At 42.2% G+C, this 288,358-nt stretch overlaps 2 protein-coding genes and 1 long non-coding RNA gene across 4 annotated transcripts; 2 read left to right on the top strand and 1 right to left on the bottom strand.

Moving 5' to 3' along the window:
- Positions 1-81,889: 81,889 nt before the first annotated feature.
- On the bottom strand, positions 81,890-210,921 carry HMGA2 (high mobility group AT-hook 2). 2 transcript variants are annotated; one of them, XM_070619680.1, is made up of 6 exons: positions 210,818-210,921; positions 209,827-210,131; positions 207,132-207,218; positions 197,122-197,172; positions 96,307-96,339; positions 81,890-84,774 (listed from the first exon to the last, which is right to left on the bottom strand). In XM_070619680.1, exons 2-6 carry the CDS (start codon positions 209,935-209,937, stop codon positions 84,727-84,729), a joined length of 330 nt encoding a protein of 109 aa, XP_070475781.1. In that variant the 5' UTR covers positions 209,938-210,131; positions 210,818-210,921; the 3' UTR covers positions 81,890-84,726. The 2 variants fall into 2 exon arrangements, with proteins under 2 accessions (XP_070475781.1, XP_070475780.1); XM_070619679.1 differs by lacking the exon at positions 210,818-210,921 and having other exon boundaries at positions 209,827-210,699.
- On the top strand, positions 158,472-270,990 carry LOC139083415 (uncharacterized). Its single transcript, XR_011540119.1, has 3 exons — positions 158,472-158,667; positions 176,611-176,745; positions 267,661-270,990. It is a non-coding gene; the product is annotated as an uncharacterized lncRNA (long non-coding RNA).
- Positions 270,991-275,242: 4,252 nt separating this feature from the next.
- On the top strand, positions 275,243-276,675 carry LOC139083446 (uncharacterized). The gene is made up of 2 exons (XM_070619717.1): positions 275,243-275,263; positions 276,052-276,675. Exons 1-2 carry the CDS (start codon positions 275,243-275,245, stop codon positions 276,673-276,675), a joined length of 645 nt encoding a protein of 214 aa, XP_070475818.1.
- The last annotated feature ends 11,683 nt before the right edge of the window (positions 276,676-288,358 follow it).

Genomic DNA, 288,358 nt, shown 5'->3' with positions numbered 1-288,358 from the left:
TTTCTAGTGCTCAGCTTATATGGAAGTTTCCAGAAGATACTGCTCTACTGCCAACCAATGAAGTGCTAATTACTTAATAATTACAATGAACACCCATAGTGCATGCAGCCCCTTCCTCCTTCATGGTCTTTACACATGTTGTCACATGTTGTTCCCTCTGCTTAGAACATTTTTACCTATTCCCCCCACCTTCGCCCCCCAACGGCAACCTTCCATTCATTTTCCGTAATTTCTGTTCTGATCTCAGCTTAAACATCATGTCAGTGAAGTCTTCCTTGACTCCTCCAGGCTGGGCAAGTACCACCTCTACCTCCCTCATGTATGATGTGTCTCTCCTGGATAGCATGGATCTTGATTGTAATTCACTAACCCTTTGGGTGATGACTTGTTTACCGCTGAAGGGCAGTAAGATCCTGAGAGTGGGACCATGTCTGGTTCACCACAATATCCCTGGAGCCTGACGCACAGTAGATGCTCCGTGAATATCTGTGGAATGAATGAAAGGACAAATGAGTTCTTGCGTCGCCACTAGCTGGCTGCTGCTAGAGGAGGGAGGGAGCTGCCACCAATTTATTGCAGAGCAGTAAACTGTGAGCTCCAAACAAAACAGCAATAATGAAAATGGTTATTCAGAGCAGTTAAAAGCCAGTTTAGGCATATTCATGGGAAATTCAATTTAAAAAGATAATGAGGAGAGTGTGTGAAGATCCCTATATTTCTCTGCAGTATGAACAATGCTTCTTCCCAATCGTGTTGAGCAACCCTAGTAATTTTCGAAGTTCCACGTCTCTTTTTCGGTGTCTTTTCCTTCAGTTCCAGGAATGAGTGCGTGCCGAGGGAATGTCTGTGGTGGGAAACTAGAGTCCTGCTTTGAAATGCATTCACTTCACTTATTCATTCAAATATATAGTAAGTATTGATTACATAAGTCACAATTGCCCATGGGTGACATTGGGTAATGTGCTTAACCTCTGTGCCTCAGGTTCCTTAAACGTACAGTCGAGCTCTTAGGATTAAATGAGATAATACTTGCAGTAAAGCTTTTAGCGCAGTGCCTGGCATGCAGTAAGCTTTCGACGATGTTAGTGATTACCATTATTTTTATATTTCAGGAACGGTGTTAAACTCTGGCCATCCAAAGATTAACAAGAGGTGATCCTTGCTCTCATGGGTTTGTGGCTTGTGAATGATGGGCAGTGTAATTCTCGAGAGTATCTTTCCCTGTCTACAACCAGCCAGGTTGACAAAATGGCCGTGGAGGGGAGTGCCTCCCTGTCCTCACTCTGCGTGGTGCTCCCAGCTTTTCCAGTGTTCTGGCAGGTCTGCCGTGCGTTCACGGAGCACCCCTCCCAGCACCATTCTTTTCCCTCGTCTGTGGGCAAATGCCACATGCAGTCCTCTCCTCCATACCCGGGTGCACTCGGGTGGCAGGGCAGATGGCGTACTGGCCATTTGCTGTCGTGCTCAGATTATATTGAGCTTGAGTGATGCTGGATACATGGTTGAAAGTTTAGATAAAATTGTTCACAATCTGTGAAGCATGTGAATTATATTCCTGTGACATCTAAAAAATTCTTGGCAGAGGGAGAAGTGTTGAGTGAAAGGCAATAATCTGCTGTTACCTTCTCCTTCATTTGACTGCTGTAATAGCTGTTGGAAAGGCCTTTGAGAAATCTGTTGCATTAGGTGCGGCATTGTGCTTCCCGTTCGTTGGACAGCCTCCTTATTCTTCTGTGATTAAAAAATACTTTTTACACAGGCACGCAATTGATGTTCAGTCCCCAAGAGATGCACTTCTTAACACAATGGGTTCTAAGTGAAATTGAGAACAAGTTTTGGCCATTACTTTTATAGGTGAAAATGTTTCACAAGTGACTGCTGTTTCTTTAAAAACCCTATCTCAGCCTTGTGGGAGATTGGCTTTTGTTTATGACAAAGTTTGGGTGATAATATAGAAGTCTCCACTCATATTTCCTGGAGACTTTCACCCGGATGTGAGAGAAAAAGAAAAGAAACCTCCAAAATCGCATAGCATAGACCCATGAATGCATCTGCATATAATTTCTAATTTTTCTCAAGCGATGTTCACAATAGTATTTGGCAAATGTTCTTTCTTCCTTCTTGACTTCTCTCTTCCTTGTGTCTTCACACTGACCGCATTTATGAATACAGTTAATACTTACAGACCGTTTATTCCATACCAGGCCCGGCTCGGAGAACTCTACGTGGACGAACTTTACTGGCACCTTACAATGACCTTATGATAGAGGAATGGTGGTGTCCTCATCTCCAGGCAGGGAAACAGAGGCAGAAAGAGCTAAAATAAGTCACCCAAGGGCACAAGGTAGTGAGCAGGGGCGCTGGGATTTGACCCCACACCGTCTGGCTCCAAGTAGCACCAGCCGTTAACCGTGCCCCGCTGCCACGGCGGCCCTGGTCTCTGACTTTGGAGAACCTTGCAAGGCAACCAGTGGCCTCTGGGTCTCAGTGTTGGAGAACAATCTGCTCACGTGCCCTTTACCAGGGGCCATTTATTGCTTTGCTGCTTAAAGTAGTAAACCTTAAAGATCAATTCAATGTTTATGAAAAAGATTGTTAACGGGATAAAATAAAAAGAAGGCTTTCTTTTTAGTGATGGTTCCATTGAAGAAAATTATCCTTAGTTGTATTTAAAACATATAATCTCTTTTTAGCCTTATAAATATGGACCCTGTAAATTAAACCACACAGATGCGTGCATCTTTCTCCTTTTCCCTGACTGGCATTATTTTAAAGTATTACATGTCTTGAATTTTGTTTTCACTATTAAATATTGCCTCAAAGAGGAAACCCAAGGATAAAAGTGATTTCTACAGTGAGTCCTCTCAGGCTGAGCTGGAATTCTCCAGTTCCGTCATTTGTCTCTTCACGATTGTCAGCTTTCTCACGTTTGTTCGTTTTAATGCATACAATTTCTTCTACTTCTGTTCGGTCCAGTGGGATGAAGTGTTAGACATAGACTGAGTTTACTCACTGCAACATCTGTTTTCAGAAATCTTAGCATTTCTCTCCTTTAGTTGGAAGCTGCTAAGTTCTACCCCAAGAACGAGGCACACTCTGAGCCCTGAGGGTGAAGAGTTTACCAGGCCTTCTGAAACATTCGTACCTTTTCTGCCTTCCTGAAGAGAGCTCTGGGGACAGCACAATGAGGTCTCGGCTATTAAAGACAGTGGGCCAGGAGCACCTGGTCACAATAAATACAGGCTCCTTCTTTCAGCCTTCTACGTGGTCTCAAAGTAAAGCTACAAATTTTAAAATTTGTCATTTCCAGGATTATGATAATCCTAGGTAATGAGACATTTTCACAAGTCCCACATTATAAATCTGAGCCTTGCTTATTTAAAAGGCCATATCGAAAGGACATGGAATTTTGTTAATTGTACAGTTTCCTGGATTCAATTCATACCAACACAAGGTAGACTTAGAAATCAAGAATATTTACAAGATGGCTAATTATAAAATCATTAAAGCAAATGAATTCATTGAATGTTATTTTAAAAGATTGTCCGCCACACTGAAAGCAGTTAGGCAAATTCCTGCAGTGTAGAAATAAATTTGGGCAGAGCCTAAATATCTGTGGGCTTCAGCCAGTCTAAAAGCTTCTTTCCAAATAACAACGTTTATTGGTATGTTTCTAATTATCAAAGTTATCCATGTTTATTCTAGAAAACTTGAGGGGAAAAGAAGAAAACAAAACCATCTTCGATCTTACTCATGCCTGAAATCTTGACATCCAAGGAAGAAAGCACTTGTGTTTTCTGTTGAGAATCCTTTTCCAAAGTGACTACATTTTGAACTTAATACGCACTTGAATTTGAAATACATGGGGCCGGCCCAGTGGTGCGGTTAAGGTCACACGTTCTGCTTTGGCTGCCCAGGGTTCTCTGGTTCGGATCCCAGGTGCGGACAAGGCACCACTTGGCACGCCATGCTGTGGTAGGCGTCCCACGTATAAAATAGAGGAAGATGGGCACAGATGTTAGCTCAGGGCCAGTCTTCCTCAGCAAAAAGAGGAGGATTGGCAGCAGATGTTAGCTCAGGGCTAATCTTCCTCAAAAAAAATGAAATAAATAAATTGCAAATAAGAATATCTGGTAATAGCACCAATTACAACGGCTCTACACCCTATTTTAAAATGGCAGGGCACCCCAATTTAAGATACATTTTTCCTTATTCTTTTTCTAAGTTACTTTTTCCAATTATGGAAAATTTAATTATAGAAAATTTGAAGAACATAAAAAGAAATCACTCTTAATTTTCCCTGTTTCTCCTCAAGACAAGCACTGATGCTATATTTTCATCTAGTCCCAAAGCTCTTCTTTCTCACTTCAGAAGGTGCTTTCTTAGAAATGGATTCGCTCGGGTCCTCTTAGAAAGGCAGCCAATTTGACAAGGTCGGGCCACGGGCCAGGGTTGGGCTGATGAGGACCGTGTAAGGGAAATTTCTCACAACTGTGCTCTCCGGGCAGGAGTTTGTGGGTGGGGTGTCTAGGAAGGGAAATGAAAATGATCTGTTCCATAAAAGCAGGTTCAAACGCACTGGGCGCCGGATAAGTGTCTATCCTCAGTTCAGATTTGCTACCGGTGCTTCCTTGCTGGAGAGAAGTGGTGCCTTGTCCTGATTTCAACTTGTGCTCCACCACCATGTGCTTTTCATTCCTCCGTCAGCTGGTGAAAATCACCAACCCAGCCTCATAGGATTGGGCACATAGTAGGTCCTATATAAACGCTATTGAGAGCAATTGAAGAAAACTAAACTTATCGTGTGGACTGCAGTCTTACTTAAGAATATCAAGTTGTTTTCATGAAAGACCTGTAACGGAACTTAGTTAAGGGATATATCTTTTAGGTGAAAGTGGACATAATTTAATATGCACTCAACGAGGTGATGATGGTGGCAATGGAAAAGGAGGAAAATGTGAAGGCCAGGAAGAATTACTCATTCAACAAAGCATTATGCTTATCTCTATGAATAGATATAAATTCATGTCTCTAAGTGTATATGTGCAAATGAAATTTTTTACAAAAATGTCTTGGGCTGTGGTGCTAATGGGCCTGTTTTTAGAAAAAAATAAGAGGAACTGAAAATGCCAAAAAATAGAGAATATCAGATGCCAAGAAACATGCTCAAGGAATAGAAAACCATAATGGGAAAAATGTTACATTTATACATTAGCAGGAATCTTATTTTTGCTTTCATGAATTTTAAAGTTGCATTGATTTGACTCAACCAATTTCATTAGCATCTCATTTCTGCTTAGGACTTTTAATGATATGCAAATGATCTATCTGAAATGAACGCCAGCAACCCACATGTTTGAAGAATTTTATTTTTATTACTTGGAAAATTCCTTTAATGTTTGGAAAGTGTCAACTGTGGATACTGTCTACTCAGCATAGAAAATAAAATCAGTGAACATTCCTCTGCTTCAACAGATGCTCTTTATAATCTCTGAGGTCCTGAGACTCAGAGGGTCTGTGTTTCTGAAAGGGTGGCCCAGAGACCACCTATGTCAGAATCACCTGGACACTGATTAACACACAGAGTCCTGGGCCCCACCCCAGATCCACTGAAAGAGAATATTTAGGTTTGGGGCCCCAGAAATCCAGATGACATTTAAGCACACCAGAGTTTGCATACCTGATGTGGGGTAACTGTTAGGAGGTGTTTGTTTAAAGGTTTGGGTGAATCCAGAAGGGAAGGGTGGAGGACACTGGTTCTTTCCCCTATAGGGGCCACTCACTCTTTAGTCTAGAAGTCGGTTCTAACAGGTTGAGATAGATAACAACATCCCAATGAGGACGGTGAACTGACGTTCCACACAGGAGGAAACCGGGAGGTTTCTTCTCCAATGGATGAATCAGTTTCTTGGGCATTGTAATAATGATCATAATGATAAACGTCGTCTTTCGATTCCTCCTTTGCGTTCAGCACTTTCCACACGCAGCTGTAGGGGGTCTCATTAGATCCTCTCAATAACTCGGTGAGATTGGCACATCTTTATTTTATTGATGGGGCCCCTGAGGCCCAAAGAGATTAAATAACTTGCACTAGGTATTCCTTCTAGTAAGTTGTGAAGATGGTGTCTCTGATTCCAGAACCTAGGATCTTAGACCCCAAATCACAGTACAGTCACAACTTTTATAAACCCCAGCTTTGAGGGTACCTCCCAGGGAAAGAGCTTTAATTGAAGTGTTCTCCCCTCTTCTATGCCTTCCCTGGATCCAGTTTGAGCAGTTGGTGTCACACGTCTCACGTTGGGACCCAGCAGCACTGTTAAAACCACAAGCAGAGAGAACTCAGCACTGGCTATTGTCATTCTCTACTGCCTTCTAGCTTCAAGGATTCGCTATTCTTTGAAATCATAACGCAGAGCAAGCTCTAAGTGCCCACTGTGGGTGAAGACACATTGCTAAGTTAAAAAAAAATCCCTAAGAGTGCCAAGAATGTTCTGTTTCTTGATTTGGGTACTTTTTTCATGGATAAATCCAGTTTGTGAAAATTCAGCATACTGTACACCCATGAAATCAATACTTTTCTATATGTGTATTATACATAGTTACAAAAATAAAATAAAGCTGTAGCCTTATATTGAATTATATAACTTAGCTCCTGAGACTCACCCCCTCTCTGCCATCTTCCACGGGTCCCTGCTCTTCCCTTCATTTCCAGATCAACAGACAGTTTTCTGGGGAGAAAATGGTAAGGTAATTGTTCCGACAACTGCATTCAGAATTATTTGTTAGACCAGAGACTCAGAGTAGGAGTTAACCCTGGTGAGGGAAATGGCCTGTTTCCTTGTTGAATCCTTTTCATCTCTCGGTTTCAGTCATCTTAAAAGTTTAGCACATTTTTCTATTATGTTAACACATTGTGTACCGAACAGGCAGACCCAAAGCATCTTGAATGTGCTTTAACATTTTCGCTTAAGTAACCTCACAAGACTCCCACATTCTTTAGTTCTGCCTGTGTTGCGAATCAGCAGTTACTTTTAAGTTTTAATAAGTTTCACATGTTTTGTAGTGAAACTGTGTTTGGTTAATTCCAACCTTTAATTAGTAGCCTCTGGATTGGTGTATACCAGACACGGGGATGTTATTAGCGTGAACTGAAAGCTATGTGTGTTACTGCATAACAGATCAAAACAAACCTGGTGTGCTCTGACAGCATTAACCCCACTGAGGCCTGACCGGGGGATGGTTTTCAGTTGTAAAAGAAAATTGTAATTCGCAAGTCCTTGCCAGATGTCGTACCCCGAGACCTCAACTTCATTACGTCTACCCAGAGTAGGTGGTCACGTGAGGTTCAGCCAAAGGGACTTGGTTTGGTCTTTTGATTTTTTTAATCATTTAAAAATTAGATTTATTCAAAATTCTTAAAGTGGGCTTATTGGTGCATCTTGGGTTCTTTAAAGTTTTTTAATTTTTAAAAAGCATTTGGGATGTAAATAATACTTTCCGATTTAGGGGTCTGTTTCAAAATCCTCACATATAAGAGAAGTTCTATCTGTTGACAACGTTAAATCGAGAATTTTCCTCTGCAAAATGTAAAAAGAGGCAAAGATAACATAACTGGAAATGAGTCCACTTGAATGAAAACACAGATTTAGGGGCTGGTGTCTGTTTTAAGGAAGAAACAAATGAGTTCTAGGATTGTTCTTATCTCAAACCCATACAACACTGTGGACGTCACCAAGAGCAATATTATAAAAACTTTATTAGGGCGGCCAAGAAAAAAAGTGCCAATGTATTTTTAAAAACTGGTTTGATTGGCGGTGGCCTCTGAAGTGTTGAAAGGTATTAGATAAAGCTCAACCTCTAATGCACATATGTGTTTATCCGTGATGCATGCGGCTGTGCCAGGACAGACATCTTCCCATCTCGGGACTTGACACAGGACTCTGAGCTCCCGGGCTTCCAGGCCATTTCCACACTCTTTCCCTGATCATCGTGCTATATGACTTTAGCAAAATACGCATTTTGTAACTTATGTTTCTCATATCCTTTTTTAAACTGTTAGATTTGTGAATGTTTTCTTTGGTTAGACAATTGGTCTTATTCTAATACTTATTTCAATATAACTTCAATATAATTTTACAGTAATATATAATGCAGATGGCGGGGCATAGTAGTAGCTTGTGCCTCACAAGCAACTCATATTTCATCTGGCCATAACTAGAAAAAGTTATTCTTGAGGGAATGTTCCAGCAACATTTTTTTTTCAATGAGATTTTACTGTAGTAAAGATCACTGTTAAATTCCAATGATTTGAAATGTAAATTATTGTCTTATTTTTCCTCCCTATAAAGGATCAACTACAGAAAGCGACTCCAAGGTATTCTGGTTACATCCACAATTTGACACTCAGTTCCCTGTTGACTAATCTGAAAGATACCATTATGTTTTTTTTGCGTTTAGAAGCCCCTGATTGCCCATCATTGACGAAAGAGCAACATTTTAAAATGTGGTAGAAGGAAGTCCTTTTAAAGAAACTCCCCTCTCTCTTTTCACACGTCTTGAACTTGCGAGGAACCAAATAATCACATTTTTGAGAAAGAGTGTTTTCTTTCATCAACACCAGGAGCAAAAGATTCTTTTTTTCTTAGCTGACTTTTAGGATCTCCAGTGCTAATTTGTGTGTGTGAACTAAGCAATAAAACCACACAGACAAACCTGAACTAGGCTCTGAGGTTGGAGAATAAATTTGAACCTTCTTTGGAATTTTTCCTTCTGACTTGTTTTCCTCTCCGCATACAAACCACAGAAGCGGAATTTGTTGCTCTTCATGCTGTGTATAGATTGTTGTTGGCACTGATTTTTTTGAATGATATTATCCTCTAAACATCCCTCAGAGGGCTAAGTTTTTACTCTTTCCTCTCCATTTTAAATGTAAATATTTCAACTTCAAGAAGTAACGAGATCCAGAGGTCTCTTGGTTCGTTGTCTCTTCAGAGTTTGCGTTAACAATTCATTTTGGAAAAATTTTCCCTTTTTCAGAATAAAACAGGTCCGTAATGAATTACTCCTTTTTTTTTGGCCTACAGTGAAAAGATTTAAAATCATTATCTAAAGTTTTAAAAAGTCTCTAGTCTTAAAGTTTATTAAATAGATAAACTAAGAAAAATATATCTTAGAATCTGTAAAATCTTAACATTTCGTGAGGATTGATAAATATTTGATTCTTCTGGCCTTTATTATTAGGCTCGTTAATAGTTTTAATTGCTACTCAGTTTTTAAAGAAAAATAAAAATTGACTTGTTTTAGTTCGAATTATTTTATCAGCACAAAGAGATACAGTAATACTTGCTTATTTGTTGAGTGTATGTGCATGTGTGTTTGTGGAGAGCAAACTTTCCATCACTTCTCTTTCTACCTGTTTCAAGAAAAATGGCGTAGTAATAACAGCAGAGGATTTGTTACCGGAAGACCTGGCTTCCACTCTTCATTCTGCCTCATACTAGTTGCATGACTTTAAGTACTCAGCTCTAAGTGTACTCAGCTCTAAAAAAGAGGAATTAATAACACCCAACTCAAATGTTGTTGTTAGAGATTACAAGTTCTAAAATACGTAAAAAACTTTTGTAAACTGTACTGCGATACCATATTACCAACCAAGGATGAGCATCTGCTGTAAGAAGCTTTACTATTAGCAAGCATGTTACCTGAGACGGTGGGGAGGTGGTGGGTAAGAACACAACCATAATGGTGGTTAGACATTCTTGATTTCAAAACTTGGCGCTGTGTGTTATTTGCTCTATTAAACTTTGCCAATTTTTTTTCTCTCTCTAACTCTCTGATTGCTCATCTATAAAAGAGGGGAAACCAAGAGGATTAAATGAGATAATATATACACTGACTCAGCATAGTGCCTGACACGTAGTAACTACTCAAGATGTAGTAATGTAATATTATTCCCAGTTTGTCTTTGGCAATCACTGTAATTTCTCTTGGGGTAATTATAATCATTGCTTATTTTTAAGATGACATGTCAAGCATTTATATCCGACAGTGTCTATACAAATGAAGCAACTCAGAGAAGATTTGCTGAGTAAATGTACGTAATCTTCACCAAAATGGAATTTTTGAGATGTACTTTGCATTACCCAGCAGATGCACAACCTTTTAAAGCTATTGTCATAGGACAGTTATCAATCAAGGCATACCTATATAAGCTTCCAATGATTCTTTCACTGCAAAACTGCAAACAAAGGTACTTATAACTGCTGTTTGTTCAAGGACTTTGGCCTCAGGTAGATTTTTAGCCACAACACAATTATCCTTAAACAGTACTTTCCATTGCGGATCATGCTTGCTGGAAGGAGTTCTCTTAGCACTCGAGAAATTCAGCAGAAGATTAGCCGTCCAGCAACTCTGGAGACTAGCTAAAAATGTTTTCCAGTGAAAAACAATGTAAAAGAACATTTTGACAGTAATGTTAATTTTCTATAAAATAAAACACATATCTTGATTTTCTGTGAAATAGATCAAATTAAAAAAAGAAAGTCCGCAGGTTGTTCCAGTCTTGTTGTATTCCTCTGTTTTAACTTTTATCACTAAGAGAAGTAACAGTACCTGAAAGAGTGGAATCGCACAACCAATTGTGTGCATAAATGTTAAGAAACAGTGAAATAGCCAAACGGTAAACAATAGAAGGAAGAGATCTGGGAGGCATGGCTAAGACACAAGTTAAGCCACCAGGCCCTGGAATTTTGAGCATAAATTATTGTTCCAGGAAGCTCCTTCATGAGACTGACAAAGATGACGCCACCACCGAAGTCTGACTGCGGTTTATCTAGTCTTCTAACTGGTGGAGCTCAAGGCATTTTTTCATGTGCTTGAGAAGTTAGCTGCAGACACAACCATTATTTGACGAGGACGAAAGGCAGATAGGGAGAAGCTGGGAGTGTCTCAGAGACTGCGGGTGGTGGGGGAGCAGATTTCGTTAGCCCAGGCAGCCTGGCATCTGCCTCAGCTCCCTGTGCAGAGCCCCCTGCAGACACCGCCCCACTTCTCAGCCTCCTGGGGAGGCGGCCTCTGGATCGGCAGACCCCCAGGAGACTCCCAAATCATGCCCTTTTGCCTTTGCGCATGCTTCTTTCTGCCTTTGCCTGGAAAAGTCCTCATCGTGCTCTTGGGGATCTTCTGTTCTTTCAGAAGCGCTCAAACATCACTTCCTCCATGGGCGGCTTTCCCTCGGCGCACCCCCTGCACCCCACGTGGCGGTGTGGCTGGTCTCCAGGCACTGGCTATATATTGCAGGCATGTCAGCCAGCATCGCTTATTGTATTGCAACCATCCATCTCTGTGTGTCTCCCACGGTCCTCTTGAGTAGGGTTCATGTTTGATTCTTTTCTATACGCCCAACACACAGCCTAGCACCTGGCAGAGAGGAGGTCCCAATTTAAACTAAAAGAATGAAACATAAGTGTAAATTAAGCAGTCTTTATTCACATTTTAATTATGCAATTGCTTTATAAGGGAGCTTCAGCACAATGACCTTTTAGGAAATTCTAAACTTGAACATTGTTGAGAGATTAAAAATTAATTTTCAAATGTAAAGAACTAATTATAGTTGCGTTCTCAGGTGTTTTTTCACAACATTTTTTTCAGGATTCAAAAAAATTAAAGAAATATTGGGTTCAGCAAAATTAAAAATAACATACATTTAAGCTCCAGATCTTACTGAGCCTAGTATAAGTATGTTTTGCTTCCTTACCCAAATTTTAAATTCCTCAGAGGGAGAGAGAATATTTTGATTTCTATTCCCTAACAAGTAGGCACAGTGCTTGATATGTAGCCAATATTTAGTAAATGCCTAATTGACATCACACACACACACGCACTTCACCACCACACGCAAACACCCCACATCTTGAAAATCAACGGGAAGCCTGGCACTATTTTTGGTTAAGACACAGTAAGAAGACATTGGCTTTTAATTGAATGCTGTCAAATATCTAGTTAATTCACGAATAAGAGAATAAGTGTCATAGTCTGTGAATGATTTAGGGTCCTCCCAAATTCCTGGCAGCCCAGTGGCTACAATTACAGAAACACAACCTCAAGGGTGCTTTCCCAATATGGAGCTTACATTTGTTTTTATTTTGTGTTTTAGAAATCGTAGAGCTGCTACCGTACCCAAAAGCTGTCGCGATGTGACCGTTCCCCTGGTTTCAGGAAAAACTCAGCCGTGAGGACTTCTCCAGGCAACCTGTTTTCTCTATTTGCGTGAGGAAGGGAGAGAGCAAACACAAGAATTTCTCCTGTGCAGTACTGACTTCCTCTGAGGCCCCAGAGAAGCCATTTGAACACTCTTCCTTAGTTCCTCCAGCTGTAAAATGGAACTAATAATGACTAATAACGTATTTCACGAGGTAACTGTGAGGATTAAGTAGTCGGTGTTTCAAGGCAGTAGACCCCGACTACGAAATATTTCTATAATGTGAAATTCTGTTGGAGCTATTTTTTTTTCCTGGCTGAGCATTAACGTTTTCTATTAGATTGAGTTTTCAAATCCCCTAAATTCCTTCAAATATCCAATTCAAGTGACATGCAAGCTAGGTGGTTTATTTCTACGTTAATAATTTCACTTTGTGACAAAGACATTTCTAGAAAACAACAGCACTCAGCATTAAGGTAACATGAATTCCTATCCCAGTCATACTGCAACTGTGGGCAGGTCCCAGATTTTCTTTGCTCCTCTGTTTCCGTTCAGGTCCTAAAGCAAAGCGTCTGTGCCCGACTTAAAGGATTGTGAGAAGTAAAGAGGGAACATATGGGGAAATGCTTTAAGCTTTGCGGCAGAGATGCTGGGGAATATTATTCTGCAGATGTAGAAACTGAGTCCCAGAGAGGCCAACAGGCTCATCTTAAATCAAGGGACAAGCGAACATCAGGGACAGCACTCGATGCCCTGGATTACAGCGCGTTCTTTGGCCTTTCACCTCCTAAGGACACTGGGACCCGCGGCGGCGGAGTTTTCTCCCAGAGAAACCACGCTCCCCACGTTGATGAGGGCAGCTTCCTCCCCTGGTGAGCTAGCTCTTGCCTTGTTCTAAACACAAGGCTCCTCTTCTGCCTGCAGAAGAGAAGAGGAGGCTGGTGGAGCTGGCTGCCAAGGAAAAGAGCCTGGTAGAGTGTCCAGTTGGACTTGTTATTGGTTGCAGAGAACACTGTTATACGGCTTGTAGAAATGAAATAAAATCTTGAGAGGAAGCCAGAAAGTCAAAAAAAATGCTGTTAAATCACGAGTCCTGTGTGATGCAAAATAAGCGAAGGGAAAATATAGGGTGTAAATAGAGTTGCAATTCCAACCATGTCAGTGCAGTCCGTTGCGATGGCCAGTCCACAGATGCGTAAAGGCTGGAGGAGCCCAAATGTTACAGACTCTGGCTGCCACCCAAAGCCCCTTGCAGCTGAAATAAAAGACTCCTGTATTCTTGCAGAGACAAAGCCTTAAAGACAAAGCAGCAGGCCCTCTTGACTAAAAAGTTCTGCAATGGATCTACTGCTTGTAAGCTTAAACCCGCTCGCAGAGCCCGGTCAGGCTTGGGAAGCGCATGGTTTCGTAGAATGTCGGCTTCCGCAGAATGCCGCAGATGTTCTTGGCACCCACTGGCCGCGTGATTATTCCTGTGAGGGTTAGTTATGGTGCACAGTAGTGTATGGACACAGGTTCCCTGGATGGGAAGAAAAGAAACTGGCACAGTTGCTCCATGTCCTCCCTGCTGGTTCCACCTCTTCGGATCTGGGCTGAAAGAAGAAGGAAAGAAAAGCAAAAATTAATAGAGGGTATTCTTGACTGCTTATTATACTCCAGGCCCTGTGCTAAGTATATGTACAATATCTCATTTAACGAACGCAATAAATCTATAAGGTTTATAATCTATATTTTTTAAGATGAGAAAACAAGGGCTTGGGTAGGTGAAAGAGAGTGTACAGTTGTCCCCTCGGTATCTGTTGGGGATCGGTTCCAGGACCCCCTCAGATACCAAAATCTGCAGATGCTCAAGTCCCTTGTATGAAATGGGGTAGTATTTATAAGCCGTGCTTGTCCTCCTGTATACACTAAGTCATTTCTAGATTACTTATAATACCTAATACAGTGTAAACGCTATGTAAATAGTTGTTACACTGTATGGTTCAGGGAATAATGACAAGAAAAAAGTCTGTACATGTTCGGTAAAGACGCCACCATCATAGGCCTTCTGACCCGCAGTTGGTTGAATCCGCAGACGTGGAGCACGCAGATGTGGAGGGCCAACTGTAGTCGTTAAGAGCTTGTGTTCTGGAGCCAGGCTGTCTGGATCTGAATCCCAGGTCCTCCACTTCTGAGCTGCCTGACGTCGGGCAAGTGACTTCATTGCTGTCTCATCTATAAAGTCGTGTGAAAATAGTACTTACGACCATCGTGATGATTAACTAAATTAATAGACACAACGTGGAGAGGGGGACGGGGCTCGTAGCAGGGACTTGACAAATGTTCCTTATTTTTATCACTGCCCAAGGTTAGAAGCACAACTAGAAAGAGTGCGGTGGCAGAGGCGAGCCTAGAATGCAGGTCTCTCTGAAGCCCCAAGTGACTCTTCTCTTAACCATCTCACTCGACTGCCAGTCTAAGAAAGGAGGGGAGGATGCGGCCAGGAGAGGCAGGAGCAAGGTTCTGGAGCAGTTTCCAGCTGCTTTATAATAGGAAAGCCCCAGAAAGAGAATTCCTTCCACGCTCCGCCCCCGGCCACTCTCACCACCACCAACTGTATTTATTTTATTTTTATGATTTCCGATTGCTACCACTGACAGCCAAAAACGAGAGCAGCACACCAGCTCGTGTTTACTTCTGTGCTGTCTTATTAGTGTTGTCTGCTGGTGGTACATCTGCCTACTGATGCTTGCCTGTTCTTTGCATACAGTGCTTCTAGCAAAAGAGAGAAAAGAGATGGTTTTCCTGGTGTTCCTTATGAACTTAGAACAAATAGCTTCAGGGGGAATAATCATCAATTCCATTCCGTGTTTTAAAGGCACGGGCGTTTGGATGTTGAAAGGGCGCTGTCTGATGTGATTTCCTTGACATAACCCTTTAGGCTTGGCTTCGGTTTTGATGAAACGCACAGGAAAGCTCTCCTCATCGGCCGGGACACATCCTGCGTCCCTCGCAGCCGTGCAGCGTCATCTGCCCGGGGAAGGGAGGCTGACTCGGGTCCCTTCTGCTGGCAGCCGCCAGCCGTGCTCTGGTGGCAGCAAAGTCAAGGCTCTCGGCCGGTCTTAGGTTTCAAATGGGGTTTGGAGTTCCCGTGCCCGTAACAGAGTGGGTCGTACCACTCACGCTACCAGTTTCGACGAATGAAGTAGTCATTGGGGTTTTGAAAAATTTTAATAATAATTTTAATTTTTTGAAACTTAAAACCAAAGGAAAATGTTCACATGACCGTATTCAGTGGGTTTTCAAGTTTTAATCTGGGTCCTGTTGGCAGGCTTCTCTGATTCTCCAACAGGAGCTGAGACAGCCTTCTGGTAGCGCAGCTGTTAGAATGGTACAGGCAGGCAGACCTGCCCAGAAGCCCCTGGAGCATCTCTCTGGGGCCTGGAGCATCACAGCGTTCTGCTCTAGGCGGACACCTCCAACTCTGTAGGTTAGAGACCCAGCAGAGACTGCCCACCTGCTGGATGGGGAAGCAGGGCTTAAAGGTTTGAGTTGTCAAAGGGACGGAGGGCTTGATGGGGTCCAGGAACTTCGCCTTTGCCAGCAGACCACTGGGAACACCACGAGGCTATACCATAGTCTCTGGGGATGTTCAGACCATTACCCACCTGCCCCCACCCCCATGGCAAATGTTCATTGGAACACACCCAGGGGTTGCGTGATGTTTTCACTTCAGAAGGAACCAGCCCATCTCCAGTTGCCACAGGGAAACCTTGGTGGGAGTGTTTCGGGGCCTCTAGCTTGGGTGCAGGCTTTCCTCCCATCACGGATGGATCTGTTCATCAGCAAATTCAGTAAGTGCTAGCCAACATTCAGAACCATTTTGTCCAAAACTCATGCCCAGGGGGGGAAATCCCTTCTACAACGATGACACTGAATATGCCCTGGGACAGAGCACTCCTCCCTTTCAGGGCTTGATAGAATAAATACTCTTTACGCTGGGTCAAAAGCTTCTTAAATGAAAAAGGATTGAAATGCAAGGCTGACCAGCTGTGTTCCGGGCTAATCTCTGCTTTGCCTTTGTCTTGGATCTCCCCTTTCTGCCTTTCTGTTAGCTCCTCCACCTCAGGGCTGGAGGTATGTGTGGGACGATATGTTAATTTTCATATTTTGTAAGGAGCTTGACCAAAGAATTTTGTTTGTTTGAGGAAAGTCGAAACGAATACCTAAATGAAACAATAGAGTCGTCTATGCATTTTTCTGCCACTTCACTGCCAGTCTCGCTGAGGGGAACACTTATGACTTGAGGCAACAGGAGAGCAAGCTCTTCCCCAATCTTTTTCTTCTAGAATGTAAAAAGTCACTTCACATGCTGGTGGAAAAATGCCTATCGTTCCCTGAAGAAGTTCACCGAAGCCTGTTACCTGCTGGATAACTCGAGACTTGTCCCAGGTAAGATTGCTTTCTAGAAAACACCTTGCTCTACATCAGAGACTAGATCCCGAGACACACCTGTGCCCGTCAGCATCTTGTCCTCTAGATCTGTTCCATACTCATCTCTGCGATAGATGTTCGTGACTCGCGTACTAAAAGAGGACGTTTTAAAATTGTTTTTCTTATCAGTGGGTGATGCATCATGTAGCCCGTTTAGCCGTGGAAACAATGCTGCTAGTCAGTTCTCTTTGTTCCAGGTTTTTCACTTTAACGTGGTCTGCCTAGTAAAACCCTGCCAGCGAAGGGAGAGCCAGATTTGTGGCAGGGCCCATAACACACGTACGTTCCTGAGACCACACACAGATCAAAAAGATACAGCTATGCATTGCTTTTGAGCAATGACCCATGTGCCAAAAATGAGGTTTCACCTACAATGGACCAGAAGAATGTAGGAGTTTGGTCTCAGGGCATCAAGAGTTTCCCTTTTGTTCTGGTCTACCTTTGAAAAGGACGGTAGGACAACATTTTTTAACCCTTTTGATTGTCTTGGTTTGACTGTTGAAAACTGGAAAAGAAGCAAAGGGCGTTTGCCTCACACCAGCGCCCGTTGCCGAGGAGAGGGGCAGTTCAGTGCAGGCCTCAGAACTTTGGCTTCGGAGCCAGCCTGCCTGGTCTCATTTCTGGGTGACCCACTGGGCGACTTCCAGCCTCAGTTTCTGCGACACAGGAGTAGAATTGTGCCCGCCTCAAGGGACTGTTGTGAGAATGAAGAGAGAACCCCAGGGGAGCGCTCAGCACGGCACCAACACCTGAAGAAGGTTTCGATTGTTTGCAATGAGCACAGTAAAACCTTGCCCTAATGTCATCAGCGTGCTTCCAAAATTAAACAGTATAAAATATGGAGTCAGTTTGCTCCAACATTAATAAACAGCGTGTTTTCAGTTGACCTACACTGTTGCAAAAAGCATCAGACTAGGTAGTACAACCGACCATTCACGGAACTAAGAGGCTGCTGAAGAGGTCGCCTCTTCCAGAAAATTAAAGCTTTAGTCATCCTCCCACCTCCCGGCTCCTTGTAGGGTCGGGATGGAGAACAGTATAATCACAGGGTGCCCGAATTGGTGTAATGGGGGAGGGGAAACATCACTGAAGGTGTTCCTTGTTATTATTAAGGCAGACGTCTCAAATCTTCTTTTAACCATTCTAACAGGTGGCTCTTGACCCTGGAGGCACATTGGAATCACCCAAGGAGCTTTCAAGACAGACCGATGCCTGGGCCCAGGGTAGAAGCAGCAAAATCTAGTCATCCAGACTTGGGTTCAGATCCTGTCTCCACCATTTTTAGCTACATGACCTTTGACAAGCTGTTAACCTCTCTCTTTTTCAATCTGTGAGATGGAGTTGCTGTAAGGATTAAAGATAACGTATTTAAAACTCTGAGCATCAATCTTGGCAGGTAGTAGGTGATCAATAAATACCATTCATTAATAACTTTTCTCTAAAGATCCCAGCCTAAACTGACCTCTACCTGCTCTGAGCTCAATGACAGAAATGTTGCCTTGAAACAGTGTCTTGGATAAGAAGTGGTGAAGGCCTCTTGTTTTACGAATGAGAAAACTAAAGCGCAAAAATTGCTCAAGGTCACGCAGCTGCTAACAGGCTAGAACTTGAACCTGGCACTCCTAACTGTTTGTCCATTGTTTTTCTTCCTGTTCCACAGTTCTCAATCACGTTATCTCCAAGGCCCCAAATTCTGCCCATGGACCCCAGCTCCAGCCTCACAGTTGGTCAGTCCCTTCCTGCCTTTAGCTTTATGTTGCAGCAACACCAAATTGTTACTTCCTAATACTCGTGACTGCTGTTTCTTACTATTTGCCCCTGCTTGTGTGATCATTCCTGCCCGCAGCGCTTTCCTTGTCTTCATTTTCTACCAGCCTTGCTAACTCCTGCTCCTGCCCATGAATGATTAGCTATGACGGCAATTGTTGTCCCACTGCAAACAGTCAGAAAGCAGACAAAATGTCAGATACTGACCAATACTTTATCCCAGTGAGCAGGAAAGCAGATGAGCTGAGCCCTGACGGCCAGGGCTTACTGCTTGGAGGCAGTTTCCAGGCCACTTGTCCCAGGGTGAGGGAACCAAAACAGAGCCCTGGGATCTCACTGAGTTGAGGAGACAGAGATCAAAGTCTGGGAAGACCACAGAGGGTAGAATTTGCAAGGCATATGACCAGAAAGGAGGGTGCTAAATGGAAAGGGAACTCCAGAGATCTGCAGAGTTCACCCCAAGTGTTTGGCTCAATATTCTCTGCACACGTATGTGAAGAAACTACTAAGACTGTGGAAAGAACTGCCAGAAGGCCCTGAGCTAACAGTACCTGGGGCTCACAGAGAACTGGCAAGAGCTTGAGTTTCTACCAGCCTGAGTGAAGAAGCTTCAAAATACATAGGGCTTTGGGGGGAGCCCTCGGAAAGGTCATGCCTTAGTAGTGGGGTTGCATTGGCCCTAGAATAAAAGCTGCTGTGGACTCACCAGAAAAAGCTTAAAAGGAAGCCTTTTATGGACCAAACAGATGTGCCACAAAATCCAGTGTTCTTTAAAGGAAGATAATAAAATCCAGCACCCAACAAAATAAAATTCACAATATGTGAAATGCAATTACTAGATGTGCCAAGAAGTGTGAAAATATGATTCATAACAAGAGGAAAATTAATCCATAGAAACAGATTGAGAAATGACAGAGATAATGGAATTAGTAGACAAGGACCTTAACACTATCACAAAGCTTATTCTTATGCTTAAAGATGTAAAAGAAAACATAAACATGATGAAAGGAGAAGGAAAGATTTTAAAAAGGCCCAAACGTAACTTGTAGAGATGAAAATATATGAAAGCAAAAAATAGATTGGTTAGGATGACCAGCATATTCTGAAACGCAGAAGAAAAGATCACCATACCTGAAGACATAGCAACAGAAACTACCCAAAATGAAGTACAGGTAAGAACAAAAGACTAAAAGCAAAATGATAAACACACACACACACACACAAACAGAGCCCCAGTGAACTCTGGGACCATATTAAGCTATGCAGCATATGTGTGATTGGGGTCCCAGAAATGTGGTGTTGGGAAAACCAGAATACTGTTTCAAGAAGTAATGGCTGAAAATTATCCAAATTTTGTGAAAAATATAAGCCCACAGATCCAAGAAGCTCAACAAACTGCACAAAGAAGTAACATAAAGAAAACCACACCAAGGCACATCATAATTAAATTTCTGAAACCAACGCCAAAGAGAAAATCTACATAGCAGCCAGAGGAGAAAGATACGTTATGTACAGAAGAACAGTGATAGGAACACAGTAGACTTCGCATCATAAACCACACAGGCCTAAAGACAATAGGACGTTAGTCTTTGAGCGCTGGAAGAAAAAACTGCCAACCTAGAATTCTGTATCCAGTGAAGATATTTTTCAAAAATGAAGGCAAAATAAAAACCTTTTCAGATCAATAAAAGGTAAGAAACATTCACTGTAAGAAATGTCAAACAAAAGTTCTTTCAACAGAAGGAAAATGATACCAGATGCTTATCTGGATCTAGAGAAAGAGATAAAGAGCAATCCAAATGGTAAACGTGGTTACATATAAAAAACACATTTTTTCTCATTGTTCATCTTTTTTACACCTATCCATCCTTCTGGGGGGAAACCTTATACTTACCATCTCTCCTTAGGTCAAACTCAACACCCTATGAAGGCCAGATTGATAAGGTAAATGAGTGAGGCCTGTGTATGATTATAGGCAATAGTGGGGACAGGTGAACTGGCGAACGTAGGTCCCGTGTAAAAGGCACAACTCTTACTCAGCTTCAGCTGATTGTTGCTGGGAGGAAATTGAGCACAACTCTTCCTTTATTTTAATGTAGTCAACTAATTAAACTCAACCCAAATTAAAAAGCCATATAGATGTTATACCCATGGGCTATATTTGGCCTTTGGCCCACCAGGATACAGTTACTATTTTAGGTACTCTTCACTGTGTTCTCATAATACTCAGTGGATATCTCTGTTATACTTACGAAAATGTATTCTAACTTTTTGTTGATATATATGTCTTCTCAAATAGAGTAAAACTGTTCGTGGGAAAGAATCATGTTTTATTTATTTTTATATTCCAAGCAATTAGTACACAGCCTGGCATAGAAAGTGCTCAAAAATGCTTATTAAATTAGAGGTCATTTTAATGTATTATTTTCACAAATGAGCTCATATTATCTGCATCTCAGAACTGGGGAAAGCTGTAGTAGTCAACTATGTGATTAAAATTTTGGTGGCATACTCTGGAAATGCTTCAGAATAATTTGTTTTACTTTCTGTTATTCAGTTGATAAGTTCGTGCTCTCTCCGTCCTGGAAATGTTCTGTGAGAATGACAAGTACGAGGATTAAAGCAATGTAGTATTTGGGTAGCTGCAGTCTTACTTCAATGCCTGTACTTTTGGAATAAAAAAAAGAAACCACGAAGTTTGTCCCTCATCTTCTCCAGCAAAATGCCTCTTCTAATGTAATTTCACAGAGATGCATTTGTTACAGGGTAGTTTCTCGCTAAGCATGAATGGAGTATAGGTGGGACCTCTCATTTTATTCCTCCCCAGGTTTGCCTTTCAGCCCACCTTCTCCACCCAGCCACCCCACCCCCTACGCATGCACATTTCACCTCATCTTGAACACCTTGATCTCACCATCAAAAATCCAAGTTGACAATGGGCATCTTGTTTTGGAAGCTACCCCAATGCTCAGAGTAGTAACAATAAAATGCTGATGGTAGTCAATGCACTGAGTTTTTCTTCTGTGCCAGGTAGATGACATCATGCCGTTTGATGCTCACTATCATCCCATATGATAATACTTAATCCCATTTCACAGGTAAGAAGTCTGAAGCCCAAGGTTTCACGGCTCATATATTCTGACATTGCACTTTGTGTTCTTACTTTTTATACCTTTGCTCCTCAAAGCATCATCCTCTTAATGTTGGTTAGAAAGGAGGTATCTCGGATCCCACTCCAGACCTACTAAGTCAGAGCCTGCATTGTAGCATGATCCCAGGTGGTTCGTATGCACACCAAAGTTAGAGAGACGCTGGGTCTACATGATACCGTTTCCTGCTGGGAGCGCGCTTCCTGGGTGTGCCCATACTCTCTGAAGCTGGGAGCCTCCACACCCTCCCCACCTTCCTCTTCAGGAGGAATTTAAGCAGAAATACTAGCTGGTAGCATTCCATTGTGTTGACATGAATACTCACCGCACGGTCTCTCCCTTCCTCCCATCCATCATCATGTTTCAGTTTCCTCTTGTGGACACAACTCACAAATGTGAACAAGGAGGACTGAGCAGTTTGCAGAGAAGTAGATAAGCCGTGGGGCTTGTTTGTGGCACTGGGGCCCTAAACAATATACGGTCCCAACTTCTAATTGACTCTGGAGGGCCACCTGAGTAATCATTCCGCCCAGTGGCTGCCTCCGTCCCTGTGCAGCCACAGGGAAGTGCTCCGGAGGGGTGGGCAGAGGAACCTTCTTAGGAAACATCCATCAAGCAAGAGTCTTAGCAGAACTGGAGGTAGGGAAGTGGTTATGGGTACAAAGGCACGTGGATGCTGGTAACTTTATTAATGCTTATTTTTACATTGATACCACTCACAAGTAAAAGTATAACCATGGCACATACATTTTCTTGGGTCCAAAAGACTGTGGAACTGGTATATTGTGAAAGTGGGATCTCAAAATACTGCGTGAGGTCAAAGTTGTTGGATGGTCCATGAAAAACAATTTTTCCGCTTAAAGTATCTCATACATATTTGCTTTGATATGGTACTGGTGACAAAGGATGCTTTTTATGACATTCTTCTAAGGACCATTATGATGTTAATAAATAAATAATTTATTTTCCTCTTTTCAAGAGCTAGGGTGTCTCCAAGTGTTTTGTTTGCCAGCTCTGGCTTTGGAAACCTTTTGTCTTCCTCACCACCCATCTGTAGGGGTCTGAGTTAAGCAGAATGGGCTGCTGTGGAGTGATGGGAGGCATTCTTTCCTCCAGAGATGTGGTTGGGGCAGAATTCTGGGACAGAGGCCAAGTTTTCTGCCAACAGTGTAGAGCATGAAACTGTAGCATACTCATTAACGTTGTTGCAACTTTGTTTTCTACATTAAATGAACAGAAGCACTACATCCAAATGATGTTGTTGCGTAGGGGCAGCACGGCACATCTGATCAGAGCCCCATCTCCGGGCACTCATTCACTGCGTGGCAGAGGGACATTTTTCACAGGTTTCCTGTGCTCACAAGATTAGAAAGACATCGGAATATCTCTATCACAGAATCAAAGTGCTCAAAGGGGGCACTGTAAGAACTTTAACCTATTTTCTTCTTCAAAGATAGGCGGACATCCAAATTTTTAGAGAAGAAAGGTAGTGAGGTGTAATGAAAAGAACAAGGCTGTAGGCTGTTGCAGATCTTGGAAGGAATCTTAGTTCTATTATTTATTAACGTGACTTCGAAAGAATTGTTCAATCTCTTTGATTTTTAATTTTCTCATATTCAAAAATGAGGAAATAGGCCCTTTTGTATCTTTTTTTGCACGTGAAGAAGATTGGCCCTGAGTTAACATCTGTTGCCAATCTTTCTATTTTTGCTGGGAGAAGATTGTCCCTGAGCTAACATCTGTATCAATCTCCCTCCGTTTTGTATGTGGGTCGCTGCCACAGCATGGCTTGATGAGTGGTGTGTAGGTCTGTGACCAGGATCCAAACCCCTGTACCCAGGGCTGCCAAAGCGTAGCACGTGAACTTACCCAGTAAGCCACTGGGCTGGCCCTGGCTCTTCTCTACTTTTGAACTTTAAAACGTGGCTGCAAGTTGATTGTAAGATAGTGAAACAATGGATTTAATGGGTGAGGGATACTGTTTCCATGTAAGTTTTGCTTTTAGACACAATATCTGAATGATTTAAATTCTAGCATCTCACCTATGTCCTCTAATTTGATTTTTCTTTGCAACTGAACATGTCATCAGCCTCTTTAAGTGAGAATCTGGTTGAGGTTAAAGAGTTATCATTTTTAACACGCTTAGTAATTGTCATCTTTTTCTAGATTGTATTGTTTGTGATAATCCTATTCCTAGTAACTATTCCTTTATTTTTCCACTTTCCATCATTTTAATAGAAAATAATGAAAAATTGCAATAAAATATTCAAATACCTACACAAACATTGAACTTTGTTTGGATTGCTCTATCCACAGGAGTTATTTATTGGCGTAGTTACTGGTAGCTGTTATTACAAAGGACCTGCAAACCTCAGTGGCTTGGTCTATCTTTTTGCTTGCATGGAGTGCAACGGGCCTGATCTTGGTTGGGCAGCTTTCCTCTGTATGAGACTCAGGGGTCCTGGCATCATCCCTGGGGGGCTCCACCATCCCTTAGAGCTTCCTTGGGAGGGCTCCGCTGGATCTGTTGTATTCAGCCAGCTGATGAGCAAAGAGAAAGAAGGAGGAGAAGCTCACAAGTCTTTTTAAGGGCCAGGCGTGTAAGCATGTATACCACATCTGCTCATGTTCCATTGGCCATAAATTGTCACAAGATCCCATTCAGATGCCAGAGGACTGAGAGATGTCCTTTTCCTGTTTGCCCACGAGAGAAACAAAGTGGTTTGGTGAACCCATCGTATTGTCTCTGCCTGACAGCATTGCTGCCCAAACTGAATTGTCGCTGGCAGGTAGCCACCAGGGGGTCTCTCAAAAAGTGCTTTCACCAAACGATGCACAAAAGGGTAGCTTGGGTGTACATTGAGCAGTTTATAGCCGTTCACACATGGTATATGAAAGTCGGATGTATGAAAGCTGTGAGCTCTGTACTTCTCTCTCAGAGGTACATCTACTTCTGGGTTGTGGCAGAGTCACTGAGATGTTTCATGACTGGGATAGCACAGAGTTAGCTTTCACAGTGGTTCTCAGAGTGTGCCAACCAGACCACAACCATTGGCATCGCCTTGGAACTTGTCAGAAATACAGATTCTTGGGTTTCACTGCAGACTTACTGAATCTGAAACTCCGGGCATGGAGCTGACAATCTGTGTTTGAGTCAATCCGTCCCGATAATATAGATGCACTGAAGTTTCAGATCCACGGGCACAGACCTTGGTTTTCTTTCAAGGAAGGTCAATATTCTTTCAAAAGAAAATAGCTTCTTCCACAGTCTCCTTTAGTAAACTTTTCTAGTGATGAATGGGTCCAGCTAGTCTGAAATTTCTTATATGTTGTCATACTTGATTTTTCTACAGTTTAATCATATTCATTTTGAATTGTGCTCATAGCAATAGTAAAACATCCGATCATCACGCTTCCTGTGCTTCTCCGTCAATGTCAAGACCATTTGGCCATCTGTAAGTCTTTTCTTACTTTGGCTCACTTAAAACTTTTGTGATATCTCTATCAGTGTTCACGCGTGACTCAAAGTGTATTAACTGCTATTTTTTTGTGGCTTTTTGGGTGTGAAAAATGGAGCATTACAATAATTTCATACCTGAGAAAGTTTCCATTGATTTTTATTTCCCATTCAAAAATGGATGTTTATTTCTCCAATGCTCTTTTTTAAATAAGAATGTGTATTATGTGAGAATACCTCAGGACAACAAGTTTCTTTACAAAATTCAGAACGTTTATTTGTCCCAAAAGGCTATTGTTACCTGAAAATTATCAGCCATACCACCACAACCAATATTTTCTATCAAGAACATGAGTCATATTTGCTATTATGAGCATTATTATATCAGAAAACTTTGAAAAGAAATAAGTCCTGATGAGTTCAATAACTTGAGAGGTATTTGACTTGAGTGAAAAATAACTGTCATACAATAAACCATAATTATTTAACCAGCTTGAAGACCAGTAGCTTTTCTTCTATTAGTGGTATCTTCTTCCCTTTCTGTGCCTGGTGGAGAGAAAAGGAAGAGATAAGGATTTCATGGATGCATTTACAGAAGGCACTTAAACATAAAAAAATAGAACTGAAATATAGCCACAGAAAGAAGATGGCGTGGAACAGTGTCTTGGGGGCAGGCCGCCTGGAAATACCTTGCCAAGATTTTCGCCTTACTCCTTTCTTTAATCTTGTCTGCATCTCAAAATCAGAACTTTCCAAAACCTACTGTTTTCTGGGAGTGAATTGGAATTTGTCTTGGGCCTTCCTTCCTCATATGCCTGTAGGATTGAGAGCAGCCATCTTATAAGAACAGGGACTATATTCTCCCAGGTCTTATTTGAATTTGGGAGGGCTGACTTGCCCAATTTTAGAAACGTGGTGACCCAGGGGGATGGAGGCTACACTTGCCCACTTCCTTTCTGATCCATTTCTCAGTTCCCTCCCCAGCTCTCTTCCTTTGCCTAGTAGGTTTCTGGACATTTTCATTTATTAATGTTAAAAATGCTTTTTCAGATGAATTACTCATTTACACATTCAAATTAAGATTTTTCATTTGCCAGTTTTATCACAGCTGGCATAATTAGCAATGTCAAGTTTTTAAACTATATTGTGACAACATTTAAACTTGTTATGCTTTTCCCTGTGTACGTAATTAAGACAGTGTGTTTGGTATCAGTTTATTCTTAAAAAGCAAAGTAAAAGCAGATGAGGTGTATTTATAGACTCATCAGCCAATGAATGGATGAAAGAGAAAAAGAAATTAATGGGGAAATGTCAGCCAGAATGGAGGAGGGACCCACTGCGAAGTTCGTTTCCAGACCAGCTATTTGGAATTTATTCCAAAGACGGCTGTCTCTTGATTTACAGTAGGGAAAAAAATGACATTGTAAGACTATCAGGCCTCGAGTTAAGAAGCAGGCAAAGAGTAACATACTTCAAATAAACTTCTGCAGTCGAGGTGGGGGCCCAGGCACAATACTTACAGTCAGAGCCCCACCGGGAGTTGTGCCCTCCTACAAAGATGGGGGCTCAGGAAAATCTGGGAAAGAAGGAAAATCTCTAGGAAACATAGGAGCTTTGGAACTTGGTCCTGGCCACTTGAAAGCGGTTTTGATTTGGAGCCAAAGACCCTATGGGGGGGGGGAAGGGCAGAAGACAAAATTGGAGTATAAAACTCCAACCCAGGGAATTCAGTTTTCAGAACAGACAAAGAAGAAAAATGAATTGCAAAGCTTAAGGGATATACATTCATTTCCCTGTGTTTTCTCGGAGCCTGGGCAGGACATTTCCTTAATTGTGATATGAAACACAAAAGTTGTCAGAGATTCCTGGGCATGTGTCTGACATTAGACACAGGTGGGGCAGAACAAATCTGCGTTGTCTTGAGTGCATATAAAGGGGCAGCGTGGTGGGAGGAAATATGGCTGTTTTGGCGTCCTATTTTTAACCATCCATATTTCAGAGTCTAGGAGAAATGACTTGGGCCAGATGAAAATCCTGCGGTCTGCAACAGTTCAGCCGGGGGGAGGGGGCTGCAGCAGGGGACACAGCTTCACCAATTCTCTTCCCAAAAGAGCCCAGAGGAATGCCATTAATGACTTAAAAGAAATTTCTTTGGTTTTTCATGGGTGAACAACCAAGAAGCGTTCTTCAAAAAGTCAGATCAAAAATCCCTTTTCTAGACAATTAATAAAAGGTGACAATTCAGGAAAAAAGTCCCCTGGGATTCATGAATGCTTGTTTTGTTGAAGATGATACTGTCTCTACATGGAAAAGAAAGAAGGGAGGGAGGGAGGGAAGAAAGGAAGGAAGGAAGGAAGTAAAAGGATGAAGACACAGCAAATCCAGTTGTTTCAATCATCTAATGAAACCATTCCTATTTCTGAGCAATCTCCTCAGCTGTGGCACATCTGGAGAGACAGAAGAAAGGAGTTCTCAGAGCTTTGACCTTTGTTCTGTTGTGTAGATAGGGCCTGCACGCATCTACATTTATGTTTCTATCTATCTCTACTTGACACTGTACATCTAATTCACAGAACAGTTACCGGACCATCCAGATCCCTTTGTAGTTTAGACCAATGCTTCTCAAACTCCCTGTGGCAAAGGTCTAGTTTTAAAATTTCCAATGAGTCATGACTGATGATTTTGTACAACATAACAAAAATGAGTTACAAGAAACATTAAATTAAAAAACACCCCCAAAGCACGCAAAATCCAAGCCTCTAATGACAGCAAGAATTACCTGTCAAATTGCTATTAAAGTTTCTAAATGTTCACTCTCAGTTTCTGTGCTGAGCTCCTTGCCGTGAGGTGACAGTCGGCCCGGGGGCCAGCACTATTGGTTGTACTCCCTTGGAGCAGCACAGGTTTAGATGGTCTCTGTGCGAAGGAGCAAAAGGAAAAGGGTAATAGTTTTGACTGTTTAAGTTCAGAGCCACTACGGTCCTATTGAAATAGAGACAGTGAGATCAATTCTGGTATTTCTCAAATAATTTGATTTCATTGTATAATTGTGTATTCTTTTCTTTTGAAAGAAAATCTCTAATTGCCTGGACACTGTTGATTTACAAAAATCACTGAAGTGTTTGGTTAAGTAAAATAAACTATGTACGTGGAATATCTCTGGTATCATGTGGGCCCTGTTTGTACTCAAACACTAGAAGAATGAATCTATTTTAACACTGAAATAGTTTTAAGAATGAAACAGTTTCTAAAATGTAAATAAGGATATGGTATTCTGAAATACATATACAGCGAACTGACATGATATACACATTCATGTACGCCATGTTATTTTTTTCAATTGATCTTTCTTCTTTACCCAAATATAATGAATTAATGTGGACCGTTGCCTAATCCAGTGTTGACTGAAGTAGTATTAATTCACATATTGGGTTGAAATGGCCAGGAATGTCGTGGAGAGCTGAAAAGATTCTAAACCGAATTGTATGTTTTCCTCTTACACCATGAGACATTTACCAATTCCCGCTGATCCCAGGTTGCCCTAACGAACTTTCCACACATATGTTAATAGAATTTATGCCCATAAAAGCAGTAAGTTAAAGAGATGGAAGCTTGCGTCACAAAGACGTTCTCTTGCTATAAATTTATTATTTGCGAGAAAGAATTTGCTTTTTAACAAAAAATGCAGAGCAGAACCATTGCTTATCATCCCCACATGGAACAAGTGGTGAAAGGACTGTGGTGTTGTATTTATTGTTATCATATGTTTTCCTCAGCCGTGGCTATCAGAGGACCTTTCGGGGAGGGTATCACTTACAATACCCTTATTGTTTGACATCCAACTTTATGATTCCGTTTCAATAGTAGTTTATTACCATCACATCTTTTTTTCTTTGTAGATTTAACTTTAGATAAATGTCACACTCTACTAATGAGATTTTTAGAATTACTCAGTAATCAAGCCATGTGAATTCAATGGTCTATAAGCCTGGAATCTTAAGAAATTACCGAGTAAGTAAATTCTGGGTGGTGAGCATGAATAGGGTTCACACAAATATGCAATTGAAACATGAAGCTAAAATCCACTGAGCAGCACCAAGCGGATGTGCACGGGCTTTGCTGCGGCAGCATCTCTGGAGGCGGAATGAGAGTCACGGATAGAACGTCAGAGCTGGGCGGGGGCTTTGTGGGTCCAGGTGCACAAAGGCTTGGGGCATGACCTTTGACTCCACTCTTTAGACACCTCAGGCTGCTGAAACCTGTTAAAATTTGCCCTATTTAAATTGTTTGCCTCCCCTATGGGACCCTTCCGGTGTTCCTGGACAGCAGGAACCATGCAGTTTTGTCAAAACATATGCATAAATATAGGGGTTCTGTGTTTTGAGAGGAGGTTTCCTGGAGAGGACCATCATTCTCTCTGTCCCTCAGCTGGATCCATTTGTGACCCCAGGGTGTGACTTGCCACCTTCTGGGTCTCTGTCTTGCGTTCCTGCACCCACTCTGTCTGGACTAATACCCAGCCCCAGCTGGTTGCTCTCCAGGGGCCAAGTGTTCCCACACTGGAGACACTGGCTGCTTCGGTTTTAGGAGCTGTCAGAAAGAGCCACTAAACAAGAGAAAGAGAGCAAGGACTAGTCCTGAGCATTGGTAAGTGACATTAGTTTTGGTGGCTTAGTTTTCCTTTGGCCTTCTGGAAAAAACGGACCCATCAAGTGAGCACTGTGAGTGACGCTCCAGCACAGGCTGAGCCTGGAAGGATGATTGTGAACTCCGTGGCTGCGTTTTCTCTCTACAGACTCAATATGAGCGTGTTTTAAGAGGCTTGGGATCAAGTTATGTACTTGGACTCTGCTCTGTTCTTCAAACGGAAAAACAACGGGAGAATAGGGCCCTTTATTTATCTTCTTAACTTTCTTACAAAGTATTCAGTAACATCGTCTTGGGACCATTTTGGAGAAGATGGGCAAATTCATTTCTCAAGGCCAGCAGGGCTGGTTGCTATGGGCAGGACTATGTCAGCACACAAGACCCTGTTCTGCCTGAACTGTGAGGGCTCCAAATGATGAAGAACTTTTCCATAATCAGACAATGGTAGTCGAGCGGACATGGTCCCTAGATTAAGGAGATGATGCTTGTGGTAACAACGACCAGTCAGTTCACAAAGCATTCACTGAACCTCTACTTTGTGACAGGCCCTCTGCCAGGTGCCGGGCAGTTAGTACCTCTTCATTGAAAGGTACTTCTTTAAAGTATTTTTTGTTATTTCATTTTCTTACCATATGTGCTATTTATTTTATTAGCATTTATAAGCCGACATCCAGGGAACTTGGTCAAAGAACTCAATAGAACTTCCCCCAGCGGGCAAAATCCTGATCTAATCTTTACTACCATTCTCTCTCTCTCTGTTTTTTCTCTCTTATACACACACCCTCATTCTAAATATTTATTGAGGTTGCAGTGGGAGAAACAATAATATAGCTATACCATTACTTAAATGAATTTTAGATTTGACTTGCAGGGTCTCTCCCGTTCATGTCCACAGAAGCAGAAATATTTTGACCTGGACTTTGATGAAGTAATGTTTCAAGGTAGGGAATATTGGTTATTCCTTTCAGAAGAAGTAATAAGTAACACCTTGTGTTTTATTGCTGAGGTGTGTAAGATATAGAATTATAGACATCCAAAGAAGGAAATATCTTTAAGGGAAGATATTCCATGGATATTCTCTATGGAAACCTAACAAGCTATGAACTTGAAGAGCGCTAAGTGGTTTCTAGTAAAGCCACACCATTGAAAAAGTTTATCACTTCACAATGTCAGCCCACGGATGCTATAATTCTGTAGTAACTACAGCGAACAAATCCTAGGTTTTCCGGATAACTACACAAATCTTTTCTTTTAGTGTGATATTTAACGTATTCTATCTTAATTCTGAAGCTTTTGCTCATGCCTTCACATTGAAACAATTCAATGCTATCTTTATTTGCAGTCTCTCTTGGTTAGCAAGCTGGTTATTGGTAGTGTGTCACCGGCAGTGGTTTCTGTGATGTGGCTTGCTGACCACAGCAAGATGAATGAAGATGACAGTCACATTAAGTTGAGGACTATGGTTAGACTTAAACTGTCATCCTTGAGGTGTATGGCTGTTGATTTATCAATGTCCTCATTTTTAAGAATGAAATCTTCTCAAGGTTGCCATACACTCTGTGGATGCATGTCAAATGAAATATAATGTTATATTTTCTCATAACTTCATAAGTAATGTATTGCTTTGAGGATGGGATAAAATGACAAGTTCTATTTGGCATCTATATATTAAAAAGGTCATGAAGAGATTAATGGTTGTTGGCAGCTGGTCAAATTTCTTTGATGTCCACTATTTTTTTTTCCCACTAAAATTGTGCGTTTGTCAGTCCCTGAACAAGTTGCCCACACATTTATGTACATAAATTATGGCTCTTTTATTACATCACTTCCAACCTATCTGGATAAAAAGCATGGTGGTATTTTTTTCCCTCTGTGCAATTTCCATTTTGGTGGCATTTCTATTTCCTAATAAATTCCATGCAAAGTATGTACCCAAAGCCTGTTTTTTATGTACTTCAGCTTTCTGTGTTCAGCACGCTCTGTTTGGGAGATGTCCTGCTAGGAAGTTACTTAGATTTATGAATATTTGGAGAGCTATTTTCAGAAATAGGGGTCTGGAGATTCATATAATCCCATTGTATATGGTGTCCCTTTTCTTTTTTTAACTCTGTGTTTCAATTTTTGGTCATCTGGATGTATTTAATAACCTACAGGCTTAATTCAATTATTTACTTATAGTTTCAACTTTGATCTCTTTCTAAACTGTTATCTGAAGGATGTAAAAAATTCCCAAATGAACTCTGACCCAGATATAGACGGTGCCTCCTCCGTTCATAGGGTTTTCCCATCTTCAAAGATAGGCCAACTTTGTCACTTCCCCACTTCACTGGCATGAGGTGTAAAGGTGTCCAGATGCCCTCAGGGGGGCCTCAGCCCACACTCACCTCTTTCTGTTCCTCCTTGTCTTCATTTCTCTGCATTCTAGATGCAGAAGTTGGCTTTTTCTGCTACTTAAAACCAACGTCTAAAAGACAAGTGTTTATACATTTTAATACTGACACACCACTGAATACGTTTCCTGGGCAGATAAAAATTCAAACAAAGACCAACTCAATAAAATCAGTTTATTGATTTTGCTTAAACAACAAACAAAACAGGAAACACATTAAAATCTAAACTGTAGTCTCTCAAAGTAAAACATAAAAAATTGTTATATTCATCATATTATTTAGTAATATAATTCTATTAGATTGTCTGAGAAACCACTCCATCCTCTGCAAAGACATATATAACCCTTTGACTCAATTATCCAGCTCACTTGTACTGGCTTAGAACCCCAGGTTCGTGGGAATCCACAGAGAAACACCAGAGCAAGATATTTCTGCCCCATAGTTTTGACTGTCAACCCCACATGCTTTTTACTTACCTGGACGTGGGTAGACTGGTTGCCTTGCTCCCTAGCGGAGCTGCTCATGAGTATATTCAAAGGCTGGCAGTGGGTGGGGTTTGGGAGTGGCCATGGAGAGAATAAAAACCCCTACACCAACAGACAATTATCTGAAAACTGACTATCACATGTGTAACAAAGCTGATTCCAATATTAACTTTCTACTCTAAGAAAAATCACTTGAGATATCATCTCACACCTGTTAGAATGGCTATTATAAAAAAGACAAGAGGTAACAAGTGTTGACGATGTGGAGAAAAGGGAACCTTTGTGCGCCGCTGGTAGGAATATAAATTGGCGCAGCCACTGTGGAAAACAGTATGGAGGTTCCTCAAAGAATTCCAAATAGAACTATCATATGATACAGCCATCCACTTCTGGGTATTTATCTGAAGGAAACGAAAACACTAACTCGAAAAGATATCTGCATCCTCACGTTCATGGCAGCATTATTTACAGTAGCCAAGATGTGGAAACAACCTAAGTGTCCATTAACAGATGAATAGATAAAGAAAATGTATATATACAATGGAATATTATGCTGCCATAAAAAAAGAAGGAAATCTTGCCATTTGTGAAAACATGATGGACCTTGAGGGTATTATGCTTAGTAAAATAAGTCAGAAAAAGACAAACACTTTGTGGAATATAAAAAAAAACAACAACAAAAAAACAAAACTCATAGAAACAGAGAACAGATGGGTGGTTGCCAGAGGCTGGGGTAGGGGGGTGGGTGAAACGCGTGAAGCTGGTCAAAAGGTACAAACTTCCAGTTATAAGATGAATGAGTCCTGGGGGTGTAAGGTACAGCATGGTGACTAGAATTAAGGATACTGTATTGTATATTTGAAAGTTGCTAAGAGAGTGGATCTTAAAAGTTGTCATCATAGACACACAAATTTATAACTATGTGTGGAGATGCTGTTAACTAGACTTATTGTAGTGATCATTTTGCAATATATACATACATCAAGTCATTATGCTGTACACCTAAAACTAATACAACGTTATATGCAATTACACCTCAATTAAAAAACGAAAGAAAGTCACTTACATGGAACAAGAACAACAATAACAAAATAGGCCAACAAACCGAGGAAATCTTCCCCACGCCTCAGGATTAACTACGACATGATTATTTGCAGACAGAGTTTTTGTTTTACACAAAGGCTTCTTCTCAATCTTTTTGTTGTTGTTGAACTCAGTAATCTTCTCTATTGTGTTAAAAGATAGGTCACTCAATAAAGTTGGGGGAAAAAAAGAAGAGCAATAAAATAAAAAATTAAAATCACAAACAAAAATAGTTCACCTAAAAAGTCAGTTTTTAGAATAAAGTTTTGCTAGACATACTTTGTGTGTCTTACACAGCTTGTGAAATGCATATTGTGAAATGCTATTACTACATTTTGTGGTAACGTTCTCCCATCCTACCACGTAAGAAATTCTGAGTTTTCTTAGTCCCAAAGATGAAAATATGGTCTCTTTGGTAAGTGACTGATTTGAACACTATGCTCAGAGTCAAGAAGAACAAGGAAAGTTTATTTACTGAAAAGAATCATAGGATAGGATACACAGTCCTGTGTCGCATAACGATGTCTCGGTCAAGGATGGACTGTTAATAGGATGGTGGGCCTGTAAGATCAGCACCATATAGCTGAGGTGTGTAGTGGGCTGTACCATCTAGGTATGTGCAAGTGCACTCTATGATGTTCACACAAGGATGAAATGGCCTGAGGATGTATTTCTCAGAATGTCTCCCAGTCGTTCAGCGATGCACGACTGCAATGGGCTATATAGGAGAGTTTTAGATTTTCTGCTATGTTAGAATTCATTCAATTAACTCCACAAATATTTACTGAGCATCTACTACAGGCCAGGCATTGTTCTAGTTGCTGTGAGCACATAAGACCTTGCTCGGCTTAACATGCGAAGTTTTCCGATAATGAGAAACTTTTCCTTCATCCGACTACAGTAGTTGAGGAGTCGTTAGATTCGGGAGTCACAGCGACCACTCAGTTCAACAATTACTGAATATCTGCTTTCTAACAGGTCCTCTGCCAGGTGCTGGGTGACAGAACCTCTTCATTACATTTTGAACCCTTTGTTTTTGGTTATTTTATTTTATTAGCATTTATAAGTCGACATCTAGGGGACTTGGTCAAAGAACTCAATAGACCTTCCCCCAGAGTGCAAAGTCCTGAGCTGACTGATGATCCACTCTCTCCCTCTCTTCTGTTTTTCGTATACACACACCCACACGCTTCCCATTCTACCTGCTTTTGGCAGAATACAAAAGAGCCAACCATCCAGCCCTCATGGAGCCCACGTCACATCGGAAGAGACAGACAGTCACCAAAATAAGTAGGTCAGTTGTCTGTTATGTTGGTAGGTGATGAGTGCTGTGAAGAAACATAAGGTGGGGAAATGCCGTGAGCCGTGTGGGGCAGGATAGGTCAGAGCGTTAAACAGAGGTGATCAGAGAGGAGCTCGGCATGAAGGGACAGTTCAGGAAAGCCCTGCAGGAGGAGCGGGAGAGAGCCATGTGCATATCTGGGAGGAGTGTTTCGGATGAGAAACAAGGAGGACCCCGCATGCCTGGACAGAGCGGGGGGGGGGGGGGGGGGGGGGGCGGCCGCGGGAAGGGAGCACAGCAGGAGAGGAGTCGGGGGAGAGAGGTGGGAATGGGGATGGCCCATGCGGTAGTCTGCTTGGGCTGCTGTAACACAGTGCCGGAGGCTATGGGGCTTAAACAACACAAAGGGATTTTCTTACCATCCTGGAGGCTGGAAGTCCAAGATCAAGGAGCCAGCAGGGCCGGTTTCTGGTGCAAGCTCTCTTCCTGGCTTGCAGGAGGTGGCCTTCTTGCTGGGATTTCACACAGCCTCTCCTCTGTGCATGCACCCGGAGAGAGGGGGAGCAACGGGGTGTCTCCTCCTCTTCGTGCAACAAGGCCAGTCTGCTGCGTTAGGGCCCCCCTTTGACCTCATTCAATCTTACCTGTCTCCCTAAAAGCCCTGTCTCCAAATGCAGCTGCTATGGGGGTTAGGGTTTCAATATATGAATTTGGGGGGGACACGATTCAGTCCATAACAATCCACAGTTACAGGCAGTTGTAAGCTGGAGTGAGGTGCGTGGGGTAGAGACGGGAGGAGACTTTCTTTTCGAAAGGATCACCTTGGCTGCCGAGAAGCACAGACACCAGTTAGGAGGCTGCTTGGATGAAGTGGGGAGAGGTGGTGACAGTGGGGAGCCACGGAGTGTGCAGGATCCACTGTGTGGGCGAATTTGAGAAGAATCTGGATGGGACATCTGTCATGCCACTGAGCCCTTCTGTGAGCCTCTCATTCCTTTGCACATCAACCTCTCTGACGTAAGACACTGCTGTGTCCTCATCTGTTGTCAAATGTGTAGGGAATTTCATATTGATAAAAATTAACATTAATAACAGTCAAAATATCAACGCTGACTAACAAAACTTCAAAATTTAGAACCAAATATTTTGCTTTATCTTTGGTAGGATGAAACATTCACTCACGTGCCATTAAAGACGTTATCTTGGGTAGAAGAGAAAAACAGCTTAAAGAAAGCATCTCTGGGGAAGACTATGGGAGTGTGTTTGGGTTGAAAAACCTGCTTTCCTCCAGTCTTCACGTGGCTGGCTTTTTCTTGGCATTCAGGTCTCAATTCAAAAGTCTCCTCGGAGAGACCTTCCCTGACTCCTCAATCTCGGATATTTCCTGCTGTCACCTTCCATCCTATCACGCTGCTTTATTTTCCTTGTGACATTCTCAGTCTCTGACACTTCCCTCCTTCTTTCTGCTGTCCGCTGCCCGCCTGCCCCTCCTTGAATCTGCATGCCAGGAGAACAAGGCCTTTGTCTTGCTCACCACTGTATCCCCAGCATCTAGAACAGTGCCTGACGCGTAGTAAGCACTCAATAAATACATGTCAAATGAATGAAAGGATAAAAGGAAAAGCACAGAGACCCAGTTATGCAGCTCACCAAGACTGACAAACTGTGGAGGAAAAAGAGCTCCCTTCTGTGTAGTGCAATGCTGAAGGTTGACAGGGGACCACACAGTAGACAAAGGGCCCGGCAGGTTTCGGGGCTAGAAGGTTTGTAGTTTTGATGGTTTATGTGCAGATCTGGGAGTCGAGAGACCGGGGCCTCACATCTGCGCTGTCTCCAACTCACCGAGCGACTCCGGCACAAATCATTAACTTCCGCCAGCATTCGGGGCTCCATCTGTGTGGCGTTACTGGCTAGTTTAAACATTTAGAAAGCTTCATTGGCAAATATGACTCTATTTATGCTGTTTCTTTCAGGAGATTGAGTGCGTTGTGGAAGCCAGCTCTGTTTTTCCCTTGGTTTCTGAGCTGCACCTCCCGGGCAGGCGGGCAAGGTGATTAATTGCCTGCATTCCTTTTCTGCTCCCTTTCCCAGCCTCTCCCAAATGGTGTCCTCATTCAGTGAGGCTGGACGACTTTGATGGGAAGGGCACGGTGGTGATCACCAGCAGATGTGCCTCGAGTCGTCATCCCCTGCCTTCAGTCCTCTTTCCCCCCAGCCCACCCCAGCTGGATGACTCCACCAGCTCTCCCCCAGGCAGGGACGTCAGCCTGGCTCAGTGCTAGAGGCAGGCATATTGCTGTTACTTGTCTCTCACTTGATAGAGTGCAGAAATTAAGTCTTGTGCCCAGACCCAAGAGGCTGTCTGTGCATCTCCCATTTAGACTTCCCTGCCAGCCAGACACACTCTGCCAGGAGGAGGCCTTGGCCCTGGGAACAGCCACGGGGGAATTTTCTTCTTGATCTCACTGCATTGTCATCTCCTAAGAATCAAGCTTCTCTCTAGGTCTGGCTTCTGTGCTCCGGCCCTACCTAATGCTGAAGCAGGAGAGATATCGGGCATGGCAGTAAAGGGCATAGCTTTGGACTCAGCAAGAGTTGGGTTAAAATTCCAACCACACCACTAAATCTGCGAGCTTGGGCAAGTTACTCAGCCTTTCTGAATCTCAGTGTCCTTATCTGTGAAACGAAGATGAGGAGCAGTGGTAAGAATTAAATGCTGTGGCGTGGGCCAGGAATTCAGCGCAGAGCCTGGCAGCAAGCCTGGTAGTTGCCATCATCAGTTACTAGTGCCCTCTTCACCATCTCTAGGGAACCTACCCAATAATGTGATGCTTACTCTTTTTCTTAGTTCCAAGGGATGTTACTGAGAGTTTAAAAATTTTGGTTAAAAAAGTGAATCTCCACATTTCTGAGACTTCTAATTTGTACAGTTAGATAATCAAATTATTCTCACCCTCAGGATTATCTACTCGTCAGCTCATCTTTGATGGCTTTGATGCTGGTGCTCAGAAACCTCTCAATTCATCCTTTAACTAACGACCCTGAAAAAAGAAAGTGTTGTGTCTAACACCATGTCTATGCAGACAAAATCAAGCAGAAGTTCGTGTAATTTCCCAGAGAACAGGATCGTAGAGACAGTCAATCTCGATAATTCCAACTGGATTATAACATGTTAATATTTTATAGACCACTTAACCTTCCTTCAAATGTGTGATATTAGCAATGCTTTTTAAAAATGATTTTATTCTGAAACTGACCTGATCTAATCTTTTCCATCATTGAGTGCTGTATTGGCTTCCCATACAGCCCAGATTGATGAAATACTTGCTTAGTCCCACGATGGCATTTGTTTCCTCTAAAAAAGGAAATATCTCCACAGGGGCATTTAGTTTACATTTTCCAACTTACCAAGTGGTGCGGCAGGTTTTCTGGAGCGCCATGGAATGTTACTTTCTGGTTTTAAGTTTTAGCTTATCCTGTAGGTCAAAGCAGCAAAGGGGGGCAGAATCTATGGGTGTTAAGAAGTCAGCCTCCGCACTAAAAGAAAGAAAGGAGTAGAACAATGGAAGCATTGTAAGAAATATCTATAAGTCAAATGCTACAGAGAAAAACCCCAAACCAAAACCTATTTCAAAAAATGTTGGAGGAAATGGTATATCTTTTTATGTGCTTAAGAAAACAGTTAAAAAGAACTTCACAGCATTTGGTCTATTAAGTACATTTATTCCAGCGATTTCCCAGATATTTCCAAGTTCCATTTAAAACAGAAGTCTCCTATCAAGCAATCCTTTGAAATTATTTACTCTTTTATGGTTGTAAAGTATGGAAACATAATACTTTTAATGGAAACCCTAATAAACGGCACATGCTACAAAGTGTCTACTGATGTGCTTTATAGGTTGGGATCCTTACGTCACACGAACTTGCCCGTCTATACTTCTGATCCCAGTAAATGCCCCAGAGATGTGGAAGAGGACAGCTGGGAGGGCAATGCCGTGCAGGAATGACATGGGCCATTCACGTTTACCAGAAAGGTGTGGCAACCAAGGTCCATCTAATGGGAAGCAAACCACGCCAGCAGGCACAAAGAATTTTTGGCGGAGGACGGTTCTGCTTGAAGGATGATGACTTGGTAGGCACCGTAACTTGAAAAAGGTTTTTCTTATATTCAGTATAAAGGAATGTTTTGTAAAAACTTGGTTGTGAATCCCTGGAATAAAATAGTATGTAATATTTTTAGCACGTATTTAATTGGCAACAGAAAAATTAAAACCACTTGACTTATACCGTTAAAATGGCATTCTGGTTAAAATCAACTCCCAATCAAGAAAATTTAATGTGCTTCACCAAATGCATATTTTCATACAAAATAAATATATTTTAAAGTTATATATCCTTAATTTTATGCTGAAATGGTACTAGCAGCTCACAGATGGATTTTCCCCCCGGCAAATTATTTTTCATTGAAATGTTTTCAAAGAATTCTCACTTGGGTATGCTTCGATTTAACAATTCAGGCATTCTACATTAAATAGCAATTGATTTATTGACATTTGATGGATTCATACTCACGTTGCATGGTTTAAAAATCTTGTTAAAATGTTGTTAATAATCTGTGGGTATATATTTCAAATAACTGTCATTAAATTTAGAATAACTGTCATTAAATAGAGAGAATTAAATTTAATAGAGTAGTTACTATATACTTAAATACCAATGGATGATTAGAAGCAGATTTATTGAGGGTTTAATCATGGCTGGATAGATTCATGCCTTTCCAGCAAATATATTCATTTTATTTCTTTTGTTTAATTTTTCTATTTTAATGTAAATGGCTAGCAGGCATTTAAGTTGGTGGCATATCCAAAGCTAAAGCATTAATTAATTAGATCCAAAATATACAGAATGCATTATACTGCTCAAGTCACTTTAAGACTGTACATTAATCCTTCGTGAACCTGGAAAAATCAACTCTTTGCAGAAAGACTCAGAGAAGCCCAGAGAAGAACGGCTGTTTGCAACAGAGGGTAGGAAATTCACCTGATTTTGTTCCCATTTGTCCCTTGGTAGAGCAGTTGCCTGACCTCTTTTAAGATGTCTTTGATACAATGGATAAAATATCAAAGATGGATACTTTTAACAACATTGTTCAGAAATGTCAGTTTGATACACTCAGACGATCGTGTTTTAGTTTTGTTTTGTTTTGGAATAACAAGACGTATCTCCCAAACTATCTGGCGAGGTTGGTTTCTTTTCGCCAGGCTTCAGCCCGCCCTGTCCTAAGTTTGAAGCATTTTGTTAGATCTCTTTGATCTTCTGTTTGACTTCTGCTTCATGGAAAAATGCTCATAAACCTTCAGAGAAAGCCTTTCTTTACTTTCAGCTTTATTTGAGAATTATAAACAGTGGACAGATCTATAGCAAAACGATTTTAAGAGCACTTAGGACCCACATGCTAATTTATTTGCTCACCACCAAAAAGAGGCTTGTTTGGCAAAAAGAAGCTTAAAAAGTTCAACTTTGTGTAGTGAAAAAGAACTCCACTTTTAAGTGGCTAAAAGTATTGCGTTTCATTTTATTTTTTTCTGAAATATTAAGATCTCTAAAGCAACAATCTTTTTAAAGATGTTATGCACAAGGATTGGCACGATGTTTGAAATGGCTTCGAGTCCTGTTACTCTTGACATGCTGGCAAACACTTCACAGATGTGCTTTCTCTCCGCAGCCACGTCGAGAGAGAATTCAAACTCTGTGACTGCAGACAAGTCCCCACATGCCTTCATGCTGGGGTGAGTCTGCTGGAGGACACAAGGGGGTGAGCACCCCGTTTCCTCTCATCCATCACTGCTCCATTCTTCTTGCAGCTCCTCCTTAAATCGTGGGAGCTACCCATGGAGTTCTACATTCTTAGATGTTGCGGAACAGTTATGGTTTCAGAGAAAACAAACAACCAACCAAAATTAGAAATCTTTGCCATTGGGCATTTTTCAATTCTAAAAGTATCTGTCAGTATAGAAAGTGAAAAAGGATTAAAGATTGTTTATGATATTGCTTTTTAAAAATGGAGACTTCTAAAGTGCCATAGGAGTTACGAACGGATGTCTCCTGGACTGAAACAGTACTGTTAGGGGATTTTACTTGGAAACTCATTTAATTTCATGTAAAAATTCAGATTTCAGCTTCTCTTGAAAAACCTGACCACATTGGCATTTTCTCCAGCAACATCAACTGGAATTGTAGTGGCTGCACATTTTATAGAGACAGTTTAATTTTTTCTAATTTTCCCCATGCTTTAACCACAACACTGGGCTTCTTGACTCATTTACCCATGGCCTTTGGTTGACATTTGAGTCCACGACCCCTGTAGCATAAGATTACTGTGAAACACCAACAACATTACTGATGTATTTACATGAGGGTGTCCAGCAAAATTCAAGTTCCGTTCTCAATAGATGTCCATTCTGCAGAAGCGGACCTTTTTCTTTAGCAGGATGTTAGGTTGATATAGAAGTTGTTTGGGAAATCTGCAGAGCATTCTCCCAATAGATTTAATTCAATGGCCTTAATCATTACGGGCAGAGCTGCAGTGGGGTGAGGAGTCCTACTCTGGGCTCAGTGCTCTGGAGAAGCATCTCTTGCCATGTGAGTGGTATATAATATACAAATTCCCAATAAAATGTCAGTTCCAGGAGAACAGAGATTATGTTTTCTTCGTTGTTGAATTCTACGTACCTAGAAGAGTTTGTTACATACTCAAGAAATACTTGAATGAACTAGATGGATTGTTTATGGAATATCCAAGTTTCAGTTTAAACAGGAAATGTTTAAAAAATGACCATTAGCATTATTACTGTTTACTAAATGCTTTATGTGTGTTAGGTATTTTACAAACATCATTTCATTTATTTCTCACACAATTCCATGGGATAGACTTTGTTGACCCCATGTTACACACGGGGACATCGAGACTCAGAGATTTTTAATTGTCTAAAGTCACATGCCTAGAAACAGTAATGATTTTTGCTTGTCTATTTGACTCCAAAATGTATGTTCTTTCTGCTCTTCCATGTTTCTTTTTAAACATAAAGCTGTATTTGGAAACATTAAGCAAGAGTGATGATGAATAAGCTCTGTTCAAAAGACACCAAAACATTTGACAAATTGCTGACATTCCCAGTTCAATCAACTGGCTTGGCTTTTTATTTCACAAAATCAGCTGTTTGGCTGAGTTTGCTGATCCGTTCTGGACCTTGCAGGGCATGGAGTGGGTGGACTGAGCATGCAAGAGTTAATCTGTAAACCTGGATCAGGAAGAGTATAAGACATCCCAGGTAGAGCTGAGTATCCAGCCCCAGGTTCTCTCCTCTCACCTGACAACTGGGCCTCCCTGACCGCATCCTTTTTCAACCAGAAAATCTGAAGGGTTGACTTTTCTCTGGGCATCCCCTTGGACCTCTGGTTTTTTCCACTGTGGCTTGAAAGCCTGGTCAAACTCCCAAAGCTTTTGGTCTTTCTTGCTTCCTCTTGACTGTGTCTGCTTTATCTCAGGTCTTCATCTTTGTATGTCTAGCTCTTTCCAGGTAACGTTACTCCAATTCCTGATTTCTCCCCTAGCCTGGTAGTTCTGGGTTGTATATTTTTGACCTTGAACAGTAGCCAGACCCAGCTGAGCCAACCACAGGAGTGCAGCACACAAGACTCGAGGCCCTTGACTTACAGTTGGAGTGATCTGAGCTGATCAATTTAGCATGAGGCTGGGAAAAGTTAGCTTCTGTGTCTCATGATTACATCTTCCTCTGGTCTTCATGGAGTTGTGGGGACAGTTTTAATGGTGCTTATCAAGTTGTTAATTGAAAAATGCTCATGACTTCGAGGTAGTACAGTAATAACATTTTTTACTAAATTTCTGTTGTTATATCTAAAAATAATCACGTAGGTATAAAACCAAAGCAATCTTCATATACAAAAATTAAATCATTATGAAACCCAGAATGGAGGATGAGAAGGGAAGCAAATGTAGAGAACAATGGCCATTAAGGTGAAAAGATTGACCAACTTCTGGAACTGGGATCCATATTTTTTAAGGTAACACTTTCATCTGCATCCCTCCCCATAATTTTCTTCCCTTCCCATAATTTAAAAAAATTAGTGTAGTTTAGATTTACCATAATGTTCTATGAGTTACATCAAATACCTGCCATATTTGGTATAACTTCCACCATATTAAAAATATAAAACTGTTCCATCACACCAAAAAATTTTCTGTGCCTCTTTATAGTCAAATTCTCCCCTCAATCTCAGTCCTTGGCAATCAGTGACAAACAGTATAAAATATTCCTGTTCCCTAACTATTTGCAGAAACCCTCATGCTACCCCGTGGGAACTGGGGTTAGAGTTACCAGCACAAGAAAAAGCTGCTATTCTGGTGACTGCTCTTACTGTAAGTAATAAAATCCTTTTCTCTGATCAAGGAGTCTTGTAGCCTCGGCCAGCATCTATAAAACTGGCGAACTTGTTGATTTGCAAGTAAGGTAAAATTTCAGACCATTTATCTGGTTCTTGATCAGTTTATTTCTTCCTTTCCAATCCATAGGCACTTCATTTCTTTTCCTTGTCTTATTGCGTTGGCTAGCACTTCTAGTATTATGTTGAATAGAAGTGGTAGGAGGGGACATCCTGGCCTTATTCCTAATCTTAGGGGGGAAAACATCCACTTTCTCCCCACTAAGTATGAGATGAGTTGTAAAGTTTTGGTAGGTGCCCTGTGTCAGGTGTCGATATTCCCTTTTATTCCTAGTTTGCTCAGTTTTGTTGAGGATTTTATCTTTGTTCAAGAGGGATATTGGTCTGTACTTTTCTTATAACATCTTAGTCTGGTTTTGGTATTAGAGTAATGCTGGCCTCATTAAATGAGTTGGGATTTCCCCCCATCTCTTCTATATTCTGGAAGAGTTTGTACAAAGTTGTCATTACTTATTTATTAACCATTTTGTAGAACTTGCCATGAAGTCATCTGGGCCTGGAATTTTCTTTTTTGGAAAGTTTTAAATTAGAAATTCAACCTCTTTAAAAGACATAGGACTAGGCAGATTATCTATTTCTTCTTGAGGGAACTTCTTGAAGGAGCGTAGGGTCCCTATCTGATAGTTCCAACATCTCTCTCATATTTGAATGTGATTCTGTTGATTGCTTTGTCTCTAAATAGTACACTATTTTTATTTGCTGCTTTGTGTGTCTTGCAATTTTTAGTTGAAAGCTGGGCATCTTATCTAGAACAGAATAGACTGAGGTAAATAACATTTATGCCTGATAATGAGCATGCCTCTTATTTTTGCTAGACCTTTAGTGTGTGGGATTGTCAACCTAGACAGTGGGGCTGGGTTTGGGTTATTTTCTTGCTAGGGCTACCCTCACTGTACCACAGGCTTCAACTTCTAGAATTACCTTGTGAGCGGTTTGCCAGAAAGTTTTTCTCAATGTCTGCTGCATTCTCAGATTTAGGTCTTCCCTTTACACACGTGTCTCAGAAAGGTCTCTCTCCATAGTTTTGAAGACTGCTGTTACTTGTTTCTTGAGTTGGCTAGCCTGGTGTTGGGGAGTGGAATGGAAGTGTTTTATGTTGTTCCGATTCCGTTCCAGTCTTAGATAGATGCTCCATCCCTGGGTCTTAGAGGTGGGGCCTTCTCAGTGATCCTTCTGCTCACGCAGCAGTAGGAGATCTCTAACGGTCTGAGCCTTGGATGTATTCTTGCCCTTTCCCAGAGGGTTTTTCTGTTCCTTTTCCCAGCTGTGATGTGTCTTCTGTACCTTGAGGGTGACAGGCTTTAATGCCCTTCCTGCAGTGGAAGAAACCTTTTATTCTGTAGGAGATATAGGAGAGAAGGATATGGACAGATCTTTATGCCTTCACTTCAGTGACCACTCTTCTCTTCCCCAGCTTTCCACCACAAGGATGCTTCTCCAGACTCTCATCCTGTCTCCAGTTTTCTCCTGAACACTCAGTGAGGTCTAGAAGAAGACCCAGCACATGGGGGTGGGTTCCTCTTATGTCGGTGGCTCTCAGTAATTTTATACTCTCACTCTAAACTCCATGCCCTACACTCTCACACTCGACCTTTAAGAGTTTGTTAGAAATTATAGCCACATTTTTCTTACCAGTTCGTATAGCATCTTGTGTTTGTTGTAGCTAAGAAAGTGCTCTCCTTGGAGGCATCTCTCTTTCTTTGCACTTTTAGTTAATTGTCCCATGATCACAATTTTGTGATAGATTCAATAAAAGTTGTAATTTTGTAAATTACCTGGCTTTTTTTAAATTGTAACTGTGAAGTGATGTTCTTTCCTGTTTCCTACATGTCACAGTGAAAGAAACCCTCTTTATTGACTTATAAGAAAATTCACTTCTAGGTGTTCAAACCATCTATGGACAAATCTTATTTTATAGGACAAATGTCAGTTAGGTCATTTGGAGCCTCAAGTAACAGAAAATCAAGCCCAAAATATTTCAACCGAAAGTTATTTGGTATCTCATTTGAAGAGAAAAGTGGAGGTACCAGGTCTAGTTAAATCGGGTCAACAATTTTGTTGGGGTTCTAGGTTCTTTCTCTTTTCCATTCCGCTATTCTCAGACTATTATTGAGTGTTCTGAGGGTAACTTCATCCAGTGTCCCAAGATGGCTGCCAAAGTTCTGGACATCACATCACAGAGGGAAAAAAACCCAAACCACACACAAAAATATAAATAAAACTAATGGCCTCTTTGTGTCATTATTTTTTAAGAGAAAGAAAAACATCCCAGGAGGCCTCCTGTCAGACTTCCTACGTGTGTTACTTGACAGGATTGGATCACACGTCCACTGCTCGATTAGTTGCTAGAATAAGCATGGGACTACCATGTTTGATTCGACATTAAGATTCGCCTCTGGTCTGGGAAGGGAACAAATTCCTCTGAAGCACATGGCCACCTGAAAGCTGAACAAAATCAGGATTCTATTATTAGCAAAGTCGAATGTGGGGAATGGCTGTTCAGGGAGTGACACAGGGGACCCGGTAGGGCCCATAAGGCATGAAGGGCCCAGGCTGGAGTCAGATGTATCTAGGTTTAAGTCCTGGCCCTTTGAGCTGTGGAAAGTACAAAGGGAATGATATTCTGTAAATGCTAAACATTTGACGTTGCTGTCTCTCCCTCATTAAATCATGTTCCTTGGCATCCATTTCGATAATATAGCCCAGGAAGGGGGCACGGAGTGTGCCACCTCAGGGAGACAGAGGAGATGATTTGGGATATGGTAGATGCTCAGAATACGGTAGCTGTTGTCATCTCACAAATACATTGTTACAATACATTTGATGTACAATACAATGATGGCTTTTCCTAATTACAGGCCCTTTATTACAGCCGCGCTTTCCACGTTGAGGGAAGATAGGCAAGTGTTTTCTAGCTCAAACGCAGAGTGAGGGCCTTTAGCTGACCGCCTCTTACGTGAGAGCAAGGGACAGGCTCAAAGGGCAGAAATGGCAATTTAAGGCTCTGCCATTAAGGAGGAAGGTCCTCTATTCCTCTCTGATCCAGGCGAGCCACAGCTCGGATCATGGATCATCCATGGAGGATGGATGGCCAGAAAGGCACAAGGGAAGTTAGAGAGCTCGTGGGGGAAGCTGTCTGTCTCTTCACCCACAGCTGTGGGACTCTGCAATGCAGAAGAAAAGTAACAGCCCCCGACAGGTAACGAGTAGTTTAGATAGATCTAGAAAGACTCCTATTCATCTTTTACTATAACGTAAGACTAAAACACCATTCAGTTAGCATAGGACCAAAAAACAAATGAGTCTTCCTTTGCACATCACCCACCAACGTTGTCCTGCTTTAGTTTTTCTGAAATTTGTGCTTTGTCTTATTAATCTATCAACATATTTATTTCCCCAAGGCTCTAGGTCATGTTAGTTCCTTCTTAATCCTAGAATAGTCTTTCTAAATCTAAAGTGCTGTAGCCATTCTGCCACGTTGGATGGACCTCCACTCACAATTTGGTTCAGATGTAGAGACACACCAAGAGGGTATGGAGAAGTTTTTACCAATTACCTCATTGAGACTTTTCTGGAGCGAGCAGGACAGGAACACCAGACAGGTCTGAAAATGGTTTGTGAGAGCAAGGAAAGGACACTGGCTTGGGTTTTTTTGGTGCTCAGGGGCAGGGCCAGGTTGAGGGCTCCTGTGCATGAGTGGAGACTTGTGTGGTTCGAGTCTCCCACCATAGCCAAAGGAGGGAACACCCAGGCTTTCCTATTAGCGTGACCAGATGTGGGGGAAACGGAAAGAGCGAGGCGAGGCTTAAAAGCTGTCAGAAGTCAAATGTCAAAAAGAGGAGTGGGAATTCTTACTAAAGTAAGCTATCTAGAAATGCGTATCAGGGGGCAGTCCTGTTGAATATGATGCTCCGGCTATTTGGGCCTCTTGAGAGCTGGAGGGGGGAGTTGCAGGAAGCGGGATGAAGAGAGGATTGAGAAGAGGGAATGAACGATCTTGCAAAATCTTTGCTGATATTAGGTGCTTGTTCTGGTTCTCAACAAAATGCAAACACATGACTCCTGCCTTCTTCCCCCTCAGGACCAGGCTCCTGCCTGCCAGCTCTTCAGCCTCCCTGCCGTTCACTAAGCTTCACTTCCATTGGACTTGTATTTTTTTTTTTAAAGATTTTATTTTTTCCTTTTTCTCCCCAAAGCCCCCCAGTACATAGTTGTATATTCTTTGTTGTGTGTCCTTCTAGTTGTGGCATGTGGGACGCTGCCTCAGCGTGGTTTAATGAGCAGTGCCATGTCCGCGCCCAGGATTCGAACCAACGAAACACTGGGCCGCCTGCAGCGGAGCACGCGAACTTAACCACTCGGCCACGGGGCCAGCCCCTGGACTTGTATTTTTTAAAATGCTTTACAATTATGAAATATTTTATACATACAAAAAAAGTCTTGTGCTTTTTACAAACTGTTTTAAAAATATGTTCACGTATCACAATTCGGGTTTTAAATATGCTGTCAGTTCTCGTTATCCAGGATAGCTATGTTCTATGAAGTCCCCAGGAACACTGAATCAGAGAATACCGACCCCTTGCTCCTAGGAGAAATGCAGGGTTGGGTTCCTGCGAGCCTATGGTCACATTTTCATCAAGCAATCCACACACAATCTTGTTTTGCGTGTGTTTCTCTTCAAGGACACCTTATTCAATACATGTGTTGATTCATTAACATTGAACTTACAGCAACAGCACTGTAACTCACGCAGGAACGGAGCTCATCTGACACCTGGACTTTCTCCGCATCACAGCCTTCCTGCACTTAAGAACACTAGACAGAGCTTCAGCACTACGTCTGGGGGCCGTATTAAACAGCAAAATCGCCAAGAAAAAGCACAGAAAAATGCAAAAAATGTGGCACTAAATAGACCACAGAAAGGGCTCTAGTTTATAGTCTGAGAGCTGAAACGAGAAGGCAGAGCAGGGGCTGGTTCCGCCTCAGCTGGGAACAGGCGCACTGGGGGACTCAAGTTCTCTGCCTCTCTGTGCTTGTCCACAGATGGCCATGAGAGCACTGTGGGTATCGACTCTGGGATTACAAATAATCTTAGCAATTAGGCAAATCTGCAAATACAGAATCTACAAATAATGAGAACTGACTGTACATGCTAAATATATTAAACATACTAACATTCTGCCCTTATTAAAGAAAAAATACAGCCTAAGGCACTAAAGAGTGTTGGGAGGAAAAGTTTTACTACCCAACAGGAAACCCAGTCCAGCGGGGTTTAGACTCCGAGGTTCAGAGGAAGAGAAGTGGGGTAGATCTTTTAAAGGCAAAAGACCAATGTATTAGTCAGGGTTCTCTAGAGAGGGAGAGAATATGTATATATACCTTTATATATACAGTTATTATAATGGATTGGCTCCCATGATTATGGAGGCTGGCAAGTCCCGAGATCTTTAGGGTGAGTTGTCAAGCTGGAGACCCAGGAAAGTTGATGTTTCAGTTTGAGCCCCAAGTTAGGAAAAAGCTGATGTCCAAGTTTGAAGGTCTTCAGGTAGGAGGAGTTCTCTCTTACTTAGAAGAGAGTCAGTCTTTTCGTTCTACTCAGGCCTTCAACTGCTTGGATGAGGCCCACCTCCATTAAGGAGAACAGTCTGCTTTACTCAAAACCCACAGATTCAAATGTTAGTATTGTTCAAATACACCCTCACAGAAACACCCAGAATAATACGTGACCAAATATCTGGGCATCCCATGGCCCATTCAAATTGACACACGAAATTAACTTTCATAACCAGGTACAGTTTGCATCCCTCATTAGGAAAGGGAAATCTCTGTGTGTGGCTGATGGGCTGCTGATAGGTCAGCACCGACTTGGCTCGTGCCCAGATGTTAGATGAGATGCCCGCCTCGGGGCTGTGGTGGCCAGCTGCTCTGCGCGTGATGTGTCAACATTATGGTTCCCAGACATGCCAGCACTGCTCAGGAGGCTAGGTAGCCGGGACGGCGTCACTCTAGTTGCCTTCCATTTATTTCTTTAGAAATAAAATGCCATAAAGTTGAAAGTGCTCCCTTCCCGCCTCTCCTTCCCCATCCCAAAGTCCCTCCTAACCATGTTTTCATGTGTCCACTACATATGGATATATCCACAAATAACATGTAATGCTTACATAACAAAATTCATGTCTAGAAAATCTATTATATCTATTCTTTTGCAACTTAAAAAAAACCTCAACATTGTGTTTATGAGATTTGTCCATGGAGCATGTGTAAACCTGGTTTATTTTAGAAATTGCTTTAAACTATCCCTATTAAAACCATTAATCTTTTTTTATCCAATGGTTCTACTATTACAAAATGCAACAGGGGATATTCTTAGACATTATGCCTTACATGCGTGTGCAAAGACCTCCAGAATCGTGGAAGGGAATAACTGTATATAAGCATCTTCACTCTCACCAGAGACAGCCAGACTGTTTTCCCACATGGTTGTACAAATTTATACTGCCACCATCAGGGAATACTTATTTTTTGTTGCTTTGTGAATGCAAGTGCTGTCAGATGTCTTTTTTTTTTTTAAAAGATTTTATTTTTTCCTTTTTCTCCCCAAAGCCCCCCAGTACATAGTTGTATATTCTTCGTTGTGGGTCCTTCTAGTTGTGGCATGTGGGACGCTGCCTCAGCATGGTCTGACGAGCAGTGCCATGTCCGCGCCCAGGATTCGAACCAACGAAACACTGGGCCGCCTGCAGCAGAGCACGCGAACTTAAGCACTTGGCCACGGAGCCAGCCCCCAGATGTCTTAATATTTGCCAATTTACTAGATAAAAGTGCCGTCTCCCATGTTTAATTTGCATATTCCTAATGACCAGGGAAGTTGGAAATCTTTCTGTGTGGTTGTTGGCCACTAGGTCTCCTTTTGTTGAAAATTGCCTGTTTTTATCCTTTGCCCATTTTTCTATTTGATGGTCTTTTTCTTATTTATTTATAGATTTTTAAAATGTACATTCTGTATACTAATATTTTCCTGATTATACCTTTTACATTTTCATCCAAAAGTGTGTCTTTCCATTTTGTTTAGAAGGCTTTTGAGTGGAAAGTTTTAATTGCTTTGGCAAGTTAAATTTTGTGTTTTATTTAAGGAATTCTTCTCTACTTCAAGGTCATAAAGATAACCCTGTCTATTGCTACTCTCCACATTGTCTTCTCATAATTTTGAAGTTTTGTTTTCACAGTTAGACCTTTAATGAGCCTGGACTTCATTTTTCTGTATAGGGTATACAGGGATTTTTGTTTTGTTTTGTTTTGTCTTTACCACAAGGATGGTCAGTTTTCTCAGCCTCATTTATTAGATAACCCATTCCTTCCCCACTATTTATTACACCACTTTCCAGGGCCCCAGGCACGAGAAGAACATACGCTGAGTGCTCTATATGTGCATGTCTGTTCTGGGGTTTTCTATCCTGTGCCATTAGTCCATCTATTTATCCTCAAGACAATACCACAGTGTTTTAAGTACCAATGCTTTATTAAAAAATCCCAATATTTGGGAGAACGAGATGTCTCCCTCCTTATTCTTCTTTTTCAAAATTAATTTGACTACTCTTGGTCCTTTGTTCTTCCATATGAATTTTAGGATTAGCCTGTCAAATTCAGTCAAAAACTCTGTTAAAGTTTGGATTAGAATGACAGTGAATTTATAGATTAATTTGGGAAAAATTATCATTCTTGCAACATTATCTTTCCACCTGTGAACGCTCTATACCTCTCCATTTATTTGCTTTATGTCCTTTAACACATTTTTCTATTTTCTATTAAGATATTGTGCATCTTTTGTTAAATTTATTATCTGCCTTACGTCTTTTTGCTACCATTGTGAATGGCATCTTTTTTTAATTATGTGTTCTAAATAGTTACATATTAGGAACAGTGACGGTACTGTTTTCATCTATTGATTCTCTATCCGGCAACTTTGATGAGCTGTCATTAATTTCATTAAACTAACTGTGGATTACCTTCAATTTTATATGAAGATAGCCATAACATTGTCTAATATTGACCACACCGTTCCACTTTTCCAGTTCTTTTCTCTCTTGCTCTTTCTCTTTTTTCCCTATTCCTGGGTCTCTTTGCTGCACAGAAGCGCTAACAGAGAGCCTCCTCCCTGCTCTGTGAGTGAAACGTGATGCTTCTGATGTTTCCCATTTACTGTGATGTTTGCTTTAGGTTGCTGGTCGGTATCTACATCCAGTTAATAATGTTTCTCTTTATTCCAAACTTTCTGTGTTTCTTTCTTTCTTCTTTTTGCCTTCCTTCCTTTCCTTTCTCTCTTGTTTTTGATCTTTCTCTTTCTCTCTTCCTCTCCTCTCTCTTGCTTACTTTCTTTTGTAAAAAATTAATGAATTAATGTTAAGTTTATCAAAACATTGTGCATCTATGTTTATAGCTATGCTTAGCATAGCATTTTTCTCATACTGTACTGGCCTTGGAGAGTTTTAATATCAAGGTTTTGCTATCTTCATAAAAGGAATTTGGAGCCTTCTCCCTTTTCCTGTCTTTAGAACTGTTGTAGGAAATAGGACTTACGTATTCTTTGAAGTTTGATGATATCTGAGTCAATACCTTTCATACATATTTAATATTAATAATCATTAAACTAATGTATAATTAAATTAATATTATAGCAATATATTATATTAATATACATAATAAAATTCAATACCATTATTAAATTAATATGCATTAATAGTTCTGTATTGATATGTAAATGAACATTCACTATCTCTCACTTACCGTGAGAATGTACTGTTACAGTTACTCCAGTAATCGCTCTAGTTTTCCACATGGGAACCTCTTGAGCTTGTCTTCCTTCTCTGGGAACTTAAAAACTCCCAGGTGATCTCAGTGTGCTGAGAAACACAGGCCTAGCCTTCCGACCGATTCTCAGAGGACCCTCTCCCAGTTGCCCAGTCTCTCCAGTGCTCCCTGGCTGATCTGGAAACCACCATACTGTGGGGTGAGGACCTTATTTCAAGCATCGAGAGCAATGGGGCTCCATGTGAAAACAAGCTTTTACACCTTTCCAGTTGAATCCTGCCCGTTCTCAGTGGTCTCTGAATAAACCTCATCCACAGCTGTAATTCAAGGCATGTTAGCCCTGGGTTTAATAAAGTACTGCCAAGCAGCCATTATTAATCCATGCCAAAACAAGAAATGAGAAAGAAGAGAAGACGTCAAGGGCCAGTCACCTTCCACTTGAGGGCTCCTTGTAGGTGTTTTTAGGCTACCATAAGTCTTCTCGCATGAGAGTCCTTTCCATTCCTTTGTGAGATGTGGAACTAACCATGACATCTCTGATCTGCTTAGGTGTCCTTTCTTCCAGTCGGGGACCGGAAAACTCCTTTAGCTTCTAGATAGGAAACCACTATGGACGGCACAAGCTCAAAATCCCCACTTCGGGGCCTCTTTCCATCAATCGGGGAGTAATGGGCTTAATCAGGCCATTGAAAAGGAAGCCCACTTGATCCTTAGTTTCATTTCTGAGCTTTATTTTCCCTTCACTTTCACCTTTATTCCCTGAAATCAGTATTGCCTAGAAATTCTTCCTACCACAATTATGCTGCTTTCCCAGAAACTCTGGAGCTGGCAGGCAAGAGCCATCGCAGCCCACGCCCAGGCTCCTGCATGCCACCATCCTTACTCACAGCTCCTGTGGGTTTTTCCAAGACAGAGAAGATTCAAAACACACTCTTTGAGGCAAAATGGCCCCAGGAGGAGATTCATGCTAACATAACAGAGTCTGACAAGGAGCACAGCTCATTCTGACCCCTCACCCATATCAGGATGCATATTTGAGAAGAATTGCCAAGTATTAAATAAAAAAAAGCACACAACTTCATTCTTGTGGTTTTCGTACCCTTATTTCAGACAGGCTTGGACAAATTCTACTAATTCTATTACTAAGTGTTGGCTCTGAAGGCATTTCCAGCAACTCGAGGGAGAAAGGAGACAGGGAGGGAGGAGAAAAGGGAAGGTGGGTAGGACAAACCTAGTGGGCTCTGGTGGGGCCACCCAAACTGCTGTGGGAAGCTGCTGTCACTCACTTTACAAAGCTATTGAAACGTCCTATTGAGGTAGAGGCTGGTAGCAGTGGGGGGCACACAGCAAGGAAGAAGGTAGGCATAGCCCCTTCTGCAAGGTGGGGTCAGCTCAGTCTGCAATCCTGTGTGGAAGAGCTGTTGTGTGCGCAGGTGAGCAATGCCCACCTGCTGCCCAAACTTGGGAACAGGACTCTGCCTTTGGTGGTTGTCCAGGTACCAGGATTGATTGAATCATGCCCAAGATTGTAAGTGTGTGGGGGTCAAAGCAAAGTCTGAGGGTGGAAACATAGACGGGTCTAAAACATTAAGCCCAAGCAGCTCATGGAGAGTAAAACCGAGAGTTGGAAGAAGAGTGAGCAACTGTGCCCAGAACAGGTTTAGGAGGTGAGACCTGGAAAAATCCCCCAGGAGACCTCACATGACCCCACCATGCCGGGAGAGCTATCCAGGGCGCAGCCCAGATCAGAGAAGTGAATCACAAGGTTTCACCCTCAAAGAATGGACACACCGGAAGAGGGGACAGCCACACAGACAGATAAATGTGTGCTATGTCATAGCTGCAGTCATGGATGCTGTCTCCAAGATGCCAAGGTGGAAGGGAGAGGAGCCTCACCAGGTGTGTTGTGGAGGCGGTGTCATGGAAAGTCTTGTGGAGGATGCCACGTTAGGCAGGGTTTACAGCGATGCTGGAAGATGAGGATGTGGGAAAGGCCAAGAGAACGGCATGTGCAAAGACATGGAGGCGTGGAACAACATGGCGTGTAGGGAGCCATGAGTGAGATCATTCTGAAGGGGCGGAGGAGGCGAAGATGAGGGTCAAGACCGGAAACGAGGACCTAAGGGCTGGCACGGTGATGGGCCTCGAATGCCTTGCTGAGGAGTTGGGCCTGTTCAGTTTTTCATCAGAGGGCGTGGAGCCAGGGATGTGTTATCACTTGGGTTGTGTGACTTCATCAGTTTTGAGTTTTTGAAGGATCAGTTCCTGGAGGGTGTGGCTGCAGCACAGAAGATTCATTTGGGCTACAAGAAGGCGAGTACCTGGCCAGTCTGAAAGCCACTGCAGTGGTTCAGGTCAAGGCTAATAAGGATGGCACCAAGGGAGTGGCAGTGGTGCTGGGGCGGGGTGTTGGGACAGATCCAAGGTATAAGTAAGACTTGGTCACGAGTTAGGATAAGAGGTGAGGTAGGGATCAGAGTCAAATGCCAGTCACCCACCTGCTTTTGTCTCTCCATCTCTAACTGTCCATAGCTTGACTTTTACCTATAGCACATGGGCCACAAAGCTCTCCTCATCTGCAACGCCCCATTAACTTCTCCACATTCTCTTCCTACAACGCTCCCCCTTGCCCATTATGCTTTGGCCACACTGGTCACATCAAACACTCCAAGCTCGCGCCCAGCTCAGGACCCTGGTGCTCGACTGTTCCATCTGCCTGTCATGCTCTTCACCTGGAGAGCCCCATGGCTGGCACTGTGACATCTGTCAGGTATCTGACCAAACATCAGTTTATCAGAGAAGACCCCCCTAACCACTCTATCTGAAACAGAAACCACTTCCTCCCATGAGATTTTTAAAAATATCCTTAACTCCTCTTGATCTTTCTAGAGTACTTAGCCATCTCCTCTTTTCAGAAAAGTGCTGACTCTTCTGTGGTAACTGATAATCCCAAGTGTTAGCGGCTAAAGGGTAGAAATGTGTCTTGCTCATGCAGCATGTTAACTGCAGGCCAGCAGGGGGCACCACCCATCGGACTCCCTCAGGGTCCGCCATTTCCCATGCTGCCTCCACGGTCACCACAGCAGTGGTGAGTGCCCATGATAATCTGTGCCCTCACTCTTAACTCTTCTGCCCTCAAGTGACACGTAACATCTGCTCCCATGTCATTGGCCATAACAAGTCATGTGACCACACCTAACTTCAAAGGGGGAAGGAAGAGTGAGGTCACCGTGTGCCCAGCAGGCAGACAACCAGCAGTATGTGGTGAACAGCACTAAGTTGGTACCATGATAGAGTGATTTCTTTGTTGTCAATCTCTCTTCTCCAGAAGATGAGCTGCATGAAAGCAAGGTCTTTACTCTGTTCCCTGTGCTTTCCTGATGTGTAGAACATGCTTGGCATGAGTAAGCACTTCTTAAATATTTGTTGAAGGATTGGACATATCTCACTCTTCCTCTGGACTACAACTCCTTGAGGGCACACTCGATGCTCGTTTATCTTTGTATCTCCTTTGGCTCCTGGACAGTGTCTTGGATGTACTAAACACTCATTAAACATTTTCACAATGAAAAACAACCTATGGCTGAAGAAGATGCCTTCCTGTTTTTCAGAACTCAAGACCAAAATATTTTTCAGCTAAAAAAGTACTGGAAACAGAACAGGATAATGAAGGGAGGGAGAGAAAGGGAGAGGAACAGGGCAGAAGCCTTTTGACTTTAGTCAAAAGTCATGTGTGTGCTGGGCCCTGTGTTAGGTAATTCCAGAATTCTTGAAGACCCTGGGGGTCAATTGGGTCCAGATTTCTTAAAGTAAGTGATATTTTTTACCTGCCTTTTATTCTAATCCACTTTTCCCCCCAAAGCCTCCAGCACAAAGTTTAACACTTTTTTTGGTAGAAAATTTTAAAACTTAGAAAGTTGTATGGCTCTATAAGTATAGATATAATCAGCAGACAGAGACCTTTTTTTTCTTGCTGTTCTCTTTGTCAGCTGGTTTGGAGTTTATCAGTTAATCGAAGACTTCTTCACAGTGGGAAACTCCGCAGTTGTGGCCTTCCCGGGACCAGCCTTAGTGGGAAAGCGAATTACACAAAGCATGCTCAGGCCCCCGAGGTGGTGCTTGAAAGAGAGTGACATGTGTGGTACAGACAACTGACTCAGGTTGTGGTTTCTTGGCTCCTGGGTGTTGGGTGCAGCCCCTCTGCGACGTGGAATGAGTAGACGAATGAACATTCAGTCTTGTTCACATGCTGAGCATTCATATTAACACATCAGTCCTAGCTTTCTAACTTATGAATAAAACATTGTAAATATACCCACAAAGAAACATGTGTGGACCAAGACATAAAGATCTCTGAGGCCTTTTCAAAAGTGAAAACCATGAAAATTCCCTCCTACCTTCACCTGCCCAAGAAGAAGCTGGGTACAGGTATCGCGGTGAGTCTGTGGTTGCAGAAGAGCTGGGTTTTGTTTGTTTGTTTGTAGTCTCCTAAAAGAGGAAAAGAGCAGTGTGTTTGTGGTAGAGTGCTGATGGAAACACACAACCTAGGAGTAAACCCAAAAGGGGACCCTGGTGAAGAGAATAGATCTGCATCCTGGCCCTGAGGACCTCATCATCTGGGTACCCATGCTGCAGTGTGGTGCTGAGTGCCTGCTTCTTGTGTGTGTGTGTGTCTGTATGTACTCAAGAGACACCTTTCAGGTCTCTCTAGATCCAGGCAGAACTGGGTTTGAACTTCTGATCTGTAGCTTATTAGTGGTATCAGGGCAGGTTAATTCATTTTGTTTCAGTATCTCCATCTTTGTTATAGGGTTTGCGTGAGAATTAAGATCATTCATACGGAGCACTTAGCATAATGATCAGCACATCTTAAGTGATTGATAAATGGCAGCTACTATATTGGTAATAATTTATTATTTTAATTTTTATTAATATTTTATTGTTTGCAAGCCTTCAACTTTCTCATGGCATTTCTAACAATCAGCTAATGGATTCCCGACATCCTGCAGACTGGAGACCTTGGGAAATAATTCACAAACATGCTTCCTGCAATGTAGCCTTAAGAATAAATTAAAATATTCCAGCAGTAATTTTTCCACTTCCATTTATGGAGTGTTTACTTGGTTTCATATCCTAGGATGGATAGAATTGCAGAGACACTTGTACCAGGATCCCTCACTCAAGGTGCTTCCTAAGATGTGCACAGTGACTGTTACGTAACACCTTCCCCCACGGACTCCCGCCTCATAAACTCCTGGAGAGCAGAAATGGTGCCTGGTTTGCAGTTGTAGCTCCAGCCTCCAGCCTAGTGCCTGGCACATAGTAAGTGCCCCAACAGATATTTCTGAATGAATAAAAGCAGTAGATGATGAGTGCCAAACAGAGCTGCATAGATGGATTCCAGATGTCTTTCTCCGAGTCTTCTCTCCAGCTCCTTGATAACCAGTCCCTCATCCTCACACAACTTGATGCTCAACCATCTCAAGCTTACTGCACTTCACAGCACAGCATCACTCAGCTTTGCATATGCCGTTCCTACTCTCTGAATGCCCTTCCTCCTTTGCCGGATGAGCTCCTAACCATCCTTGTTGATCCAGTCAAGCACCACCTCCTCAGCGGAACCTTCCCTGACCTTCCAGAGTTCCTCACACTCTCTTCTCGCTGCTTTCTTGGTATTTTGAACAAGGCTGCCCTAACATTTACAGGGCCCAGGCAGAGCGAGAATGGAGGCCTACATACCACGTGTCCAGAGGTTTAAGAAGTTATAAATCAAGCTAATCAATGGTTGAATAAAGTATGTTCTATCCTCCTCCCTTGTCAAATATACCATCATAATAACAGAATAAAAAATATGAGAAAACATTGTTTTTATAAGACTGAAAGCTGGCAAAATATTGAAGATGACTGAATTTAATTTAACAATCATTACTAAACATTCTTTAATTTATAGCCTGGAAATATCTGGACGAATAATAAAAAAGATACATAATTCACACATTATTACATATTATTGTATCCATTTTTACGTAGTTATTCCATAAAATAGATTTTTCTTGAGTTTAGCAAAATCATTTGTTATAATAAAGATTTTCATTTAATTTGTGTTGTATTAGCAGTTATGATCTAAAGTATTAAACAGTCAAATGTAGTTGTATTCAAGGGATACAAAATTGATGTGTGTATCTTAGAGTACATGTAAAATCAAAAATTAAAATTATTTTTGTGTTTTCAAGAAAGTTATTTCTTCTAAATATTTAAAATTGTCTAAAAAATTAAAAGACAAAATATATATGGTAATTAATGCATATGAAAATTATTAAAGGGGCCGGATCCATGGCCAAGTGGTTAGGTTCGCGCGCTCTGCTGGGGCGGCCCAGGGTTCGGATCCTGGGCGTGGACATGGCACCACTCGTCAGCCCACATTGAGGCGGCATCCCGCATCCCACAACTAGAAGGACATGCAACTAAGATATACAACTGTGTACAGGAGGGGTTTGGGGAGATAAAGCAGAAAAAAAAATTATTAAAATAAACCTGGTCCGTCTCCAAGAGGTGTTCATACCAGTGTACTGGTGCCGGGTACCCATGCGGGGTTGACCATGGATTAGGAAACACAGCTGATCACCTTACAGAGGTGCAGTTCAGGGCTTGCCCCTGCCAGCTCTGCATCTTGGTCTCCTAATTGTCATATATTTGAATTTAATTTGTGAAAAGTTAATCAAATCTTATTAACTATTTTTCTAAAAGTAAAACTATTTGCAAATCTAGTGTTCAGTGTTCATCTAATTACAATAGAAACAGTCAGTATTCTATCTCATGCATCAGTTCGGTCTAGGTCTGCATGTATAAATTTAAGAGTAAAGTGAATTTTTTAAATGTAGCAGATTGTTTTCTTTGGAAGTCATATGCAACAGTTTTGAGTAATGAGCTAATTGGTGAATATCTCCCAGGCCACATATTGAGACTTCAAGAGAAGCAAGAAAATTGATGCTCAGTATTGCTGGAAATGATGCTATGTATGCACGAGGGAAGATGGGACAAGTTCATCTGTCTTTCTCTCTTACCTAAGTACTTCCACTGCTCAAGTCCTCTTCTCACTCAGCAGGGTTGCATCTCCAGCACTGGCAACAGCACAGCCTACACACCTTCAGGAGAGTGAGGTGCTTATCGTGCAAGGATATGGGGCAAAAGATATGGCGAAATGTTTCCCTGGGGGCTTGAAGGCTGTTAGCCATGAGAGTGATGTTCAGGATCACCAGATGCGTAGAGGCATTGAGTGCCAGATCCTAAGTAACAGAGTTCATGAGCTCTTTAATAAAATGTGCGTGTGTGTTGCGCCAAGCTGCCATTATTCTTTACATGTCACTACCCAAATGGAACCTCTGCTTCAGCATGAAAACTTGAAGTCTTCCTGGACTCCTTTCTTTCTCTCACATCTTCTTTCAAATCCATCTCCTAATCCTATTGGCATTAACTTCAAAGATTATTCTCGAATCTGAACATATATCCCACTTCCACCACTACTGTTCCAGCCCAGGCCACTGCTACCCTTCATCTCTTGCTGGTGCGTTGTGGCTCCTGACACTTCTTGCTGTCTCCCTCCCTGATGCCTCCTGAAGTCTGTAACAGTCGGCAGTCATGCTCTCAAAATAGAGGCAGAATCATGTCAGTCCTGTGCTCAAATTACTTCAATCCCATTCTGTCACATTTACAGCAAAGTCTGCCGTCTTTGCCATGGTCTACAAGGCTGTCCCTGATGTGCCTCTTGTCTGCCTCTTCTCTTTCTTCACCTCTTAGCATTTACTCCTTGCTTGCTGTACTCCAGCCACAGGGGCCTTCTGCCGTCTGTCACATACTCCCAGCACTTGCCATCCTCCGTCTTTGCACCTTTCATTCCCCACACCTGGAACACTATGCCAGAGAGTCAAAGACTAGCTCCCTGACCTCATTCCGTGAGGACCCTTTCTAAAAAGCAGGGCTGTCCTCCTCTATTCCTTTGCTTAGCTAGATTTTTATTTAGAAGACATCCATATCAATACAGTATTATGTATCTATTTTTTTAATGCTGTGTGTCTGTAGTCCAGATTTATCGTTTCAGACTTGGTCTACGTGGTTCAGGGGCCTGACTTGCCCTCCTGTCTCTGGAGATGGACGCTTTACCTAGGTTTGGCCATTCTCTTGGCCACACGATTGATTTGGGATTAGACAAGTGATGCAAATAAGTGTCTGACGAGTACTGTTACTGAAACACACTGGAATTAGAAGCTCTGATTTTGTTGGAGTTACGAAATTGGAGCTGCTAGTGGCCATTCCACCCATCTGTGGGAAAGATTGCCTGAAAATAAAGACAACACAGGAAAACAGGACGAAGGGAAGGAAAGAGAGAGTCTTGAAAACACAATTTGAGCACTTGGATTTTCAGATCAGTGATCCAATGAATTCATTTTTCATTTACACCAATTCAATTTTCAGCAACCAAAAGATTCTGATGAATATTTTTACCCTACGTGACTTCCATACTTGCCTCAAGTGTGTGTGGATGTGTGGTAAATCAGATCTTACTGAAGGTTCGGTGCATCTAAAGAGAATTACCAAAGGAGGGTTGTAGTAATAATATGATATAATATATTAACGTTATGTTAATAATATAATAATCACACAAGATAATAAAATAATAATCTAAAATAGTACACTAAATATGACATTTCCCACAGTCTAAGGGAAATCAATCCAAGAAGTTGAACAGTTCTCAGGGTGTTTCCTCGTGAGTGTTCCACACCCAGTCTCACACCCCACCCTCAGAATATGCCTCTCTAAAAAAGTGCCTCTTATCGACAGAGTTGTCATTTTGCGAGATGAAAAGGGTTCTGGAGAGGGATGGTGGTGATGGTTGCACAGCAATGTGAACGTACCTAAGGCCACCAAATTATACACTTAATAATGATTAAGATGGTAAATTTTATGTTACGTGTATTTTGCTGCAATTAAAAATAACAGAGACTTATTCATCTTCTAGTCCAAGTTTGCACCCTTTAAGAACATCTCCCTAACCCCCCCCACCCCCAGCCCCTGGTAAGCAGCATTTCCCTCTGTTTTTGTGAGTTTGATTTTTTAGATTCCACATATAGGGGAGACCACGCAGTGTCCGTCTTCTCTGTCTGGCTTAGATTGCTGAGCTTGGTGTCCTCAGGGTCCATCCATGTTGCTGGGGATGGCAGGATTTCCTTCTTTCTCATGGTTGAATAATGTTCCATTTTATTTACATGCCACCTTTTCTTTATCCATTTGTCTCTTGACAGACACTTGGGTTGTTTTCGTATCTTGGCTATTGTGAATAATGCTACAATGAGCATGGAATGCAACTAGAAGATGAAAGAGTTCTGGAGATCTAATGCACAGCACAGTGATTATAGTCAACAATACTGTATTACATGCTTCAAAATTGCTGAGACCACAAAAAAGAAATGACAATTATATGACTATGATAGAGGTGTTAGCTAAAGCTACAGTAGTAATCGTAGAGCAACATACCTCTATCAAATCAACATGTTGCACACCTTAAACTTAAACAGTGTTATATGTCAATTATATCTCAATAAAAAAATTATAAAATGTTTTAAAAGTGCCTCTTCTTTCTAAATTCCCATGGGAGAAGCTCCACCCACCTTTTGGGAAATCCTACAGGGGTGAGAGTGGAGAGAGGGAGAGTGGTTGGGGGAGGCGGCTCCATCAGGCCGATCCGAGGTGGCCTCTGACATCCCAGGTGCCTCAGAGTAGCCCAAGGTAGGCATGCGTATTCCAAATCCAGACTCCTGTTTAGCTCTCCCTACTGGTGTGAGCTGCAGACAGCCTGCAACTGTTTCCCTCGTCCAGCAATTAACTGTTGGGTCACACGCATATGAGCACTACCGATCCTCAAAGACATATCCTCTAAGCCCGTAAGAAAGAAACGTTTTCCTGAACACCTCCTGGAGTCTTGCAGAGCTGTATTAGTCTTTTCCTTGTTCCTACCCCTAACTTTTATCATCAAAGATACTCTCTCAGGCATGATGGAGATAGCAGGTCTTAGCAGTGTGCCATAATGTACAGTTGCTGATTAAACTTTAGCCCAGGGATCTTCCTCCTCCACAGTGAGCTGGTCTAGGGAGTGAGACGGAGAGTTGTCCACACCTGGGAAGCTTCATTCTTTTACTTAAAATATCTTTCTCCCCTTCTGGGTCTAGGGCTCCTTGGAAAATCCTAAGTTTCTCAACCAGAGTAGATAGTCAATAAGTAGGTGTTGAATTAACAAATGAAGACTGCCACGGTTATACTCATGGATTCATCACTTGTGAGTTTGGTAGTGGGCTTGATTTATATACATTACTAAACAGAAACAGGTTTGGAATCTTTATTTTGGGACAGCATTTTGGTTTTCCGGAAGTTGTGGATTAAGATAAAAATATCTGAGATAGAAAATAAATTAGTCCTTAAGCATCCATTAAAATGGAATTGGTTCCCATACTGGCCAGAAGAGGGCAGGGTCCCTGTGGGAATGTGACATAGGATAGATGTATTTTGATATTGTAGAAAGGTTTCAGAGCATTTGCACTGCCTAGGGAAGGTAGGAGTAAGTGGCAAAGATAGTCTGATGGGGGACAGAGGAAGAAATAATCTCCAGAAGGGATAGGAGAGGAGATCTTTAAAAATCCTGTTTATTGTATCTAAGTTCATCATTCATTTATTAATTTATTCCTTCATCAAACATCATTGGGTACCGACTATGTGTCGGGCACTGCGCCTGGGACATGTGATACAGAGAAGAACACAATATACACGGTCTCTGTCCCAGAGAGCTTACCGACTAGCAAGGATTACAGAAATTAAGTACACATATAATTATGGATTTTGATAAGAACTACGGGAAAAAATAAAAGCATATTATGAGAACTACTCCAAGTCAGGGGAGCTCTCTCTGCTGAGGTAAGACCTGAAGGATGAGAGTCACGTGGAAAGTCGGGAGAAGCGTGTTCTGGGCAGAAGGAATAGTTTGTATGAAGGCCCTGAGATCAGAAGGAAGTTGAAATGTTCAAGGAATTTAAAGGTCAATATGGCTGCAAGCTTTTCCACAAACAGTGAGAGGGGTGGTGGCATGAGGTAGGTTTGAAGAGATGGGGAAAGGCCATGCAGGGCCTTTTAAGTTGTGCTCAAGAGCTTGGATCTTCTTGCACGAGTGATGGGAAGCCATTAGAGGATTTTCAGCAGAGGAATGATGTAAAGATCCCCCTGGCTGCCTCGTGGAGGATGCACTGGAGGGACACAGGAGGCGGTGGGGCAGAGAGATCTGGAAGCTGTTCCAGCAGTTTAGGGAAGAGATGATAATTCCTTAGACTAGGGTGGTGATGAAAGGTGGAGAGAATTGGATAAAACAGAGATGCATCGAAGATAGACTTGACAAGACCTGCTAATCAGAGGTTAAGGAAGGTGTTTTTTGACTAGCGTCCATCATTGGGGAGCATCTGGAGAATCCTGGGAAAGGCAGGCTGGGGATGTGAGGATGGGGGAGGGCAGTAGAAAATCAAGAGCTCAGTGTTGGACACATGAAGCTGGAGATCCCTGTGAGATATCCAAATGGAGATACTCTGGAACAGAGCTCTGAAAGGAGGGTTAAGTGAGAGACACAAACTTGTGAATCAGCCCTATATTCAAACAGCATCTTAAGCCATGAATGTGGGTGATGCTACAGAGTCGTGGAGAAGACAGAGGGATAAGACGTCCCAGGCCTGAATCCTGGGAAACTGTTAGCAAAGGCGAGGATCACAAACATTTAACATTCAGGCTTCATGGATGAATGGGAAGAAAGACCTTTCAGAAATTTATCCAATTAGTGGCCACCTGTCTTTCTTCTTGTAAGGTACTGTGATGTATTGGCTTCCTATTACCACTATAACAAATCGACACAAATTCAGTGGTTTAAAACAACACATATTTATTGTCTTGAGTTTTTGGAGGTGAGAAGTCCAAAATAGGTCTCAGTGGGCTAAAATCAAGGCACCGGCAAGGCTGAGTGCCTCATGGAGGCCAAGGGGGAGACTCTGTTTCCTTGCATTTTCTGGCTTCTTGAGGCTGCCCACATTCCTTGGCTTGTGACCTGCTTCATCGTCAAAGCCAGCGAATGACGGATTGAGTCTTTCTCATGTTGCATCACTGGGACAATGACTCTCCTGTCTCTCTCTTTTGTTTTTAAAGACCCCTCATGATTACATTGGACCCACCTGGATAATCGAGGCTACTCTCCTCATCCCAAGATCTGCTGAGTAGCAATCTTAATTCCATCGGCAATATTAATTCACTCTTGCCGTGAAACATAACCTATTCGCGGTTCCGTAGATTAGGGTGTGGACACATTTGAGAGTCATGACTCTGTCTATCCCATCTTATGAGTACTTGCTTATTCCCTTTGGGAGAGTGTAAAAGATGCACACTCCTTCTCAAGTCCTGGAAGGAAGTCCTCTCTGATGGTGCAGAAGGGTGGCACTTGACTAAGGTAGCGAGATTTACTCACGTATCTGTTTGTGGGCTCATACTATATTTAAGCGACACACCCAACTAGATAAGGAAGAAAAAAATTAGCAAAGTTATTGATTAAGGCCTTGTTTACACTTCCCTTCTCAACTAGCATAGCTGTTTGTTTGAACAGGGATCCTTAGGTTGTTATCATCACTACTGTCTCTGTCTTAGTCCATTTGGTCTGCTGTAACAGAGTGCCATAGACTGGGTGGCTTATAAATAACCCAAATTTATTTCTCACAATTACAGAGGTTGGGAAGTCCAGGATCAACGCGCCAGCAGATTCAGTGTCTGGTGAGAGCTCGCTTCCTGGTTCATTCATGGCCATATTCTTGCTACGACCTCACATTGCGACCAGAAACCAGACACTTACTGAAAATCTGATCCATAACTAAGCATAGTCTGTCAAATGTTTTCCGGACAAGAAGAAAACTAAATGTGCTGTTTTTCAGAAGTGGATGTCCTGGTGTTTGCAGGTGTTGCCATCCTATAGTGAAACTTACGTGGTTGTGGCAGGACCCCTGCAAATTGCTCCAGCTCTAAGTGTCCAAAAGTTACCTTGGACCTGTTATGTAATGGCATGCTGCATTGAACCTGTTATGTAATGATACCTTCACCTCATTATGTAACGGCATGTCACATTGAACTAGTTATGCAATGGTGCCTTGAACTTGTTATGTAATGGCCTGCACATGCGCCCTGATCAGGCCCAGTTGTTACACAGCTGTAACACATCCTCTGCACTCTGGAGCATAAAGTCTCCACTGGCACCAAGCTGGGGCACACTGCTTTGGGAGCTATTTCCGGTGTTCTCCATTGCTTGTGCAAGCAATAAACCTTTTTCTTCAACCACTTCAGCCTTGGCTGTGCTTTTTGGCTCTGGACTCACCAAGAGACAGACCCACTGAGTTTGGTTACAATGTGGCAGAAGGGACAGGGAGCTCTTTGAGGTCTCTTTTGTAAGGGCACTAATCCATTCACGAGGGCTCCACCTTCATGACCTAATCACCCCTAAAGGTTCTACCTCTTAATGCCATCACATTAGGGTTAATATTTCAAGATATGAATTTGGGGGGACGTAAATATTCAATCTATAGCAGTCTCTTAGTAAAACTTAGTATCACTTAACACCTATTCGAATGGCTAAAGACCTCCAAAATAAAACAAAACAGAAGCAAAAAACAAAACCTCCTGACGATACCAAGTGCTTGCAGGAATTAGAGCAACTAGAACTCTTGTCCACCGACGGTGGGGATGCACATGGGGCAGCCCAGGGAAACAGCCTGATAGTTTCTCGAAAGATTAAACATAGAACAGTCTTCCTTCTAGGTATTTACCCAAGAGAAATGAAGACTTACGTGTACATGCAAACCTGTGCATTAACGTTTACAGTGGCTTTATTCGGAATCATCAAAAACTGGGAGCAAACTAAATATCCCTTAAGTGGGGAATAGATAAACAAATGCTGGTATCTTCACACGGTGGAGGACTACTCAGGAATAAAAACGGAAAGTAGCACTGATAAACACAACAATACAGATAAATCTCTAATGTGCTGTGTTAAGAGAAGGAAGCCCAAGTTAAAAAGTGACATACTATATGCCATTTTGTGATATTCTGAAAAAGGTGAAATTATAGGAAGAGAAAAATAGATCAACGGTTGCCCAGGCCTGGAGGTGAGGAAGGAGTTGACTGAAAAATAGCGCAGGGGCCCTTTCTGGGTAATGCAACTAGCTGTTCTGTATCTTGATTGTGGTTACACGACTGTGGATGTTTTTCAAAACTCACAAAACTACACTTGAAAGAGTAAATTTTTACTCTATGTAAATTATATATTAATTTAGAAACAAGAATGTGTACAAATTCTACAAGTTTTTTTGTTCCAAGAAACGTCCTAGGTCTATATTTTTATAGAGTATTAATTCTTCTGAAGAGATAGTTGAGTTTATAGAGATTAATTCTTCTGAAGAGATAGTTGAGTGAACCTGTATCCTACTTAAGCTAATAAAATAAAGATCCTTTACAAGAGATCTCTAGGTCGCATCCCTGTTGAAAGACATCACAGGAAGAGCAATGAAGCAGGAAGGCAGGAAATCAGGGTTCCAAAACCAGGAAGTTCCTAACTCTTTTAGTGATTTTAGACAAAGCACTTAAGCTTCCTAGGGTTAGCTGCCCTGTCTGTAAAATGGGAGTAAACCCACCTCATGGACTACCATGAAAAGCAAAAGCCAAGTGAAAAGGGCACGTTGAAGTCCTTGTCAAAATTACAAGTTCTCTTCCGCCATAAGGTATTGTTATCCCTTACCTAATCCTAATCATTGACTGTGTAGTGACGGCTGGCTCTGCGGGGCCGCGAGGCGGGCGCTGTGCAGGCAGTAACTTGCAACCCTCACAACACTGTGGCTGTACCAGTGTATGGTAACGCTAACTCACAGAGAAGGAAATGGAAGTTTGCAGAGGTTGCATCGATGCGCCAGTCACCCAGCTCATACAAGGTAAAGTGGAGACAGAATTCAGCGCTGTCTGACCCTGAGCTCACGGTCTTAGTCATCCCTGCCTCTTGCTTCTCTCAGAGCTGTTTTCTATTTAGAGGGAAAATCTCCAAGTGGGACTATGATATATACACCCAGAGAATCGTATTGCATATACATGTAGATACTATATATACACAAGATACATGAGAAAGTCAACTGTCTACTAAGCCACTGACGTTTTTGATCAATACAGATGTAAAAAGACAAAGAAGGTAGAGTGAATGAAATCAGCATTTTTATTACTTGGCTGAAAAAATTTTACTCTGAGCAAATAGATGTCTGTTTATTTACTCAGCAATGTCCCCCCTCCTTCCAAGTTTTTTATTGTGGTAAAATACACCCAACAATGTTTTGTATAAAAAAAGATGAGATCTTACTTTGGTGTCTAACTTACTTGGGAAGACAATGCACTTTATTGAAGTAAATGCTTTTTCATTTCAATACTCTTTTAAAGATATATTTGAGGCTATAAATTATATCTAAGAACCTTGTTGGCTGTACCCCACATGTTCTGATGTGAAGAACTTTTATGGTTGTTCAGGTCTAACGATTTTGTAATTTCCGTTATCATTTTCTCTTTAACTCATGAATTGTTTGGAGGTGCATTTAATCAAAGTATGGTGTTCCTCCTTTCTATACTGTTGTTGATGTCTAATTTAGTGATAATGTGGCTAAAAAATGTAATCTCGATGACAGAAAATTTTTGAAAAATTTTGAGTGGTCCTTTGTGACCTGGTATGTGGTCAGCTTTGATAAATGTTTTATGTGTGCTTGAATAGAATGTGTAACTTCAGTTTGGGGAGCACAGAGCTTCATACGGCTGTAATTAGTCTATTGAATCCATGATGCATGGCCAGCAACAAAAATGCAATTTTAAACTTAGTGGGAGCAAACTTCCTCCATTCCCGGATGTAAATCCCTGAAAATGTGATGTCTTTTGTGTGGACTGTTAAATAATAGACAGTCCTGTTCTCACTTTGGTCCCAAATCACCATCTCTGGTCAGTGTCCTGCAGGAGATATCAGTCAGTGCTTCTACCCACATCCGGGTGAGATTGCCCCTCCATCTAAGCTCAGGTCTGTAGTTGGTTGTAGCCTGTCTCGGGGGTATGGCTGGCTTCTAGATCCTACTCCCTTCTGTCTTCCCTCATTGGCATCTCCATAACCTGCTGCTCCTTCTGCGCCTCCTATCTTCACGAGCGGCACCAGCACCCACCTGCCTCAGTCAGAACCGAGAATTATCTTGGACTTCTCTTCCCACTTCCACCCTCATTTCTAACAAACACCAAGACTCATCTACTCTATTTCCCCAACATCTCTCAGATCGGTACGCTTCTCTCCCTCTCTGCTGCCACCGCCTCTGTTCAGGCCACCTTTATCTCTTGCTCACTTGATTGCAATTGCCTGCAAACTGATCCTCATCTCTGTTTTACCCCCTAACTAAATTTGTTCCGCTGTAGCCAGTGATTTTTTAAAAATATAAGTCTGATTACATCATTCTCTGCTCAACTTGTTCAGTGGTTATCTATAGATCACAGAATAAACTTCAAACTTCTTTACTTTGCTTACACGGCCCTTCAGGGTCTGGCTCCTTTTTAAAAAATTTCTCTCCAACGTCTTCTGTCATCATTTCTCTCTTCCAAAAACAAATCTACGCTCTAGCCATTCTTTCAGGATCTAAAATATGCTGTGCCCTTTCATCTGGAAACATAACGTATAGGACTTGATGTCTTTGAGGTTGATGCTATTTCTAGAGTTTACATATCTTAGCTCCAAAGAGTGAAATGATGGAAAAAAGATCACACACACACATTCACACACACGCATCACCTATACACATAAACAAACACACATATACATTTGTGTGTCTATACATATATACATACAGACATTGTTTTATTCCGCTTCACCTTATTGTACTTTGCAAATACTGCATTTTTTACAAATTGAAGATTTGTGGCAACTCTGTGTCGAGCAAGTCTATAGGCTCAGATGATGGGTAGCATTTTTTACCAATAAAGTATTTTTTAATTAAGTATGTGCATTGTTTTTAGACATATGGTGTTGTGCACTTAATAGACTAAAGTATAGTGTAAACATATATTTTATATGCGCTGGGCACTAAAATATTCATGACTCGCTTTATTGCAATGTTCACTTTACGCAGTGGTCCGGAACTGAACCCTCAATATCTCCAAGGTGTGCCTGCATATACACATATATAATATATACTTGGGATAAATATATGGAAAAATGTACATAAATGTACATATATGATGGAAATTTTAATAATCAATAAGTGCTTTTAAAAATTGTACATGGATATCCAATTGTAGATGGCAGATTAATCAATACATGAATTTTCTCTTCTTCTCTAGACCCCATTAGAATCATAGTAAAGGCATTTAAAAGGTACATGAGGACAAAAAGAATGGGATTGGAATCAATAGTGGATAAAAGATTTCCACATACTTCTGGAACACAGGTTTAGCAGATTTGGTAGAGTAGAGGAAGTTGCCTTTTCCACTGCACACAGAGGGAGATAGAGACAAAAGACATCAGATTTGCCCAGAGGAATCCTAGAAAGACTCAGGATTCTGGAACGCCGGGTGGAGTAGTGGGTGAGACTTAGGCTGAGGGCTGAGAACAGGAAGATCATACGAGTCAGCCGTCTGCCATCCTTTTTTTGGGGGATAAAATAGCAGCAGCCTGGTTTTGGTCCTGAGCCTAGAGGTCCAAGGTGACTTCTGGAACTCCGGAGACTCAGAAAAAAGACCTCCACATATCTGTTGTATGAAGAGTTAAAAAGATAAGATCAAGGGGCTGGCCCGTGCCCGAGTGGTTAAGTTCGCGCACTCCGCTGCAGGCGGCCCAGTGTTTCGTTGGTTCGAATCCTGGGCACGGACATGGCACTGCTCATCAAACCACGCTGAGGCAGCGTCCCACATGCCACAACTAGAAGGACCTACAACAAAGAATACACAACTATGTACCGAGGGGCTTCGGGGAGAAAAAGGAAAAAAATAAAATATTTAAAAAAAAAAAGATAAGATCAAGAAAATCTCCTAGAGAATGGAACAAAAAGATAAAGACACAAAAAAATACAAGAGACAATCCACACAGTGTACGGATTAAACCAGTAGGATCCACATCCGACTAATGGGGATCCAAAGAGATGGAGAAAAGGAAGGTACTGAAACGACCAGAGAAACAATCTAAGAAAAACTCCCGAGGTTGGTGCCGGTTCAGATCATCGGTTCCCAGTGCAACACTCCCTGGTGGACCTGTCTAGCCTGTAGCCCCTCCACCCAGCACTCTGTTCCCCATTCCGACTTAATTTTCCTCCTCTGAACTTGTAACCACCTGGCATACTATGTGTTTTACTTGTCGGTTTAACGCTCTCTTTCCCATTAGAATGTAAGCTCCCTGCAGGCAGGGATTTTTCTCAGTTTTCTTCACGGCGGCACCCTCAGTGCCTAGCTAGTGACTGGCACAGTTGGTCTTCAATAATTATTTGTTGAGTGAATGAATAAGTGAATGATGCAAGAGATCGAAATCCTCATCTGCCATGGAAAGAAGTCAGTTGAAAATGCCTCGAATTGGTGCATCAATAAAAAGATATGTAAGCCTATAATTTAGAAATATGAGGCAACCACCCTAAGGAACAAGTAATAGAATTAAAGGCACTTAGCAGCATCTGAGAACAGGATGGGACAGCAGGAGTGGGAGGCCAGTCACTGTTGTTTCTCATCATAAATTCTTGCAAAGAATTTGCTTTTTTTACCATGTGCCTGTACTCTTTATTTAAAAAAAAGAGTGTATATGTCTTAGAAAATATTTTGTCTTTATTTACTGTAAATATGTCATACCAGCAATAATAATAGCTAACTTTTATTGAGCACGTATGACATGGCAGGCATTGTGTTCAGCTTTCTATGGACTATTGAAGAATGTATTACATATCTGTTGTCATTCCACGTGGATTGAAAACATCTGGATTTAACCTAAAAATAGAAAAAACCCACCCACTCAATCCCAAAATATAAATATTTAGTAACATAGACTCAATTGAATAAATTCTGCTTATCAATCCTCATAACAAAGATAAGAATTCGATATGCCTCCTCACGTCCTTAAAATGCAAGAAGAAAGAATCATACAAAAAATTTTAAATAAAGTTTTTATTTGCTAGAAAATCCTTGTAGAGCTGCAGAAGTGCTCGTCGACAGGATTTGTTGCCACAGGAACTGTAGAAAGTGAAGAGAAAATGGTGCACAGGCTCTTCTGGAAACAGCCAGCAGTGTCGTCCGCCCCCTCTCCCGCCACCCTTCCTTCCAGTCTACATTTCCCTTTCAGGCTGTTCTTCTGAGTGTAAGTGGCTTTTGTTTCAGGAAATTTATGAGATTTTCACAACACGAAATGGCTTCTGACAGAGTCATCTTTTGGCCTCAGCTCCAATCTGCTTCCTCCTGTCTGTGCCCGGATTTTCTACTGTGACGTCATCCACCGGTTGTTCAGGAACACACGGGGCCAGTCACCACTGCAAATTATTCTTCAGTCCTTCCAGAGGTGAAACTGAAGCATTGATAGTTGTTTCAAAAAACCCTTTTAGCACAGTACTTTCGTTTGCATGCTTTGGTGCTCAGACTCACTATGATCCGTTGGGAGTACCTCTCTTTCCCTTTTCCTTTTTGCTAGGCTACACTCCTTCCCATCTCTCAGGCTTCAGCTTAGATGGGTCCTCCCTAGGAGCCTTTCTCCATAATGACACCACCCGCAGCTCCCGGGCATCCCTCTGACATTTCACTGCATAGACTGTCTTGTCGCTGCCATTTATTTTCCGTCTCCTGTGCTGGACCTCGTGCTCTGTGGGCACAGAGACGAACTATTTGTCTTGCTAACTGCAGTGCATGGCATGGTGCCCTGGTTCCTAGTAGGTGCTCAATGAACAGCTGGGGGATGAATGGATGTATACATAGATGAATGAATGAATGGAAGCAACTGTCACTGCACACAGTTCCACTTCAGTTTGCACATCCTGAGTGTGTGTGACAAATAGCAACCAAAACAACAGCACAGCTGTGCTTAACAATTACTGAGCCAAAGTCTAAGGAGTTAAAAAATATTGGCCTGAATCCAGAAGTCAAGGGAAAAAGAGATAAAGAGAAGGCTGTGCATATTTCCTGTGTTCCGTAGGAAATGAATATTTCCTAAGCTCTTTTCCTCTAGCAATTTCCTAAGTAAATTGAGAATGCACCATATAATTTTATAGCCCCATGAAATAAGAAAGTCAAATACTTTCAAAATGGTTCGTGCCACATGCTATAACCTATCCTCTTATTTACGGCTTGACAAATAGGTGAGGGAAGTTGTCATATTTTCCTATTTCTTCAGAGCCTTTGAAGGATAGTTAACAAAGACCACATTGAAAACTTAACTCTCCTTATCACCCATGAGATCAAGTTCTGAGCTTTGCGAAGTGAAATGGTTTCACTACAGCCCCTCCCCCACCTGCCCCAACTCCGTCTGCTGGAGCACGAGATGCCTAGAAGCACCCTGGTGTCTTTGTGCTCTTTCTGTTGCTCTTCACTGGACCAGAGCTAATGTGCACTGGATGCCCTTACAAACGATAAGGAAAAGTTGAAAGAGAAATTTAAAGGTGGTTTTAAAATTTTAATCTAAGGCTAGTTGGCAGATGGTTGTTTAAGGAGGTGCGGTCATTCTGTGATTATTGGGAAATTGCGCAAGATTTCATTTTTTAGTTCAAGTTATATGACAGGCTAAGGAATAACAAATCAAAGAGACAAAGCTTCCTTGGAACTACCTTGTGGACATACAAATGAATAGGAAGAAGAAACAGAATTATTATACTTTGATGGCTTATGTGTTTTATGTGTGATGCTAGCTTTTCAGTTTATCTAACTCTGAGGGAAAACGGATAGATCAGGATGCTATTAATAATAATGTGGGAGATAATTTTCATTGACGTGTATAAGATTAGACTCCGGCTCAATGTCTATTTTCATACGGCAGTTGTTTCTTTTGTAAGAAAAGTACTTTTAAACAGAATGTATCTTTGATTTGAATGGTGTTCCAGAGACACATTTAGTTAAAAGCTGAAAGAGTGTTGGTCACAAATCTATATCATGTTATCCATTATGACCAGAATAATAGCCACATTATCTTTCATTCAGCCATGTGTGATAATCTGTAATATTTCATTTACTTTCTTTACTAGCTGTATTTTGTGTGCTAGCCTCTGCCTAGAATTATAAATACTATTATTTATGCTTCTTATGAGTGTATTTTTATACTGTCTTAAATTTAAGAAAGACATATCTCCCGCATATATTCAGCTTAAAGTAATATATATACACATATATGGAGATTTCATATCTATATCTATATAACTATATCTATAGCTGTGGTAACTGAAATAGACAAGCTCTCTCATGAAACTTCACTGTTGACTACGGGGTTGCTACTTTGCTGTTTGTTAGTTTCAAACTCTAGTAGCTTCTATCATCAGTCCAGGAAGTTCCTTGTTTCTCTAACCTGGAAATACAATAGGAAGCTGCACACACGTGAGATCTGAGAGAGCCTGGAAGCGCCCCCATCCAGGGGTACTTCCTTTACAGGCTCTTATTCCAAATTTTCACTGCTTGGAATTAATTCCTTTGGGTTTAGGCTTTGTGGACATCTTAGTATCACAGAATCCTAGAATTTTAAACCTAGAAGGAATATTAAACACCTAATCCAACCAGCATCCTCAGTCTGTAAGTAAGGAAACTGACACTCAGAGCTTTGTCCAAGGTCTCAGCCTCTGAGAGCTGCAGAACCAGGACTGGAATGAAGGTGAGTTCTGCCGTCATTCACCGCGGTCTTTCACTGATTCATTCTTTAATTTATGGCATAGTCAGCACTCTTCTGGGTGAAAGAGAAAACCCCAACTCTGACACACTTCAAGAAGAGAAGAAACTTTATTAGCCTTCGGGCACAATAGGATCCAGTGACTCAAATAATGTCTTCGACCCTTGCTGCCTTTCCGAATCTTGTCTCTGCTTTCCTCTGTGCTGGCTTCATCCTCAGGCTTGCCCATCTCACGCTGTGGCAACATGCCTTCCTCAGAAGTTACAGGCATGCATCCCACTAGTTTCAATTCTACCAGAGTAGGAGAGGCTCACTTTCCTAGTCAGTCCCGTGGAAGTGCTGACATCAAGTCTCAAGGATTTGCCTTGGCTTATGTGCCCGTGCTTGAACCAATCGGAGGGCGGAAACACATCAACCAGCCTGGCCTCAGGCACATACCATCCCCTGCCACCAGGGCGTGGATGTCGGCTCCAGCTGAATCTCATGGGCTGAGAGTGAGGAGGAGGATAATTAAAAATGGAACACTGTTACCAGAGAAAGGCAAGAGAGATGCTGAGTAGTTTGAAGCAACCACTGTCTGCTCCAAGTGCTTCCTATCGCTGAGACACCGTGCAAGGGGTCTGTGCGGCATCTGTGAATCTGTTTATCAGATGGTTTTTCAAAATGAACGTGCTGGCAGAAAGTTGCACCTACAGAGATGCGATCGAGGAGAGATTACGTTGGATGTGTTGGAGGAGTGATGGCCAAGCAGCAGGGAGAGGTTCGGGGTGCAGAGCCCTGTGTGGGAACAAAGTGAGGCCTGAGCGAAGGTCAGTGGGGTGCCAGAGGACGGGAGAGCCGAGGAAAGGCCATGAGAGAGGCTGCCAGAAAGAATCTATCTGCTCAGCACAGTGGAGACTGGGCAGGGCTCATTCATTCATTCAGGCACTTTTGGAGGAGTTACGTGGCCAGCGACTGTGCCAGCTGCTAGGGATACAAAGTTAGCAAGACGGAGTCTCCCTCATGATCCACTAGGGGCACATTACACAAAGATTAATGACGAGTGCAGGAACTGCTACCAGGGAGAAGTCCAGAGTGTTACAAGGAAATATGCACGGGAGGACCTGACTGTGGAGGTAAGGCTGGGCAGTGAGAAAGGCAGAGAAGGTGCCCTGGAGAGAGGAGCAGTGAAATGGAGACTTGAAGAATGAGGCAGAAGTTTGCTAGGTGGGCGAGGGTCGGGGAGAGGGGAAAGGATTCGAGGTGAAGGGTACTAGAGCCTTCGAAAAAGTGCTCTCGCTTGTCAAGAAGAGAAGGGTGCATTCCGAGTCCTCCTAGGAAGGCCAGTGAGATGGCAGGGTACAAAGTGGGGACGGCTGGTCAGAGCTCAGGCTGGAAAAGGAAGCAGAAGCCAGACCATGCCACCCTGTTCGGGCCACAGGCGGGAGTCGGAGTTTCATCTGGGAGCACTCGATTTGTGATCTGATTTGTGGTGTTAGACAGATCACACGTGTGGGTAAAGAAAGAATTGAAGTGGGGTGGGATACACAGACAGAGCATGCAAGAGGTGACAGTGGCTTGGATTGTAGTGGTGGTGATGGAGGTGGAGAGAAAGCAGCCACACTCAACAGGAATTTGAATTTCCTAGTTTCGTGAAGATGAATTCTGCAGTGGTTGGACAGGCGTTACAATACACCTGTGGATTTGTGAAAGTTTCACATTTTCATTAGCTCGTTGAATTATAGGTTTTATTTTCCATGACAGTATTAAATTGGATGGGGATTAGGCTGAACATAATTATTTTATGGCTAAATGTATCCCATTGTAATAAATAATGACCATATATCAGCCTGCCTAGTGCCTGATTTGAGTACAAGGCCACAGGGAACTTTGTTGAGCCTACAGATTTGGTGCCTAAACTAAAAATAAAGGAACGGGATTTTAAACTCTGGTGGCCCCGCAGAATGTTCTGGGTCCCATAGCCAGTTTGCTTGCTACAGTTTAGATAATCCTTTAAATCTGTTAGAATTTGTATTCTCCTGAAGCATATTCTTGGACTGATAAATGGGGGTGGAACAGTTAAGTTCAGATGCTCTGCCATGCAATGGAAGAATTCCAGTCAATGGGGGTGAAGACTCTGAGGCTGAGGACGCTCTTATTGCTGTGGCTCCTGGGAAACCAGCTTTACAAAATCAAATTTGAGCCTGAGAAGCTGGAATTAAACATGTCAGGGGTATGTGTCCACAAGAAGGGTCACACTGAGCAGTGATGGCGTAGGCTGCTCTATGGGTGTCCATTAGTCTCAGGAGAGTGTGGGCCCAGAGTCAGGGGACCTGTGACTACACCACGGCTCTGCCCTTTGCTAGCTCTGCCTCCTTGAGCCAGTCACTTATGCTCTCTGAGCCTCAGCTAACACATCTGTAAAGTAAATTAATAATAACAATAATATCTGCTATATCACCCGGCATGGCGCTCAAGATGAAAAGAAATGAAATCTGTGAAAGTGCTTTGTAAGCAAAAAATGAGGCCGTACAAAGAATTGTCATTATTTGTTCCAGTCAAGATAAACTCAATTGTGCTGTGGTAAGAAATAGCAGCATCTCAGTGCCTTAAAACAAGGTTTTCTTCTTGTCCCTGCGAAGTCCATGGCCACATCGCAGCCCGCCAGGTCTTAGTCTTCTATCCCTGTTGATGACACAGTGTGTGTCGTTAGGGAGCCTTGCTCACACTGACCCCACCTCACTTGTTGGTGGTACTGGGAGCCCTGCCAGCTGTGTGGTCCTAACAGGCGGCTGTCGTCTCTCCCTCTCCTGGGTCCATCTCCCTTCTGGAAGCACACTTGGTCTTTTCTTTGGGGCATCACCCAGTTCATGTTTCACTCAGGCTGGCCCCCCTCCTGGACTGGCTCTCCGACCCACATCTGGCTAACCAGTGTTTTCTTTCCCCTGGCCAGAATGATTGGTAAAAGAGTGATCGGCCTGTGATCCGAGCTGGCCCAATGATATTCAACCCCAAGATTTTGTTGGAAATATTGAAAAAACCCCCAAACTATCCTTCTGCAGAGGTTGCTAGGCCAGGAGGATATGGACCTGGGACTTCCAGTAGCTACTTTGCCACCACCAGAGGAGAAGCTCTCTGACAATGAACCCTTGAAGGAGAAAAGCTGAACTGAATACTCAGCTGTACAAAGTCAGACTCTTTTTTTTTTTTATTTTTTTTAAATTTTTTTAAAAGATTTTATTTTTCTCTTTTTTTCTCCCCAAAGCCCCCCGGTACATAGTTGTATATTTCGTTGTGGGTCCTTCTAGTTGTGGCATGTGGGACGCTGCCTCAGCGTGGTCTGATGAGCAGTGCCATGTCCGCACCCAGGATTCGAACCAACGAAACACTGGGCCGCCTGCAGCGGAGCGCGCGAACCCAACCACTCGGCCACGGGGCCAGCCCCCAAAGTCAGACTCTTGGCCACATACTTTGGGTCCCTGGATCAAATTATGCCAAAAGATCCAATATCCCAAACTTCTCAGTTATGTCAGCTAATATATTTTCTTTTTGGCTTAAGCCATTTCGCACTGGGTTTATGTCCCTTGCGGTTGAAGGAGCCCTGGCTAGTACAGCCACTCATCTCCAACGCAGGAGCTGCCAGCTCGGTCAAGGACATGGCAGTGCAGGTGAAGATGGGCATGCAGCCCCTCATCCCATTCCAATTCTGATTGGTCATCAGGGAAAATCAAAAACAGGAGAAATCTGAGCCCTTGTTTATTCCACTCTCCTTTCCTCTGCTAGGATTCCACCAAGCAGTCAGTTACTCCTGGTCCAAGGAGACTAGTGACCTTAGATCACCAAAGGGGAATCTACAGGGATATAGAATTCAGTGGACGAGGACCGGGCAGAATAGGATGATTAGGTGGCCTAAAGGATGCTAATAAGATGAGGTGCAAAGCCTGGTTGCAGACGCGCATTTCGTTTCACTCCATTAGGTGGGAGGTCGGGGGCGGGGGTTACAGCTGGAAGCTGGAATCTCAAGGAATAAAAGGTATTGGTGCTATGAGCTGGGAGGAGGAAGACCACCAAGAAGCCCCTTACTTTAGCTTTGTGGTATTTTCAACCAAGTCCAACGTCAGGAGCCTGGGGCAACCAGAGCTAAGGGCTGGATTGAATAGTGGAAAGTGAGGGTCCCCACAAGCCAATGAAGCTTTGGGGTGACAAGGACCCGTAAGACTGTCACTGTAATGGAAGTGACTGGCATTTTGCTCATTTTTCAGGGGTGACTCCTTTTAGCAATCAGATCCACTGAGATCAAACATGGTGCAAACCACAGTGACAAAAAGGAGTCTGTCCATGTAGTAATGATTTTCATGGATGGAAAGTAGAACCAAAATGGGCTTTGAAACTCTGCTACCTTTTTGACCATGATTTGTGGGTATCCTTGTGTGCCAAAGATCAAAAAATGATAGAAACTAGAGGAAAGTAGCTTTAAGCCCACCTGCAGCCAGACGCAGGATAACAGAAGTAACAGCTACAACTATATAACACCTTCTAGATGCCAAGTGCTTCTAAGCATTTCACGTGTATTGAGTTATTTCATCTTCACAACAAACCTTTTAGGTAGATGCTATTATTATTTCTATTTGAACACGAAAAATTGATCCCAGAATGATTATGTGACTTGCCCAACACACCCCAGCTAGTTAGTGGCAGAGCCTGGCTTCAAACCCAGGCAGTGTAGTTACAGAATGCACACCTTGTGCATCATCTGGTGCAATGAGACGTCTCTAGACATCAGTCATCACCACTTTTGAACGGAGACTGAACTGCCTGAATTTCAACGTTCACTGAAATGAACTGCATCTCTTGCAATGGCACTGTTTAAATGGCGACACTCTTCCTCAGGTTCTTCTGCAACATGGCTGACATGCCCAGCAGAACAGCCAACACCACTCAGTGACACAGCTTGGGAGGACACTGGAGTTTCTGAGATCGCTAATATTCAGGGAAATGTCAGGGAAATGTCAGGCCCATGCGTTGCACGGCGCCTCTTTCCTCCCCGCCGCGGGTTCTCAGGGGCAGCAGACTCCTCGGGCTAGATCTGTGTCTACTGTTTTCCTCCTACAGCGTTTCTTCCAAGGTGGGATCCCCAGCATCTAGGTTCTGGCAATGAAGCATTTTCAAATGTGGTTATTTCATATTTTCAAGAACATATGTTTAATCTAGGACTAGGGCAGCCATGAGACAGGTGAAATCTAAGACTGAGAAAATAGGTAACCAGGTGAGAGGAAAAGGGGAGACGGAACTCACAGGTCACAAGGGGTCAGCCCCAGGGTTGGGTGAAGTACAGGGGGAGGATCAGGACCCCAGAAAGGCCGACAGGAGGGGGGCAAGGGCCCAGCCCTGGACAAAGCGGGCGGAGGCAAGCTGTCAAGGGTGTGAGTGAGGCTCAAGGGCAGAAGGCAAGAACCCAACTATTGTAAACTGGACACAAAGTTGGGTATTGCTCACCGACTTTTTAGGCCAGATTTCCTAGATCTGAAGAGTAATTGCTCAAGGATGACCTACTTAACTCTAGGAATTACTCTTGTTCAATAAAAAGTCATCTTGTGTAAACAAAACTTGATAGGAAGCACATCCATTCTGCCTTCTTCTCCACTCTTGGGCTTTTTCTTGTTTCACTTTTCTGAAGTTTCATTCACTAATCTTTAGTCTTGAGTTTTCCTCTCATCTTCCAGCACCCTATAAGACAATGCGCCACTGCTATTGCTAGGGTTTTCATGGCCAATTTTTTGCTGAAGTGGTGGCCAGGTCCCTCTTCCTAGTCTGTCTCAGTCTGGAAGCTCCACTGAAACCTGTTCACCATGGGTGACCCTGCTGGCACTTGAAATCCCAATAGCACAGCTTTTAGCATCATAGCAACATACAGCTGCTACAGCATGACAACCGACAGACAGCTGGTGTGGTTCTCTGACTGGGAAACTAACCCAAGCCACAGTGGTGAGCGCGCTAGATCTTAACCACTAGACCACCAGGGCTGGCAATTCATTCTTTGGTTGTTTTTATTACTGCCCATACTCCTAAACCACTTACCACTCCTGAGTCACCAGAGTTGAGTACCCCGGCCCTGTTGAACCCCTCCCTGATATGAAGTGCTACACTCGCGGAGACTCATTGTCCATGCACCCTCGGGATCCCTCTCTGATGGTGATGCGAAGCCCTCTTGTGAGAGGGCCTGCAATTTGTCCCTGGCATCGGCAGAGAGTTCAGGCTGCCTCCCACCACGTTCAGGGTAACTCAATAAGGTTCTATTTACACAGCTCTTCCTTGGGTCCAGCTCCCTCTCAGGAGGCATGTTTTCAGGTGGGGATGGAGTCTCATTTATTTTTATTGCCCCAAACAATATGCAGTATGTACATATTTGAGACTCCACTGATATTTGAAGGCATTGGCTGATTTTTTGGATACCCTCCTTGAACTTAGGTTTAAACTCACAAGTTTTCTTCACATAATAACTTTCATAAGTGTACTACTTATTGTGTGAAAGCAATACTATGATTTTTCTAAAAAAAAAAATTCTGCGATCATTTAGGGAGCATCAACTCCAAAATATGGTAAAAATGTTACCCTATTCATCCACTTATCCTATTCTGGACATAATATATCCTTTCTTATTCTTTCTTTTTCAAGCCAAAGATTCTCTCTTGGTTTGTTTATTTTCATTTTCAAGAAGTAAATTCTTCTTATGTGCTTTTCTATATTAATAAAAATGAAGAGACTAAATATGGGTTATATTAAATACATTTGGCCTTTCCCTCTATTATAAGGCTGAACTGATGATCCGGCCCAGCAGGAAATGGCTTGCCTCCTCTGAATTCTTGCAACTTGTTGCCCAAACAATTTATTTGGTTCTTTGCCCATGCTGCTGTATTTTTGTACCTGCATAATTTTCTCCACGGAGATAATCTTTTGAAGGGCCTCTTGGTCTGGGGTTCAGCATGAGGCAGGAACTCACAAAATATAGGTTGTGAAAATCAATGAAGGAAGGAACAAAGTACTAAATTTGACAATAAATTTACTGACAGGAGATGTCTTCATATGGACAAGTCCTTCCTAAGAAGCTCAATGAAGAAAGAGTTTTAGGGACAATAGTGGCAGCACAAACCAGAGGATTTAGCGTTTTAAAAATCCTAGATTTATTCCTAATCAGCGACTGAGGTGTAAAGATGAACTTGGCGGAATAATTTTGACTCTGCTTATGGTTTTTATAGAATAAAAAGACTCCTATTTAATAGAAACTTTGTAGCTTTGATTTCTTATTCTTTTCATCGATGTTTTGGACCTCTCTCCAAATGTTACTTCAAAGGTAACTGACATATCAGTTATCTCCCTCGCCAACTTTGTAGGTGCTGGCCTTGCGCAGAAATTCTCTAGACTTAAACTATAGCCTATTCTTCCTTTACATTTCTTCCAAGATCATCTCTGAAGAATTTCATGTCAGCCTATGAAAGGTACATAATTTAGGGCAGTTGGGTTAAAAAGTATGAGACTTTAAAATTTTATGTCAGTGTGTGTGGAGGGGTGGACGCACAAGGTGCAGGGAGGACGACCAAATGACCGTGAATGCCTCCCTCCTTGACCTGTTTTGACCAACCTTTATTACTCATTTCACGGAGTTATGACAGAGAGTAGAATCAAAACACATGGGGATCACAGAGGCTGTTATGTTTATTGTGCAGAACAGACAGTGATAATCCACTAAAGAAATATTTTCAACAAGCAAGCGGTTCAAAGTACAATCATAGACAGCAATTCTACATGAAGAACAAAGAATAAAGTTAGAAGACACTCAAAGGAACAGGGAGAAAGTCAACTGCAGTTAAACGTCTTGATACTTTTCTCCTGCAAAAGCCTATCTTGCAGAAATGGTAGAAAAGTTAAATGTCCAGTCTTATTTAGCCGCGACCAACGACAGCCAAGAACAGTCCTATAAAATTTATCTCCCACAAAAATAAACTATATATATATAAATTTTATGATGTTCTTACTGTTCCATTGGCCACAAGCTTTTTTTTTCAGTATGAAAAATGAGGTATACTGGGGCTTAAGAGGTAGTAGTGTGTTTTGATTGTACAACGTATAGGAAATAAGAGAGTAACTTCATCGGAGATGGAAATCGCTCGGTGCTCCGAGTTTGGCCAACATGAGCAACTGCTTCAGTTTTACGCGTTGGCCGCTGAGGTTTCAAAGGCCCAACCACAGATATGGAATGGGACTTTTATTTTTATGAGCCACTGTTATTCGCTTATTTAATGCACAGTTAACAGTAATGTTGAGTTTTAATTCTCTCCATAGCTCCTTTGGCGATTCACAACAGTGAGCGATCTGCCAGTCTCAGGGAGGGACGTGGCCTTTGAAAGACCGCCTCCCCCCCCCCCCCCCCAAAGCGGCTGGAAGAGAGATGGTTTTGAGTTTCATTGGCTTCGGTACTGAAAGCCGTCATGAGAAACTACCTCCTGTCCCAGTTGATAATACCATGTTAAAAAGTCAGCACACTCACTAGGAGAGAAAGGAATAAAAACTCTACATAAGAAGCACTTACAATAAATCAGGCTGAGACATATTACAAAAATCACATTTGTGTAAAATACATGAAAATATTTGTCAAGCATTTTCTCATAGTCAACTAATCTTAAAAACATATATTTTTGATTGCATCATGCAAAAGCTGAGCTTCTTGCATCTCACCTACAAAGCTTCAAGTTTCTTTGAAGGTTGGCTTTATTTCGTTTATTTATTTGCAAAAGTATGTAAAAAAAGTGTTGCTTTCTATCAAATGTCTGATACAAAAATAGCTGTGACCAAAGATAGCTGCGGTTTGAACTATTTCAAACATTGACAAAAATGGAGGCTGCAAGTAACAAGTTCATTCCTTTTGAAGTCTGGAGGTAGGTCTTTGCAAGTCAATTAGTCCATTTCCTTAAACAATTCATTTGAGGTACAAACTTGGAGGGTAATATTTCAACAGTACAGTCAAATTTTGTGTGACGTGTAGTGTGACCGAGGAAAATTATCCTTAAGAACCTAGGAACGACTTCTCGGTTAAAAAAAACAATATTCAAGTTAATGTAGAAATCTAGCAGAGAAGCTGAAACAAGTATTTGTAAAATTTTAATTAAAAAAAAAAACATAGAAAAATACACAGCCATGCTGAAACACGGTAAGGAGACTGCTCTTTAACTGTCATTGAGTGTACAAAAAGGACCGCAGATGATGAGCATCTCCTGCTCATTCGGTTTTTTCTTGCATTGCTTGTGGATAGCAGCATGTAATAAGTAATAAACTGTAAATTAATGTAACATTCAGAGGTAGTATTGAGTAGTGGGGATATATTGCATCTCTGGCGAAAAGTGCAGTGTGAGTGAAGAGATGGCGGACTGAAGTCAACGTCTAGCACCACAGTCTCCCATCTTATGTCAAAACGTATTACTTGAAGTAACACATAGGCTTAATTTGAGGTAAGTGGTATTTAGGTCTTTCACGGAAACTGATACACGATGAAAAGAGAGATAGACTGCTTTTCCTGTTTCTCAAACTGTAGGATAACTCTAGCAAAAGAAATTTAGATTTTGCTCCTCCCACCTCCTACTTCAGGTGAGTTCATCACGCATTATTCTGTTGTACCTTTTCATTAAATTACAAAGAGGGTGACTTGACTTGTCTGGGTTCCTGAAATGCTTGGAGGCTGACAAGTGTGATTTATTGCTAAATGGCATCTGGCTCTGTAGGAAGTGGATTCTACCCGGTTCAGTGTTTTCCTGAAAACGAGTGCTCGGAGTGAATTTATTACTCCTGCGGATCCGGGAGGTCTCCAGAAATACAGGAGCTGGCAGTGTCTGTCTGCTTCCTTCCCTTTTTGAAAAATGAACATAACCTTTTCTGGTTTGTTAGCTGAATAAAAGGATACATCAGCGTTTCGTCTCATTTAGAAATCAAAGTTAAAAAAATCATCAAGTAAGTGTCTACAAGATTATACGAAAAAGAGAGAAGTAGTATCTAGTCCTATCTTTGGTGTTCTAAACAGAAGCGTCACTACTCGAGCGGGTGGGGTGGTGGGGGTCCTGTCCTAGTGAATGCCCAGCGTCACCAGCGTGACACGTTTCCTGTTTGTATGCAGTGCAGTGGTTGACTAAACCCGGTTCAGCGTTTTTCTCACCCACCCGCTCTTGCTTATCAGGTCAACAAACTATTAGTAGGTTAAGAAAAAGAAAACAGTAATTAAAAGTTGCATTGTTAAACTGTGTCCCCTGTGTTTACAGCAGTTTTTCACTAAACCTGGGACTGTGAAGGGATTACAAAGAAGGTGATTAATATAGTCCTTTTTAAGGTTACGTGACTTCTCCCCCCACCCCCACCCCGCGCCCGCCCCGCCCCGCCCCCAGATGAAAGTGGAAAGACCATGCCGAGAGAGTAAGTGGTCACTGCAGTGTCTTCTCCCTTCAAAAGATCCAACTGCTGCTGAGGTAGAAATCCAATGTGGGCGCCCCCTAATCCTCTTCCGCAGACTCTTGTGAGGATGTCTCTTCAGTCTCCTCCTGGAACACACAAAAGGACACGGCCATTAATGCTGGGTGGGTCACACAGCAGTGCTTACAAGCAGTTCCACAGCACATCATGCTGGCTCCAAAGCAGCATGCGGAGGATGGGCGGGCCCCTGGTCCCAGGGCTTCTTAAACTGTGACTGAGGAATCAAGCTGTCCTTTTTCCCAGATCAGTCATTAGCCACTGTTGACTTAAGGCTTGACATCATGGGGGCCGGTCAGCAAATTCAACTGTTTGCAGTCCAGAGGACGTCAGGCCCGTGTAAACTTACTCACCAATTAGAGTCTAAAAGAAATGGGTAAGTTTTTCCCAACAGCATGCCAGTCAACAGGTTTAAAAACTGGCGTACGGCTAAGAAAAATAAAGGCGTCGTTCCTTAAGGCATAAAGAGACCTGTTCTCCAGATATTGGTAGTGATAGCTGAGTCCTGTATAGTGTTGACTAGATGCTTTTAGAGATGGTCTGTTATTAGGCCCATTTTACAGATGAGAAAGTCAAGGCCCAGGAAGTAATGTGCCCCAAGTTCCAGGGGGCAGGGCCAGAATCTAGGCCGAGTTAGATAGGTGCCAGAACCTGTGTGTGACCCTGACACGGCTGCCACCGTGCAGAGGCAGCAGAAGCGAGGCCTGAAAAAGACTGCAGGAGCTGATGACTAACTTCCTTTCTAAATCGATTTCCTCGTTCTTGTATTTATTAAAGTCCATTTTGAGACAATGACCAAAGTTTGACACAAGTGCTCAATCTCAATAGTAAATACACATCGACCAAACATTTAACGGGGGTCTGGCCAAGCAGAGAAAACCTAATATATCTGTTTTTGCAGGGCCTCCTCTTCATATAAACTTAATTCCTCCTTCTCTTTTCCTTTTTCTGATTCCCTCTGGCTCCGGAATTCACTGGAGTCTCTGCAAGCCGGCCTGAGCCGCACGGTGCTCTCTCCTTTTGCTTATTTAACAAATGTGCAGCAAGTTTCAGGACATGGGTGGTAAAGCGGAGACAATAAACATTTCTGATAAAAGCGTCGTTAGGGAGAGGATGATTTTTATCAAATGCTGCACACTGTCTCCTCAGACGGCATGTGAAAAAGATCTGGGAAAAGAAGTAAACATTTACTCCCGCAGCAAGCCGAGCCCCTCTAAGAACGGCCAGCTTAAGACAGCTTCGAACAGTCTTCATAGTTGAAGAGATTTGATTTTCCACATGGCTTCATTTTGTCTGGGTGGCTAACTGACACAATTTATACCTCGCTTCCTTTCCCAGGTCACTACAGTACGCCATTCAGAGAGCACGCCTTGAAGCCCGTCTGCGTTCTATGACCACACTCCCATTCATTAGTGTTTGAAACACTTCAGCTGTGAAGGCGCTCCTAAACGCTCCCATGTGTGACGCTTTTGCGTAAAAGCAGCAGACGGGATGGAGGAAGCAGGCGCTTGCACACTCACATGAACGCACACACACATACGCTCACGCTCACACTCTGTCCCCGGCTTTAATCGCGGGCCGCCGCTTCCTGCAAACCCTCTGCAGAAGGTTTCAAACCTTCTCTTCCCCCCCGCCCCCCAAGACCGAGAGAGCTGTAAATCCTGGGAATAAACACACATACAAATGAATGGATTACAGCTTAGAAAATACAACCCCAGCAGCATCAAGTCATGAGATTTCACACCGGTTTTGTTTAGTCTGCTTCGGGTTATGTGGGAAATGTGGAACGTATGAAACCACCTCCCCTCTGCTCCCAACCCCCAAACTGCGGGCTTTGCATATCCAAGCGGCAGGTTTACACTGCTGGATTGGCCTCAGGCCGTGACCCTGAGATTCTCTTCGGAGTCCTGGCCACAAAGGAGGATGTAGCTCGATCAAAGGCATGGACCGACGAAAGACAGACGAGCTGAGGTTCAGCGGCCCTTTGACCTTGTCTTTTCACTTAATATTTAAATTCCAGAAAGTCACTAAGCGCTTCGGCAGATACACTCTTCATCTGCCCCCAGATGACTCACTTCTCATCGTGACATGAGGTGTGGACCTGGGTTAGTCCCCTGAAACGGACCACAGCATAAAGGCCAGCAGGTACATTTTATTCTTTCTTCTCGTGGCTAACAAATTCACAGAACTCAGTCAAGACGGAAAACCTCCGGGATCTAGCTGGGATTATGCCATTTCGAACTGCTCCATCTTTCTATACTATCTGGAAACCAAAGGGCTTCGAAGGAAGGAAATAGAATTTTCAGGCCATGAACTTACAAAGACCTTGCAGTAGATGGAATGTGATCGGGTTTTCAAAACATTCCCAGAAACTCTGCTTGATCTGAGCTCTTGAAGCTCCTGATATGTAAGTGGTTTATTCAAATCCCTTAGACACAACTCAGCTGAAAATGATGGTCCCTCATATTGTTTCCTTTACTTAACAGTTCTTAACTCAAGATGGATAGTTGTTTTATTACTGTATCTTTCCGCTGACCTTGAAATTCTTCTGCTTGTGGCTGTCAATTAGTACTGGGACGTAACTAGGATGTCAGAGGGTGGGAGCCTCACGCCCGTAAGCTCTTGGAGGTAATGGGGCTCTCATATGCTCAGAACGAGGGTTTTCTCGAATGTCTAGCTAGCGAAGAGCTCTTTCTTCTTGGCATATCGCTGACTGGCCACCCTCCAAAGGACGGCATGTCTGCCAAGCAGATGACGTTAGTGGGGCGTGTGGCACTTCTCATCTTTGCCAACCTCAGCTCTCACCTTTCCAGCGACTTGGCCTTTTGCTACAGGTGTGGTTGCTGTGACAAAAGTGTGTGTCATTAAGAGAAGAAAAATCCTCGGTGTCAGTAACGAAGATGAAGCTGGAAAACCCACCCTCCTCTTCCCTAAGTGTCCCAGCTGCCAGCCTTCAAAGGGGTCCCATTTGTGGTGCAAAGAGTAGACAGAAACCGGTGATGGAGGGAATAAGCCACTGGCTCAGACGTCCCCAAGGAATCGATTTCTGTTGCAGAGAAGTTGGTAGGGACCCCTGAGAGTCAACCCCCTTCAGGAACTTAGAAGACACTGCCACTTACTCTTGACAGTAGCTTGCACCTTGAAATATTTGTTTAAATTGCTTCATGTTTGCAACATATGGCCAAAGCATCTTTGAGCTTGAGTGGCCCTCCTGAGCAGTTCTGAGGCAGTAAGATTGAAACCCTGTAGCCAAGAGTTACACAGACCTCATTAGGGGCTAGTGAGCGAGGTGGGAAGGCCAAATGGCAGCGAGGCGGCTTACTGTTGGAATGGGGCTTCAGGAATGCAGGATAAAAGGACTTTTGCAAGTGGAAGTGCACAGTGACATTTTTATGAGCACCAGCCACTAAGACCTCTAAACACTGAGCAGTGCCCAGCCATTCACGTGGTTCCTTTACAAAGACAACCGGGGCTGCACCACGCCGGGCGGAACTGGCAAGCTTTTCTGGCAGAACACTGATGAGAGGGAGAGAAAGTGGGCAGAGTTGGAGAACTGTATTTTTATTATGACTATTGGAAAATTGCACTCGTTTAGCTTTAGTTTTTCTTTTGTTCATGAAAAAAGGAATTTAATAAATGTAACTCTTTCATTGCTTTAGTTAAGCTTGGAAAAAACCGCAGTAAAACCTAGAAATGCAGTTTGCATGTCTCTCTTCTTTTAATTGGGTTCAGCACAGTGCATGTGGTAGACGCCTTTAGGAAGACGTCTGCTAACTGATGAAAAAGGAGGAAGAAGACAGCCCATTATCCACCTCATCCCCTACTGCCTGATGGGATTTTCAAATGTCTTCAGAGTTTCATCATGGCTCTCCCCACACAGACACGAGTCGGGGTAAGCGCTGGAGGGAATTCAGTATTTAACGCAAGCGCGGCAGCTCTGGGTTTAATTTTCAGATGCAGACTAAACAGCAGGTCTGTAGTGGAAGGGAGGCCAGGGAATTCCAAATGGAACCAGGAAATGGAAACACTCTCCCTGCAAACGTGAGGAGTTGTGTCCCCACGATGGCCCTCTTTGTGTGTAGCAAGGAGGGCGGAATCACAGAGGTCCATGTCCGTTCTCACAAGTCCTTATTTCTTCTCCTTGATTGCAGAGAATTCTGCAACTCTTTTAATATAAAATGCTGCAGGCTAAAAATGCGTTTGTAATTTAAGCTATCTTGCCAATAAACCTACAAATACCTGGTAATCTAGAAAGAGCAGTTACTGTGTAATAACATATTCTTTTTGTCATCCTAATATGTTCAATTCCTTCAGGGCTCAGAATGACACACTGAAGAGTTGTTTGTGTCCATGAATGTCTCGAGCCAGTCCTGTCAGAATAGAAATACTGGGTTCTCCTCCTCAGCAGCACTGACCAGGAACCAATTTTTCAAGTTCCATCTGCAGCTAAGCGACCTGCAAGACCACAACGCTGAGTTTTTCTATTTCTCTGTCAGATATTTTAATTTAAAATGGATCGGGGCTGTTTTACTTAATGGAAATGATTATCTCCTCCAACTAGGAAAACTTTCCATCTGATTTTTTTAAAAACATGTTTAATGGAACATATATAAACCATATAATCTGGCAAGTACAAGGGATGCTGGTGGAAATGCTAGGAGGGAAATATGTTTTTCAAAAGACTTAAGAAGTTGGGATATTTATGGCAATTGTACCCCACCTTTTCTTTATTTTAGCTTTATGCACATAAAAATATATGAGCATCAGGACTACTTTGCATGTGTTACCATCAACTTGATAAAGACAGTTTTAAGTTCTTACCCGGGGGTGTTTAAAGCAAAGAAGGTGGATCCCAGATGTCACTGTCCACAGGCACCACCCTGGCATTGACAGGTTGTGTGACTTGTACCCTATTCCCACTGTGTCAGACCAGCAAGAACACCCATCCAGCTGCCCAGTAGGGTATGAGCAAAAATGTGACCACCAAAAGGGAAAACTTTGAAAAAGAGTCAAAATCCTGTAAGACTATAGTGCAGAACAGTGCTAGTTAATTACAGTTACTCAGCCTGTGTTTATTTCTTTACCTGCAAGTCAACGACAGATTGTTGAGAAGGAAAAAACATTATTAAACAGTGCCTCCAAAAGAAAAGAAAAGAAGACATCTTACATTCCTAAAACGTACTCCTGCTTGCCTTGTTCCTGCCCTCGGTCAGAGTTCCATCACTGAAAATACTGCGAACAGAGGTAACATTCATCTCCAGGATACTACGAATTTCTTTCCTGGGATGAAGGGCTATTTAAAAATATCTTCAGAAGGGAGTTACATTATTCAGGTGGGGAAAACATTTTATGTATAAAGTAATCGCAATTCTCAGGATCCTGTGAGACACGATTTCTGAGGACGGTGAGTTTGATCAGTTTTCCACGCCAGTTCTAACTCTTATTGAGGCAGCCTCATGTTTAGAAAATAACTAAATATACAACAGCAAAAGGATTTTTCTATGAAGGAGATATTCAGAAGAGGGAAATTTATTCCAGCATTTCCAAAACTGTTGAGGAATTGCAAAGTAGTTTTTAAAAACGGTTAGGTTAAAGGCTGCTTAATGATTATATTCCCGACGTGTTTATTGATGACAGAGACTAGGAGAAAACTTTCTCTTTGTTTTCTATGTGTATAAAATTTTGCATAACTGTTCTATTTGTTGCCAAGGAACAGAACATTTCTGGATTTTAATCGCTATTGCACTATATGTTTTTCATTTTCCTGAGATAGGACATTTGAATAAGATGAAAATACCAATAATAATAGTAAGTCAACAAATAATTATTCAGTAGACATGTCCAGCAAACACTTCCTGTGTGTAAAGGAAGTGCTTGGAAAAAGCAACATATTTCTATTCACACATTAGGAATTTTCTTAGAAAGACCAGGTTTTAAAGCCAGTTACTATTTATTCATATTAATTTGGGGCAGCAGCTTTGGATAATAATAAGAAAGTCTATGCATTGAATAAATAATTGGTTTTTATCTAATTCACTTCAAAATGCAGAGGAAAAGCATTCTGCAACCTGCATAGGAAAAGGAGGCAGACACTGCCATTTTATTTTTAGCCAAATCCATAGACTTTACCACACAGTTAAAAACAATCATTCTTTTAAAAAACTTCTATAGGAAATCTGTCGAGTCCAGAAACACTAAATTTTGTCTTTTGGAGTTTTATATATTTCCCTAAATTGAGTGACGTTCTTTCACTTCTGTTAGAAGTTTAGGTCCTATCTATAAGATATTTCCTATCAAGAAAGAGCTGACTTCACCTTGCCAATATTCCCTTATTACAACTGCTGGCTAAGCTAATTACTTCATATGTTTATAGTTAGTAATAATTTTGATATGTTTCCTTTGCCCTGTCCCTGTGCTGTTCTATCCTTGAGCTGCTTTATTGTAAGAGAGAGATGTTGGGTTCTCCTTTGCTCTCCTTTTCCCCTTGACCTTTGCAATATCAGAGGTCAGGGGTTAAATCAAAAAGGATTTCCTACACAACAAAACAGTGCCACTCAGAGAGGGCTTTGATATAATTCTCCTTGTTTTGCCAGTCGGTACCAAACATTCACTGGTCCACAGAATGTTTTACCAGCTTGAAATTAATCAATCGATCAATGAATCAGTCCTCTCTATGACTTGGGCGTGCAAATCACCGTGCTCCCTGAGTGAGGAGAAGAGCGACTGCTTGCAGGTCTGCTTCATTATGAACTAGTTACTGCATTGGCCAAGGTGCCATGGAGAAGATGAGTGTTACAGGGCGAATGCTCTCCTCCGTCCCTCCTTTCTCCCGCATGCGTCCAGACTAAAAGCCCCCGTGCAGACGCCTTCTTGGAGAACCAGAAGCTGACTGCAGTTCGTCAACTTGCTTGTCCCGAAATGAAATCTCTCATTTTGCTCCAAACAATGTTTAGGTTGTCTGAAATACAAACATCCTTAAAACTGCCCTTGAAGTCTCTGTGCAAACATTCCACTTTTTTTTTAAGGGGGGAAAATCCCATGATAACCAAGGCATACTGAGACTTCTTTGCCCTGGTGCACACCACCCACGGAAGATGTTATTCGCAAGTAACAACTCTGTTTCGAAACAGAAAGCTTTGTTTCCAGTCTTTTAGAAACTGAAGACTTTCCAGTTGCCCCATTGGGAAATTGAAAAGGAGCAGGTTTATACCTGTCTTAGCCGCTCGAGCTGGAGCTTCCCAGCCCTGGACGACAATGAGGGATTGGGTTGAAAAGAAGGAGAACTGTTAGGAGTTTTAAAACCTGTTTTCCCTTTGGGCAGGGCCCAGGTGAGGAAAAAAATGCCTGAGTTATATATAAGGAGTCACTTCTCATCTCCACCTTCAAAGGGGGAATCAAGGAACAGGAAGATCTCTGAGAAACCAGCAAGATCTCGTGAGAGGTCCGAGATGGACTGAGATTTATTCTCATCAAAATAAACACTTGAGAAAGAAACTTCCCTGACAATAATAATAACTCAATGCTTTTCATAAAAACAAGTGTCCACAACAAAACCCACTACTATCGCCTACCAAAGTTAAGAATGTAATCCATATGGCTGAGAATTCAACTGCTTCAAATTACTAAAAAACTAGGAAATTAGCTAATTTCTACTTATTACTTATTTTATCACTTTAAGTGAAATTATAGTAGAGTTACTTCGTAAGCTTTGTTGTCACTGGTTTGGAAATCCAAAAAAAAAGTTAATGTGAATATTGCAGATTTTTCCCTTTAGATTTTGGAGACTTTTAATTTCCCCAGTAGGATGACGGGACAGACTTGAGGTCTGCAGCTAACGGCCCTTAGCGGACTTTCCAAACAAGCCCCTGCAGGAGGGCTTCCCTTACGTCCTTATTCCTCTCTACACACATGTATTTATATACACAAACACAAATATAGATTTTGAGATTTATTATAACTGAATTTGTCTCCTCAGAATTAATTTTGCTGCTTCATATCCCAGTTTCAAGAAGTGACATTCTGGAGGCCTTCGTGAGGTTTCAGAATTCGATGGCATCAGGACACTTTACAACAGTCTTTGTAATCTCACATTCATGTGACACACGTACAAGAAGAGTGACTCTGAGTGCTTTAGGATGTAGCAATGACCATAAAATTTCCCCTTTAGTTAAAAAAAAGAATCCTTATTTTAAAAACATGCAGTGAAAACACGAGGTCCAACAAGAGAGTAGTTTTGAACTAATTAGCATTCTAGAATTTTCAAGAACTTAAATCTCTAGAAATGAAACACATAGCATCCCAAAATAAGTCAGAACATAATAATACTCCTTGGAGTTTATATGATTGTGGATCTCTCAAAAGGTTCTTGGGAATAAGGGAAGAGGCATTGTGAGGATCCCATTTCACGAATGGGTAAATAGGGTACAGAGAGATGAATCTGCCCAGCAATGGGGCTAGAAAGCACAACCTAGGTCTCCTTACACACTGTTGCACCCTTTTCTTTAGACATAAAATATTTAATTGTGCTAAAACCTTCACCACCTCAAAACGAGATCTGGATGTAACCCCTCGAGTACTGCGGATGAAGAAGGGATCGGAGCCTGAGTTAATCCAGACTGCCACATGGAGAAGCCATCTGGGAGGGTATTTGGAAAGAAACACATGGGAAAGGAAAAGATTTTTTTGAATGTAGTGTAAAATTTAACATTCTCCTCCACGAACTTCGATGGAGTCCCCATGTTTATAGAACTCATCACTGTCCTCAGACAATACAGACTAGGAAGACGAATGAGCTCATGTTCTTTTTTCTAATTCCGAGTCTGAACGCTCCTTTCAAGAGCAAATCGGGAGCAGGGTCTGCAAAACAGCCACAGTGATCAGTGAAGACCAACCCGATCCATCTGTGGCTACTTTGACAGTCCTGATTCTCTTGGGAAAAAATTTATGATTTCACTTACATCATTTCTTGGTGTATTACTGCTCAAGTTGTAATCAGTTTCAGCCACATTGATAGTCTCTACCTATGATTTATTTGTTTCTGCCTCTCTACTTTTGAATATGCCGTTCATCTCACCTATAATATCTTCCTTTCTTTCCCCTAATTTGTGTCTTCATTTTCCCTTCTGCAACTAAACAACAACAAAATCAAAACTCTTCTGGGAAGCATTCCCTCCAGTAACACATGGCACTCTACTCACTCATATCCATCCATATCGCCTATCCCCTGTGTGCCTCACATACATTGACATTCTGTGGTCATTTGCTCAACAAATGTTCAAACCTCTCCCTGTGTGTGTTCATTGAGTATCTTCATCTCTGGCTGCGTATTACAATCACTTGGGGAGTTCACAAAAAATACTGATGCTTGGGTCTCCAGACCACATAATCACAACCACCAAAGAGTGGGGCCAGTGGTGTGTAGGTAAATGTTTAACAACTTGCTCTCCAGGAAAAAAAGTTCTGATTTGTAGTATTTGTCAATTTCCGTGGTGTAAATACTCCCACCATAGTGGGTTTCAAGCTACCTACTTGACACCGCAGAATGCTGAATTTGAAGAGATGCTTACAATTGGCTCATAAGGACTGACTCCAACACATACCACTGGGTAGGGTTCAGGCACAGACATATGTGATACCTATATCTATCTATCTATGTATCAATCTATGTGGCATATATATATATATATACATGGCATATACATGCTGAGATATATACAATAAACATATAAATATACATGGTGAGAGTATATATAATTTATTATATATATGTCATCTCTAGGTGATTCTAATATTCAGCTCAGGTTAAGAAGCCCTGAGCTAGATTACACGTTTCTCAGATGCAGTGACTATGTTTTTGTTTGCCTCATCTTCCCCACAGCACCAAGAACAGAGACTGAAGCAATGCTGTGAACAGACCACATAAGGTTATTAATTTACCGTTCACAGCCCGGGCCGTGGCAGCGAACACTGCAGTATCCTTTGACCCAAATGCACAGAATTATAAATTCACTTTCTCTTGATTTTCTTACTGATGAAGGATGAGAGGCTAAATATATTTGGGATCTCCTACTTAAAAAGTCAATTGTTCATTTATATTTCCCTTTGTTTAATATACTTACCGATACTCAAACACTGGCCCCCTACCACTCTCGGTGTCTAGGTATGGGAACAGCCATGAGAATGATCTTTTTCCTGGTAACTCTGCTTTTATTCTACCTGAAGCACACCATTTGAGATAACATGGAGGAATTTTGAGGGCATTATGCTAAGTGAAATAAATCATTCAGAGAAAGACAAATATTGTACAATATCACTTATATATGGACTCGAAAAGAGTTGAACTAACAGATACAGAAAATAGATTGCGGGTTGCCAGTAAAGCACGGTGGAGTGTGGGCAAGTGAATAATTGTTGTCAAGAGGTACAAACTTATTATAAGCTAAATAAGTTTTGGGATTAAATGTAAAACATGGCAACTATTGTTAACAATACTGTATTGTGTATTCCAAAGTGCTACGAGAGTAGATCTTAAAATTTCTTATCAAGCTTTCTTAGTAGCTTCTAAGCTTCTCTCTCAAGCAGCATTTATAAAGAGTAGTAGACACATAAGATTGCCTAGATGGTCTTTCCCAGGCAAGGCAACATTGTCCCAAGGGAACAGAGGGCAAGGTACATTTTTAGAGGCCTTAGGGAAAAGATCCCTTGGGTATTTTAAATTCTATGAAAGAGATCTACAAAGAACTGGGTAACCCATGACCCTGCTTAATAAGTGACTCCAGCAGGTTCTGCACAAGACACCCAGACCTCCCGGCGTGTTGTGCAGAAGAAGGGGGCAGCAGGACATTTCTTATACTTTCATAATGGCTCACATACTTGGCAATCACGATTAATTTATTCTTCAGTTCTCTTTTCTTCAAGATATATTCCCCCAATAAACATGATTCTTACGTTTCTGCGTATGGATTATTGCTAGGACAAGGAACTCCAGGTATATGGAACAAGGGAAGCAAAGCTGGGTCCTAATTTTGATGTTGCCAAAGACTTCAGGCTTGGAATCAGCCACTGAAGCAAGACCTGAGAGTTCAGCAATCTACAAAATCAGTATAACTTAATTTCCCAGTTTCCCAGTCTTCGTGGGGTTGTTTGGGATCATCAAATGTCATGAAATGATTTAATGAACAGATATGTTTCCAGACATGAATCATGAAATATTTTGCAGCTAATAAGACTCAAATAAAGTCAATGGAATACGGATAGTCTGGTATTTGGAAAAGACAAGATTTGATGTTTAGGAGTTGGTAAAACACATGATAAAATTAAACATGTTTTATGTATGAGGAACTGAAATAAACGTTTTATTTTTTAAAGGATTTATATTTGCTTTGCACACTTAAGACCCTGGTCTTTTAGGGTTTTTAATCACACAACCACAGACTATATATTTTTGACTTGTCTGAAGGATACAACAAATTGTCAAGAATATTGCAAGGCTGATGTATCAAAACCAGAAAAATGCTAATTAAAGGTTTAATTTGGGGATTTTTTTTTATCAGTTTACTTTTTATATTAATTGGGAGAAAAAAATGATAATGACCATCTCTTACCTGAGCAGGCTTCTTCTGAACGACTTGTTGTGGCTAAGAAAGAAAAGAAAAAATGTTATATTTAAAAAACCCATACATAGTGACAAAAATTAATTACGTGTTTTAAATACAGACGTGTCTGCAACATAAAGAAGAAAATGGCAAGGTTCAAATGGTTTAGCTAAGGTTAAAGGGTGTTTATACATGGTCCCTATATGTTAAGGATATACAATACAGGTTATCTCAATTAAAACAATTCCCAATTAAAGTCTGGCATACATACCAGCTACATCAAAGTAAACTTGCCACTGAATTCACTCTGTTTTTAGTCTGTATATCACAAAACTTGAAGAGTGAAAGGGCCTAATTTATTATTTTTTTTTTTGAGGAAGATTAGCCCTGAGCTAACATCTGCTGCCAATCCTCCTCTTTTTGCTGAGGAAGACTGGCCCTGAGCTAACATCCGTGCCCATCTTCCTCTACTTTATATGTTGTTAATATTTTTTAGTTATTAATGTTTAACATTTTATTATTAATGTTTTTTTCAAAAACATCTTTATTGGGATTTAATTAAAAGTGTTTTAGTATATTCAGAGGGCTGTACAATCATCATCACAATCTAATTTTAGAACATTTTCATCTCTAAAAGAAACCCCGTATCTATCACTGGCACTCCCCATTCCCTCCTGCTTCCCGAGCCACCTTCCCATCCCGAACCGACCACCAATCTACTTTCGGTCTCTATAAATTTGCCTATTCTGGACATTTCATGTAAATGAAATCACACAATATTTGGTCTTTTGTGTCAGGCTTCTTTCATTTAGCATAATGTTTTCTAGGATCACCCATGTTGTAGTTCATTTCCTTTTTATTGCCAAATAATATTGCATTATGTGGATATACTACCCTTTTTTCTTTTCAGGAAGATTAGCCCTGAGCTAACATCACCCACCAATCCTCCTTTTTTTTTTTCTGAGGAAGACTGGCCCTGAGCTAACATCCATGCCCATCTTCCCCTACTTTATATGTGGGATGCCTGCCACAGCATGGCTTGATAAGCGGTGTGTAGGTCTGCACCTTGGATCTGAGCCAGCGGACTCCAGGCCGCCCAAATGGAACGTGGAAACTTAACCACGGGGCCACTGGGCCAGCCCCTATACTACATTTTTTAATCCATCCACGATTTGATGAACATTTGGGTTGTTTCCACCTTTTGGCTATCATGAATAATGCTGCTATGAACATTCATATATAAGTTTTAGTGTGGACATGTTTTCATTTCTCTTGGGTCTATAGCTTGGAGTGGAATTTCTGGGTCATACAGGTAACTCTATGCTAAGCTTTTTGAGGAGCTGCCAGTTTTCCAAAGCAGCTGCACCATTTTACATTCCCACCGGCAATGTATGAGGGCTCCAATTTCTTCACACACATGCCAATACTTGTTATTGTGATATCCTACTGGGTGTGAAGTTGAACATCATCATTGTGGTTCTGATTTGAATTTCCCTAATGACTAACGATGCTGAGCATCTTTTCATGTGTTTGTTGGCCATTTGTATATCTTCTTTAAAAAAAATGTCTACTCAGGGGCGAGACTGGCGGCGCAGTGGTTAAGTCCGCACGCTTCACTTCAGCAGCCCAGGGTCTGCGGGTGCGGACCTATGCACGGCTTATCAGGCCATGCTGTGGTAGGCGTCCCACATATAAAATAGAGGAAGATGGGCACGGATGTTAGCTCAGGGCCAATCTTTCTTAGCAAAACGAGGAGAACTGGCGGCCGATGTTAGCTCAGGGCTAAAAAAAAGTCTATTAAAATCTTTTGCCCATTTTAAAATTTGTCTTTTGATTACTGGGTTGTAAGAGTTATTTATATAGTCTGGATACAAGTCCCTTATCAGAATATGATTTGCAAATATTTTTTCCCATTCTCATTCTCCCATTTGGTTTGCTCATTCTCTTGATGCTGATTATCATTTGCAGAATATTTTGTTATATCTATATCTATATCCATATCTATATCTATTTAATTGTGTATGCAGAGGAGACTCCTCTTTTGAGTGAAACACCTAAGGGAACTTTTTTCTACCCAGCCTAAATTAATTTTCCAATAATTACAGAATTAGAAAAATATTTAACTTATTCTTCAGTATTGCGAAAGGTGGATTTGAAGCCCAAGCTTTTTGCTGGATCCCTTCCATACTCACTCTCCAGTCTGAATGTAAGCCTTACTTATTCTATGGCTACATCACTGAGATTTGTGAATACAACTGAGCCGCTCTGACGTGGAGAGGGGCCTGCTCTCATGCTACAAATGAAAGAAATAAAATCGCTACAGTTCTTCCAAACAACAGAAGGTAGGGCAAAGCCACCACATCATGGAGGGGTAGAACTCTTATTCATTGTCCTTCCTTTCAGAATTCCTGGGATGGCGTGATGTCTTACTGCTGATGTATTAAACATGTTATATGAAAATCATCAGAGCTTTTTTTTTTTAAAAAAAAAAAAGGTAAAAATAAAAGAAATGACAAGATACTTCCGTTCACTGAAAAAAAGTTCTTCTCTTTGACTTTAAATCACAGTAGAGATGAGATCATAAAAGCCCAGGTTTTGAGATGATGTTTTCTCCAGGCGGAATCGAACCAAGGACGATTAGGACTTACTGCCTCTTAGGATTCAAAAGTGTGTGCTAAGAGAGTATTCATTTCAAAGAGTCATTTGTAAGAACAGACTGCTTTTCTTCCTTCTCTTTTTTCCTGCCGATTACACCTGTACACATGTTTATTCCCAAACCGTTTCAAATCCCCACACATTCTTGCAGGCTGACTGCTTCCTACTGCTCAGAAGTCCCCCTCCCTTTCTGGCCGAGGATCCCGCATTCATGTGACTCCTGCACACTGTGGGGCTCAATGAGATCCTCTGAGAGGCCTGCCAGCTCACCCAATTTTCCATGAATTAGGTCCTGACACTTCAATGAGGGGAAAGACAATGTCTGAAACTCTGCCAGCCCTGGCTCCCGGCCTAGTCCGTGTCACAGAACTTCTACCAGCTGCCCTTCCACACAGCACTTCATACTTTTCAGACCACCAAACAAACAGACCCTTGAATACTCTCAGTGCGGGTTGGGGTTACGGCCGCCAGGATGTTTTCCCAGCCGCTGGCACCCAGTGGTTCCAATCTGTGCCGGGAAAGTTTTCTGTTGTTGTTATTTTGTTTTGTTTTTATTTTTATGAATGGCTTTGGTAAAAAATGCAGACGGAAGCATAATACTACTGCCATTCATAAAAAGGGAAAGGAAACACTGCTGTCTGGAAATCTTTTGGGAAACACCAAACAAACTGCAAGTCTTCTCTCTTCCTTGCGGCATCTCCTAGCTTAGAACTAAGTGTTGATCCCTAGAAACCAGTCGCCCGTAGGATTCTCGTCGTGAAAAACACGGATGACCACTTTATTTTTATAAGAAGAACCGAATAATATCTACTACGCATATTAATCCTTAGCGTGGTTAGCAATATATTTTCCTGCACCTTAATAAACGAGTAATATTTTGCACATGTACTTCCCACACACAAGCGAAAATCCTTTCTACTTTTACCATCTGCCCCTTTGTGATAGGAAGGACCCAGGCCTTATTATTTCCATTTGCTCCTGGGGAAACTAAAGCAGAGGGAACTTAAATAACTTCCCTGAGATCATTTTCTGAGCCTAAAACGACTGAGTCCTCCAAGGCTCTTAATTGCCTGTATAATGCCCCGAGGAAACCTCTCTTCACCCTTAAAAAAAAACAAAGGAAGTCAGATCTGGATGCATCCAGGAGGAGAAGCTATACTCATGGCCTTGAGTTCTACCCGCAGAGTCACCTTCTTCGGGCTCTCTCAGGATTCCTCCCCCCCCGGCCCCCACCACCACTGCAGCAGGGCCCAGGTCTGACTGTCCTCAGTTGCCAGTGAAAAGTGAACCCCAGGGGGCGAGAATGAGGCCCACCGCATCCAGCAGCCCTCCATCCCCAGGAGATTCTTCCCACCGTTTCCACTGAGGAGGGTCTGAAGACGTCCCTTTTAAAGGCGTGGATTTCATGACTGTTCCATTGAACAGATGGCAAAGCCCTCCGAGTTGCTTATTTAGACAATCATGATGATTCCACTTCTCAATAGTCTGTGCCCTGGCGAGTTTATACATTGAGCACACTTTGTTGACCTGGCATGTAAACTTCTCGGGGCGCTGAGATTTTAAGTTCCTCATGTTATGAGATTGTTACACCTTTGAAATAGCTCGCAATGAAAATCTCTCATTCTACTGTTGCATTTAAACTTCTAAAATACAGTGGGTGAAAGGGAGTTTTCTCTCAGAACAAAACACACCACCACCAACAAAGGACTCTCAAGAAATGCTTTGGATTAATAGAATATTAAAATAAAACTGTGAGGGGAAGTAAAAGACCCCATCAATGGAACGTATCATGTGAAGACCAAGAAGGGACCCCTCTAACCATATGGGCTCAGCGTGTAGGTTACTTCTTATAAAAGACCAGCCCAGAAAATCAAAAGTACGATCTTTAAGCAAGTAAATATTATTGTTAAAGTTTGTAAACAGCTTGATAGCACATATAAGAAAGTACAAAGAATACAACAAAGAACATAACTTTGGATTTCTGAGATCATTCAGCAAAAGTGATTTTCTCCAAACGAAAGGGAAAAAGTTATTGAATTTTTAATGTCCACAGAGTATTTTGGTTTTTAAGATTTTGTAGGGGAACACATGTGTAGGAAATGGCCTGCCACTCCATCTATTTTAGAATAATTAAGGGGCTCCCCAGCCCTCCTGAGAATCCAACCTATGGTTCCAGGGAGTCTTGGTATTTTAAAGCTGATGCTTAGACAGCTAAGCCACCCCTTCTAGCAGCACTGAAAGAAAATCCTTCCTAACAAAGGGCCTAGATCTTACTAGTTTGAGTTAGTACTAATCTAAACATTAAATGAAAAGAGTCTTGAATTGGGCTTACTAATTCGATTTTTTAAAGAATGAGGCCCAACGTACAGTAAAGTAAGGATGATCGCTACGCAAAGGGTCGCAAATGGACCTTTGAAGGAAAACAGCCCTTTGTTTGGATCTCTGTGCAGATGGGTCTTTTGGTTTCATGTCGGCAGCAGAATTTTAATCTATTTATACCCTTTTGTTTTTTTGCCAGCCAGTAGTAGGTGGTTTTGCCCACTTTGTTTTAAAATCATAAGACCATTGTTCAATCCAGAGGTAATTCTGTCCCCTAGCACAATTTTTTTTCATGTAGACTGTTTTTCATACTCATAGCACTATACGGTAAGAGAGAGCTCCTAATTATTTACTAAAAAAGAATTTAAAAACCCTCAAATGAGAATTACATTTAGAGGCTTTTCACGTCTCACAAAATAACGTCTCACAGGATAAGCCCGGTTATTTGAAATTTTAAGTTAAATATGGTCTCGCACTAAAAACATTTGCTAAAAGGATATTTGTTTTTAAACTTCCGAAAGAGCCCTTTATGCCAAAGTCAGCTCACTGAAATAGTGGGGTTTACGATCATGTTGGTATCCAGCTTCATGTTCCGCCTGAACTGACTGATGAAGCCATCCCCAAAACTTGGAGAAAGTTTCAACAAATAAATCAACCTATTTGCTCAACTACCTCGACTGCTTTTTGGGCCAAACTGATTACTTATTTATAGTAAAAAGTATCAAACAATTTGACTAAGTAGACACCGATCAGATTCTAGACAAGTAATTCTCCAGTCTCTACACACCCACTCCACACCCAGCCATGAGCCATGAAGGCCAAGAGCAGTGTCGTGTTGTGTGGTGCACATTCTGACGGTTCTTTTTGACTTGTGGTTTGAACAGTATCCTTTGTGACCCTCTGTCATAAGTAGTTTAAAGGCTCAAAAGAGGACCTTTCTCTCTGTATATAACCACTCACCAAGATTCACTTTCATTTATGTGCTGAGAAGTATGCTTTTCACTCTCTGAAATCTCACAGTGCTGCTCTGAATATATTTTCTTTAAATGTGACATTAACCCAACTGGAGGGAGATTACCATCGTCAAGAATGAAAGTTCTTTCCTGCCTTTCATGAAATGATGTCATCAACACACTTGTTCATGGTGTTCTGGATTTATAGTTTTAAAACTTCAATATTCCAGAATCCAAGATTTATGTTTGGGTCCCTTAAAAAATGAACTTCATGCTCTATAGGTTTCGAAACATTTTTTGAAAAAGCAGAAGAACCTCTCCCTCATCTTTTACAAATCAGATCTTATGTGGGAAGCAGACAAAATGGTACTTCTGATAGGTCACAGGACCTCCAACCCATTCCTGGCCCTCCCAGGGTGCCCCGAGGCCCCTCAGTGGAACACTGAGAGCTCCAGGGAAGGTCAAGGAAAGGTCTCTGATCTCTAGATGCGATTCCTCCATCAGGCCTGTATCACCAGGATGGGTGGAGGAGAGCATCTTCACAGCATTCACTCAGTGTGACTTATACTGTTAGGCTGAACCACACGAACACGAATTTTTGTCAGTCAAAACCAGTCAACTAGTATCAATTTCAAATGGTTTAACCTAATTGAATCAAGGTAAGGTGATCCTTCTTGCTAATTCTGCTATATAATTTTTGTGATTTGTCATTAGGCTATGTCAGCCAACAGACTATTGTACTTTCTGGGCACCTAGATCCTGCACTCAATTTCCCTGCTTACTGCTCTTCCCCCTGGGTCCTGACCCTTCCACTTATTTGCCAAAGGCTGCCAGCCTCTGCGGTGGTCTGAGGGATTTGCCCGTACCAGGGGTGATGTTCCAGTTTGCTCATTTATTCTGCAGTCCTCTTCCAGAGCACCATGGCTGTCTTTGTGACCTTCTAGCTAACTTCTCATACCCACTCCAAGCCCTTCTGAATGATACGTCCTCATTGGAACCGGACGGCTGGAAGAATCTGCATATAACAATTCTGAGTGGATATTCAGAGAAGCTGCGAATGAAAACTGTGACTTCTAATTCAATTTAAAATGAATGGTCAACTCTCAGTTAGTGACACCCATAGAGGGGCTCTGAGTTCAGGGTATTCTGACTAACACCAAGTGGTTAAAAGCAACGCTTTGGGTAATTAGGTAGGAAGATGTGTCTGAAGTTTGAAGAATCTATTTCAGATCAAATGTGGGGCAGCAATGTGAGGATGACACTCAGCTGTAGCTACTCAAAGCCCATCTCTATTGCACATACCACTCTTAATGGGCTGGGAGTCTTCCTGTGTTAACGACTCCCCTAATTCAGAATGGCCCTGCCCACTCGTTGGTGGGAGGCCGAGGTAAAGAGGAGAAACCATCCACCATGAGTAGCTAGTGACAATTTTCCTTCAGCCTAGAAAAAGCCTGGGTTGGGTCATAGCCTCTATTTCTTGGGCCTCCTGCATGCACTTAGAGATGACTGGACAATGTGTGTACACATGTAGCCCCGGATGGTTACAATTTGACAGTAACATCTAGCCCTTCTAGTGCAAAGAAGATTTTGTACCAAGTCTCCAAAGAAGTGATAAATCTATGGGGAGTTTTGGCAAATCTCTGGAATTTCTGCTTGGTACTGGGGGAAAAAGGAGGTGTTCTTTATATTCTACTCTGCTTGGTTTTACCCTTAGACTTTAATGCAGAAGACAAAAGTAAGCATCATTTCCAAAGTATTTATTGGATTATTATAGCAAAGTCCCCTCACTGTGCCTGGCCTCGCATCATCTGCTCAAGGATCAGAATAGCCACAATCTGCTCTAGTTAGCGTGTATTCACATCAGCCTGCATGTGTGTGCCAATGAGCCACAGGAGTTTGCATGAGAAGAGATCTGAGATCCTTCTGGTTTCTTTCAGACACCTTCAGAATGGACGGGAAAGAGCAACAGCGAACCCTTTAAAAATCCCAGTGTCCTGATTAGTTTCAAAAGCCAATCTTCTATCATCTGACCCGATGAAGTCATTCATTGGCTCATCAAATTCTAATTATTTGATAAACTATATGTCAGACGTGGACTGGGTACAAAACGAATAAGAAAGGTTTCCAGGTCTTAAAGAGCCTAGAGTCTAAAAGGGGAGACAAATGAGGAAATGGATATTAGAGTACAATGTGCAATTTTAGATTAATTTTTTTCCTATGCTCAATACAACCTCTTCTGTTCAGTGTAATCTTAAGTGTGGAGAGGCGTGATCATCAAATATAGAGAAGAATAAGCGTAGGAAAGAAGAGATGACTGTTTTTCTCCTGACAGGGAGAATGAGAAAGTAGAGATAAGTTCACCGAAAAAAAAAAATGCCAGAAGAAATCTGAAGACTTGAAGTAGAGGAAAAGTATCTTTTCTTCCCCAACAAAAAAACACAAGCGGAAAAGACATTTTCTTTATTTTCACTTTGGAAAGTCAAAGATTATAACTAAGCTTTAAGAAAACCAGAAAACAAAACAGAAAAAGATGCAGCTATGGGGGTAACGCTGTCAAAACCATGGTTAGTTTTAAAGTGATACTTCAGTGGGCTCCCGAATTACAGCATTTAATAGGCATTTTTATTTCACGGAGGATGGCCGCGCCTAGGGGATAGAAAGCATTCTGAAGTGAACAGTCACACGCAGGTGGGGTAAAGGAATACATGGTCTCAGGAGTAGACTTTTCATCTCAATTTTTATGATTCTCCAAGATTTCGGGGGCGGGGGGGGGGGGAATTCACCCTTAGGCAAAGAAGCTGAGCGAAAATTGTGAGATTAATGTTACTTCATAGAAAAAGAGTTAATCTGTTTCAGCCCTATTTCCTTAGCCTGCAAGTATTTCAACAGAAACATTACATATTTTTTAAAGGCTCAAATTATTTATTTATTCTCTTTCCATATTTCTTTTTCTCTGTATATCACCATTCACAAAGCTCGTTCCCTTTGCGTATGCACACATGGTTAACAGCACCCAAGTAAAATGAATAAATATTTGAAACACCATGCTGCTGGGTTTGAACAAATCAAATACATATGCATAGATGCCATGCAGCAAGTTCAAACTTTAGCTAATGTCAACTTCAGCCAGATAGAAAGACTAATGTCCCATAAGAGATGAAAGTAGCCATCTATGAGATAATGAGAATGAAATTATCTGCTATTGAAGATGAGCAATAATTAATACTTCAAATACGTTGGTGACATACTTAGAAGTCCATTTAAGACATAACACATTCTTAACATTAGACTGATATTCAGATAGTGGTTATATTAAATGGGATTTGGACTAGAACTATACACACACAATTTTTCACGTAACACGTATATCTTTTCTTGTGTGCTTGTCCAAATGCTTATGGTAGAAATAATGTGATTTTTAAAGTCCTTCTGCTTACTTTTATTCTAATGAAAGAGATTTAGAATCAATACTTGGAAAATTTCTTTAGTTTTAAGAACATTTGTCTAGGTCTTAGACCAAAACATTTGAAAATGGTTTCACAAAATGACTCGAGTATCCAGTATTTCCCAGCAGCTATAACAGTTACACATGGAAACTGAATTTAAAACGCTGAATCATGATTTTAGGCATTTCCTTTCCTTAAGGAAAGAGTCAGTAAATTTATTTGTAATCTCTTATGTTCTCAAGGACTACAAAGGGATAGTTTATGGGTTGAGAGCTCTATGATACTTAACTGAGTCATATCTCTCCTACAACCCTAATTTAGTAGTATTTTCTTGGCACTAGTTTAGGGCTGACTTTAGCAATTGAGTTGTTTTCCTTGGAGGAAGTTTAATATTCAATCCGAGAAATGTTAACTATTCCCGAACATTAGCTTATGCTCTTTAACTTTTTAAACAGTTGTAGAAGTGAGTTCTCTTTCTTCCACATTCCAACACTTCCAAAGGGCACCCAGCACCCTCGTCTTTCCAGAGAATATCTTCTTCCCGGACCTTCCCTCAAGGTTTCCTTGGGATTAATGTCCCTTTCTGCAGAATCCGTAAATTAAAATGGCTCCATTCCTTCTTCAGAAAACCAAACATTTCATTTGGCTTGTCTCCAAAATCTCTATTTCAAACTCAAGTGGAGTTTCAGGCAACCCCTGAACTACCCAAGTCAGCTCAACCGCTCTATAATTGATGATTCTGGGACCAGTATCCTGTCACCTTAAAAACTATTTATCTTTGTTCAGACTTCTCCAGAAATCTCTCTCTGAACTCTGCTTCATGATCTATCGAATCAAACATTCTTTAATTATAATTCAGGATAAGATGGTATGATTCTTCATTTCATATTTATATTGATCATATAATAGGGCAATTTATCGTTTACAAAATGACAATGTGTACTGTCATTTACCACAAAAGCCACCTGAAGGACATATTGCCATTCAGATCCACACAGGAAGAAACGGAATCCTAAAGACAGTAGATGACTTGCAAAAGATTACCAGGCCAGGACACAATGAAGCCACAACATCAACCCAGCTTGTGCGGCCCCACGGTCCTTTACTCTTTCCACTCTACCACACCGCTCCAGCAATTAGCTTATTTTGTGCCTATTTTCTTACGAAAAATCAGTGCTATATGCAACCACCTTCTCTCTTCCATAAAAACAGCATCTGCTCAAAAAAAAAAAAAAAAAAAAAACCCCAGCTTTCTAGGATTATGATTTCACTACGAAGAAAAATGATCAAATAAGTTAGAAAAACTGCATTTTAACATAACAATTTTAAAGGATTTCGTTCAAAAGTATGTTTATAATATAACTAAAGGACAAATCAGCATTTGAAAACTATTTTCATAATAACAGCTTTGCTCTGAAAAAAGCTTTCTCATCCGAAATTTCAAGATGTCTTACAAATAGAAATAGCATTTCGTTCCTCACTAGATTTCTATAAAAGTAAAAATCCAGTCCTGTGATTCTTATCTTTATATATATATATACACTTTCCTTCCTCCTTTTATTTCTTCTATTCCCTTTGAAAAGTCTATGGAAAAAAAAAATTCAGGCAAGATTGTGAAGGCTAAAATTTCTGTGATAAATGCTAATGAATTATTTTTGTTTTTTCCCTCTTGTTTATCACTTGTTCTAATGTGTGATCATGTTAAAAATGTTAGCTATAAACTCCTTGGTTTCTACAACACAAGAAATACATGGACACAGTTCCTGTATCTGTGGTGTTTATAATCACACGTAGTCTATATTTTTGTCTATAAGCACAATATGAGGAAGAATAAGGATGCCTCCTTCCCATCGAGATGCATGTGGGTCCTTCCCATCCAGGCTCCCCATCTACATCACCAGACTCTCCCCTTCTCATTCCCTGTGGCTCTCTACTCAAGAAGTCTATACGCCTCTTGCCTTTAGTCTCTTGTTCTGTAAAGTCTCTGCATTCACGGGCTGGTGCTTTTGTACATGTGTTCATTTCTTTGGAATGTGACCACCCATGACACTTATTTTTTACCCATGATATATATAAATACACATTGCCATACAGAGGGAGTCATTTAAAACACTCCATTTAAAGCCTGCATACATACGTGTAATATTTATATATATTTACATTAAGGCACAATTACTACTCAAAGCTATGGATGCTGACCACTTCATGCTCCAACCTCAGAGAAGCTGTTCACAAACCTGAGCAGAGTGCACCATCGATGGAAAATTCCCAGGGAGATTCCCCACAAACACGGAAATTGCCCACCCACCTGACTCAGCCATGAACACACTTCCTATCTTCTGCATGGAGTAAATATTCAGAAAAGGTTTTCGACTGATTTCTAAACCCTCTCGTTGCCTGGAAGAAGTTCTCTTCTTCTTCTAGCTCCCTTTCTCAGTTGGTAGTGACAACGTTTCATAGATCTTATAATGGTGCTGGTCAGAAGTCTGGATTCCTGATTCCACTCCTAGACTCAGGAGGGATCCAGTAACCCGCTTTAAAAATAAGCAACTGGGGGGCCGGCCCAATTAAGTTCGGACGCTCTGCTTCAGCAGCCTGGGGTTCATGGGCTCCCATACGGGTGCGGACCTACACATTGTTCATCAAGACATGCTGTGGTGGCATCCCACATACAAAATAGAGGAAGATTGTCACAGGTGTTAGCTCAGGGACAATTATCCTCAAGCAAAAAGAGGAGGACTGGCAACAGATGTTAGCTCAGGGCCAATTTTCCTCAACAGAAAAAAAAAAGCACAACTGGTCCCATGGGTGGTACCCAAAGAAACACTCTCAAGGGAAAATGATGCTTACACAACTACAATTCTTCCCTCCAACAAGGCTATCATTGACTTGAGACAGCTACTTTTTCAGCGATCCAAAAGTGGGGAGAGGAAAATGGGTACCTTGTAAAACATGAGAAGACATATTAAATATGACTTTCTCTCCCTATATTTCCTAGATCAGCATATGTGGGGGAGGACAATGGAAATTCAACCAATTTTTAAAAATGTGGATGATGAATTCTGATGAATCTCAAGTATCCCGCCAAAGAAAATTCCTCTTGTATGCTTTTGGGTACAATAGGGAGCCCCAACTCAAACTGACTTAATAAGGATATTATTTATCTAACATAACAAAAAGCCTGGAGATGACGCACCTCCAGAATTGGTAATTCAGTTGGTTAAATCCTCGGGGCTTCAGATTCCATCTTTCTGCTCCGCCATCTTAGATTTGTTCTCAGTCTCTCTCCCTCAGGGTCACAGAATGGGTATGGCCATTCCAGGCAGCACTTCCAGGAATGTCAACGCCCACCAGAAGGAGAGACCGTCTCTTCCTATGGTCTCAAGCAGGTTGCCTTGCCCTCCTCGACAGGCCAGACCTGCCCTGCCAGGGGAATGGGTCCACATGCCTGGTTCCGACCCATCAGATTTACCCTGGTCTTGGGAAAGGGGTCCTTTCTCTGAACAAAGGAAGATGGAGAACAGATACAGGACAGCGACCGGTCTGGGGCTGAGCATTTTTGTGTTCCCTTTGCTGCTCTGTCTTTGAGAGCTGGTAAGAAATGCCCTCAGGATTCTGAAGTCAGCTGCACAAGGTTGTCCTCCGCCTTGTTCGTCCTGTGCCAGTCTGCGTCAAGCTGTTTCAGAGGAGGCAGAGGGAGAACAGGCCCCTGTGAAGCATGTACAGGTTTCAGTTTTATTGTTATTATGGAGACGGTGTCGGTGGTTTTCGCGTTCTCGGTCTGTTTGGAATTTTCCCCTGGCAAATCCAGATTGGAGTTCATTTCATTGTGGACCGAAGGGTGTAGCTGTTCCTGACAGCTAGTTAATGAGTGTGCCATGCTGCCTAAAAACCAGCTGTAACTCATTGGTCATGTTCAAAAGGAATTCCAGAAACGGATAGTAAATAACTAACATGGCTTCTGCCCACATTCTGGAAGTGGACTGACTTTTAATGGGAGTCGATCGGAGTTCTGCTTGGCTAAACTGAAGAAGAGCAGACCTGAGCGTGTGCTTGGGGCCTTTGGCTGCCTGGTAATAGCTACTCTCTTTGTTTTATGCTGCTCTTCCGACTCCCTGTCACTTCAGGAGAGGAGTGTCCCTACTCTGGGAATGAGTTGTCCACTAAAACGAGATGCTTGTCTCTGTAGATGCAGTGGGATTCAAGTCTTGGCTCTAGATAATACGCGCTTTGGTATGTCTGGGCTTACTGCCAGATACGTGTAGGTACCTCTGATCTTAGGAGGACTGTTGGCGGTAAGTTTTTTTTCAATTTTTTAAATAAAGGAAGGATGTTTGTAAGGTGCTATCTTTGATGGTAGTTGCTGTTTCCAGGATATGGAAGCTGCTCCGGAGTACTACAGGGGCAGCTCTTTGGCCTTGAGCAAATTCTCCCCCAAGGAATGCAATTTAGTTTGCAAGGGTTTGGAGGCGACATCTTGGTACCTGCAGAGCTCCACTGCCTTCACATACAGAAAGAGAAGTTTAAGACAGTGGTGAAGAACAGAGCTGAGGAGCCAGAATGGCCTCTGAAATCAGGTCTCAGCTAGTTATGCACAAACTATGTGACTTGGTATGGTTTAAACCTCAATTTCCTAATTTGCATAATATGGATAACTCGTTGGGTTGCTGGGGTGATTAAAAGAGATTAATGTCTCTAAATACATGGTGCAGTTGGCTGTGGGAACTTAATAAAAATTATTTAATAGCACCGGGGAGGGTGGCAGTGGCGGTGTAGTATTAACAGTAGTAGTAGTAGTAAGAGCAGCAGCAGCAGCAGTAATAGAAGCAGTAACAGCAGCAGCAGCAGCAGTAGTAATAGAAGCAGTAACAGCAGCAGCAGTAGTAGTAACAAGTAGTAATAGCAGCAGCAGTAGTAGTAACAGAAGCAGTAATAGCAGCAGCAGCAGTAGTAACAGAAGCAGTAATAGCAGCAGCAGCAGTAGTAACAGAAGCAGTAATAGCAGCAGCAGCAGTAGTAACAGAAGCAGTAATAGCAGCAGCAGCAGTAGTAACAGAAGCAGTAATAGCAGCAGCAGCAGTAGTAATAGAAGCAGTAATAGTAGTACTAGTAGTAATAGCAGCAACATTCCTCATTGTTTATGATTTGCATTGTTCAATACCAAAGAACTGGGAGAATGATGACCAGACTCTCTGCATGATAAATTTAAAACCCACACTCACTGATGTGCCAACGTGTCACTTCAGCCTTGCCGTCCTGGTGGCCTTCAAGATTCCAGGATTGCGTGCACGGGAATATGCATGACAACCAGAACAGGATTTTTATGTGCTTTGTTCACCTAACTTGCACAGGACAATGGCAATTTCCTTTGTATTGTGTGATGCAGAGTTCATAGGCATACATTTTACAAAGATGTTATCTAGCCTGATTTCCTAAATAGCCCGGCTATTTAAAGAGCTTGATATTTGGATGGGGAAGTCCTCCCCCCGACATTCTTGTGAGGCCAAAAAAAAAAAAAAAAAAAAGCAAGAATGGAACAAAAGATTTACAGAGAGCAAAGAACACACGCATTCATAATATTAACAAGGAACCATTACTTCATGGTAAAAGTAAAACAGCTTAATAATAGTGGCTTGCAAGCTACATCTGACCCACAGATCGCATTTGTTGAATGGACCCAACCATGTGAACATTCAAGCTATATGTGCTGGGCATGTATGAGAATTCCCTGTAGCTTTTTTTCCTAATATTCCTGTAATATGATGCTGTATCAAGAATGCAGTGCCCAGAGCACTTAACTGCATCCCCACAAGACTCCACAGCTTCAAGTACTGCCCTTGTTCTCCAATCTTCACGACACTGCGCCGCTGGGAAAGAGAGCCAGGCTTTCAAATGCACTATTGTCAGGGATTTCTTTTGAAAGGAACCTATATTTTATTAAATTTAATTAATGACTACCAATTAGATTTGCAGGATTAGAAAAGAAAAAAACACAAAACCGAACTATTTTCTTCAAAAACTACCTCTCTGCAAAATAACTTTCAGTAAGTTATAAAGTTAAAATTTCAATAAAAGCAAATTTTATTGAAAACTTCTTCAAAGTCAGGTGTTACTTGCAAACTACCTTTAGAATGGTTAGGTTGTTACGAGTCAAGAGATGTACTTTTCTTTAAGATGTCAGCAGTAAGTATTCACATTATGATGTCTGCATGCGTGTTACACAGATGGAAAAAAAAAACCAACCCAAATTCAAACAGATGCCCTTAGGCTGTAATGAGCATGTGTAACACACTGAAGTTATGCAGATATCTCTGTCAAAAAGATTTCATTTATTCAACAAATTTTCGAGCAGCTACTTTGTGCTAAAATGACTAAAAGACTATTCTTGTACAACGTTAAGCAACCATCTACTAGATGGCATTCGACTGCAAGTTTAGTGCTTAGAACACTTCTAAAGGTTCTAATAACTGACACTGTTCGCTGTATAATCTTAAAATCAAGCTAACTTTCCAATCTATACTTTGGCATCAATAGAATGCAGAGCTAATGTGAAAGCTTGGATATCTGAACAATTTTCCTGATGTTTCCCCCAAAAGACTCAATAACCACAGTATGTTCAGGATGCTAAACTATACATACTCTGTAAGTCCCATTCTACGGGGAGGCCAAAAAGCCAGTACTTCTGGCTCTGGTGACAGGAATAGAAGAAGCAAAGAAAGAAGAAGATAGTTTAGTTGCTATTCAGTTCAGAAGCCACCTCCCCATCACTGCTGGAACCTGGAACTCGCTCTTCTGCTTTCTCTGCTCTGACCTCGGCACTGGCCAGAGGAACCACTCCTTCCTCCCCTGCTCTCAAATCCTTCCAAGTTCTGTAGGGTAATACAGGCTTGGCTGCCAGAGACGGGGCCAAGACAGAGTCTCCTAACGCCTTGATGGATGCTGATCAGTCCTGAAGGGTCTTCAGGGAGAAGATGAGGAGACCAGAGACAACAGCATGAAGAATGCTGGCCTCTGAGTTGAGTGTTTACATTACCAGTTCCTCAACCTATTTGCAGATGACTCTCAACTTGTGAACGTTCATTCGTACAAACGAAGCTCAGAATCAGAAGAAAAGCTCCTCAGTTCTGCTCATCAAGAGATGGTGTCCAGTGGTTTTTACAGAGAAAAGGGAGGCACGATGAGCCTTGACTCGGCAGAAAACTTAGAGGCTGAGTCTCTCATGAAGGCCAATTTCGCCTCCTCCAGTCACAGCCAAGACACATCAGGTAGCACAATCACGTGTGTGTATGCACACAAGTGGACTAGGGCTTCAAAGGAACCATTCCATTGTGAATTCCAGTATTCTTCTAATGAAAGCATACAACGACGCACATGTTAGTCAAGAATATGATCATTGCCACACAACCGGAAAAAGTGAGCACAGGAGAACGCAACTGGATCCATGCAATACTGACTTATGCACCTTGTATTTTATCAATGCTTAGAAAGTGCCACTGTCGAACACCTGTATGAATCTCGATTACTCGAAGTGTGTGGAATAATATCTCACAATGTACCCATTTAAACATGAATTAGAGCACTTAGACCATATTCCCTTTAGGTACCTGTTTTGAAAAAGATGTGAGAATTCCCTTATCTCTGAACACTACTGTCCAGAGAACACACAAGCAAATGTAAACACTCTGAGGAATTCAAACAGTTGACAGAGACTTCTGTATCTTCCAAAAGAGAGACAATGCTGTTGCAAACTGAGGCAGAAAGGAGGTAAGATACAGATGACACAGGAATTTACAAAAGATTTCTGTGGCTACTTCTGAGAACTCATTTCTGTGCTATTCTATTCTCAGAGCCGTTTTATGACGCTGATCAAGAAGGTGTATGCTGGCATTGCTGTTCACACCCGATTCTGATGTTAGCGAATCACGTCCCCATGGGTATAAGCAGATTACAGACAGGTTAACTCTTTTTAGACATGGTAGGGAAAGATTTAGCAATTAAAAAATATCCTCGCTTTTGCTTATTGCTTACAGAGTACAAGCCCATATTAAAAAGGATAAAGACATTTTTGATGGGTAGTTCCCACTGTCTTTTATATCTGTTCTTTCAGTGAACAATCATTTCAGAACAAGAGACTTATCTATAAATGGCCACTTAAGGAAGAAGCATAAAGTTATGTGGTCTTTTATCCCTTGGCATTAATTACCCCTGATTCACTGGATGGATCATGCAGTATATGAAATGTTATTAAAAAATGGATTTCATGAGCAAGCCAATCAATTTTTCAGACTTACAGAGCCCGTTCAGGTGGAATAAATGAAAGGGGGACTCTGTAGTATTACTCATATGTAAAGACAAGTATTAAGGATAGTTAAACAAACCCTTCTAGCCTGGCGTTGGGTCCTGTTAGGTGTATGTAATCTTCTGATACAGGTGACAATAACAGAAATAACAAGCTTTCACAGAGCTCTGCAAAGGTCTTTCCTATCCGTCACCATGTCTATGAGGACAGCCGTTGGGGGGTGGCTGGGGCTCCCAAGGTCACCCAAACAGCTAATAATGGATGAAGCAGACACTCAGACCTCGGCTTGCCTGTTTCAAACACCACACTTTCCCTCCCCACTACACTGAAGAGGAGTGTAACGACGATAAAGTATTTGTACGAATGCAATTCATGCCCCAAAATATCCCAGCCCCAAATTCTCAAAGTGGTGAGGAATGTTCCTCTGTGACAACCCAAGGACAAATCTGCTGTACGTGGAGCAGAGGCATGGTGAACCACCAGCAAGTCGGTGTCCGTGACATGTGCTAAGGATGCCAAAATCGTGGACGTTTTGAACGGCAGTGGCAAGCAAAAGGTCATTGACTGCAGTTGTTAAGGATAATTGTTTTTCAGAAAGTGAGGAAACCCTTTGGGGAGACGGTCGCTTTAGGTTTTGACATGAACATGCACTTTGCAGACAGTAGCCTTGTCACAATGCCCAGAGAGTCCTGCAGCTGCACGGGTTTCTTCCAATTTCATGAGAAAGGGGTCAGTGATCGAAGGCACTCTCAAGTCTGGAGTACTTTTCAACGAGGGACAGGGCACCACTGGCATGGTGGTGAACGCCTTCACCCCTACATGCCACACTATTTATGACATATAGCTCTACTATGGTCTCAGCCAGCACTCTGCCTGGTCCTATACCCAAAACAAGCTTTGTTGAATTGGATCTACCCTTGTAACTACTCACTGAGGTAGTTTACTCATTTCTTCGACATACATTCACTAAGTGTCTTTTACGTGCCAAAGACCAGGATGGGCACATAGTTCCTCATCTGGCAAGCACGCAAGAAATGAGAAAGGCAGAAAGGATGAGAGAACATGATCTTTTCCACTTGACAAGTCTGGTGATGCTTATGCTAATGACCAAACATCAAGAAACACATAAAATTACACTTATTGCATTTATAAAGGTAGCCAGAGACACATATACCATATATATTAGCCATATTTTCATATACAACAACAATATCATTATATTTAACTATTTAAAGTTAAAATTTAAAGATGTTAATATTCAACCATCTGGAAAACTACTATTTTCTGAGAGTTCAATATTAGCTGAATTTTTACAGGATCTGGTTTTGACCCCAGCTCTCACTTCCCCTTTCTTCTGGGAAGAAGACATTCAATTGACAATGAAACCTTAAGTGAAATGTAAGTATCTTGCTTTATACTTCTTAGGATGAAAATGTAGATTTCTTGCACTTGAAAATCTGGTTTCGAAGCCAAATCTGTGCCACAAAACAATGAAAGAATAATGATAACTTAAAAATAGCCCAGTTCGAATAGTTTAAACTATTCGTTTAAACTACTCAAACCACCTCAACTTCTTGGAGTTGGTAAATATTTCAGTCCTCCATTGGAGGTGGTAATCTGGCCCCTGGCAACTAATAGGTCCACACACACAGAATTTTTAGAGAATAAAGAATACAGATGCCTAATCAGCAATTTGCATGCTAAAAATACTGTGTATACCTGGCCACTTAGAGTTTGGATACATAGTCATGCACTGCATGATGACGTTTTGGTCAACGACGGATCACATGCATGATGGTGGTCCCGTGAGATCAGTACCGTGTAGCCCAGGTGTGTAGGAGGCTGTACCATCTAGGTTTGTGTAAGTACTGTAGGGGAGGCAGAAATTTTCCTCCACCCTTCTAGGTTCTTCTGTCTGGCCTAAGAATTAAATTGATGTGAGACAGATTAACAGGAGAAAAACAAACAAAGGTTTAATAACATACATACACGGGAGGAATCCAGGAAAACCAAGTAATTGGCTAAAATGGCTGAAGCCCTCATCTTAAACACCATCCTCAGCTGAAGACAACACAAGATGCTGGGGGTGGGGAGAGTCAGCGACTTCAAAGGGAAGGAAGGCAATTCACAGGTAGGTGATAAGGAGCAAATGTTTGGAAAACAAGTGTTTGTTTGGCCACAGAAACAGGAGAACACAGAGGGAAGCCCAATGACCAGGCTTTTCTAGGTTCCTCCCTGTCCACCACCCAGTTCATGTGATGCTCAGGTGACAGCTCACTTCCTGAGACAGGTTTTTTTAATCTGAATTCTTTTAGGAAGTTAAGGGAGAGGAAAAAAGAAAAATTTTCTGAGTCTTTGTTTCTTAAAAATAATCAGCCTAAGATATCCTCACGTTAAAGAGAACATATTTTGGGGTGGCAAATTTTGTTCCCCTTTAGTACATTCTATGATGTTCACACAACGACAAAATCGCCTAATGATGCGTTTCTCAGAAAGTATTGCCATCGTTATGCAACACGTGACTGTATATCAATACACACACACACCCCCCACACACACCCCCACACACCCTCTCCACACCCCCCCACACCCCCCCACACACCCACCCACACCCACACACACCCACACCCCACACACACACCCCCCATCCCCCCCACACTCCCCCACCCCCCCCCACACACCCCCACACCCACACACACACACACACACACACACCCCTATAAACTTTATTAGCTCCTGGGTTCCATTCTGTTGCCCTTGATAAACAGAGGAGTTATAATCATATAAAGAATATTTATAGGAGCGAGAATCTCTTAAGTCTTTCAATGTTGGATCGCTTTACACGGTTGTGAGATGATGGTTTTGGGATGGAGTAAAAAAGGAAATTCCAAAATGTGAATAGTATTTAAACCTCTTAAATTTTTTCTTCAAAGAAAGAGAAAAAGAATAAAATTATGTTTTCCTTATTCAACAAGATGGCACACAGCAGGGCTGTTGGGCAGAAAAGTAACTTAAAAGAATATAAAGACCCAGCGACTTCGGTCCCTTTCATGAAATATGTGAGTTAAAAAAATCCAATAACCATAAAACAACTTTTTCTTTGATGCTGAACAAAAAACAAGCTTGAAATTTAGTGCTGCAGAGCAAATGAATGAAAAATACAGATGTCTCTACCTTCAGCTCAACTCAGATTTGCCATCTGAACAGTCCCATGCTTAACTCTTTGTACGACTGACAATGTATCAAAGCATTAGTTAACAGCAAAGGTTTAAAGTAAAACTTCAAAATGCATTTTTTCCTCCTTTTTTTGCTCTCTTCATGAATTAGGAAATTCACCTGTGCCATATCCCTTTTTTCTTGTCCTTCACGAATTACAAATCTTAACACATTAAAAGTGAAATACATCGTCTATTCCTGGTGTAGTACTCTAGTCGAATTTTTTTCAAATTAACTAAGATATTGATTGTTTTATTTATTTATTTTGAGGAAGATTAGGCCTGAGCTAACTACTGCCGATCCTCCTCTTCTTGCTGAGGAAGACTGGCCCTGAGCTGACATCCGTGCCCATCCTCCTCTACTTTCTATGTGGGACGCCTACCACAGCATGGCATGCCAAGCGGTGCCATGTCCGCACCCGGGATCCGAACCGGCAAACCCTGGGCCACGGGGAAGTGGAATGTGCGAACTTAACTGCTGCGCCACTGGGCCGGCCCCAATTGTTTTATTTAAAATGTAGGACCTTGATGCTATTTTAATTTTCCGAAGTCAGCTCATAATACCAATTTCCCCAAAGGTCAAAAACAATATATTAAGGAAATACCACCTGCTACTTAGAGCTTCCACAGGAAATTTGCATTTCCACTTTGTAATGTATTATTTGGGGGAGGAAATGACAACCTACTTCATCATCCCAAAGCACAGTCTCCCAGTAGCTGCAGAGCAGCAGACACAAAGAAGGAAGGCCAGTGTCCACTTTCCTACTGCCATTTCATGGAAATTAAAAATTCAGGAGGAGAAGGCAAGAAGCGCGTGTTGAGAGAGATGCCAGGCTCCCTCAGCCTTGCTCTTCTGTTTCCACTAAAGCCAGGCTTGCTTGCCAGCTCACTGGAGTGGGGCTAGTTCCACAGAGGGGCAGGTATGAGCCCTGGGCACATTTTTCAATCTTCTGTAAACAATCCCTGAAGGATGAAGGTGCTGGTCATGGCCATGCCCTTTAACCGGCCTCCAAGAGTGAGAGAGAGCACATGGAGGCCACCTTTCCAACGTTCAACAGACCTTCCCACAGTGTTATTTACAAACCAAACAAGGTGGAAGATAGATTACTTCCTACTGTCCAGCTCACGGCAGAGGCCTTTGCTCAGGTAGAACATATACATTAGGAAACAAAGGAGTTGCTGAAAGCACCTCCCCTTATAAGTACTCAACCAGCCCAGGGTTTACAATATATTTTACTCTGAAAATAGCCTCTGTTGACTCAGCTTTTCTTGAGAGTATCATCTCCCCCCTCTTCCCCCTCCTCCTTTTCCATGTTTCATGGTTTCCTTCCGTCCACAGTTCTGATTATTATTCCCTGCCATCTACCCCATTTTTAATGTGTAAGGTAGTTCAAGCAACCTATATCTTGACACATTAGAAAAAAATCATTCAAGCAATCAGTGATTTTACCTGAGTAAGGGCAATAGACTAGTTTTAATCAATTATTTTTCCCCACTGAGTTGACTGATTATCCTCTTTACAGAGATCTTTTCAGTTGAATTTAATTTAAAATTGAGTAGAAATGGGCATTCATTGAAGTACTTGAAGAACTGATGTAAGGTTTATGTTGTTATCTGCCTGTGTAAATCAGCTACTTAAATATGCATCTCCTTAAGAAATATCAAGTTGACAAGCTTTTTTCAAATTTTCTAAACAAAGTTGAGTCGATACAATTCCTTAAAATTAGCAATTGCTTCCTTTTGTCTTCAGAGATGAAAATTATTTAAATTTTATGGTCATGATGCATGATAGCTAGCAAAACAATATTGCTTGAAAGTCAAATGTGTTAGAGAAGCAACACTGAAATCAAAAATGGAACACGAGGCAGTTTTGCTATTGAGAGAAATGGCTCAAGAAACCTGCCCGAGAATACCCAGCATTTATCTAGGAAGCAGCTTTGAGAGCAGAGCAATGTACAACTTGTCTACACAAGATTCAAATACCTATATAAAAACTTGACCAATTCCCTGGATATTTTGGTTCAGATTCTAAAGTTTGCTGTGCACATAGTAGTTTAAAATGGGGGAAAAGATTAGAAAGTGGAAATCCCAAAGTAAAGAAAAAAGAGTTGGCTTGTTTACCTTGAAGAAGGTGAGCATGCTGGTGACATAAGCGCTGTCTGGGATATAGAGAGAGGATAGAGACCAACAACAAGCCTTTATCTTCCAAGAAGGCCAATTGGGAAACATTTGTATTAACTCAGTAAAGGCATGTGGAAAGCCGAAAGCACAATGAACTGTATGTCAAGATTCTGGCTCCAACCCGCTTTCTGCTTCCAACTCGCCATGAGATCTTGGGCGAGTCTCTTGAACTCTCTAGGTTTCCATTTCTCCATTGCAAACAGAGATCACATCCAATTTTGCAATTCCATAAAACACAAAGAACTGTCTGTCCTTGCCTTCTTCAAGACGGAAATAATTCCCAATTTTGTCTATAACCTAGCCACTTAAAAGTGAAGGATTGTCTTTTCCAGTGTGGTTTATATATTTGGCAGTGAAAATGAACGCCCAACGGAGGTAGAATACGAACTCAAAAGGCACACACAGTGTGTGGTAAAGCAGCAATTCATCTTTTCAGAAGCTTGTGATCCCTTCCTCGGGCCTGGCGTGACCACGGAGTGGAGCTCAGAGAATTAAGTTTCAGAAAACACTCTTGGTTTTCTTTCCATGGAGGGAATGAATTCGATTCCTACAAGGATAGCAATTAATAGGCACCTGTGACCATTCCACTCGGAGGAGAAAGGGGCCATTTTGTGAAAAGAATCCAGGGTTGGAACTCAGGCTGGTTTGAAAATGGCGTAAATGGTCGTACTTCTAAAATGAGTGATAAAACTCCAATGTGCTGAAAGAAGGCCATAAAACACTGCAACTCCTCCTCCCTTTACAGAAAAGGAACATCCAGCCTTCGCCCAGGAGTCTGCAGTGACATACCCTCCCAGTTACACAGCAAGAAGACCCCACTTCTTCCACAGTTAACGACGAGCAGCAGGGCCATGCAGAAGATTAAATGCAAGAACACTTTTTTCTCCTTTCCTTGGATGAACACAGGGCTGCTTCTGGAATTAGAGGTTGCATTTTTCTCGCCACATACCTCCCTCAGAGTCTTGCGTGTGTTGGGAGACAGCTGAAGGAGCGTCTAGCTGAATGTTTCATGTGACAATGGGGGCGTTTCAGAGCTTCCTGCTGCTGGCGGCGATCCTGCTAACCTTTCCTTTGAGATCTTTGCAGTTAACAAGACTGTAAACCAGCATCTGAGCTGATTGAATGCAGGTTTAAAGGGCAGAAGAAAACGGTGGTTGTTTAATGATTAAACGACTTTTTTTTATTGCTAAACACTGAAGTTGTTTTATTTTAATGTTTAAATCAATGTACACACAGGATGCGAACTGCATTCTGCAAACAGGACGCCGCCACACTGCCGTGCTGAGCGGGAGGACGGCTGCGATTACTTTAAAGACTCAAATTTGTAAACCAGCCTTGAAACCCTCTGCCCCACCCCTCTCTCACGAATTAATTCTATAGAGACAAAGTTAAACACATAATTTGTAAAACTATGGAGAAGTAAACTTCTCGTTCCACAGTAACCAGAGGAGTTGCCAAATGCAGATAAATCTTCACCCGGGGAGGAAGCCCCACACTGTTTTGAAAACAATTCCTAGACTTTGCCACTGTTGAAACTGACTGGATGCTCAAACCACAGACACCAAATTGCTCTCAGTTATTGTTTTTAGGGGCAGAGTTAACACTTTTTAAAAAATCCGCGGCGTCCCTAATAAATACAGTGATTTAGTGGAGATTTTGATTGTCTTGGGTTGGTGTCCCTGAGAACAAAAGGTTTAATTTATTTTGCTCCAAGCAGGTGTGTAATGAGAATAGAGGCTGTGTTGATAAGAGATCCCTGGGAGTTGGTAATATATTATCCTCTGTAATTTCTTCCCAAAATAGACTTAATGGAAAGAGGATGCATAATATACCCCCTCTCAAAGGAAGCGCTCCCCGATACAACAGAAGCAGTCATTCTAAAAACAGCTTTATGGCTCTTCAGTCAATAGCTCTATTTTCTCCCCTTTCCCAACTTCCTTCCTTCTACTATGTAAGAACGTATGTGTGGACACACACACATTCACATCTCAGCGCACGCAACTGAAAAAGCCCCCCAAGATCTGCCTCCTCCCGCTTGTTGAAAAGTGCAGTCATTATCTGACGCAATCTAACCTGAGGACTTTATAATGCTTTTCATCTAATTTCATTTTTACTCCAAATCCGACGGCGAAGAACCATTAATTAGCCTCGGGTTAAATTCAGTTCAGGGAGCAATTACTAAGTGCCCTACCATGAAGCCCTGTTTTAGACACAAAGATGAATAAGAGACAACGCTCATGAAATACGATGAGCTGCAAGCAGACACTTCCCAAAAGATAAAGATGGCCGCGGGAGCGGAATCAGGACTCTGGCATCTGAGTATCGAGCCTAATCACACACTAATCTACAAGCAGATTACTTGCTAAGGTCTCAAAAATAAATTTCCTTGCTATCCCTACGATGTTTTCCTTAGCTGTATTTCACAAGCTGGAAGAACGTTTCCTCCTGCTCTGGGCCAACCAAATCCTCATGAGAATAGAAGGAGTCCAAAAGTTGAGTTGGGTGTCAGTTTTTTCAAATTTGGAAGATGTTTTCCCTTGAGTGAAAAAAGGTATAAATGGTGGTTAGAGTCTCAGGCTGGGAGACAAACGCTGCTAACCTAAAATGTAGCACATTTATAAAAGAAATTATAGAAACAGTACTTTTAAGTTATTCATAACTAATTAAAAGAGTTAAACAAAAGTTTGTAAGAAATATCTGTGAAATTCCTCTGGGAATTTGACATTTGAGGAATACCAGGGTTTAATAAAAGACAGTGGATGGAAACTTTTAAGGAGGGTCTGAATGGGAGCTTCTGGGCATTTTCAAGGGCTGGAGATTAATGGCATTCTTTCTTTATTCTATTAAATTTTACCTCAAAACATATGGTTTCTCTCTTCTCCGATACGTGTACTGCCAGGGCCATTCTAGCAATATGACAAAATGGTGGAAGAGGCGTGGAAGAAAATGGGAAGACATGTTCTGAAAGAACTGGAAAGAGTTGGAAGACAGAAGGAAAGGGACAGGAAGTCGAATACCTGTATGTACGAAAACAGACGTGAGAACATTATCTTGAGGAGAGAGAAAGACAGGAAGAGTCTCCAAGCCCCACAGCACTCTATTCTAGTCCACAGCAAAGTACCCTCTGCCAAAGACCTCACAGCTCCAGCCATCTAGAATCGCTTCTGAGGACGTGTGTGTGTGTGTGTGTGTGTGTGTGTGCGCGCGCGCGTGCGTGTGTGTTTTGTGGAGTCTGAGCCAGAATGGAGAGGAAATGTGATTCGTAACCCCAGGGCATTTACAAAATTTGAGTGCCTGCCCAAATCTGATTTACGGCCCAGAAATTAACATATTAGAGAAACTGGAGGCTATCCGCAGACATAGCCAAAAGAACAATGGGATTAGAAGCAGGTCAGATGAAGCTACATTAAAATAATTTTATACTTTAATCTGAAGTGGGTTCATTTGAACACTAGCTTCTATAATAGGAAGCAGAGTAGGAAGTGGGTAAAGCTTCCACTGCCCCAAATAAACCAAGACAAAAGAAACTTTAATTACAGCAAGAGGAATTGGAGTTAGTATTAACTAATATCCTTCCCAAGGTGGGCTGGGGTTGGGGAAAGCTTTCTTAGGGGCGTAAAATTGGGTCATCTCTCATCAGACAAACGCTAGAGCTCCCATTTGAAGCCATAAAATGGCACTGAGATTGCTGTCCTAACACACTACCCTGGGGTCCCACAGGAATCCACAGGAGCTTAAGTTATTCACTAAGCAAGTCAGGGAGTTGTCCTCTGCTTGACTGGTCGAGCACCAGAGCTGGCAAGGGCAGCCCCACTACTGCACCAGCTGATTCCCTGAAAGCCGGGATCTGACAGTGACCCGTGTATAACAGGGGAAGCCCATCCCGGGTGACTGAGTGCTCCTTCCCCAGAGCCCTTCTACTTCCCCTTCCACACACACACACTCTCCAGAACATCAATTTCTATAAATGATAAAAACAGAGCTGCTCCGGTTTGGGAGTGAATCTTGTCCTCTTATTCCCTGAGGAGCCTTCTTAAAAGTATCGGGATTTTTTGGCTTCTCTTTTCCTTGACTGGGCCCAAATTTACCAATTAAATCAGTCGAAGGAGCAAGCTACTCTTCTCTGGAGCCACACCAATTAGTGACACCAAAGAAACCGTCAGACCTGTCCCCAGGCCATGTGGTTGGAAGTAGGAGAATTGGATCTAAAAATACACATTTTAAACAAAACTTTTACATTTTCCTTGTCTTTTTTCTTTTCTCTATAATTTCCTATTATATTTTAGTAGACCCTTGATGTTTTTGAGGACTTGGCAAACCTCCAAATTCACAGTCGATAAATTTGGGAATCCAGGAAATATTTTGCTCAGGTTTGGAGATTTCTCCTCAAACTGTATGACTATCTAGAGGCAACTGTTTCCTGTGCATATCCTCATACCACAGGGTAACTCCCTCTCCAACTTTTAACAAGGATTCATCTCTCACTTGATGGCTATTTTCACAAAGAAACGAAAAAAATTCTTTAGTCTCTTAAAGAGAGTTACTGTGTAAACTCAAACTGGGAGACAACCAGGTGGCATGGGATGTGACCGTTGGCAATGTGTGGGCCCACTTCATCCACAAACTGAAAGATTTCTTCCCAAGAATCAGCTTTCAGGAGCCAGAATTCAACTTTCTGCCCAAGAAAAATGACAAACTGCTAAATGTGATGGACCTCAGAGTCCATCTTTGGTCACTGAAATGCCTTCGGGATGCCTGAAGTCCCTAGTTTTCTTTTTACGCAGCGTTGAATCCTTTATGGGTTGAGGTAAAACAGGATAATGTTAAATAAGGCCGCAAATAAGCAGACAGCAGATCTGACCACCACCTGGTGAAATGTTTGCGTTAAATTTTGTTGTTTATTTACATATCCTACCACCTATTTGACTCTATGGCATGTATTTCAGTGGCGTCATGGACTCATAGACATTTAAATTCTCATCAAATTAATGGCAAGTAATGGAACATGCCACAGCTTCCCACATTATCCTCTTTCTTTCCAGAGTTGGGAAAATAGCAGATTTACATAAATGGTTAAAAATTACTGTATTAGCTTTTGAAATGATGTTTAGTTTCTGTTTCTTAAATTCTATTTCCTCTGCAAAGATCTATGCTAGAAACACCTGCCCTTATTAACTAAAGCATCTCCTAGGCTGCCAACTTAATTACTCATGCTTCTAAAGCTTGGAATTAGCTAACTATAGGTACCCGCCTTCTGCAACCAAGCTCAAGGATCCTCGACAGTCACCCATTCTTACGAAAACCAGAGAGAAGCGGAAATAGAAAAGGAGATCAGCATATACTTGGTTTTCCATTAGGACCACTCCTGTCCTTTTCTTAGATATCATGCCTAATTAACTTTAGCTTTCTTTTGAGCCAGGAGCTCATGGGCTACAGCTGTATTTTCATTAGAGATACTGTCTTATGCATCATTTAACACACACACCCAAATGCCTAACACGTACATTGGTGTGAATGAGAAGGCTGGCTGGGGTTCTTCTCAGGGCGCCAGTCAATACTTTTACAGTGCTATCTGTCTTCTGCGTTTGGGATTCAGCAAGTCTATGCTGCATAATGTTCCCAAAGAGATGTGGCTGTGAAATCTGTGAGGTCTGATAAACCTCACCTGATACTTTCTGTGGGAAAGTTCTGTCAGATGAAACAAGGATGCCTAGACCTCCCTTTGCTTTTTCATCCTGTTCAGAGATGTACCCCGCCCTTCCTGCAGAAACATTGTTTTACGTCTCAAGGCAATTTGAAAGTGACAGTCCATGCACTGGTATCTTGCTCTGCAGTATCAGTGACATCACTAAAAACAGGAATTACTGCCAGGAAATGGATGCAAACAGTCCTTATATATTTAATAAAAATAAGTAAGCCTGTTGCCCTTTCCAACTGTCTCGCCATTGTCCTTACAGGAGCGTTTGTAGGAGAACATTGTAAAGTTACAGACACACGTCCTTCACAAGATTATTTGCGGTCTCCAGCCTCCTTACCAACCCTTTCATCTTGATCTCCACCAAAAGGTGAATTTTATTTCTTTTCTTAAAAGTTTGAGAAAAGCGTGTTCAGATGTTTTTAAATTAAGAAGGTGAAAATTACATTTTTGATGCGTTCAGAGCCATTTTTCTTATTCAAATCATTACTGCATACAAATCAGTTGAAAATGAAAAAGTTGAAGTTTTCCAGGTGCTCAAGATTCTTTAAAGGAGATCTCGTAGCCTAACTATTGAGGCCTTTCCCAGGGTCAGAATGAACTACCCGCCTCCACCAAATTTCCTCAGCAGCCCCGCTAATGTTTCCCAGGTGGACATGCCACCTTACTAGGGAAGCTTGACTTCTCTTTATAAGCCCTTCTATCACCAACTGGGGTGCACATCTGATTTCCCTCCAGAACAGCACTGCCTTTAATTCATCCGCAAATACTCACAGGTTTTCTTATGAAAATGGAACCAAAATGGAGTGAGAGAAGAGAGAGAAGCATATTTCAAATCTTTTAGGCCTGTTTCTTCATTTTGCTAAGATCAGGAAGGATGTTTGTATAGCTGGCTCTGACCGACATTTCACAAAGCAATGCTCCGAGACACTCTTTTAGAGGCAGGAGTTTGCGTAAATCATTTAGAAAATCCAAGTTAAAAAGCCTCCTCTTGAGTGGAGAGGGGATGTTTTTAGTTTGATTTATCAAAACTGGATGTTTTCCCTGACTAAATTTCTGGATAATTATACACTTTTAGAAATTACTGAAAACTTGCCTTTCTTTCGCTCAATCTGTCATTAAGTGTAGAGTAAACGCTTGGAGGACTGCATTAGGTACTAAAAGATCCGCAGAAGCAGTTCTTGTCTTTGCCAAGAAGTTTAGTTTCATCAAGAGACAAGATGAATGTTTGAGAAACAGCTAGAGATACAAACAAATTAAAGGCCAAATCTATAAATTTAGATTGTTTCCCTCCCTGACTTCACAGTCCAGGGGACCCTTGGGCTTCTTTGCTTCCCACTCCTATCTTCTCCTCTCCTCCTGGCTATGCCTTCTCCTTTCTTTGCTCAACTCCTTTTCTCCCTTCTGCCTGTTTTACGTGTTGGGCCTGTAAGTGACACTTACAGGCACCGTTAAGTTCTATGCTGTGATCCTCTTTTACGGAAAAAAATTGTGATTGCCTCTAACTGCTCATTTGACTGATTGACCCACTCATTCATTCATGAAACAAATGCTCTCCTACAAAGCACCGTGGGAGACAACGTGGAGGGAACCAGATGTTCAGAGCCAGATTCTGCCCCAGTTTTGTCTCTCTCTGCAATCCCAGCTTTTGTTTGTCCTTTCCTGAGAGGCATCAAACACCGTGGCAATTTACTGAACTTCTTAGCGGATTCCCAGTTCTAGGGATCCGGGTGCCTTCCACATTGGGATGGGATTCCCAACATCCTCATGGCCTCAGTGACATGGGACTTAGGCCACCGGAATTCTCAAATATCTCCGCCTGCTTTTTCTTTCTTTGACTCCTCCCTCATCCCTCCTGTGCCCCCAGGCGCCCCCAGGGCTCAGCCTGGGGCTCCTGCTCTTCTCCTCCACCTCACCCCACTCCCTTAGCGCATCCACATGGATTCAATTAGCACTCGTACTCCAGGAGCCCCAGATTCCTATCTCCAGCTCTGACCTTTCACCCTCTCTCCAGTCCCATATTTCTCAAAGTCTACAGAATATATAGACTGGATATTTCACTGCCATCTAAAACAAACATGTCAAAACCAGATTTTATTATCTCTCCCTTCAAAGCTGCCTCTGCTGGCTACCTCCTCATAAGCAGCAAAGGCACCAGTGCCTGGTCCCCACGTGCACTGCCCACCAGCCTCCTCTGTCCATTCACCGTCCCCTTTGCCTACACCCTTCCTTCAAGCCTTCCACTGAGCCCTACTCACTCCTGTTCTGTGTTATTTCCTCAGATCCAACCTTCCCACACTATTTCCCCAGCCAAAGAACTATTCCAGATATTGTTAACTACCTCAAAATACTATATATATATATATGTATATTAATACACTCAAAGAAGTGACACACAGGAAAACTTTCTTGGGGCATCCTGCACATCCTAACACAGATCAGGAGTGGTTCCTGGCTCGTGTTTTCTAGTGATTTATAGAGCATAACAGAAATGCTTCAAGCTGGAGCTATATGGATATTTATTAGGTTTTTCTATTTACTTAACTCGAGTTGTTTTATCGTTATGTTCCCAGGGAGGCACTGGCCTTGGGGCACATTAGAAAGAGATGAAGAAAAATGGAGAGCAGGGAAATCGAATAATGGCATTCCAAGGGCATCCATCACAGGACTCATCTGCCATCCAGTGCATCATGCTGTCAGGAAATTTTGCCTCTGGTTTATCTTCAAGTTTCTCATTTTTAAATTTTATCCCTTTTATACTTTTTTTTCACATTAAAGTACTCTTCTACCTCCTTGAGATGAATTTAAGAATAACTGTCAGTTACTGGAGATGAGAACAGACTGGCTGAGACTTGTAACTTCACTGACCACCAGGGCTGACCGGGCTGAGCTTTGGAAAATTTAATTGTTCACTGCACCCCCTTATCATTCTACGTGGGGTTTGTCCAAAGTCATGAGCTTCGTATAAAAGGGTCTTCCTCCCTGGGAAGGACGAGAGCATCCTGCTCCTCTTAGAACTGCTGACCTCTCCATTCTCATGAAAGTCAGCGTGCCAATTATCTGTCTCTTGGCAACCCTGCTCCCTTTCTCCCCCTATACCTCGTTTTAGGCCCTTGAGATGCTCATTAATGTCAACTCCAGAGGAAGAGTTGAGAAGAGGGGAAGTAACACTGAAATGAATGAATTAGATAGATTTTGCCAATTTGCTTTTAATAAGAAGGATCTGTTAATAGAATGTTGAAATTTTTAGGAAAATTGTTTGGCTTAATCCCAAACTGCCCAAAGTTTAAACACAAAGAATAACTCCCCCCAAAATATAATTCAAGGCAAGTATTCAAAAGTGCATGTAAAGAAACAGCTAGAATCAGTAGGAGCAATTGCAGTCAACCTGAAGCAGGGAACGAAATGTTACTACAAACTGTCCAGGGGATGACAGAGGCTGGAAAAGGAGAAGGCCAATGGAATGGGAGAGGAAGGGTGACATTAGGTGACACCAAAGAGACAAAGGCAGCAAGTACTTTCAAAGCATCTGTTTTAGGAAATCAAACCATACCAGCGCCAACACTGTGGTTTCTACAGAAAGGTTAATCCCGTGCAAGGGTGCCTGAGGTCCACCCACCCTCTACACCCCAAGCTCTCCTCCCAGGTACGGAGCTGCATCTGCTGAGAGCGGCTGCCTTTTCTCACTCGCACAAGGGTGCTACGTGAGGCAGCAGTGAAACGGCATCCGGGATTCATCTGGACCTGAGGTGGAAATGATCTTTGAACATCAGTTATACACCAGAAACATTACATGCATCATCGGTTCTGACAAGGACCCCCCAAACCCCACGTGACAGATGAGGAACCTGCAGTTTATAGAAGTTAGGTACTATGACTGGGATCAAACAGCCAGAGAGTTCCATGGCTCAGATTTAAACTCAGGTCTAACTACAAAGCCCATATTCTTTCAATTACACCACGCTGCTTATTAAAAGGCTGAAAAATATGCCTGATGAGAAAAAGTTAAAGGAAGTTCTATAACTCATGCTTGACAAAAAAGACTGAAAAGCGATATAATGTGTTTGAAGTACTGTCTAGGCAGGATGAACCTAAAGGATGGTAACCAGCTGTGTTGAAACTTGTTCTGAAGAAATAAGAATAGGAAATGGGCTTCAAGAGCAGCATGAAGGAAAGCTTCCTTAGCAGAAGGGTTGCATGTATCGCAGTTGGTGCCTGAGGAACAGCGTGGAATCTTCTTCCTGTGCAGAAGTCAGGATGATTGACCCGATAAGGGGACAGAAAGTGGAATTTGTTTCAAATGGAAGAAACCACTGAGGGAGCTGCCCAGAGAGAAGGAAGAGAAGGAACACGGCCACAGAATGGCGGGCTACAAAATGGCAGAAGGAATGGAGGAATAGAAGAAATGTTGGGTGGAGAAATACATAGAAAACAAGAGAATCATGATGATAAATAATTAGTGAAAACACTTCTGTTTTCACAACGTCTGGTGTAATTATCTTTGTGGAGCAAAGTCTTACAGAATCTCCTTCTCCGAAGGTATTTTGAAGCAATTTTTACAACAGATTTTTATCTGAATGGAAGAATTTAAGCGTGGTCCTGCCTCACAACGGGAACACATCATTGCTAAATGACCACTTTAGGGGCTTCTGTAATCCTCGAAGCAGCTTATTTTTTAACTTTATATTTATATAGATTTAATGGTGATCTCCTTAAAGAAATATAATGCCCCATTGAATTCTCATATTCCCCTCTATACTGGGCATCATCACCCTACGACAATTTTCATTTTAGACTTAGGAAAGCTGTAGCCCAGAGAGGCTAAGGGACTCACCCAGTTAATAACTGACAGAGCTAAGACCTGGCATTAAGTCTGTGAATCGATCCCCAATATAGGGTTCTTTCCAGACTCTTAACCTGCATTTTCAAACACGTTCTAAGGGCTGGCTATCTGTCAACCACATCACCTCAGTTTGCTCCCTTACCTTAGATGTGAATCATGCGTACACTCTCGAGACTGCTTGCAAGAGTGGTGGAAGAATTGTTAAAAACAACTGTTAAAGAAAAATTGTTAAAAGAAAACTAATAATTCAGCATAATGGAACAATAAGAAAGACCCGAGTATCTGGATACCCATGTCCCTCTCCAGGCATGTTGATGAGACTAGTTTCATAATGGCTGTAGACAGTGAGAAGCGGTGTCTAAAAGCTTTTCTTCTTGATGTTGCTCAAGCCCGCTATGAAGAGCGCATTTTAAAAATTTTAAAGTAGTGTATCCTATGGAGAAACAAAAGTCAGAATATAAAAAGCATGTCAAGTTCACTTTAATATTTTAAGTTTTAATTGTTTCACTTACCAAAATAATGTGCAGAAATTTAAAGAAATGTTTTAAAGAAATGTTTAAACATTTATCATTTACCTTAAGAATCATTCTGGGAAATGTGGTGAGGATTGCAACTACTGGGTGTTTTAGGATTGCAAAGAGAACATAAACAGAAAAACGAATGGGAAGAAAGTACAGTCATAGATAATACATTTTAAAGAAATTACAGTATCTAAGTCAGGGAGCACCAGCCAGAAGCCCTGATTTAGACACTAGAGATTCCATATAATGTATTATCTACAAGGGTAGATATGCCCAGACAGCAGAGTTTAATATAAAGAAGCCAACTTAATAGTCTCAGTCCGGTTTGGCTGTGCTTATAAAATAATTCCAAGCATGAAACTGTTGATAAACATATAGCTCAATGTGGTGAATCCAAAATCTTGGAAATTCGACAATACTAAATCTTTGCCATGGCACGTTATAATTTCTACACAGACGCCCTGATCTTTAAGAGAGAGGGGAGGCTACAGTGTAAGGGATGCCATCATCAAAAGTATGACAAGGAAGATGGAGAGGGGTCTCAAATGAAATTAATATGATGGGAATTCAGATAACCAACTGCTCATTAGGAGGCGTGGCTTTAGGGACAATCCTTGTTAGTGGAATGGACCATGCTGAGGGAATAGGAGAAATAGACAATTTGGAGCATATGACCCAGCCCTGCTTCCTGCATCCTAATCTTGCTATCATCACACAGCTTTCCTTGGAGCTCTGCCAAGCAATGTGCCAGCAGAGAAGCTGCTCTGTTGAGCAGAGGATGTGGATGCTAACTACCCCGTCACCTGCTTCCGGGGAAGGTTGAAAGCATATTAAGGTTTTTAGAAGCCTGATCCTCCCAAATACCCAGCCCCATTATTAAGCTATCCTTTTATCTAAAACTAACTTTAAAGTCAAGAGATAGAGATAGCATGCCTGCTATTCCAACCTTTGAATATCTGTTTTTCTAACAACAAACCCAGCTCTTTCGCAGACCCAACACTTGAGCACAGTGGCATCTTCTAAACTTGTTTATGCCTTAAGCTTGCTTTTTAACATGTTGTCAAAGTATTCCAAGTGACTCGGATACACAGAGTCTTGTTTTCAAATACAGAGTTAAGTTTCTATTAGACATATATCAGTTTTGAGGACTAGAAAAGGTCTGTCATACTTCTGAAGCCTTATTTCCTAATGCTATTCCTCACGAGGGTCTTGATCACTGGTGCAGAGTCTGTGGGGGCTCCCATGCTGAAAGGAGTACACTTAAGTGGGGAGTGGGGTCGAGGGATGGCTGAAAATCAGGTCTCTTAACTACTGACATTCTGTGACTACTGACTGCTACTCTTCGTCTACACAGTTCAAAACTTAAGAGCTGAATTTGGTCCTTGGAATTCAGTCAACTCTTGGAACAAACGGTACTTAGCCTTTTTTAAGGAAAAGAGAATCATGTAAGAAACCAATAGAAAATCATGGAGGTGTGCATTTCAGTTTAAGTTGGAGAGTGTTCCAAGAACTAATAAGGAGCTATTTTAAAAAGGAGAAAAGGAGGAAACTGTAAAAAGTGTCCAAGGATCCAGTACCCAAAGTTCCTATCTGAAGCTATCCATGGAAAATCAGAGACCACAGAAGGCGGACAGACAGAAATGCATGCAGGAGCAAAGTCTTATGCAGGATTATCAACCACATGTGTTTACATTCACAGCTAAAGCTACATAACATCTTACGCAATAATCCGTAAGATTGGGACGATGTTATCTATTTTAGGGGAGTGAGGATTGAGTCAGATGTCAAGATTTTAAAGCAAGAGATAAAAGATTTAACACAGTTCTGCAATAAGTTGTAACTATTGTTCATGATTGTAATATTTGTCTTCTAGAGAATATTTGGATTATTGGACAAAAAAGAAAAAGACTCAGAGGAAGTATCTGTTTCTGGTGTTGGGGACCTGTCTTGTAAGAATGGTAAGACAATGAGTGAATTAAAAGTTTGAGCAGGGGCCCCTTCCTCCTGTTGGGAGCAGGGAAAGGAGCTTTTTTTTTCAGCTGTGGTGTCTGATGGGTAAGCGCTCATGGTCAGGCAGCGTGACTGAATGTAGGAGTCATGGGAGCACAATGAGGGGCGGTGGATAGGAGCCTGCTTTTATTGCTTTGGTCTTATCTCCTCCAGTCCCTTTCCCTCCATCCCTCCCTCTCTCTGCTTCTCTCTGTCTCTCTCTTTCCTTCCTCTCTACCCCCTTTTTTTTTAAAGATTGGCACCTGAACTAACAATTGTTGCCAATCTTCTGGGTTTTTTTTCTTTCCTTCTCTTCTCCCCAAAGCCCCCCAGTACATAGTTGTATATTCTACTTGTGAGTGCCTCTGCTTGTGGCATGTGGGACGAAGCCTCAGTGTAGCCTGACGAGCGGTGCCATGTTGGCACCAGAGATCAGAATCGGCGAAACCCCTGGCTGCTGAAGCGGAGTGCGCAAACTTGACCGCTCGGCCACAGGGCTGGCCCCTCTACCTCTTTTTAATATATCCTCTTTTGTACTATTGAGGGGTATCTACCTCTTTATTTGCCCTAGCGACAGTGTTTCTTCTACACATTCAACACTTGAGATGATATATATGCAGCAGTCTCATATCTGAGGACCATATGGGCCAAATGGGCTGATGACAGGGCATCAGGGATGTCAGTCAGGAGAACTGAGTCACTGAGGTGTGAATGCATGTGGAAGGCTGGAGCTCTCCATCTGAAGAGCTAGGGTGGCATGTGTTCCTGCCACACACTTAAAGTCTAATATTTTGATCCTGTAAGTAGGGTATAAAGTTACATTCAGTGGATTTGGGACCATGAGGCTTGTTTCTGCCTATGGGTGTTCTACTCCTACATTCACGTCTATGTAGGCAAAACAAAGGCGAGACATCAGGTTTAAAGCATGATGATTTGGTTAAATCAGTTCAAAGGCCCCTATTTTCTTCATAATTCATTTGTTTTTGTGGGGGAGTCTGCTTCTACATAGACATTCAGATAACGACGCTTCTTTTCCACATCACCATAGTTAGGTACAGCCTTAATACCACTAGCTTTATGTATTTTTCATTCTCAAATTAGCCTGAGAGAATAACAGGATTTTTGAACTTGTCTTCCATATATATACAAAATTCAAAATATGCCTGTAAAAAGATTAAACAGAAATTAGGGATGCTAAACATCCCACATTACAGGAATAAACGAGAGTTTTAAAAAAAAAGCCATCCATAGTTTAAATTTCCTGCCTGCAGGGCATGCTACACCTTACATCCTCTTAAATTCCACAGGTAATATAATTTATATTAAATGGACAGGTCTCAGCAGAAATTTGTACTGGCGCCAGGCAAAACAATTACTTTGATGTGCTCTTTTGAAAGTATTGTGGCTCCCAGGTACAGGGTTTACACACAGACAAACAGTAGAAAGTTTAGATGTACTTTCTGCTATTAAAATTATTAAATTGCTAACATGTAATTATTGAGTATAATATACATACAAAACTAATCTATTTATTTGTTTTTTTAAATTAATCAACAGTTAAAAAGTAAGAAAAATTAAAGTCAGACAGTCTGATAGTTCGCTAAGCTAGTTTCCTAGAAAAGAAAGCAAAACAAAGACTCTGCCAGCGGATGTGTTCAGAACTAAATCTTTTCAAGGTGATGGCAGGATATATGTTGTAAAGGCAATTACAGTGGAATTCAGGTGAGGCCCAAAGTGCATCAGGATTCCAGTTCTGTAACAAGAAGTCTTTTGCTGGGTTTTGACCGCATTGCAGGAAGTCCTCAACCTACACAGGAATTGGGTTCCAAAAGCCTGTTTGTAAATTGACTGTCTGGAAAGCACAATAAACTTTCATATTGAAATTGTGATGGTTAAAAACAGGAGCATTTGTTGAGTCCCCATTAGCTGCCAGGTGAGTGGCCAAAGATGACAGTTCCTTCAAGGCAGAGATGATGTAATCGAATGGTTCAGCGCAGGGACCCTGTGCTGGAAGAGAGAGGCTGTGGACAAGCCAAGGGGAACAGCCCAGCAACAACTGGGGTCTGAGTTACCTCACCCCGAGAATGCAAAGAGGGAAAGAATAAAAAGACAAAGGAAGAAAAAAGAAGGGATCGGGGGAAGGGAATACGGAGAAGGAAAGCGAACAAGACTCTAATGAGACGGAAGAAGGGTGACGACACTGGAACACATGAGTAAGAAACTGCACAGAACAGGAGAATAGACAAAGAACAGAACTACAGGGTGTCTGAAAAGTGTCCCAGGCTGGGGCGAGCAGCTCGTGGCGCACGCCAAAGCGTCCCTGAGCGTGTTCCTGAGGGCGAACGAAATTCCTGAGGGCGGAGAGGAAGCCCAGCGCCTGTTATAGGCCGCATTTGTCGGTAATGGCCGTCTCAAAGTCAGGCAAGGGTAGTCCAGAGCCTTTTATAGCATACCACAGCTCACCATAAATATAAGGTGAGCTCCTACAACTTTATATCAGATCTCAGGCAAATTCTTGCTCCCCTTGATTGTCTAATTTGGCCTTTTTCCTCCACAAGGATTTAGTTTCCTTTAAACGCTTACTTGGCGGATTCTATATATGTTGTTATGGTCTGTATGTGATCCCCCTAAACCCACACCCTTGAAATACCCTAGAGAGACGGTATTAGGAGGTGGGGCCCTTGAGAGGTGATTAGGTCATGAATGGGATTAGTGCCCTTATGACAGAGGCCCCTGAGAGCCTGGGGTGCCCCTTCTACCATGGGAAGATACAGCAAGAAGTCTGCACCGTGGAATAAGACCCTCGCTTGACCATGCTGGCACCCTGACCTCGGACTTCCAGCCTCTGGAATTGTGAGCAATGGATTTCTGTTGTTTAGAAGCCGCCCAGTCTGCCGCATTGTGTAATAGCAGCACTAAGATAGATATGGTGTCCATTTTATTGGAAAGGAGTAAAACTTGAGTGATTTAGTGTAATAAGGCAGTCAAGCTACATTTGTAAAGACTGGAAAGCAGTGGCAGAAACTGAAATGTAGTGCCAAAATGGAACTTAGGTCACAGTAGTAGCTGATACCACCCAGAAGCAGGAGAAGGACAGGAAATCATGTTGGAAACCCAATGACATCATTACTCGCCAGTGCAGCTGCTTAATCCCACGTCTACCACATCCCAGAACCACACGGCCACAACAGGATCGTTACCTAGAAACATCCTTACTGGAAAAATTAAGTACTTGTCCAATAATTTCCCGTTAATGACCAATTTCCCTAAATGTTGGCTTGTGTGCCTCCTAAGTGGCCACTCCATCTTTCTGTTCCCTAGTCCCAAATTGCTGTCATTAATGAAGAACTCCCCAAAGAATAGGCCTTCCAGGTGCTTCCAAAGAGGGGCACAGACTCCTGTTTTAATTTCTCCATCATTTTTCCCCCATGCCTGTTAATCGTTGAGTGATCTCCTAACTTCGGACAAATGCTGCGGGGCCAGAACTCTCAGCACAGGACTCCACCAGAGCACTTACCTCTTTTCACTGCAGTTAACAGTTCACATGCCTGACTTCCACTCATCTTCAACCACAGGGACTGCCCATTCACCTTTGGAACAAGGTGCTAACCTTGCATAGATCCTGGCACGTTGTAGATGATCAGTAATGGTGAATGGAACCCAATTTAACATGGCTTGATCTTTAATCTTGGTAGCAATTATGACACTATATTTGATATTGAGCCACCAGAATGACTACTACGACTCTAAAGGTGAGCTCCTAAGCTTGTAAAACCATATGACTATGGTTTTCTGCCCTCAAAGAGCTGACAATCTAAACAAAGAATAATAAAACTCAAAATCCTTCCTCGATAGGACTTAACGTTCAGCATAATTTATTTTAACCTCTTTCTTTCTGATCCTCTTCTCTAATGCCTTTTTCTCCTCCACCAGTCTAGCCAGTACCACCAACTCTAACCAGCATCAAACAAAAACTCCCCAAGAAGCATTTTGTGAGCTGAACCAACTCACAATCCAAATTCTAAGCGTTGATGGTAGGGAAGACCATAGCGTCACTTCCTTGCTCTAGTATGGGAAACAAAACCACACACCACTGAGACCTCTGCTTAGGTTTTCCCTTCTGAAGCCACAGAGCCCACGAACAAACACAAAGATGTAATATAAACACTTATTAATGAAAGTTGCTGGGCTACTGTGGATCCACTTCTATAGGAATCAACCTTCAAAAGTCAAATGACAACAAATCTGTATGCCTATAAGATGGTATCACCAGAGGCACTGACCCCCTGGGTGACCCCTCGCCTCTCTCACAAGACTTCCAAAGGAACTCCCACTCCGGCCATTGTTACATGTGACCTCACGGCAACTTCCCGACGTGAGTCTAGCTGCCGGCTGATGTCTCGAAGTTCAGGCACTATAAAAACTGGTTTATTGGATGCAAAAGAGAATTAGGACTTCAAAGACTCTTACTCTGTCAAATTAAATTAACATATGGAACAGCAACTAAGCTATGATTGGTATTCATAGCATCAGCTCTTTGGGAAGGCTCTGGCTGGCTGTTAATGCAGCTTGCTCACTGTTTTAAGCAAGCTGTTGCTGATCTATTCTGGTTACTTAGAATATTTAATGACGTGGGAAATACTCACAATAAATGGTGAAATGTAAAAAGCCAAATACAAATTATATGTAAAGAATAATCCAAATTTTTTACATAAAATGAGCACTACATTACATTTAGTTTTTAAAAAAATTCTTTACTTCATATATAAAAGAATTATACCAAAACGTTAACACTGACCTTCCTCTGGATAGCAGGAATAAGGGAACAATTTTATTTATTTCTTTTACTTTTGCGAACTATTCAAAATTTCTAAAGAGAAGGTCTTCCTTTAATAATCGGAAAAAAGAATATAGGTGTTTTTAAAGAAAAAATGTTCCTTATGTAAGCAGAAAAATGTGCAAAAACGTGTGTATAAACAGAGAAGCGTTTACATGCAGATTACTGGCACCGTACAGCTCTTCTGGGGACAAGCGTGGTCCAGTGCTCCTACGCCTGTGTGACAGAGTTTATTTACCTTTTTGCTTATTTTTCTTTCTATCTGCAATCTAGAAAACTGTACTAATGAACAAAGTAATAGAATAGTGGAAAGATTTTTTTCTTTTTCTGGAAGAGAAATCAGTTTCAAAATATAGTGGAATGCTATTGAAGAAGCTTGATTAAGATTTAAACGAAATTACGTAGGCTGAAGAATAAGGAATAGACAATATTCAATCATTTTTGTCTTACAAAAACAGTAATTTCATTTGGTTTAACTGAATGCATCCATATCACTAATTATATACAATAAATACCTATTTTAGTATTTATCCTTTTCCCCCCGTCATATATATATGTATTTAGCGTACAGCCAATTTCTTAATCTAACCTACTCCCAAAATACTCAGAAAGCCAAACCCCTAGGAGAAAAAAAGTTAGCGCAAGTATTTCAAAGTCTGATAGAAATGATTTTCTGTTTATCTGCAAGTTTTTGATATCTTAAAACACTGTTTCACTCCACAATTTACCTAACCAAAAGCTGACTTGGCTAAAGCGTCACATATATATACAAGATGCTTAAGAGTCTTAAAATATATAGTCAAACTAGCAGGCAGTTTAATCTCCAAAACATCAAAATAATTGAATCAATTAATGGATCGCATCATTCAGATTCATCAGACAAACCAATTGGGCATCTCAGAACCATTCTATGTCAACTTGCTTTATCCATTTATGAAGTAGCAATACTTTATCTGCAAGGTTGTGACAAGAAATTGTTTAAAGAACAATTGCTAAGGAATTGGGGAATGGGGTGGCTTGCACTGTTATCTTGACTCTGGGTCCTTTTTACTGTGGAAAAATAGGATATGCCACAATTACATGTTGAAAGTGATTACCTGATGATTGTACAGTGCTTGATACTAGACGTAATTTTAAAACGAATTGTTCTGCAACTCGCAATTGTTAGATGAGTTCATAATGTAGAAGCAGATACAGTGACTGCAATGGTTTGATCATTCAGCAGACGGCTTGAGCCAAAAGATAGCATTGGGCGGAAGCAGTAAATCCAAATTCTAGTCCTAGCCTCTCAACCCGTGAGTTCTATGACCTTGGACCAATCTCCCAATCCTCGCTAGCACAGGGTCTTGTGCAAAACGAAGCTAATGATTTATCTGTCGGATTAGGTGGTGCTTTGCAAATTACTGTACAAATTCAACATATTATAGTTACCATTCATGATAATCACTACGCGATGTGTTTGCTTTTGCTATTTACCATTACTGGCAAATATAACCACCTCCCCCAAATAAAACATTTCCTCTTTATTTGCACTAGGATATCAAGCTGCGCTGGGCAGTTAGCATGAGCGTAAATTTGTCTGTGATGAGTCTTGTTTCATTCTAGCAACAAAAATGCACGTTATCTGTTATCTGCTAATTATCTACAGAAGCCCACATCTCCCCAATCCAGAAGCCAGTAGACCTGACACAACTATGGGTTCAGATAGTCTGTGATTTGATCCATACTCATTTTCAAGACGAAGGAACACTGCCCTTGGAACACAAACAGCCTCTCCAGGCCAACGGATGCAGTGTTTGACAGGGCTGTCAGAAACATTTTGCTAACATTTGACCTAAATAAATATTCACTGTGACACTTTGAACCTGTTCTATGGGATCCTTTTTACAATGGCTCCTGTTAACCAGGGACCCCTGCTCTGCCCCGGCCACGGTGTCCTGTCTGCCTGGCCGACAGTCTCTGCAGCTCTCCCCAGAACGTTTTCCCTGCTTTAAGAGCAAGCCCACGTTACTGTGTACTTCGGCATTTCTCCAAAGTGTCCCAATAGACGGCAATTTATGTTGCCTCAAACTGATGACTTACAATAAACCAATTAATAAAGAAACCCCTAGGTTTGCCTTCGTTTTCTAGCACACATTGACCATTTATATATTTAACTTTACAGCACGGTTTTTCAGGCACTACTTTAGTGAAGTATCCTAAGTTTCTGTCTTTTTCACTGGCAAAGCCACTAGTTCCAAATCGCGTGTTTTGTGGAAAAGCTATTAATAAATAAGACCTAGGTTGATAAACAACAAAATATAAAGCCACTAAAGAGAGATGATATTTCCAGTGACACCTCATGTCCTGGTCTTTTTTTTTTTTTTATAATATAGATATATGCTTGGACCAATATTTACAAATAATGTATTCTCTCTTCCTTCTTTATGTCACACTTTAGCTTGCTTTATTTTATGATTCACCCTACTCTATGCAACTGAGATGTGAAATTTTGAATTAACACTGGCAAGTAGCACATTGCCATTTTGCATGGGACAAGAGGAGAGTGAGGACGGTGGTATTACGTTAGGCCACACTGCACTAAATCCTGTGGCCTGAGCCGTCAACAATATGCTTGTGTCAGAGATGACCAGCAAGATCCGAATATGGTTCTCTACCTTCCATTGAATGTAAAAGATACCAGAATACTCTGTCGTCTGTTTCATTCCCTCATTTCTGGGCGGCTGCCTTCTCATCCTGTGCTATCTACTGATGAAAATGGAGCTGGTCCACCAGAAGTCACTTAGTTTTGTTCTCACACTTGTTGAAAGCATTTCCCCAGGCTCAGCGTGGGTTCAGGAATGTTACACAAAATAATAAAATTTTTGTTTATTTTATTTTTTAGGGGCTCTTGGGGGTAAAAAATCTTTTCAGGAAAGACAGAGAATTTTTGAATCAGAAAGGCCTGAACTCAAACCCCACCTCCATCATTTATTACCAGTATGATCTTTAATTTTGTGTAAAATGTCTCATTTTTCTGTAAATGGAGATATTAGAACCTAGTTCCCAGAGTTCTTTAAAAGGTTAGCTTTGAGGAACGTGCCTGGTACGGAATGTAGCACACAACAGATGTTGAATATCGCTGGTTTACTGCTGCCATTCCATGGGAACAAATTCAGATCATCGGCCTTCACAAATTCATACCAATTCTCCTTAAGAAATTGAGATTGACTCTTTAGTTTTACTATTTATCTCGAATAGAAAAAAACATCTTTAAAGTGAGGTGATCCATACTGTGAGCACAGACACTTGATTCAACTTGGGGAACAGGGACCAAGTCTTACCCATCTCTGAGTGGAGCCAGGAACAAAGGCTGGCACACAGCTGGTTCCCAAAAGATAAACTGAGAGTTTTTAAAAAGTAAGTTAATAAACACCATCACTTTTTACTGTACCTGAAACACAAATCCATGGGCCTAACACAAAAAACTTAGTTTTCTGACATACTTTAGTATATTTCACATATATGCACTTGGATTAGATTTTCAAAGACAAAGTAGGTTAGTTTCCAAGGCTTTTCTTTCGTAGGCGTACACACGTGTGCATGTGTATGTGACTTTTAATTCTGTTTGAAAAGTTCTGCTGGTGTCCTTGGAATAACAAAGGCCTAAAAATACGACTCAACAGAAATTTACGAAGAATTTATGGATTCAGTTCATAAGGCTTCCATTGTCTTCTTTATCCTAGTAAATGATTAACACCGGGCTCTCTGGGAGAAAAAATACGTGCATATATACACTTACATAAGTTTATTATAAATTTTTTGATATAAAGAATGTATAGCAAACAATCTCAAATAATAATAAGACATACAATACTCTATTTGTAAATTCCAAACACCTGTAACTTCAGTTTGACTTGCTATTTCTTGCAAAATTCACTATCAGTTTTTATAATTCTATCACCAAATACAGTGTCACAAAATGAGACTACAAATCAATGCTTGATTACTATTCAATTCAGCAAAGAAATAGCCTTGTCATTAACAAATGAGTGCATCGCCACATAAATACAGGTTGAGATTTTCATTTACATTAATAGGTAAAACCAAAGTGAAACAATGAAGGCAGAACTTTACTCGTTCACCAATAATGGGAATGAGTTTGTTGCTGATTGAATAGTAGTTTTTGAATACTTGAAGAATTTTTCCTCAAATTTTTTTGTGCTATTCACAACGTAAAGGCTACAGGTACAACACTCAAGTTTAACCTGCATTGTTAAAATGTTCTCAATAACTTAAGTCTAGATAATCATCAAAATGATCTATCAAGCCCTATTTGTAGCATCTGCTCCTTTCTGTGGCATAAATGCTCCCACGGTGGTCGGTTTCAAGCTACCAGTGTGTCATCAGTGAACACAGAGTTGGAAAGAATTGCACAGTGGCACACATTACATACTATTTTCTCCATACAGATACACTAAACATAACCTCAAGAACATAAATAATAGTAACATCTAATAAAATAATCTGAAAATGATGAGCTTGGTGTATTAACTTTGTTTTTGACATAATTTATTTAATTGTAAGTTTATATGTTAATTTTTAATAATTGCTATGTTTAACAACCAGCCCACAAAATTCCTGAAAATTTAATAATCCGTTCCAAGCTGGCTCCTGTACACCACAAAATCTCCCTTTGTAACTCAGGCTAGTTTGGGTCTGTCTACCTTTACCTGTAAACAGGAGAATTTAGTGAATCTTCAGAAATGACTGGAGCTCCTACTACAAAAATTGGGCTAATTTTGTTCTTAGTGGTCTTTTTGAGAACAGGGAACCATAAAATTGTTCCTACGGCCTCCGTCCCCTGCTCCAAGCATTGATGACAGTTCACAGAGTTGGTCCTTGAGCAGCGGCTAATGTGAACTCACTGTGAGTCCTAAGAGGAAAAGTTGATGCCATTTGCCTGGTTCCCACCTGAATCACGCACAAGATTCCAGACTGATAAGCTCTGATCTCCGACACTCAGCTGCGCTCTGCACTAGGAGCAGACTCTACCTAGCTTGATAACACCCTTGAAAAATATCTTGTGGAGAAGAGCTTGACCACATCCTGGGGGTGAGAACAAAAATGAGTCCTCAGAATAGTAGCGTGGGAAACGCTAAGCCATTTGGTAACTTAAGATCTAGTACAAAGTCTCATCATCTACAAATTTGGAGTGTAGTAAGGCCCTCCTAGCTAACGTAGAGACTGATAATAACCGTCCTTTCTCTCTAACTGAGAGGTGGCAATGACTGAAATAATCCAAGGGGACCTCAATTCAAACTAATTACTTTCATTGTCAACAGGGTAAACATGACCTAAGTTGCTACTAGTAATCAGCAAAATAATCTAAAGTAATGAAGTAATTATCCTAATAAGTCAAAGAGTTTTGGAAACACAAAATATTCAGATGACAAAGATAAAAAGCTTTCCCCCTCATTGGATTTTATTATTTATTTATTATCTTCTTAAATTCCCCCAAATAGCTGCCTCAATGTCTGACTGTGAGAAGTTGAAAAACCCAAGTGTGAAGAAAGTGGTTACTTAGGCGGCAAAAGTGTTGAGAGGTAAAGCGTGATAGTTCATGATGGAACTGCAAATGTCAGCTTGCCTAAGATGCAGTGGGATATTTGTAAATTCAATGAAAACTATCCAGGGATGAAAAGTCTTTAATTCTCATCATAAAAATAACACAGTCTGAAAAATAATCACTTTCTTCCTCAGAATGTAAAATCCTAAAGGGTACAGACCAAGGTAAAATGTCTAGCATGCAGAGAATGGTCTAGAGTGAAGTAGGCTTTTCCTCAATAAGCATCTAGAAACTTGGCCAGAAAGTGTCCACTTAATTCCCTCGGCCAATTCTTCTCGTCCAGAGATAAGCTTGATCCAAACCCTGTCTCCCTCTACGCAAACCTTCTGCAATTCAGAAAATATCTTGCAATTATCACATCATAGGGCAGATTTTCCCAAGTGTACAGGTCCTGTGATGACAGAGAAGGCCAATGAAGTAATGGAGTGAATTCTGAAGCAGGGGAAAGTAGGACCTGAAGCCATTATGGTGGGGTGGTGGGGGGGAGTTCATGTAGGTACTACAGGGAATAAATAAATATTGAAAAGGACTTGCTCCCCAACATGTCATAAACTACAAGCTATGAAACAGAAGTACATTTGGAAACATTTGGATATTTGACTAAACCTTTAAGTTTTCATCTGTTTGGAGGCATGAGTTATAATCAGACAAGGGGCAAAACAGGAAGACCAGAGCTGTTGCAGTTTGCCACACATAGCTGGAATCTGGCTCCATTATCCTCTAACAATGTAACTTCCCTGACCCTCAGTTTCCTCATCTGTGAGATGGGAATAATCATAGCACGATTCTGCAGGGTTGCCAGGAGGATTAAGGACGATGTGAGTCAAGTGCTTGACGTAGTTGGTACACAAAACATAGTTGCTATCGCTCGGGTCATAACAGATAAAAACGAAATTTCAGCCCTTAAAGGATGTCAAATATATGCAATAATAATACGTATGGAACACCAGAATATTTAATAACATCGATATTTAAAAACTCACAAAGCTTTCTTAAAGGAAAAAAACAATGCCTTGCTGGCACCTTTTCGGGACTGGCGTCCTGGGCTGTGCAGGAAACATCAGCCACTGCAGGCTTCTGCTGAGACTGGGAAGCTCCACTCTGCGAGAGCTGCAAAAGTCATCGCAAAGACTGGAACACTGGTTCACGATTTACCATAGATTATACCGAACTGATGACAACAAATAGCATCAATCAAAAAACAAAACCTCAAAGAAAATGACTACAACACGGCTCAGCTGAAGAGAATGATTTTTTACCCAGTTGTGCTAGCTGTCAAACTTCCCCTGCCTGACCGACAGCACATGTATATTGAAACCTGACTGTGGAAGGGATCTTTGGGGGCTATGAAACAGCATCACCACATCTGAGCTGGAAAGCAGGCTGGTATCATGTTTGTTACCTAATGGGATCTGAACCTCACACTGAAACATCTTCACTAAACCAGCTCACATCAGAAGTAAAATGCAGATGCAAATGTGGTAGCTTGTGCAAATGTGAAACCATTGTGCCACTCTTTCCTACGGATGAATCAGTTAACTTTCTTATTTCTCCAGAAGAAAAGATAAGCATTGCTCCTTATCCAGCATCACTCACCCTAATATCCCTTTTGAATTTTAAAACTCTGTTTTAAAAGATTCTTCCTCCCTTTGTGCTCTCGCTGACCAATCCTTTCTTGTCCCTTTTCCTGGACTCTCCCCTTTAAGATGGAGCATAAGAAAACGCGTCAGAAGTAAACAGAATACCTCTATTAGGATGCCTGAAACTCTACTTGTTAATCACAAAGATTTCCAGTTAAAATAAGATTTGTTTTCTTTGAAACTCATAAAATGATACAGATAACACGACTGCCTGTCTCTAGTTCGTGATGTCAGGTTTTTTTCCATCAACAACTAGTGTGATCATTCTGACCATACTTGTCACTCCTTTGCAGGAATCAGGTTTCCGTGAACCACATCTCCATTCTTCTTAGGAGGAGTCAGTGAGCGACAGAGACTGAGGCTGCCCTGTGAAGTCTGGCACTGACAACATAGCTAAGGATGCACCAGGCAGAGCAGCCGATGGAAGTGTTTGCTTCCACACTCATTCATCCCAACGACCAGATATTTTGGGCAATTAAATGCCAGCATGTAAGAAAGATCTCTAAATCAGATTCTTCATGCAGTGTTCCTCCAATGTTTAATCAATTAGGAAAACACAGACCTCCCCACAGGCTGCAGAGCTACTGTAGATCCGTTTATAGAACCATCTTTTGTCCAAGAAAGGCCTGCAATTGGCCAGTGACTTACGCGCCACAGCAAAGGTTAGGAGATCTGCTTCTAGAAACGGCAGTGCCACACACACACTGAAACGTACAGTCACAAAAAGAAAGGAGAGGCAAGACTAAGAGGAAGCAGGGAAAAACAGACAGAGACAGAGAAGGAGAGAGAAAGCACTACACCTCGGACCACAGCAGCTTTGTGACCCCTCTGGTAATGTTACCCAGTTTTGTTTATCATGAAAAGATCCCATTAATGCCTCAGCCCCATCAAACAGCAGACCAAGTCCATGAATGGCACCTATCAGAGCCCAGGGTAAATCCAATGATTAGAGGGAATTCGCCAAAGGGCCTTTGTAGCTGAGAAAAATGCCTACTCCAGAGAGGAATGCAGAAAATTCCTGGGAGCACAGGCCCTCCTTTGTTGGCAGTCTGGCGGTATTCTGGAGCAAATAAAGGGACACAAATGGGATCTTAGATGCAATGAACATTTGAAGAAAATGTTTTTCAAAGACCTCCTTGAAACATTCCTTTTAAAAGCCCCAAAACTATTACTCCGATAAAGATGAACTACAGAACTTCTCCCCAAACCAACACTTTATGGTACTGCATAACCTTGGGGATTCTCCACAGGAACATAGTTTTCGTTAGAACCCCTTTGTGCCGCTGAGTTTCTTTCCTGGTTAAACAGTAAACCAAAGTTAAGGCTTTACAGATAAGAAAACACACACGTGTGTACACACATTCACTCACGCACCTCAAATTTACTGGCAGAATAAACGGAGATTTATCATAACATAAAGGCATCCGCAAGGAAACAGGATAGCACAGAATACTGAATTGAATGCATTAACCAAACTAGGCCAGAACAAAGCGTACAGAATATGCTGAGCTGTCACCATTATCAAAACACGCATACAGCCAACCAGAAGGAAAATCCGCTGGGCAGACCGAATAGGACGAAGAAGGGAAAGGAAGGTGTGAGGACTCCAGACATCAGTGAGCTTTGCTCTCGTTTATTTTGCGCACAAGAGCAATGTCTGTTTCCTGAAACCCCCTCCATGAAGTACATACAGCACAAGCACCAGGCCTTATGCTGTTTTTACCATTCAGCAGCCTGGGTCTACCAGAGCATACAAAAGGAATGTCAGGCCTATTAGACATCTTTTAGTGTGTTTTCCTGGAGAAAACAGCATCTTTCAGTTTTGTCTGGTGAGGAGAAGCTGCGACAACAGAAAGTGAATCAGAATGCTAAGGTACAGTGGCGTTTTAAACCTTAAGCCTCAGCCAGTTGTCAGGAAGGCATTTGGCACATCTGAATTTCTCATTTCTCTAAAGAGGTTTCCCCCCCTCTGCCTAAGGCCCAAACAATTTTAATGACTTTTCTGTACAATGTGCCCCTAAGTGTAATACCTTTCCTCATAAATCTTGTTATAGACTTATTTTATGCTCCATTTTAATGTTTGCTGGGTTGAGGGAGGAGCAGAGTAATAATCATGTAATTCTAGTTGAAGGCTTTCCTCCCCTTTCTCTTGGACTGAAATCTAATAAAATATTATTTATTTGCATCTTTGGAGAGCTATTCACTAACATTTTTCAAAACTGTAGTAAAGTGGTTGCAAAGGTGGTGTCTTTATTGCTTTGCAAATGTTGTTCCTTTTATTATTTGTTTTAAATGGCATTTTACTGGTACCAGTGGATTTACATTATGAAGCGGTATTAGGATGCTATTTGGGGTATACACAACAAGTCCAAACCTTGGGATTGTGCTTCTCACACTCCCTTCTGTTTGCCCAGGCAACCATATAAAACACTTTCCCCAGACTTCCCTTCCCAATAATTGAGCGTACATAATTGTGGGGTTATTGCATCACTGTTTATGACCAGCCTTGCCCTTTCTGAGAGCTACTCCAATAAGTCTCTACCTTGGGGTGTACTCCCATAAAGTGTATACATCTGTGCTCCAAAATGGAGAGGTCAATTTTACTTTTGCATCATTAAATAAATAGTTTTGCAAACACTAATGAATACAATACTTTCTCAACATACATGATGGTTTGAAAAACAATTGGCATACTTTCCTGATGCATTTTGCAAATTTCCTCTGTGTCTGGACTGAAAAAGCTGTAGTATTAGAGTTCTTATGGATAAAATGCTTACTTTTGCCAATGTGAAAAAAAAAACCCCATTGGAAAGAAATGTCCAGAGCAGAAATAAATTTAAGCACAAGACAAAGTAAGTGCTCTCAGCTACCCCGATTCAGGGTTCCCTATAAATGGAGTGTACCTCTCCACCACTGCAGAGTGCTCTGAAATCTTGCCAAATGCATAAATCCTGGAAACATCTTCTAAAAGATAAGAATGAGCTTGGAAAATAGATCATCAAAGAAATATGCAGTGCCTATAAAACAAACCACACACATACACACACAATTTTCATTTACCAGATCCTCTTTCACAAATCTAGCAGATGGTAGAGTTTTAAAACTGAGTTCTTCAAACTGCAATCTGATTTTCTATTTAAACCAGAATCCTCAGCATGTTAAAAAAAATATGCAGTGGATATAATACAAACACCAGAGGCACATAACCCTGCTCATGTTAAGTTGGCCAATAGAAGAGAAGAAAAATTAATAAGAGATATGAATTCAAAACCATAACAGTAATTGTTGGGTATATAATTTTTCACTCCTCTATATCATTTCTCTATAGTACTACAATCTCAAAAAAAAAAAGCAAATTAAAAAATACCATCACAAACATTCTCCTTCAGCTAGTGACATTTTTGGGTGCTCTGAGCAAAAACAAACATGATGATAAGGAACAGCTTATCCTGTGCAGACTGGACTCTAACTAGAGCTGGAAAGTCAGACATCAGTCTTGCTTTTGCTCCTCCTGGAAGTCTCAAACCATTCCAATATTTTTCCCTTTTGATCCCTATCCCCCAAAACTGGACCAATTAAACTTTTTGTCACTTCGTTGCTTAATTCTTGGAACTACAGCTCTGATTTAGCTCTTTGTCACTAGTCACTCTCAGGCCAGCTGTAAACCATGAAGGTGGGGTCAAATAGAAGAGGGTTCTAAGCAGCCAGTTCTGGAACCCTACACTGTTCACATACGGATGAACATCTTGAATAAGGAGGTGGTTGCAAAAACAAGTTTTGTTCGGCATCCATTTACAAATACCAAAATGCAAAACCTCTAAGTGGACTCAACGCTACCTTTTTTTTTTTTTTTTTTTTTCACATTTTAAACTTGCGCTCTCTGGAAGAAAAACAAATCATGTTAAAGATATAAAAACTGTAACCAAAGACGTGATTTGTTCTTTTCGAGTGGATCTGTTTGGCCTGTATTCAGACAATGCTGAATTCTGGAGTGCCCTGTTGTGGCAGATCTGGTGGTGAGGCTGAGTGCCTCAGTTCTTAGCTGTGACCACACCGACAGGGAGACACAGCAGACGTTGCAATGAACAAACGGGTCTTGCAGTGGCCCTTAAAGGTCCTCCTGTACTAACAGCAATTAGAGAGCCGAGCTGTAATTTCACCCCTCCTTCACGCCGGACCTTGTCTCCACTTCTACAGGAAATGGGGGCTGAGTTAGTGGGGCATGACTCTAATAGGAATCTGTGACTGTGGAGCAGTGCAACCATCAGTATAAATCTGTCATAGACACACTCGCAGAGGAAGAAGGACTTCCATACACTGCAGCCTTTACACTTTTTGATGCAGATACAGATTTATGGCACATGGGAAGCAGAGAGCCTTTGAGCCAAAGGGGCCCTGTGAATCAAGGCCATTTTGTAGGTTTCCGCCGCTCCAAAGAGCTATACATTTATAATTGTGCTTCAAGTCAGCCTCCTTCCAGCCCCAGGAGGCAGCACCATTTGCTTGAAATAAAACTGAGGACTTTTCCCAACAGCTGGTCAGCTCGAGTTTTAAGTTTTAACAACAGGATGAATGGATCGAGGACGGGTGAAGGGATCAAAAAGCATTATGCCAGACTTCCAGAGACCCTTCCCCAACGACCCCGTTCCCATGTACCGGCGTCATTCAGAGATGATGAACTCCGCTTTGAGGAGTCCCCTTGCATTGTTCACTCAACACAGATGACTCTTTCACCAAGATCCTTACAAACAATCCAATTGAGACCTTGAGGAAATGTCTAAAAAAGTTCCAGACAAGAAAAGAAAAAAGGAGTCAGCTAGAAGTAAACTAAAAGGCAGGCCAGAGTTGGTGTTAATTAATTAAAAACACAATTTCAAAGCATCTCTAATAGAAGGCTTCCTCCATGCAGCCAGTGTCTGATTCAGGGAGTGACTGAAGTAACAAAATCACAGTTGGGACGACTCTCGTGGTGCTGGCAGGCCAAGTTCAATATTTTCCCTATGAGGCATGCCTGTACTATAAAAAGAATGTGATGTTTGAAAATGAGTGTCTCTGCTCTCTGTGTGCTGGCATTAAAAGCCTTTCCTAGCCCTCCTGCTACATTTCGAGAGTACAGTATGAATCACAATCATGTGGCGAGCACCTCTTTGCCAAATTCTTTCATGCTGCTACCACGGTGCATTCCCTCTCAGGCTTCTGCCAGCAGCCTCTGTCCCCCAGCCAAGATCATCAGCGTGAGCGTCGGTGGAGGGGCAGAGCACTGCGCTCCACATTCACCAACGAGGAGGCAAGCAGGCACGTTATTGTAAAAACCATAATCGCTGAATTGACCGAGTGCACAGGAGGGGGCAGGAGTCAGCCGAGGGATGAAGCAAAGAGGCTGGAGAGAAAGGACGAGGCACACAAAAGGGAGTGACATTTTTGGAGTGTAGCCTCTGAGTCAGTCAGGCATGGGGTTGGGCTCTTTAAATTCTCGCTCTCATGTAATCCTCCTGAGAAATGACCACCGATACTATGCGTGAGGAAGGAGAGGCCCACAGGTATTAGGGAAGGGGCTTGCTGCGTCCCAGAGCAACGGGCGGCCCAGCTTAGACTGGAACCCAACCTTGTGTCCCTGTCTGCACTTCTGATTCCGCATCTCAGACTTGGAGATGCCAGAAACTGCTCCTCCGTCGTCTTGATCTTTTTAATATTTAAGCTACTCTCACAACTCCCACTGTCCTCTAAATGCACATAATGCCATTCTCAACCATACATGTTTATTAAAATATCTGTCAGCCAGATTAACAACCGTAGGACCCATCTTCAACAGCCATGACCACAGAACCCACCTCAAGCCTAACAGTCATCCCCAAATGCTTCTCCAGCGTCACAAAGGGAAGTGGGAGGGTGTATGGAGGAAAATATTATTCCAGTTCAACATCATGAATCACTACTGATGGAACCACTCAGAGTTTATCCCCTACTTACATCTGCATTTCCTTTGTGTTCATTTATTGCTGTGATTAACTACAGATTAATCGACTTGCCAGTTTTCTGGCCAAGTCTTGAGGAAGCCTAACACCATTTGGCCCCTAAGAGGCAGAAACGGATCACGAAACCAGGAGGCTCTCGGGAGTTAACAAAGCTTGTTTATCCCAGTGTTCTAAGTGGTCTGTTAGGTGCAAGGGTTTGGAATCAAAAACAGTGCTGGAGGGAGCTGAGTCACAATGCTTCCTTCACATGAAAAAGACAACCTGTTCCAACGGCTGGGAAGAGGAAGAGATGGAAGAGAAGGAGAGAAGGGCTCAATTCACATGCAAGAGTGTACAGAGATGCAGTAAAGTGGAGCTCTCAATCTCAGCCCAATTCAAGGACTTAGCCCTTCATGGAGTTCCAGTCTACCCGAAAGCAGAGTAGGGGCAGGGGTTGGGGATGTGGATTTTTGTGGCACATGTAGCCAGCTTGAGTCAGTAGCGTAATATGGCTGCCAAAAAAAAAAAAGATTTACATCTTAGGCAGTATTATAGAAATATAATATTTAGAATAATACTAGGTGGTGCTCTCACTCTGCATTGATCAAATCAAAAGAATCTACTTATTAACGAAAGAATGGGATTCAAAAAGGATTCAAAACCAAGATCTATTACTTTCTTCAGTCTGTCATTCATTTAACAGGCATAATTTGTACAACTCTTATGTCTCAGGCACTGTTAAAGGCTGGACAGACAAGATACACAACACAAGGTCTCTGCCCTATTGGAGCTGAATACAGTGAAACACTAAGATGTTTTAAGTGCTACACTTAAATAGTGGCTTGTACTTGGTAACTACAAACTTTACAGCATAATAATTTTCAAGATTTGGGCAACCCTCACCTTGCTTAGTGTTTCTGCTGATAAATTAGTCCACAGGAATCTGTAAGATTCTTTGCTACTTAACTACTCTATGAGTTGGTGATGTTGCCGTACGGATCCATATTTGTAGCAATTATGGAAGAAATAAAGTGGGTAAGCAGTTGTGGGAAGACAGTCTGGATATTCTTTAGTGAAGAAAACAGAAGAAGTTTGCAGACTGATGCGCCATATAAGTGGGGTTAGGGTGTAGAAAGAAACAGGTAGTCAGACAGGACAGCTTTGAAGCCGACCTGCCTTGCCTGGCTCTATCACTTACTTACTAGCTGCTGAATTCCCCAGAAGATTATTTTACCAATCCATGCCTTGGTTTCTTCATCAGTAAACTCGGGATGATGATAGTACTACCTCACTGAGTTACTGTGAGAAAGAAATGAGGTAATCCTCACAACGGCCCTGATATGTACTTTCCCATGACCTAACCCACTTTCAAACTAAGATTTGTCAACAACTACCCACCTCCCTCTTTAAAGTCATACCCCGATCCATTCACCATTCTGCAACACTAGAATATTCCGTCCTACACCTTGCGGGCCTCTTGTACTGGGTTTCAGTTGGCATTCCAGGAATGGAAACCCTCTAGAGTGCTCATCTGTTTTTGTCTGTGTGTATATAGTTATTTACCATATATTTACTGTAACAGGTTGTCTGGACATCTACAGTGCATCTGAGCTCTCGGTTCAGCGCTGAGATCATTTTTCTGGGAAAGAGAAGGAACAAAGGCCAGATAACACTGGCAGTTCATGGCACGCTGAGGATTGTTTCATTTGTAGAAAAAAAGCCCTTTTTATTTCCTGGAACTTGAGGAAAAAAATGGTGATACTATATTAATTACAACAATAAGTCTTATCAAAGCCCAGATGAAAGAAGTCTTAAGTAGCTAGTTGGATACTAGAGTTGATGTAATGAGAATAATATAAAAGTTTAGGAGGTTAAAATAGGCCCAATTAATATTTTTTTTTGTTTTTCTTAAAGATTGGCACCTGAGCTAACAACTGTTGCCAATCTTTTTTCTTTCTGTTTTATCTCTTCAAACGCCCCTGTACATAGTTGTATATCTTAGTTGCAGGCCCTTCTAGTTGTGGGATGTGGGACGCCACCTCAACGTGGCCTGACGAGTGGTGCCATGTCCGCACCCGGGATCCGAACCCTGGGCCGACGCAACGGAGTGCGCGAACTTAACCACTCGGCCACGGAGCCGACCCCTCCAATTAATATTTATTTTAAGAAATGTTTAATACCTTAATATTTTGGTGTAGATAGGAGTAGGGTGACAGTAAAATTCAAAAATATAATAAAACAAGACATCAACAGTCTAGTCCTTCTTAAGTATAAGCTGAACAGGAGCGCACCTCTAAAAGGGGATGGTGGTCCCCGGGTCCATGAGTCATCTTTGTTACAAATGTCATGTGAGACAGTCTGATCAAAATGCCTAGTGTGGGGCCAGCCTGGTGGCGGAGCGGTTAAGTGCGCACCTTCTGCTTCTCGGCGGCCCGGGGTTCGCCGGTTCGGATCCCGGGTGTGGACATGGCACCGCTTGGCACGCCATACTGTGGTAGGCGTCCCACGTATAAAATAGAGGAAGATGGGCACGATGTTAGCTCAGGGCCAGGCTTCCTCAGCAAAAAAGAGGAGGACTGGCAGTAGTTAGCTCAGGGCTAATCTTGCTCAAAAAAAAAAAAAAAAAAGCCTAGTGCGCTGCAGGCACTCTATACACATTGCTGAATGAACCAGTGAGTTAAAGGCACAAACAGAGTTTTATTCAAGTTTCTTTTTAAGAAAATATCTGTGCCTCCCTAATTCACAAACTACATCCTATGCTCCTAAACTGCTACAGAAAAGGGCATTAACCACCTCAGAAAAACCAACTGCTTTTTCTCGTAGTCTTTGTGATGGTGTGTGTGTATGTCTCTGTGTGTGTGTGTTGTGTGTGTGTAAGTGAGAAAGATCAAGAGGAAGCTCTAAAACCTAATGGGTGACCCAAAAGACACAATACTTTTCGGTCAAACCCAAAGACGACATGATGGCATGACTAGAACGATAAACTCAAAAGCTGTTTTTTTAAAAAAAAAGCTTGTCTATGGCAGGCTATACTGACTACAGACATCTTCCTATTGAAGTCCTAGTCATCAAATTCCAAGGAATCTTTACTGTTTAATTATTTTAATTATAAAAGTAAAGATCTGACTACTGTTCTCTAAGACTTTTAGAATTTCACAGGTTCTAAGTTTAAAATATTTTTCTTAATATTCTTCCACATGGTGATTAGCCGGAAGGCCAACTTTAAAAGCATAGTCAAGATAAGATTTTCATTGCTTTCATCGAACTGGCTTTAAAGCAAGTCATCAAACTTCCGTCTTTGAAATTCCCCACTAAAATAACATTGATTGCACAGGGGGCCATTTGTGTAATGAGCTCTTTATAGAAAAGGCATCACTTAAATTGCCAAATAAATAGAGTGAGGTAATTGGCCTTCTACGATTCTGGGCCGTGAGGAACATGCATTACTTTCTAAATGAGCTCAAAGTCATTAAAAATCCCAAGCATTTCATAATCCAACCTATAGTTCAAGGGAGTCTGGCTTACTTATTAAGGGGCACTGGAGGAAGGCAATGAGTAACACAGGAAATGAGGAATTCAATGGACTGTGCCTTCAACTAGCAAGAGTGTGTTCAAGATAAGGCAGCAAGGGAAAGTGACCACTGCCAGCTGGCTTGTTAGTTGGCAAACTGAGAAGTTTTGTCTGGAAATGTCTCTCGAATTCAGTGGCATGCCTGGTTGGATTAACGCCTCTTCCCCAAACACTTCCGTGTTGTCTTTTAGTCAATGTCCGTCTCAGTGATTCCCTGCAAGAATGATGGATCAAGATGCAGCTCCCTCACCAGGAGGAGGAGACAGGGACCAAGGATGCTAGTCTTTATCCCTAAGTGAAATGGCAGCTTGGAAGCGGTTTGCGAACAGTCCAGTTTAAATTCGCCCAGCAGGCTTACATCTTAACACTGGGCACTCTTTTTAGTCAATGAACATTTTTAAAGAACGGCAACAAGAAAGCAACAAAGATATATACGTGAGCCAAGCTGAAAAAGTCAAAACTTTTAACCTAGTAATTTGCTTTTTTTTTTTTTAAAAAAAAGACATTTTCATGGCACAGATACCAAATTTAAAATAATTTTGAAAATGTGACTCTCAAATTATAGTCATTAGTTATAAACATCTTTTTATATTATTGTTGTGGTTAATATTATTTGAACCAAGAAACATGGGAGAAGTGGCCTGTCTTGAAATTAATTTTTAAAAAGGAAACTAGTTTGAGCTATTTAGAGCACACTGTAAGGTGCAGGAGTGCAAATCAGTTGCCTCAAAGCAAATGGTTTTCTAGCATGTTATTTATTCCCCGGGATTGCACACATTCCAGATGACATCACCAGGGCGCTAGTGCACAAGAAAATAAGCATATGAGACACACATTGGCTCATGTGGCAAATCACCGGGTTTGCCACATGGAAAAGAACAAAAACGGGGAGGGAAAACATTTTGTTTTCAATCTGCAAGGATATTAATAAAACTCAAACCCAGCAATCTGTGGCTACATTTCCCAGGAAGAAGGGTCTCTTCTCGCCAAAAGAACAGAACAACAAACTTCTGTATCTGAGAAATGCGTATCTCGTGGTGTCATTTTAAAACCCGCTACTCAGCACGACTAGGGCTGCGAGCATGTTTCTCTGAAACTTGGACACCAAGGAAGAAACTGAGGACAAATTCTACCTAAAATAATCTGCAGTTCAGAGTAAATCAATTCAATGAGTGGAACCAGACCCATTCTATGTCACAGCTTAAAATCAGAAGTTTCTCTAGATAAAATTCTAAGGAAAAAATAAACAGTGAGTCACCACTTACCGTAGCACTAAAGAGAGGATGAAGTAGAAGAATATGAAAATTTCTTAAAAGAGAAGACTTTTTATGCAAATGGAACCACAGACACCAGGGAGAAATGAAAAAAGCAAACTTTACGACGTTGAATATCAATTAAAAATAGAATCAGCTAAAAGGCTTATTATGATTTAAAACTTATTGGACACAATTGTAAGAAGATTCCAGTTTGGAAATGGTCAGTGATTAACACCATCAGTTAACACTTACATAGCACTTACAAGTGCCAGGCACAATTTGAAGGGCTTCACCTAATTAACTCACTGAATGCTCTCAACAACCCATAATAATACAATGATGACCCCATTATAATCTCCATTCTGTAGCTGAGCCAACTAAGGCCCAGAGAGATTCTGAAACTTGTCCAAGGTCACACAGGTAGTGATTCTCAGCACATATTAATCTAGATGACGCTAACTAACAAAATTTCAAAGATACCAATAAATATTGAGAATTTAGAAGCATAATTACATTAGGACATAAAAAACTTGATAGATTCACAGAGTAAAGAATTAATGCTGACCTATTCAGACTGCTTACCTTCAGGAGACAGATTATATGAACAAAAGCACAACCTTCCTTAGAAATAAAGGCCAGCACAAATAAAGTTTACATTTTGCCCTTGACAGCACAAGGAGATACACTTCTGCATTAATATTGATCAGTCACTATCAACTGAGCACCCCCAATTTGGTAAAAATGTTAATTCTTCCCAAGGGCCATGGGCGTGCACAGACATCAAAACATCACGTGAAACTATTTTTCCCAGTTTTTAATCCCTTCCTGAAATGTCTAATTTAAACGGTAATACATACAAAAAAGATAACTGGTTCCTTAATCGGTTAGAATTTATTTGGAAAGCAACATTGCTTATTATAAACTGTGCCTCTTTATGGAAACATTTAGAATTTTGAAAGAAGTAGCCTTGGCAACGACGTAGTCCAGTCTTTAATTTATAGGAGACAACAGTGACCCACGGAGATTATATTCAGGTTGGGATTAATATTAAGAGGGAGCAGGACACAGCCGGTGGCTGACGGCACAAGAGCCCTTATAAGCTGAGTGACCTGGGGCAAGTAATTTAACATCTCTAAGCCTCACCTTCCTCATCACTAAAGGGGGAAATACTTCACGGGGTTGCTGTAGAAATTAAGTGAGAGGGCAAACACAGAGTAGTTTGCACAATACCTGACATCCAGTAAGAGCTCAATAATCGGTCATTGTTGTTGTGTGATCATTTTTAGTAAGTGATTCATGACCAGTTGGTGTCAGAACCGGACGTCAATCACTTTTGGAATAAATGTTATTATAAGCTGGTTCCTTATCGCTTCCATGTACCTGGGCCTAACGAGGAGATAATCATACATCGCTAGAGTTTTCCCCAAACGTGGTGCTATTCACCGTCTCCTTTCTTCTTTTATCCCTAGAACAATCCTCCAGCCTTTTAGGAAGTGTTCTCCATCAGAATATAACTTCGAAGTTGAACACTTTAAACTGTCGGTCAGGAAGGCTCAGGATGCGCCTTCACAAGCGGGTAAACACAGGTTCAGGAAGTGGGGACCGCCACGCTTCCGCGGCTCACGTGACCCGCTTCCTCCTCATCCAACTTGGGCTCTTCCTGGAGGCGCAGGAGAGCCCGCCGTTTAATTAAACACGACAATAACGTCAGAACTGCACAGATCGTATACTCAACCTGATCTGCCTTCAGCTGTGCTGATCCCTCGTGAAAAGCAGCCGTGATGGCTGACAGATCAGGTGTTTGCGATCTCTCTCCCCTGCTCTGCGTGCATCTCAAGTCCTCGTTCAAGTAAGATGAGCGATCATTGACGGAGGGCTTCCTACGCGCCACGCATCGTGCCACCAGCTGTGTTTACACTTTGTCCTGTCATTCTCACAACCACTCTCCGAGGGAGGGAGGTATTCTTCTCACCCCATTTTACAGATGAGATCACTGAGGCTGGGGAGAGTAAGTTGTCCAGGGTTACATCACTAGCAGCAGAGCTCCTAAAATCAGACAGCAGTGTGGACGGGCGCTCAGGAGACCCGGCTTGGCCACTGCCCAGAGTTGTCACATCCTCTCTCTGGGCCTCAGTTTCCCCCCTCTGGGAGGCCGCAGCCCGGCTCGCAGCTCGGGTCCCGCCTGCCCTTCCATCCTGCGGGCTGCTGCCGGCTGCCGTGGGCGGGCGTCTTTGTTTCCACGCTCAGCTGCTCTGGCCGGGCCTCCCGGCCCTGCCCTGTTTTGTTTTTGCTGCTGGACCCACTACAGACGCGCTCCTGGCAGCGCAGCCCGGAGCCGGCCGAGGCTTCCTCTTTCGTTGGTTCCTGGCCGCTGCAGTACGAACAGAAAAGGTGAGCGGGGCCAACTGGCAGAAGCCGCAGAAATAGCAGCGCATGATTCTCACATGAGCAGCGAGAGGTCGGCACGCAGGACCCCGCCGTCTGCCGAGCTTTTCATTGACTAAGGTTGCTTTTGGCACGCACAGGCACCAGGGGTTTCCACGCTCACTTCCCTCCGATCAGAGTAGACAGCTTTGGTGACAGACAGCTCGGAGGGAACGCTCCGCAGTCCCATGCCAGCCACTGACCGTCCAGGGACAGGAAATGGAGACGTTCCACTGCAAGAGCCGCCTAGGAGCCCCGCAGTCTGAATCTCTCAACGCCGTCTGCAGCACGGGACCTCCTGGGGGACCGACTGAGGGCTCAGGCCACCTCTGAGCACACGGGAAAAGGTGTGCAGTTCAAGGATGTGTCAGCAGCAGCGACCCAGCCGTCCCAGCACAGGCGGCAAAGGCGGTTCCCGGATTAGCCGGCTTCCTTCTGCAGCAGGCTGTTCCTCATTAGCAGCTGCGGGAGGGAGGGCGTGTGCGCTGCAGGGCTGCGGGGTGCGGGGCGCGGGGCTGCGGGGAGCGGGGCGCCGGCTCTCTCCGCGAGGGGGATCCTCTCCCGCTCCCTGTCTTCTCCTCTCTCTCTGGGTCTGGGACGATCCTCAGGCCAGGGCGGTTCGGTCATAACTGGATCTTTCCACTACTTAGTAGCACACAAGAGGATTTGTTGGAGTGGTTTTTTGTTTTGTTTCGTTTCGCTACTATTAAGCAAGATTGCTTCATAATCCTTTAAGTGTTTTTTAGCCAAGTTTTATTTACATATCCTGGCCAGCAAGCACGTGATTAAGCCAAGGATGTCACGGAGGGAAGGCAGATGCTGTATCCGAAAAAACCCTGATGCTGTTCCACTGAGGAGACACAAACAGCCGAGCTCTCAAAAGGACAGCTGTCTCTTGGGCCAACATGACATGACACTAGGAGACGCTGGAGACCCTCAGAGACCAGAAGAGCCAGCCGCTGAGGTAGGGCGCCCACGCAAGTAGCTGCTTCTGTCTCCTCCGCTTTCTTCACTCTCCCCACTGGGGGGCCACGCTTTAGGACAGCCACATGCCCACAGCAGCTGACACGTGTGAGTGGTGGTAAGCTGTCTGTCAATTCCCTGTTCCACAGAGATACACTTAAAATGTGTGCCTTCCTACAATTTACATGCCAGCCAGAAAACGAGCTGCGTTGGCATCCACAGAAAGGAAATGTGGAGCCTTTCCCTAAAGGCACCCTTTCAGTCGGTATTGATTGAGCGGTTTTATGTGATAGACTCATGCTAACCATATCTAGGAGCTTTTCATGTCTTTTACCCCAGGATAAGGATATGTTGCACCAGTTACGATTATTCCCATTTCTCAAAAATATATCTAATGATCTATCAGAAACTGAAATGGATCCTAACTTAACTGTGAACTTAAAAAAAAAAAAAGTAGAAGAAACCTGAAACTCAAGAGCTAGACTCTTGAAATAAAGATCTGTTCACAATGAGAAATCTTCAAACATTAGCGTAAGCATTGCCCAGGAGATCTCTGTGAGGTCTTGACTATATCCAGTCCGATCCAGGCAAAACACACCACAACACAAGCAGAAACCTCTATTTCTCGCTTCTATCCCTCCACACTGCCCACCTATGCAACTTTAAGCAGGTCAGTTATCTTCTCTGAGTACACACTTCACTATCTTTAATAAGAAGGGGCTGCGTTAGGGGTTTCTAATTTCCCATCTAGTTCTAAAATGAAATATTTGTTTAATGAAAGAATCTATGAACGTTGTGAATGGCAGTTTTTATTTTAATCCTTAAATACGAAGGGCAATACATGCTGGAGAGCAGAAAAATATCTCATTGCCATACCCCTAAGAGAGATATTTTTGCAAAATTTTCCTTGCTCTTCTTGGGAAAATAATAGCATGCCATCAGGCTCTGTGAGCGAGGCGATACGGTGATACAGGATGGGGGACAGTGGCTTTATTTATTTGCTTTGAACTGAAATGCTTTGAAAGTGCTAGGATTTTCCCCATGGAAAATCTTTTCCCTCTAATATGATCCCAGTGATGGAGAGTTAGTGTCAAAGGTTTGTGAATGGATTTCAGAATGTGCAAGTGGCACCTCCCATCGTTAGCTGTCTACATTTTTTTATAACCACTTGCATACTTTTGGTCAACCACTGTAAAATAAACAGTCCTTCCCAAATGTTTTTGTTTTCTTTGACAGCACAGCAATAATTCACTTGGAATGCTGTAGCATAGAATAGCACTTTAATGCTGTTGTAAGGCTAGTTTTTTATGATTTCTATTCATCAAGTTGTTTTTAAGTTAAAAGATGTCAGACTGGAAAGAACATAAAACACTTTAAAGACATGTTACACTCATATTTTCTCTCCTGATCCCTTCAATATATATATGTATAATATATGCATAACCACACATGTACATGTGCATAAATATATATAGGTATGCACACTCAATATGTATTTTAAAACAATACTCACCTAAAGTCTTGGCTATTTTTGTTTGTGTACTTATACTTTTGTTTCATACTTGAGAAGCAGAACATCTAAATTAAGGTATAGTTTCGTATTCATGCAAATGAAGATGTAAATTAATATTTATTCCTGCCCAGAAAAGTTTTAGAAAAAATGTCCTAACACACTCACGACTTACTTGGTAAATACTCTTGATCCCTTTTCTCCAGTCATGCACATACTAAAGAATAAATTTAGGAAAAATATATAAAGTTAGGTCAAAAGAGCTTTATTTTCTCTCCTTTTGGGGGTGGGGGACTATTATCTCAGGTGTATAGAATAGAATAAAATATATATCTATGTGTCAAAAATGGAAGGGTGAACACTGACTCGGGAAACTGCACAGTCTCTGTGCATCAGTGCACAGGATAACTTTATATAGGACAACAGTGGGGGTGAGAAACTGGGTTTGGGCGGTGTTCCATTTCCATCTTAGCCCTCCTCCTCTCCAAGGACCCCGTCTCTAGTCTGCCCAGCACCGCCCTTCCGCTGTGATCCCTGACAAGCATGAAGAAGCCTTGTGTTGAGTCAAGTTTCAGAGGCCGGGAGTTTATCAGCTGAGCCATCTCACCTGCATTCCTAGCAAGTGACTGGAGCCCTGGACGCCCGGCCTAGCTTTGGGCTTCTCCAGCAGAGAGCAGTGAAACACTGTCAATAAACTTAATTCTGGAAACCACAGTAGCTTCCAAGCTAAGAAAAAGGCAAAGGCAGAACTGGCAGGCTCCTCAGAGTTGCAAAGAAGTTGGGGAAACTGGCCTTGTGATTTTAACAACGGGACAGTCGTTAGAAGTTTGATGCCGATATTGACAGCTTGCATATATTTAGACATTTAAATGTTAGCCAAAATAGCACTTCACAGCAAGATAGAAGACACACACACAAAAGCGTATGCCTTCCGAACCTAGTTTCTTATTTTAATCATGCAATGACTGTATTATTATACATTTATTAGGTCACTTTCATTTGCATTTAGCATTATCACAACGCCAACTCTTGAATTCCATTCTCTGGCCACCTACCTTGCCAGTTCTTCAAGCATCGCTTGTTCGCTTGTTCACAGCATAGTAACTGCTTGGTGAACCCAGTGCAAGCGCTAGTTGATACATATGCATGCTACAGGAAACGTGGCTGCAGAGAGCCATTTTAAGAAGCTTGAAAACTGCACTCTATGGCTGCAGTTCAAAATGAGGTTCGTAGTGGGGATGTGTGAACGGTGCTTCCAGGTAAAGTGATTTATGACACTCCACGTGACCTTGTTAACAATAGAACATGAAAATGCAAAAACTCCCCAGACACCCAGCCCTTGGCTGGGGTGTGAATGGGCTCTTCTCTTTCCAATCAACAAAACTGATGACAGAATATCAGTGAATGGAATATGTTTGTGCTAAGCTGCTCTCAAAGAAAACATATATTTTCACAAAGGAAGTATGAGCATTAACAATCCCATGATGTGGTACATATGATCTGACCTGTTACTTTTCTTGGATGAAAAGGAGTTTAATCCTTTATTTTTTTTTTTGGAAGCAAAGATATCAGAGAGATTCTGAAGAGATCTAAAAAGAAACAGGCGGATCATTCATTTGCTCAGTTGAAGTGGGAGATGATACTCTATGTATACATGACGCAAACTTTTAACTAGTGGTTGGACGAGCTCCCATTCTGAAGCTTTTTGCTTTCTTCAAGTGCTGGGCTCAGATGCCAGCCTCTGTGTGCAGGCTGCCAAGACACGAAGTGAGGCATGGGGCACTACACATCAAAGAGGAGAGGTCAGCGTGGCACCGTGCCCGAAAAGCACGCTGTACAAGGAATGAACTGCGAAGAGAGCGGCTCACATCAAAAGTCGCGGCGTGTTTTACATTCCCTCAGTGACCAGGGTCACTCTACCTTCCACTGGAATCTCCTCTCAGCCATTCTATCTCCCACTTCTTCATTAGTCCTCCCCAAGCCCCTTGCCACAGTCCCATCCCTGCAAAAAGAAACGCCTCGCGACCAGAAAACCACTTCCATACAGCACATAAAGCTGCAGCCCGCACCCCTAATGGCCGGGCTTCCCCGGACGCAAGAATGTGGCAGATTCAAAGGCTGCATTGCTTGGGAAAGTACAGCCCCGCTGCTCCATGTGGACATTCCACCCCCTCGTCCTTTCCCAAGGACTCAGGGAGAAAACCTTTTTTTTTTTTTTTCTTGTTTTTGTTCTTATCAGTTCAAACAAGAACAATGAATTCCTCAAGTCTGCAAGAATGTGACAAGGTGTCAACAAAGCCAACCAGGAAGGTGATGTATGCTCCCATAAATCACTTCACAAACCAGAGTTGCAAAGAATGAGCCCTACAACCCAGGAGCCAGAGTGCCAGCTCCCTGCACCCTCCAACATGTGCACCCCCCACCCACCCTCCTCCAGCACCCTCTCTGGAGTGCACCTGTCCACCCCTGCTCCAACAAACTGGCCTGCTCAAGGGTTAAGTTCTTCTCCTTCTGTGGCAAATACTTCTCGTACATGGTGGAGCATTGTATAATTTAATGTGCTTTGGGGACCTGTGTTGACATGGCTTTGTTGAAGGCTGTCTGGAAAGTTCTACTCGAAACCCTAATTTCAAATGTTTGTAAATGGCAAAAGTATTTGTTCTTAGGTCAAAATTTGATTTAGAAAGTTTGGGCTTAAGTAGTGAAATGACTTTATGGCTTTCAAAAATCAGATGCCGGAAACCCTGTTTTATAAATGATATGTGGAGAAATGGAGAATTACCACTTTGGAATCCCTTTCTGGGTTCCTAGGATGTGGCTTTCTTGAAAGAAAAACTGGATATGTAGTTGTGTACAGACTAAAATTAGGAGGGAAATGGGACTATTTAACATTGCCTTATCCAAAGTAACTTACTGACAAATATAGAATTACCAAGTAAGATATTTTCCGCCACTGTTTTAATATCTCTAACTGATTTATACTTTACACCATGATTTGGGAGTGAGTGTACAGTGTAAACTCCTGAAAACACTGAAATAGAAATGACTAATTTTGCAGAAACTTAGAATCCATTCTATGGAAAACATAATACAGAACTGCTGTTTTTTAAAAAAGTGTCTTAAATACATATTTAACTAACAGACCAGAACAGCTAAGTCAGTCATTTATAAACATGCATTCATATGGTACACTGATCTGTAGCTGCTTCATTCTTATATAATAAGTTTGGGGGAAAAAGAAAGAACTTCTAAAGAAACAGTTTTATTGAAAACTAGAAGCAACAACAAAGAAAATGAACTCCCCAGTGCCCGTGCTAATGGAGCCCAGGGTCAGCCTGGTTGAATGTACTTCTAATTCTTCCATCCAACCACTTTTTTTAAAATCAAAGATTCTAAAAATAGCTGGAGCAGCAGCGATGAGCTCACCTTCCACTGACTAACCCTGCTTACTCTCTAATGATAGTAAAAGTAATCCAAAGAAAAAGCAAATGAAAAAAAAGAGTAACATCCACCAAGTTGGTAGTTCAAAGTCATAAAAGTTGACTTATGATTGATGTAACCCTTAGTATTAAAAAAACCCCTAAATATCTGAAAATTGGAATGAAAGATTCTTTGCACTACACTCTGATCTTTGGAATAATAAACTAAGATTGTTATAAATGACAAGATCTTCCAGTGCATATAAATAGATCAACTTTGAATAATATCGTTTAGTCATTCAAGAACACAACTATTCAATTAAATGAAGTACATCTGGTATTACTACCAACAAGACAACCAAAGAAAGTATGTACCGAGCCTCTGCCAGTGTATCTTCTAAGATGAGAACGGAGGAGTAAAAATTCAATTTGGGACTACTTTGGAAGAATTACCTGTTGCATTAACTGTATTTAAATATAAACATTTCTTTTTTTATTTTTACACGTCTCATTTTGAAAAAAACAAAACAAAACTCACTATGGCCATAGCATTAAGCTACATAGTAATCCTACAAAAGTATTACTGAGGGGGCGGGGAACCCTTCTGGCTGAATGAAGGGAGAAGAGAAGATAGAATCAGTCCACGCAGATCTGAGAGAGTCCAATTTTCTTGCACTGAGAAAACTTGTAGAAAGAGCTACACTTGCTTCAAAATGTGACTATTTTCCTGAGTTGGAGCTCCAGACTGGAAAAGGCAAAGACGAGGAGATCGGGGATGATCATTTAAAATCTTGTAATATTTTAAGCATACTTGTGAAAAGATTAACCTTCACTGTAGATACAGAAGAACAGATAAGTCAGAATCACGGTCATCAACTCTTTTGTAAAAAAAAGATATCTTGCTAAGCGTTAAGGAGGTTCCATGGGTAAACGTGGGCAGCCTGGGGCATGTGATACATCAGCCAAGAGCAAGTACACAGGTCACCTGTACTCCACTCCAACAGAGCTGGTGAAGCACCTGGGCCAGCCTCTGCCTACTTCTGAAGACTCTGAAACAACTTCTAGAAGGAACCACATCTTCAGATGGTTTCCTTCCTATTGGAAACCTAGGCTTTGTTGTCTGAAAGCAATTTGTTCCCATTGAAAAGAAGATGGTTAAAATTTCCTGACTATTTGCCTCATGTCATTAAAGACTTTTATCTACATTTTCACCCAGTGTGTCTCAAGCAAGACTGACAAAGGCCTCAGCTAAGCAGCAGACTTTACATACTTTAAATTATATATATTTTTATATATTTACTACTTATATATTTTAGATACCTCTATTATTTATATAATGTAATTATTAATTTTGATTGTAAATTAGTGAAATAAAAATAAGTTTTCTCTTCATAGGTAATAAGTGAGATCTATGAAAGTATTAAGGATAAATTCTTATTCACAACTAGCTAGTGTCAATAAACACAGCCCAAGACCCAACTCCTGTTTAATGCACACAGTGAAGAAAGAACAATTGAAAAATTACTACAAATTTGCCTCTGATCCATTGTCACTTCATTCATTCAGCAAATTACTTATTAAACACTCAGTGTGTACAGAGCTAAAGTAGAGTATAAAGAGATACGAAATAGACCTAACTTATTACTTGCCATTAATTGGCATACTTCAAACTGCCTTATATTGTTACTTATCTTTTTATGTATGTGGTTTTTGAATTCTAGTCAGGGACCATATGTTAAACCCCATGGGTATTCTGCTCAGGCCGCTGTCTTTATTATTGGACTTACAATGATAATTTTCTGAGGGTGAATATCATAAACTATAACTCAGAGCAATGTGATAATGGTGACATTTATATATACATACACTTCATAATACACATATATAAATACTTTATATGACTAATAAGACACTAACTTTCTACCAAGCTCTCTTAATATTAGTAAGGGAAGTTAAACTTTAGTATATGTGCCTCACTAATAGTGACATTGGGAGTCTCTACTCTTTTCTTCCACTCTGTTCTATTAAAATAAATACTATTCTTCCCACACCTGGCTTCTTGAGTGACTATACATAGCCACATAACTTAGCCTAAATTCAATACAAACAAAATGTCAAAAGAAGGCAATAAACTTCTTCTGCTGGTACTTGCCCTATTGGGTTTTCAAAGCGCCATTCATTTCTAACATGCCTGGTAACAGAATCTAGAAGACTCATGGGGTAGGTACAGACATATAGCTTGGACATTCATTCCTTGGATACTTTTTATAAGATAGATGCCGTGCTATGCACTGAAAATACAAAGATGAAGGAGACAGAGTATGCTGTGTGAAAACCAGGTAAACAAACAATTCCAGTGCACTGTGAAACGTGCTCTTCTCAAGGCGTTTGCCAACTGCCATGACAGCAAAGAGGAGGGGGTAACTAATTTCAGGAGGGGGGGTACCATATTTGGACTAGGGCTTAGGAGATAAGTATTGAGATTTGTACAGATTTTACTAGATGGAGATAAAAGGAAAGAACACGACAATCAGAGCAGAGGTATGAAATAAACAGTGGTTTCAGAAAAACGGGTCTTTCTGTATTAATGAAGTAAAGCCTACCTACAACTGGTGGATGATCAGAGGCAAGATTAGAAACTAGACCTAAGGCTGTAATCAACATAAGACATTTGGACTTGAGTGAATGGTAGCCATGGAAGTGATAAAGTTCCTGTCTTGAAGGTGGCACTTGCAGTAATTTTGGGGGTGGAGAGACAAGACTAGAGACAGCAGGGAAACTAGGAGAAGACCACTGCAAATACTTCAGAGGAGGGATGATAAGCACCCGTGCAGAGGAAGTAGCAGTGGGAATGGAGGAAAAGAAAACTCAAAAACATAGGGAGCAAGACACGACAGGACTTTGTGATTCCTGAAAATGGAGAAAGCAGGGAATTTAAGGATGACCGGGTGAATGATGGCACTCTCAAGTAAGCCAAGAATACAGTCACTGAAATGTAGGCAATAACTGGAACACAGATGTCACTGAGCTTCCTCAGAATGGACACATGGCATGAAAACTGGAGGGCCTCAGTTATAACCCTGGAGATAAGCAACGTGTAAGGGGCAGGTAGAAAGAGAAGAATATACCAGATACAAGGAGCTTTCAGATGAGAGAAGAAACATCAGGACAAGATTTTGTTCTGGGATTGAAATAGGGAAGAATGATTGATGTGTCAGATATTTCAGAACAGACATCAGGATGAGGACCAAGAAGTGTCCCTTGGATTTGGCAGTTAAGAGGTTATCGGCGACCTTATTTAGAGTACTCTCCATGGGATGAAGGGGGTGGAAACCAGATCACATTTGGCTCGGGAGTGAATGAAAGAGTTGAAGAGGTGAGAATATTTTTCTCCTTGCATCCTGTTGCCTCTCTGCCATTTCAGAGTCGATTCCACCTACAAAAGACCCACTTCCTTTGGTTTTGCCCAAAAAGTCCTAAATCCAAGAAAGCTAGGATGCTCTGAGAGCACAAAGCTGCAGAGCACAGAAGGCAACTGGCAGGTTACTGTGACATTAACACACCAAACAGGGAAGCTAAATATATTGTTCATAAGGAAAGGCTATTCCACTACTCCTGCGCCTTTCTGAGGAAAACTGTCTGGATGAGACATGAGCAGAAACCAAACTGGAAGAGATTTTTAAGAGATCCTAAGAAACCCATTTGGCATTGTTCTGTAGAGCTGACAGCCTAAGTGTGACCTAAAAATGGAGTGTGACTAGAAAAGGAATGCGGCTCTCTAACCTAAAGGAAAACCACACTTTCAGCATGCCCGTCATAAAGGCCTATGGTAATGGATAAAACATATTCTACCTCATTATTCTTTAGCTTTGAGAATCTAGATATAGAACATTCAAGATTCTCAAGAGAAGGAAAAAATATCTGGAGGCATAGCTAAAGGTTTCTTGCTTCTATTAACGAACTTAAATTTATTTTCCATTTGCACACTGAAGGAAGAAACCCATATAAATGGATTAACAGGGCCAGAAAGACACACCAGAGCTGGGGTCAGCAAACTTTCTCTGTAAAGGGCCAGACAGTAAATATTTCAGGGTTTCTGGGCCAGGTGGTCTCTGTGGCAACTTCTCAGCTCTGCCACCGTAGTGCGAAAGCAGCCACAGACAAGCCGTGAACAAAGAAACGTGGCTGTGCCCCAGTCAACCTTTACTCATGGATACTGAAATCTGCATCTCACAGTTTTCAAAAGTCACAAAATAGTACTACTCTGGTGATTTTTTTCCCCCTAACCATTTAAAAATGCATAAACCATTCTTAGATGTCATACAAAACAGGCGATGGCCTGGATTTGGCCTGAGGTCCACAGTTTGCCGACTTCTACAGTAGAAGAAACTCATCCAGTGCATCTGCCCAGGTTTACTGAATTAGAATTCCTGGGTGTGGAACCCACTGATCCGAAGAGACCATGAATTTATGTATTTGGCAATTTACAGAGACCTGGTCCTTCAGAAGGCTCAAAGTCCTTCTCCCTGTGACCCCGGGCTAATCACTCACTGATGCTAAGAGGGAAAGTTACAGCTAACCTAGGGGCTCTCCATTCAATTCTTCATTCATTCAGCGAGAATTATTGAGTAACAATGGTTTCTCCAGAGCTGGGGAGATATTAAAGAAAGCAAAAATGGGGTCCATATCCTCAGAAGTCTACATCTATTTGAGAAATAGACTCAGCATTGAAATAATGGTACAACAATTTCAATGCACGTTCATAAAATTAAAGGGACAGTTCTCAGGCTGCTAATGTTTAGACGAGATTGCTAGAAGGAGGCAAATGTCTTCACTTTCAAGTTAATCAAAGCATGTGATGATTACCAGCTTCTGGTATTAGGAAAGTATAAGAATCATCTTATAAAATGCTAATTACCTGTCTTATAAATACCTATTTTTAAAACTGATGTTTCAAAGAATAAAATTATTGCAGCAAATAATTCTAATGCGTTGGTCATGGGACTATCTGGCTAGCGATGTAGGCTTCTGACTAAGCCTACATTTTTTCTAAATCACATCAGATCTGATCAGTCATTCTCTTACTCAGAAATCTTTAGCAGCTTCCCAGCTGAGCAGGGTCCTTGAAATACAACCACTGTGTTCCATTTCCTAGTCACTGCTGTCATCTTTCTGAGTTGCTCTGTGACCCACCCTATTCCTTTTCCAGCCTTGCTTTGATTTGTGTGTACATGATAATGGTGGTGGTGGCAATACCCTATTTCAAATGATGTATATCCAAACTAAATTGGCCCAGGGAACCCTACACAAAAATGAATCAAAGTCTATTTGGTATTGAGCCGAGTGAGGAGGATCGTTGGAAACCAGTTCTTAGACTCAGTCTAGCTAACCATTCTATCAACTGAATGTTTTGCAAAGGTTTCTGCCTCTTTGATCAAGGAAGTGTAGCAGCTCACTAATGCCAGTCTCGTAAAATACATGGTACAGGGAACAGCCCTGGTGGTAAGTTCAGCACACTCTGCTTTGGCAGCCTGGGTTTGGTTCCCTGGTGCGGACCTACACTGCTCTGTTAGTGGCCATGCTGTGCTGGCGGGCCACATACTAAAAAATAGAGGAAGACTGGCACAGGTTATTAGCTCAGGGCGAATCTTCCTCAGAAAAAAAAAATTATATATATATATATATATATATATATATATATATGGTACAGAAAATCAATGTTAATCTATTAGACACCTGTACATGATGTGTTGATGATTTGTGGCAGCCATTAGTATTTTCACTATCACAGTGTCTATAATCTGGATTTTGGCACAAATTGTTAATTTACTTTTCAATTTCAAAATGCAATTACTCCATTATTCTATCAAGAATAACCAATAAAAACCACTAATCACGTCGTTGATAACTTATTAGAACTGATGCTAGCATTCCCATAGATTCTAATGAAGATTTAGGTGAAAGAGTTCAGTAAGAACAAGCAAGACTGACACAACCTGGGTTTTTCTGCCATAATCATCATTTAGGATACACTGAACTGAAATGTAAAGATACTAAATTGTTTGGGGAAGCTCTGACACACGTTCTTAGTCTTTGATAGAATAAGTCAACAGATACAGATGAAAACGTAGAGAAAAAAAAGATACGCTAAACTGGGCAAGAACCATGGAGAAAATAGCAAAGAAACTCTTGCTTCAATTTTTCTCCATATTCAAGGTAAATGGTTCTTTGGGCCCTAATGAGGTGACTCATTGCCTCAGTTCTCCCTTTCCTGTTTCACGTTCAGACACAGCCAAGACTGGAAAGTAATGTGACTCCTCCCCGATCGTGGTGGACGGCTTCCAGGATGATATTTAGTTTTCACTCTCTGTGTGCTCTGTAAAACCACCTACGGCTCAGAGAAGCTCTTTGACATGTTCTAAACTCTAAGAACAAATGAAAATGGCATTTTGAAAAAAAAATTGAAGGCAGAACAAAGAAGTCAGAAACACGATACCACGAGATCAGGCACTTATCTGGACTGCAAGTGAAAAAAGCTTCAGACTCAAAGAGTTTAGCAATTTAACCACTAGTTTCCTCCTGAGACTTTCCTGTCACAAGAGATCCTTACATTTCCAGGGGCACGCAACAGATTCTCCCCTTTCAGCGAGGCCAGCTGCAGAAGGCTAGTGGATATTTGCTGCTTCTCAGATGCAGAAATTCTTTTGTGAGCAATGTTGGAGGAAGAAAGAGCTCAAAAGGGAGGGGAGGTTGGAAGACAAGAGGGACAGGTCTACAGGTGCCTGCAACATCTGTTTGCATTTTGTGCTGTGGCCAGTGGCAGAGTGGAAGGCCAGCCTCTCATCCATTCAGCAAAACGGCGCCCAAATCCAGTCATTCAAGCTTTCGGTAAATACAGAGTAAGAAGGGACTGCACACAATATATGGGAAAGACAAGCCCCATCCTTGCCCTGCAAGGGCTTCCAGTCTTGTTCAAGGGACAAGCTGTATGTATATTAATTCAAACAGTTTCCTCCTGTCCTGCAAAACCCCACCCCGAAGTCTTCTCCTGCAGGCAGCCTTACAGCCCTGACTAATCGCTCACGCCTCAGCTCTGTGTTCCCCACAAGACTCACATCCTCCACTTCTGCACAAGTGGAACTTGGCACAAGTGTTCTTCAGTTGATTCCTGTGCGCTCAGTCCAACTGATTTGTCAGGATCATGAGGACAGGGTTGTGGTCTTCTTTTTCCTTTGTGTCCTTTCACAGTAATTAGTTCTGTAGCTTAAACATAATAAACACTCGCTAAGGGAGGACCGGCCAGCCAATTCCGACTCCTCCTGCTCAGATACCGTTCCAAGTGTGCTGGTTCCTGGCTCTCCCCGTAACAGAGTGAGTTCCTGGAGGTTCCCCTTCCTGAGAAGGTCTCCAGATTTTCATGCTGCCTTTGTATCCAAAAGCAAAAATGTTCTCAACAGAACAAAAAGTTAGAAAAGAATTCAGCGCCTCGGCAGCCTAGACTTCTGCTCACCCTAAAAACAGGACAAGTGGCTGCTTCTGCATAATTCGGGCCAGTAACCACACTCAGGGGCACCAGTTAACAACCAGGGCAGGTCCTCAATTCATAGTGTCAACATTTTTTGTTATTATACGAGCTACTAATTTAACCCACAGCTAAGGAGTCGCATGTGCCTCTATCCACCTCTTTCCTCACAAGTTCTGTTTTCTCCTCTGCTTTGTTCTTCTGAGGTGTTTAGAACTGGTTTCCCCTTCCTCGTCCCTACACACACTCTCTCTCTCATTCCTACGGGGGAAGCAGCAGCAGAAAGAACAGTTTGACTCAGCTGGGTTAAGAGGGCACAACGCTATGTGCGGTTGAAACACGTCGGCTACATCTCAGCTAAGTGCCAGTGATTTTTTTCAAAGTTAGCACTACTAAAAAGAGTAAGGTCTGCTTTCACTAAAGCCTGCTTTGATTGCTTTAATTCTGTGCTGAAGAATGAAAGGTGGGCCGAGGTGGGAGAAGTGATACGGGTGGCCCTCCATAGCCGCGGTTTCCCATCCACGGAGTCAACCAGCCACAGATCCAAAGGCCTACGATGGCTGCGTCAGGACTGAACATACAGATTTTTTTTCTTGTCGTTATTCCCTAAACAATACAGTACGAGAACTATTTACATTGTGCTAGGTATTATAAGTCATCTAGAGATGATTTAAAGGATATAGGAGCATGTGCATAGGTTATATACAAATACTACACCACTTCATATAAGAAACTTGAGCATACACAGATTTTGGTCCAAGGGGTCCTGGAACAAATCCCCCCATGGACAAAGAGGGACAAGGACGACTGTGTTTATTTCACTTCAAAGCTTACAAATAATCACACAGGTGTCAAAAGAAGAACAGATACAATGAATCCTCTCGCCTTTTACCTGCCTCTTATGAAACCTGCGACAAATTCTTGAGTGTTCTGCCTAGTCACATTTTTCATAACCCAGGGGATAAGAAAAATAAAGTTGAATAATCGGTTAGCCCCTCCTAACTCCCTCCCCTCATCTGCTGTTAATGCCGGTCCACAGCTCTGCCAGCCGCAAGGCTGGCTCCTTCTTGACAGTCAGGCCTCTAAGTTCACACAGAACTTCCTCCATGGGGCCCACCCAGACTGTCCGATCCAGAGTAGCCTCCCTCCCTCCAATACTCTCCATCCCATTAACTTGCTTCATTTTTATTCAGAACTCTTGTCACTGTTGGAAATTATCACCTTTATTTTTCAGTAACTAGACCACAGACCATTGTTCATAATTCTTCTCTAGAACAGAGGATCCAGGAGAGCAGGGGCCCTGAGCTGCTCACCAGCGTATCTCCCACATCTCGCACAGTGCCTAGCATTTGCACGGACACAATAAATGCTAGCTGAGCGAGCGACCAATAGATCTCTCCTTAGGGGTAATTCTCACTTTCCATTCTTTCTCCTGTGTTTGTGAACTATTCTCTCCAATATACAGTCCCACCCTCCTTGGAAACGAAGGAATTATATATTTGGTGTGACACTCTAGAGTTCACAAATTTTGATTCTCCGTCATTTTAGCCAGTAACTATAGCTTGAATATTAGTGAAAAACAGATGGGAACACAGATGCTTAGAACGAATGTCTTCCCGTCTCGACAGCATAGAAATGGAAAAATGTCACTCTAGTGCATTCTATATTGTATTCCATTCAAATTTGAGGACTTTAGAAAGTCTGAGGATTAACTTGGGTTTAAACTTAATAATTATTTTAAAACAACAGCTAAAATGTTTTCAGTGCATATCCATTTAATTATGATAGAACGCTTTCATTTCTACCTGTGAATGTATAGTACAAAAAGTTCACCCTCATAAATCAAACAAAAATACACTAATGTGCAAAAGAACTGAAGTGAATAAGATGGATCATAGTATTTCGAATCACAGTTAAATAAGCTAAGAAATACAGGTCACTGACAATTTTATGCTGGTGTTCAAGTGGCCATTGTACATGCAAACGAAAGGAAAATCTCCTATGTGCGTTACATGTAAACACCAGAGCATCAGTGGTAGTGTGTCCTAGGAAAAAAGAGGATATATGAACATTACAATATCAATGCTAATGTCATTAATTTAAACTATTTTTCTAGTATGTTAAATATTCCTCCATATTAAGAAATGGCATGGACATTAATAGCAAATCTAGCAATCTCTGCCAAAAGTGAGGCGAACATGACGTGTGCTGCCTACAAAATAGCCAACTATGGAGTCAGTAACATAACAGAAGATTTCAAAGGGGTGTAAGAAAAACGCTATTATTTTCCTAATAATCATAGTTTTGTTTCTGGCTATGTAATTTTGTCTTTAAAACACTACTCAATTAAATCAACAGGTGAGTCAAAAATTATCATCTTGGCTGCGACGTAGCATTCTTAAAATCTCTTAAAATCCCTTGCTTCAGTTTGCATTTCTGAAAAGCACTTACCCACCTCTCAGGGGTGTTATATGAATTAGGAATCCTGGAGCCCACAGAGTCTGAGCATGGCCAGCAGGTTGGAAGCTAATAAGCACGATGGAAATGGGCCTACTTAGTTACTATGGATACCTCAGATATAAAGGATTCCTATTTGTGGTACTCATCAGCAACCACTAGCACGAAATCCCACATGCTCCCTGGACCTAAATATGGTCATAAATGTTTACTGCGCATACATAATAGTCATGGAACTGCTCTAAGACTGCAGCGCCAGCGCGGGAAACAATATGTTTCTTTCCTTCAGCGAATATGCATATCCCATTTTCCATCTGGAGAAGTTAAAGTTTTGTTCTGCAATTGGCTTTACAGAATAGAGCATTTTTGTTGGATTACTAAAACTGCTTAGCCAAAATTGGGCGCAAGTGCAAATCCTGTGCCGAGCCAGCTTACCTAGAAACACCGCCCCCCTCGAGAGGTTTGGAAACCTCATATTGTCTGCTGGGTGTGCAGGTTGCAACCACTGAAGCCTGAAGACGAAGTCCTCCAGCAGGTCAGAAAGACTGGGCTGGGCACAGAGCCTGGCATTCCCGACCCTTACAGTCCTATTCATGGGAAAACCTTTCAGACCTTATCTTGTGAATGAATCCCAAATTACAACTCAGTTTCTCATGGTTTGATCCATGCAAAGGATATCGTCTTGATTTTTTCTTGTTTTTTTGTCTTTGAAATCTAATGATCCCTGAAGCCAAGGGCTGTCAGTCTAAACACACTAGAGAAATTTCATTCTTCTTTACAATGTTCACCTCACACCTCAGAAAGGAAGGTGTAGTCAATTGCTGGGACCAGGACTTGTACTTGTGCCCTATTTTGCTGAAGTTTCACTAAATCCACAGAAATGCTCCATTCGGTAAAGGTAATTATGCAACAAAATTTAAACTTTTCTGGATGGAAAACAGGTTGTCACTAGATATGAGTTAAGGATCTGGCCCCAAAAGGATTCTCCTTGGTTTCCTTCCCCCGCTCTCCTTGAGTGTGGAGAGCATTGCCAGGATTGAGGGTTCAGGGCTGTCTGTGGTGTGCTCAATGGTGAGCTCAGTCCAGTGAGCTAACAGAGAAGCAACAACTGTGCCAACGACCATGAGCTGAGCGTGGGTGAGGACGGGGCCAGGGAACTATCCACAGGCTCTGTGTACGGTGTGACAACTAGGGGAGGAGGCCGTGGGGACCACTGGTCCACAAACCATCGCTGGCAGCTAACAGCCTATTTGTCTCCTTTGTGTGTAATGGTCCGCACATTCTCTTCTCCACTTTCTTCAACACTTTTCTTTCTCCACATTCTCCTGAGATCTTTATCCACAGCACAGCCTCAGCCACTACCACCAACAGTCCTCTTATCTTCATCTGCAGCTCAGCTCCCTCTCCTAAACTTCATAGATACAGAACTTCACATACATCAGAATGTGAGTGTCTCATTTCTACTTGGAGCTCCAAATTCATTCTTCTCCTTCATGGGTTTTTTCTCTTAGTTGGAGGCATGGCCATCCTCCAGGTGACCCATGCTTCTAGTACTTGACACTTAGCACTTTCTAAATGTTGCGAGTACAAGAGATTTCCAGCAACTGGCTTCCATTTTGTACAACCAAGCAGGTTAACTGTTCTAAAACAGTATTTTCAGTACGCCTTCAGAAATAGTTAATTTTTCCCCAATGGTTGTGTAATACAAAAATGCAAAAGTACTGAAAATATTTAAGCCTGTTGGTAGTCGTGGAGGCGCTGACTGTGGGAAACGGTGAGAAGCAGGGAAAGAAAGAGCCATTTTCTGTTGTTTAAGGTTGTGTGTGTGTGTCTGCGCGTTTCGCCAAGTTTATTGTAAGATTCTGAGAAAAAGTAAACATATCCAATGCTTATTCTTTTGTTATTACCCCCTTTAAAATCTAAAGTCACACTTCAGATTTAGATTTACACTAGAAAAAGAAAACACTTATTTTCTGAACTCAGTGTTCCAGAGTGATCCACATACATAGAAAGATGATTAAAAAATAATACAGGTGCCAGCCCAGTGGCACAGTGGTTAAGTTTGCGCGCTCTGCTTCAGCAGCCCAGGCTTCACCAGTTCAGATCCCGGGTGTGGACCTACACACCACTCATTAAACCATGCTGTGGCGGCATCCCATATACAAAGTAGAGGAAGACTTGCACAGATGTTAGCTCAGGGACAATCTTCCTCAAGCAAAAGGAGGAAGATTGGCAATGGATGTCAGCTCAGGGCCAATCTTCCTCAGAAAAAATAATAAAATAAAAAAAAAAGACAGAAAGAAGAAATACATTCACATACAAGCTTTGCTACATGAAACTCTGTTTTGTCCATCCTGATCAGCAAGTTGTTTCTTTAAACGATCTTTTTAAAAATCAATCATAGACACATCGTTTTTTGTTTTTCATTTGGAGGAAAATTCCCCCAAATAGACACAACTCTTTCCAATTGTGCAGAAGCACAGGCCACCATGTTATCGATACCATGCTTGGCAGCTTCATCTTAGACTGTGTCCCCAAACTAACCCTAGCGAGATTTTCTACATTTTGTTACCTTTGAAGGTATTTTTCAAACATCTGCTTCTAAGTCCACTTTCTATGTGTAATCTCGTTGAACGCAGTAGCTGCGCTAATGTCACTTATATTTATGTCTCTAAGTATTGGATCCAAGAGATTAGCAGCAGTGTAACTCCTCAGGGTACAGTAATTAATGACATAATACTGTGGAAATACTTTTTTTAAAAAAAATCTTCCAATTACGCAGTTTTAAGAAATCATTTTGTGGGAATGACTCAGTAGCCCAGCCATATCCTTTTTTTTTTCATTCAACAAGTGTGTATTAAGCAACTGCTGTATACCACTGTCCTAGATTTTGAAGAAAATGCACAACGCACAGTACCTCTTCTCAAGGAGCTTACAAAACTGGTAAAGAAAGATAAGAAATCTTCAAAAATTATCAGCACAAGAGAAAATGGATAATGCTATAAAAAAGGCGTTAATAATGTGTTCATGTCCCAGGTGTGAGATGGCCCACTTCTGATGAGGTGAGTCAGAAGCCACTTCACAAGAGTTGTGTCTACAGTGCACTTTGAAGATGAAAGAAGATCTTAAGCAGCTGAAGGTGGGAGACAAGAATTCCAGGCAAAAGCAAAGGTAAGAAATTGTCTGCCTGTTCGCCGGACAGGAAGTTGACTCGCTTCCCTAGCTGTATCTGAGGAAAATGGTCTACACAGAGCTAAATACTTCTACTTATGTGACCTGAAAAATCTGTAATTGATTCAGTCACTACTGAGGGGGCGTTGGCAGTTTCTGAACTGAGGAATGACCTGATAGAGAAATGACCTGAAAGAATAATCTGGAAGTGTCCTAAGAACACAAATGTGACAAGATTAGGGGAGGTAAAAGGTGTGCGTGGAAAATTTAGGCAGACGGTAGGCAGGGGGGGTCACAGAATTCACCCTCCCACACAGGACACTTGGGGGGGTGAAAGGGGGCGCTGTTGGCGGTTAACGCTGGAACAACGCGGGTAAACTGGGACAGTCCTGAGAAAACCATGACACGTGGTCATCTTAATCGCGGGGCACTAGCGTGGCATTTTAAGAGATTAATGGTTTTATAGCGTATAAAGTACTTCATTTAAAAACAGTTTGAAAGTTAACCCCTTTGGAAATAAAATCACGTATTTTTTGCAATACTTCCTGTCTCAAAGCGATAAACTCAGGAAAATCCACATATGGCTTACTCAGGGCTACTGCTGAACCGTGAATTGTCCGCTCACTGTCACACCGAAAACCCTGGTTTTATCTATTCTGTAAGCTCTTTGAGGACAAGGAATATGTTTTATCTCTGTACTTCCTACAGGTCCAAGCACAGTGGCTTGCATATAACAGCTATTGTGTCCTACTGAATTAGGCAGGAGACCAAAGGCAGAATAAGGCAAAATTTGAGTTGAAAACCATGAAGGTTTCCTCAAGGGGCAAGTGGCAGTTAGAATGGAATCAATAAAAGATACTACAAGGTAAAAAGGACAGATGTGGAGGGAAGGCAGAGACATATGGATCCAAAGGTGACTGTGCTGTCCAATACGGTAGCCACTAGCCACATGGAGATATTTAAATTCAAATTAATTAAAAGGAAATAAAACCAAATGTTCAGCTCTTCAAATGCACTAGCCACATTTCAAGTGTTCAAGTAGCCACCCGTGGCTAGGGGCTACCATAGTGGATGGCACAAATACAGAACATTTCCATCATCGCAGAAAGTTCTATTGGACAGGGCTGCTCCAGAAGAACTGGGAGAAGCCTCGCACCTTCAGCAAAAGTGAGAGAAAGCAGAGGGGTAGTTGTGAGAGTCAAAGCAGCATCTAAGCTTTCCATGGATGTCAAGAGCTGAGGAGAGGGGAAGGAGACGCAGGGTGGGGACACCTGAAGACCTCTGACAGAGACCTTCAGGACAGTCTGATGGCCAAGGAGTTTACAAATGTGAACAACTACTTGGAGGTTATAAATGAATTTGCTGAAGAAGGAAAGAAATGGGACAAGACTTGAGGGCCAAACAGGGCAAGACTTCTTAGCTTCATTCCCACTTCTTTCAGTGCAGATCTGTGTCCTGTAATTTTTCAAATCTCCCAGCGAGCCTGGCCTGTATCAGAAGGTGGATAAACGGAGAATCACTAACTGGTGATGTAGGTAAAAATGAGCCACGGGCATCATGCCTGGGTGACTGCTGTCCACGTTTCTCCACAAGCTCAAGGACGGCAATGTTCCAGGATTGTCGAGATTTTCCCTTTCATGACTTTTAAGAATGTGTCTACATTAGCTTTGTTAATCATTTAGATAAAGATGATGCAACAGGTCAGTTGGTTAAGATTGGAAGCAGAAATACAACAAAGGCTAGCTTTTTAAAAGAATCAGAAAGGAGCATGAGGGGCAACATTTTGACACTTTTGCTTAATTTTAGGAGGTTTCTTGTGCATATTTGGTGTTAAAGGGTTCCTCATTATTGCAATATTTAATATACCTTAAAAATTCTGCAATATTGAATAACTAAGCTGTGCATTGCTCTCTCATGGATTCAGTATGTAAAATAAGGCTGGCTGTTACACAAATGACAGAGAAAAGTCAAAGAAGCACAGGAAAATTATTACAGGATTTAAAAAAAATTCTGGGCCGGCCCGGTGGCCGAGCGGTTAAGTCCTCTTGCTCTGCTGCAGCGGTCCAGGGTGTCACCGGTTCGGATCCTGGGCGCACACATGGCACTGCTCGTCAGGCCACGTTGAGGTGGTGTCCCACATGACACAACTAGAAGGATGTGCAACTAAGATATACAACTATGTACCGGGGGGATTTGGGGAGATAAAGCAGAAAATAAAATAAAAGATTGGCAACAGTTGTTAGCTCACGTGCCAATCTTTAAAAAAAAAAAATTCTTGCAGCATTTTATCCTAACAGAGAAAGTACTACCACAAAAATGGAAAATAAATTGTTTTTTCCCTTCAGACCATACATGAAACCTGAATATTATCTGAAATTGATAACAGAAACTGGTGTTTTCAAGTAGGTCACTGAATATAACACCTTTAAGACTTGAACCAACATAGGAATTACTGAATCAGATTTTCTTTTTTTTTTTTAAGTGGGAAAGGTAGAGAATTGTAAAATCAGTCACAAAACATATAGAATACTGAGGGATGATTCAAGCAATCTGACTTGCTATTGTATGTATACACACTCATTTTCTCGAATTAGTACATACCATTGGAAACGGCATCAACCCATAAAAATAACTCATACGCCTATTATGTTTTTCCATTTTAAGCTTGTAATAGCAATAACGACTTCAGCAAAAGACATTTCCTTGGAATTAATGGCTGGCCGGGAGGCAGAGCCAAGGGCCACTGGTTCCTCCCAGCTGGTCATTAATCCTCAGGAAATGCCTGCACCTCCGTCATTATTGCTAAAGCACTATTATAGAAAAGTCTCACAGTTCCAATATATGGAAATTTGAGGCTATTTTGCAAGCCCGTGGTATTCATGTTAGTTAATAGGCCACCACTGAGCACAGAGGACGTAATTATCAAAACGACAGAAGGGAAAATACTGTTCTCCCAGGTCTGTCAGATTATAGGAAATGGGGACCAGCCTTATGGGAAGAAGTATATTTGAAGCTAGAAGACATTAATTTAACGGGAGATTTGAAATCACGTATATAAAAGTTAATGAAAGACATGGTATCCATTCCCATTACTTGGTTGAGAAAATATTTTTTAAAAAAGGTTAAAGTTATATGGACATTTCCTCCTAAATTGATCAAATAACATTAAAGAGAATGAGGTCAGGAAGACTATTTATGAACAAAATTATTAGTAAAGTGTAGGGGAATGCACGCAGTTCAAAGCGCTGAGTGAGAGCAGGATTTCTTTCTTTTAAATTTTTATTTAAAAATTGTGTACGCATCATTAAATATTATATAGGAAACATTTTGTTTTAGACTTTATTACCACAAAAGATTATTTTTCAAGTTCAGTTTTTTAATCTCAGCTACAGGCTTAGCACATGCACATAAGCATCTAGTAACGAGGATCAAAATGATAAACAAACACAGTGCTGGTGTTCCGCCAGAGTTTCCCATTCTCTGAAAAAACTTACTGGCTTTCAGGCTAAAATGAAAATGAAAATTAGGTGTTTTCAGGTCTATTCATTCCCTCCTTTAAATAAACGGGGCCCAACAAATGGTTTCAAAGCAAGGAATTAATCCAAAAATCACACCCAAGACACTCTATAAATCTTTTCGATGTGTTATTGCAACAAACTACAAATGTTGAATATGATGCTTTAACACTTAATGAAATTCACTGCAGATTCTCTTCATGTGGTACAAATACCTGCCTGGTTCTAAAAATGGTTTTGAAGCTGAAGAGACCTGTTATGGGTTGAACTGTGTTCCTCCCCAAATGCTGAAGTCCTAACCCCTGTGTATCTATGAATGTGACCTTATTTGGAAACAGAGTCTTTGCAGATGTAATCACGTTAAGATGAGGTCCGCAGGGTGGGCCTGAATCAAATATGACTGGTGTCCTTTTAAGCGAAAAAGACACACACACACACACACACACACACACACACACAGGAAGAATACCATCTGACAAGGGAGGGAGAGACTGGACTGACGCATCTACAAGCCAAGGAACATCAAGGACCACGAGCGACACCAAAAGCCAAGGAAAAGGCGTGGAGCAGATTCTCCCCAGAGCCTTCAGAGAGAGCAGGGCCCTGCTGACACCTTAATTTCGGGCTTCTGGTCCCCAGAACTGTTAGAGAATAAGTTTCTGTTGTGTTAATGCACCCAAGTTTGTGGTCCTTTGTTACAGCAGCCCCAGGAAATGGATACAGGACCTGAAGGAAGGGGTTGTCAGAGGAACCGTCAACATTACAAATGGAAAACCAAGGAAAGACTGGTGGGGTGACAGGAAGCTGCTCCCTATACTGGAAAAGCAATGAACTAGAAGTCAGGAAACCTGGTTCTTGTCCTAGCGAACAAGGTTGTGTGACCTTGAGCTAGACACTTAATTGCACTCAGCTTTCATTTTGTCACCTGCACAATATGAGAGAATTCAACTCCATAATCTCTAAGCTAAGTCTAGGGTTATCATTGGGCAGATCAAGCACTAAACAGATCAACATTGTCATACGTAGAAAAATCACTATTCTGGCAGTGCGCAGACGGGTCTCAGGGACAGACCCCAGGACACGGGAAGAAGACCTGCAGGCTTCTGTCGGCCATGTCCATGGCCACATCAGCAGTCTGACCGCTTTTATTTGGATCAAGTAAGGCCCAAAGAAGTTTACTACGGCAGAAATAGTAGACTGTCCTGATATTCTTTTATAATTTTTTCCTTTAACCTGTAGTTTCTTCTGAACTTCCAAGATTTTCAAAATGTCTCCAACAGATTTAAAAGCGTTTGTTTAAATAAGATAATTATTTCCATCCGAGATAAAGAACGTCACATGTAAATCATGAGTTTTTAAAATGCCAATAGGAAAAGTATTAGTCCAAAGAGGACAAGAAGCACTTTATGACTAAGTCAGAGCATAACTGAGATTTAGGATCTGAGAGGACAACGGCAACAAATATACCCAACGTATTCTCTACAAGGACCCTGTAGTGGTCAAATTTACAGCTTTTTGCTCATTGGTTATCATGCCCAAGCATCATCATCATCATCAATTTTGGTCATCTAATCAAACACTCAGATTCCAGGAGTCTCTACAGGGACACAAGAGGCCTTCGTCATCCTCAAATTTTAATATTCGCAGTTTGAGCTTTCTGTACATCCAGTTGTTCTCAGACTGGAGTACAGGATCGAGACACTTAGCTGGTGAGGCAGCGTGGCTGTCCGCCACGTGCTTGCACCTCAGCACAGCTTTGTGAGTGTTTGCATGTGTGTGTTTATGTGTGTGTGATAGGTGCAATTTTTTTCTTAATTGGGGAACCTAATGCAATTGTGGCGTTCCCAAATGTGGATATTGCTAAAGGTTTCACGATAACAGGATTCTACTAAGTTCATTCTAGAGACTGGGTCAAATAGCCAAAGTACAATTAATAGGACATTTCTCCAATGAGTATCTGTCCTCGTGGACATCTAAAATCTGTGTGAAACAAATTTCTAAAGTGAAAAAAGTATTTATGCACAACCTCAGGAGTCCGGAGACATGTTTCAATATATCCCAGGAGGGCAAACAGGTACTCAGCTCAGCCTGTTGTATGTGGCCTCGGGAAAAGCAGGTGTGTTACACTCCTAGGCCAACTCTTGGCTTCCTGGCCTCTAAAATTGGCAGAACTCTTAACACAGTACAAAAGCGTAAGTTTCTCCAGGCCAGCAGTTAGCTGCACGCCAAGCCCACCTATGATTTTGCCTGGGCCAGCCAGCCCTTTCTAATGAGGGAATGCAACTGCAGAGCCACACACAGGAACCACGGGCCAGATTTCCACTCTCCACCCTCCTGCAGCCACGCACAGTTCTTGTGCATTTAGAAGAGAAGACACATCTCAGTGTCTGTCCGCACGAGATGTGCCGAACACTCTCAGGCAACTTACAGTCTTAAACCGCTGGTGCTGGACACGTGACTCTAGACAGGTGGTAAAATTGTGTGGAACTTAACATGCACACAAATGAGTACACAGAAAACTGGGAAACCTGAATAGGATTTTTCTGCATAATTTCTTATAATTGCATGCAAATCTGCAATTATCTGAACTAAAAAGAGAAAGATAAGGGTATATTTGCTGGAATTTGGGGTAAAGGAGAAAGGGAGAAAGAAAGGGAGTCTAATTTTTCTCTCTACCAGAGAAAGGGCAAGAAAAAGACTTTTTATTTTAAAACATATAAGCATATAAGGCCATCAAAGGGTTCCTCTCTAGTTTGATGTCTTTCCTATCTAGGAATTCAGAGACAATGTGGAGGCCTTCCTCTGACCTCTGGGGGGAAGGGAGAGATCAATAAAATCCAAATAATTTGGTAGAACACAAAGCATCTCGAAGTATGTACCCCCATCAGCTATTTTTCATACTGAATACTTTCAAATGTCACAATATTATAGTTGTCAACTTTGCATTAAGTTAACACTCATTGATCCGGTAAGAGATCTTATTATGATTCACGAGCACGGGAAGCCTAGCTGTAAACCCAGTGCCATCATCTTTCCTGGATTAACTAGAGTCTGGAACTGCATTCCCACACATCTGCCTCACTTTCACTACGGATTTTAATGGAGGAACCTAATGCTATGGTGGCGTTCTCAAATTCGGATATTCCTATTTGAGATCCAGAGAGAGACAGGAAAAGCAACTAAATTTATTGAGCACTCACTATGCGCCAAGCACTGTGTATTGAGTTGCCTAGACCAGGAAGGGTGGGACCCATGTGTGGTGAGGGGACAGGCTCATGCCCCAGACATGACATCACACTGCCACTCTGCCCACTCAGAATCACTGACTTAGGAGGCCAAAAACGATTACACGATCCAAGTGCTAAGGTCACAGACAGCCACGGAGGACAGGGCTGCAGGAAAGCAGCATCTACGATCCCAAATGGACAGCTGGCTCACTGGGGCTAGTTTTACTAGAATACAGAAACACGTAAGGTAATCAACAGGGAGATTTAACCAAATTCCACTCTCTACTACCCAAACTTAAGTACTTTTAGCACCATAATTAAACATGAAACCAAACTGAACCAGAGCAACAGAACGAAAAAATTAATCCAATGCAAATATGGAGAAAAGCTTCTTGCTTCTACAAACTCTAACTGCATATTCAATAGATTTAAAAAGTAAAACCAAAAGCACAGGTAAATATTCATTTAAACCTGACTGTGCGCATTCTACTTTCTCTTTTCCCCAATTTTAGCACTTTCAGACACCCTCATGGTTCAGCTCTCACGGCTGGGACGCCCGACTTTCCCAGTGGTCTTCTCCAGCATCACATTCTCAGTCCCTCACATACCAGTCTGCTGGCCCAATGTTCCCCTTAGATTGTTACCTCTGCAGACATGGCCATTGATCTCTATGGCCTGGGGTCACTGCAACCTCCAAGGTCCCTTCCACTCTAGGCAATCCCCAATGTCCCAAGGTTCCCTTCTCATGCAGCTATGTTTTGACAACGCCATTCTTCTGTTTGGAACTTGGCAGTGACTGTCTTAGGAGACACAAGCCTGCAACCCTCTCCTTTACTGTGCATCACTGCAGAGATCTCTTCTGCGCATCCACCTCTCCTGGGTCACTTCACCCCTTTCCTCTCACTTCCAGTACCAGGCCCTCTCTTAACCTTACCCAACCCTGCCTGTTGACTTCCTCTCTCTGCACACAAATTCAAATCCTTTAATGTTGGAACTGCTTTAATATGTGCCTGTCACATGTCTGAAAGTTGTCAGTTTTAGCCTTCCAACCATAAAGGCAGATGAAAACAGAAATGGGAAAAGAGTAAATGCCTCATAACTGCTATGTAGGACAAGGGGGACGCTGAAGGTGGTAACCTAAGTTTTTCAAGTTATATAAATAACAAGAACAATTTCATTCACCATATTATAAAGTATTAAATTTTAATTGCTGATTATATTTATTGCTATCACTTTATGACTGCATGGTACTTTGTGATTTTTAAGTTACTTTCTTATGTTATCCTCACTCTAACCCAGAGGAAGTCACAGAGGATATGACAATTATTACCTCCATCCCACATATGAGCAAACAGGCTCAAGGATGTTAAGTGACTTATCCAAGGTCATACAGCTAGAAATTCATTAAGTCAGAAAGCAAGTCAGATAGGCTTCTCATTGCAAACCTGCTGTTCCATCTACCATACCATCTGAAGTCTCATTTAGAACCATGATTAGTGGGTTAGAAAAACAGCACAGAGTCAGAGAGATCTGGGAATATTATTGTGGAAAAGGAAAAGCTGGCAATATTCTCATAGGTTTTAACAATAATAATACAAAGTACCTTTTTTTTTTTTTGGAGGAAGGTTAGCCCTAAGCTAACATCTGCCACCAATCCTCCTCTTTTTCTGAGGAAGATTGGCCCTGAGATCACATCCGTGCCCATCCTTCTCTGCTTTATATATGGGATGCCCACAACAGCATGGCTTGATAAGTGGTGTGTAGGTCTGCACCCGGGATCCAAACCAGGGAACCCCAGGCCACCAAAGCAGAGCGCACAAACCTAACCGGCACACCACAGGGCTAGCCCCACAAAGTACCATATTTTGACCTTTACTAGGAACTAGACATTTTGGCTAAAACTGCGAGGGAGGGATTTTCAGCCTCATTTTACAAAGGAAGGAATTTAGGCTCAGAGAGGGAAGAATGGCCAGTCTAGTGTGTAATAAGGCCTAGACTCACACCCAGATCTGTTAGACCCGAAGTGTGTACACTTTACACTGCCCCAAGTAGGAAGATTTATTTTGAAGAGGGACATGCCAGATGTTCTGCATCCCCGTTAAGAACAAGACAAGAGGGAAGGGACTGAGTGCCGTATAAGGAGAAATTTAGGTTGACCGCGTTCAGACCCTCCCATCACAGCGAGGGTGATTAAACTTGCACACCATTACCAAGGGTACTCATGAAATCTCCTTTCGAGACGGCTTTTTCCTATACATTGGGAGATTTGTCTCCAAAGATAGTTTCAAGACTATAAATATTTTCTTGGACTCAAAATAATTCATGAAAAGATAAAACCACAAAATAAGACACCCCACTTTTCACGCAAATTTAAAAAGTTGCGTGTGCCTTATAGATATAAAATGTTAGCTTCTCAAATGGGGGGTGGGGTCTAAATTTTTATTGTAACATATTTACTTAAAAGAATAGCAAGTAGTAATGCTGAATACATACCACATTATAATAATCCCAGGCAGAAAACTCTTTTTTTAGCAAAAAAATGTCAGTCACAAGGGAAATCTTCATACTGTGACCATGTATGGCCAAGCCCTCTCACACTATACAAGCTACGAACATTGAACATCCTATTAATCCCATGATGTACATAAGCCCACTTGCTTTATCACAGCAGGAAACTATGCGGTACAAGGGAGTGTGGCATGAATTAGTTCCTTGTACATATTCACTGAGGAACTTCTAAGAGCTTTCAAGAATGCAAGTAAGATAATAGAGGTTCTGTTCCCATAGGTGTCAACCATTGAAAAGGGTCCCAATTGATCTCCACTGAGATTAGTGATTTAACAGCAAAGTAGATTAAGACTATGTATTCGACAAAGTCATCATTTTGTTGTTTATAAAATGATGGATTTTAAATGGTTTTGTGTAGCTCATCAATTGTCTAAACGGGATACAAAGCAGTGTACAAAATCCTACACTTGGCTGATTCATTAACAAGTTTTAATGTCCACAAAAAAGTAGGCGACCACTGGAAGAAGAGCATTAGTAAACAAAATCACAGGCGCTGCCATCGCCTTGGTTTGACAGCCTAGAAACAAGCACTCTACCAACAGCAAAAAAAACCAGAATGTCATTCAACTCTACACCAACTGCAATGAAAGGAATTATAAGGAGGAATTAGGGTTGGGAATGAGTTCATTTTCATCCAATAGGTATAGGAAAAATATGGTCCAAAGATAAGAAATGGGAATGAAGGATGGAAAATCAAACTCTAATTACTCCTAACAGGGAAATTTAAAATTTATTAAGAGCACAGGAGGATGACAACATTAGAGGAGGGACAGCACTGTCACACAGAGCCTTTCATTCTTTCCTTTAAACTCCTAGGGTGCACGCCCAGCCTCAGGAACAGAACTGCTTGTTGAATGTCAGTCTCTCAAGAGAAGGGAGACCACAGACATGGTCATGTTCATTCACTCCAACTCCACCTCAGATCTAGTAACTGAGAGTGGGCCTGGGCCTGCAAATACTTCATTAATTTCCTTTAGGGATGTTAAAGAACATTGACGTCGGGCCATCTGAGAGAATGATGGTAGGAAAGAAAAGGCAGGGCTGAGATTCTGTAATAAGGAAATTACACTCCAGGATCGGCTTCTGACACAAACTGGGTGATATATGTCTTCTCTGACATCCGAATCATCCTGAACAGGGACCGATGAAGACTGCAAAACAAACGGTACTTTACAGAACAGATCAGCCATAATCGTATGATTCCCTGCTCCTCCACGGGCAATTCTCTCACCTCTCTGGGCTGTGGTGCTTCCTGTAATCGGGTGCTCCCTCAAGACTGAAAATATTTGGATTGTCTGGAAACTTGGCAGACCTGCACTTCCTTTATTGGTAATGTTAATGCTTAAACCTCTAAGTTATGTGACATTGCTACCTATGCTATTCCTGTAGTGACGTGAACCTGGGGTATCAGGTTTTCCCCAGTGAATCCCGAGCTGTACACCCCGCTGCTTTATGTGTCACTTTAAGGGCTTCAAATACCCCTTGAAAGAAGTCAAAGAAACAGATTATTAACTGATTTTCCTCCTTTATTTTCACATTAGTACTAAAAGTCAGGAGTAAAGGAAATGGGAGACAGGCAATTAAAAGGAGTTTTTGTAGGAAAAAATCAGAAACTACCTTAGAAAATTATTTTGTGCCAACAAAGCTCTCTTCTGTTTTTCTGATGATCCAAAGCTGTGACAAAAATTCTCTTAAGGTACAGCACTAGAGTCTATTTTGGAAAGCAGAATGCTATTTCCAGGAGTGAGGGAATGGAAATACTAACATAGGGCAAGGCATTCAACGTCTGTATTGGGCCTGGGTGATAGTGGCTCACAGCTTACCTCTTAAGTGGAAAGGCATAGGCTGGAATTCGAAATTATTACAAACACTGCTTTGATGCCCACAGGCTGTGCTTTTTAACCCTTGTGTAGCCTCCTTGAACATACAAACCATCAGATTAAAAAAAAAAAAAAGCCAAAAATGCAATTCAAATCCACATTCACTACTGGGTTGAAACACAAATGCAAAGACCATGCTCTACACACACTGTCATTCTATTCACCGAACATTTATTAAGTCCTGCCATGGGCCTGGACCTGCTCTAACGTCAACAGCTATGATCTATTGAGTGCTTGTGACACGTTGAATAAAGTTTTTTGATGGCTTCTCATTTAACTCTTAGAAAATAACCCTATGAAATGAGAACATTCTTACCCTTTGTTTTACACACAGGGAGAGCGTAGCTGGTGACAATGAGCAACTTGCCTTGATAAGCTGACAACTAAACCCGGGCAGTCTGAACACTTTAATCACTTTCCTGAATTGCCTCCCAGGTTCTAGGTGCCGAGGGTCAAAAGATAAATATGATATGCTTTCGACTCTCAAAGAGCTCGTTTTTAAATACAAAGGGTAGCACTATTCAGAAATATTAAAGTATATAATTAGTTACTTTAACACCTAGTGATTTTAAAGTTACCTGATAAATATAAATTATATTCAGCATGAACAAAGAGAAAAAATAAGATCAACATATATTGGGGTGGTGACTCAATAGAGTTATCCTGGTCTTTCTGATTCCCTTTCCCCTCCTCTTTTTAGAGCCTGTATTTGACGGTTTAGTGCCTATCTTTGAAAGCCTATCTTAACTAGATAAAATTTGACTCACTATTTTGATAAATCAAATACGTATGCATGTGATACTACCCTGATATTTGCTGTGGCAATCATGAGAGAACATGACCCCAGACCCACTAGTACAACTAATTCAGAAACGATATATAGCTAAATTCAAATAATGACACAGAATGTTAGCAGGATTTGGAAAGCAACAGAACCACTTCTGTGGAAGGACTGTTCAATTCTAAAGAGCTCAAAATACTAGAAAACTGGAATTTAATTTAGCCTCACAAAATCCAACGCACAGGGTAGTACTCAAATGGGCGGCCATTACGTCTTCCTTGTCGGCTCCCCTGACCGTTCACGCCCCAAAGGCAGCCCCCACCTACCTTGTCGGCCTCCAGATCTCCAGGACCTAGCAGAGGACTCCATCTATAACTCTGTCAGAAGACTTGAGCAAAATGTTCAGACAAATGGAAAATCACAAAATCAAAGGGTCTCACGGCTGGAGCCCTAGGTCTTCCAGGGTCCAGCCGAGCCAGAGACAAGCCAACGCACAAGTGAACAAGAGAGTGTGTCAGTGGGGTCTTCTCTCTGTTGTCCGTCTCATCTGCTACGCCTTCTGCACATACTCTGCTCAAAGAGATACTCTAAGCGAGTTTTCTGCGTGATGCCACAGCTTCTCCTGGTCACAGTCAGGGTCAGCTACACGATCTTTAAACACCTAAAGAGGACTCTTTCAACCTCATAAGACAACCTTGCTTGGCCTGAATTTAAGGAACTGTCTTTCCACACCCGAGTCTAACGTGAGAGCAGACTTAGTGCAGTTCTTCTAGATTTGAACAGGAGCAAACACTTGCCCAGCCAAGCCTGACCTGCAACCTCTCCTCAGCACTTAGGAAATACAAAAAGAGTCTTGCTTCCTACGGCATCCTGAAAAAGACGTGACATCTTACTTCTAAAATCACATTTATCCTAAGAGTAAATAATGAATGAAAAACAAATTTCAGGGTCATGGCTGCAGTGAATCACCCCAAGGACAGAGTCTGGGGGTAGCCAGGATATATCAAATCAACAAATAATCTGAAAGCCCTGTGCCTGCCATTTCTTTCAGCCTCCATCCCACCAAGCCTTTTAGCACAGTTGACGCCCTGTTCCTGGCCCTGCCCTCCATCTGGTGGAGGCGCCAGAGAGCAGCGAAATGGCCAAAGGAGGTGGGGGTGGGGGGGAAAAACAAAACAAAGAGGGAGACAGGAGGCTGGGTCACCTACAAACTCAATAACCCGCTCTGGATAATAGAGCTGGTGTAGCAATAAAGGTTTTGTGTTTTACAACCCCAAATGCTTGACAGCCATTAGCTACGGATGGAAGGTTCCCGTCAGGTACTTAAACAGGAGAAAAAGCATGGGTCAATCAGGTGACGCGCCCAAAGGTACCCAGCTCATCGAAACGCAGAGGTCCTTATTTCTGTCCAGAGTAGAGACGGCAGGCTTGATTAAATCCCATCGCTTGAAATTTTACCAAAAATGTTTAAATATTTGTGTCAAATATTGAAGAGTTTCGAATCAAGAACTCCTTGATTTAAAAAAAAAATCTTAAAAACAGACTCTACCCTTCAACACAGAACAAAAATGTTCTCTTGAAATATGGAGTAACAGTTTTACCTAGTAAAAAAATACATACCATATAATTTTATTTATATACAACATGAGAGTTTCCAATATTTTAGAAATATTTACTGCCATCCATAATTACTCAGATTTGGGTAAGCATAGGTAAATATGGATAAAGTCCTTAATACATTTACTGTCATATAAAACGGTCATTGAATTCTATAATACTTGTCATTTAATTAGATGACATTGAGATAACTGTCTTGGGCACGATTTTATCGATCTGATTATTTTGTGTAGAGGGACAGGATTTTTATCTGAACTACCTCCTGTCTATAACTTGCCACTCAACCACAAGTGGCAGAAAAACATGCTCTTCCTTGATTATAGTTTAATGAGACCACATGACCATTGTGGTACTGGGGCAGTATCACTTGAGCCATGGACCCCAAAGTCGATGTCTGTATAATCCTGAACAGTCAGGATCCGGTAGACGTTGGCCCAGCCAAACTGAACTGGATGACCAAGTAGGGTTGGTTATCTGTCTCCTTTTTTAAAAACTTCATTTAACAAAATAATTAAGAACAGCACTTCAACATTCAAACAAACAAACAAAAAGGCTTAATCTTGAACAAATTATGATCAAATCCAATTCCTGCCTTCTGAGTATGATTTATTTATTAGTATTTTCATATTTAATCTTGCAATTATGAATAATCACTTTAGTGAATTTTGCAGTAAGCTATTAAAAAACAAAATAAACGTGTCACGTTTCCCCACAGAGTTCTGTTAGGGTTTGCAAAGTACTCCATTTTTATCACAAAATATCACAAAGGAGATAGTTTCAGAAAATACTGCTTACCAATTTTGAATACATTAGATACATCAGAAAACTTATATTTTAATTACTGAGCATATATCAAAAACCCAAGTGTTTTAAAGGGAGCATCTCTTGTTTTTCAAAGCATGTTGTTATTATAAGTTTCTATGGGAAAATGGTTTCGCCTTCACACACTCCATTAGCAGACAGTTTTTGATGTTATATCAAAGTAATTTCTTTCCCTCTGACTCCAGTAAAAGTTACAATTATCTGCAATATGCATTATTGGATATTCCTTCCTAAACACTGAAGTTATATTTTAGTTTAAACAAAGCAAGTGTTAAATTACAAATGGCTAAAAGTTTAAAAAAACAAAAGTAACAAACATCTGGAAGGAAAAAGTAATGGAAATGAAAACCTAACATTTTAACTTCAGCATGAGATTCCCAGGTTCCTCCATACATTAATGCGTGGGCTCTTTAGAAGAAATCCAGAGTTTCAATCCGTCCAGTTGTAACAGATTTTATTCTGATTTAGTCTCCCTACTTGATCCTCAAATCATCACTTAAGTTTCTAGATTTCTCCAAACTTGGAAAAACAAAAAGCCCTTGTTGCCTATCTAGAAACCTCACATGTTTGACTAGCAAATGAAATTACATCACTTTCCTGTGTATCACAAGCTCTTTAATAAAAGAAAGACAACTGCCCCCCCAAAAGAGATGGAATGGAAATGCATAGTTTTAAATCGACGTACTGCACACACCCCATTACCAAATAAAGAGAATCAGCAACCCAAGAAAACAGCTGTGGTTTGTAAGTAACTTTCTAGTGACCAATTGAAGTTAAGCTTCAGCATCTGGTCCTTGGGTCAATTTCTAGGTCAATCTCAGTATCTCTAGAATGATTTTTTTTCTTTAGAAACCATTAATTCATATTGGGGAGTATTTCCCTTCTGTTGTTAATTTCCTTTCTCATAAAAGTATTCTGAAAACAAAACACCTAAAAACATCCCTTGTTCTCACTGATTTATTCTTCATTATTTGGTCCTTGCTTCTTTTCCTCCAGAAGCACGAGCTGCTTCACTAAGCGACATCTGGATGGAGCATTTCATACTCGAGGTTAACATCTTTGTTATTTCATTGTATTCTTGAGCCTTAGCTCCACCCTCTAAAACTTTTTCCAAATATTTTCCCATCACTAAATCAGTTATGTGATGAGCTCCTTTCCTAGGCAAAAACTGAAAACCCAAATATTAAATGCCTCCTTTCCATTGGCAGAAGGACAGACTAATGGGATTCTATACAGGTTCTGAGAAACTGCGTGTACATATTGAAACAGCAGAAAGACTACTTTTCAAACTGGTGAACAACACACAACATCAAACCTGTACAATAAGAAGAAAGGCTTATAAGATGCAATGTAAAATTTTCCTCTTAACTACAAATAGATTTAAAATGTACTTTAGTATTATTTATAAGTAATTCTTAAACTTGATGATATTCAGCATAGATATACGGAGGCCATAATGATACCACCAAGGGTAGCTGGTTATTTTGACCCATACTGTCACTCCCACTGTAGTTATGAGGAATTAGGGTTTAGAAATCTATGTAGACATTTAGGCAATATCGAAAGTGGAATTCATCGTATACAGTGGAATTCATCACAGTTTCTAACATTTACTGAGCACTTCCTATGCACCATGCCCTTTACTAAGCCTTTGCGTGCCTTAGCTCATTTAAACCTCACAACAACTCTAAGAGGAATATACTACTCTTACTACCTTTTTCAAGATGAGGAAACTGAACCTTTAAAAGGTCATGTAATTTGCTCAAGCTCCCATAGTTAGTCAAGTGATGGGCCGTCTGAATTCAGGTCCTGAGCTCCCAGCTATAAGACCAGGAGAAAAGTTAGGTCCTACCTCTCCGTCCTCTCTCCAGACCAAAAAAAAAACAAAATCTGAAAGGCCAGACTAGCTCATCAAAACAATCGATCCGAAATCTAATTCAAACTCAGAAGGAAAGAAAAAGGCAAAGGAGAATATAGCAAACAACAGAAGTAGCCTAAACTCAAATCTAGTTAATGTCTCACTGGATTAGCCAACACTCCATCCTCTCCAGAAGCGAGATTGGCACAAATTTCGCTCCTACATCTACATACTTCTGGTCAATCAACTTTTGAGTAACCTACCAACCACCATTTCCAGCCACATCAGGGGAGAGGGGTATACTGCAGATACCTTCTTCCAGGCCTGTTGCACGACACTATGAGATTTACAAGACATCTTTTTAAAAGCAAAAGAACTTTAAAGCAAAACAAAACCACCCAGAAGAATAAAAGGGAAGCAATTTCGCTTTTAGGCCATGTATCTAGTAAATCCAGTCAGTTCAAAAATATATCTCTAATACAAGGAAATCAGTCAATGACACTGTTTGAAAGAATTGAACTTACTATAAAGTACAAGCCCATTTCCTATGGAAAATGCAGTAATTTATTTCTTTAGTACAAGCCTTCCAGTAAAGAATGCCATTGAACGGAACGCTTGGCTGTGACCGGCTGCATACTCTACCCAACAGGACATATCCCAGCAAAGAGGGAACACGCTGTCTAGAAAAAATAGACAACTTCCTTTTATTTCCGCTTCTAAGTAGAACAACTCTTCTTTGGAGACCAAATCAGGGACTTGTAACAATTCACTATACAATATTTTCCATTCTCACAGCCAGTAAAAATTAGAAATCCTGACAGTCAAGGAGGATGGTCCAATGATTCCCAGAAAGGCAACAGTTTCCGCGGGGGATGCCCCACGTGAGCTTCCTAGCCAGCATGAAGATCAGATGCTGGAATGCAGGTCTCCCCTAAATGACTAAGAATCCATTGAGAGAAAACATAGAGATCCTTTAATTGCTCCACGTTTAATTCCAGCGTGGCTGAAACATCGGCTGTGTGAGGAAGAGCGGTGGGAAATAAAGCCATATAGGTGAGCGTAAACTGTGGGGACCTCAGAGTGCTGGGCAGGTTGTAATTAACTCAGTGGCCAGCTGTGGAACCACAGAACGTTTCCGAGAAGTGACATGACTATGACCTGTGGAGGTTAACTGGCGAACATTGTAGGATAGCCCAAAGGCAGAAGAGACGAAAGGCTGAGAGACCAGGTAAGAGGCAGGATGTGGAAGCAACCTAAGTGTTCGTCTACAGGTGAATGCATCAAGGAGATGGCACATGTACCCACAGTGGAATATTATTCAGCCGTGAGAAAGAAGACAATCGTGCCATTCCCCGCAATATGGATGGACCTTGAGGGCCGTATGCTAAGTGAGATGAGTCAGACAGACAAAGACAAATACTGTATGAGCTCACTTATACGTGGAATCTAAAAAACGCTAAACTTATACAAACAGACAGCAGAATAGTGGCTGCCAGGGGCTGCAGGGTGGGAGAAATGGGTACAAACTTCCTATTCTAAGTTCTGGGGATCTGGCCTGGTGACTATAATTAACAATACTGTATTAGATACCTGAACGTTGCTAAGAGAGTAGATCTTAAATGTTCTCACCACAAAAAAGGAAATGATAATTACATGAGATGACAGAGGCCTTAACTAACACTGCTGCAGTATTCGTTTTGCAATATATAAGCACCAAATCAATGCGTTGTATTCCTTAAACTTCCACAGTGTTATATGTCGATTATATCTCAATAACACTGGGCAAAAAAGGAGGACACACCTGATGGAAGCTGTTGAGCTCATCAACTTTTATTGTATTTGCTTACAATTTATTTCATTTCATTTTAGCAGCATCTGTCTCACAACTTCAAAGAACTTAGCGACTTTCTATTACTTGCCTCCTAGGAGGTTTACACAGGTCTTTCTTACTGGTTAGTTCAGTGGGATAGGATGTCCTTTCAAAGTCCTGAGGCTTAGGAAATGGCAGACCTATACTGGATATGTATGCCAACACCGACTTAGACATCAGTGTGCTCACTAGAGGATAATGGAAGAAGCACTTTTTGACTTCTGAGACTAAGTCAAAAAAGGCCTTCCAGCTTCCTCCTCATTTGCCAGAACACTCTGTCTGGGAGCCCTGAGTGCATGTCAGAAGGCTGACTACCTACTCTGAGACCACCAAGCTGGAAAGGCCATGTGTGTGGGTGCTCCGGTGGACACTCCCAGAGGCACCCAGACTTCAAGCCAATCCTGCAATTACACCAGACCTGTGAGTGAAGAAGCCCCCCAATGCCAGACCCCAAGCACGAGAGGCACCCCCAGTTGCATGAGTCCTCCCAGCAGAGCTCCAGATACCCTGAAACGGAGACAAGCCTTTCTGCTGTGCCCTGTCCCTATTCCCGACCCAAAGAAGCCATGAGCATAATAAAATGGCTTTTTCTCCCACATTATTAAGTTTTGGGGTGGTTGCTTAAGCAGTAATAGGTAACTGGAACCATATGTACAACAAGAGAGGTGACAAACCCACTGGTTACGGAGCCCACACCTGGAATATGATACTTAGTTCTGGGTGACATATTTCAAAAGATTTAAAAACAAACATACTCAGGAGAGAATAACAAAAATGTTCCTTTACTGGAAAAAATGGAAAGGATTGGAGATATTCAAACAAGAAAAGAGAACAAGAGGTATGTGTTAATTGTCTTCAAATACTCAAAGGTCTATGATGAGTAGAAGCAAAAACGATTACTCTGCGTCTTCCCAGGTGGGAGGCCTAGGGACAGGGAGCAGAAGCTACGGGGAGTTGGATGGAAGAATTTTCTAATGTTCAGAGCTTTCTAGGAAGGAAGAGGCAGCCAGAACAGGTGGTGAGTTCCCTAACATTAAAGGGAATCAGGAGGCATAGTCTACATGATCACCACTTGGTGGGTAGGTTTGGAGAGAATTCATTTATTGACAAAAAGGTTGAATGAAATGCTCTTACTTTAAGGTTACACTGTAACACTGAGATGTTTTTAATCTAAAGATCATCCCCATTTCCATGTGCTAAGAAATCTAATCCCAACACATGTTGAGCAGAGGAAAAAAAAATACAAGATGAATAAATTAAATGTAAGGCAATACCAAAGTATAAATAGAAAGTGATGCAGGACTCTCAAGGAGAAAGGAATGGCACACTAACAGGAAAACATAATCCAGCATGGCAGCAAGTAAACTTTTAATAAAGAGGAAGCATGAAGACTACACCAGGGAAGAGAGAAAAAGAAAGCCAAGATCCCATGATACTGGGTATGGAGGATGCCTTTGTCTTTCTTGAGAGATGGTTTTATTCATTTAAGACTTTTCTCCTCTGTCACTGGAAAGATAGCCCAGAAGAACATGGGTAGTGTAGCAGCAAAGGGAACAGAGGTTCAAGTGGTAAGATCAGTGAAGCTCTTCAGTGATGACTGAGTTCCTGGCCTCGAAAAGATACAGGATCTGTGTGCCTAGGGGTTCACACACACTTGCACGGAAGCCACTGTCGCCAATGCCGGTCTGTAAGAACGACTAGGGAAGCAAGAAAAACTGGAAATTAAAACCCGGTTTCCTTACAAAGCCCATGTGAAAAACAAAACACAAACCACCTAGAAAATGGGATGTGTCCAAAGCAAAGCCATGGAGGAAACAAAAAAAAGAAAGAAAGAAAATGTGAAGAAGTTATCTCATACACATTTCATCTGAATTTTATCACCATTTGTAATCAACGTCCAAGGTTTCATAATACCCTTTAACCTTATTTACTCAACCCACCGAACAACTCATCTCATTGTTACCCCGCTGGAAGGAAGAGTGGAGACTCTTTTCATGTTGATAAGAGAGAGAAAAAGGAGCGTCTCCTGGAAAGAACAGGTCCTCAGTAAACTCCTGGAGCCTAATGGTAAGGAGCTGTTATAATCTGTCGCTTGCCTTAACCCTTTCAAAGATTCACCAAAGAGAAGCTAGAAATTCATATAATTGATAAAATAAGAGCAATTTTCATTTAAAAACACAGAAATGTCTCATTACAAAAAAGAACAAAGCAAAAAGAACATGACATCTTATTACTCACCCATTTCCTAGGTCTGCCTCTTGGCCGTTTTTCTCCAGTGGCTTCTGCTTTCTGCAAAATGAAAAAGGAAGTCATATTGTTTCCTACCTGACATTATTTATAAGTGCTGCACCAGGGGACACATTTCAAGTAGGAATGTTCTGGTGTGCAGATGAGGCATTGAGATTGTTTTACAATCCTTCCTCCTTTAGGGTTCATGTTCTTCTCCATGTCTGAGTAGATTCCTCTGCCCCGTTTTTCACTGCATGGTGTAGAAAGCTATGTATGCAACACTTACTCCAAAAGACACTCTCTGAAATGCATAAAAATGCTTTTAAAAGAGCTATTGTGCTTTTCTTTCTGTCCATAATTTTAAAAATATTCTCACATATCCATAATTACATAAATAAGTATTTTAGAAAATGTTTCGTAAATGATTTTTTCTATGTTGCAACTAAAGTTCCAAAAATAATATTGATATATTGCTAACAATTTACCTACATTGCTAGTCAGAAGCAAGTCTAAATGTAAGAAAGAATACATAAGGATTCTAATTAAAAAAAACACTTGCATACTTCTACGTAGTTAATTTCCTATTCCTTGCCAAAAACAATCACCACTCAGTTCACCTAAAGCAAAGAGAAAAAAGAGCTGGCAGGAATCATCAATGCAATGTCTGTCTCTGAAATGGAAACTAGGGATGCGAAAAATAATAATTTGTAGAAATGTACATTACTAACAATGATTCCACACTCAACACAGAACTGACATGAATATGTTGCTAACTACCTTGAGAGTTTGTTTCATTGCTTTACTTCATAGATTTTCTTGGTATCACAGTTGATTTTTCCCTTTTGAACCCCAAGTAATAACATTTCTATAATCACCCCTCCTTAATCCCCAAATACAACAACACACACACATCACATAGATCTTCTATAAAAACATGTGTTTATACTTTTTAGGATAAAGAAAACTTAGTATATACTGCTCTGTATATGAGAATCATCTCAAGGCTACGTAAACACAAAAATACAGGTAACCTGAGCCGGGATAACTGGTTTTGCATTTTACTTTTGTTTCCTGGGTTAGCAACCAGAGGTACTTGGTACAGTGATACTAACATTTCCTGTAAGAACTGTCTATCCTGCCAAATGAGACTCTGCTCGCTCTTCTCCAATCTGCCTGGTAGAAACAGATGGAGATACATGATAGATGATAGGTAGGTGGGTAACTAGGTAGGTAGGTAAATAGATAGATAGATACATAGACAAATAAGCCATAAGTTTCTCATCAAATAATATCTCCTTGTCCCAGCATTACTATCCAACAGGTCCCATGAATTAACCCAAACTCTGGATGATTGTAATGTTAGTTCACATTGATTGAGCATTTAAAACGCCCCAGGCACTGGGTTAACTCGTTCACGTGTGTTATTCTACTCTTTACAAAAGCCTTATAAGGTAGATATTATTCCTTCTCTTATTTTTGCAGAGGAGCAACAGCGAGGTACATCCCTCCAGGGCACACACAAAGCTGGGCGAGGGCAGCCCTGGGATGTGAACCCAGCTCTGTTTGGACTCTCAAGACTGGGCTGCTGCCCTCCTAACCATGCTACCTCCCCTGATACCATCAGGAGATACTGGAACTAACTGGAACTGTCACTGATTCAGCTAATTTCCCAGAACAGAAGGAAACCTGGTGACCGTCCGGAGCCCTGTCTGTCAGATCTGGGCCCTCTAAATCACGGTCACTATTTCAAATGTCTCCAAAGGCATCTTTTATTGTCAGGGGTTATTGGCACTGCCTTACCTTCAGTCACAGGGCATGAATCAAATTGAAAGAGGGCCAGGAAGGCCCAGCGAGCCACAGCCCCTTCCCAATGTTGTCTCAGGGAGAGGGGGAGGCGGCCTGCGGGGAACAGACTCCACGCTGGGAAGGTGGGATTTAAATGCCTGTTCTGCCGGTTTGGCTTTACGACTTTAGCAGTTCCCTGAGAACCTTAATTCGGTTTCAAGTGTGAAAGGGAGATAACGCCTCCTGTGAGGAGTGGCGGTGCCCACCACAAATGAGGTGCTCAGGAAGTGTTCGTTCACTCCGAAGAACACGGAACTCTTAAAGGGAAAGTTTTCCAATCCCATAGAAGGTTCAGTCAATGCAAATATTCCATTACACCCATCTGTCACCTTTAGAATGAAGCTTTTAAGAAGCCCTTTGGCCAGTATATAGTGAGTTACGTGAGTACAAAATTCCTAATACAGAAGCAGTGTCTGATTTAATCTTTGGAAGCAACTGGAAGATTGCAGTTTACCCAGTAGTAAGCTACACAAACATGGAAGATAGAAATCCTTTTAACGGGCACAAGGATGGTAGGAGGGGTTGAGAGGCGGCAGCTACTGGCTGTAAAGGCTCCCAGTGCCACACCGGGTTCTCTCTGTACAGTCGCTGTGTTTCAGGGGCCATGATGTGATCCCAGTGTATCTAAAATCTGTTGAAGAGAGGGCTGTTTTCCAAGAGAGTTTCTCTGCAATTCAAAGTCAGAGAAAGCCCTGCAAAGACGAGGCCTTTAAAAATGAGCCTCCCGTTTACAAAAAGCCCATTCAAAAATAAAATTCACACCATTAACTGAAGGGCAAAATATCATGATTATCACTCGGACTTGTTAAAAGCAAACTTGCTCCCTGGTCCTCAGGCCAGTGTTACATGTCAACTGAAACTCTCTGCTGAGACTCCATCTAGAAGAAACACATTAGCTGGGCTGTGTGGCGTCGAGCTGGGAGGTTTTCATTGTTCTTTAAAACCCACATTATTTAATCATTCTGATCAAACTTCACAAAGCCTGCAAAACAAGTTAGGATTTTAGTTTGTAAACCAGCATAGATCCAGGATTTTTACATATTGGAAAACACTGGCTTTAATTTTTTTTCTGTGTTTAATGCTCTCCAGGATATTATTTTTCAATAGAAGACAACAAAACACTCAGGGGCTTGTTTTGTTTTTAATATGTCAACATACGCAATACTGGGGAAGTGTCTATTTGGTTTTCCTTTGCCAGAGTAGAATTTGGTCCTATCCTACAAACCCATGTGTAATTGAGACATAACTTATTCTAAGCAGGCACTGCTTATCTAGCAGGGAAGGGAGACTGGGTTGGAATTCTGCATTTGAAGAAATGAAATTTCAGACTATGACCAGCACTACTAGACCAATATTTGCAACTATCCTATCATCTCTTGTTAAAAGTGTTATTTCTTCCTTGCTTGTCTTCATTCATATTTTCAACTTTTTTTAAGTTTAGATTCAGAACTGTGTATTTAATTTTATAACACGTTTAGAAGCAAGTTCATGACGGATGGGAGGAATGTTCAATGGGAAATGTAATTCTGTCCTCCTCTAAGAAGTTCTGATAGTCTAGGCTCTTAACCGTACTCCACACTAAAAAAATTAATTAAAAAAGAAATTCATCTAGCAAATATAATTCTTGAAGTTGGAAATAGTGCTTAGCACGAGTGCCTGGTGCACAAGACGTGCTCACTACATGTCGTTGACTGAAGGAAGGAAAGAAACAAACCCTGGTGTTTATATTACGTGTGTCTTACTTCCGTCCTGCCATCAGAACTCTACAGTGTGATAAAACGTTAGAAGGCATTTCATCTAGCCCCTTCATTTAACAAATAAGAAAACTCTAGATGTGCTCTAATCTCCAAAGTCATAGCCCTGTGGTTTGTTTGGGGGCCAGAAGTCTACGGGCATCAGGTACAGCAGGTGCACACGTCCAACCCCTCTATAAGCTTGTGGAGAGCTGCCCTCCAGAGATTTCTCAACACCTAACTTCACCTGCCTTTCAGACTACTGCAGATAACATACTCTCCCTTGTAGCAGATAGTTTGCAAAACACGTGACAGCACATAGTAGGAGAAAGGTCATAAGCTTTAGAATTAGATTTGAATTCAAACTCAGGTGCCACCATTTACTAGAGTTGAACATCAGACATGCCACAGTTTACAACCGAATCCGTTTCCCCTTTTGTGAAATGAAGACCATAATGCCTACATCAGGAGCTAATTTATATGTAAAGTGCCTGACAAAAGCTATAGCATTTAGTAGGTACTCGAGCGTAATTTCTTCTCTCTCTCCACATTTTAAAATGTTACTCTTAAAAAGAATGCCTTCCAATTCTGAAGTGTCCACAGCGATTTTCTGAGCCTTATCTTACCTAAGCAGGGAAGTTACTACTTCCCCCGTTTCACAAATGTGAGGTTAAGCCATCTGCCCACGATCATAAGGAGTGGAACTGAGACCCAGTCTGATGTCAAGGCCATGAAGAGTCTGTTCTGCCGGGAGATATTCCCGTATAAAATAAAAGAGCCACTGGCAAATTAAAAAAGGAAAAAAAAAAAAACCTTCTAGGGTGAAAATCAAATAAGTAGCTAAAAGTGAAACTTTTCCAAGCTTCCTATAAAGATAAAGGACAAAAGCTGAGATTGGGAACCAAGAAAATTATCCAATTCTGACTTCAGGGTCTCATTTAGATAGCTATTCATTTTTGGTGATTCTAAATGCTCTCATCATATTGTATACGTACTGTGATAATACATGAAAGCCAGAACTCCCCCAGCCCAAATCAGTCAGCACATCTACACAAAAGAAGAGCTAGGAAAATATCTGGGTGTAGCAGCGTCTTGCTTTGTTTTCACGTATCTTTATATGTATATTTTTAAGACTGGACTTAAGAGTGTATGGAGCTGACTACCCAAAGTCTGGAAGGTCCCATTTATTTCATTCAGTTGCTCTTTTAAAAATATAAACAGTGTAAATCAATGTGCACTGCCATCAACATCAACTGGACTAACCAATCAGATTAAGCATTGAGGAAATTCTCATTTTATCTTCTTGATAACCCAGTTCTGTGGGTTTCCAAGTTCTAAGTGCAACCATTTTTAATCTTGAAAAGATGTTACAAATGTTGAAAATATTGAAAAGATGTTGCCATCACAATACATTTTCCAATAGGAAATATAAGGAAATTCTATTATCCACGTAGTCCACACTCATTTTACCCAAGGAAGACCTTAGTGACAACTCGCATGTCATTATTCACAATGCCTGCCTTTAGCCATACAAACATTAAATTAAAACCAAGGCCAAATGGCAGAAAAAGTGATCATTTTCAAAGTTTAAGACTGTCCTCCTTGAAACCTCCCTCTGCCTCTTTTGTAATCAGAGAAATCAAGAGCAATGACACAAGAGCTCCAAATGATTACCTTCTGAGCAAACTGCCCCCTGCCTCATCCTGGAGAAAAGAGAATGACTGCGCTGCTCCCACGGAACCAACTGGAAGATGCCACTTAAAACTGTTCAGTGTATTAAAGAAACACAGAACAAAGCCACAGCCTAAAATAGAGTCAGCACTCCACTCACCCTCTTCTCCTGGCTGGTAGAACAAAGATTCATAACTAAAAACTTCAGAATCTAGGATGGAGAAATTCAATGTTCCATGCTTATGCCAAGCGATGTGGTTCCACGGCGAGCGCTGGGAACTACAGAAACTCAACTAACAAGACAAGATAGGTCTGAATGATTGAACTGACACAAAATGCTCTTCAGCAGCCATCTATTCTCAAGAAAGACCTGAAATGTAACAGAATTTCAGTCTGGTGTGGTCTTGTCTCCCAAGCAAAATGATCTGTTGAGACTTTGAGAGAAAAACGAACCCGGGTTGTAAAGGTCAGTCAAAATAATGAGGGGCTTCTGATAAAGAGTTCAGAAGAATGATAGCTTCCAGAGAATTAGAACTCTGGGTCCCTTAAGGAAATTTACTTCATAAAATAATCCAAATGTATTTGAATCTCCCAGACTAGGATCATAATCTGTGATGACTCAAAGGCACTGCCAGATAGAACTTACTGAAGCATGAAGGCTTGGCCCTCCTTGGCAAAGTAAAGTAAAAGGAATGAGTCAACTGTTTAGGAAAGTCAGCCTAAAATATCAATCTGATGGAGACAACAGTGAGCTTTACTTGATTCCACCTGCCTGAATTCATCTGTATACTCAGATAGGGCCCTGACTCCCAGTGGAAATTACCTGCCTGTGAAAACACAGAGGGATCAAACCAGATCACCCCAGTAACGCAGGGAGCAAAGGCTGGAACTGTATGGTAACTTGCAACACCATCTTCCCCTGACATCTATCATGATGCCTTTGGTTACTCTCTTCAACGGGACCTACTGTACTCTGAGAAAAATCTTGTCCTCACTCAGCATCTATGCTCTAAAATTTATCTCAAATGATGAGTAAAACCCCCATTCTCTGAACCTAAAACATCTGTGATTGGCATTAGTAATCACTTATGAAAAATCAACCACATTCCTAAGAATGTGATTAGAAGGAGCAGAAATCTGCATTTATAGTATCCAATTAATATCAAGTCCTCTTCGTAAGAGCAAATGGAAGACATACATTAACGTTTATGCTGAACGCACTATTTGAAGAACACACACTTTACCTAGATGACATGTTCATTCTACACTTTGCTCTCTAGGTCTAGGTATTACACCAAAAGGAAGTTCAAGCAAATCTACGAATTACAAAGTAGGGCTATCTCACACACGAGATCTTTTTTATTTGCAATTTCCTTCTATTAAAACGTAATTCAATCTCAGGAAAAACTTTTTTCCCAGAAGTACCTGAGTGAGAACTGACTTGAAACTTACAGATGAATTTGACTTGTGACCTTAAACACTAGAGAATTAGCGACAACCCTCCAGTATTCTCTCATGATTAAACAGCCACAACAAAAATCCTAAACTAAACATAAAGGAGTTATATCTTTCCTCTCTCCAAACATGGGAAATGTGAAAATACAAAGTACTTCCATCCAGCACAAACATGAGAGGAAAACAAAGCAAAACAAAAAAGAAATTAAGAGACAGCTGTTCACAGGTATATCTCAAACTAAAACATAAAGGGTCAAGACACACACAGACACACACACACACGCAGACACACACACACATACAGAGACATACACATACACCCAGACACACAGAGACACACACTCTCACACTCATATGGATAAATTATTTATTCAGGAAAACATTAACTTCTGATTTCTTGTATTAAGATAATATGGAACTGGTTCAGGGACAAGTTTTGAGCACTCAGACTCGAGTTCCTATGAATGACTAGAACTGCTAAACAATGGGCATCCATGGAATTTGTTATAATGGAATATGAGCAGATTGAAGAATAATTATCTTCCGTTCCAAAAGTTCCCAGCATAACAACTTGTGTTTTTATAAATGTTTGTTTTAAATATTACACAAATCAATTTTATATTGAATATGGCTTGAAATTACAGTGATTGCTAATTTAGTAGCCGTCCACTTGGTCCTGCAACATTCCACATGCATTGTGAAGTTTCACACTGCTAATTTTCCAACAAGCAATTTTGTTTTCAAATGCCCCAAGGCCAGTTACTGAGTCCAAACACAAATTTTGTAAGTAAAGAAACTCCAGGCAGCAAGAAATTATAAACACACATCATTAGGGTCCCAGTATACACTGCATCTCCTCTAATTTTAGAGTTCTGTTCTCTTATATACTTACCAGTGTTTGTTATATATTTTTCATTTTGATGAATCTCAGTTTTCAGGAGAATACTCAATTTATTAATCATAGAAAACTTCTCATATCTACTCTGGTCAGTCTGGCAGGCTATGTTTATCTTACATGTTCTGAACAATATGACTTTTTCCTTAAAAGACTGCTTTTCAAAATCCTAACAAACATTTTTTTTTAGAAAACAATATATGTTTGATAAACAAATACATGTTTGATAACCATGTTTATATAGGGTAGTAGCAAACTCAATAAATACTGATTTGAAAATGAAAATACCTTAAGTTTACACATGCCATGAACAATTCATCAATGTCATTCCTTATTTTGCAAAGTATTATCTTCTCCAAATGAAGCGTAATTTGCAAAACTGAAGAAATATAACAGTCATGTTAAGGGCAGATATATTTATTCACTTTTATTAGAAAGGAGACTTTAAGAACAAAATTCTGTGAAATCATTTTGTCTGGAACAATGAAAGATCCAGGGAAAGACTTCTTTGGGAAAAAGAAAACCTACTTCTGTTGTGGAAGCTGTAATATGTATGCATACACACGAAGAATTATCAGCAAGATGAGGAGCCTAGTAGGGTCATTTGTCAATGCCTATCACTAAAGTAACTAAAAATAAATCAAACCTTACTTGGGAAGAGATCAACTTTTTTGTTATTTTACTTTAGATGGTAAATTAGGCACAAGTCTCAGCTTCCCTTTTCCAATGAAGATTGTTTTAGTCAGTGGTAAATTTTCAAATGGAAGAGCGGTGATAGAAGCGTCTAAAAAGAATGTAACACAGTGAGACCTGAAAGATAATTCATTTTCTTTTCTTGTATTAAACTTTAAATCATTTCTTTATGATGAGATTTAAAGATTTCTTCCTGGGAGATGTTACAGTGACGTGTTTTTCAGAGCAATGACATCACAGTTTAAATGTTTGTTAGCAACCTACCAAGATATTCCTTTGACATCTCAGTGGAGTAAATTAAGTTAGGTAAATTCCACACTTGGGTAACATAAAAATGCGCCCTTTGTTAAATTCACCCTTCTTAGTTAATTTAATAAACCAGATAAAATGTACCAAATAGAAAGTATTCGTATTAGGAATTTCAGATTATATATTGTCACTTTTAAATGACAAGGTAATTTAGAGCTACTTCAAAGTTTACTGATTAAATGTGAGTCATCATTAAATCTTCCCTCTTGAGAAGCAGCTATATTTAACTATATTAAATATCTGCTCCTTCATCTCTGTTCAAGACTGTTAAAATAAAACAGACAAGAACTCATAGTTACTCCCTAAATAACTTTCTATGTATCGCTGGTTGCTATGGCAGTTTACAACACTGAAAACTATCATATAATATGGTCAGTACCCAGAGTCACAGAAAAAACCACACAAAATATTAATCCCCAAAAGATGAGCATATAGTCCTTTTTAATAAATACTGCACATGAGGAACTCAAATCTCTTGAAAAGATGTCAACATTTACTTCTGAATTTTGAACCTTGTTTTTAATAATATACAAACCTACAAAATACAGAAACTTTCCTCTGATTTACTTATAAAGCTAAAAAGAGTGAATTTTATATTCATCTCCACTTCTCTCGCCATGTATTGACCCTGAAGTACTTGCTCTTTGCTAGCTCAAATACAACCAACATGAAGTTAGTTTAAACCGCAATTTAAAATTTATAAAGAAAAACACTGGAAATTATGCTTGACTGGGTTCTATCCTGCCTAAAAACATACAATAAATGAGTCAAATATTTGTTTTAAAAACTTATCATTGTCCCATTTAGAAAATTTCTGTATCACCTGATGGAAAGGCTTTTTTGAGAGATTATGATATATTACATTGTAAACAAACAGCATACTTTATCATCACATTTAAAGCTGCAAAATTCATGAAATTTTTTCCAGTATCCCATAATTGGATTTACTTCTAATTATCATCTATTTGGCAAAATACTTAAGTTTAAGAGGAAGACTGGGTTTTGCAGTAGTCATGTAAATAAGCACAAAATAAATTAATCTTTATTATTTTTTCAGGAAATCCTGCAAAAGCTTCAGCACCAGGCAAAAATCTATAGTTTGGATTTGTTTTTAACTATTTCACAACCGGTGCAAATCTTAATTGTGTTGCTCTCCACCCCCCACCCCTCCCACCCCTGTTTTAAGCTTCATATTATCCTGTGATTGCTTGTTTGCTTAAAAACAACATTGCAGGCATCTTCACGAACTTTCTTGCTAAGCATCTGCTGAGAAATCTTACTAATACTAAAGGCAAGAAATGAATCTTGGACTACCCAGTTGGGACAAACCCTTAGGTGCGGATCTGGCAGGGGAAAATTACAGGGCGGTTCCTGTGGTCGCTGAGAAAGTTGGGAGGGCTTGACTTCAGAAATCTCACCTTTTGAGCTGCTTTGGAGGGACTCTTGTTTTTGCTGCCTTTGGGTCTTCCCCTGGGTCTCTTAGGAGAGGGCTCACCGGTTGGCTCCTAATTGTGGGGGGAAAAAAAAATGCTGTTGTGGCAAGAACGTCTGAAAGAAATTGACCCTGACTCTATAGTTATATTTTCCGCATGTGCTGCTCGACAGAAGGGTTGGAACACATTCAGTTCAGCATAAATGGCTGATGATGGTACAGAGTTTACAGAAAGGGGAAATAACTATACTTTTAATCCAAGGTTTTAAAGAGGAAATTCTATTTTGCATGTGAAAGCTAGATTAGATTTCAACCCTACAAAGGTAAGAAAGGCCGACAAGGTTGCACGCTCTACAAAGAAAGTTATACATTTTTAAGGTATAAAATTTGCATGGTTGTGCGTTTGGCAACTCATAGAAATAATAAGCATTTTACCCAAATCCTACTATCCATTGTGCTAGCATTTCAAACAACAGAAATATGAAACAAACATCATAAACATTTCAACAATATTCCATATTGAAAAGATGGTTTTTAATCATCTCTATATATCTGCATTATAGGTCAATTATGACTCAATCAACACATTGAGTGGAATACTGGAGCAATTATCCATGTTCCTCAACTCAAAATAACTCCATCCCCCCTAAAATTTCCAAATACTTATGGTAAATCTGTTGTGGGAGGTTTTGCTTGAATTATCTAGATAATTGCTTCAATTCTCCACTTCCTTTTGGAGATGCAGGCATGGCCTCCAGTCTAACTTTAAATATCTTTTGATAAAAATAAACATTTTCTCCAAAACTTTCTTTCGAGAAAACTTTTATGAGGGTAGACTGAAAAAAACGAAGGGGGGGGGGAAGCGAGAAGGAATGGAAGAGTCTGGGAAGGAGAAATTGAAACTATCAATAGGTTTAGCAAAACTTTAAATGGCTTCTATGCCAAGTAGTAAATACTCAAATGGTTGAGAGAATGCGATGATTAATATTCCAGATCCTAAATATTTATCCAGTGAATCATCAATTTACATTTCATTCCGATTCGGTGATTAAATGAGACTAATTAACTTAAAAACGCATGAAAGTCTTCAATGAAAATTCGCATCCTATTGAGAGAATCTGGGGAAGGTTGTCTGCAAGCTTCTGTCGGACCACTAGCGCCAGTGGGCACATCCGGCGCAAACACAGCGGAGACACATTTTTCTTTCTTTGTGAACTCTGCCTTAACTCAGAGGTAAAACTTCCAGTCCCCCCCCAGACCCCAGTGCAATTTCTTTTGGATTATTTTTTGGAGATGGGGGGCAATTAGTAGAATTAGAGAGAGCCGGGTGGCGGGTGGGAAACAGGGCGGGGGGAAGGGCAGAGACTTCCTGGGAGGTGTAAAACAGGATCCTAACGCGGTATAAAGTGTCGCTGGGGCAGAGCGGGAAAACGCAGGGGCCTCTAGATTGGCTTGTTTCCTTTGATGATTTCAAAAAGGTACAACCCTCTCCGTTTTTCTAAAACGCTCTGGCAAGCAAAACATTGTTCGATTTCCCCACCTTGCTCTCGGGCAGCTTTGGGACTCTAGGATTATTTTCTACTCGGCCTCTTTGCCATGAAGCAAGCGCTTTAAGGCTAAGGAACGAAGGAGAAGTTTTAAAGCCCGCGGAAGCGGAGTTTAAATGTTCTCAATAGACACGTCCCGCTCCAGCCCTGCCCGCCGAGGCTTGGAAATCGCGGCGAACAAAACCCCCGCCCTGGGCGCTGCGCGCAGCTCTGCAAGCGCCGGCTGCACGCTTAATTGGTTGCATCCGCAGACAAAACCCTCCACTCCGCGGGGTCCCGGGCGCCCCTCGATCGTCCCCTCCCAGCCCCCAGCCACTTGCCCTGGAGAAGCACATGGAATGTCTGCAGTTCCGAGGCGCGGGATCCTGGGGCAAAAAGGGGACGGGGCGCCTGGTGAGGAAGTGACCCTAGCTACCGTGCACCCTCTCGGACACTACTTTCCACCGCGCTTTTGGCCAAACGAGTTAATCCCGTCCCATGGGGACCCAGGCTCTCCTGCAGCCCCTTCCCCGGGACACCTCGGCGGCGGCGGCGGCCCGCGGGCTGGCCGCCGCGGTGCATTTAAAGAGCCCTAGGAGGACCGGGCGGGCCCACGAGTTCTTTGTCGGGAGGGCGCGAGCCTCGGGCCACCGAGAACTTGGGGAGGGCGTCAAGGGGGCGGCTGCGGCGCGCCGGTCCGCGGCCCGCGAGCAGCCCGCGCGGGCGGGAGAAAGAGCCTCCGGCCCCCAGGACTCAGCCCCTTGACTCGGACCCGCCAGAGCGCCCTGCCCCCCGGCACCTCCTTCCCCCGGCGCAATTGCGAGAGCAGCTCGGAAAGCGCCGGGCCGCTCGCCGCCGCCGGGAGCCCCCGCGCCACGGCGGGCCGTGCACAATAGCGAAAGTCCGCGGACGCGCCGCGCCCGACCCCACCTCCCGCCGCCACCCCGCCGCGCGCCGCGGCTCCCACCTCCCGCCCGCAGCCGCGCGGGCGCCCGGGGCTCCGCCGCGCACTCGCGCCGGGGACGCCGCGGCCCCCGCCTCCGGCCGGCGGGCGGCGCGCGGCGACCCGGCTCCCGCGCTCGGGGCCGCGCGTGGCCGGGCCTTCGCGGAGGGCGCGGAGGCGGGCTGGTGCCCCCACCCCGCCCGCGTACTGACTTGCTGCTGCTTCCTGGGTCGGCCGCGTCCTCTCTTCTGAGGCGCCGGGGCGGCAGGTTGTCCCTGGGCTGAAGTGGACGGCTGCCCGGCGCCCTCACCGCGTGCGCTCATCCTGCCTCCCGCCGCCGCCGCCGCTACCGCCGCTGCAGCCGCTGGCCTCAGCCGCCCCGAGTCCGCCCGGCACCTTTCGGGAGACGGGGCGATAGGGCTGGAGGACGAGGCAGGGTGAGCGAGCGGGCGTGCTGCGAGGGCGGCTGCTGCTTAGGCTGCCGCCGCTGCCACCATCAACACCGGACGTCCAGCGGCTGCCAAAAGAGAGCAGAGGGGAGGAGGAGGAGGAGAGAAGGAGGCGCTGCTGGTGGCGGCGGCAGCGGTGGGTGGGTGCCGGAGGTGGAGGTGGCGGTGGAGGTGGAGGTAGCGAGAGGAGCAGGAAGGCGAAGGCGAAGAGAAAGAGGGTTGCAAGCGGGAGAGGCTCCCCACTCGATTTGGGATCAGGAGTTGCGGTCACCGGGAGCACTTCGGAAGAGGCTTGGAAAGGGAAGAGACTTGGAGTGAATTGTGTCCCTTGAAATGTTAGGCGGGGAAAGAATTCCTCCTCCTCTTCCCCCCCTCTCCGGCTCGCAGAGCAAGAAAGAGAAAGAGAGAGAGAAAACAAATAGCGCTTGGGCCGTGGGGAAGCAGAGGCAGGACGGGGAGAGTCGGCCGGGACCGGCTCGGGCACTGAGCGCAAGCGAGGGACGGAGTAGTGGGTGGCACCGCGCCTCCTCGGGTGGCGGGAGCGGGCGGCAGCGGCACGGGAGAGTCGGAGGGGGACGGGCTGCTCGCTCCTGCGTCCTGCACCAAGCGCGCGCTGCCGGGGCTGGAAGTTTTCTGAGTTCCTGCCCCAGGATTCAAGTGGGATGAGTGTGTGTGTGTGTGTGTGTGTGTGTGTGTGTGTGTGTGTGTGTGCGCGCTTGGGGAAGGGGCGGCGGGGGGGGGGGGGAGTGCCCACCTCTAATCGTGGGCGGATAAAGGGGAGGGGGCTGCGCAGGAGGAAAAGTATGAGGAGGAGGGAGGCCAGGCGGACCGCCGAGCCAAGGCGCCTGGCCGCGGGCCAGAGGCAGCGTTCGAAATACAACTGCCTCGGCGGCGGCGGCGCCCGGGTGCCACCCGGAGCCCCGCTCACGTGCTCCCGCCCGGCGGCGGGGTTAAAGGGACAGGCCGGGGATCCCGGGCCGGCTTGCCGCCGGCCTCGCCCCGCCCGCCGCCCGAGGTCGCCCCTGGGTGGTTGTCCTAGGAAGGCGCGGGAATGCGACTGTCCCAGAGCCGCCTTTAGGGGCTTGGCCTTTACCTGCACCTCCACGATGCGGAGCCAACGCGCTGCAGGAAGCGGCGAGCTGCACGCGCGGCGGAGTCCTAGTTCCCTGTGAGTGGGAAGGAACGGAAGAGGAGCAGGAGCCGGCCCCCGGCAGCCCTGCTCTGCCTCGGAATGCCCTCATCACAGATCGCACCACCCGGCGCGCGCGCACACACACAGACTTGCACGCGGATACACACGCACACACGTGCACGCAGATACACGTGCACACTCGCAAGGCACATGCATGCATAAACACACACTTAAACCCAACACGCCCGCACTTACATGCACATTCGCAGACACAGGCACACGTGCAAACAATGCACACGCAGCGCGCCAGCCTCTTCATTGAGACTTTTTTTTCTCCGGGAAAGACTAGAGGCGACGCGAAGTCTCCCCCGGGCTGGCGCTGTGCACCCGTGTTCCTACGCTTGTAGGGTAACGGGGTTGCCCGGAGCCGGGACCTGGTAGCTTCCCAATGCCACAATTGCGCCAACTGTCCAACTCGCCCTTCGATTTACCTCGATTTAACCTTCTCCCTAGGAACTCCCTTTCTGCCAAGTCCTAATTTTATAGCTTGGGCTGTTTCTGAGTTATGTGAACACCATCATGACCACAGGCCGTTTTAAAAAGGTGGAGTACATTTAAAAATGTACCTCTTTTCATCCTTGAATAACAAAAAAACTCTGAAAAAATTAGGTTCAGACTTTCACACATCACACCCAAAATTATTTTGGACTGATTCCAGAATGAAAACTTTCACTCGAAGAAGAACTTTTTTTTTCCCGAAAATACAGACCACCGTGGAATAAAAACGCCTACTTTACAGCCGTACGCGGGGAGTTCGGCACCGCCAGGTTCCGCCGTGCTTGCAGAGGAGGCGCGCGGAAATGTCTGCTCTGGCGGGGCGGCGCTGATTGGTCCGCGTTGCCATTTTAAATCCATTGCCAGCTGCCTTTTGCCGAGCTGGGACACTTCGCTGCACGTTGAGTGCCCTGCAGAAACCCGGGGTTTCTCCACGGTCTGGGAACGCTTAGCTGTGATGGAGAGTGAGAGCCCCCATCCCTCCGATGGAGCCCAGCAGCTGACTGGGGAGGGAGGGGTCTAACAGGAACCAAAGGTTTTCTGCCAGGGCTTGGCTGAAAGATGGTATCTTCATCAAAGGGATTGAAATTTCCCCTGCTAAAGTTTGCAGTGACTTTTCCTAACTGCCAAGTGTGCACATTTTTTAATGTGATCGCATTCGTAGTGTGGTGTGCACGGTTCACACACGCATACAATACGGGCTGCTGGGTTTGTTTTTGTTTGCTTGCTTTTTGCAAGGAGTAGAGATAAAATTCTGAAGATGAATGTAGGAGAAATCACCTAGGATTTCAGGCACCCGATTTTATAGGACTGGGTACCTTATATCCTGAGATTTTTTTTCTTCATGTGCACAGAGGCCAACAAGAAAGGAATTCCAAAATTTTATTTTTGCATTAGTCATTGACTCTAAGAAAAGCACAGAAAAATTAGAGGTGGGAGACTGTCTTGCCGCTTGTTTCAACCCACTGTCACCTTGCTATCAGACTGTTTGACCCCTTTTGATTTTATAATAAGAAAGATATGAAACAAATATTGCATCAAGTTTTGTCTAAATCAGTTCTATATATTCTCATTTCTGGAAGCTATATTTAATTTTTTTGTCTAAATCAGTTCTATATATTCTCATTTCTGGAAGCTATATTTAATTTTTTTCAGGTTTCCGTATGTTTTCTCTAGAGGAGACATTGACATCTGTCTTCATTGAAATTACTTCAGACTTTTTAAAAAGATGTCACCTATTCTTTTTATTAAGTTCTATGGTTATATTTTAATTTAAAGAATGGATTTTTTTTTTTTTTTTTTACTTTTACAGTTGAGGGGCTTTTTTCCAGTTTAAGTTGCTCAGCTGTTCACTTCCTCTTCTTTATCACACCACTTTTATCCATCCATTCAAGGCTAAACTCTTATTTCTAATTTGAAAGATTCCCAGGTGGTTTCTGTCCACATGAAACTATTTCTCTTCTTCTCACCTGCTTTCAAATTGAACAATTAGCACCTTGGTTGTATATGTGAACAAGATTTCTAATTATCTGTGATACATGATGTAGTGCTCGGATCAGGTCAGCTCACCAGTGGATGGGAAAATTAATTCAGTGGACCCATAGCATCATTTTAGCAAACTAGATAGAATACAGTAGATAATATCACATGGAAAAGTGCTGTTTTAGTTATATAGTACACGTGTAAAAACTGTATTCAGATGCTTCTTTTTCACCTTTAATATTTTGGAAATTGGGATGTATCTTAGGCTTCAGAGTGTCTAGGCGCTGTGTTATCACATGCTGGACAGTATCTTCTCTGTTTTAGTGCTATATGTAATACTGATGTGTTTTATAATCAATGGCGCCATAGAGCAGTGAAATACATGTATATGAGGTCTATATCTTACTGTGGGTTGCAGTGTAACCTGTTTCCATGCCACTGACTTAGACTGTTTTGAGACCTGGGTCCCTTTTATCGCTCCATGAAACCAGCTCTGCGGTGCTTGGTCAATCATTTCTCCTCTCTGTATCTCAGGGTCCTCGTTTCTAAAAAGAAAGATCAACATAATCTCAGAGAGTCCTTCCAGTTCTAACAGACTTTAAAACACATATAATATCTTGTTCTCTAATTGTGCCTGTTTATATGTCAATTGTACGTGGGTTCCATGGAGACAGGTAGGATTTCTAACACCTATTTTTTGCACCAGTTACGTGTAGGTAATGTTCAGTTCACAGTAGACTCTTGGTACTTACTAATTTCTTGCTATGACAAAGTTACTCTTAATAAGTTACTATTTTACAAATGTACCACAGGACGAGAAAAGCATTACCTATATTAAAATAGCTTCAAAAGTCTTTGGACTCTAGGAAGATACCTCTATGATGAAGAAATTGAGGTTCTCACCTTGCACTTTGTTACATTATATTTATATTTTAATATATTCTAACTTAAAGAATAATTGAAGGATTTTCTCAGACTATAACCAATTGAATTAGTCAGGAATGTATTTTATATGTTATTGAACAGATTTATTTTTTATTTTATTTTTTTAGACTTTTAAAAAATTTGCTTATTATTTTTTTGTGAGGAAGGTTCACCCTGAGCTAACATCCGTTGCCAATCCTCTTCTTTTTTTTGCTTGACGAAGATTAGCCCTGAGCTAACATCTATGCCAATCTTCCTACTTTGTATGTGGGACCCCTCCACAGCATGGCTGGCAAGTAGAGCAGGTCCACACCCAGGATCTGAACCTGCGAACCTAGGCCGCTGAAGCAGAGCACCTGGAACTTTAACTACTCCATCTTGGGCCAGCCCCAAAGAAGAGATTTATTGTAACCAGATATTTTGAAAGTGAATCTATGTAGGGTCACAGAGAAAAATTACAACTAATATTTATTGAACAGAATGCATAGCATATATATATATAACACACACATATATACATAGATATGCTTTGTATATAGAAGCTCACTATAGTACAAGGTAAAACACTTATTTCTGAAAAATATTTCCAGTGTTTTAACATGGACTCATTTGCACTGCTCAAACTCAGTTTTAGATATTGTGTCTTTTAAAATATGCTTAGTGGGGCCATCCCCGGGCCGAGTGGTTAAGTTCTCATGCTCCACTTCGGTGTCCAGGGTTTCACCGGTTCAGATGATCCTGGGCACGGATGTGGCACCGCTCATCAGGCCATGCTGAGGTGGCATCCCACATAGCAGAGCCAGAAGGACCTACAACTAGAATATACAACTATGTACTGGGGGGCTTTGGGGAGAAGAAGAAGAGGAAGAAAAAAAGATTGGCAGATGTTAGCTGAGGGCCAGTCTTAAAAAAAAAAAAAAAGAATATGAGAATAGCAGACAGAAGGAGCAGCTGCTAAAAAAAATAAAAAATAAAAATAAATTTAAAAAATATGCTTAGTATTTAATGAAATGTTGGCGAGAGAATCTCTAAGAGTTTCCCTACAGTGTCACCAAGGAAGAAGAAGTGCCAGCAAGTTAGCATTGTGGGGGTGGAGGGGTGTTGTGGACAGGACAGAGAACACCAAACAAAATGAATTCATCTGCTCATTCATTCAACAAACACATATGGACTTGGTTTTGTGGTAATCTCACCAGTTATTCTCTCAGGACTCAGGAAGGTGGTTCATCCAGAACTGGAGAGGATCTCTTTTGAAACAGCTACGTGCTCATTTAAAGTTGATGTACCTATTATGTTAAGTCTTTCATTTACCCTTACAAATATTTATTCTCCTTTATCCAATCCATAGTTCATTCAACAAATATTTATTGAGTACCTAATCTGTGGTAGGATTCACAGAACATTCGTTTTGACAGAAGTCATGGAAGCAGAACAGAAGTAGAACAGTTTCATTTCCATCTCTCATCTATGACATTGTCCTGTCAGCCCCTAGACACACTGTCCCACAGCTGTGGATAGAGGAGGAACACAGGCTTTGAAGTCAGGTTTGGGTTGGGAGGTGTGGTAGGCAGAATGCTCAAATGGCCCCTAAGATTTCCCACCCCTGGTGTACTTTCCTTGCGTAATCCCTGAGACTGTAGCATGGTTGATTTTACTCCTGTGATTAGGTTATCTGGATGGTGTAGTTGCGCTAGAGATGAGGAAACTTATCCATGTGAGCCTGCCCTAACCACATGTGCGGTTTTAAGTCAAAGAGTTTTCTCCAGCTGTTTTAGGGGAGGATGTTAGAGATTTGGAGCTGAAGAAGGACAAATGAAGACTCGCCATTGCTGACTCAAAGATGGAGAGGGTGCATGGCAAGGAATGTGGGCAGCCTCTAGGAGCTGAGGGCAGCCCCAGGCTAACCGCCAGCAAGGAAGAGGGACCTCCTTTGTAGAACCACGAGGAACTGAATTCTGCCAACAAGAAGAGCTTGGAAGTGGGATCCTCCCTGGAACTTCCAGATAAGAGCTCAGCCAGGCCGACACATGGATCTCAGCCTTGTGCTGTCTCCAGCAGGGAGCCCAGCCAGGTCATGCCTGACTCCTGACCTACAAAACTCTGAGCTCATAAACAGGGATTTTAATGGTATTTTAAATCATTACGTTTGGGGTAATTTGTTATGCAGCGATAGAAAACTGATACAAGAGAGATCTGGTCAGATAAAATTCGCCTTCCTTCTCCATCCCATAGACTGTTTCCAAAACACAATTACTCATACAGTGTATCTGGAGACATCCCAAGTGGTTGCAGCACACTTACCAAGCCCCTCGCTGTGTCTCTTTGGGCTTGGAGTGAAGCAATGGCCAACATGGAAACCCGTCATCTTGCATTGCTTTCCATTCTTTCCTCTTTCCCTCTCTCCCTCTACCCCATGGTATCTCAGAATTCCTGAAGCCACCATCCCAGAGAGACATGAGGAGAAGTGACACATTCACACAGTTCCAAAGCCTCCAACCCCTGTCTCTAAACCACCCCGAGCTGATCAGAAGTTGATCAGAGAGGAGAGACCCATGCTGAGCCCTGCCTCCACTGCAGAATTATGAGTCAAATAAATGTTGTTTTTGTTCGTAAGCCACTAAAATGTTAGGAGGTTTGTTACATAACCATAAAAACTGGCCCATCATTTTTTTTCCCCTGAAACTAGTTTCTCTTTTTACTTATCTCATCTCAATAATAAGCTCAAATGAGTGATTTGCTTAGCTAGTAATCACTCTTTGCTGGGAATCACTCTATCCTCCTCCTCTTTTCGCATCGAATGATCTCCAAGCCCCTCCAGTTCTGCCTCCTAAATGTCTCTTGAATCTGTCTACTCACCACCTCCACTGTCTGCCTTAGAGCCCTCTCCATTTCTCGTTTGATAACACCAACGTCTTTCTCCCTGGTCTCCTAGCCTTCAGTCTTACACTTTAAGAATCCATTCTCTATAATGCTTCTAGAAGAATCTTTTTCTTTTTTTCATCAGGTATTTTTATTATCCTTTTCTCATATCACAAATGTAATAGAAAATGCATTGTAGAAAATGCAGATGACAGAAAAGCAAAGAAAAAAAATCCCTCAGTTATCCCACCACTCATAGATAACCCTGTGACATTTTAATCCTTCTAGACTTAAAATGAAATAATATAGGTTCATGCTGCATATTCTGCTTTATAACCTATTTTTTATGTAAATAATATATCATGAATATTTTTATGTCAATGAATGTTCTACAACACCACCTCTAATGGCTCCATTGTATTCTATGGTGTAGATAATATATACATTGTCATGCACCACATAGCATTTCAGTCAATGACAGACTGCATATAAGATGGTGGTCCCATAAGATTGGTACCATGTAGCCTAAGTGTGTAGGAGGCTGTACCATCTAGGTTTGCGTAAGTACTGTGGGGGGGAGAAGTTTTCCTCCACTCTTCTAGGTTCTTCTGTCTGGCCTAAGAATTAAATTGACATGAGATAGATTAACAGGAGAAAAACAGACAAAAGTTTAATAACATGTATACATGGGAGAACCCCAGGAAAACCTCACCTTAAACACCATCCTCAGCTAAAGACCAAAGAAGATGTTGGGGGTGGGGAGAGTCAGAGACTTCAAAGGGAAGGAAGACAATTCACAGGTAGGTGAAAAGGAGCAAACTTTTGGAAAACAAGAGCTTCTTTGGCCACACAGAAACAGAAGACACAGAGGGGAGCCCAACAAACAGGCTTTTCTAGGTTCCTCTCTGTCCACCACCCAGTTCATGTGATGCTAAGGTGATAGCTTGCCTCCTGAGACAGGTTTTTTTTTTTTTTTTTAAAGATTTTATTTTTTTCCTTTTTCTCCCCAAAGCCCCCCGGTACATAGTTGTGTATTCTTCGTTGTGGGTTCCTCTATTTGTGGCATGTGGGACGCTGCCTCAGCGTGGTCTGACGAGCAGTGCCATGTCCGTACCCAGGATTCGAACCGACGAAACACTGGGCCGCCTGCAGCTGAGCGCGTGAACTTAACCACTCGGCCACGGGGCCAGCCCCCTGAGACAGGTTTTTTATCTGAATTCTTTTAGGCAGTTAAGAGGGAGTAACAATAAAAACTTTCTGAGTCTTTTGCTTCTTAAAAATAATCAGGCTAAAATAATCCTTATGTTAAGAGAGACATTTTGGGGTGGCAAATTTTGTTTCCCCTTTAGTATATTCTATGAGGTTCACACAATGATGAAATTGCTTAATGACAAATTTCTCAGAACTTATCCTCAATGTTAAGCAACACACGACTGTGTATATATAGATACATGAAACAGAACACCTGGAATTAAGTAAGCATTTGATAAAAATTTTTATGACATCCTATGAAAAGGTGAAGAAATGTGGCTTGGATGTTATGCATTCCTTTGTGCTGACATCAGTTTCAAAGGTGGTCTCTTCTATCAGCATCCTGGCGTACTTATCAAATTTTCAGATATCCTACAGGTAGAAGGGCTGGCTAACTCTGTTGATGCCCACATTAAGACTCAAAAAGATCTCAACAAGACATAACACAATTTGAAAATGAATATGAAGTATGTAATTAGCTTCAAAAGGTGGGGGCGGGGGGATCAGCCATACCACTATAGGGTGGAAAAAGTGACTGAAAACCAATTCCTTGGATTACGTATATGACTAAGAAGCAGGTATTGCTAGATTCACACCTAATACACATTCGGTCCTAATTTAGTAAAGGAGCACCTACAGTGTTGAGTATGGCAAGACGCCCAACCATAAACTACATTTCCCACCTCCCTTCTCGACTGGGATACTCAATTAAATATACGCAGAAGTCTTGGAGAAGTCCCTATAAAAGGGATTGACTCAGCTGAAAGACTTCTCCATTTGCATCGGATGTCCAATTGTTCCAGCACAGTTTATTGAAGAGACTGTCTTTGCTCCATTGTGTTTTCTTTACTCCTTTGTCAAAGGTCAGTTGACTCAATTTGTGTAGGTCTATTTCTCTACTGTCTGTTCTGTTCCATTGATCTATTTGTCTATTCTTTTGTGAATACCACACTGTCTTGATTACGGTAGCTTTATAGTAAATCTTGAAGTCAAGTAGTGTCAGCCCTCCAACTTTTTTCTTCTCTTTCAACATTGAGTTGGCTATTCTGGGTCTTTTGCCTCTCCATATAAACTTTAGAATCGGCTTGTTGGTACCCACAAAATAACTTGCTGGAATTTTAAGAGGGGTTATGTTGAATCTACAGATCAAGTTAGGGAGAAATGACGTCTTGACTATATTGAATCTTCCTGTTTGTGAACATGGAATATCTCTCCATTAATTTAGTTCTTTTGATTTCTTGAGATATGGTACATATTTTCTTAGATTTATACCTAAGTATTTCATTTTTAGGGGTTCTAATGTGAATGTTAAAGTGGTTTTAATTTCAAATTCCACTTGTTCCTTGCTGGTATATAGAAAAGCAATCGACTTTTATGTATTAACCTTGTATCTGCAAACTTGCTATAATCACTTATTAGTTCCAGGAGGTTTTTGGTCAGTTTTCTTGAATTTTCTATATAGATAATCATGTCATCTGCGAACAAAGACACTTTTGTTTTTTCCTTCCCATTCCGTATACTTTTAATTTTCTTTTCTTGTCTCATTGCTTTAGCAATTCATCACTTACAGTTTAGGTTTCCTTACCCCAGTACTGGTTCTGCAGTGGTTTCTGCTCTGGGAGGTTGGGATTCTCTGCATTCACCTGTCTCTCCAATTTTCAAGGCAGTGATTTGCCTGTGGTCTCTCATCTCGTGCATCTAAGAAGAATTGTTCTTTCACTTGTTAGGACAGAGTGGCAACGTATAGCTCCTTACATCCCAGCCTGGAAGCCGGAAGTCCTTGTAACTGGCATTTAAATATTCAGAATAAAGAAGGTAATAATATCACTATATTTAGCCCTTGCCAGTGTACATCAGGAAAATTATTTTCCGTTCTAAGCATCATGTTTTAAGAAGGGTATTGACAAATAACATGTGGCCCAAGTGGATTTTCCAAATATGTCATTTGAAGACCATTTGGAGTAAATGGGGTTTTTAGACTGAAGAAAGATTTGTGACATGATCACCGTCTAAAAGCACTACCAGGGTCCAGCCCGGTGGCGCAGCGGTTAAGTTCGCACTTTCCACTTCAGCAGCCCCAGTGTTCACCAGTTTGGATCCCAGGTGCAGACCTACACACTGCTTGTAAAGCCATGCTGTGGTAGGCGTCCCATATATAAAAAAGTAGAGGACGGTGGGCACGGATGTTAGCTCAGGGCCAGTCAACAAAAAAAGGAGGATTTGTGGCAGATGTTAGCTCAAGGCTAATCTTCCTCAAAATAAATAAATAAATAAATAAATAAAAACACTGCCATTTTGAGGAAGTAAATTTAGATATATTCTTTACTGTCCCAAGCAGAAGAATGATGGGTAGTCAGGTTTTAGATAACTGTAAGATAGAACTTTCTAAACTTAAGGTTGTTTGAAAACATACTGCATAATCTTATTGCACAGTAAGTGAATTCCCAGTTAGTGGAGATGCTTAGGCAGATACTTAGCGACTACACAGAGGGACACTGTGGGGAGGTTTGGAGTAGGAGGTGAGATTAAAGAAGTTGTTTTCACTCTCTTTGAAGACCAGAACTCTCCCTTCAAGTGAATGCCCACTGAAAGCTTCTCAGCCTATCCCCACTCCTGGAAAGAATCTCTAGAATTTCCCAGAACAGAGCTTAAAATGAGCGGATTGGAAGTTAACTCTAGAACTCCACTTCTAACTCAGAATGTTAGATAACCTCGGTTACAGATAACTATTTGCCCGTACAGGATTTTTTTCTTTGATTCCCAAGAAAAATATTGGGAGAAAACCAGATTTGTCACCTGAAAACTTTTAAATAAAAATAAAGTCCCCTATCATATATGTATCATAGGTGAATGACTATTGCATATTTTAAATGTACCAACTACCTTATCACCAAAGGGAAATTTTAGCTTGTGCCATCATTTTCATAATTTTTTGTAAAGTATACTTTGTAATAAATTAGTAATTGGCGTCTGTTATAATAGTAATAAGAAGCAGTGATAAGTGGTGATGCGAATGAGTGAGAGAACCCCGCTTGGTACCAAGCCTTTGTTTCAGGTGCTTTTGGGGAGGGAGGCAAAGTTCAGGGAGGGACATAAAGGGGAAAGAGAAAAACAAAAACAAATGAGACCTGGCTGCAGATTCAGTCTTCAAAGAATTTACAAACCGGCCAGAGTTACATGTACATAAGTCACTATAATTTAAAGCAGAAAAAGATAATCACTCTCAAGTATGTGCTGAGTGAGTTCAAGGAAAGAAAAGGTTTCCATGGGGTGGGGAGAAGGGAGGCTCCTTGGGAGCAGTGGCATTTGAGAGGGCTTTGAAGGACAGCTCGACACAGTGATGGCAGGAAAGGGATTTCAAGCAAAGGGAGGATTAAGAGAAAAGTTGCTGAAATGCAAACCTGAATCGCAGATACCAAGAGAGGTTTTACTGCGTTCGTCAGATGCCAGCTGGAAACAATTCACTGCAGACAGGCCTTGGGAAGACACTTAACCGTAAGGACCATGTCTAGAGATGGGGCAGAGTGACGGCAACAGACAAGGAATGCTGAGGCACCAAGGCACTAGCAATACTGGGAAGCGGGTACTCCCCTAGGGCTGCAGTGGTAAGCAGAGGAAGCAGAGTTAAAGACCCTGGTGAGATTCGGAGCCCTGCAGGAGGGGCTATCCGGTAGGAGCTGAGGTCAGGGAGGCGCGTGGCCACCGCCGGAGAAGAGGCACCAAGGCCGGGAGTGCACGGGGGAAATGCCCTGACCTCTGTCTCCTCCTGCTGTGCTTTCTTCTGCCAGATCATGGGCCACACTCAACAAGAAGCCAATAAACAAGGGATCCTGGGTGACTTAGGCCATCAACATCGGCCTCCAGCTAGGACAGAGAACAGGACAGAGAAAGAAAAAGAATAGATCTTGCGTGGGGCTGGCCCTGTGGCCAAGTGGTTAAGTTCGCACGCTCCGCTGCAGGCGGCCCAGTGTTTCGTTGGTTCGAATCCTGGGCGCAGACATGGCACTGCTCATCAAACCACGCTGAGGCAGCGCCCCACATGCCACAACTAGAAGGACCCACAACGAAGAATATACAACTATGTACCGGGGGGCTTTGGGGAGAAAAAGGAAAAAATAAAATCTTTAAAAAAAAAAAAAAACAATAGATCTTGCGTGGGTGGGTGTTTGAGGGAACAAAAACAATCATGAGATGACAGACTAGAAGTTTAGAGAAGATTTTAGTACATCTTAATCACCACATTAAAAAGTGTCTAAATTATTTGGTAGTTGATGTAGAGATGCTGATGCTTTAGCAACAAGAGAGTGACGTCACAAAATTTCAGAAGTGGGCACTCCAGGTGGCACAGAACTCCGCGACGTGATGCTCGTTCCATTCTGCACCCTGATTCTTAGCGCACGGCTTTCATCTGTAGTGTCACCTCCTGGTTAAAATGTTGCCACTCCACTTCTAGTCTCACATCCACGTCCAAGACAACGACCAGAAAATGACAAAGAAACCAAACTTTTCCAGAAATCTACGGCAGATTTGCACCACAGGGTCAATCTTGCCTGCCAATGAATCAGGCTGGGGAAAAGCACATTGTTACTCTGAATAAAATCAGTTGTTTGTGTTTTTTGTTGGGGGGAGAGGAAGAGGAAAAGAAATATTTGGTGGAAGCCAACAGCGTCTGATATGAAAGAGAAGAACGCTTGATGGGAGAAGGGCTCTCTCATTCTTAATTATTTGAGCTTCTGGTAACTCCAGATTTGGTTGTGGTTGTCCAGATGGAGAAATTGGGAGGAGGAGTTATTTGGAGAATGAAGGGGGTTTCTGAGATTTGGGACACACTGAATTTTGAGTGACAGCAACATATAACACATAATGGCTAGGCCACTTTAGAAAACAGGAAAGGAGAGAACTAGAGATAGAGAGTTGACAGGTAAGGTAGATTAGATTTTTGTTCCCAGATCTTGACTTCCGTACTTAATAAAATTACATGCTCATACCCTTTGCCACTGCAAGCCAAGTTTACTTACTAGCTCCATTGAAGTTGAGTTTGGCAACATGAATTTCTTGGACATTGGTTTGAGAGCAGAAGTGACGTGCCAGTTTTACGCCATGGAGTTTTTCTGCTTGATCATTCTAAGCTCCTTTAAGAGAACAACACTCACTGGTCCTAAGATAGAGACTCATGAAATACATCAGAACTAATGTCCAGCCAAGCCCAGTATAGCGACAGTCAGCATGCAAACCCATGACGGAGAAATAAGTGTTTGTGGTTGAAGCCACTGAAGTTTGAGGTTGTTTTTATTATGCAATACTATCATAGCAGAAGTCTAATTAATATAGGTGGTCATTTTCAAAGACACAAGAGCATATGCAAACTATTTCATCTCTAGTAGCATAGGTCCACAAAAAAATTTATCCATGAGTGTGGATAGCAGCATTACTCACAATAGCCAAAAAGCGGAAACAGCACAAGTGTCCATCAATTGATGAATGGATAAGCAGAACATGGTGTTCATATAATAGAATATTACTCAGCAATGAAAAAGAATGCCCTACTCACATGCTGCAACATGGATGACTCTTGAAAACATTATGTTAACTGAAAGAAGCCAGACCCAAAAGGTCACACAGTGTATAATTCCATTTATATGAAACACCAAGAATAGCTAAATCTATAGAGACACCAAATAGATTAGTGGTTTGTGGAGGATTGGGTGAGGGTTGAGGAATGACTGCTAATGCATAATGGAGTTTTGTGGGGAGTGATGAAAATGTTCTAAAATTGATCGTGGTGATGGCTTCACAATTCTCTGAATATACTAAAAACCAGTGAATTGGGTACTGTAAATGAATGAATTGTATGATATGGTTTAATACAGAGAATAAAGGATAAAGCCACAAGCTTGCCAATAAGACCCACGCTGTGAGCTGGGGGCAGTACCAGTCACACTCTCCCACCTGATCTGACTGTGACAAATGGCGTATGTGGTGGCGACAGCTGGCTGGGGTTACTGGGTGCAATCTTTGTCAGACAAACGGAGATTTGCTGTATGTGGCCCTAACTAGCCTATGTAGGAAAAAAGGAGATATTCATAGCTTCATTTGCACCATGATCTAACCCAGTAGTTTTCAAACTCTGTAAAAAAAATTTCCTTTAATAATGTACACAAGCTATACTTGAGTAAAATCTAATTGTAGGACATTCGAACAATTCAGAAATAATTGGAGTAAAACGAAGTGTGAAAGTCTTTCTTTACCAGCCTACCGACTGCATATTCTCCTCCCCAGAAGTAACCGACCACTGGAAACAGTTGGTGTCTAACCTTCTAGTCCTTTATTCCAAGCACTTACATAAATTTATAGGCAAATATATGGCCTTGTTTTACATAATTAGGCCATACTATGCACATTGTACTGAAACTTGCTTTTAAAAAACTTGGTACGTCCTGAAGATCTTTCCATGTATTCTTATCAGCTGTAATAGTATGGTTATACCATAGCTTACCTATTCCTCTATTGAAGAATATTAGATTGTTCCAAATTTACTGCTATTGCAAAACAATGAGAAACGAGTTCTTGATATCTACTTTTTTTTTTAGGGGGGGAAGATTAGCCCTGAGCTAACATCTGCTGCCAATCCTTCTCTTTTTGCTGAGGAAAATTGGCCCTGGGCTACTATCTGTGCCTGTCCTCCTCTATTTTATATGTGGGACACCTGCCACATGATGGCTTGATGAGCAGTGCGTAGGTCCACACCCAGGATCTGAACCAGCGAACCCTGGGCTGCTGAATTGGACCGCATGTACTTAACCGCTACGCCACCAGCCAGCCCCTTGATGTATACATTTTTTGAGCACGTGTGCAAGTATTTCTGCTGGATGGTTTCTAAAAGTTACATTTCTGAGTTGAAGGGAATGCACATCTTAAATTTAAAGTCACTTATTATTACTTTTAACTAGCAGAAACCTTTTTTCACATGAGCCTTTACATGCAACCCCAGTATTTAGAAAGTGAACAGAGGGAATGCATTGATCTGGGGCAGGGAAGTCGAGCTCTGAAGCTGTAACCCCTCAGCCTCACTCTCCACCGCAGCCTTCTGCCCCAAGGCACCTTTGTGGAGCCCCAGGGTTCCACACAGTACAGATTGGAGACCAGGTCTGCAATCGACTGAGTTGACATGTTACATTTCAGAATGTAAGGATGGATTTAAAACACAGTTTATATAACAAATTAACTCCAAGTCAAAGAGTTTTTGCTACTACAAGAGTAGCATATCATTTTATATCAACCAATTGGACCATTGTCAACCAGGATGACTTTTGAAAGCAGTGGCAGCTCTGGAGTTTCTGGAGAGGAGGGTCTGAGGGGAAGGCAGCCGATTGCAAGAAGGGGCTGGGTCCTGCTGTGGCAGTCACGTAGCCAGCTGCCTGCTACAGTGGCTTTGGGGAGCTGAGAGTGATTGTGGGGTTAGAATAAAGCATCCCTTTCAAGCTACCACTTGGCTTGACCATGTCGTAAATGTTTCACAAATCAAAAGTAGATGTCAGGAAGACAGAGTAATTCAGACGCTAGATTTTATACATCTTTATTACCTAGGGCTCTGTGTCAAATCCCAGGTTTACGGATATGAACTTTTAGAAGGCTTCTCTTACCGTCGGTTCAAGGAGTACATCTGGACAGCAGCAAGCCTTCCGCACTCCGCCACAAAACGTGAGGTGATGTTTCCCAATTCTAGCGAAATCTTTAAAAACTGAAGTTGCAGAGCATAAAATACTTCTAAAGCAACGCCTTCCAAAGACACCCACATCACTTAGCTTGGAAATCATCTCGAAGACATACAACTTATAGTTCCCACTTCCACTTTGTAGGGAAAAAAATAAGCAAAGCTAGTTAACGCTCCAGAGTTGAGGCTTTAATTATCTGAAGCTAAAGTCTGGCCAAGATGTAAGAAAATAAAATAAAATAAACCCCCAAAACATTTAAAGACTTCTTCACACTCTCGTCACGATTGCTCATCCCCTCCTTGCGAGCAGAGGCTGTGTCTTCTATCTACAAAGATATACGTCCCTTGGGCCTTGCATCCAATTCACTAAATCTTTGATAAATGAATGCAAAAATGAATGGTAGCCACCAAATCTGAAAGAAGAGGGTCCATAATTTAATTAAACCATTCTGGCCTCCTAAACGCAGTTCTTAATAAAGGGACAGATCTTTTAAAAAGCAAACCAGTTCTTTTTGTGTGTGTGATAAAGACTGTCCCTGAGGTAACATCTGTGCCAATCGTCCTCTAGTTTGTGTGTTGGACGCCTCTCCAGCACGGCTTGATGAGCGGTGTGGAGGTCGGCGCCCGGCATCTGAACCCGTGAACCCCAGCCGCCAAAGTGGAGTGCACAAACTTAACCACTACGCCACCCACTGGGCCAGCCCCCCAAACCAGTTCTTTAAAATTAAAAAAAATATATACAAGTCCCTTATAAAATTCTCAAATACTACAGAAAGATATAAAATGAGAAGAATTTCCTCCCACCCACTCCCTGAACTCTAGCTCAAATTCCACTCTCCAGAGGTAATTTCTGTTAATAATTTCTTGTTAATTCTAGATGTTTTTACGCAGTTGTGAGTCTATGCATGGTGAACACGTCTTATTTTTTGGCCACACAAGATCAGCATCCTCTCCCTCTGTTTGGGGAATTCCCAGTTAATACTTAATGGGGCACATCCTGCCTCTCAATATAGAAGCTAAAAATACCAGATATTCCTTTTTCTGGCCTCTCTTGCAGCAGAGGTGTAAGTGCACATCCTAGCCTCCATCGCTCAGCCCCCTAGACTTCAAAAGGTAGAGACCCGACTCGAAGAGCAGGTACCTTAGGCGTCCTCGCTGGTGAGGGCTGGGGCAACGTCTGGAGTCAGCCAATGGATGCAGCAGTGAGTGAGTGGTGCTGGCAGGACACCAGCAGCATCCAAGTTTTCCCAGGGCAGCTCCATGGGGTGGTCCTGAGCGTTGTTACTGGCTGTGTGGCTCCAAGCTGGTTCTCCCCAAGCAGTGCCTTGTGCTTGTGCTTTGCCAGATCTCGCTGGATCCCTCTTTACTGTGTTGTGTGCTTCTCTTCCCCCAGCGTTTCAAGGTGCTTTCACTTCCAAAAACCAGCACCGAAATCCTTTTCTCAAGGGCTATGCTGTGGTTCCTGGAGCTAGCTCTTGCCAGAATGCTTGGAGAACCGGAAGTCACGGGAATTTGCCTTCTGGAAGCAGCTCCTAACCGAGGGGCTTGGAGGGGCCGAGGAGGAAAGCCCAGCGTCCAGGCCTGGGTTGGCACAACACTGAGGCACGACTTCTGTTACAGTTCCTCTGCGGGATGAGGCTGAAACGACCCTGGAAACTTTGCTTGAGGCTGCACCCCAGCTGGGCTTTCTCTGCTTGGCCCTGCTTCCATCCCTCCCTCGCTAGTTTCTCCTGGCATCATTCATAAGTCACCAGCTCACAAATCCTCCAGGGTCCCCTTCCCGGCAATCTGACCTAAGACAGCCAATTTCCTGGAGATTCACAACCAGTCAAAACCCTGTTTTAAAATCTCTCTTTCTGCCTAAATTAGCCTAGGTTGGTTTCTCTTGCTTGCAATTCAGTATAGATACAAGCACGTGTATACATCCATATGTGAAAATATAGATATACTTTTAACAAAAACTGAATTGTAAAAACATTTTAGATTCCGAACTTTACTTTTTTTTATAGCCACTTATTTACTTTTATGTCCATTTTCACCATCTTTAGAGTCTACAGTTATAAAGATTTTCTTCTTGCCCCCTTTCGAATGGCTCCTTGAATTTCTCCTCAATCTAGTTTGGGTGGACTTGGGTCCACTCAGCGTCAGGGGTAATCTATAATTGGCTTAAAACAATCAGCAAAGCGACATTCCTCAGAGTGGGATTGGTTCATGGGAGGATCACAAGACCAAATTTACAAATCAGGGCAACAAATTCTGGGACTCTTGTTTAAGCTGTATTTTCCCTCCCCCGAGACTGAATGGGAACTATGTCCCTAGCTCACAGCTGTAGGCAGCCCTTTGAGGACCAGGAGGGGGCAGCCTGCTCCAGCCTGGGGTCCTCACACATGATACAAGCATTTTCACCTTGTCTTGTTTGTCTCTGAACAAATAAAAGGGCTTGGCAGATTTTATTCCATTCCCCACTTCTCTGTGATTCTAATCACTCCTGGGTAGCCCCACTGCTTCCTCACCCCACTTTCTTCCCATTTTCCTGTCCTCTCCTCATCCCTTCATCTTTCTCACCTTCTCTCCCTTCCCAAAGCTTGAAGTGGAGTGGGGACGCAGAGTTTACGTGGGGGAGAGAAACTCCGGAAGGAGTTGATAACGCTTCCATGTCTTTTTAAACTAGATCTCTTTTTGTCTTACTCACACTCATTTATCTCTCTTCCTTCCTGGCACTTAGAGTCATGATACTCCAAAGGCTTTGTTGTTAATAAGCAAATACTAATCAAGAGCTAAGATCATGTCTGAGCACACTATTTGTGCAAGCACACAGCCGCTCCCATACTCCTTGAATAGACATCCAGTAGAAAGGCAGATTGCTCTTCCTTTTGATTGAATCTTTCACCAAGGGTTCCATACTATTTTACACTTTTTGCAGTATTTTTCTTTTCAGATAAATCTTTTCCTCAAATATTTAAAATGTGTAAGTATTACTCTTGGGTTCAGATAAGCAATCGTATAGGACAAGGAAAAATTCCATCGAGGTGTTTGGATGGCTTCACAGGATAGGCAACTGAATTTTTAGTGGCTTGGCAGCAGAACTTCAGGATAGAATTTCTTTTGTGGTGCAGTCTTACTTAGCCTTAAAATGTGCATTTCTCCAAATTCTCATTATCAGGAGAGACAGCATAAAAATTACATCCGTATTGATATGATAAAATATCATTTTATGAATACAATCCAGTCTCAATTACTGATCTGACTTCTCTGGGAACATGTACACAGACAGTTTAAGTGGGAACATTCCATTTTAAGTTTTAATGCAGAGTAAAGATATAGAGTGACTCAGAGGACAGTTTTTTTCTCATGAAGCACTAACAACATGTGATTCAAATTTATTTCCCCCCATTTATGTCTTCCCAAATCATTATTTAATGGATTTAATGTTAGTCTTCTGACTTTAATCTCCTCATCATTAATGTGCTCATATATGCAGTTAACAAGTAACTGTAGAGTACCTACTATGTGCAAAGCACTGTGCTAGGTGATGGTACGGGGGAGAGAAGGGAACAAAAGTGATTAAGTCCCCGCTCCTGAAGAGCCTCCAGTTGATTAGGAGCAAGACCCAATGTACAAATATGTATAAAAAATAAGGTAAAGATAGGAGATATGGGGCGGGGAGAGAGAAGAAGCAGCAGAAGTCAAACAAGGAATGGTGAATGAGAGAGAGAAGAGGAAAGCATGGCGCATAGTGTGACAACCTACTCCATCTTGAAGGGTGTGTGAAAGAGAGCAGTGAGAGGAAGGGTGGAGACCTTGGAGGTCCATGCCAGACCATGAGGGTTTTGAAGGCCAGTCTAAGCATTTCATAGTTGAGAAAAGCTGAAGCTTATTTGTAGGGAGTCAGAGGATCAAATCTGGGTTTTAGGGATTTTAACCTGTCAGAATTATACAGGATGGAATGCAAATGGTTACAAACTAGAGGCACTATAATTGATGATGTTGTGTCAAATATGTAACTTTCCTTAGATACGTACAGTTTTCACCAACATTGGTAGACCACTAAATGATGTTTTTGCTGACATAAAAATTGGGGCTGATGGAGAATGAAGAGATGCAGCCTGAAGCCCAAGTCAACAGCCAAAAATCTATTCACTCTGTGGAACCCAGGGATTCTAAAAGATTGTCTGAAAATGCTTAAGATGGCTCTACAAGAAACAGAGTTTTCACCACTCGTGGGACGTGGTGGATGGAGATGGCAAATTGGAGCCACCATTCTTTTAATCCTACGAATCCCATTTTAATCCCATTAATCAACCATCAAGTTGCACCATGTGTTTGTAAATAGTATTTTTGTTATGACCCTAACCTAGGGAGATTTAGTGCTGTAACTGGCCTATTTCTGACTCACTATTGTCTAAAATCTTGCATTCTTTCAAAAGTTGAAACAGAAAACTAGAGTAAATGACACGTATCTGCTGCCTAAAGGATTTATATTTTCCTTTTGTGTGTTCTTAAGTAACATCATTCTACTCATCTGCTGACTGCTCAATTGCAGGACAGGGTGGCACAAAGCCAGACATCCTGTCCTGTGGTCTCCCCTCCCCCACTCATGAGATTAAGAGGGAAAGGGGTGGGGGTGTGAAGGGAAAAGAGGAAAAAGGCAGAGGAAGTCCTTCTGTTTTACTGAAAACTTCATCCAAAAATAAAAGAAGAATATGTTCACGCAAATACCACTACAAAGAAAATTTCTGATTAGCCAGAAGCTTTCAGAGTTGTAGCTGGCCATGCGTCACTTGTTCTATGCAATGAGAAATAGAACGGCATGAATTTCAACAGCACGTTGACACGCTTTGTGATGGCACTAAATCTCAGCCTACTGTGCTGATGGAAGCAGCCCACCTGCCTTGTTACCCAGGGCTGAGTCCGAGAGAAAGTGTGTGATGGTTTGCCGCTGCTTTTAACAGGCTGGGCTGCTGGCCCCCCTACCCCCCGACTGCTCTCCTCTATCTTGCATTGCCCAACTGTGCCTGTTCATTCTGTAGTCAACTAAGAACACAGACAAGCCTTGATTTAACAACACATTCAAAGCAATTTGATTTTAATACTTAATGTGGTATATTCCGCGTTCCGTATATGAATACGGCTCTTCCTTCCTCTCTTCTTCCCTCTCTTTCTGTTTTCCTCCACTTTCCTCCATCACCCTGTTTCCTGCCCTCCCTCCTACCTCCCTCCCCTTCCTTCCCCCCTCCTTTCTTTCCTCCTTTCTCTTCCTCTTTCTTTCGTTTCATCCTTTACTCTTCTTTTCGAGGGGCAGTCAGTCATTTCGTATTATGCATGCTAAGAGAAATTAAAAGAAGAATTGTATTGTGCTCAGCAAACAATGTGTTGCCTTCAGAAAATGGTAGATGTTGTCATCTGACTTTCATTGTCACAGAAAACATGGGTTTGTCCTAAATTAGGTTTGTAACTGTAGGTAATTAGTGTTGGCATGTCTGGTCAAGGACATCTGTCCTTTGAGGACGCGGGAGAAATCATGCTGCTCATCCCTGACACCAGTGTTTGCAAGCGAACCATAGGCTTTTATCCTGGCTACGTGTTTCCACCAACTGATATCAACAAATGGTTGTGTGGGTACTTATCTTCAAAATGAAAGCAGCTGGTGGTGAAGCGTCAGTTGTTCTGCCTTCTGTGGCTGTAAATGTAACATATTCCGACAGCATCTAGGACAAAGATGAACTGAGGGCCTCATAGGAGACTTAGATTGTGTGTAAGTTTCCTGGGGTGCGGTAACAAATTACCACAAGCTGGGGGCCTTAAAACAACAGAAATTTGTTATCTCACAGTTCTGGAGGCCAGGATTCTGCAATCAAGATGTTGGCATTGATTGGTTCCTCCTGGAGGCTCTGAGAGAATCTGTTCTGTGCCTCTCCCTTAGCTTCTGGTAACCATTGGCAATCCTTGGCGCTTCTCGACTGGTAGATTTATCGCTTCAGTCTTTGTGTCTGTCTTCACAAGGTTTGCCCCTCTGTGGATGTGTCTCTCAAATCTCCCTCTCCTTTCTCTTATAAAGACAGCAGGCCACCCTGAATCCAGGACGATCTCATCGTAAGATACTCAACTTAATTATATGGGCAATGACCCTATTTCCAGATCAAATCACAGTTATAGGTTCCACAGGTCAGGACTTGGACATAACTTTTTAGGGAACACAATTCAACCCACTACACACTGTCACCTTAAAACAAACATATCAAAGATTAAAATCTATAAAGCTACTACAAACCAAATCAACATTTAAGCTAGTAGGAAAGGAACTTTGAGCTCTAGGATTAATCTGAGACTTGTCACTAAACAAAAGAGAAAACATACTCCTTTTGCCTGAGATCTTTTTGTCTAGAATGATTTCCATTAAGTTTTGTAAAGGATGCTCTCCTTAAACATGACATCTCCTGATGTCATGTTTACAATCATTTCAGAAACCCAGGAGAGGAAGACAACGCCACTAGGTTGCTTCCAAATGTTTTACTAAAAAAATTAAAAATGACTGCAAGGAGAAAAACCATGTGGATGGCTTCACTGAATATTATCTTGGAGTTAAGAGCCATACTCTTTAGCTGAGGCTTGATCTCTCAGGAGACACAGTTCAGAGGAAAGTCAAGAATAGTATTGATTAAATCAATTTAAAGGTTTTAATACACAAAAATCGAATGGTCAGTTTGAGAAAAAAGAAATCGGTCAACTTTATTAGCTTAAACTGAAATCAAATGGTAGGTTTCATTTAATCATCAGAAAGCCTTTGATAGACCATAACTTTTTCATGCTACACCCTGGCCCAAGAGTGGGGAAAATGATGAGGCGGTGGCTCTAATAGATTAGTCTTTTCCGTAAGCAGCCCGGCCAGCACACTCTTAGGATGGTGGACAACTCTGTCTTTGTGGACTCCTTGTTTTGTTAACATTTCTATACACTCACTCCATGGAATGCATTTGATACTTTCGAGTGAAAACCCATGTCTACTTCCCTACATATTTTTTGACATCTCAACTATTAACTTTGTATGCAGAGAAGTCCTTTGAAAAGGAAATACTTAAGGAAGATGGTTCAGCGAGCACATCTTGTCATCAGTCTGAATGATGGAGACATTGGGTAACAACCTTAAGTCTCTGGGCCAAGTAGTATTAATAGGATCTTAACGTGAATTTAATTCTTAGAGTCCATATTCGAATATGACTACAACAGTGCATGCCACTAAAGTGGTTTTCACACCATCTGCCGTTTGGGATGACCCATGTCTCTGGGTCACTCCAACAGTGTGGATCATCAAGAGCATACATTATCTTTGCACTGATCTCTAGGGACATTTCAACCTGCAACCATTGGCCAGAAAATGGTTAAAACTGATGCTGTAATGTTAACTCTCACATAAAGGTAACTTTGCACCCCGCCGCCCTTTCTCCCCAAAGCCCCAGTACATAGTTGTATATCCTAGTTGCAGGTCATTCTAGTTCTTCTATGTGGGATGCTGCCACAACATGGCTTGATGAGCAGTGTGTATGTTGGCACCTAGGATCCGAACTGACGATCCCTGGGCTGCCAAAGCGGAGTGCACGAACTTAAGCACTCGGCCATGGGGCCGGCCCCTTAAAGGTGACTTTTCCTTTTTTTTTTTGAGGAAGATTAGTCCTGAGCTAACTACTGCCAATCCTCCTCTTCTTGCCAAGGAAAACCGGCCCTGAGTCAACATCCATGCCCTCTTCCTCCACTTTATATGTGGGATGCGTGCCACAGCATGGCTTGCCAACAAGTGGTGCCATGTCCGCTTCTGGGATCCGAACCCGGGGCCACTGAAGCAGAACATGCAAACCCAACCGCTGCACCACCAGGCTGGCCCCTAAAGGTGACTTTTAAGATGAGGCAGTGCTCAGATTTTTGGACTGGAAAAACCGACAGCAATTTGTCAAGAACATATACATAGTAGTTTGGTATCATGTTGACATGACTTTAACAAGGAAAACTTGTCAATTGTAACTCTTGGCTATGTAGACATCTGGAGTTACAAGTACGCACTATCAGAAACACAGAATGGGACCCTCTTCTACAGCCATGTGACTCTCAAGTGTATTTATGGATCTAGGCGCTAACACCTGTGAAAATACACGTGAAATATAAACCTTAATTGAAATATGCTCATCATGCTTAATTGAAACACGTCCCAGGAAAGCAGAAGAGGTTTTGTCTTTGTAAAAAATTGCAGAATAGGGCCCAAAGTAACACAATATTCTTCTATTAGTGGTTTTTTTATTTAATAAAACTGTAAGACAAATATCTCTTGTGCTTGGCTCATTAACAATACTTATTTTTTTAATCAGAATTAATATTCTTCCATATTTTCTTTGGAAATAGCAATGTTGATGTTTATACAAAATGCAAACAAATGATGCAATGTTTCACATTTTTCAATTTTTCACTGTAATATATTTATTCTCTAAAATTTTATGTTAGTGCAACTTAAAAAGAGTGCTTCCACAGTTCATTTCAAGATAATATATTGCTCCATTATAGCAAATGCAGTGCAGCTTGCGCTTAGGAACTTGAAGCTAAAGCCATCTTTGTACATGCTTCATTATATCTTGAACAAGGCTCTTTTGGAAGGTCTTGGACCACTGATAAGTTACTAAGAGACATAATTTCCATATCAGTGGCAAAGCTTTTTAAATACATAGACGTAGATGTAGATATAGATATAGATATGTTTCAATGCACTATTATAAAATCTTTGAAAGGAACATTCTTGGCAGCAAAGAGAAAATTATAAAAATGTAATTCTAAAAAATTAAATGAACTTTGTAAGAAAAAGCAAAGTTGATTCTGACTTTTTAATCTTTTAGTGATTCAGTCAATGATGGATCTCACTCAGCATAGTCACATATCTCTAACCTCTACCCATGTACTTTGCCACTAAAGCATATTAGTATATGTTATTACCTATAATCATCTATATCGTGTTTCATAAATATTAATTTTTAAAAAGGTAAGCTCTGTTTGGAAACTCTAAATTAATCAACTTCTTTGAAATTTTTCATAGAAAAAGGTGAGCATGAACATGCAATTATGAGTAGTTGGACTGAAACAGAGGACGTTGCTCTGTAATATGTCCTTCAATTTTATCGGCTTCTTGGTGTTCGCCAAGTATCCATACATAAGCTCATTAATCCTCATGAAAATCCTTTGAAATACGTATCTTGAAGATTTCAAACAAATAAACAACGCTGAAACTTAGAGAAGTCAGATTACCCGATGTCACATCTGTAAATGGTGAAATCTGCTCTCTCAACCACAGCCATCTAAAGATGATTCTCATTGTGTCTTTCCTGAGGAAATCACTTGCACCCTCAAATATTATATACTCTATTTCTTATATTTAATTGAACAAAATAATTTTCTCTCTTGTTTAAACAGGAAAACGTAGGGAAAAAATGAGAATTTTAAGTTGTTAAAATATTTGAGCAATGTACACTAAAGCCAAGTACTAAATAGCAAGGATGACATTGCAAATATTTTCTTAGAAAAAAGATCTTTCTGGGAGGTCATAAATATTTAAGTATAAACATACCATAGAGTGGCAACCAGGACGATTCTTGATTCCATGTGGAATTTTCTCAACCTTTTAATTGCTAACGACACAATCTGAATTTACTCATTAATTGCCAAATAGCCACTTTGCTTTGGATCGTGCGGCATTTTAAGCTAGATCTTAACTTTCAAGATGTCTAACCTCCAGGACCTTGAGAAAACCTTGTGAAAGTCATGCATAAAAGGAGCTAGTCCACAATCATTGATTTTTATGTTCTTGCTTAATCAATTCAAATATCTCAGTCTTTGCCAGGTTCTCTCCTACTCCTCCTCAGTTTTTGTAAATGCTGTAACTTTCCTATTTTATTTTCTTCATTAATCACATGTGTGGCTGAAATGGTTAGTTTTACCTCAAATATCCATTCTTCCCTTCTTCCTCAGAAAGAGAAGTCCTGAGTCTTAGCTGGTCACACAGCCTTCCAAAATAAAGGCAACGTTTCTTAGCTTCCCTTGCAGTCAGATGACATCATGTGAGTTCTAACCCGTGGGTGTGAATGGAAGCAGGAGTCGATGCATATGCTTTGTGTTTTCTTCCTGTAGACTGACATGGAGACAGAATGTCTGAAACTTTGGCAGCCATCTTTGAACGTGAAATGATCTGGGAACCGAGGCTTCACACAGCAAGGCGGCCACCTGGAAGGAGTGGTCCCTGCCACTGGGGAATGCCGTTCCAACCCAGATCAATTGCCTTCAGACCTTTTAAACACAAGAGAAATATTTCCAGCTTGTTAATTCCACTTTTTTTTGGTAACTTGCCACCAAACCAATTTATCTAGAACAACATACAATTTACTATCACATTTGATCTTTATTGCCTCTGAAGTGGCACAACGACGACTAGCACAGTTTAGTTTTGTAGTTTGGATAGTGGGCATCAACACACAGCTCAGGTGATCAGAAAATTGCTGAGTTTTCATTGCTTATGAATTTGCTGCCCGGTTTACCTTATATTTTAATGGTATAAAGTGATTTTTCTTTGCTCTGAATAATATCTGACAATGTCCAGCTCAACAGATTTTGCAGGTGAAGTGCTCTTTGAAATAGTTAAGTACACATATGTGCTTCCCTTCTAAAGTTTTGTGAAATGGTACTTGTGTGAACAACTGGGAATTAATTCACATGCAAAGGTCTAGTGTTCTGCGTTCTCAGGTTAGGTGGGTGGGTAGAGAGGTTTCCTTGGTCAATCTTAAGGCCAAAGAAGAACTTGGCATTTGGGATCCTAAGCAGTTGCTGAGCTCACCTTAAGGGAGACCTCTCTCAAAAGAGGCAAATCACTGCAGGCACAGAGGCAAATGCTAAAGGCATAGCTTTGCCAGCTCTGTCACAGGCTTTAATGGCATAGGAACAGAGCAGCCTGTGATGCTTTATCTTGACTCCATGACGGGTTCTCTAGATAAACCGCTCTGATTCAAACTTAACTCAAATGTTCAGTCAAGTTCAACCCGACTGTAGCTCTGTAAAACCAGTCCTGCTTTTCCTCCAGATTTGAATACAGCAAATAATTGATTGAACTCTGTACAATTCTAGATGAATTTTGTTTCTAATTTCTCATATCATACAGCAAAAAGAATAATTGAGTGCTACCTAATTTTACATAAAATTTTAAGTACTTAAAAGTTTGAGTTTTGAGGTATTTATACTTAAAAGCCTTTGAAAAGAGTGGTTGAGTAACTATTTCCTTCTTGGATGGAGAAACAAATTTTCCTTTAACTTAAAAAAAAAATCACATTTGGGAGGCCGCCACCAGGGACAGTTTCACTAGGAAAGAGACTTTTTGAGAAAGTTCCAAGTGACTGAGAAAAGAGAATTATAATGGAATTTGCTCCACAACTTGTATTCTGACAGAGGGCCATTCATCCTATGGAATTCTTTTAAAATCACTGACCTGAACAATATGCTTCTGAGAATGTTTTCCTGCTTAGCTTATAAAGATATTATTATGTATCTATGATATAATCACTAGAAAATGCTCCCTCTGGGGCACTTGTTGTTTCCTTAATTATCCTGGTTGATTGTGGAACCCATATACCTGATGTTCTTAAAGGTATGATAGGAAAGTAGATGCAATCTTTTCTGCAAACTGCACCTTCTGTCTTTCTATTGGTGGCTGTTGTTATATATAACAACGCTATCAATTAAAGGACATCCTATAAACAGATTGTTTTAATTTAAGGGGACAAAAATTATTGTAGGTTAAAATAATTATTCCTATAGTGATTTGTGATTTTGATGTCAAGACAAATCTATTTTCCACTCTAAGCTCCGATACAAGTTGCTTTTCTGAGCCTCAGTCTCCTTCCTATAAAACAGAGCTAGAAATACCTCTCATCTCATAGGGCTGTTTTGGGGAGAAAGACAGGTGATATATGTAGAGAGCCTAACACGGTGCTTAACTCCTTGCTATTGATTGTTAGTGTTTTCTTAGAATCTGTACAGTTCTAAAGCCCAGAGCCATAAATAATAGAAATACATACTATAGTATACTGATTTTCATTATTTTCATTGTGAAACTAAAAAGAAAGTAACTCAAAAAGTTAACCAACTATGAAGAAATTGTACTCTTTAACTGTCATTTAGGTCTTGTCAATTATTCAAATATTTGGCAAGGTCAGAGATTAGGTTAACATAAAACAGTCATGAAACGAAAAATTCTTTACAATTGCCTTTGGAATGTGTTTGGTTCTTACATTTGAAAATTGGTGCGTCTAGATACTCCCTTTGGAGAACATGATGAAGACATATTGAGGAGACATGGTTCGGATGCAAAGAAAGATGCCCAGTCTCCCTATCCAGCTTCCCCATCCAGCTCTTCTCTTAACACAATAGTAGAAAATGTCTGCTTTCCCTTAACTGATGAAAAGATCTGTGCTGCCTCAAAACTTCCTTAAAGTAGGGAGGTAGCTAAGTAGTTGAGCTTCAAAGGGCTTCTCTTCATGCGAACTAAGTAGAGGAAATGGAAATGTCTAAAAAGCTATAATTATGCAGATGACATACTAACTGCGTTGAACTTGAAAGCAAGCTTATTATGGAGAACCTAAAATTCTGATAAATGACCCCAGGACAATACTGATTAACCTCGATGTGCTTTGAATATTTATGAGGCATAGATCTGAATATGCCTTTAAAACAAAGCTTGCCTCATTGATTTCATTATTTATTCACAGGTATTCGTTTATTATTAAATGAGCATCTAAAGAGCTGACACAGTAATCACATTATACTGGAAAGATTTTTTTGAGAAAGAATCACTTCTAGGAAATTGTCACAATATTTTATTTTAGGTAAAATATTTAATACTTAACTTGAATCTGATAGAAAATAATTTAAATAAGCCACGTTAAAATGCACTATGATGAGGGGCTGGCCCCGTGGCCGAGTGGTTAAGTTCGCGCACTCTGCTGCAGGCGGCCCAGTGTTTCGTTGGTTCGAATCCTGGGCGCGGACATGGCACTGCTCATCAGACCACGCTGAGGCAGCGTCCCACATGCCACAACTAGAAGAACCCACAACGAAGAATATACAACTATGTACCGGGGGGGCTTTGGGGAGAAAAAGGAAAAAATAAAATAAAATCTTTAAAAATAAATAAATAAAAGAAACATCATACACATTTAAAAAAAATGCACTATGATGATAAAAACTACAATGTATTTTTAAAGCCATACATGAATCTATGGCTAATGAAAGTGAAATAAGCTGTTCTCACAAGGAGGAGAAGGTGGCATTTCAAGCAAAGATGTTAAACCTGATCTTTAGAAAACCTAGAGAGAAAAGTATGACAATGTTGGATTTTTTTTTTAAAGAATCAATTACAGAACAATTTAAAAAGAAAAAAATTGTTTATTTCTAAAAGATTTTAAACAGAGGTTCAGAGAAACTTGATAATATGTAACTATACAGTGACTCTACATTCTAACAAGAGTGTGAGCTGTAGTGTTAATGAGCATGACGAGGCTGTGTCCTGGGTCAAACATCGGATTATATAAAGTTAAACATGTTTCATTCTGCATTAGTTATCTATTGCTACGTAACACATTTCCCCCAAATTTAGCAGTTTTGCTGGGTAATTCTGACTCCAAATCTCATGAGTTGCAGTCAAGATGCTGTCCAGGGCTGCAGTGGTCTGAAGGCTTGACCGGGGCTGGAGGCCCCTTTCCAAGAAGGCCTGCACAGGTGCTGCTGGAGGGGGCATTCTCGCTTTGCCACATAGGCTTGGCTTCTCTTTGCTACATAGCAGCTGGCTTCTTCCAGAGCGAGTGATCCAAGAGAGAGAACCGGGAGGAGACTGCAATACCTTTTATGACCTAATCTTTTAAGACTAGGGAGTCACACACTGCCACTTCTCCATAATCTATTCCTTAGAGTCCAGTCATTGTGTTCAGCCTATATACAACTGGAGGGGAAATAAACCCCAGCTCTTGAAGGGAGAAGTATCAAAGGATTTGTGACTAAATGTTAAAACCACTAGACATCTCTACAGAACGTCTCAGAGCCTTTAATACTCAAATGTGAATCCAGTAGTGTAGGTACCATTTTCCATGCTTATTGAACTTGGACACTGAACTCATTTTTGAGGATTATTTTGCAGAACCGGTGTTCCATTGGAGACACCTTGGGAAACACTGGTTTAACACTGCCATCACAGGAAAGATATATGTATTTCTTCAAGGTTACAATGGATAGTATTGTTAGCTTTTAGTGATGGCAATTCATTATTATCCTTGTGCTAGATAACAGATTTCTAGGCTTTAGATAGTCAACTTTAGTCAATGAGTGTTTATTGCTACATTCTGTGTGCCAGGCTCTGTGGTATTCAAGGACTAATAAGAAGTGATCCTTGCCTCTGAGGGGCCAACAAATGAGGCACAATATAGAATAGCTACGGTGAGGTAACAGTGAAGACACAGAGCATACAGCATGTGCTTCGCACAGTCCTAAGTGCTTTGTGCATAGTCACTCATTGAACCCCCACCATAAGCCTGAGAGGTAGAGCCCCCTTTTGCAGATGAGAAAACTGAGGCAGGGAGAGGTTAAGTAGCTGACTCAAGGTTACACAGCTACTAAATGCCAGAGCTAGGATTCCAGTCAAGAGGGAGTCTGGCTCCCAAGTTTAGCTCTTGGCATTGTGAACGTGGCCTGCTAAGTACTGAATGACCAGATACTTGCAGGAAAGAAGAGAAGATTGCAAATAGCTCTTGCCTAGGGGACTAGAGAGAAGTGTCGCCATGGAGGTGACTTCTGAGCTGGGTCTTAAAGGGAGTTAACCAGATGGAGAAAGGAGAAAGGCAATTTCAGCCTCAGGGCCCAGAGTCCCCAAAGGCACAGCCCTGACTCTCATTGTGGGTTTAGAAAACACCTGTGTGAATGGAGAGCACCACGAATGACAGAGGGTTCTGGGAGATGAAGCGAGAGCTAATGGCAATTACCTAGGATGTAAAGTTCAGAACTACAGTGTTATTTAGCCCACATCTGCAAATGTTTAATATTAATACTCAATATTCACCTTTGCAAAGAGCAATTCACCGAGCCAGGAATATCCATCTTAGGAGAGCCTTGAATATGGGGTGTGGTGGACACTGTGATGCACCACCCAGAATTCAGTTCAGGGATGAAGGACTTACTCTCCCAGCTGTTGGGAGTGCTGCCAGCAGAGCACCCTGGGCGGTCAGCCCCCTATGGGGGACTGCAGCGGCTGAGAAGGCTGCCTCACCCAGGGCTGTGACCCTTTCCTGGGATGCCTGCATTCAATGACTGATCAGTATTGGGCTAGAAAGGCCGGCCTCTCACTCCAACTCAGGACAACAGAGAAGGGTCATCCGAGCTTTAGACATACCTGTAGACTCGGTGGCAGAATTGGTTGAGACCACATCACAGCTTGACTTTTCCCTCTGCCCAGTCCTGCTTTCGTCTCTCCTCTTCTGCGGGAAGTGACCCCAAGAGGCTCCATAATGAAACTCTTGAACTCTAACCTCCATCTGAGAGTCTGCCTCCTGGGGAGCCCAACCAGTGCCAATTAACACCAAGAATGGCGGAGAAAGCAGATGCTGGGATGGAGCTTTGAAGCTTTTGGCTGGCAATTTGAATTCCATCAATGGGGTAGGTGGTGCCCATGTAACCTCTGGTACAAGGTAGCAGGGCAATTATTAACGCCTTTGCCAGTGGTGAACTAGTATGGAATACCAATGACCAATGCAAAAGAAATCACCAGTTGGTGCAGTATAATGCTGGAATTGGTTGGCTATACCCAAGCCCAATAGACACTCTGAAAGAAACAATCATGGCCCAAGGGTGACTGACTTTTAAAAGCTAACAGTGAAAGCCAGAGACGGTCTCCTTGGCAGTGTAAAAGGGTCTCTCATCTCCTGGAGAGAGGGCAGAGAAAGCTGAAGACCAGACCAGGACTCAATCATAGCAGTAGCAGAGCTCAAGAGAGGGCTGAGCTCCCAAACAAGACACATCTGTTATGCCAAGTTTAGGGTTCTGGATGGAGGGGGCAGCAGGGGAGTGACCTGGCACAAGGACAGGACATCTGGATTGATATGCATGAAAGTTGTAAGTTCCCAGATTCCTCTGAACCCACTGAGCCTGCACAAGGGGCCCACTCTTCCCATTTAAAGGCTAGCACTTCCCCTTGCTTGCTATGAGGCCAATAGCTAGGATTCGGTCCCAATAAAACTCAGCTGAGGACGTTTTGAGCCTGATAAGAGAGGAGAGAGACTAGACCCCAAGGAGCTGGTGGCTGGACAGGAGCAGATTGAGGCGCACTCGTCTGGATTCTGCTGTTGCTTGACGAAGAGCAGTGGAATGTAAGATTAGATAAGGGAGAGTTTATCCAGGATATAGGATCTGACACCCTGGCAAGGACCTGGGAGATAGTGCAAACACACGACTAAGATGCCTCCCTAGAAAAGGCAATGGAGCACATGTAGTGAGGAAAACGTGCCAGAATGGCCATGATAGACAGTGGGAGAGGGTTTAAAAGCTCAGGGAAATGGGCATGCTGCAGTGGGCATGCTATGGAAGGTGGAAAACCACCAGTGGCCCTTGTTCTGCAGAAACAAAGGAGGAGCATCATTTGCCAAGCAACAGGAGTATGCTGGTAAGAGGCGTGCCCATATCCTTGAGACATTCAGTGGTGGCTCTCCTCTGTAGGCCAGGGCTGATGGTGGGGTCGATAGGACCCCCAGGTGAACACAGTTATCGTAAGGAGAGGCAAAGGCACAAAGGCAGGCAGAGGGGTTTGTGCTCAGGCTATTATGGACGCTGTTGGTGGAATTCAGTGTCCCAAAGGGAAAATAGTTGGGTAGCCAGGGACGGTACTACTCAATCCATAAACTCGAAAGAGATCTAGGAAGGAGGATCAGGAAGCCGAGGGCAGTCACCCCAATAAAATGATTCTGAAGCCAAGCCAGGTTTTGAACCTGGAATCCAGTGGCTGAAGAAGAGGCTAGCTCTCCAGGAAGAAGGACCCTCAACACCACAGCAAGTGAACATGGAAATGATTGCCCCTGTTCTTCCCTAAACAAATTTACGGCTATTGAACCAGGGAAAAGGGACGATGATACCCAGAGACCCAAAGCATTGCCTTGGCCCCCTATTAGCATGTAGTCACTTGGGACCAGACAATAAACGGAATCCTGGCCCATGTCTGGCTGCCAGTGAGTCCACTGGGACTGCAGACCCCCCCTCCCCGCCAGTGGTCATTTCCCTGGTCCCAAAATGTGTCACTGAAATAGATATTCTGGGTAGCTGGTGGACGTCTGCAGTGGTCTCTGAGTCTGGGGATCAGAGCTGTCCAAGAGGTTGGAGGAGTCCAACGGAAGTTCCTGAATATGCATCTTCCCCTCAGTGAAAAGAGCAAATCAAGAACAACATTGCCTCCCAGGGAAGTGACAGAATCAGAGAACGAAAGAGCATTTGGACTCTGTATGTTTCCTACTGCGGTCAATACACTTCCTAGCTTCTTCACTTTAGGAACCGGACCTCGGGTCTGCGTCTTCTCCACGGCCTCCAAACTGAAGAGAAGGAATTTCTGTGGTGATTTCATTACAGCCATTACAACCCAATTCTGTCATAACTGAATGATTTGGAAAAGCCACAAAACCTTTAAAATAGGATTTTGCCTACATATGCTATCTCTACAGGTGCTCTTAAAAATCACATTCAATTAAAGAGTTCTAAAACTGTTTGCTGGAAAACAAAGCTTTTCACTTAAAAAAAAAAAGCTATTTTCATTACGTGTGTGTGTAGATGTTACAATGGTCCTATTAATTTTTTTGATCCATGATGACCTCAGTTCCTAAAATCTGAAATCGAAGGCTGTTAGAGAAAATAGTAAAATGCATGCATCCGACATTCGTCCGTCCCTTTCTCTTCTTCACTTCTTCGATGTTTCCTTTTCTCGACCTACCTTGCCTCCAGTAATTTCACGTTAATGTTTTAAAGACTATTTCAGGGAATCCAGAAAAATGAGGCCATGATATAGTATTCAGCAGATGATGTGTTACCCTTTTCCAAAGAGAATTTACTTTTCGTTGTTGTTGTTATTTAAAAAGAGAGTTTAAAATGGGCAAAATTTAGGGAAAAGATGACCTAACGGGACATTTCAGTCACCACTGGAGGAAGATTTTCAATATTTCTGTGGAGTGAGCTTCGTAGATCTTCTGTAAAGGGGTGGACTTGGTTTCTTAGAGTTTTTGCCTCACACAACAAGATGGCAACAACACATTGAGAAGACCCTCAGAAATGACAGGCTGTACTTTGCTCAGATGCCCCAGTACGTCCCACCACGAATGCAGTGTTTGGCCGGAGGCGATGAAAGGCCTGGGGCCCTGGCAGCTGATAAATAGGTCTGATTTCTGAGGCATTTCCATAAATGTTCACGAGCTCTCCATATGCATCTTGCCATAGTAGACAAGGCCCTGGTTGACCTATTTTCCGCTCCAGGTGCCCCACAGAGGGTTAAGGATATTATTAAGAGGATTCGAGGACAGTTATTTAAAATTATTTACATGTCAACTATTTTTGCTCTTGAAACACAAACACAGAAAGCTGTGAAATTTATCTTCCGCATTTTCTTGTGTTCACGTGGTGCTATATATTAGTTTGAATGAAAACGGTTAATACGTGTGCCGCACTTCATTCCCAACGCTAGTGAGCACCATAGAAGAATCTGAACAAACCGAATTATTATTACCATTACCTAAGAAATATTTGGATTACATAACACATTGAGCACTCATGTTTTATTTGGTCAACACAGTGTTTTCAACTGTTAAAATTAGTTGGTAACATTTAAAACTTCAGAGTGTTACAAATCTTGGGTGTTGTGGCTGCTGGATCCACGTTGTCGTGTGGCAGTCACAAGTGCTGACCGCAGCACGGTCTCCAGTTCACCGCACTCCTCCTCACTCCCTATTGTCCCTGACACTGAAGCAGAATGTCAGTAGCTATTTCTTGTAGCGTTTGTGCTGTAGTCTTTTCTCATCAATGCCTGTGTTTCTTTTTCTTCTACTTCTGTTTTTTCCGCAATGTTCCTAGTCCCCGCGGGCATTTCAGTTTGCATGCCCATCAAAGACTGCAATATTTGCAAATCGAAGAGGACTTTACAGTCTTGTTAGATCACTTTTCCTCCTCCCCGGTTTTGTTTCTGTCTCTGCACAGTTGTTACCACCAGCCCGCTTCCTTCTCTAGACAACATGGTCTGAATGAAGGCTTCGGCCTGGTCATACGCCTTTCCTGGGAAAATGGTGTGTGGCTTCTGTGCCCAGTAACCTCACAGAATTTTCTGGGTTTAGTCATTGCTGCAAATATAATTTCTGCTAGTGAGTGAGAGAGACAACACTGTTCCATAGAACCTGGGGTGTTTACACCTGCCCCCAGCCCATCCCTCAACCCCGCCCACCGTTCCATCTACGTTAATGGAATGGAGCAGGGAAAATCTGAAATCCCTTTTAGCAAGAATTCTATGGCCGTGTGTTCTGTACAGTTCCGAACCAAAACCAACTCAGGCGATTCAGAAGGAGTCAGTTGCTCAGTGTTCTGTAATTGAAAATCATTGTGCATTTTCATTTTCACTTTTGAACTCTTCACTGCATTAGTGCTTACACAGCCCACGGAAAATTATATTCACTCTAACTTTTCTAAGTCAGTTTATCTTTTCCTATTATCTTTTTGGGACTAAGATTTACCAATTAGAATTGAGGATGACAATCTTGGTCCCCAGTTCTTTGGGGACTTCAATATTTAATTCCAAAAGTTACTCTAGGTTTTTACTGTCATCTGTCCTCAAAAAAGCCCCATAGCAATGAATGTGACTTGACTTCGTCTTTCTGTTTTTTTTTTTAAAGATTTTATTTTTTTTCCTTTTTCTCCCCAAAGCCCCCCGGTACATAGTTGTATATTCTTCATTGTGGGTCCTTCTAGTTGTGGCATGTGGGACGCTGCCTCAGCGTGGTTTGATGAGCAGTGCCAAGTCCGCGCCCAGGATTCGAACCAACGAAACACTGGGCCGCCTGCAGCGGAGCGCGCGAACTTAACCTCTCGGCCACGGGGCCAGCCCCTCGTCTTTCTTTTAAGTAGCGATTGGTTAGGGTATCAAAGATCTGAATGCATTCAGAAATTCTTCAAAAAAAAATGCACTTGTAATTGGTTGGCTGACTGATTTCACATCAACGGGTTATAGGGAGAAATCAAACTGCTAGCTTCCTTCTTCCACTCTCTTCAAATTTGATTTCTGGATCCCTGCCTCTCCTCCCCCAGATGAAATATTGTCTAGCTTTTTCCACTGCTCTTGGATAATAAACAAATAGTCCCTTCATTTTGGCATCTACAATGATCCAGTATATAATCGCATGACCATAGTACAGTCCACTGTCATCATCACTTTTCATCAATGTAAAGCTTTCTGGGCAGACTCCAGTTGGGCCCAGCGGACATCATAGTTTGTAGCCCCTTTCCTCGCTTACCTTCTGCCCTCTTCTCACTAGCTGCTGTTTCTGACCCTTGTAGGGTTGGATCAAGGGATAGAGAAGATGAAAGGAAGAGCCACGACATGATGTTGGTGGCTTTGGGAAGGCAAATGCTCCAAGCAGATTCTTCTCTCAGGCAAGGCTATTGCTGACTCCTCAGGGATTCTTGGCCAGGGACCTCTGACTGCCACAACCCTAACATGGTCAGCTGTCTGATTAACACTGTTCCCTGGGAGGGCCTTTGGGCACCTACTCCTCTGTTAGGGTCACATTGTACCTTCAGGTAAGCGCTTAGCTCATTGGGTAGGATCCCTTCTAAGTCAATCTCAGGCTGGCTCCCTTTTACATGGTCCACATCTGAGCTCCAGGCAGCACTCACCTTTTCCCAACATCAATGGAAGTGAAGTTTGTCCCACTGCAACCCTCCTTACTCTGTGACCAGGCACAGTGGTGTGGTCACAGCCACAGCCTTTACACTGACTGTTCTTAGTGGGTGTCAGACGCCAGTCCTTGTGTTTCCAAACTCTGGGAGTGCTTATAAGTTCTCTGAGACGTCCTCTTGAAGTCCCTGTTATTTGTGTTGAAGTACAATCTAACAATTTTTTCCAAAGAAATTCTCTCCCCACTCCTCTAGCTCAATTAGAAGAAGGTGATGATGGCAGAGCCAGCTTGGGGTCCTCCCCTTTGCAAGTCCCACATGGGTGGTCTGGCGCCTCGTATTTTAATATGTGGTACTTGGAACCAATTGCCTTATTCTTGGACTTTGGTGCGTGCACCAAAACTGAGGCAGAATGACCCCAGTTTAATCATCCAGTTACACAGTCAATCCTCTCGACTCAGGCTCAGTGGTATGCTGGGGCAGCATGTTAGCCATGGCCATTATGGTAATTTTACATTATTAAAACTTTCAATTAAATAAATTATATATATTTAAAAGTAACAAATACTCAAAGATCATCACTTCCTATTATTTTACTTCATTTTACTATTATCTCGACTCTTGAGATGGCTTGTCTGTTGTGTCTGTGTGGTAAAAATATTGCATGCTGGTGTGCCATCGCAAATTTCTTCCCAACTCTGCATTCAGTGACCTCACTTTGAGACCTTGAAATCTGCGATGGTGGGAATATTTACACCAAGGAAATCGGCAAGTGTAACAAATTAGCCTCACCCCCATCTTGTTGTTAAACATTTACCAATACACGCTGCTTAGGACAGACTCTTCAAAGATGTTAAGAACTAGCAAGACAGCAGGTGCAGTCCAAGTTCAGGCAGTACTTTTCAATATAAAAGGGCTACTTTGTAAGCGGGAACACTTCCCCGAATCAATAGATTCAGCACGTTCCAACCAAGTGCGCCTCTGCAATGCTTGCAGTTCCTGGGAGATCAAATTGGTTCCTCTTCACAGGTATCCACCCTTAATACATTTTCAAGTAAAAGTCTAAGATTAGAGAAAGAAGCTCCTGCAGCTGCACATTCCTTGGCAGCCCACATCATAAATGCTTTTGCAAAAATGCCTCACCCAATTTTTTAAACTGTTCTGGGCTACATTTAATAGATGATGAAAATAATGACTTTTAAATATGCCGCGGCACAATTAGGCCGCTAAAGCAACCGAAGTACTTTGGGAAACTGGAGCTTAGGAAATAAGACAAAGATACCTGCAGGAAAAAAGCAAAATATTTACAGGAAAAAGGTAGAACTTGGAGGTCAAAATTTGCGTCCACACAGTCAAACTGAATAACTGTGAATGACACGGTAAAAGAGGCAACCTCTCCTTTCTCCTTCGGGGTATACGTTGGAGCATTAAATAATCTTTCCATTTTGTTTTGCTCCAGCAGACTCAGGGAAGAGCTAATGACACCATCGTCTCTCAGAAGTGGAAAGAGGGGAAGGAATGCTCATTCTCTAGAAGTGGAGTCTTTTTCACAAATTTTGGAAGGAATATGTTGACATGATGGTTGTTGAAAATATAAGAGAGACTTTAAAGAAAATGTGAAAGCAAAGCTAGGAGACATACAGAAAAAGAGAGTTGCTGAACGGAGGTGCCTGCTCTATGAGATGGACAACCCTCCTGCCTGACTCTGGCCTGGGCTCCATACCTCAATATCCGAGCCTGGAAATACCTTTTGCATCTGCCCTATGAACAATATTTCCCAGCATGCACTAGTGTAACCGTATTGCTCATGACCAGCATCCTTTCTGATTGTTTTTTTCTGCACATGGCTGCTTGTTAAACATTTTAGATATTGCCTTTGGATAGCACTTTATAGCCCACAAAAGAACATTCATGTCCGCCTTTTCAGATAAGCTTCACAGCTACTCTGTCAAGTAGGAAAGTCAAGTATTATTTGCTCCTTGGAAAAATGAATTGACCCAGTTCTCTAGGCCAATAGCTGACGAAGAGCATCTGATGCTCTTATCTCCTGGCTGCGGGTCCAGCAGAGCCTAGCAGGAAGAGTGTATGTTAGTTTTCTATGGCTGCGTAACAAATTCCCGCAAACCTAGCAGCTTCAAACAACATCCATTCTTTATTTCACAGTTTCTGTAGGTCAGAAGTCCCAATACGGCAAATCTGGTTCTCTGCTCAGGGTCTCACAAGGCTGAAGCCAAGATGTCGGCCGTGCCGTGGTTCTCATCTGGAACTCAGGATCCTCCTCCATGCTCATTCAGATTGTTGGCAGAATTCAGTAACTTCAGGTTCTGGCACTGAGGTCCCTGTTTCTTGGTGGGTGTTGGCCAGGGTCACTCCCTGCTCCTAGAGACTGCCTTGCCAGGTGGCCTTCTCCCAACACGACAGCTTCCTTCTTCAAAGCCAGCAAGACACTCTCCCTGACTTTTGCCAAGATGGAGTCTGAAACGCCAGAATGCAATCACAGGAGTGACTATCCTATCATATTCGCAAGTCCCACCCGCACTCAAGAGGAGGGGTTACACAGAATGTGGTCATCAGAGGAGTGGGAAGCTCGGGGGCCATCTTAAGATTCTGCCTACCACAGAGCCTCCGACACACCAAGAGAACGTGAACTCGCAATACTGCCTACTAGCTTTGTGACTTAACCTCTCTGAGCCTCACGTTCTTCAAAATTAGGGCAATACTGCTCATAGAGTTGCTGCGAGATAGAAAAGTGCTCACACTGGGACAGGGTTTGACACAGGAATCTCATTCAATAGATGCTTTCTCCCACCTTTGTCACTGCACGCCAGTGCATGCCCCATCGATAGATGCTTTCTCCTACTCTTGTCACTGCATGCTAATGCATGCCCCGTCACGTGTGCATGCCAATTCGTGCCCTGTCGCATGCAAGCGCAGTAGGTGAGCTCAGTATTTCTTATGTTACAATAGTGACACTGCAGCATGTTGCAAACTATGATATTCCACCTTGGGCACTGACACTGGAACACGGAAAGTAAAAAAAGAAGACTAGCTCATCTTACTTATCCCATCCTTCATGAGGATCTCCCATATCGGATGCTTCTCCTGTTATCTCATTAACCCTAAAACCCCGCACAGTGGGCATCATATCCCCATTTCACAGGCAAGGAAACGGAGGCCCAGAAAGCTTGCCTGTGTGCCTGAATGCGCACATGAATGAGTGGCCGAGCTCGTGACTGTGGAGCACAGCCTGTAATAGGGTAACCCACCAAAGAGCCACTGAGAAACCAAGAACTGACGTGCGTGTGTGTGTGTGTGTGTGTGTGTGTGTGTGTGTGTGTGTGACTCATCAGGAAGGAATGTGAAGAATTTCCCCTCCCCTCGGGGAGAAGGCTGGGCCCCTCTACCCTCAACAGAGAGTGCACAGATTTTAAAATGTCGCAAAGGGCTATCAATTCCTATTGTGAGAGAAAAGGAACCGAAAGAATATTTTGTGAATAAGGATGAGAGAGAGAGAGAGGGAGACTGGAATTACTGAGTGCAATCTGTTTCTGCCACGACTTAGTGCTATTTTTAAGCTTCAAAATAATCCTTTCATTGTTGTTGCAACATCATTATTTCTATATCTTTACACACCTTCAAATATGAACCAAGAGCAATGACATGATTATTTAGCTCTCAACTAAAAAAACACAAAGACCTGCTGGACAAATCTTCCTAGCCAGAGGATTATACGCTGAACCACAATTTCTAACTTAAAAAAAGATAGATTCACTTTGAAAGATTACTCCAAAGCCCTCAAAAAGGAGAGGAAACTTGATAATTGAAAGGCAAAGTTTATGCTGCAAAAATAATTCTTACTTCAGTTTAAAGATTGTCTGAAAAGGGGACGTGAACATAACAGTACTAAAATGGATGCAGGGCACACTTTAATGGCAGAGCCATTTATACTTGATAAAATGAAAGAGGGGGAAGATGAACTAGAAATGTTTTCTTTGAAAGAAAAGCTACATCTCTCCAGCAATAAAAAGTCTCTGTAAAAAGAAAAAACAAAGACTGTTCAAAAAGATCTCAAGGTTATGGAACAAGAGATGGAAATCTTTGCAGCTGAAGCATCAGAGAAAAATATGTGGAGATAGATTATGAGCATCTCTTCATCATTTCACCAAGTGGGATAATCAGAGAAGGGCTTCTCAGCAGCTGGCTCCCTTCAATTTCATTTATAGATGATTTAGCTCTGAAGAATAATGACTATGTTGAATCTAAATGATTTTTATAGGTTAAAATGAGCACTTTCTAATAAGATAAAGTTTAGAGTCCTTTCCTTGGGTACAAGTATCTAACTGTAAATGTGAGAAAGAAGACAGACACACGAGTTCACAGTATCATGCAGTAGGCAGACTGTGTGTTGCCTAGCCATGTCCATCTTCCTTTCTTCCTTAGTAATAAAATTTGGATTTTATTTGGAGCAGCAATGTGCCTAACTTAGACTATATTTTCCAGTCTCCCATAAAGAAAGTTTTGGCCAATGAGCTCTAAATGGAATTCTTTGCAAATAAGTCTTAAGACAGCTATTTAAAGGGTATTGACTCATATAGGGGGAGGTCTCTTTTGCCTCTTGCCCCTCCCCTTCTTCCTGTCTGGAACATAGATGTAATGACTGGAGCTCTAGCAGCCACAGTGTGTCATTGACGGTGGACATGAATAAGGGTAGCAGAGAAGAAAAACAAGGGAGCACTGGGTCCCTGACGACATCATGGAGCCTCTATAACAGCTCTGAACTGTGTGACCTCAGGACATCCTTTATGTGAGAGAATAAACCCTTAATTAGTTATCCCTGCGGTTGAGTATCTGTTACTGGCAGAGGAACTCAATTCCTGATACGGGTCAGCAATACAATGTGATTATGAAAGTGATCCAAATGATCTGAGACTGCATTAATAAATATTTTGTACCTGCGTAAGTGTACACGAAACAAGACAGCGAAAACAGAACAATGGCAGCAAAAGCTGACTGGTGCCAGCATTTCCTTCTACCAGAGGCCCCTGGAAAGAGGCAAAAATTATTTTCCTTAAGGCCCCTGAGGGGATCTGATGCTGGACCGATCCAGAGTTGAGGAAATCAAAGGATAAGCTTGGAGAGTAAAGGCAGAGGTTGCTGGTCCTGGGGAGGGGCAGGCTCTGCGGGCCTGGGAAGAGAGAGGATGGGACTCTGCAGTGCCCTGGTCAGGCAAGAGGCTTAGAGAGAAACGGCCGCGCAGGGCACCGAGGAAAGCTGGCACCAGGCGTCAAAGCTTTCATTCCAGTTTTGGCAAAGATCCTATTGCCCGAGTCTGGCATGAAAGGAGCAGGGCCTTCTGTCCTCACATGGACCAGAACAGACCTGGATGGTGGGACTCTCATGGGGGACCAGAGGGTCTGGAGATAAGAGGCCATTCCCCCATTTCCAGGACCCACATAACACCTTCTCCATCTCAGTCCTACTCTCTGTGACCCTACGGAGGCAAGAGCGAATAAGGGATTTTTTATCCGTATGGTGAGACAAGGCTCAGAATTAGATTTAATTTGATTTAGAAAATAAAAGTACTTTCTTACATTTGTGTGTGATGAAATAAAGTTCATATTTTTACAGTGTGTTATCTTAAAAAAATAAAAAGGCACTGATGGTTCTGCTCTGCTTCGGCCACAGCACTTCCTGAGTGACAAAAGAACAATGGGATGCGCTAAGTGCAGCTGGCTGTCCCCAGAATTCATCGCCCCTTCTTCTAAAGCAATGCACCTCCAAGGTCTAGCAGGGCATATGGCACTTCCCGTCTCTCTTCCTTAGGTGCAGACATGGAAGTGTGGAGCAACGAGCTCTAACAAGAAGTGGCAGTTTCTGGACACCTTCCCCGAGGGAGAGCATGCCTGAGCACCTGAGCCCTTCTGCCCCTTCCTCCCTCCTGCTGCCTAGAACTTGGGTGCTGCCGCTCAGACTTTGAGACGGAAGGCATGTCCAGAAGAGCAGCAAGGTGGATGGAGCCTCGGCCTGTGGGACTGGGGGCCATGGTTGTCACAGATCACCTACCCGCGCTGGAGACGGATAAATATACTCACATCTTGTTGAAACTATGATGGGTTAGGTTTTCAGTCACTTGGAGCTGCACCTGATAGTACAGAGGCTGAGGAATTCGCAGTCACGGCAGAGTGTGGAAAGAGCTGGGTCTACCTAGCGTGGAGGAGGGATCTCTCGGAGAGAGAGTGGCTGTTTTTAAAAACCTGAAACCTCTTGCAGAAGAGAGAGAAGGCTTATTCCGTGTGGTGCCAAGGAAGAAAATTCTAAAACGACAGATACGGACAAAATACAGGACGAATTATGAGCATCACTTTTAATTAAGGTGAGTTGTCTGACCTGGACACTGTCACTGGCTCTATTATCTGATAGGACAGGTTAATTTAATCAAAACATTCCTTGGACTATAAACTCAGTGAGGGCAGGAACAGCACCCCGCCACCTCCCCCCACCACCAACACACCCACACTTACCACAGTGCCCGGCCCCCAGCAAGTGCTGGGTAAATGTTTGTTATGAAGGTGAAGGGAGAAAGCAAAATTGGACGGTGGAGTGAGAGGCCGGAGCAGAGCCCGAGGCGTGAGCCTTGAGGACAGTCCCTCCCCCAGTAGCAAGCAGAGTTTCATTGCTTTTTAAATTCAATCCTTTTTCTTGTTTGCTAAAGTCAAAGCAAAATCTACTTTAAAAAGCGAATGCTGGCAAGAGTGGCCATTATCGCATAACAGAAGAATGTATGGGACGGTAATGATTCTATGGAAGAGGCGGGGAAATTCTCCGTCTGCTTTCTCTAATGTGTGTGTACACATGCAGAAGTACCAGAGGAGAAATACACCAGGAAATACGGTATAAGACCTTCAGCACTTCCCCTTTCAGATATGTAGACATTTACCATATTTCTCTTACCCCTTCAGCAACATTTCAAGCCGTGCCATCTTGATCCTATTCAGAAAATTTGAACTTTGCAAGCAAAACTGTATCAGATGTTTTGCTCACAATTTTCTTCATATTCCTTTTATCCCAAAAGTTAACTCAGGTGTGCCCTGCTTTAAGAAAGTCAAATACAGTATACTAAAACCCAAACCTGACAACGTATAAATTAAGGGGTGAGAATTTACACAGCAAAAAGATTCTGAGTGTATCTTCTTGGGAGAGTGACGAACGTTGTGAAACTAAAGCCACTTCATTAGAATAAAATTAAAACATCTCTGAAATTAGGATGCAAATTGATGGGAAAATACCATTTTAAGGACTCAAATTCACTTGAGACATCCTTGTGACTAGAGCAATCACTGTTAACAGAAGTGATTAGATATCTTTGGAGTCTGGCAATAAACAAAAATCTACGACACACAGAACTATCGTACAAAGAAAGTTCTTCCGACGTTATATGGGGGAAATCATATTTTAAGTAAAATGGACTTACAGAAAATAATCACAATAATGACACTGTTTTCCACGATGCTTTTTATATAGGAGCCCTTTGAATCAGTTATTTTGTCCTAGATCATTCGTTCATTCATCATTTTGTGAACATTACTTAAAGCCGGCTGCCCCCAGCCCTGGGATAGCTACTGGGCGTTCAAAGTTGTCATGGAGGTTCCCACAAGTAGTCCATTCACAAACTAGTAATCATAACAGTTTATGGTGAGTGTCAAAAAGTGTTGCCAGTCTGGAAATAAGCTTTCCAAAGAGGAGCTGTGGCTTAGTCTTCCTCTCGTTCTCTGCGACCAGAGTAAACGGATGCGCAGTCCGCTCCACCACTTCCCACCAGGTTAGGTCACGTCAGGGTCAGCAGACTGGCTCAGAGGAGCCATCGCAGTCCCTAAGGGTTTGCATCGTCGTCTTCCGCAGCCGTGTTGACTGTTGACTTTGGGAGGCTTTTTGTCTTTGAGTATGCTTCACTTCAGGGGAGGATCCGGAAAGGAATAAAGAGAAGTAGCTACTTCTTCTTCACTCAGGATGCATGATTTCTACTGCCAGGAGAGGATAGACTTATCCGAAAGCTAGATAGACCTGGAGACTTAAAATGGCTACCATAAAACCGAGAGAAACTTTCTGTACGTTGAATTAGAGATAGAAAATGGAAGCCAATATTCTTTTATTACCTCCTTGTGTTGGGTGTTATGCCGGGAAAACTTACAAAAAGTGTTCTGCCGGGTAGCCATGATATGAGTAACACTCCATTCTTACAGACAAAGAAACGGAATCTTAAGTTAAACCAAGTGTATGACGTCTCAGATTGAGAAACTGACAGAACCAGATTGGGAACTCTGGTGTTTCCCCAAAGCTGAAAGGAGACTATTTCCTAAACTATAGAAAAAGACCATTTTCTTCTCCCTAATTCCAGAAATCAGAGCTGGCCGGAGGGACTCCATATATCTTTTCATATGTTCCTAATCCAGGGAGTATTTCTCTAGAGTAAGATCTTCAGACTGAGACCCAACTGATGAATATGAGTATGTAGATGAATAGGTACAGATGGAAGAAGAGAGTGACCCTTCGTCCGTGGAAGAGTTGGAAAGAGAGTTGGAGCAGCTGCCACCCTAACAAAATGCCACCTGGGGTGAGCTTCCTGCGGGGAGCAGGAGCTGGACGCGTGGGGATGTCAGGTGGTGATGCAGCGTGGTGAGGGGGAGGCCCACCTTGGCCTAGACGACCGAGAGGGAAGGAGTGAGCTAAGCAGGCCCCTCGGGCAGGAGAAAGGATATCTTGATCTGACCGATGAGTTTGGAAAGAGAAACTTGGCATGCGTTGACCAGCCCCGGCTCTTCAGTTTATTTTGGGGAGCTGCTTGTCTGTAAGAAGACAGCATATTGCTTTACCTTTTCACATTACAACTTTCACAGGGGCAGGTCCTCTCCTGGGAGAGGAGTTATGGTTGCCAAATGCCAGGTGTGATGGGGTTGGCAAACCTGTCTCATTCCGGAAGCCAACTTGCTGTTGGAGGAAACATTCACCAACATCAGCTTTACCAGGAAAAACATATTTTTTATTCCTTTCTGCTTTACTCTTTTGTCTTATTTCTCATTTGGTCCAAAATTTAAGTGCGAGAAAGTAGGTGTATTATCAGTTGGGCCCCTTCAAAGTTCAACCGGGTGAATAGGAGGAGGAAGTAGGGGCTGGGAGACGGAACGGCTCGGGTACCACCGGCAGGAAGAACTGAGCCTCGCACAGCTGAGCTGTGATGCAGGCAAGAGACATTTCAGGAGCAGGAGCAGAGAGGTGTGCAGACGCATCGGCTGCAACCGTTCCCTGTTGGAGAGAGAAATTCTACACGGAGGACCTCCCCCACGGCAGGCACTCAGCAGGCAGCCTCAATCTAGGCAAAAAGGAGGCAGGGGGTTTCACATTAGCTCGGTTTTGCTCCCAGCCTAAGGAGATATGTTCTTTTATTTTTTAAATTCATTTTATTCTGCTACCAGAAGGCCAAGTAGAAGACGACAATTCAGTTTGTTTCTCTTCTAGGTTTTTAGCTAGAGGACCAGAATCTGTCTGACTCACCAGGGCCCAGTTCACCAGGGCGGGTCAGGACGAAGGCAGTGGGGACCCCAGAAGCCACTACTGACCAAGTGTTTGGCGTTGTCTTTGTGTGCAAAACCAGGTGACACAGGGAGAGTGGCTGATCCAGGAATTCAGGATCTGTTTCTCTCTTCTTTGAGTACGTGGACCAGGGAAGAAAAAAGAATTCCTGCTTCAGGTTTAGACTAACTAAATGTTTTCCTCACAACCATCCTTGATAATCGTTAGGTATATGTATGCACGTACATACACATATTACTTTTTCTAGTCATATAAATAGCATATGCTCATTATATGATAAATGGCAATTCAAAAGAAAAAATTAAAAATTTTAAAACTCTCAAACTATCTGTTAGGATCATGTTTGGCTGCAACAATGAGAAGTCCAAAAGAAGTAGTATGAAGATGGTACAGCAGCCACATGATGCATTCAGGGTCCAGGCTCTTTCTATGTTTCCATTTCATCAAACTTATGCAAACTTTTCCCTCATATCGGGTGCCTCATGGTTGCAAGATGGCTGCTGTGGCTCTAGGCTTCATATCCTTCTGAGGTAGGGAAAAGGGGAAGCAGGAAAGGGTAGTGCCTCAGAAAAGTAAAAGCTTTTTTAGGAATCCTCATTTTAGTTCTCATTGGCCAGCACTTTTCAGATGGTCTCCTAACTACAAGGGAGTTCAGGAAAGTGAGGGTTTTTGGCTGGGTCCATGGCTCCCCCAGATGAAAACAGGATTTTGTAGGTAAGGAAGAGGAGGAAATAGCTACTGGAAAGGAAAGTTAGTGCTTCCTCAAGCTCTGGCTTAGCCCATCTTCTGTCTCCCTTTCCTTTCCTGCATCTCCCGTCATCCACAGCCCGGTCTCTTCTCTTAGTAACCCCTGTGCTGTTCTGTCACCCAGGTCGCAGCACCAAGGCTTTCTCCAATTTACAGCTGGCTGGCAAATGAGAATCTTCCTCTTTTCTAGTTGTGCCTCCTGTTGAGACTATTACACTTTTTTCAAAGCCTAAGTATAAACTCGCCATACCGTTTCGTAACCTGTTCTTTTCTCTTAGTGATTTATTGTCAATTGCTTGGCAGCAGATGAAGTTAACTGCATCTTAGTTGCACAGATCTTTGATTCATTCTACAAATACCTGCCAAGCAGTATTGAAGATGCTGGGGGTAGACACTGAACAGAACACCTGGTCTCCACCCTTGTGGACCTGATATTCTAGCAGGAGAAGACTATGAAGAAATAAATGAGTAAATGCACCATAGAGTAGATGGTGATAGCAGCAAGGAGGCAAGTAAAGCAGGATGAGGGAGATAGGGAGTGTCAGGAGGGATCCTGTGTTTTAGATACATTGGTCAGGGAAGGTTACATTGATAAGCAGAGGCCTGAAATAAGAAAGGGAGCAAGTGGTGTGCATTTCTTGAAATTTTCTAGGCAGGGGAGCAGCCTATGCAAAGGCCCTGATGCAGGAGCATGTGTGGTATGTTTGAGGAACAGTACCAGGGCCTTTGTGATTGGATCAGGGTTAGCAAGGTGAGAATATTCAGAGACGAGGAAAGGGGGTAGTCTTAGAAGTTCTGATCTTGTCAGAAGAGAACACTTTTATTATTTTTTTTGTTAGTGCCCTTGAGTGGATTTGGACTCCTAGTGACCCTGTGGACAGCAGAGTCGACCCCTGCCCGGTCTTTTGGCGTGATCTTCTCACCTTCCAACACTCTATCAGGTGATGCTGCACTGCTATTCACAGGGTTTTCATGGCCAATTTCTTTGGAAGTGGGTGGCCAGGTCCTTCTTCCTAGTCTGTCTAGTCTGGAATCTCTCCCGAAACCTGTCCACCATGGCTGACCCTGGTACTTGAAATACCACTGGCATAGCTTTCAGCATCACAGCAACATGCAGCCATCACAGTCTGACAACTCACAGATGGGTGGTGTGGTTCCCTGACCAGGACACAAACTCGGGCCATGGCAGTGAGAGTGCTGGATCTTAACCACCAGGCCACCAGCGCTGGCTATATTTTTATTAGTTGCATAATATTTAATCACTTTCTTACACGTTCAAATTTTTCCAATTTTTCATAGTTATAATTAATTTTTTTATGGTTCTGGGCCACTGACAAAAATTCATTGATGCCTACATTAAAATAATAGACTAATTTTGGTTTTTTGAGAAAGTTTTAAGCTCAGCTCACCTTCTAAAATAATGAACAAGGGGGAAAAACAGAATGGAAATCCCACTTCATTTACAAATAAAAAAGAAATGAAAATATGCTTAACTCTCTTAGTGTGGTGGATACAGGAAAATAGCAAGGAACAGAGGGAGAAAAGGGAAGCAGGAAAAAATAAGTAGAGACACACAGAAAGGAAAAGGAGTACATTTTCCTGATGTGGAAGGGGAGCTGCTCGTTCTATCTCTTGCTCTGTAATAAACCACCCTGAGTCAGTGGTGTGAAACAACCACCATTTTATTAAGCTCATGGTTCTGTGAGTCAAGAGCACTGGGCTTCCACACAATGTGGCAGTCTTAGAGTAGTTCAACTTGTTACATGGAGTCTCATTTTCAAGAGGCCAGGGTGGAAATTGTCAGTCCTCTTAGAGGCTAGGCCCGGAACCGCCACAGCATTGCTTCTACCGTACTCTGTTGGTCATAGCAGTTGCAGGCCAGCCCAGATCCAAGGGGAAGGGAAATAGAGCCCCCTCTCAGTGGGAGGAGGGTCAAAGAATTTGAAGCCATTTTTAGTTTACCACAATATCCAATGAAGAGATAGCCAGATTCCTAGCTTCTGTCTGTGTGAGACCGTGGTTATGGTTGCACAACCAGATGACAACTGGGGACAGAATCAGGGTCATTCTGGCGTACAGTCCTGAGCTGTCTCCCTAGAACCTTCAGCTACATCACATGAGGTTTATCCTTTTCTAGATCTTGAAAAGCCACCCTTAGTAGACAATAAATTACAGATTTCCTCTATAATTTTTAGAAAAATACCATTCTGCACATCTTTTTTTTTGTTTTTTACCCTTTCTTGGTGATATGCTACCTTTTTTTTTCTTTTCTCTTTCAGTGGTAGAGTGAGCTCATCTGTGCGGCCTTGTAAATGGTAACTTGTCCAAGGGAACAATTTGTGCCAGGACAGTCTAAGAGAAGGTTGATTGTATTTATTTTACTACCTGTGTACTTCCTGAAAGGAGGGCGGTTTGATAAAATATTGTCATGAAGCTGCCCTGTTTGGGGTACTTATTTGCAAGGTTGCATTAGCTAATTCCCTCCAGACTTCAGGATTCACGTCATCTAGACCCACTGATTTGTGTATGTTCAGATTTTTCAAGTATTCCTTTACCTGCGTTGACAGAGCATATATTTGACAGAGTAATATTAAAAATATAAGATGGCAAGCAGATGGTCAGAGTCTTGAGTGGAAAGAGATCTTACCGAAAATGGTTTGTGAATGCAGACCAAGCTTTTGTTTATGGGACTGTCCTTTTAAATATTTGGTTTGCTCACCAATGGAGGTCTTGAAAGAGCCCAGTGCCTGCAGAAATATGTTAGCTGATACCCTCTACCTGAAGTAATGGTTCCCTTAAAAAAAGGGAAAAAAAAGGATAAAGAAGTTTTCTATACTTCTTGCTGCCAGATGTCTGTGTTGCTACCTAAATCATGGAGACGAAAAAATCTTCTCCTGACCCCCTATGGCTGACGCAGCTCCTTTCTCAGCAAAGAAGGGTGTGAATTCAATGCAGTGAAAACGAGAGGCAGCAAAAGAAAAAAGAAACCAAAAGATAAAGACTCACAGCCAGAAGAACTTCTAAGGGTTTCGAGTTGAGGGCCTTTGTGTCGAGAGGACAGGCTGGCGAGAAATCTGGGCTGTGCCCTGCTAGCTGGAATGACAAAGCTAACACTTTCATATTTAAAGAACAGAAAGCTCCATTTAAAACCCTGGACACTTTGCACAAGTTGCAAAGGGAGACCTGGTACAGCAATATTTGAGTTTTTTCTACAGACTTTTCTTCCACGGATACCAGGATTTCTATTAACAGAAAAGAATGTGGATCAATATTTTGGCAGTGACCTCTAGTACTTTTCATTATTCAGATAGTCAATTCTAGTACCCTCTTGCCATCCATCTCTGGCTGTCACCACTGAAAACATTAGTGGAATGGAGTCTGTCCAATGTCATTGGAATGTCAGACTTCATGTCCTGCCTTACAGTCCTTGGAGCCCCATTTCAATTGCTAAGGTATATGGGCAGGGTGGGGTCAACAAAGCGAGCCTGGGAAATGCTCGTATCTATTACCAGCTATTTGCTGCTGAATATTTTAGGAAGGTTGAATATTTGGGGAAGGTGGACCTTCCAGCTTTATACACATAGCTTTCTTCGCCTCATACTAAGATATGAACCCAAGTACACAAGCACGCATCAAACTCTAACGGTCCAGTGCCATTTTATTTCCTCAGGCACATTTCCTCTGTCCCTTGCAGCCGTAAGTGTTTTTACCCGTTTTTCTAGGTATGCTCTTCTTCTCTCTCCCCTCCTGTTGTATGTAGTCAAGTTTTCCTCTCTTTTACCTCCTAGTCCATACCTCTACTAGGAGTTATGACAGAGCCATTTTGGTGATTAAAATGAAACCTTATTTTTAATGCTATCACATTGAAATGTTCAATAACTAAAAAGGTCCTTCACATTCTCCAAAAAGACACTTTAAGAGATTTTTTTTCCTTTACGTGGTATGCAACAATTTACTATTATAAAGCTATAGGGCTGGAAAATATGGCAGAAGCTTCATCCACCTGCTTCTAAATGAGACTGTTTTTGGCAATCCACGCAGTGGGTCTCTCCTGGGAGAGGGAAGGTGGTCTTGTAAAGAGTAGACCAGCGTGTAGAAAATTAGCCAAATAGTGAGTCATTGACTACCAGTTCATCCAAGAACCAATTTGCCGAAAGACCAATTTTTCAATATTATTGATTCACCAAGAGTGTGTTGTTTTGTAGTTATTAGCATAATTGCTTGAAAAAATCCCAAGCTCAAAACCATTGGTCCTCTTCACACTCTCACTTTGTGAACCCATGAACTCACTATCACGTGTAGAAAGCATTCCCAGTGAATTGCTTGTACTCCAGCTCCTTTCTCTCCTTGTCAAGAAAGAAAATTTGTAAATTATGAGAAGTAGGAAAAGCCTTAAACTTGGTTGAAAATATATTGGAAGATCAAAACTCACCATAGCATTTTTAAAAATCATTTAGATTGGTGGCATGCCTGATACCAGAATTTTTTAAAACTCAAAAAATCGCCTCACTCCACAGTAAGCTGCATATTGAGCAGTCTGACTGGAACACAAATTCCTGTTACTTTGTTACTTGTTCAAAAAAATTATGAATCATTAATGGGCAAACTGGTCATTGGGCCAATTGATTTATTGACAAATTGTTATTACGTTAAATAAACTGTAATGGATTCATCTAGAATCTTTCCATAAGTTCTCTTTTAAACAACTCTAGAACTCACACATTTTCTTGCCTGTAATTCTAAGTTTATGTAGTTTTTCGTGGGGTGGGGGGTGTGTGATTCTCAGTAAACATACTGATGAGCTCATTAAGATAGGGAAATCATTGGGGCTGGCCCCGTGGCCGAGTGGTTAAGTTCGCGCGCTCCGCTGCAGGCGGCCCAGTGTTTCGTTGGTTCGAATTCTGGGCGCGGACATGGCACTGCTCATCAGACCACGCTGAGGCAGCGTCCCACATGCCACAACTAGAAGAACCCACAACGAAGAATACACAACTATGTACCGGGGGGCTTTGGGGAGAAAAAGGAAAAAAAATAAAATCTTAAAAAAAAAAAAAAAGATAGGGAAGTCATTCATCGATACTTTTTAAGTACCTGACATAAAATATTTTATTAGACTCTTACAGATGAAGAAAAGAGATGAAATACTAAAAAAATAGGTGATGAAAATTCTGGTCTTTACTGACTCGGAAGACAAACTATTCCTATATTGGCTGAACTGAGAACAATTACAAAGCATCCTCTCAAAGAGTTCCCAACAGCACTGCACCAGTGTGATTGGGCAGGCAGCTCTGGCCTCCTGTGGAGTCGTGCCCGGAATCCATTCCCAAGCTCCACGTGTGAAAGAAATCTTTTCTCCTCTGGCATGATGTCTATTTTCCTTCCAAGATAAGACCTCTTTCCAATTTTCAAATCATAAAATATTTTTCTTCCCGTGCAAATCATTCTAAACCCTACAGATATTTTTACACCTTCTATTGTTTTATTAACATGTCTACTTTGATTTTAAATTCAATAGGGAAAAAATTGAGTTCAGTCTTCATATTTCCTAGCATAGATGCTTGAAAACATACCAAGTTAATATTTTAAAAATATTTGTGCATGATGATTTTAAGCAATACATCAGGGATCAGGTGTCTGTAAACATCTACTTTTGACATCCTTCTTGTATTCAGAGAAAGTTTGGCCCAAGTTAAAAGACAGGCTGACTAACTAGCGAGCCAAATAAAGATCTACAGAGAATACAGGAGGCTTCAAAACACTGTAATTTCAAAAGATGGGTTTTCTAATTAAAATGCAGCCAAAATTCCCACGGATGCAAAAAGGAAGCTAAGTGGCATTAGGTCCCAAGGATTTAGACCTCTGATATTATACGTGATTTTTCAGACATGCATCCTAATTATTTGGAAAGACCTTAAAAAGTAACCAAAATATGATAACAGGTCCTGAGGCATGGGAACAGAGTCCAAGAACAGAGCAACACGGTCCTCCAGGGCAGACCATGTTTCCCCCATCGTTTCACACAGCAGTGTGCAGAAGGTTGATGGTCAATAAATAAATTAATAAAATGTTCACATAATTACGAGCTTCCATGACTGGAGGGGGTTTTCATTGAAGAGATGAATAATATTTTACAAACACTGACAAGCAAAATGGTACAATTATGTAGATCTATTTCTCTCAAATACTTTTTTATGTCAGTATAATCAGACATGGCTCACTTCCATGTGTCCAGCCTCAACTGTCTTCAGAGACTATTCAAGATTTAACTAATGTGCTGGAAACATAGTTTTCTATATTTGAGCATCAGCATAGTAAGAATTAACAAAACAGAAATGCCTGTTTTTAACATAGCCATTGTACTCCAAGTCCACATCTGCTATCTTGGTCCTACCTCATATACTTTATGTATGAGAAAAAATCTATATATATAATGCTGGATTTTTAAATCCTTGAACAGGAGGGTTGGAAGAGCCTTTAAAGATGTTCTTGTCCAGCCATCCAAGTCCAAATTCCTCCACATTCCAGTCTAGACACAGAGATTCATTGCTGGACTGCAACTTCCATACATTTTTGTTGCGCCTAAAGCAGAGGTCAGCAAACCATTTCTGTAAAGGGCCAGAAAGGAAATCTCTTAGGTTTTGTGGGCCACACAGTCTCTGTTGCAGCTACTTCCCTCTGCCTTTGTAATGCGAAAACAGCCACAGTCAGTATGTAAATGAGTGAGCGTGGCTGTGTTCCATTAAAACTCTGTTTACAAAAACGGGCAGTGGGTCAGATTTGATCAAGCCCTCGTCTAAATAATTTGCTATGAAGCATGGAGATGGATGAAAAAAAAAAGCCCAACTAAGGTGAGTAAAATACTCATGATGAACACTAACAAAAGCTATCCCTGGCTGCTCAGTGCAGAGGACTCGAGATTCTAAAATAAATTGGTCTTCTTACTAAATACTTCTGTTGGGCCCTACTGAGTAAAGACCGCCCTCCCACCGCTCCCCTCTTGTCAACCCAAAGTTGAGGTAAGAGGGAGAAGCTGGCAGACATTCATGGAATCATCTTCACATATCCTGGATCTTCTTAAGGGTGACATTATTTTAAAATGAAATTATGAAATGAAATGTCATAGCTCTGTCCTAAGAGGATGGTACCCAACCACATGCAGATAAAAGGGGTGATCCCGGAACATGGGATCAGGAAGTGAAGACAGAGCTCCATCCCACACAGAATGTCACAGAGCGAAGCTGATTGTGAAAGTGAGGGGCAGTGTGGCCTGGTGCAGAGCACACGGGCCTTGGAGTCAGAACCATCTGGATTTTAATTGTTTCTGTAACTCAGTAATTCTGAAACACTGGACATATTTCTTAATTTTCTCGAGGCTTCAGTGCCTCATCTATAACATGGGGATAACAATATTTCTTTTTCAGGATAGTTACAAGGGTTAATTAGGTAAGGTCTGTGAAGCTCTGTACAGTGCCTGGCACGCAAGAAGCACTGACATCCTAAACTGAGAGAATCAGGAATGTTCTGTTAGAAAATGTTGCCAACTGATCACCATTTAGAAAAATCTGTAACTTGTGGGACAAAAGCCTAAGTTTTAAGGAAATGTTTTGCTTCCGTATTTCCAGGGAAAAACGTCAATTGCTTCCACTTTGCTAAGTAACAGTGACAATCAAGAACATACAGGAAAGCGCTGAACTCAGCACAGACCTGCCCATTTCTCCTGGCTTTCTTTTCCCTACCACACTCCGGCTACTCAGTCAAGTTTGGGGCCAGGTTTAGTCGCTTCGGTTTCTCCTCAGGTGTGAACTCAAGGACTCAAGAAATAGAGGTTCCAGAATACAGTCTGGTTGTATGCTAACCAGGTCCTCCAATGATTAGCAAAGAGAGGAATTTCCAACTTGCTTCCCTTTGAAGGCAGCCCTAAGACCACCCAGGAGCCTGCGATGCTCGAGAAAGCAGCGGTGTGTTTATATAGGAATGTGAGCCGTATAGAACATGGAACACCTGTGCTCTGTGGTCTTCACAGCCCCAATTAGCTTCTGGAAAGAATTCAGGGTAGAAATTCTTAATGGGATGCCTCAAAAAGTGCCTCAATTCTGAGCACTGAAATAAATTTCTTCAGCTCTGCTGAAGAAACATATTCATTAATAACTATTTAGTTACCCAAGTGAGTGCCGTAAAAGAATCCTTGACATTCAGAAAAGAGACTCAACTTACTTATAATGAGAGCTTATAGTATTGGTACAGGAAACTGACTTAAGGCTTAATATAAGAAAAGACTTTCAAAGTCCAGAACCATTCAAATAAGGAGTGGGTTGTGCTGTGGGGTAGCAAATTTCTGTGGTTAGAAGCAATGATCTATTACAAGCATTGTGGAAAGTATTCCTGTGATGAAAGGAAGGGAGATTTTACTAAATTGTTTTATTCTTACATGTTTATTTGACAAGCATTTTTGAACACCTAATATACACTGTCAGTTTTTAAGTTCTGGCACACTGATAAAGGTTAAGAATAGAAAGATAGATATGAGGATGTTTTGCCATGAAAGGACTTAAGGATGGGAGGGGAAGGGGGACAAGGAGACAGTGATTATGAAAGAGCACAGGTGCTATGACAGAGAAATGTGCGAAGGTGGGGCACCTGGCTTAGCAGGGACCAGTGAGGAGCGGGTCTCTGGAGCAGGGACACTCGGCCTCAAAGGGTTAATTAAGGCAAGTTAGACAGACGGAGGAAGGAGGTAAGAAGCCATTCCAGGCAGAAGGAACAGCATAAACGAAGGTAGGAGGTCATAGAAATGCACTAATGCTTTAACTAGTCTCGAAGGCTGTCGTTAGCGGTGGGTCACAGGACTCTGCTGTCAGCCCTACCCTGTGCATTGTCGTAGCAAATGTTGTGTATGAAGGACCCCTGATAGAATTTGTGAATAATGTGAGGCTGAGATAATACTTAACACATTTGAACAGCGAAATTAAGACCCCACAGAGGACACAGTATGGATTCATAAGGTAATTGTTGAATCAGTAACTCTTGACAGTGTGTTTGTATGGGTGCAGAAACACAGTACGTGGGAGACCTGGGCAAATAAATATGGGCAAATAAAACCATAAAAAGAAAGAGGTAAATAAGCCAACATCTGCTGATCTCAGTGATGAGTTCGTGGGTGTCTGCTATTTCATTTTGTATCTGTTTAAATATCTCATAATTTTAAAAAACCACCTAGGATTTGGGTAACCGTGATTTGACAATGGGACATGGTTGCCAAAAACCCAAACGCAGTTTTTGGCTGGAGTAAGAGAAGTCAGCATTTGGAAGGATGCATGTGTCTGTCTCCATTCTGTGCTGACCTGATCACAGGTGGACAGTCTGATCAGTTCTTGGATCTACACTTATGGACACATGTTCAGATCTGTTCGGAGGAGAAATACAAGAGAGTGAGGGGCTCCAAATCACATTCTATGAGACGCCTTTGAAGGCCTTATGACATTTCGCGTGGCGCAGTCCTGAGAGCTCTACTACCTGTTGTCAGTGGCTTTCATGGAAAAGATATTAGACTTGCCTTATGTGGCCTTGGAAGACAGGCCTACAGTGACATGTCATATATGTGTTTAACGGACACCAATTCAGCTATTTGAGCTGGGCAATTATCATATTTTTAAAGGAATAATACAATCTAAATAGTGTGGCTGGCTCCTCCAGCTATTCCACTTAATGAACGTGTGTCCCCAAATGAGCACGAGACAAGAAGTGTGAACCTCCCATCTCAGGACGATTTTGCCTCTCGGAGCATAAGCATCTCCCCAGTCTGAGTGTGACTTTAGCCTTGAAAAATACATGTTTTTTATCTGTATATCTCCCATATGCAAGCCAACTACCGGCTCTGGTCTTCCACCAAGAAACAGTGATCAATTCCAACACTGGAGGGAATGCTGGCTGAGAAATCATAGGTGATGACTATTGGGGTGCTTTCCTGAGGCCATTTCAAGACCAAGTTTGGCCATAAGAAATTATTGCCTCATGTTGACTTTAGAGACAAACCTCCTGCAAAAGATGCACCTTCACAATAGGACCAAGGATAAAGTTGCAGGGAGACGATTTTAGCTTAACCTAAGGAAGAAGTGTCTAACAGCTAACTCCCTCAGGAAGCTGAAAGGGCTCTCCCTGGTGTTAAAGATGTTTAAACAGCAACTAGATGATAACTTTTCAGGTACATTGCAGATGGGACTCAGGGATTCGACCGAGCAGGGAATTAGACCAAGTCTAATTGGCCTCATGTAAGCTTGAGATTCTGAAATTCTGTGGTATAAAGACCAGATTCATCCCAAGTTCGTGACTTAGCTCATGTCGCCTTCTGCTAGCTTATCTGTCCTTCTTTTTTCAGGTTCCTCTTTTTTGGATCTTTTGAAACCAACTATCTCTGTCAAGAAGCACTCCTCAATTCATCTCTGCTCTAGTCCAGTGGATGGTGAATCACAGGTGCCCGGGAACGGTAACCATTGCTGCATTATTAATGATAGCTGCGCTTGCTCTCACGCTTCTTCTTAGTCCATGGTACTCATTTGAAACTTTCCCTTTTACCTTGGGCTAAATCTTAGGAACTCAAGATCCTGGCTTAGATGGTTCCACTATATGTGAATATTTATATGTGTGATCTTTATAGGACCAACAGCAAATTCCCAGTAACAGGACAAAGTTCAGGGTTGGAGCCATCTGTTGGTGCATAAGGAAACACCCAAACTTCGTGGCTTCAAACAAAGACGGTCTTTTTTATTCACTCACACACCTGCGACTTGGGCAGCTACTCAGCAAGAACAGCTCCATGAAGCATGAGCTCAGATGGCTCAAATGCTGAGGATGACTCCCGGCACTGGAGTGTCTGAGGCTCACCCACACGCATGACTGGTAATGGATGCCAGCTGACAGGTGGGACCACAGGTGGGGTGTCAGCTAGAACACCTCCATGTGGCCTCTCTCTGTGGCTGCTTGGCTTCTTCATAGCATGGTGGCAGGGTTCCAAGAGCAAGTGTCTCCAGAGAACCTGGTAGAAGCTGGATCCTTTTTATGGCCTAGGCTTAGAAGTCACACAGTGTCACTTCTCCCATAGTTATGGGCTCTCTCAGATTGGAGAGAGGTGGACACAAACTGTACTTCTCTGTCGGAGTAGTGTCAGCCTTGTAAGAGGTGTATGTGTGATGTGAGAGCTCACTGCAGCCATCTTGGGAGTACAACCTGCTGTGAAATGGAAGGTTCATTTGGAAACAAGAAGACTCGACACCTGCTCAGTTTGGTTTTTCACATCCTCTAGTGTATTAGAAAAAATTTCGTATGCTTCATCTCTCCTTCACTCTGATGTTACCCTTGAATGTATGGTTTCAAAACTCTATGGGTTTTTATGAGATGACATGGCTACTTTATTAAATAGACGCAAGGAAGACCTAACAGGTTGCTTGAATTTAAGGCAAAGCTATGGGCAGACATAAATTTGATGAATAATTCACTGTGACTACATTAATTGACAACATCGATGTCAACACTAGTCTTGTAAAAGACCTCTTCTCTCCCAAACGTGGAGGTAGTTGGGGACATGCTGATGCTTAGTACCCATCCTCGGAGGAGCACGCATACCACAATCCCCTGTATCACTTAGCTCAGGGGACTGGAGAAAGGAAGATTCGGACTATTCTGTTCTTGCCTCTTCTGGTCCCCTAAAGCTCCCTTTCTTAGCCGTCTACCATCAGGACCAGAATTTCTAGTCACTACATTGCTTTCACTGCTGCACCCAAAACTACCCAGTCAACAATATAAAGAAACCAGACCAAACCTAGAACTTGCCATCTAATTAAAGCATCTGAACATTGTCCCATCACGGTTTAGGACACTGATGGGCTCATCGCAACGTGCACGAATGTGTAGGTATGACTGTAAATGGACGATACTTGCAAACGTCACAAGGATTTGCCAAGGACTAAATATTTTTTAATTTTACATGTAGAGGCTTTTAGACAGATGAATAGCTTCCTCTGGTTCGCTGGGGTAAGAGAAAGGAAAGGAGGGAGGGAGAGAGAAAGGACAGGAGGGGAGAACAAGGGCATGTGGCAGGCACTGCCCTCGGTATTTTGATGGTGAATTCTCCCTATGTGGACATATTGCTACTGTTCATTTCTGGTGTTTCTTTGAATAAAAGTCATGAACGTGGTGAATGTCACGACATGAGTGTGATCCTGCAGCATCATAAGTGTCAACAAAACAAATGGTAACAACTTTTTCTCTGAAAGCTATCCGGAATCCTTAAAAACTACAGTGACCAACAGTAACTGTTTTTGTAAGCAAGTAGCACATGACCCTGACTGCTTCTTCAAAAACTGTGGAGAAATAAGCCACCAAAACTAGGACAGATGGAGCTGCATCTCTAAAATAAAAGTTATGCTAGTAGGCTATTCCAGAACTGTTTCTCATCCCCCCTCCTTTCCTCAAGAGGACAAAACACTTCTTGCTGTCCCTATTTCCCTAAGCCACCACTGCCGGACAGTTTGCTCCTCTGAGTTCCTGTTACAGCAGATCCTAGGCGGAGAGTTCAGTGGGTGAGACAGTGGGTGGCGGAGGCCGGCTCATCTTCTCTATCCCTGAGTTCAGTAAACCCAGTGGTTGAATCACCCAGATTGAGAGATATTGATTTAAAATTCCCTAATAATGCAAAGTAAATCATTCCAAATTTCTAAGAGGGCCTGTACTCCCTTCCAGGGTTCAAAGGTTCAAGGGAGGCTTGTGTATGATAAGAGAGTGTTAAGTTTCCTCTCAGAAATGTTTGGGAAGTTAGATGGATTTTTTTTTCAGGCTTAGTCTGAAGTTCAGGAATATGCATAAATTTAGACTTGAAAAAAAGGGAAGTTTCCCCTCAGGATAGGGTCATGGCTCAAAATCCCAGTGGTCAGCTGGAGTCAGACCAAACATACACCTTGGGAAATAGGGACATTAATCTGTCTGGCTTGCGGGTGTGAGATGATTCTTTGGAGGCCGAGGGACAATGAGGTAACCAGAAACGAAGAGGAATGAAGGCGGATTTTTGAACAGAGGGAGAATCAATAAAAAGAGTAAGAATTATGGGTTTCTGCCTACTGAGAATAAACAAGGGGTTTCTGGTGAGATGGATTCAGGCACAGAAGAACCTGAAAGATCAGGTGACATACAGGGCCAGTGAGGGAAGGCTGAACTTGCCTTTGTTATAGTGTAAGGATTTATTTTATAAGGTGCTAGGTCTGATACTGGAGACTTGGTGGAATTCTCAACAAGACATTCCACTGTGGACTGCAACTGTCTGGGGAGATTTGCTATCAGTACCAGCAAGTATCCCCCGAAATAAATAGAACCCAGGGTGGTCTCTGGGCACCTGCCCTCTTCTCCCTCTTGAGAGTTAGGGGCTTCTGATAGCTGGCAGGTCTCCCAGCTAAGAGTCATGTGTCCCTGCCACCCTGGCAAATTTACAAATTTACAGGAGCGCTGCAGAGCCGGGAAACACGGGCCTAGCGGGATGGCTGCAAGTTCTCCTGTTTCTTCTCTAGAGAGCACGTCCTTTCTCTTAAGAGTGTTCCCTTATTTTTCAATTCTGCTCAGACTCTTGAAACAGCCTCTCTTTCCCTCACCCTGGTCAAAAATGGCCAGTTTTAGCAAAAAGTCATTTTTCAAAATAAAATTGTGGTACAAATTCAGAAAACAAGAGTTGTTTCTCATTAAAATTCTTAACTTAAGGATTCAAAACATGATTTCACAGTGCAGCACTGCCCGCCCCCCCCGCCAACCCCAAGGATGGCAGAGTCTCAAAATCCATTGGAGTTTCAGACACCTAACATATTTTACATAAAGACAAATACCTCCTGTTTTCCACAAGCACCGAAAGTGAGATGTTTGCCTGTGCGAGAAGGTAGGGATTAGGGTCCCCAATGAAGAAAGGGCTGCCCACGCATCAGGGGAGAAGAGGCCCATTGGTCTCTGGGAATCTAGATGCTGAGTAGACTCAAGCAACTACAAAAAACATGGAGAGTTCAGAAATAAATGAAGCTTTCCATATCTAAATCACAGGGGCCGTGACACCACCCCCAAAGATGGGCAGTGTAGATGTCAAGGGAGCATCGAATCTTGTGGCAATGGAAGTTCCATGCCTACCAGCTTTCCCAGAGAAGCATGACAGTGCATCTTAGACGTTAGGGGGACCGCTGAGGGTTGTTTTGTTTCCCAGTCGCTATGCCACCATACATCCCTCTCACTCATGTTGGGTTCTCCTGCACTGGTTACTGAAAGAGTGATGACAGAATTCTTGGGACAACACGACCGAGAAAAGCTTCTGCAGGAACACAGAGAATGTGAGACTGCCAGGCCTCCTAAGTGATAAGAGAGAGAAGGGGAAAGAGGGAGTCAGGAAACAGATATGGTGCCAAGACCAGCCTGGCTCATCCCAGTGTCGTTTTCCATAAGAAAGGATCTCAATGGCATCATTTAGGCGTTTGGGACCGGCTAATCCCAGAAGGTGCCCTAGGAATAGAGGAGAACTCATGTTTGCTGAGGCATCAACAATCCTGAGTCCTGTGACCCGATTTCAGAAAATTTCAGTCTACAATCCAACAGGAGAATATGTTCAACTCTTGATAAGTTGGAATTTTTCTGATACCGTGTGTCACCAGAATCTTGTTAGATAGGTTTTTTCCTTTGTTGTTTTAGCTTAAGTGAAGCTAAGCTACTTTTTGTTAAAATTATTCAATCTATGTAGCTTCAGGGCTAACAAAAGCAGTCATTCCTACCAAGGTCATTGCAAGAGTGTGCTTGTCAGGCACTTCCTCTCCCCTGTGCCTGATAAACATTTCACAGAACCCAAGAGTTCCAGGGGACGAGGCTTGAGATGCACTGGTAAGGGATTTCCCCCAGACTGGACTGCAAGGAGGGAGGTGCATTTATTTGCACAGTGCACCTTGTCTATCTTCAAAGTCCTGTGGAAACCGATGATTCGATTTTGGTTTTGACTATATACCTTTTATTTCTTTTGTCTCCACACATTTCCACAAATAAGTTGTAATTATGATCCAGGATAAAACTTATCACTTACCTAGGGGTTAGAAATAGGAGGAGTTCTCAAAACTCTAGAATGACTCAAATGCCCATTCGGCTAATAAGGTGAGAGGGAAGTAAGTTAAACCTTTAGATTCAAGACTGATACTCATTCCAGACTCCATGAAGTCCCAGAACCTCACATTTTAATTTACTTTTCATCTTCAGTCAACTGTGGTGCTTCCAGAAAGTAGCACAAATTCTGATATCTCCCAACCGGGAATTCCTATGCAGAATGACAGGTATTTGAAAAATAAAGTCTCTTATGCCTAGATGGGTATCAGTTGGCTGGATGTATGGCAGCTCAAAAGTACATGGGATAACACATAACATGGCAGCAACCTGAGAAGTAAGCCCTCTCCCCTGGTTCAAATTCTCACTTGGATGGTGAATGTCACGAGCTAGAGTTCTCTAAGAACACCCGTTAACAACCTTAAGAACATCTGCTTTGGAGACCGCACTATCAACACGGAGCTTGAAGATGAGAAGATCCTGCCATTGTGGAGGTACAAAGCCCTTGGAACACTCACACCAGCCTCTGGTTAGAAAGTATTCATTCATGGGGGATATTTCTTGTCTCTCACAAAAGGGTATGAAGGGAAAATGGCCAATTTTCTCTGTCTATATTGGTCATGGCTCTGTGGAAAAAAAGCAACTGTTTATAGTAATTGTTCAATTTTCGTTTTAAAGTCTTCATTTGCAAAGGCCATAGAGTTTATTTATTTTCTTGTTTAGAGGTGACTTAGTAAGGAGTAAATCTAGGTTTATATAGTTTTTCAAGTGATGTTTAAAAGTTGTATGGCTTGAGTCAAGGGTAAGTGCCCCACCTTTACAGATTTTCTCTCCTGGGACCAATGTCTTCAACCTCTCCTCCAGTGAGATGCTGCTGCCTTGCGTGTCTCATCCACATCACCTGGAGACAACTGCAGAAGGACTTACAGGTGACCAGATCACCTCAGATGTAGCTTCTGTTTTTGTGGGTTGACTTTTTATGGTCCTTCTGTCTCAGCGGACTTAAACATATTCCAGCCCTTGTTTGGAACAACCACTTTTGCTTCAGCTAATACCACCGATCCCTTTAAGAGTAAGTCAACAAATATTTATTGAGAACCCAATTTAGTAATAATAAGAGCAAACATCACTGGACATTTCCCCTATTGCAGGCACTGTTCTGACAGCTTGACGTAGTTTTGCATTCAGTCCTCACTACATCCCTGTGATAGAGACAATGAAGAAACTGAAAAACCCCAAGGGTTAAGTAAGTTGCCTCGGCAGCTGGCCAGTAAGTGCTAAAGGAAGGGTTTGAACCCAGGCAGTTTACCTCCAGAGCCTTAACCTTTACGTCCTCTCCTATGCTACCTGCAGCCTGCACAGCTACTCCAAGAAGGTTGGGAAGAAAACAGGCGTGGGCACCGCTGCCCTGTTGCTCCTGCTCCCTGGCCACTCCCATCTGGGTCTGACTCCTGAGGCTGGCACCCCCATCCTCAGCCTCAGTGAGCGTCATCTCTAGCAAAGGTGGCTGCTTTCTTCAGGCACAGTTTCCTCTCTCCTCCCACCCCTACACCTCGGCTGTGGCTCCTCTCTCCACCCATCACAGCCGATCCCACACCCCCAGGGATTCCCACACGCTGCGGCCTTTCCATTCTCTCGATCAGGGGTTGCAGCCGAGCTGCGTCTACAAGGCACCCTCCATCCACCTCCAGCATCCAGGAGTTGGCTTTCTGTTTGGCTGCCCCCCTGTTCTTCGTTTCTTCCTCTTCCTCGTTTGTTTCCTCCTCCCTCGACATTATAAAGGTAATAGAGAAGTGGGGCGTCGTGGGAAAATGTCTGCTGTCCTCGTGAAAAGACAGGCGAGCTGGCACCGTCCCTTCCTTCTTCTTCCCCGCCGTGGGTGTGTGGGTGTGCCGGAGCAGCGGCAGCCCGGGGGGGCCCGCGGGAGAGGCAGGGACGGGCAGAGGTGCTGCGCAGGGCGCTCAGCCACGTCTCCCTCGGGCTCCTTACAACTTGGAGAAAAGTATTTGTTTCAGCTCCTGGTCCTCAGGTTTTCTTGCTGTTTCTTTGTTTCTCTGGCTGAAGCACGCCAAACAGATAGGTGTGGGGCCTCTCTTCTTCGTGGCACTAATGCGAGCACGACTGTGCACACCAGGAGGGAGAGGTCGTGCGAGAGAGCAGGGCTGCGTGAAAGGGGCGCCGTGTGCGCACACGCGCCTGCGCTGGCACGGGGCCCGCTCTGCGCCGCGGCCCCTCGAGCTCACCAGCCACCGGGGTCAGGGGCCCGGCCTTTGGGGTGACGGGGCGGGGGACCCCGCGAGCTGGGTCGGCGTCCTGACAGCGGCGGCCCCGGGCGCCCCCGCTCCTCCTCCTGTGCGCACGCGGCAAGACGCCCCTCCGGGAGCAGGGACCCGCTTTGCCCTGGACACGCCATTCATTCGTCGTGCAAGCGTGCACGCGACAAGCCCGCTGGAGCCCAGGCTAGCCGGCCTGCACGCGCGGAGGTCCCGGAGAAGACGGAGGATCGGGACTCGTCTTCTGCGCCGGCTGGCTCCGCCTGGTCGGACGGACGGCCGTCCCCGCCCCCATGGAAGGCGCGACGGGACGGAGACACCTGGGGCGGGGCACGTGGGGCGGGCTCGGCGGCCGGGCCGAGGCTGAGCGAGCAGGGCGGGCTGCAGCGCCGAGCCCCGTCCACCGGCCGCCTGCGGGGAGGGCGGCGGGAGGCTCCAGGCCAGCTTGGGGCCACGTGGCCGCCCCGGCCGGTGCGGAAGGCGTGAGCCTGCCAGGTGGGGAGGGAGGCGGTGTGTCAGGGGGCACCAGCCAAGGTGTGTGAGGAACGCGCAGCGAGTGTGCCAGAGGAAGGAGAGTGAGCAATGAGTGTGAGACAGGCTGCGGTGAGTGTGTGAGGGAGCAGGCAGGGGTGAGTGTGCGAGAGGAGGCAGGGGTGTGTGAGAGAAGGCAGGGCTGAGTGTGAGAGGAGGCAGGGCTGAGTGTGTGAGGAGGCAAGGGTGTGTGAGAGGAGGCCAGTGTGAGTGTGTGAGAGGAGGCCAGTGTGAGTGTGTGAGAGGAGGCAGGGGTGTGTGAGAGGAGGGCAGTGTGAGTGTGTGAGAGAAGGCAGGGCTGAGTATGTGAGAGGAGGCAGGGGTGTGTGAGAGGAGGCAGGGCTGAGTGTGTGAGAGGAGGCAGGGCTGAGTGTGTGAGGCCGGGGTGAGTATGTGAGAGGAGGCCGGGGTGAGTGTGTGAGAGGGGGCAGGGGTGTGTGAGAGGAGGCAGGGGTGAGTGTGAGAGGAGGCTGGGGTGAGTGTGTGAGAGGAGGCAGGGCTAAGTGTGTGAGAGATGGCAGGGCTGAGTGTGTGAGAGGAGGCCAGTGTGAGTGTGTGAGAGCGGGCAGGGCTGAGTGTGTGAGAGGAGGCCAGTGTGAGTGTGTGAGAGGGGGCAGGGCTGAGTGTGTGAGAGGAGGCCAGTGTGAGTGTGTGAGAGGGGGCAGGGCTGAGTGTGTGAGAGGAGGCCAGTGTGAGTGTGTGAGAGATGGCAGGGCTGAGTGTGTGAGAGGGGGCAGGGGTGTGTGAGAGATGGCAGGGCTGAGTGTGTGAGAGGAGGCCGGGGTGAGTGCCTGAGAGGCGGAGTGTGCCCGTGCGCAGCAGCGGCGGGAGGAGTGACGGGGTGAGGGGACCGGCGGGAGACCCGGCGCCGGGTGCGGAGGGGTCGCGCCGGGGCCGCAGGACGCCTGCCGGGCGCGGGCCCGGCCCCCGTGTGGGCGGGGCCGGAGCGCCGGGGAGGCGGTGCGGGAGGCGGAGCACTGCGTCCCACCCCGCGCCGGCGCAGCCCGCCCGCGGCGGCGGGCACGGTCGTGGAAGGGACTCGGGGCGGGGATGAGCTGCTGGGTAACCCACAGCACAGCAAGAGCCGCTCGCTGGCTGGCCGGCCGGCCGCGCCTTCTCGCAGGGAAAACCCTCCGAAGCCCCAGGCATCCCGGGAGGGAGCGGCCGTCGCCCCGCCCTGCCCTCTCTGGCGGCTAAGTGCGCGAAGCCCACGGCCCCGCCCACCCCAGGCCCCGCCCCCTGGGCCGCGCGGCGTCGGCCCGCCAGCCAATGGGAAGCGCTCAGCCTCCCGCCTTGCTGCCACTCTCGGCCGGAAGCGTGCGCGCCTCCGCCGCCTCCCGAATCGGCCCTTTCTCTGCGGCGACCCGGCCGGGGAGCCGGGGAGGAGTCCGGGCGACTTCTGGCTCTGCCCTCGGCGGGGAGGAGGCTGGGTTGGGGGCCCGGGGCCAGGGGGTTTGCTGCTCACTGTCCTCCGGCTGTGCTGACATGGGTGACACGGCGCCCGGCGTGCAGCTCGGACGGGGGCTGGGTGCCCTGCAGAGGACGGCAGCCTGCTCGGCTCCCAGACTCTTTCTGGGGGGTCCTCGCGGAAACCTGCGGGTCACCTCTGTTCACAGGGACCTGTGAAAGGATTTGTCGACCTAGGAGTGAGAGTTGAATCAGAGAGGGCGTGCGCGTGCGTGTAATGTTAGAGGGGGCACCCCACCCCACCCGGCAAGATGCGCACGATGGGAGGATAGGAAGGGGTCTTAGACGACGCCGTTTCGACGCTTCCCCCCTGCCCCCCAGCGTTGTGTTTGAATGTTCTCCATGCTGCAGGTAGAACCGAAGGTAGCTTGGAATTCCTAAGATTTAGTGGTTAGGAACAGTTTTGAGATGGAGGAAATATTTCATAGAAAAATTTTGAGCAGCAAAGCACAAAGATGGACCAATGGAAGGGAGGGAGATAATGAAATAGGTAATGAGGACACTTGGAAAAATATCATCCGTATTGTTCCAGCTCAATAGGCGTTTCTGGAGACCCTGCTCTCCCTCGCTGAGTCAGAGCTCAGAGCTATGTCCTCGGGGAGCTGCAGGGAAGGCTGGTCGGTTTGTCGTATTATAGTGATCGAGCCCAATAAGCTGCCGCTGGCTACCAGGTTGTCTTTTTTCTTAATTCCAAATTTGAACCAAATTTCCTCTTCCCTCTCATCCATCTACCTCTTAATTCTGAGAAATGGGAACACAGACTACACAACAGAAATTGCTTTGCTCCTTTTGATTGGAAGCAGTATGTCCTTGTCACTATTTTATTTTACATGGAATTTAAAGCTGAGTTCCTTTCTCTGCTCCTGAAGGCAGTTGCTCGTCTTGGTTTTTGCTTCAGAACATCTTTATTTAATGAAAAATGGTTGATGGGCGGCAGCAAGCATACCTTAACAAAGTTGTCAAATGCATTGTACTGTAGCAAACGGCCATTAAAATTAAAAAGGGAACATGTTAACAATGTTCATGAAATGATAATTCTTAAATATTCAAAATTAAACTGCACGCTCATTTCTAATATTAGAAGCCTTCCGCTTTTCTTTTTTTCAGATTTTCTTTTTCCATTTGACAAATTTAGAGACATAACATGGGAGAGGAGAGAGCTGTTTCTTTCTTTTATCCAACAGAAAACTGGATTAACAAATATCCCTATAGCTTGTACGGGGCAGGTGACATGAAATAAAAATATACCAGCGCAAAGCAGAAGAATGTTGAAAGGGTGTTTCTACAGGAAAATTCTACCATGGTGTTACAATAAATCCTTTACCCTAACCAGCTGTCTCAAGAGTTCATATTCTTAATTAAATATACCCAGTCTTGGTTGGCATCCCTTCCTCTTTTTCTCAGCCCTAGGGCTGAAATTTCCCATGGTCTTCTCTTCTCTTTCTTCTGTCCCAAGGTGATGTACATTCCTATGGATTTTAATTTCATCTATATGTTGATAGTTCCAAATTTCTGTCCCCAGAGCAGATATCTCCCCTGAGCTCAGTCCTACACTTCTATCTGCTTAATAGCTTCTCTGGCATTTCAAACTCCACCCATCCAAACTGAACTCCTGATCTCACATCTACAAAATGTTTCTCTCCAGTCTTCTCATCAGAATAAGGAATTCCGCCAAGTACCTAGCTGATCAAGGCAGAAACCCAGCAGTCATTTTTTTTTTATCTGTCTTCTTTACTCCTCACACCCAATCCATCACCAAATCCTAATCATTCTACCTCCAACATATATCTGAAAACTTCCCAATTCTATCTTCTCTGTCCTCCCCTGGTCCAAGCTGTATCTTTCACCAGGATTGCTGCAATAGCCTTGTTCACTGGTTTCTCCGTGCTTCTTCTGCCTCCCTCCCGTCTCTCCTTGCCTGCCTCCCCCAGCTTCTCCCCCTCACCTGGAAAAATACACAAGATGGTTTTTAAAACCATAAATTGGATCCTATCACTGCCATTCTTAAAAAGGTTCGAACTTTTTTGTACCATGGTCTACCAGACCTGGCTGACCCAGCCTCTGCCTCCTTCTCCAGGTTTATCTTGGGCACCTTGCCCTTCACACCTTCTTGGCTTTCTTTTCAGGTCTTCCCACGGGCACTTCCCTGTCCTCAGTGTGGATGGTTTCACCTTATCCTTTAGGTTTCAGCTTAAAGGCAACCTCAGAGAGCCCTTCTCCTAAGACTTTCTATACTCTTTGCAGCACTGTTTATTTCCTTTGTATCATGTTTCAAGTTGAAATTATACGTTATTTTGTTGCTTGTTTGCTTTTTGTCTGTCTACCTGTAAGCTTCATGTGGGCGGAGACTGTGTCTGTTTGATATGCCCAGGGTCTAACAGTATTTGGCTCTCAATAAATATTAGTTGAATAAACGAATGAATGAGTGACCAAACTCTGAAGATGAAGATCCTTGAGAAGCACCAGTGTCCTGTATCTCTGGGCGACTTCTCCCTTCTTAGCTAGATACATATACAAAAGTCTACAAGACATCTCTACTGGAATTTCCATTGGCACACCGGACTCAGCAGGTCTGGAGCGGACTTCATGTTTGCCATCTTTCCTGTATTACCTCTTCCCATCAAGGATGCCACTATGCATTTGTCCAATCCAGAAATCTGGCAATCACACGAGACTCCTTCCCTTTCCTCACTGCCCACATCCAGCTGGCCATTGAGCCCTGCAAAAATGGCATGCTCTGTCTCTTCCTGTCCTTCCCACTTCCTCTCCAGTTGGCCAGGGCCTCCCAGTTTACCACTGGCTTTCCTGGGCTCCTGCAACTCTATTCTGGGCAAATTGATCTTGCTGGACCTCGACGTGATGCATTTGCTCAATTGTTTTCCAAACCCTGTGAATCTGTATTCTATGATCCCAAAGTAATACCAACACTTGGGGCTCTTGCCAGAGAGAGTAAATCTTAATTTTAAATTATTTGCTTCTTATCAAGATCCCAGCTGAGTGAAGTGATATATGGGGAAGGCTGCCCTGTGGATATGTTATTTAGTGTTCCAGGTGAACCCCCAATACTGAATTAGTGTAGCCTGCAAAGACTCACCATCATTCAAGTCTTGGTTTTTATGGGAGGTTATTACAAGCAACAGGGCTCTGATATCACCTTTTCTGTTCCATAAAAGTACTGTTAGGACCCTGCCTCTTACATCCCTCAATGCCCTTTATGATACTCCACATAGTAAATTTCTTTTATAATTTAGTTTCAATTGAAAACAAGCATTCTTTGCATTTTTCAACAGCAAGATCGATGTCACTTAGGGTTTTTCTCTCTTTACCTTGGGTGCTAAGAAACTCAGAGGCAAATCTGAAGCTTGGTCTCGGTAATTCTGTTAACTCTTAGGGTTGCCTTATTTCAAGTTTCCATTTTTTCTTTTCTGGTTTTCTATTTTGATTTTATCAATTTATTTGAAATGGGGTGTTTTCAGTCATAGACCACCCAGGTTCTTTTTGGCAAGAAGCAATAAATAAATCATGCTTAGCTCATAACTTTTAACTCCCTTTGATTGTGTCAACTCAGCTCAGCCTCAATTTACAGGAATTGACCCCAAAAATGAGTGTTTAAGAAACTTAAAAAGGAAGAAAGTGATGACTCAAAGCTGACAGAAGGAGACACACTGAAGGTTCTAGAAGAGGCAGGACATGAAATCCATATCAGGGATCCTCTAATAAAGAAATGACCTTTAGTGAATTCCTTCACTTAGATGGAGTCTGAGACAGAGCTGAGGTTTGGCTGGACGCAGCTTAATAAATGCCCGTCCTTCAGCTGGAAGTCCGCCCTCCAGGCAATGCCGTAGGACTCGACTGAGACCCTGTCTCCAGCCATTTACACTTCCTATTCCTTCCTATCTTTTAAACTTTCTTCCTCTCTTCTCTCACTAGACTGGACCATCTGTGAGGGCTGAAGCCCTGCATTTATTCACACTCTATCCCTTTCCCAATTCTTTCTTACCCTTCCCACCTCTTGCACAAGAAGAGGTTTGTTCAAATATTCATTAAACGGAAAATAACTCACTCAATGATGTTCTTTCAAAAGTTCCTTTGCTTGTGTTTTCACTCTTGGGGTCTGCTGCACAGGTTTGTCCCTTTCTCTGTAGTGCAAACACTGGATATTTGCTCAGACAGGATACCAAAGTCTAAGGAGCATGAGACATTCCTCACATGGCTTTGTTCTTCGATTATGATCAGCCATGAAGTTTCTGATGAGTAAATGGGTGTGAGTCTTAGTAGGTCCTTTCTATGCCTTTCCAAAATGATCTTGATCATTAATTTCACTTTCCAAAAGCACTATGTTTTTCTGTCTAGAATGATGGGAATTGACAGATTTTGGAATGCATTCCTAGAAGAAATTGAAGTACCAATTTGTATGAGTATGCCATTTGTGATTTTCCTACTAGGGGTGACTTAAGAAAAATACTAAGTAGAAATCTGCTACAAATAGATGTTAACCAACTTCCATTCTGAAGCAAAAAAATCTATCTATCCTCCCTATATATGTATATGTGTGTATGTATACATATAAATATATATAGTGGCTGAATCCTTGCCATGGGGGGCAGGGTGATGAATTTATACAGGGAAGTCTGGCAAGCTAACCTGTAAGCACAGACACATAATACTCTGTTGGTAGGTTGGTGGAGGCTGGAGTTCATCAATAGTCCTCAGGTTTCCCGCATGGCCCGCTGCTGGGCTTCTGTGCTGAAAATAGCTTCGGGGTTCTCCCCGCCCCCTCCCCGCGCCCCCAGGCCGGGCCGGGCCGAGGCACCGGGCAGGGCGCGCCCGCGGTCCCCGGGACGAGCCTGGCCGGGGCCCCGCTGCCCGGGCGCGAGAACGGCGCGCGGGAGAAGCCACGGTTTCCACCCCGAGGGCAGCGCAGGGAGCGCCGGGCACCTTCCCCGGCGGCAGAGGGTCGGGGGCCGAGGACGCCGCCCGGGAGCCCCCCAGGCTGGCCGCGCGCACGTGCGCAGCGGGCGCGGCGAAGGGTTTTAAACGCGGCGGCGGCGCCCGCGGGCCGGTGTCCGGCCACGTGGCCGTGCGGGCCGGCTCGCCCTCCCCCAATTAGAGGCAAATGAGAGCCGGCAGTGGCATTTAAAATTATTGTTGTTAAAAAAAATTGTTTTGAAGAGGGAGGGGCCGAAGTGGAAGTGGAGGGTGGGAGGAGAGAAGTGTTAAAATCTCGAGCACACTGCGAGAAATCTGACTTGTGACGGGTTTGTGACAGTTTATTGGCTTTTCCCAAATGTCCGCAGATTAGCCTGACGGCCCTTTCCCTAAAAATACCGAGTCGAGGCCCCCGACCCGGGAGCAGTTAAACGGTGTCACTGAATCCGATCTCAGACCGATTACGGAGTTAATTCACATAATAAGCAAATCATAGAGCTGACAGGTTATTATATGAACACGGACAAATTGTTACATAAAATATTTTGATACTGATTGTTTTATTAGTAATGTTAAGCCTCTTCAGGGCTGTTTCTGTTTCTCGGGACTGACATGTTCAACAATGCTGGCTGCTAAATAAATAAACCAAAATGGTGTGAACTAATTGTCTCCGTCATTTAACTGTACAGTTTCATTAACGTTATTAACACGATTATTGATAATTTGACTGGATATTTACACGGACAAGATTGTTCAGTAGCAAATGTTACAGAGACAAAAATGCTAACAAAGTGGACTTGAAAAACACCCAGGTTTGAAAACTAATCCCTTTGATGTTTAAAGATATGTTAAGGGCTGTATCCTTAGCCCGTCAGAGAATTTAAACTGCATATGCCCCAGCTATTGAAAGCAACTGCAATTATTATTAATGATTTAATTTTTAAAAGCACAAATGATATAATAATCATGTCACAATTTAGAAAAATAGGTTTCACCCAGTAAAGGGAAATGAAATTTATTTTTCATTTTATCAACGAAAGCTCTGTGCTGTTTACTTAGTGCTATATAATTGTTTCTTGTTTTACTAGAGCCCTTTGCATATAAGATCAAAATGATTAATAGGTATTTTGTTGATAAAAAGAATTAGAGAAACTCAATCCTTTCCATTTCAAGTAAAGCTTCATTGACAAGGAAAATTTTTGACTAATAAAAAGCCTTTAATAACTTAAGTAGAGTGTTATACATCACAGGAGTAGGTGAAAAGTTAAATTTGAAATTCAGCTGATGTTATCACTTTCTCTCAGAAAGCAGAATCTTACCTGTAAGATGAGCTGGACGTGGGGTGGGGGTGACGAATTGGAAAAGAGGAAGGAAGAAACTAAAGAAATTTTAGTTTACGAAGAGCAACATGAATGTGTCAGTAAGTCATATACATATATTTCCTGTAAAGAATGAAATACAATTGGAAAACTTGTTAGAATTTTCTGCAACACAGAGGAAGTGTGCAAGCAATGCCGTCTATACTGCCCTATTGTTCTCTTTCTGGGCACTAATGTAACTAAAAATGTCTCCTAGAAGGAGAAGTAAGAAAATTGAGAGACATCAATGAAATAGGTTGTTTCTTGGGAGGCAGCTTGTACGTGTAGAAACAGTCTTGAAGACACTGTGGCACGAGGTGGTTAACATTAGCTCAAAAGTCAAATTTACCTGTATGTTTTAAAGAACAATATGAGAATTTCAAGTATTTCAGAGGCGAGCACCGCCAGGATTAGAAATTTGTTACATCGATTAAAAATATTAAAGGAGTTAAGTTTATGACCTGGGTAAGGGAAGATTCAAGATCACTAGTAGTCATGTTCCATTATTTAAATGTTCTCCCTAGACCCCTGGAGTTGGGACATGCTGAAAGATTTAGTAGGGAGATAGGAGACATTCGTGGCAACGGGAGAAATGGATTTTAGCATCGGAAGACTCTCCTGATCGTAAGCTTATTGAAGAGTGATAAGTCACTAATCAATGCATTCCTGGAAGACTATATCTCAACTACCTGCTTAATGTCCCTCAACGTTTAGAATTTTCTAGACCAGCTGACAAAGAAAGCTAGACTTGAGGTCCTTCTGGTTGTTTATTGTGAAATTTGACACAGTGGTAAAATATGTGCAAGTGTATTCCATTAAGATATTGGTTTTGGTTATAGATTCTTCCCTTGTCATTTGTTTTCTGTGTTTCTATAATTTATTTGAGTTTTTATAACAACGTCATCTACTAGCTTGAACTGACTACATAAACTCTGAGCCTCATTTTTTCAACTGTTGTCGTAATTCCTACTTCATAAGTTGTCTTGATGATCAAATATTATAATGAAAGTAAATTCATGTTAAAAAAGAGTAATTATTATTAAAAGAAACTCCCTACAAATTTACATTTTGGATGATGACTTTCCTTTTTTTTTTTTTTAGTAAATATGTGTTTTTTAATAATGATGAAAAAACAATGAGGACACAGTCAGAATTGTCTGGGCAAACTATAGCATTTAGGAAACAGCAATCTGAGATCTAATTTACCACTGCAAATTTAAAAGATCCTTTCTTATTGACTCTGCCTTTGTTACATGTAGTTGAGATAAAGCCACACTCTGTTTCTCTGTATATTTTTCATATCCACATGCATCCTTGAATATACTGTATTATGTACATAAGTGCCTCACTAGATCCAATCTGTAAACTTTCCAGGTCTAATGTTTCCTTAAACGTATTTTCTTCCACTATGGATGTGACTGCAACAAATTATGTAAAACTACAATCTTAGGACTAGAAAGGATCTGTAGTTTCACGTTCTATTTCCAATAAGTTATCTACTTAAACACTCTGAGATGAGTTTGAAAAACTCCTCCTATGATTTGTAACATATCTTCCCCTTGGCTGGATGTGGACACAGTGTAGAGTCAATGCCCCGAGTTACAGTACTTCTATGTCCTTGTCTCCAGGCTACTGTCCCATCACCAACTCATGTGGTCCCATATACAAGACAGATTTTTTTCATAAGCATTTTCAAGAGTTGCAGGATGCTTTTATGGAAATCTAAACAGGTTTCATTGTCTGAGCTCCTCTAGCAACCTAGTCATTAGAACTGAATTAAAAATGAAAGCCCAGTAGGAATGGCTCAGGTACTTGATTGTTCTTTTATTTTTTAGGTGTAATTGACATACAGCATTATATTAGTTTCAAGTGTACAATGTAATGATTTGATATTTCTATATATTGTAAAATGATCATAATGTCTAGTTAACATCTGTCACCTCAAGGTCCATCCATGTTCTTGCAAATGACAGGATTTCCTTATTTTTTATGGCTAAATAATATTCCATGGTATATTTTTTCACTTTTTCTTTGTCCATTCATTCCTTGACAGACACTTAGATTGTTTCCATGTCTTAGTTATTGTAAATAATGCTGCAACAAACAAGGGGGTGCATATATCTTTTCAAATAGTGTATTTGTTTTTTTCGAATAAATACCCAAAAGCAGAATTGCTGGATCATATGGTAGTTATATTTTTAACTTTTTGAGGAACTTCCATACTATTTTCCATAGTGACTGCACCAATTTATACCCTCACCAACAGTGCGCATTTTCTGTTTCTCTCCATATTCTCGCCAACACTAGTTTTTCTTGTCTTTTTGATAATAGCCCTTTGAACTGGTGTGAGGTGATATCTCACTGTGGTTTTGATTTGCATTTCCCTGGTGATTAGTGATGTTGAGCATCTTTTCATGTACCTGTTGGCCATCTGTATGTCTTCTTTGGAAAAATGTCTATTCAGACTCTCTGCCCATTTTTTAATTGAATTTTTCTTTTTTTGCTATTGAGTTGTATGAGTTCTTTATGTATTTTGGATATTAACCGCTTATCAGATATATGATTTGCAAATATTTTCTCTTGTTCAGTAGGTTGCCTTTTCATTATGTTCATGATTTCCTTTGCTGTCTTTCTATATTCTTTTATTGCTATATTTGGTTGCCTTTTTTCAAAGTGGCTAAAAGAACAAGAGCATACTTACCTCTTCTTGTTAGCATTTTTAGTTGTAACGAATTTTTTTTTCTTTTGAGAAGTTAAATGAATAAACCAGTGGAGACCTACCTCTACTGAGCATGCCTTAAGGAATTAATTCATGATTAGAGGTGAACATCAGAATTCCCAACGGTGGGTCCCAGTGATCCACCCCAGAGCCAGTGAGTCATAAACTCCAAGGATGGGATCCAGAGATCCCAGTTTTGAAAAGCCTCACAAAGCAAGATGCATACCCCCAAATCGGAGAAGCCTGCTCCAAGAGTCAAATATATTGTCTTCCTTTGATAGCCAGATATGCCAGTTGTCTTTGTCTATTTACACCACTGGATGATTCTAGCTCATGACTGCCATCTTCACTCCCCATTCTCCAGGGAGATTGCAGACAGATGATGTCCTTTGTCACTTGTGAGATACTCTGGCTCACACTCCTCCAAACTGAAAACGGCTGATGGATTATTGGGTCTCCTAGAGATCTCAGAGCCTAAACTTTAGGATGAACTTGGAATTTTTCATCTATCTCTTTTGAGAGAGAGATGTGCTTGTAATAATTATGCTGGGATAATAGGTGTAAATTGTGTCTGCCATGACCAAACAGGGGCATATGGTCAGCCTACCAAACTTAGACCAGACTTTCTAGAATCACTCTGGAAGCAGTGGAAAGATTTCATAAAAACCTCCATAACCAAGGGGTATATTCAATCCGCTTGGGCCCCCAGATCCTGATGCACAGCTGAAAAAGAGGCCTTAGGATGCTTTGGGGCATCCAGAGCAGCCTGGGAACCCAGCCTCTCTGGTCCCAGGAAGAAGAGAAGTGTCTTCCCTGAGGACACCCCTCTCAACATTCCCTTAAGCCCCAAGCTTTCAGACAACCAAGAAATGTCATGAGGTTGAGTGTGTCCTGGGCTCCTGAGCTTTTGAATCCGTGGCTGGCCTTGAGCACAGCCCCAAGTCACAGGCAGAGCTCCTCCTGTCTTGGATGGTGAACTACAACTTCTATCTCCATTCCCTGCCCAGTTCCTTGTTTCCCAGCCTTCTTCTGAAAAGCTCAAATGTTTTGCAGGCCTGAAAGAACTAGCCTTCCCAGATTCTTCCTCTTTTCCTATGACTTTGTAGTACGGAATTGCCTTAATCTTTCGTTTCCATTCCTTCCTATCTCTTGACATTTTCATCTCCTCATTTCCCTCTTTTCCATGTTATTCTTGCTATCTGGATGCCATGACAGGAAGCCTGACTAGGGGAAGCCAAAATTAACATATGAGGGCCAGATTGAAAGACTAAGAGACAAGAAGGAGATAGTTGAAAACTTTATAGAGTTCAAAAGATCGGGGAATAGGTGTGATCCACAGTTTGGGATCAAAAAGTAGAGGCAGAACACTTGAATCTCAGTGTTACTTTTGAAATGTAACGATTTGAGGCACGTGTGTGTGTGTGTGTGTGAGTGTGTGTGTGCGCGCGTGTGCGTGAGACCGCAGACTTTGTCTTTCCAGAATTCTGAGAGCGGCCAAGAGATTGTGAACAAGCACCATGAATCCAAGCAGTTATTTTTGATCATTCAGTGTCAGCAGCAGAGACAAGAAGAAAATACAAAACCTGGGAGGACAGTCTTCTGTAATTTAAGGACCAAGTAACGAGAAGGAGAATGTTCAGTGGTCTCTCACGTTTAATCTTTATGAAGTTTGCTGCCGAAGCTGTTTTGTTATAACTATATTAACGTTTTCTTAGGTATATATTTTCAATTCTCTACGGCACTTCACTATGTCTTATAAGGCAAGCACACTGTTGCTTCTTTCTTTCTTAAACCGTGAATTTCCTCTCCATTTCTACAGATGAGAAAACTGAGCTGCCTTTATTTGTAATCTGTTTCTGAACTCTCACGAAAGCATGAACCCCTGTACATTATCACAACCCTAAACTCCTTGCAAATTACTTCCCCCTTTTGACTGAAAAAATAAATGAAAGGAGTCTTAGAAAAATAAGGTTAGCATTTCTGGAAGAGCAGCCTGAACATTTCATATAATAAAACTTGAAGGCAGGAAAGGTCGCACCACTGTGAACATCACTGCATACACAAAACATTCACCATTTTTATCAAGCTTTTCCATAAATTTGGCTTAGTTGGGGGCAAATTCTTGCCCTTTTCTAGGTGAAAGGGAATGATCAAGTTAAAACCATAAAAAATTCCATAGTTTCAGCTTTCGTTTTTAGGATGATTGGAGTCTGAAATAATGAGTTCCAAAATCAAGGGTGCAAATTCTTAGAAAACCAAAACCAAACTAAAAATAGTGGAAACAAAGAAGAGGTTCATTGAACATTACAGCAAGTCAGATCTCCAGTTTTGCAATTTCACTCCCCTGGAACTTTAAGATTTTATGTAATTATAGAGCTAGGAAACGTAAAATCAGTCATTTGAGAAAGAATTGTTTAACATTAAGAAATGTATAATAGGACTATTGACTATCTTACTGAACTAAGTATGAATGTTTAAAGATTGATCATATCTGTTACTAAATTCATTACATTTTTAGAACTCTATATCTATGAAAGCTTTGCTAGGAAAGAAGCTTATATAGTAAAATATTTTATAAAAAGAAACAAACACAACTCTGACCTTTAGAATTACCATGGAAAAGAAACCCAAGATAAAGACATAAACTGAGAAACGTAATGGGGAATTTAATGATGTTTTATTTCTTTGTTTATC

Source organism: Equus przewalskii, chromosome 5 (genome assembly GCF_037783145.1).
Source record: "Equus przewalskii isolate Varuska chromosome 5, EquPr2, whole genome shotgun sequence".
NCBI lineage: Eukaryota > Metazoa > Chordata > Mammalia > Perissodactyla > Equidae > Equus > Equus przewalskii.
The sequence above is the reverse complement of the archived record's forward strand: the minus strand, read 5'-3'. Positions and strand labels throughout refer to the sequence as shown.

What these genes read in the sequence shown, in the direction of transcription:
- HMGA2 (XM_070619680.1), bottom strand. Translation starts at nt 209,937, where the DNA reads ATGAGCGCACGCGGTGAGGGCGCCGGGCAGCCGTCCACTTCAGCCCAG. An exon ending in GAGGCAGACCTAGGAAATGG is followed by an intron (nt 96,340 to 197,121) that starts GTGAGTAATAAG and finishes TTTCTTTCTTAG; the next exon opens with CCACAACAAGTCGTTCAGAA. An exon ending in TTCAGAAGAAGCCTGCTCAG is followed by an intron (nt 84,775 to 96,306) that starts GTAAGAGATGGT and finishes TGTGTGTTCCAG; the next exon opens with GAGGAGACTGAAGAGACATC.
- LOC139083446 (XM_070619717.1), top strand. Translation starts at nt 275,243, where the DNA reads ATGAGTGTGAGACAGGCTGCG. An exon ending in TGAGTGTGAGACAGGCTGCG is followed by an intron (nt 275,264 to 276,051) that starts GTGAGTGTGTGA and finishes GACCGGCGGGAG; the next exon opens with ACCCGGCGCCGGGTGCGGAG.